The following is a 226,973-nucleotide window of genomic DNA, read 5'->3' as shown; positions in this document are numbered from 1 at the left end:
CTGTGTTCCAGATGATGTAAAGATGCATATAGAGGAACAACAGGTTAAAGAATTACACCGAGCAGCTAGGTTAGCTGATGACTATGTGTTGACACATAAACAAAATTTTGCGAAGGGTAGTTACAACCCTTGTAAACGTCGGGCTCGAAATAGTCCTCCGCGTTCTTTTAAGTCAGTAGATACTGATAAACCCGACGGTGCAAATTCAGGGACTAGTGCAAAAAAGGAAACTTCTAATAAGTCAACCGTGATTTGTTCTTTTTGTAAAAAATCGGGCCATGTGAAATCTAAATGTTTTGCATACTTGAAACATTTACAAGCTAGTGGTAGTGGCGACTCAAAGCCGGTTGCGTTCACTAAGAGTGTCCCATTGTCTGCATTCCCTGAAGATGATAATGAAGTCAAAGGCTCACTATCTGACATAAGTGAGGGCTATTTACCCTTTATTACCAAAGGATTTGTTTCACTGGGTGAAAGTGGAGTGGACTTGCCCCGGTATCCAGTTGTCATACTCAGAGACACAGGGGCTTCCCAGTCTTTACTTCTCGAGGGGGCAGTTCCCTTAGATGCTCAGTCATATGCAGGAAGTAATGTTATGGTAACTGGTATTGGTAGTAGTTGTGCTGATGTACCCCTCCATCATGTTAATTTACAGTCAGATTTGGTGTCAGGGCCTGTGACAGTAGGGGTAACCCCAAGTTTACCGAAAGGACTAGAAGGTGTAACCTTACTCCTAGGTAACGATGTTGCTGGTCGCAAAGTTGTTGTTGAACCAGTAATGGAAATGACAGCGAGTAGTGTCAATAATACTACTCAGTTGGAGGAAGATATTCCGGGTATCTTTCCTTCATGTGTAACAACTAGATCAACGGCTAGTAAAAGAGAAAGCATCACAAGTAGTGACTTGTTGGGTCAGATGGATGACATAGATTTGAGCGATACATTTATGGCTCGGTCGTCTGTACCTGCTCAGCAGAATTCTTCAGATGTTCAATCTAACCTATCTAGTGATCTTTTCATAAATAGAGAAGATTTGGTTGTTGAACAAGAGAAAGATCCGGCACTGACTGGCATTAGACAAATTGCTTTAAGTGAAACTGAAGCTTCTAAAGTGCCTGCTTGTTATTTTGTAAGGAATGGTGTACTTATGCGAAAATGGAGACCTCCGTATGTCTCCGCTGATGAGGAATGGAAAGTTGTCAATCAAGTGGTTGTCCCTAGAACTTATCAGAATCACATAATGAGTTTGGCACATGACAACCCTATGGCTGGACACCTAGGTGTAACAAAAACTTGTGATCGTATTTTGCAGCATTTTATTGGCCTAACCTTAGACGATCTGTTGCCAATTACTGCAAAACTTGTCATACTTGTCAGTTAATTGGTAAGCCCAATCAGGATCCGCCTAAAGCGCCCTTGAAACCAATACCCACCATGGATGAACCATTTAGCAGAGTTATTGTCGATTGTGTAGGACCATTACCCAAGGCTAAGTCGGGGCACCAATATATACTAACGATTATGTGTTCTTCCACCAGATATGTACGGTCGATAAAGGCAAAACCTGTTAGTGAAGCTCTAATTTCATTCTTCACTCGTTTTGGTCTCCCAAAAGTTGTTCAAAGCGACCAAGGATCTAATTTTACATCTAGAATGTTTTGAGATCAACTCAAAACCCTAGGCATTGATATTGCAACATCTAGTGCCTATCACCCTCAAAGTCAAGGCGCACTTGAGCGTTTCCATCAGACCTTAAAATCTATGATAAAAGCCTATTGTGTGGAACATACCAGAGATTGGAATGAAGGTCTACCGTTACTTCTGTTTGCTGTTCGCGAGGTGCCTAATGAATCTTTAGGCTTTAGCCCATTTGAGCTAGTTTTTGGACGCAATGTGAGGGGTCCATTAACTTTGGTGAAAGAGAAGTGGCTGGGAGATGACCAAACTCCTGATAACATTCTGAATTATGTTGTAAAACTTAAAGAGCGTCTCAAGAGTGCTTGTGAACTTGCGAAAACCCATCTTCAAGAAGTTCAAACAGAAATGAAAACCTGGTATGATCGTAAAGCTCGGAGTCGTAGTTTTGCCCCAGGGGACCAAGTTCTTGTATTATTGCCATTGCAAGATCAGGCACTAAAGGCCCGTTATAGTGGCCCTTATGTAATCGAAAGTAAAGTTGGCGACTTGGATTACGTAGTTAAGACTCCTGATAGGCAAAAGAAAAGGCAATTTTGTCATGTAAATATGCTAAAATGTTACCATGTTCGACCATCAGAAACCAAAACTGAAACAGCAGCTGTAAATACATCAGTAGATTCTGATGTTGATGATGTTCATGTGCCATGTGACAATATTAAATTGAGAAATTCGCAAATTTTAGCGAATCTGGATGTAAAACTGCGACATCTGAGTCCAGATCAGAAATCAGAGATGTCCGACTTGTTGTATGAGAACAGACATTTATTTTCTGATGTGCCTACGAAAACTGATATTTCTGTGCATGATGTAGATGTTGGAAATGCCTCACCAATCAAACAACATCCTTATAGATGTGGACCAGTTAAGCAATCTCTGATGGGAATAGAAATCCAATATATGAAAGAAAATGACCTTATTGAAGAGAGTAATAGTTCTTGGAGCTCTCCATGCATTTTAGTTCCCAAGTCAGATGGATCTGTAAGATTTTGTACTGATTTCAGGAAAGTTAATTCTGTAACTAAACCTGACACTTATCCACTCCCACGAATTGACGATTATATTGATAAGATTGGTAATGCTAAATTTGTGAGTACATATGATCTGTTAAAGGGATATTGGCAGGTACCATTGACGGCAAGAGCTAAGGAAATTTCAGCTTTTGTTACTCCGCAAGGCTTATATCAGTATAAAGTGTTGCCATTCGGTATGATGAACGCCCCTGCCACGTTTCAGCGGATTATGAATCAAGTTATTGCAGGGTTAGAAAATACTGAAGTGTACATTGACGACATTGTTGTATATAGTGATACATGGAAACAGCACATGGAACATACTAAAGCTGTGTTCGATCGACTTTCTCGAGCTAACTTCACGGTTAATTTGTCCAAGAGTCAGATTGGGAAAGCAAAGGTAACCTTTCTGGGCCACGAAGTTGGTCAAGGAGAAGTGAAACCAGCAAACGCAAAGGTTGAAGCTATTGCTCACTTTCCTCAGCCTCGAACTAAGAAAGAGTTGATGCGTTTCCTTGGAATGGCTGGGTATTATAGAAAGTTCTGCCGTAACTTTTCAGATGTTGTTTCCCCACTGACAAACCTGCTTGCTAAAAATGCAAAATTTCTCTGGAGCGATGAGTGCAATCAAGCTTTTGACCAGATAAAAAACATGCTTGTTTCTGCACCAGTTCTTGCAGCTCCAAATTTTGATAAACCTTTCGTACTAGCAACGGATGCCAGTGATGTTGGAATAGGTTCAGTACTCATGCAGGAAGATGATTGTGGAATTATGCATCCAATCTGTTACTTCTCGAAAAGGTTGAACCGTCATCAGACGAAGTACTCCACAGTTGAGAAAGAAACTTTGGCATTAGCTCTGTCCTTGGAACATTTTGAAGTGTATTTGGAGTCGGCAACCAAACCAGTTGTAGTATATACAGATCACAACCCTTTGACTTTTCTTAAAAGGATGAAAAATAAGAATCAAAGGTTGTTAAGATGGAGTCTGGCTCTTCAGGAATTTGCTCTTGAGATCCGTCAAAAAAAGGGGAAAGATAATGTTATTGCAGACACATTATCTAGGTGTTACTAATTAGTTTCAGTGACAGGCCAAGAGCTATTTAGATATTACTGTAATGAGATTGAGTATTTTATGTGATTTTGCTATGTCAATGTCAAAAACAAGTTAATACATTGACCAAAATTTGAATAGCATTGATGACCATGTAAATTTATACTTTGTATAAACTTCTACAACGTGTTAATTATACCAAAAGAAAGTTTTTCCTATGGTTCAAACTTTTTTTAAGGAGGGGAGAGTGTTACGATCCCAGTTGATCCGAATCCTTTTGTGTCTCCCTGAGAAGGTACGTGTGGAATTTAGGCACGTTCCAAAAACCTATAAAAGACTCCGTAGTCATTGATTTCGCTCTCAGTCAGTGCCTATATGCTTTTAGCATGTGCGTTCCGAAATAGCCGGCGTTGGGTCAGCACCTCCTCGTCGTCTACGCCTCGATTACTGCCGGACCGTGGCCAAGGCTGACACCGCTGAGGGACCGTGGACCCTGGAGTGTCGTGGCTCCATGTGGAAGCCGAATCTCGGGGATCGACACTGACCTGCCTGTCTGAACTGGGCTGTTCTGGCGCGGAGTGCGGAGGTGCTTGGCCCGACAACCGCGCCCTTTTAGCCATGGCACTGACTGGGCGGGGCCTAATTTTCTTTTGTTCTTGTGTTGGCTCCTTAAGGTAATCATACTCGGCCGAATATAATTTGCCTCTTCGCATATTAACTTGTTTTGCCGGCTTGCTAATTTTCAGTGTAATTAATTCTGCTTGGCTGTGCTAATGTAAATAATTTCTTTTTATGCTTTTGACTGTTCAAATTCACGATGTTCTCGCATGAGAAGTTTAAGTTGCAGCAAACCACTAGATTTACTTTGTTTTAATTTACTGCTTTGCTGATTTAAGTTAATAATGAAATGTTATTCCAAATTAGTTCCTTTATTGTCCTTTGCTCGTATGTTTTAGTGTCCTGATTCCCGTCTTTTGATTTTTCTTCTGCCGTGCATTCTCCGCACGTAACACTACACCCTAGGGAAACGGGTGCATACTGCATCCATATGATGATCAATAATGCAGTTGAATAAATCCGGAGCAGTCACGCATCCCTGGCGCATACCTCCAGCGATAGGAAACCGGCCAGACCCATTGCCGTTGACACGCGCCGGACACAGCCTTCAGCGCCGTCATAGAGCAGAGTGAAAAGCCTGGTAAACTTTGGGGAAAGGGACAGTATGTTCCACAGGGATGGTCTGTCTACTTTTTCTAATGCGGCCTTCAAATCAATGAAGGAAATAAAGAGGTGTTGATCCCTTCGATACCCACAGAACTTCCCCGTGAGCCGTCTGAGAGGTGAGATAAAGGCCGTTGTGGAACGGGACGGCATAAACTCAGTTGGATGGTGTCTACACTGTAAAACGCAAAAATCTGTAACAATTTTTAAACATTTTGACACTTTATAAATAAACACACACAACATGTTTATGTGCTGAACCTACTGTTTATTTAAAGCGCAGCACATATTTATGCTATGTGTTTAGCATTCGTTTGGTTTTTATAACCTTTTCAATTATAATTGTGTGTTTATTACTTAAATTAAACACATAAACATATGTACAGACTGTAACCGTTTTTGTACACTTTGACACGTTTAAAAAACTTCCAGGTGGCAGTGTGTCATTTTGTGCTCCTGTGCGGCACATTGTCCAAATTATGGCCAAATCATATTTATATTTCAAAGGACTCATAAATCATATTCTCCCGTTAGCTTTCTTAGTAAAGGAGATGGAAACCTTCTCAGGCAAGCTTATGTGTGTCGTTTTTCGTGATCACTCACAGAATTTTTTCCACATGGCCAGAATCAGATTCCGGGATGGGGGGGGCTGGAGGTCAGAAGGCTCCAGACACGCTGACAATGATACGAAGCGGTGACTCAGTGGCCTAGTCCAGTTTCCAAGAGGGGATAGAGTATTTTCTTCACAAACATGTAGCAAACACGTGGCAGTAGGGAGTCCGTGTACAAACATATGGGAGCATCATTTTGTGAACAAACGTATGGGAGTTAAGGTTTGGCCCTGCCTTGTTTCAGTGACTGCCCGAATGACCCCATTAGTGAAACCCCCTCTAAAAGTAGCATTAGGGATAGTTAGAAGAAGTGACGGGATGTGGATTAGGTCGTGTATAACGTTTGGGGGAACGAACATAACGCGTGATTTCTGGCCATTCTGTGGACACCTTACCACCACGAACTATTAATTAAATAGGGTGCAGTGTTTATTAAACTGCACATTATTGGGTGACGATGACATACACGTTCGCAAGTCATAAACGGTGACGTGGAGATTGGCAAGCCAACTGCTACAACTTAACACAACGTTGGTTGAAATACTGTTGACAAACCTTATTTTGTCAGAAAAGTATCACCCATCTGAGTCCTGAAATATCTATGCACATTGTATAAAAATAAACGAATAAATGCTACTCTAATGAGTTTTATTTCTCTATATTTGCCTCCAACAACATCCAGCAGACGCGGGAACAGAGATCAAAGTGCACATGCACGAGCGTATACAAATTTATCTGCAACAATTGCGATAGTTCCTGTCTAGACAATATAGGAGTACCGGAATGTTGTATGCGTACGCAAAAACAGCACTTCAGGATCATGTTTCATGAACATACTGAAACATTAGCATCTGTGTTTGGGATGCCAAACTGCGAAAGCGTGTATAGGACATGACTACAAAATAGGCCTGCTATTTCGCCCGAGGAATAACTATTTCGCCCGGGCCGATTACTTATTTCGCCCGGGCGGATTACTTATTTCGCTCGGGCAAAATAGTGATCCACCCAGGTAGTGGCGGGCGTAGATTCGTATGTGGGAATGCAGGCTGGTTTCCTCGTCGGGGGATGACTCGGATAGTAGTTAAAATGTAGTTAAAATCATTGCTCGTGTGTTCTTAAGTGGTGATGAGTATTACTACTGTTAATGGTTGTTCCACATGCCCTTCTAAGGTTATTGCGATGCGCTTTGGTGAGCTGTCCAGAAAGAAACATTGACAGCTCCAGTCAAATTAATTTTCGAAAATCATTTGGTTGCTCTTTACAATTTCAAGAGGAGATGGCCGGAGAGCAGCCGAAACAAACACAAATTCATTAGTAAGAATATTTTGCAAGGAAAAGTGTAATAACATTTCCAACCTGACGTTGATGGCTGACTCTCAAAACTGAAACTTTTCAAAGAGGACCAACCCATCAACTTCACTGCTAGATGGGGGTGGGTAAAGGGGACACTTTCAAACGGCCTGTGAAAAGTGGTTTTGATTAACTCTTATTTTAAATGATATCAAGAAAGTATACACGTTGCTGTTTTAATGAACATATGGAAGAAAAAAATCACGTTTTTGGCGAAACAGCTCCATTCCCGAGAGGTGTCTCATGAACATAGAAAATTTGCATATCTGTGACGTATTTTTGAGAAGACATCGTCGCGTGTGGTAAGCTTGTCTATGCTTGCCATGCTACTGATCGAGTTTAGAAAATTCAATATAAGTTTTGGGGCGTTTTAGAAATCATTCTGACAAGACTATGTCTCTGCAGAAGGCGGCAATACCTACAAATATGACACAAACCTGCATAACTTTCAAAGCAAAGCTTAGGCAAATTTTGTGATCGGAAGACAGGCTAACCACAGCCAGATGGTCAGGACCGACAGCCAAATTCGAACTACAGTGTTTTTTTCGAAGCACGTACGACTCGTTTCGGGATTAAATTTAACGATTGGTCAAGCTTGGTGCCACGCCCACGATCTTTGGGAAATCAAAAGAAACCAATGGTGAACAAAGACAAAGATAAGGTTTTATGGAAGGTGAAGGACAAGGGTAAGAAATGCCTTCAGGTAGGAACAGGCTATTCCACTAAATACACTTGTGTACATGACTATAATTCTGTTGCTATTGTGGGCTCTCAAATGTACGTCACACATAACGCCATCGTTTGTCAGAATTAAAATCTTCATTTGAGAGGCAAGTAAAATTAACCACAACAAATGGAATTTTTGTTAAAGCAGAGAATCAAAACTGAGCCATCAGATGGGCTTAAGAGTAAGTGATTGATCGAAATCTCAAGCTCCACGAAAAAAATAGGCCCGTCATATTCTCAACCTGAACCTTTGACGACGTCAGCTAAGGGTAAAATGCAGACGTCCAAAGGTGAGTATGGATATACAGACAAAACGTGGTATGAGAAAGGTACTTTTTCTCCATGAACTAGGGCTATTTTCTCTACTGCCAAGTTGGTCGACAACAATGTATAACATTGTGTTTTGAAGAATTCTGTCCAATCTTGGGTAGCACTTTGCGAATCTTGTGAATCAGACTGGCTGTAGAAAATTGGACGGCAAAATTGTGGCAAATGCTGTTGATAGTTCGACAGCTTTGATTTGAAACTGTTAATATGTGAGCAACGCTGCTTCTCTTTCTCTTCTACATTAAAATCGTCTCTCCAGTTTGAAAGGCCCTGCTCTCATTTCATCGCTGATATAGGTATCACAAACACGACATGTCTGTGTACGTTTCCCAGTTTAATAGACCCTGTCATCGTCGTTATAGCGCGTCATCCTGTCAAATCACGACTCCATTAATTAAACTCCCCTATCTGCCCAGATATACACTGACACTTCCTAATACTTACCATTATCTCTTGAATTAATCAGTGTGATTTTCCTCAAGCAGTAGACACCGCCGAGGTCCACTTTCCACCAAGGGTTGGTAAGTTTCTCCGGTGTGTCGTAACCTGTTCGAATGAGTGGGAATCATGCTATGGACCTGATTGATGCAAAGAGGTTTACGTTCTCTCAACGGTTCACTAAGATCACTAGATCCAGCATTGTCAATTAATTGTTCAAGTGTATAAAATAATTCGTGCAGAAAGAATGAGTCAAATTAGTAAACATAATTACAGGATTTTCTAAAATTGTACTCTCAATGATAAATTTCACTCATCTCTTTCCATTTGAGCTTCATGACACAGTAATAACATCAAAGGCAATATTAATTTACGTACTGAGCGGAAATTGCTTTGGATTGCAACATAATTTTTATAAGCACTTCACCTTTTCAACTTCAAAATCCTTAAGGCTACACTTGATGAATGTTTACCTTACTGCGATATGCAGACGGAAAGTTTTAAACTGTCATATTAAACTGGAATGATTATGATTTCAGAATGACTTGTGTAGGAGGCCGTAAAACACTTACCAGTGTGTGAGAATGTATTGAGGTCTTGGTCCACGGCGAACCATGCGTAGAAGGGGTCATCTTCATTGATAGAACTCTGCGTTGCTGTGACTGTACTGCCTTGCAAATCGAGAGTTAGTCCTGTGTGTTGCAATGCAATTAACAGATTAGGGCCTTCTAACGGCTTGTTTTTGCACGCACTGTTTTTGCAAATTTACTCCCCACAAGAAATAATAGAACTAGAGAATGAATAAAAAAAAGTCCCTCAGCTGAGTCAGGTCAGTCAGGACACTGTTTACTGTATAGTTTTTACACTAAAATTATGAAAACATGTTCTTTCAGGAAACATTTCTTACAAAACATTGCTCATTGGTTTATTACTATGTACTTGAAAACGTATGAAAAACCAAAGAAAAAAAATAAATTGGACCATCAAAATTCAAAAGAATGCGGCATTTGCTTGTGAAAGGATACATTATAGTCTTCATCAGTAGCAAATTGAACAAAAAGAAACAAACATTATGCCCAAACTGCCCCTGAAATGGGAAAAACAAAAGTTTAAAGTAATGTGAATCGAGACAAGAAGGAGCAGTTTCAATGATTATATTACATTGACCCTTTTGGGTTACGCTAAGAAAGTAAGCATATTACAAGTTGTCTTTCTACTGCTTATGGCTTTGGTTAGACGTTGGCCAGTGCTGTTCTTTTCAGTCCCTCGATTTAGTTCATTGATTTCGTCAACATTTTATATCAACACATATTCACTCTGAGCAGAATATAATTGAAAAATCCTTAAATCGTTTGGCAACGGTAGGATTGTGCTAGTTATTGCACAGAATATCAGGCCAAGTGGCTTATTCTACAAGCGGGAAACCGACAATTCACTCATCACTGTTACCTTGGACATCACAATAAGTGCATTAATCTTGGGCATGAGTGAACAAAGTACAGGTTGTCCTGACCACTTAACATTAAACTCTTACTTTCAGACTTGTTTTAAATTGCATGCGTAAATTATAGTTACACTTGAACGTCAAATGAGTTATTTCTTAAGTCAGTCAGTACAAATTCAAATGGTTTTCTTGTTTGTTCAAATCCGTGAGATGCCTTTGGAAGGGGCTGATCAAGAATTCAGTTTGATCAACCAGCATATTTTGACATTATGTGCGGATTGAAGTAGACTTGAGTTAAATCGGTCTTACGTTGCTCTTCCTTAGTCAGCCATCCCTTCAGCCGGCACGGACTGTACGCAGTCGTCGCGCTCGGACAGGCAACCATAACGCTTTTAAGGCGCCCTCATTTGATAGCCTTTATTGCACAGCAAGTGTCGTGCATACGTCTCCAGTCATTAAATCCAACTTTACAAAAAAGCCAATTTGACCCCCGTCGGCAATACGTAGTTATTCATAAGTGTATATGCACGACATGATCTTGCATAATGTATACAGAATTTCCACCAATCAAAGTAGTCAAAAATGTAGACTCGCTCATTATAATGCAAGTAAAAACATGTCCGGCAATGCTATTGGCTGCTACTACGTTTGGTAAATGAGCCTATTCGCTGTGCACAACTGGTTGGCAGATATGTCAAGTGCGGATTTCTGAATTGAACTCATAGTAATTAAGGGACACAAGAGGGCGCGAAGCAAGTAACGGCGCGCGGTCTGGGTATGTATCCAAAGCAGAAACGAAGACGTCGCAGAGATCCCTACTTGAGTCAAGTCTAAAATTGAAGTGGTGAAACCTTGTGTCCACACTCTACCAAAAAGTCACTGTCTCCCGAAAATTACTGATGCAGTCAAATTGTCGTCGTGCCTTCATGAAGCAGGCAACCAAAAAGTGCAACTCATCCAGGATGCTTGGGGTAAAGAGACCAGACCGGCTTGGGGGAAGTTGAATCACATGTACATGTACATGTAGGCCTACTGGGATATAATAGTCTACTGGTTCAAGCTCCATAGATTGAAAATGGTGTAAAGTTGTTCAAGGCCCCAGTAACATACATACCAACATCCTTGACGTTTCTGAAACTCAAATAATTGTCCCTAATCTTTAAATTTTCGTTCAATGATTTGTGACTGTGAGTATGCATTAACCAATGAATTACATATACATTATTCCCACCCCAAAAATGAAAGAATAAGCCTCCCCCCAAAAAATGAGTTTTCCCAAGTCTACTTGCAGCCATTTTTCAAGTAGCAACGATCAATTTTTATGACTTTCTCGAGCACTCAAGACCATTTCCAACTGTATTTCTTAGCCTATTTTCTTTCCGATGTGAGCCTAAAGACCGAGAGACTTGATCCTGGCAAAGATTTACACAATATCACTACTGCTGAGGCTCCTCTAATGCTAATGAGTTGTGCAGAATTTCCAACTTGATTTAGTAGACTACACCCGAATGATGACCAACTCGTACGCACCAAATTGTATGCCGACCAACTCGTAGTAAGTTGCGTGCATAGTTTATTTTACACACTCATGATTAAACTAGGAATGCGTTCGGCTTCTGCTCTGAGTCTGAAAGTCATTTTTCATGTTAAAGATATTTGACGACGAATTCTGAGCAAAAAGCTGACACATAACATGTATGTATTATGGAGCGTCAAAAGTGGACAACCCCATTTTCTCATTTTCTGCTTGTAGATTTTCGGGACTTTGCATGTAGCATTTTCAAAAAACGCAATTTTCCGCCAGCAGAAATTTGGAATTCACGTTAGTAACTCTGGTGGCGCGTCAAAAGTGGACAACTAAAAACTTCAAACTTCCACTAGCAAATTTTATTTGATGATCCCAAAGAGGGCAACCCCATTTTCTCCTTTTTGCAGAGGCTTTATAGATGTTCGGGATGTTTTAAAGTTACACCACCCCTTTTCATAAAACCCAATTTTCTGCTAGCAGAAATTTGGATTTTACTTTGCCGACGGGGTGGTCCAAAAGTGGACAAGTTGGAAACTGGGACGACCGCTGTGATCCCAACGCTCAGAATGGAAAGGTCTTGAGAAGATGCGCAACCAAAATTTACGGTAGAGGGTTGGCGTTATAGCTTGGAAGAAAATGTGGATGATTCCTATTGAGAGACTTAAAGAAACCGGCCGCCGAAAGCCTGACAGTCCTCTTTGGTACCGCAAACTTCCCAGCACCCGTGTAATTAGAAAGATGGTGGCGGCTTCCCGTTGGACCTTTCCGTTTTAAATAATTGAGCACATGATGATATGTGTCCCTGAAACGATGCAAGCTGTAATAAACCATTTTGTCCTTGTCCAGTAGTATACTTGAATTTGTTGTGGAATGGAAAAACGTCGTGTTAAGAGAAAAAGCTTAGTGCTGTTAAATCAAGTGAACCACAAGTTTCAAAAAGCGGAAAATAGAGAAAGTAAAATGGGAAACATTAAAATGCAACTTGAACTCGCTGAATTAATGTTGACACCCCACAAATTCCAAAACACGTATTCAGCCAATAATAATAATCACAAAAACGGATAGCCACGACGAAAATAAATCTTTCAGCCAGTGCACCAGTCGGTCAATCACTGACATGACATCAAAGATTTAATTTAATATTTATCATTCAAATCTTTGATCAAGTCATCAATACAAGTGGGCAGTTACAGTGGAGGCCTGGGTCATTAATATGAAGACAAATGATTCAAAGTGACAATGTGAAGAGATATTAACGCAATGAAAACACTAAGTTTCAAGCCACGTCCCAGAGCAGTCATCAGATACGTCTACTGAGAAATGCATCGATGATGGATTGTATAACAAATCTTATAGGCCTATCTGAATACAAAAAAAATTGGTTGTTGCACTTTTGGCACTCCGAGTAACTTCCACTATACTCAGTTCATAATTTTCGTCAATACTGGACATATTATTTTCAATAATATCCTCTAGAATAATACTCCCCTGCGATAAATCCCTTAAAATTCACATCCATGACGTGAAAAAGGTCCGATCCTTTTCACAAAATCGGCTAAATGGAAATACACGTTGCATGAAAAGGCAGCAAGGGAACGTTCAAATGACACCTGATGCCTGTCAACAGACGGCTCCGCACGTTTACAGTACAAAGGACCGTCACTCTGGCAGTCACTTCGCAACTTTCGTCCACATTATTTTTTTTCAGGGTCGGGTGATGCCAATCTTCCCTAGAGCGTTCCATTTCAACGTAGGGAGAAAAGTGTGCTTCCAGTTTTTAACTTGTCCACTTTTGGAAAACCTTGCAGTCGTCAAAGTAAAATCCAAATTTCTGCCAGCAGAAAATTGGGTTTTATGAAAAGGGATGGTGAAAAAAAAGCGAAAATCTACTGGCAGATGATGAGAAAAAGGCGTTGTCCTCTTTAGAAGCATCAAATAAAATTTGCTAGTGGAAGTTTGAAGTTTTTCGTTGTCCACTTTTGACTCGCTACGAAGACTTGTTACAGTAAAATCCCAATTTTTGCTAGCAGAAAATTTAGTTTTTGAAAATGCCTTACGCAAATTCCCCAAACCCTAAAATCTACCAGCAAAAAATGAGAAAATGGGGTTGTTCACCTTTGGAGCATGACGGCAATTTTGCCAGTGGGAATTTGAAGTTTTTAGTTGTCCACTGTTGACGCGCCACGAGAGTTGTTAAAGTAAAATCCAAATTTTTCCTAGTGGAAAATTGCGTTTTTTGAAAATACTTTAGGCAAAGGCCAAAATCCCGAAAATCTATTTGCAGAAAATGGGGTTGTCCACTTTTGACGCTCCATATATGTATGCATAGTGACGTAACATGCATAATGCAATGCGTATCTTCTTTTTGAGCCGGTTCACAGGTTTAGTATCTGTATGTACATGTAATAACGCAAGGTCCGTTGCTATAATGTACCTAACAGTCGAGTCCATGTTGTAGTTTCGCTTTCCTTGTTGAAAAATGTTGCTCTTTCCGTCATCTGTCACGTTATGTCGTGTCGCTCGTCTTGTCGCGTATTACGTCGCGACGCGTCGTGTGCTGTCGCCCTTTCCCTCATTGTGTTTATAGAGGGCGCCTTTACTGTTTTCTTTCATTTCCGTCCCCCGTGCTTGCAGAGTACATTCTACATGTGGCAGGTCTTTATTCTATTGAACTTTTTCATGCACGTTCAGCACGACCCTGGCACCTATCAAGGAACACTTGCTGAAGGTAACACCAGGCCTTGCTAAGCACAACCCCAACATTGGCAAATAATTATGATTAAATGCCCGCACCAGTTACAGTTATATAATTAAGAGGAATGAGACTATTTTTAGACGGATAAACCGGCAACATTGTTACGAAGTGACAAATTTTGCAGAAATCGCCATTTTTCAAAACTTTTTTACGGGCCCGACTGATTAAGGGACTGCACCAAAGGTGAGGTTCTTTTGCCCAAATCACGCAAAATCACCATGAGATGATCACGAGAAATACATCCAAGGAATTTTACCAAAATTTTATTTGTAGTTTATGTCAGGACAAAACCATGAAGATTACTAGTTTCACAATTCCTTATGTTGTGTAGTTATTGTTCTATTCATTTTTACCAAATATAGTTTTCAACCAGTACTCAACAAAACCACAGGTTTTTTTCAAGAAGTCATAAACTGGAACTTATATTTTTGTTTGGTTGGCCAAAGTGGTAAATTGTTTTGAAAACGGAAATCTAATAAACTATCACTATGAACTTTCAACACCGTGAAAATGCAGTTTTACCATTAAATCACAGTGAAAGTTTTGTCAAGGCAATGTAAGCCCATTTTCACGGTGGAAAGTTGACCAACTTGGGAGCGGATTAGCTCACAGCAGTTTCACGGACTTTTCACGTCAACATCTTCGTAGCTTATGGTCCATTGTTATTCATAACTGTACACCAGTCCAGCTTCCCAGCGTGGAAGATGGGAAAACAGCGGTTTAACTGTCAAAGCGTAATAAAAGATTAGTGTGATAGACAGCCAGGAATTAGCGTAGTAGTTACCAACAAAAGGAGCGATTGAATACCCCTGTTTAGGTCTGGGCCTCCGGGAACCAGCGGAAACCTTGCATGAAGCAATATTGCGTGGATGTTTTCGAACTACCGTGATTAGCGAAATGCGATGGAACTTGTGAAAACCACAAAACTTTCTTTCCACATGTTGTGAATGTAAAGCAGGTGTTTTGTGAACACAGGATCCTGTCTTTCCTTGAAAAGACAGGATTGTTTTTTCCGTTTTTGAGCTGTGAGAAGAGATGGATACACGTACGATGGCTCAAATTTGCCGGATGCAGATGAACAGTTGATAAGCACATTTTGCTTATGTAGAACCATGGAGGAAGGACACAATTTTTTTTCAGCCCTAAACTGTGACACGATTCACAAAATTCCACGAAACTTGGTGTTAGATGTCACAACACCCCCCCTTGACCACATACCAGAAGGCATATGAATATTTCCAACTTTTGTGGGCAAAAGGCACATTGAGTGGTGAAGTTGTGAAGTTACCACATCGAATTATGGAATTGCCAAAAGACTGTGAAACTGTATACAAAGTGGTGGAATAACAAGCAGCAGTGATGGCTTTTTACTAGTCTTTAAGCAGAATTTTCACTAGTCCGCGTCTTCCCCCAAATTTCAACATTCCTTTTGGCACTAGTGTTTTCTGCTCCAACATCATGCATAACAGTGTGCACTTGGCGCTGAATGTTGTTTAATTGTCGATGAGTAATCATAAATGGCCATTGGAATTATGAATTTCCAGAATATTCATGAGTATAACTCTACTCAAGCAAATTAAATATAAATCACAGATATGCCACAAAATTGAAATAAATGTTTCTGTGAGGTGACGTAATTTGTGGGGAGTCGTTTTGCTGAAGTCCCTACAATGTTCTCATTCAGCTACAGGCCATGATGTAGTGTATGAACAACCTGGCCGGGGTTACATGTACATTGCAAGGATGCGAACATTGTGATTGGGGTGTTCAGTGTACATTTACACCTGTCACCACCACAGTAAGAAGACAGGTAATGGTACTTTTTATGAGACAATGGGTCCTTAAAGAATTTAAAGGATTAGCCCCACCGCAAAGTTAACGAGGAAGGCCCCCTAGATGGGCTCACTGCATTTTCATGGTGTTTTCACTTGACCTCAAGGTGTCGGCAAGGGGTCATATCCGGGATTATTTTCACGATGTTTTCACCACGTGAACTGCCATGAAGTTGCAGTGAAAAAACAATTTCACAGTGAAACTGCGAATTAACTGCAAATTCATGGTGCTGAAATTCATAGTGTATGCATATTAAGTTTCAATATTTCCATCAAAGGTATCAACACTAACCACCGGTGGATGAAGCCGCCGTCTAACAGAAACAGTGCGTGCCACAGGTTCAAGGGCGGGTTTGTACACGCCAAGGTCCCCGAAACGGAACAACAGAAGAAAGGAAAATGACAACGAGCATTACCACTCCGCCAGGGTTACAGTACATAAGACATGCCTGCAGTAGATTCCCTGATGACTCCGTCCTCTTCTCCGAGGACAACAAGAACAAAATCCGAGTGAGTTCATGCACACCTCCCCTAGGCCCAAGACAGAAGATGCAGTGTCACACGATTTTTCCCCATGTACGACTGTCAAAATCTGTTTGATCGTGAATTCCCCACCCCAGGATACCTTATAACTCTGGCAGGCTACATGAAAGTGCGACCCCTGTCCCCAGCTCAACTAACAATGGACAAACTTGAGAGACAACCCTATCGGTAGGTGTTTCTAATGTAAAATGTTTTGAGTCTTTGAATTGAATCTTTGAAGCTCAGCGTTCCTGTCAATACGTTTTGTACGTGGAGGATGCGTCAGATTTGTCTCTTCGTGAAACGCAAAATGCAGTTATAAAGATTTAGACCCCTATTACATTAATATATTTTTTACATTAAAGTTTCTTTGCTTGAGAAAAGATGTCAAAAAGGTCAAGCAGGAATTTTTTTGTCGTGAAAAATAAATCAATAAATTAATCCTGTCAATACGTTTTGTACGTGGAGGATGCGTCAGATTTGTCTGTTCGTGAAACGCAAAATGCAGTTGTAAAGATTTAGACCCCTATTACATTAATATATTTTTTTACATTAAGGTTTCTTTGCTTGAGAAAAGATGTCAAAAAGGTCAAGCAGGAACTTTTTTGTCGTGAAAAATAAATCAATAAATTAAAAAAAATTTAAAAATGCGACTTTGACGTAGGCCTATATTGCTCTTCGTGGAAACGGTGACGTAATGTCCAACTCCAAGTCGTTGTTGTTAATCACGTGCTACTTTGTGTATACTATTATCCTGTGCATGCTGGGGTAACCTATTGCCCTACCTACTTGAAATCATAGCATGGATAAGGGAAGGGCAAGGGAGCATGCAAAGTAATTTTCTTTCTGCCCATCCAAAACGCCGGTTTTCAAAGACCTGGTCCAATTTGACTTAGACTGATGGCCAACCTATTTGCTGCTAATAAAAGCTAAGTTCATAGTAGACAAATGCATTTAATCATAATCTCATAAAATGCACTTTGATAATTTCCTTAATGAATAAATCTTCGCTGTCCGAATAGTAGGCACTGTGTCTTTATGTTCAGAATTTTGCCCCTTATTGAAACGGCGGATCAAAGTGTGCACTTAACTTCGCTAAATTCTGCCCCCCTTGAGAGGGTGATAAAGGGATACAGTAAACGTTGCTAACAGAATTCCGTCCCCTTTTTGAGGGGACGGATCAATATAAATTTTGAATTTCGCTGTAAGAATTCTACATTCTTAATGGAGGGCTGATCAAAGTATGAAATAAACTTCGCTTTCAGAATTTTGTTGCACTATTGGGAGGGCAGATCAAAGTATGCACTAAATCCCTCTGCCATAATTCTGTCCCCTTACTAGGAAGGTGGATCAAGGCAGCACTGAGCTTTGTTGTCACAACTGTTCCCGCTTAGTGGGGGGGGGGCAGATCAAAGTATGCGCTCAACCTCACTGTCAGAATCCCGCCCCCTCATTGGGAGGGCGGATCAAAGTATGCACTAAACCTCGCTGCAGGAATTTGCGCGCCTTGAGAGGATAATGAAATGCACTGTCAGAACGCTTCTTACAGTGTAATTTTAAAGAGTCGACAGATTTCGCGCAATGTGATTGGTCAACGCGTTGCAACTCTTGGAGGTACACTATTGTGAATTGACCGTATTGAAAGCCGTTTCCTACTGTAAATCAGATTACTCATTGAACTGATGTCAGAAAGCAGCATGTACTCTGCATCGTCCAGAATGTCACAGAAGATAATATACGCCCTTTGCAAGGCATTACTACGTGATCAAACATCTCGTTGGCACGTTACAGTCGTCAGATATCGAAACAGCTCGCAGACGGTAAGGTCTGCACGACGACTGTTGTGAGAGACATTTTTGGAAAGCAAAGTAAAACTTAGGAATGGTCGTTCGTTTGAAGCGCACTAGGGTAAAGAAATTAGTAAGGTTCCGTTCTGTGCTGTAAACAAAACGTGTGACACGTTAGGGTACCATCCACCATTCTCGGTCGACGACGTACGTGACGAAACAAACCTACACCAGTCTGAAGTTAGCCCACAGCCTCCGATTCAGTTGTACGAGTGGTGAATAGTACTCTGAGGTACATAATTAGTTAGTTGCACATGGTCTAAAAGTAGCCTTGTTAATTTCTTTTGACCTCATTCGTTCGGGGAGAAAGCGAAGACTTTTTCTTTCTCTCTTTCTCTCTCTTTCTTTCATTTTTTATTACACCAGAAAGTAATAGCTGTAATTTTTAGAGGGTTTTTCGAAGACGAACGTGGAAAGGCAGAAACTGAGAGAAAATGACACTCAAATTTGCTCCCTTGCACGTTTTGAATGGGCCGCTCAAGCCTTTTGCCTCCACATGCTATTTTTGTGCGTGCGCACATAAATTAGGATTTACTTGTTGAAGGGTGTATTTCCCCTATACGCTGCCGTAAAAAAAGAACTTCAACCTCAACTGGCATTTTGAGCCACTCTACCAGCTGTTCGTGGCACCTGTTCGCTGCGAAACGACGGCATTGTTACAACATAGCGGATCTTTGGAATGAACAGTGTGCCCAAAAATAACGTCACCGCAAACGCTTCCCTCACATTCTTGGAAAAGCACAGACTACTGTGATTATTTTTACAGGTACACTTGTCAATGCACTGAACAATGGGATATCGAGTGATTGTAATGTTCATACACGGAAGAACAAAAGTCTTTGAGCCAAATGCATGCCTTCGTCTACAAACCCAATTTTGTTTTGATCGGATATTTTTTTTTAAATATGTAGAATAATCGGATTCATTCTTCTATTTCAAAGTACAGCAAATAAGCTGCAGGTGTTTAATTTTCTTTTTGTTATTTCTTTTTTTAAAGAAAGTTTCTTCAGAGATTCTGAGTTGCCAGGAATTGCTCACCAAGGAACTTACATTAAAACGTATTTATTTTGCATGCCATCCGTGTATGTAGCTACAAAATGATGGTATTTCACCTTGTTGTAATGTGAGCAAAACGCAGTCGCGTTTTGGTTGTGATCCAGCTCCTTTGCGATTAATCCTAAAATTAAACGAGCTTCACAAAAGTGAAATTTGATTGGGATTCTGCCGAGCCGTATTACGGTACGGAGGGTTTAGGTGAAATTGCGGTGACCAAGCCTCCAGAATTCAAAGCATGGTGTCTCATAATATCGACTATAGGGCGGATGTCACTGAAGATGTCAGGGAGGGCTCGTAATCCCAACGTGCCGTAATACGGCAAGGCAGAATCCCAATCAAACTTCACTTCTGTGAGGCTCGTTTAATTTTAGGATTCTACCTCACCCAGTATTACGTCACTCCGTGATCACGTGAGATGTTCAAAGATGTGTGTGTGAATGAAACACTCAAGCAATGCAAAAGAACAGGAGGTGCGTGGTGTACGTTAAAGAACTTCACCATTTATTTGAAGTTTTGAAATATCAATCACCATACCTATCAAAGGTCCTTAATTGACCATATTTAGTCAGGCATCTTAAAACACGGGTTCTTATACAAAGCACTTCTCGGTAAACTATGTGATCCAAACAAATAACCTTAGAAAGTACTGAAACCGTACTGTTGACTTTACAAAATTATACTGAGCGTCTAATGACTCACTGAACTCCACTATAACAAAAATTAGAACTTCTGTCAATAGGTTCACTGACACTATAAGCGACATATCCAGCAGTGTATTAGCAAGCATGTTACCAATAATTTGAGGAATTACCGGTTTATTATAATAAGTAGCAAATTTTGATGCATTTGACCATCCTGCACATTTCATGATAAAGTCAAGAGTCAGTCCACTGAGGTGTGCCGCTGTTGTGGACGATGCTCGTAAGCTATGAGATTTAAACTCCGCAGTATCAATGTCAGCCTCTTCCAGTGTACACTTTACCAAGCGACTGGTAGTGTCTTTGGATGCAGCTCGACACGGTTAAAAAGGTTTATTTTCTCCATTACGGAGACTACCAGTCAGTTGCAAGTATCTCTGTAGCATGGTCACAACACAAAGTTTTCTGTTCTTTGGATAACCAGGAAAGATTATACTGTTTTGATGGACTCCTGGTCGTGATTGCTTCATCAATACCGGTATACGAAAAGAACATCTGAACTCTGTGACTTCCATGAACCCTCGGTCCAGAGAGTGTATGGTTTGAACTCTTTGCCCAGATAAGAATAGCACCAGCGTTGCTAATTTCCTTGTTAACTGTTTCAAAGGTAATTGAGATCATCAAATCTTTTGATCTAGCATTAGCGTTGCTAATTTCTTAGTTAACTATTTCAAAGGTAATTGAGATCATCATATCTTTCGATCTGGCGTACGAAAATGCCAACGTCCCAGATTTTATCATAGCAAGGAAGACTAGTCCGTAACTGGAAACGGGAAACAAGTGGATGTTGTCCGAAAGGATCTTTATCATCGGACACGGAAACCATGGCAGACAGGGCCGAACGAATCATTGTACAAACTAGTCAAAAAATCAAGAGTGCTATTTACATTCCGCTTACAATCTTGGAAAGAACTGGTTTAACTGTTTTAGATTGATAAACATGCAGTAAGAACCACCCTTCTTAGTGCAAACAAAATTAGTTGATACAAATTCATCTTTGGAGTGTTGTGCGTCAACAGTCGCTCCTAAATCCAGTAACTTCTGGATCTCCAAGTCCATCGCGCGCCCTTCGCTTGACGCTGGATATGCACAGCGCGGGGCTTTCTCGTTTGAACTAGAGTTTCTATAAATTCCCGATTTTGTAACCATTTACCAGTTCGACGATCCATTTGTCCGATTTAATTTTTTTTTCAGTTTGAGGCAAACTCTTTCAATCAACGTGCTTTTAACGAGTGCATATTTAGCATGCTTACCCCATTTTGCGGGGCTGATAAGGCTATATTTTGCCCGATGCCCACTTGCTCTGCTGGTTGCCTCTCGGTCGTGTCTGAGGGCGGTGACCCACATTTTAGCTTTTCCAGTTTTTGGAGCTGTTGTAAGGCGGGACAAGTACGGTGGTGTTCTCGAATAAGAGGTGCGTGGCCGCTCTCTGTCACGATAGTTGCTAAAATACAATTTCCGATTGGGTGCGGTCCGATGAAGAGTTTTTACCCGTTTCGTGGCGTTAATATCACTGACTTGCTTGCACAAGTCATCACCCAATAGAAACTTAGTGACAGGGGTATGTTCTGCACAGATTTGCCGATACTGAGCGTTTAGGTCCGGCTTGATGTAGTCTCGCCGTTTTTGAGTGATGTTGCAGTAAGTTGTCGCAATGAAGGCGATCGCATCCACACACCTGCAGGTGATAGCTGTTGGATCCCATGTTGTCTTATCAATTTTACCCGTTGTGAGATCCACCAGGGTATCAACAACCTGTAGCAAGGGCACCAAAGATGTGAGTTGAATGCCTTGCAACTTCTGAAGTTTAAATCTTCTCGCTTGGTGGCTGTGTGAAGTTTACTCCAGATCTACGGGTTCACCTTAATGCAAGCCATTTCATCACGGTTTTCTGGAGAGAAATTTAGCGTCAGCCATTGTGGATTTCAGCATATCGTTCATCATTTTGGTCAATTCATCTTGCGCCTGTCTTGTTTTCCTCACTGAAATCTTGCACAATGTCCTCCCAGAAATCTGTGCTGTCTGAATTACTACATGGCATGCCTGTTGGGTTTTCCTCAGTATTGTCGTCTTTTGACAGCAGAAGTTTGTTAAGAATTTGATCTGGATTGCATCTAGCAACTCATCTGAAGCCTTTGGAGGGGGCTTGATTTTCAGTACCTCGCTGTTCCGGCTCTGTTGGCTGAGTTACAGTGCATGGAATTGGGTTTATGGCGCTTACCAGTTGCTGGAAACCCTCATGCATTCCTTTGCAGAGTATCTGAATAGACTGTTGTTGCATTGCCTGAAATTGTGAGGCCATTGTATTCAACAATGCCGCCTCCGGGCAAGCCGCTGTCTCTTGAATGTCAGTCTCGGGTGTGGCTCCTTTAACACTAGCTAACTTTAACACTACTAGTTTGGCGCTTACCAAGTGGAGCCAAAGCGGTAGACTGGACACATTTATTACCCTGGATGTCAGCTGCCTCTAAAGAACCAGCCAGTTTTCGCTTTCGGCCTAGGGCCTGTGCAGTAGCCAAGTTTTCAACCTGCTCTGCATTGAAGGGTTTGTTCTTCATGATCCCAGTAGAAAGCAGAGTTATTTCTGCATCAGACCGTACATGGTTTCCTGCTACGTCATTAGCCAAATCAAACAAGGCACGGGTACTATCATCTGCCACGATAGGACAGTGCCGTTCAACAGGATGATTAATTCAGAGAATATGCATTGGTGACTCGCACCAAAAATTACGTCCGAAGGCTAAGACGTCAGATTACGCACTAAAGGCTTGGTCAGCGCAACCTCTAGTGATCACGGAGTGACGTAATAGTGGGCGAGGTAGAATGCAATAGCGACTCAGGAGAGGGAACGGCCCCTTTGGGCGAGTCCATTTGAGCTAGTTAACGTTTAATTTTTTTCGTCCAAACGCAAAGACTATTTATCTTATCGTACCTCTGTACATGCAGTGTTGTAGTCGAGTACTTTTTTCCGAGTACCAAGTACTGCTGAGTACTTTGACTGCCGAGTACAAACTAAAATAGGTCGAGTACTTTACCAGCCGAGTACAAGTACTAGTTTCCGAGTACAAGTACTTGCACTTCCGAGTACGAGTACAAGTACCGGTACTTCTAATTCAAAAGTAGTTTTATCTTATCTAACACCTGCCACTGAGTAAAAGAAACACTGAATGCAGATGACATGGCTACAAGAACAAGTGATCTGGCTAGCAATGTCACGGTCACTACGCGTGCGTTGCAGCAGTTGACACAACGTGCACGGCGCGGCGAAGTCTAATTTCCAGACTTATATACCTGTGATTTTTGTATGCTGGGTTCGTCGTTAGAATTTTCTGGTCCAGGAACCAGACTACCAATGCCCAAATACTCTTTTCAGAATTTCATCCTTGCGTTCTTCAAGAAAATGTCGTTCCCTAAGTCTCCTTGTTTGTGAACGTTGCTTTTCATTTCATGCCCTAGCGTGAGAAAAAGATTGCATGAGAGCCATGCTAGAGGGTGCAATTTTCTTAGTTGGGGCTCCTCTGGCCAGGACTGTACTTAGCTGGTTCACAAATGACTACGAAATGCACGCGTTACGGTCGCGTCGCTACTAGCAAATTGAACTCTTCCGACCAACATAGCTCTTTCCAACGATCGAGGGTGCGCTTCAGTTCAGTTTGCCACATGCTGATCTTCTCATTAAATGTTAGACTTGACTTAAGATTTTCATTAAACGTACGTGCAAGTTAATTGCTTAATGAAACCCTGGAGTCAACGGTGCGGGGATTTAAATGGACAGATATCACCAAATGTGGTCATAATGGGACAACTTGGCAAAGATCTTTTGTAATTCTTACCCCCTGGCATACACGACAAGCCTGTAAACTCCCATTGGCTAGACCCTAACCACTGCCGAGTTAAAATTCTTGAAAGATCAGTTACCCCAATTAGGAGCTCATATGGTCTCTATCAGGAACTGGATCTCTTTGTTGACAGACATGTGCTGACTGGACGGCTGTTTGGGTTGTGACCTGGTATTAATTATTTTCCACAGCAGCCTGAAATCTAGCTAGAGGGGACCTCAGGGATGCATTACCTACCATAAAACATGGAATTGACCTGGAGACTACAATCACCACAAGAAGAAAGTTTGTTTTAGGGGGCGGAGTCTGCTTTGAGGGTTAATAAATGTATATAGGACCATACAACGGAACAGTTGTTTAAAAAAAACAAAAAAAAAACAAATAATAGAAAAAAAACCAAATAATTAGCTAGTTAAAGTCTTGTACTTCAGAACAAAAAAAAAAATAAAAGTCCAAAACCATGCACATGGAACCTGAAACAAAAAATTGTCATGCCGGTCTTTGCTTAAACTTAATTCATGGCGTTTTTTTGCCATTAATTTTACCTCACCTTTGTGTAGAATGAAGACGACAAAAAGGACAACTGACGAGCCAAAATGATCCCAGAATACCATGGCTGGGTCTTATTAATGTTGATAAATCAGTTTAGTTGATAGCTCTCCATGAAGGACAAATATTCCAGCATTCGATATCTGCGTGTACCTCTACAACGATTAATATACATACAACGGGAAATGTTTGACGACCTAGCCCTCTTGCGTCTGTGAACAAAGTGAATGAAGAACCAGGCATGGCCCGAACAACGGGTATGCATCATGTGGTGACAACAACGGTTATGCATCATGTTTTAACACTTTGCTAACAGAAAATGTATTTTTAGACCAGGAAAATCCGGTTTTCTTTAACACATTTTTGACTAACGACGCTTCCTTGTTCGGATCATCACTTTCTCTTCTCTGTTTGAAATGGCGTAGATGTGCCTGTGTGAACACCAAACGCCTTTTATTCCTTGCTTACGTAACTAACCCTTCCGTTATGGCGAGTTCTACCAGCAATAATATAGAGTGGGTATAACGAGGTCTTGATGGTAAACAAGTGTGGCAGTGTAAAACTATGCCCCCGCCATTTATTTGTGATCTATTAAAAGGGGACTATTTTGCTTAACCGTATTCATCCACCGGTTTAATTAAAGCGCCATCAACATCGTTTCAAATTCACCATCAGCCATGAGAGAGAACACCACCTCCAATTTCATAAGTTTGGGGTCAAAAATAAGGCTAATACATTGGGGAAAAGATGTCATAAAGCATTAGCACGCAGAAATTAATCCGGGGGAATGCTAGCAACAAAAATCAGCAGGGGGAGGATTCTGCCCCCCCGGCCCTTTGAGGGTTAAGGGCAGAGTTCTCCTTTTAAGTTTAAAACTTTCTTTGAAATTTTGGATACTGCTCATATGCTCTTGATCAATCTGTGAATTGAGGAACGGGCACTCTAGAAAGTGGCCAATGCTTGCTAAATTGTTTCCCCTGGGGTTATACATACAGCCCTAGTATGTTGCCATCTGATTCGATGAGTACAATAAATGTTAAAGAATGCACATTTTACTTAGGTAGTATTGCCATAGAATGGAAAGGTCATAGAAAATTTAAACACTGGCATTTTAACGATACAAAACAAAAGATATGAACGAATTACTTGTAACTGATGCATAGATTGACGTCAAAGGTTGGTGTACATGCATGAACCACGAATAATTTAATTAGTAGCAAAGACACGGCAAATGTAAATTTTCTCCAGTTGTTGTGGAGTCTAACAATCAAAAGAAATGTTAGCGTTGTTCCTTACGAATAGATGTTTATGTTAATTTTTATAACACACAGAGACCACATAGTGCCAATAGTCGGATACAAGAAAAACGTGTTTGTGCAGCGTCCACTATATTGTACCGCTACTTAGTTTTTTTTTTATTATCGGCGCCGCCAGTGCGTTAAATATAAAACTGTTTCGCCTGTGCAGTTTCTAGCCTCTAACAATGAATTAACTTATATTTCCTTAAGGTGATATTTTAATTGGTAGTGTTTCAAATCCCCGATTTTCTGCACTTCGGTAAACATATCAATGTTGCATTTGTTTCTGTTAAAGCGCGATGCATGCGTGTACCCTTGTACGTGGTGTCCTGTGAGAGCAATGAGCAACAAGAGACGTTTGAAAGCGCAGTGACACCTCTTTTCCACAACGTGGTAAACTTTGTTTGGCAATGGGGTCATATTATATTATGCATGGTGGTGAAAGTTGCGACGCAGCGTTCGCAGAGTTGTCTGGCAGCACGACGAGTGTTACTACTCAGCATTATGAGAGTTGTTTAAATTAAAGAAAATCAGTGCGACTCGGTGTATTCATACATACATGAAATGTGGCCGCATTCGGTAGTTTTCGGTTAATGCTGGAATAACAAAAAGAGAGAAATTTCAGATCAAAAATAAAAGTTAATTTTTAACTTTCATCACCGCCTGCGACAAGGTTATTTTTACATTTCATATTTCTCTCTAATTAGAATTTTTTCAGACAAACAATTGTAGAATTGAGAAGAAATTGTACCAGAAGTCATGATGTTGAATTTACAGCATAACGACGTTATAATTTTTCAAGGGCGTCACCAGACGGCAGACCCTATTGCTGCCGAACCTTTGTCCACGATAGCTGAAGTTCAGTACGCGATTTTAAAGCGACGTACATGTACTCATTTGCCCCCTTCTGACTCTTGTCTTTGGCCTGTGGCTCTGTATCTAAAAAGATACGGACCGCAAAATTTCATCCCAAGCAGTCGTTCTGACTGCAGTAAAATGCAGCCATAGGGCCTAATTGAGAGGAGGAGGGAGCTGATCACTGAAGCATTCAGGTTATTGCACGAAATTTTGAGTAACTTTCAATTTCTGCCATTGATTACGGACACAGGAATATCTCTAGATTTGCGTGGAAGCGCAGTGAGAACGACCCAGAGTTCTACCGAAAGCATTCAACCGGCGCCCGCTGAATACGCCATTGACCGAATCCTTGATTCATTTTCACACACGGGTAAGTGTTTAATTCGTGTCTTACCGATACAAAAAAATATGTCAACCTGGGAATTGAAATTGATTGATCGTCTCAATTTATCTAACAAAGACGAAGCTGTGATATTTTTTTCCCGAGCAATACATATCTTTATCAGCTTTTGGAGGGTCCAAGATGTCGTGTAAAGGGCAACATTGTTTTTTTCTTGTTTTTCCCACTTTTAGTTTCATTTTGGGGTGGGGTTGCTCAATCATATTCCTTTATCTCCTTGGAAACAAAAGATGGTGGTTCCAGTATTGTCTATTTTTAGTAGTTAAGTTCGTGGACTTAAGCGTAACAGGATGTATGACACGCCACACATTACAGTTGCATGTATAATAGACCATTAAAGATTCTCAGGTATTTATTATAAATTGTATAACATCATTATAGTGATTACAAATATGGTTGAGAAAAGAAAAAGAAAAAATAACGAGAGCTTATTTGTCTGTTTGCCAACAGAACAGAGGGTTTTAAGCATTTTTTTGTAGATTTGAACAACACCAAATCATTGTTCGTATATAATACCTCTCTTTCAAGTTACTTGCAAAGTGTAAACCTGATAGAACATGCAATTCAGGAGATATAGAGCCTTAAATAGTGCACCCTTAGTGTAGCATGACTTGTCTCCTGATGACGTCATCATCATTTTCAATAAATCCTCCACCAGAGTCTTTATTAGCTATCACTTTGTCAACGATCAAACATTGCAAAGTTACCAAAAGTGTGGCTCGAAAACTTGTACAAAGTCAATGGGCCATAAACTCGTTTTCAGAAACACTGCTCATTTTTCTTCATGTCACATGATTTGCACTAAAACTTTACAATTTTTACGGACCCAAAGATATATTTCAAATCAAATAACAGACCGTAAAGTCCGCCGTTTCTCTTTCGTTCTTTTAGTAATCTTGAGCCAGAGTAAAGGACTACTCGTCCACTTGTGTTAATTAGAAAAACGTGTACAAAACATAGGGGAAAGTAAAAAAGCACTCACTTTTCAAGATATACACAAAATTAGAACCAAATTGGATATGGATTTCGGGAGATATAGTACTTTAAGTAAGGCACCATTTAATGTAACGTGACTCGTCTGCTGATGGTATTGTTATCACGTGAGGTCAATTTCCGTTTGTAAACCTTCCCTTCCTAACTGCCTGCAAGGTTTCAACCCAATAAGACGTGTACAATACAATATACAATACAAACATTATACTTATTGCGGAAGAGGCACAGGTTAGATATCTTAAACATTGTCCCTTTTGGCGTTCCATGCAATACAATATGCTCTCGGCAGCACGTGGTCGGCATTTTGCCAAGTTCCGAGTATATGCCCCGCGCACTATTTGGACTCTTGGGTATATTTGCAATTCAACGGAAGGGAAATCTAGTCTAGTTTCTCTTTCGTTCTGCTAGTAATTCTCGGTTGAAGTTGAGGACTGCTCACGCATTATGCTGGACAATGTGTGTACAAACCTTATGTTGTGCAGCAACGCAATCTATGGTTCAACATATTGAAACCCAGGCAGGTGTAACCGTAGTTCTGCGATAGCGCCCTCGTAGCCTGATATAAGACAGTCCGAAAATTGTGTATAATCTGTGTACAAAGTTTTGGTGGAAAAATTAATTATTCAAATATCAATAATAAATCAATTATTTAAGTTATCACTGTACATTTCTTCTAGGACCGTTCTTGGATACTTGTCCAAAGGTCTGCTAAGTTTGAAGTCGATCAGATTTAGCAAACTGCCAAAGGCGACTGCTGGAAGGAATTGTGTTGAAAAGAAAAAAAAGTAATAAGAATCAGAAAAGCAAATACCTGTTTCGGCAAAGTTGCCGAAACAGCTAAAAAAAGAAAAAAAAATAATCAGAAAAGCAAGAGCTGTTCCGGCTGTTGCCAAAACAGCTGAAAAAAAATGGCAAAAAGAATGCCTTTTTCGCAACTTGCGAAAAGGCCACCAAAAATTTAAAAAAAATAAAAAAGAACACAAAAGGAATGCCTTTTTCGCAACTTGCGAAAAAGCAAAAAAGACAGAAAAAAAGAATGCCTTTTTCGCAACTTGCAAAAAAGCCCCCAAAAAGACTTGATGGAGGGAGTCAAGTCAATGTTAATATTAGCCACTGAAATAAATAATTTCTGATACAGCACCCGCCCTAAAAAATTCCCCTTACTCTGAATACCCTGTTGTGATATCATGATGTCACGCAAAGAACAGCCTCGCTCCATGTATTTATCCATGCAACGCGTATAACATTCATCTTCCTTCGTTTCGGCTTGAGTCAGCAATGGCAGATTCTGAAGTTTTCAAGAGTGATTTTGAAGTCGTTTTTTTCGGAGGAAGAGTTTTACAGCTTTGCTTGGAATTGCTGTATTTTTCAGCTGGGGTGCTTTTGGTATTACAAACTCTCCATGAAGCGTTTTCTCGTAGTCATCGCTTGTAAAATGGTCACTGTAGCCCAGATGACACTCATCAAGGACGGCTCGTCCCAGTTTGCCCTAGTCAAGTGCACTTTTGCTGTCCAGATTTTCCACAATGCCAGGTCTGGGAACAGGCGTACACCGGTCTTTTGTGTATTGTTGCATCCTGCAACGACACATCTAGTCAGCATTGTTGCTTGCTGTGGCAATGTTTCAAAGATTTTTTTCGGGGGGGGGGGAAACATGATACCTTGGCAATAAATCGGTCAGTCTGTGCGTAACGCTGGGTTAGTAGCCCTTACCTTGAAGATCGGGTTCTTTACCTGGGGGCACAAAAAATGCTAACAAGTCGTCAAAATCAGCAAAACTGATGGAGATAAATGAAAAACGGACACAGTTAACACAGGAATGGTCTTGGATAGTGGAGAACCTTTACCAAAATGACGTCTTGGTTTGTTTACGTGTTCGCTTCTCTCTGACAGAGATGTGCGACGCAAATCCATCCAGTCCTCATGGAAATGTTCACACGTAGACAAACCATGATATCATCGGGCTTCAGGTCTGTTGTTCAGGTTACCTTGGTCTCATATTCTGCTGTTTGTTCCATATCTTTATCTCTCTGAGGTATAAACAAATAACCAGGAAGTAATAAACCCGTCATGGGAAGTGAACCCACCTACCACTCTAGGAAAGTCACATCAGTTACTTAGAATCCGAAAATAAAATTATTACTCATTTTTCTAACAGGATGGACAGATCCGTCTCACCTTGTAAACCCTTGGTGGAAAGTGGACCTCGGTGCCATCTACTGCATAAGGAAAATTACGCTGGTTAATAGAATAGGGAGTAGCGCACACGTTGGTAAGTAGGCCTAAGCGGAGTTCCAATGGACGTTGTTGGATAAGGTTGGGCGTTAAATCTTACCACGTTGATTCTTTGATGTTAACGGGTTGTTAGGGTATAATTCGGATATTAATTCATTTCCACTGAACTATCAGGAGTGCATTTGCATCTTATTCAGGACTCGTCAGCTGCATTGGTGGAGAGAATGGACGTGGCCAATAAATAGAGTGTAACCGTAGGGATTGTGAACACTGTAAACAAAAATTGGTCATTTTGTGCTCAAAACGAATAATATATATCAGTCAGGTCTTGATGACTTATTCAATCAAGACATTACTAATATTTAGTCAACAGTGACTGACTTTGGACTAATATTTGACTTATCTTTGACAAATATATGTTAGTCATTGGCCTGTCTAAATTAAATAAGTCCATGGCCTCGTTTAAAGTGGTCATTTTAGACAAAGAGCTGGACTAACTTTTATTGGTTAAAATGACTAATCTTCGTTTGCAGTGAAGAATACCATAGGAATGGATAAAATTTATAGTTACACAATAATCAGGATTTTATATCTCCATCAAATGCTGTGTTTCATCTAGAGTATGAATTAGTCTCATCAGGACTAACGTCAATGTCCACCCTGGAAGGAGCTCCACAGATTTTTTTTTCCCCATGGGGTGTTAAGGCCTGTAATTTTTTTTATGTCCACTTATTGTGGACAGGATGACACAGGTAGAAAAAACCACCGTGTTACGGATGTACTTGCATTTAAACACGAAGTAAGATGTAATTCCCTTACATTAATGTAGGTATTATTATTTTGTTATCATTTTGGGTGCCAGGGTAAGAGGGGGCGTCTACCCCAAACCCTTCTGAATTCGTGCTTACAGCTTGTTTACTGTCGCCTTAACACGTTAAGTTCTTATTTTTTTCACTCAACTGTATGGGAGTTTGCAGGGGGAAAAAAAGGCAGGCTCAGGATGGACAAGGTTGGAACGAAACACAAGCTCCCTCAAAAGGGGGAGATTTGCTAGAGAAATGGGCAGGGTGGTCGAAATCAAAAGAATTTTAATTAACGATACCTTTACTGTTAAACCACCCTAGCCTAATCTACTAGACTGTCAAAATTTCAAATTTTAGACTTTTTTCTGGTTACGTAAAATGAACCAAATAGATGTACCATTTCCGTACATGTTGCGGGAGAAACCTTCGTGCGTGTGCATTGCTATTGAGAAATCAGTCTGTTGAAAAAAAAACAAAAAACATATCAAATGGTTTTACTTAAACCTTCATTAACTAGCACACACTGTGCATTGGAAGAAAACCTCGCTAATGTTTCAGTTTTCCATCCCTGGAAAGAAAATTACTGTTGGAAAGTTGCACATGATATTCTTAGCGTTACGTCCTATTAGTTATCACACTTGTATTTTGGGCAGCTTTTCGACTACGTGGTAATGTAATTCGTGCTGGTATGAGCCCAGACCACCTGCGTAACCCAGAGATCGGCCGAGTAAGAGACGATCAAGCTGTAGACGGAGCGGTTGTGGAATTTACACCATACCCCTTTCTCACTGCACGATACGTCAGCGTGGACATCCCCAGAAGCGGGAAAGTTGATAGTGTGCATACCATAGTGCAGTTGACAGAAGTTATGGTTGAAGAAGTTGTCATGGAGACAGAAATGGATTCAAAATCAGCAGGTAAGAAAAAGGTGACTGCGTTATTTTCAGACAACCTAGTTTTGGCTTACATAGTATACTATATACGATTTTCGTGCATAAAAACATCAAGCAATTACTTCAGAAAACATACCTTTCAGAGGATAATGATGAATACATTACAACTTCTACGTCTGATTTTAAATGTTCAAATTAACAATAATGTAAAAGGCAGGGATAGACATGTCTCCATCTTTACCTTCAGATTTTGGCCAATGTGACTAGTGACCAGGTGTCCACTACTGACTATTCAAAATCTATTCCCTAATGTCTGGACATTCAAACAAAGCTTCCTCTCTTCTTGTCGGCGGTGATCGCTACGCCATAATAGCCGCCCTTCCACTATGGATAATTTTAGTCACCCACTATGATAGAACAACGTAGAAGGCGAGTCGCCTTGGCGTATCTCCTTGCACCCAAGAAGTCAAGGCAAAAGCAGACTCGAATATCAACAGGCGCAATTCTAGAGCCCTGGGGCGGGAGAACCCTTCTTAAATGACGTCACCTTTTAATTTTCGCTACTGTTCCTTCACCTTTTGCATTTGGGCGGGGGAGGGCGGGGAGAAAGTAACCCTCCCACAGAGTCGAACCTGATTACGCCCTCAGAATATACGTCAGAAACCTGAGACCCCGTAAACCATTTAAGTCATTCAAAATTGCCCGGAGCAAATTTAGCGGGCGACTGCTTAGTTTGTCTTCTGTGACTACCGATGCAAAATATTTGTATCTTTACTAACACTGTACAATACGTTGGGAGCAACTCCACCTTAGACGTCTGGTCTCCAAACAAATTATGTTTTGTAAGATTTATCATGGACTTGTAAACGTACAAAAAAAAAAAACCCGGTAGCCGCAGTCAAAGTTCAGTGTGAGGCATTGCATCTTAACGGATCCATGCCCACAACACATGGTTGGTGGCATGTAGATGTCGTATAATCTGACATGCTTCCTCACGAGCTATCTGGAAATACTGCCAAGCAAGAGTAAACGTAATTAAAGTAAATGCACGTTTGGCTCGGTGCACTTTTCCTTGTGTTTATTATATATTTTGTTATTAATTATTAACATTATACATAATGTTATTTTCACTGTGTTCCTTTTCCCCTAACACAGTCCTGGAAGCCCTAAATTCAACTAATCGCACCATCAGTCAAAGCTCAACCTATAATCAGAGCGGTGATGAGCGGGTTGCTTCGAGAGCCTTCGATGGCGCCTCATGCTATGGAAACCCTCACTGTAGCCAAACAAGTAAGGGGATGTATGTCCCCCGGGTGAAGCCTGAACTTAACGAGACGGAAACGATGAAGTTGTACTTTTAGCCACTACTGTGTAGGAATGCGTTACCTTAAACATTGACGTGCACTAGATCCTCTTCACAGGCCCCTTTTGATACTTTTGAATTTCATTGAGACCCGTCTCCTCACACAACCGCGTATATAGTGATGGCATTTGCTATTGCTAACGATGGTCATAAAGATATGTCCAGTCGTTCTGACATTCATCATTACTTTGATTTGTTAAAATGTTTATTTGCCTGTGTCACGTGCTGTTTCAACGCAGCTTTCAGACTTTCTGGATTTCTGTTTCAGATGAAGAGCCGAATCCATGGTGGAAGATAGACCTGGGTTCTGCCTATTGCATTAGCAAAATCACCATTAGGAACATCGATGATCTAAGACGTAAGGTTCTTGGTATTTACCTAATGTTGTTACATGTAATAAAGATCGGTCGCCAACGTTTGAAGGAGTTTTCCAATAGATCAATGAGCGCACTTCTCTCTATATCGTGTAGCTGCACTCCTTTGAGGTTAAAATGGAAATTTAAACACTATGCTGAATTGGGACGAGTTTCTTTGACCAAAGAATCACAGTTTCCTAAGGTAAAGGTAAGAGAGAAGACCTGCTTGCCAAAAACGAATAAAACAGCGTTTTAATTTTTTTCTTGATTTTTAAAGCATGATCCAACAATATAGGTAGTGGGCTATTGAAGTCATTTGACAGAATGAGTAATGCAGGATAACTCGAGCATTTTCTTGCAAAGCGCACGATATAAAGTGCTTGTCCACAGCAACATATTTGCAAAAAAAAAAATCCACGGAACGATGACCTACCCCTACATTTTCATCTAATTGTATAAATTTGAATGTACCAAATCATTAAATGTAAACTGACCTTCACTGTTGCTTTCTGGTTTGCCGTTCAGATTATACGCGACTAAATTTAACGGGCGCTGTTGCACGTGCTGGCCTGAGTGCCACGCCTACTGATAACGCCATGTGTGGATCTCCGGTGACTCAGTACCAAGCCCTGATTAACGATCGAATTGATATCCACTGCGAGCCGACCAAGCTGGCTCGGTACGTTAGCGTCGATATTCCGAGACGATCGTTTCTTATACTGTGTGAGGTCAAGGTATGGCCGTGTGAGCTCCAACCTCCAGGTTAGTAGTAATTTGAGGGGGGTTAAAGCCAATTGAGCAACAGAACTGAAGTGATTTGTCACGTTCTGTCAGTTGCCGAGATGATTACAATGTAATAAACCAAAGATGCTTCAGTTGCAATACCTGCTTTCCAAGAATACTACGAGAGGCCTAAGGTCGATACACTTTGAAAATAAAGTCAATCCCTCCCGTGGAATTGACTTTTACAAACAAATTGATGGAATGTTTGCACATTTTGGTAAGCTATTCACTGAAGAGATTGTGACAGAATTTCTGTTATAGACGGTTTTTATTGACATGCCCACTTGTCATTACCCAAAGAGCAGACACAGACAGTTCAGGTTAACTTTACGGTTTGTTTCTGTTTCGTTGAATGCTGCCCAATCCAGTGGGAAAAAGGAAGCAGTTCACCATAGGTACTGTTGGTCATGAGGACGAATGTCTTTGAATTACGAGTTTTATAGTTCTCTACCCCGTATAAGTGAACATTTAATGTTATAATATTCAGGTTCTATCATTATCTTGTGTATAACTTTTGCTTTTTTACTTTTTGCTCCCACGCAACATTGGAGCAGCCCTCACCTTGACTGGTAATCCCATCTTTCAAAGTTCTGTGTTGAGTGGGCTTGACGCTGACAGAGCCCTTGACGGACTCCCGGAAGATCCGTTCTGCAGCTTAACGAGTGAGTTTTCCATCAGAGGTTGTTGACATCGTTCCATGTAACATGCCTTATCCGAACGAATGCTCGGTTTGTACTTCAGTTTTTCTGTAACGATCGAAGAAGTGTAAAACAGTAGCAAGGCATCCTATTTTAATTTTACGTTTATTGAATTTTATCAGAAACTTAAAGACAGAAGAGAACACACTGTAAAACGTAAGCGTGTAACTTCTAAATGCAAATTAAGCGGAAATCGGGAACACTTTTTAAACATTTTGATGCAAAATAAACACACGACATGTTTATATGCTGAACACAGTGTTTTATTTCATAAATGCAACATATGTTTACGTTGAATATATGGGTGTGTTTTATAGCATAATGCGTTAGATTTTTAAATACTTGTAATTATAAACCCGTTTGTGTGTTTATCTCAACGCCTAAACGTGTTTTCGGGCCGGAACACTTTTTATACACTTGTATGCGTTCACAAGGGGTGTACATGTAGTGTTTATGAACTACAAAGCACGTGTTCAAGTCATACGCAGAGACCTGAAGAATTACATGCCAACTCCTACAACGTAACAGAGGAAGAACAAGTCAGGGGTGTTTACAAACACAAATGCCCCAATATGACTGAATCAAATCCCCTAACCACGACTCAATAGAGCAAGCTGCAGTAAAACAGGAAAACATGAAAGAGTTGTGAACACATTTCAATATTAACGAGAATAACATGGGGATTAAGAGTATATGTGTTTGGAAAATTCAGGTGTGAGAAAAAAATGAAAAACAAAGTGAAAGTTCCTCAAATTATTGTGCTGACGAGTATTCTATTGTTCTAGCTTAATTGACCTTTGATCTCATTGTTTTGCAACCAAATTCAATAGGGTTCTTCAGACTATAGAGAACAATCGACATATTAAATCTGAAGTCGATAGGATAAACAATTCTAAAGTTATCGCGCTGACAGGATTTGTGGAAATGCACACAAGCACACACACACGCACACACGGAAGGACAAGGCGGAAACAGTATGCCCCTTCGACGGGGCATAAAACTTGGTTGACATATTACTGTTGACTTTATTTTTTAGAACATTATCTCCCATTTGAGATCTTGAAATACTATGCATATCAAATGCACGACCCTGTGTACGAAACGATTAAATGCAACTCTGATCAGTTCAGTTTCATTTGCAACTGACAACAGCTAGCAGATGTACAGGGACGCGAAAGGAAATCGAATTGCGCATGCACGTGAGTGTACATACAGCGCATGTGCTTAGTCGTGTCCAAATGATAAACACTATATTGAAGTGTGTCCTACGGATAGGTTTCTGACGCTTACACAAACACACACAGATAGCCACAAATCGCCGTTCTGGCCAAGAAACCTTGGCTTTATTTCTCTAACGTACAACACTGTGTCGTTCCACAGAGCTCTAGACATGAGGCGTCTAGGCGGGGACTGCGCAGGCGCGAGGCAAGAAAACCGCAGGCCGTTCGCATACCAGCGGGGGCAGCTAGCTAGCTTCATGCGGGTCCGAGCTGGCGCCCCCACCGGCCGGATCCGCTAGTGCTACAATATGTTGAAAACATCCGTGTTTGAACCCACCGCGTGTTTAAACATTTAACATATTTAGCTTATAAACGTGTAAACGTTCTTGGGATTTACAGTGTATCTATACATCACGCATGCCTCATTCCAATGCAGAAAATTCAGGATAGTCACGTGATTATAGTCTGTATTCAGGTTTGTCACAGTTTTGGCAGGAAAAGCTAGAGTTCCGGTTTCCATAATTTGTTACTGCCTTTTCTTCTTTGGCACTTGTCAACACAGGCTTGAAACAGGAAGTGGGGTGTCCTTATTAAACGTATTGCAACTTTATTTACCAGATAAAGAGGAGAACCCATGGTGGAGGGTGGATTTGCAGTCAGACAATTGTCTTGGAATAATCCGAGTGAGGAACACAGGCAGTCCATCCGGTGAGATCACAGGTGTATACGGAAGCCTGTTAGAGCCACGTGTCTTTCTCTTTCACGGCGGTGCGTTTCTCTTTCACGGCGGTGTGTTTCTCTTTTCGGCCGCGAGTTACGTAAGTCGCGGCTGCAAGTTACTGCCAACAACAAAAGAGAAACACACCGCCGTGAAAGAGAATCGCACCATGGCCCTAAGTGCTTCCGTAGGTGTAAATTATCTGAAAGCGTGCTCTACTCGACATTAGGACGCTAGATTCTGCAAGGTTATTCATAACACCGACTCTTCACCACACGTCATTTTGAAATCATATCAGGGGTGTTCGCGCACAGAGCACGCCCCATTTTTACGACACTGGTGAGTAAAGACTCTAAACAGTGTTAAGGATTCTTACTTCAATACAGAACTCGAAAAGAAGTCGAATCTTTACGTAAAACGCTTAAACTACCACCATGGCAAGGCTTTCTTTACAGAGAAAAATCCCGTATTACCTTAATGCAGAACAGAATTTGCTGAGTGCTGTCGCAAGGGCTGGCCTAAGCGAAGTTCCCACAGACAATATCATGTGTGGTACACCAGTGACCAGCGATCAGTCCACCATCAATGACTGGATAGAGTTTGCGTGCGATCTGCCGGTACTTGCCCGGTATGTTAGCGTCGACATCCCAGGAATAGGAAGCCTTAAATTGTGCGAGGTGACTGTGTCTACATGTAATTTGCAGCTAAAACGTAAGGGTTTCAGGAATGTTTTTTACAAACTTGTCATTGTAACAATTATTTTAACACTATTTCGTCCGAAATTAATAAATTGTTTTTTGTTGTGGTAATTTTCAAACTCGAATTTTCAAGCTTTTAATCATTTTCAGACAACGCAGCTGACTTTACTCTGATTGTAAATCCTGCCCTACTTGGTGTTAGTGGAGACGACAGTGCATCCATCACGGCCTATAAAGATGCAGACGATGTGACAGCCGGTGTAACGTTCGGTCGCCGGCTGCCAACAGGAGAGAATAGCAATGACCTCCCCTCTGGAGCAGTGGTACTGGCTGATCCGTCAACGGGATGTGCAGACAAATTTGTCTTGCGACTACCAGAAGAGGGTGGATTAAAAAGAACTGGTGTCTTTTACTCAGAGAGGATCAAAAATGACATCAGAATCAGAATAGAGACCATCATTTTACCGAAAGATGGTAAGAAAACCATTCATACGAGCTCAGACGTTTATATTTTGTACCTTTCAGAGCAGAAATTGACATCTCAGACTAAATTATCATGCGTTACCTTGTTTCATGCCCTTGTTAAATAATGACGTGACTTTGTGCTATGTTTTTATACTTAAGATAGTTACGTCCATATTCGCCCTGCTCAACCAACACAAACAGCAAGTATCGGAGACAACGTGAAGCTTGAAATGCACAATGTCAACTCGCCAAATATTTACTACAGATGGAGACATAATGGCGGTGATATAATTGTCTCTTGGAATGACCGCCTGACTGTAGCAATTCCTGCTGCAACCAAGGAAAATGAAGGAGTTTACACGTGTTTCTCTTCAGATCAAGAGGACAAACAGCTGCATGGAATCACAAAGCTCATAGTGAGAGGTAGGTGTCAAGTAATTGGCAAATATGCTCAGACAAATCCTTGGTTTCCCAATATAAAAACCTTAAAACTTTCCATAAGCTATTAGCACTTTCCTAATTAAAAAATCGGTCTGCTACTTGTTAACTTATGAGGGTGCAGTCAGTAGGTTAATTGAACAGTTTCTAAGCAACATAAATAATAAATAAATTCTAATTTAGGCCCAATGAAATGTATGGTTACACATTTCAACGTCATTTTATCTCAGCTTTTACACCCTTTTTTCACGTTTGTCTTCAGAAAATCCTTTAAAGTAATTTTAGCTTTTTTTCAGGTTTTAAACGATTTTACACCGCACTAAAAGATAAAAAAAGAAAACAGTTTTTGCTTTTTACCCGAAGTCAAAAGAACAGGTCTCCTTTCCAACCTTGAAATTCAGGGCACCATACACCACTCGTGAATCACTGGTGGATGGTACCCCAACGTGTCGCATAATTTGTTTTATATCTCTCGGAGAACGGAAAACATCTCTTTCACCCTTGTGCGCTTCGAAGGAAAGAACTTTTAAAGGTTTTTATTTCTTTCTCGACAAATTCCTCCCACACGAGAAAGAAATGATTTCAGAGGCTTTCCAGAAGGCAAACGTGTAGAAGCTGAAAGAGAATGTCCTTGAAATCTACAAACCCATACATTTTCAGTGGGACGCTTAAGCTTGTTGCCTCCACTTGCTGTTTATGTGTATACGCATGTATATTAGAATTTATATGTAAATGAGACTAATCGGAACGTATTTGAGCAATCAAAAGATGTGCCTCGTGATATTCCATTTGTAAAGAAAAATACACATTTTAATCTGTATAACGTATATCATTCTAGATTTTGAAATAAAATGGGTATAGGAAGTGTCCTGTGTTAATATTTTGGAGAAAGTTATGGTTTCAAACTAAGAAGGAATTCAAATTACAGGTTGTGTTGCGGAGAGATGGGGCACACCTTTGTGTCTTGCAACCTGTCGTCGATGCTACAATGGTGGTGTATGTGACGAAAAGTCTGGCATGTGTGTTTGTGCTCCAGGATTCAGTGGAGACAATTGTGAGCAAGGTATACGGAAAGTAGAAGAACACTTTGATCTAGACTCTTAACGTCATCCAACGGCGTGTCTATGTTTCGAATATGTTTAAAACAGATTTGGCCATGCCTATCTTTCATGTACACCAGGCCAGATGTATCTGCCGTTATTAGGATATTTCGCCCTGAATTCTTTAGCCTATTTGAGATTTTGTGGGGTCTGCACCATTGACCAAAGCTGTGTATTAGTCCAGACTTTCCAAAAGTTCCTTAGGCCCAAATCAACTCATGGTTCGATGGCCACAAGTTTACTTATCCAAATAGCGCCTAAGGGGTTCAACGTTTCTTTTACTCACTGCATATCATTTGGATTTAATTTAATATTTTAATTTCAGACAACAGAGCCTCGTCGGTTCGAATGACCCTCGTTGTTGATTCACACCATTGAAGTGTTGGATCGTTTATCCAAGATAGTCCTATAAAAACCAAACTACCGAACGTTCAGATCAAGGCACTATTGAACAATTAAACCTTAAGCTGTAAACAATTTTGTCATACATGCATTTTTAAAGAGGAAGATGGCTCTATGTATAAAGACCGTCTTTTAAAAGAAACAACAGAATGTTGCAGCTAAAAAGCACGCATTATTGTCACGCAAAGTGAAATAGGAGACAATATTTAGGTATATTTATAAACATTGTTAACTGCGTCAATGGGGCGTGCAAAAAATTGCAGACTTTCTCTGGTGGGATTTGATTCCACAACCTCCTGCTTTGCACTTAGTCGTGTGCCCCGTAAATGGGCTTAGAACTCTCTTTTCTTAGTAAAAACGCATAAATTAACTCCAAAATCAACACAGGCTGTGCATAACGCGACCTTTGAACAACTTATTAAGCGTTGCATGCAATTTCATGCATACGTCCTTTTGCCAGGAACATTCTTCTGGTGTCGAAGCAAGGAGTGCAGTACTTTTGCAAAACAGGTTAAAACAGTGAAATGGCAAATATCCTTGAAATAAAACTGTCTTACCAAGATGCCTTGCACTGTAGCGATGTTGGATATTTTATCACGAAAATTGATTCTGTGTTCCTCTAGTGTACCAAAAAGTGAATACGTCACACGTACACTTACGTTTGCAAAAAGCGTTTAATAGCGGGAGTGCCCGTGCATGAACCAACACGCGCGCGTACTCTATTAGTACGGCACATACTGGTTGTAAATGACGTCACGCTTCCGTACTCTATAACGCTACTCACCTGATTTGACAATGCCGTCGATCTTTTTTTTTATTTTTTGAGTGTAGACTTTCATTTAAGCTACTCACTCATTCAGAGTCGTTCAGGAAGTTACTCCGTTCTCTTAGGCCTAAGCTGGGTGATTGCCTTCAGCGTTCTAGATGACTTTGGGGACCCGATTGATCAAACTTCTCACACCATTTTTGCTTTTATTATATCTGTTATTACCGCGACACTATGCTTTGTGGATCGTTCACATTTAGTTCATGGTCATCATGTTTTTGGCAAGACTGCTGATCAGTGATGTTCCAATAGCACTGATCCACACCACGACGCTTGTCGGGGGCGTTTGTTCTGTCTACCAGACCCTTATGGATGCTCCTGTGCTGCAGGTTACCAGGGATTAGACTGTATGCAAGGTACGGTAGGAAAAATCATGCTATAATGCGGCTTTAGAGTCGTTCGTTTGTGATTTTGACTGGTTTTGACCGATTTTCAATTTCTATCAAAAATCCAAGGGACTGAGGTATTATTCTGTTTCCTTTTTATTTTTACTAATTTGCTAATTTATGAGTAAAAGTGTAATGATTTTCATACGGGGAAATCGGATACGGTCATTCTGGTAATGCACTGTTCGAAGTTTAACCAATTTTTGGTATTTACTGCAGCCGTTTGTTTTGTTTGCTTTTGCTTCTCAAACCCACTGCATACAAAATAATGTTTAAAGGGAAAACATTTTCATTTGCATGGACAATCATTTAAATATAAAGGGGTAAATTCTTTAAAGACCTCAGGCAGTCAAAGCATTTCGAATTCCATTTGATAACAATATGGACTGGACATGTTTGTGTTTAATATTTGAATCGTGTTATTATTTTTATGCAGATTTACGTGTTATTTTTTAATCAGAGTGTCGCGAAGGGACGTTTGGTGCAAATTGCAAGCAGACTTGTCACTGTGCATCAGGAGGGACGTGCAGTAAAGATACAGGAGAATGCACCAATGGTAAGTCGAGGGATGGACATACTGAACAACTGGCAGAAACCAATACATCCACTTTTGAGCGTATAGGGTTTGACGGGCGTAGAGTAAGCAGGACGGAAAAAAATGTTCCGACACCCTTAATGTAGTACTGAACAAAGAAGACCAATCCAAATAATCCAACAAAACGTCTTTGGCGAACATAATCTGAAAAGTGAAACAGACGGAGTTTAAATTTATCATTTATGTTTTCAATTTTTGAATGAGTACATAAACACATCCACAGACGAAGTCTCAGAGGATGTCATACTCTACCTATTTACATTCTAATAGCCTTCAAATTCACTAAATTTAAGGCTTGTGGTAGGAAATAAATGACGTCGGTATGGATGATATGGACATACGGAAGTTTAAAGTGACCATCCGACTTTTCACGTTTCCAAAGTATATTTTCTTGGAAAGACAATGTACGGAGATGTCTCCGAGGTCCTTCCCTGATATTGCATCTAAGAAAGAAGTCTTTCCCCGACACAGTACCTCGATAACTCGTCTTTCCCGTGGTATCACTGTCATATCAAAAAAAACCTATTTCCCCTACAATTGTTTCTCTGAAAGACGTCTTACCATATCACTAATTTTTCTGAAAGACTTCTTGCCATGACTTCATGTCTTGTTCATGTAAATTGCTAAGGCAGCAATTTATTTATTATTTCATATTTTATTCCATTTCTTCACCAAGAGTATGCCCAAATAGTTAAAAACTGTTTTCCATTGGGGCTTACATATTAAAAACAATTAAGTAAAGGTACACTCACATCGCAAGGCTGTCACTTATTTGAAACAAACATTGAACACTGCTGCAAAATACAATAATTCAAACATAGATGTACGTCATAGAACAAACACATGAATATCGTACTAGTTTCAATATGCAGATCATGTGATCTTCAGCTGCTGTAACGTGTGCAGATGGCAGTGTGGATGTGTCTAAGTTAGTTTTTACATTCAATTGAGAACCTGGAACAATAGAGGACAATAAGGTCCCCGTTTCATCAAGCGTTTCCGATTGACAATTGTGTACAAAACCTATTTGAGGTCTTCCAAAAAGTTTAAGCATGAACAAGAGGGTACAATATAGAGGGTCCTCAACTGCAGGCAACTAAAAGCTTTACTGTGTGTGTGTGAGAGACATTTCATCCTGGAAAGACGTCTCTTTGTGATGTTTGAGCTAAGAAAGGCGAATTAATGTAATATTTTACCAGGGAAAACACCTATTCGTGATATTCTTTCCTAAACAAACTTCCTTCCGTAATCTAGCATTTTTCATAATTATCGTATTTTGCAATATTATGGCGGTGTGTTGTGAGGATCAAATCTGAAACCGGTTGGGGTCTCGACTCTAGCCTAAACTCGGGTTCCCCCTCGGTCCAGAGATCACTCAAAGCGACCTAAAGGCTAAAGAAGCAGATTTGTTTTGTGGAAATATACCGCCGATTATGATGACTGTAATACTCTCTGCTAATTAGACAACACACAACAAGGACACCTGACAATTAGATTGCCGGTAACCTCAATAACAATGTGATTTATTCAAACATTCAACTAATAATTAATTGATTAAAGGGATTAGGAATAGTTCGTATAGGGTAAGATTTATTACAACCTCTATTATTTTGCGCGGTCTTGAAGAGAGAGTCTATCAGCAATACACATCTAATATCGCACGGCGTCGCGCCAGTCAGCAGCGCACTGACTACTGTCGCCTCGTGCAACTCCTATCAGCAATGCACAAACAACATCGTATCACATGAACGCTTTCAGCAATGCACGTCCAACGTTACCAACACGAGACCAATTACCAACGCTGGACCCAAGTAGCACTGCATATCTCAATGTCTTACTGCCTTAACAACATTGCATTGCATAGCCCAGTGTCACTATACGGCCCGCATGCACTAAGCACAACGGAACCGTGAGCCCAGCCCAAGTCTACCCAGTCTGCCCGTGCCCAGCTATATGCTGGGCACAACGTCCTATAGCAGCACACGCCACACCGAGAGCACCAAGAACTCACGTCTATATAGAGCTTCGCTGAACTAGCAGAAAACCTAAAGAGCAAGTTCCACCCACTTACGCGCTCGCCTTGATCACGCTCAAACCAAAGAGCTTACTACCTACACAGAGCGCTACGCTCCGCCCATCCAGACGTCACAGGACCTGAACACACTACGCTATAGTCCATATTATTATGCACAACAAAAGTAAAGAAACGTTTTACACTTTCCCTTACAATATTATACCAGCTTTTGGGAAGTTTGTTCAAAATATCAGGGTGTCTCAACTTTCGGTGATAACATCTCTCGGAAATATGGAAATGCAGATGGTCACTTTAAGCTTCCATATGGACACATCTTGCTAATGCCAGTATTTATACTCCGGGAGTAAGGATTAGATTACTGTTTAAACTATCGGATATTGTCATGAATTCAGTGTGTTTCCTGCTTTAAAACTTCTGTCAGCTTGGAAATGTGATTTAATTGCACCAAACACGTCTCAAATTAGGTTTCTGTATCTTGACACTCATCTCAACTTAGCTCTGTCTTTACTGGCTTACTTCGTAAAGATTCCCAGGTTTACTCTCGTTGCATAAACATTTTTTTTTACATTTTACTTTTCTGAAGGTTGTGAGCCTCCACATTTTGGAACTAATTGCCAGTGCTCAAGTAAGATATCTTAAGATAAGTGAATCTGTTTACCATTTTGACAAGTTTATGAAGCTTCTTGTAAAAACGTTTTGATTTTTATGATGCCTCTTTACTAGATCTGTGACATTTGGAGATTGTTCAAATATTAGTCTTATCAAAACCCGATTTAGAGACCAAAAATATAGTTTAAATTAATTATCTTTTGAAGTTTGTGTTCAAAGACGATTCTCATTATATTTCCCTCTTTTTTGTTTCATTTGCAGCTGAAAATGGCGTTCTTGGTCTTGACGTGACATCAGGTGACCCACATCAGTTGTTCATCACTTTTCAACCAGATGCCTGTGCCTCAGATTACGAACTGAGACATCAGTGTGAAGACATTGCATCCGTGCATCGCGTACCACAAACCTTCAATTATTTCTTAACTGGTATCGAGTCTCCATCAAACTACATTGTTCAAGTCCGACCGATATATATTGGAGGTGTGAGAGGACCTGAGGTTTCCCATCTGCAACCAAGCAGTAGGTGTACTAGGATGTCAGAAGTGAGGATGAAAGATCTGCCATTAAAGACATGCCAACTTTGTCGATATGAGTGAAAACATAGGGTGTAGCAAAGCTTGTTGCCTTCCCAGTGAACGGTTAAGCCGTTTTTCACCATATTCAGAACCCAAATCATTTTGCTCTTATGGTACACGGGCAACTCCAATATGCAGTCCATATAAAAGCTACCCCATTTACCAAGACATTGTTTCCCTTGTTCCCAGACCTGATCGCGTGAGTATGAGTCCGGTATGAATCTTGGGTGAAATATCATTGGGGCTCATATATGGTTGTCGTCCATTGGACCCATATTTTGAGTACAGCATGCAGCTAATGTCTGCTACCGTTCATGTGCACTGAAGCATTATATAACATTTTAGTGTCATCACTTAAGAAACTCATAAAGTACACTCTATAAACGACTCTGGAGTAGCTATGCTTCCCTTCTGCTTTTATATTTTTTTTTCCTTTATGAGTGCTATTGAAACCATTTTTGCCCTTAGAAATTCCGAAAAATTCTTCACAATCCACTGTCATTTTTGGGGGGCACCTCAAAGTGGAGGATGATTCAAGAGCCCATTCAAAAAAGTGTGGGGATATTTATTTCACAAAACACTTTTGCAAATTTAAGTTGATGAGATCTGGTATACTGAGTTTTCTTTTCTCATTATAGTTGGATCGGTCAAGGCCAGTTCATACTTCGTGCGAAAGCGAAAATGAAAACATTTCAACTCAACCGAAATTTCGCCTAAGAGTTGTCATGACGTCAAATTCGCTTCGCTTTTGCTTTCGCCTGAAGTATGATCCAGTCTTAAGGAGGACTGTATCACCAAGTTGTTTCCTTCTCTAGTTTCTGCGTTGGATGCACACAGAAACATACGACTCGAGCAGTGGTGTGTGTTTGTGTGTGGGGGGGTCCCCTTTCCCCTAGATACGCCACTGTGGTGAAGAGAACGTACACAGATTGATTTAATAGATTATGGGTTCACTTAAATGTGTTTATCAGTGTTTCAACTTTGCTTCAGTAGCTTCTTAGTTTCGCTTTTAAAATCTCCACACGGTTGCACTGCAAGTTTGAAGATTTGCAACATTGTGTCAGATTTTAACACAGTAATTTGTGTCAACGATTTTGCCATTGCTCAAGACGCTGTGTAGAGGAATACAAGGAAATCACAGAGCAGTAACAACTTAGTGAAATTGAAACATGTCCCTTATTTTTCTTTGTTCTTAGTACCGAAAGAGCCTCCAACTCGAGTGAATTTAACTTTAGCAACACCGTACAGCCTGAGTTTCTCCTGGAGTAAACCACCTTGTGGAAGCCGAGGTGGCATCATCACAGGCTACACATATAAACTGACTGAGATAAGCCCGGAATCCCAAGTAGTCATGCAATCAGTGACATCAGAGGAATCGGTGACAATCGAAGGTTTAACGCCGCTGACTGAATACAGTTTTCAGGTTGCTGCCAATACCATTGCGGGAGCTGGACCGTTCAGTCGGGTTGCAATGGAGGCAACTGTTGATGGTTTGTAGGAGTCCAATACTGGCGATTAACAACTCAGTGCGTCTCCAAGAGATTCCCACAGAGAGGCCCTTTGTAGTGCTTCGTGCACAAACAATAAATTTCTATTAGCCTGCTACGCTATACGCAATCGACCTTATTCAGGGGGAGACAATTTTCTCTGTATATAATATTCACCGTATCTGGGAAATGACAGTGGTACCCGACTGTACGGGGATACCCATGCCTAACTTTTATTTTCTCATGTGGCTCTAAAGATATAGATATAAACTTAACCACAATTTGAAATCATTCATTGAAATAAATGGCATCAATCTGTAACGAATGTTTCTCTCAGTGCTTTCATTTTCATTTCAAAGCCACCCCCTTAGTTAACCTCGCTGTCAATTCCATAAGGCTGACTTTTGAATATTTCATATTGTTTCCAATGTTTGTTCACGACTCAAGACTTGAGATCGACTTGAGAGTGGCGATGGCAGCTTTTCGTCAGATAATTATGGCTCAATCAGTAAATCATTTCCTGGTGCGGTTTACTAAAGTCCACTTAGATGGAAGTAGTTTTAAGTCGGTCGTAACTTGGTCACCTTAAACTTTAAAAAGAAAAGCCCCCCCCCTGAAAACCTCTTATTGGCACACTGCATGTTTTAGTCGCCTGTCTCAGGCTGAGGACAGAGAAAAAGAAGAAAATATTTCTTTTTTCGTTCTAACAATCCGTAAAGAAATGGCAATACTCAACATGCAAGAAATTGTACTGTTCCTAAAAAGCTGGCATTTTCAATTCCTAAAAAAACCGGGGAAAAGTCGAGGGGTGGGGGAAACTGCCTCCCTCCCCGTTTTATGCGCCACTGTATTTATGTTATCTTTAAAAATGACTTCTCCAAATTATATTTTGAGATATCTGCAACAGGATGTTTGATGCAACTTAACTTTTTGATCTTCCCAGAGAAGGGAATAAAAGCCTGTTGATTTATTGTATTTTACCTTAAGATGAAGATCACGAGTACCATTTGGGCATTAACGACAGCCACTTTTTAAAAGTCACATAATTTGGTTTCTAATTCCAGCCGGCTTATCGTTGGCGGTCGTCGTCGGAGTACCAGCTACCATTGTGATCCTGATTCTGCTAATAATAGTTACCCTGGCGGTCTATAAAAGGTAAGCCTTATCCATTCAACCGAATATTGCTCACCACCAGTCACAATTTGAAAGAACAAAATAGCGTGTTGATTGCTTTTTCAGCCTTAACTTTATGCACTTCAGACCAGAGTGAAAAATTGTAACCAATAAATTACTATTTGAACCAATAATTTCAGAAGGAGACGTCGACAAAACAGGTCTCCTGGAATTGATGGCGATACTTCAAGCCATCAAGCCAACAACACTGCAGAGCCAGGTACTTAATTTTCAAAGGTTACCTTTGCCATGCTAAATATCGTTCTTAATCTCCTCTGATTGACCAGAAGTCATTTGATATTTTTGTGTAAAGATAAACAAAGAAATTGACTGGAGCGGGATTTGAACCTGCGACCTCCGGAATACCTTACCAGTGCTCGAACCAACTGAGCTTTCCCGCCCTATGTTGGTGGCTCTTCCCAATTGTGAATATCTCTGTGGGGGGGGGGCGCTAGCCAGAAGCCATTAAATCTGAAACACCATGTGACCATGGATCACACCCAAATTCCCCACGATACAACCTGGAAAATGGTTAACAGAGATCACTCAAAGAGATACGGCTTTTTGAACATAGATTATGAAACAAATAAGGAAACTGACTAGGTGGTCATGAATGATTATAAAGATGAACAAAGAGATTAACTGGAGCGGGACTTGAACCTGCGACCTCTTGAACACCGTACTCTACCAACTGAGCTATCCCGCCCTATTTTGGTGGCTCTTCCCAACTGTCAAAATCTCTGTTCGGGGGGCGCCAGCCAGAAGCCATTATATCTTTTTTTTAACGACACCTTCTATTTAGATGTTCCCCACCTTGCTCCAAAGCCAAGCCTGAACCATGTCCAAAATACAAGCCTTTGCGATGGTGTCGTGAGCATGTCTCTAAAACAACAAAATCCACGGGACCGTACGAGAAAGCTCCAAAGTGAACTTGAAAAGAACTGCCCACCATACAAACGATGCAGGACGTGTCAAGTCCTAATGACATTGTAAAATGCACGTTGGAACCTGTTGCTTACTTGTACGACATTGCAGAATGCACGTTGGAGCCTGCCGTGTACGAGAACGCCATTGTAGAATGCACGTTGGAGCCTGCCGTGTACGACAGCGCATCCGTCGATTACGTCAACACAGCGGGTTTCACCGCAGCATTGCCTCATCAGAAAGAGAAACTGCAACCAGAATCTGCCACGCACGTGCATGCATTCACGAACAAAAGTGAAGTGGAGATGTCAGCGCAGTCCTGCTTGCGCGTAGGCAGTCCGAAGCCAAAACCGAGACGGCTACATCCACAACCACCTGCCGAGAGAGATACAAATGAGCAGCTCATACTAAAGCTTCTCAGTCAACTTTCATCTGTTGCTGTTGATGAACTTGCAGAATACATCTGCAAGAAGGAGCAGGCTGGTCAAAATGGCTTCCCTGCAGACTTTAAAGTAAGTGCAATTCACTTCCTCTCCCAAATAATCCTGATTTGGTCTCATGTTTATATTAAGTTAAATGATCGACTAGTAGCCAAGGAAGAACCGACAGTTGACCCCTGACAGCTTGCTTCGGAAACCCTTAGGTAGGAAAAATAAAGTGTAAAGATTTAAGACTTGCTAGCATTTTTCTGTTCAGTTACTCGGAAAAAAAGGGCTTTAAAAAGAGAAATATCCTGCCAAAAATTGACTCATCAATTCCGAATATATATATATACATGAACAGTCCAATACGGTGGTCTCGTACGCAGGCGAACTTTTACGGGTTGAAATTTAATGGCAAACTGTCGGTAAAAGCCAAATCAAACAGATTAAATTTTTTTAAGGATTTTGTTAATTTATAAGGTAATAAATTTAAAGCAATAATGCCATACTAGTCGGGCTAATTAACTGACAACTTTGGCCAGGGTGTGCCTCGTCTCTTTTGCCGATTCAAAAGGGCGCCCTCTGGGGCTCAATTTTGGGAAATTATTCTTCTGATAAAATGAGGACCCCTACACTAACAACTGCGTGATGTCAACTCAACTAAATCTGGAATTCCTCGACTGCAAGTAGGCAGATCTTTGCAACGTTGTACAACCTCGTTTTCACGTAAGCACAGGGAATGAAAACAAACGTGGTACGATATCGCCGGACGTGAAAGGTTGATAATGAAGGTTGTTTTTTTACGCAACTGCAGGTGACTTTTCTCAAATATAACTTTCCATGGGTTGTTTCAGTTAGGAATTATTCTTCAAAAATTTAACGAACGTGATAAAATGAATGGCCCAATGTAAAATCTCCATAGGAGGACTGCGCGAGGGTCCCGGAAGCTCGCTGCGTACTTTTTACTTTCAGGCTCTATTGTTGACTCAGTCCTCGTGACTCATGGAAATTAATGTGATTCATTTGGACGCTTAGCTTGACTTCAAAATAATGTGCATATAATTTTAACGCGAGAGTCCTTTTTGAGACAGTGATCACTGACTTTACCAGTAGGGAAACCCCAGATATATTTTCCTTAAGTATCACGCTCCCAGAACAATGCACAGTTCGATAACCACTATTATCTACATCGTAAACAAGGTGGGATATAACCTGGGTCAGCAATAATCAGTGAATAATTCGTAAATGTAAATCGTGTTTGTGATATCACTGAGGTATAATTACTCCGCTTGTAAGCTGATTCCACTTCCAGACTCTCCCAGATGGCCGGCCATGCCCAGCAACCGTTGCCAAGAAACCGCAAAATAAGACAAAGAACTTTTCTGCGGAAATCATTGCCTGTAAGTAATGGTTTACCTCTGAAAATACCCGTAGGGTATTTTTTGCTTTTCCTGCCATAATAAAAGGTGGAAATATCCTTAGGCATAATGAATGTTATGTATGGGGGACTTTCTTTGTCAGTTAAGCACACTTTTTGACCTTAGATCTTCAGATTTTGATAAAAAAAATGCTGTGCTCTTAGAGATCAATGATTAACAAATACTTGTCATTTTTAGCAGAATCGACCATTTCAGTTAGTCAGGGCAGAGATAAACAAAAATGGAAAGTTTTCCTTAAAAATACATCCTTTTAGTAAAAAATACACATAGCCCTCTCATTATTATGCAAATGTGGTATCAAAATAATCAGAAGAATATGCTCTTTTCACTGATGGTGTGGAATTTTTGACCTTTGACATGGGTAAGTTAAGTTTGACCTTTTTTCAAGAATAAAGTATCATTTTGGATTTTTTCTTTTTAACTACGTGTTTCTGAAAGCTGTTCCTGCTCTAAAGAATCAGCTAAAATCTTTATGGGGTGTTTAAGATCCAAAATGTTGTGACAATTTTTCTGTAGTTGGTCAGCATAGAATATGTTAAGTTTTATGTAATCCCTAGAGAGGAATTTGTACCAAGCATGTTATGCTCTATAATGAAAATTACCTTGTGATGTATGTACAGTTATATTCAATTTCAGGTTCAGGAATTTTTGATTAAGTGGTTTTCAGAGCAAGAGCAACATATCTCACACGAAATCATTTCATTCGAGGAGCCCATTTTAGTTTTGATTATGAAGTTTGCCCTTGTGAAGGAGTCTGAATATATGAGGACTATGGAGATGTCACGTGTTGACTGGGCGAAACGTGAATGATTTACAAAGCTAAATTTCCACAAGATCTGCAAAAAGAACATGTTTTGATTATTTTGATACCACATTTGCATATATTTAATAGAAAATGAGAGGGTTATGTATCATTTTTTCCCAAAAAGGTGGATTTTTAAGTGGAAACTGTCAATTTTTGTTGATCTCTTTCCTGACTACAGGGAAAGGTGGATTCCTCTAAAAATTGGCCAATATTTATTATTCATTGATGTCTTCAAGCACAGCAATTTATATCAAAATCTGAAGACCTAAGGTCAAAATGTGTGTTGGTCTGACACGGAATGACCCATGATTCACAGAAAACAGTCGAACGTAAAGATTGCATCAATCCCAAGTAAATGATTTAATGTAAATTACACTATGCAAACACTTAGCAATTGCATTACAGCACTAATGCATTTTCCCCAGCGGTTAATATAATCACGTTAATATAACCGGCAAAAGGCATACGGTGAACGCACGGCATAGAAACCAAAAGACGGGACACAAGGTGGTGGAAATATGGACAAGAAAGCCAAGGAAACAATTTAAAGCCACGTTTAATTAAACAGTGACTTAAAGCAAAGGATATCTTGGTTTTTTGCCAGTTAAACATGTCATGCAAAACACTGAGAGTTTTGAAAAAACAAAAGCATGATATTGCAAATATTGACAAGAGCACAGCAAAGCAAAATTATACAGACACACAAAAAATAGTTTTAAAGCATGTAAATAGTCCCGAAGAGGCAAGTTACCTTTAAATTAAGGAGCCAAAAGGACAGGGAAAGGTCCTGCCCCAGCCAGTGCCTCTACGCATGTACCAGAACAACCAGCTGAGACACAGGGATCCAGCTTTGTCATGTGGCCACGACACTCCAGTTCCATGGTCCCATACCTGTTTCAGCCTCAGGTATGGCCCGGCAATGAGGAAGAATAGACGGATAGAAGACGATATGGACATGCTGGCCCAACGCTAATTGTTTGAGGAAGCACATACCTAATGCATGTATGCACTTGGGAGACATAGATGTGTACATGGCAAATTTCTTCTGGTTATTTGGTAATCCAGTTAGGTATATTTATACACATGTATATGCTCAAATATCACTGTAAGTAGGAGACACGGTTGGCACGTCAAAATGATTTTGGTAAACATGTTTCTTTAGTTTGAGACTTTGGAAAGTTAAATTTTAATTCATGTTCTCAATTTGAACTTCCAAGGAATAATGATATCACGTATAAATATGTAAATAATTAATGAGGGTGGCAAATTCCTTCACCAAGGTTTTCTTCGGGTTCGACATGCATATTGGGGTAAAAGCAAAACTATATTGTACCTGGTAAATGTAATATGAAGTGATGGTAACTTAATTAAACTAAAAAGATTGGGGTTTTTAAAAGAAAAAAAAAACGATTGGGTATCACCTTGTCCACAGATTCGGTATCTTAACCGGCCGAGAACTATTCACATGACATCTGCTATTCTGCTATCTTGCTGTGCGTGGCCAAATTAATTATACCGTGGTTTATGTTTCTTGGTTATACTCGTAGTACCAAAGAAACATACTCACGAACACCGGCGCTCTGACGTGGATACTGGTGAGCGTCAAAGAACGTGGTGCAAACATTTTGTGCGGTGTAGTTTAGAAAAGGGCATGTAGATAATATTTCAAATATATTTATTTCTTCGTAATATTTTAAATCCATATAGACGTTAATTGTATGGCGTTTTGGGGGCAGTCGGATGACCAGATGAATAAGCAGTAACGGTACTTGAACTTACCGGTTTAAACAAACGGTAACCTGTGTAAAGCATATTTTGGTAATAGCTTAATCTTCATCAATGATATGGTTCGAAGTAGAAATTACCATAATGCTTAATTGTCTCTGTGACTTCATATAGATGACCATTCACGTGTCGTGTTGGAAGCACTGAAGAATGATCCTCACTCTGACTATATAAACGCCTGCTACATTGATGTAAGTTACAGCTGACCACCTATACTGAGATCTCAGAGTCTTTCCTTCCAAAAGTGACAAAAAGAGTCGAAAGTCACACTTTGTTTCTTTCATCTGGACTTTGGATAACATTTCCTGGTTCATTAATTTAGTGCCATTTTTTCTTGTCACTTGGCCAATGTTAGGATTTTATGTAGAACATTCTGATAGTTATACGACATTTAGTTACAAACTATACATCTAAGCCGATTGTACTGATGTATCACTTTTTTCCAGGGTATTTTAGAGAAAGACAAGTATATTGCCACCCAAGGTAACTACTTAAATCATTCATAATAATGTTTTAGCGATAATGAGAGTTCTGATACTACAGACGAGTTAAAAACAATTCCAAGACTGGTATATTTACAAGAAAACTGTCCATATTTTTTTTTTCTCTAAAAGGACCCACCAGTTCGACCGTAGGCGATTTCTGGCGCATGGTATGGCAACTGAAAGTGGATAAGATCATTATGCTCACCAATCTGACGGAGGGTGGCGAGGTAGGCGTATGCCTGGTCCCAGTAAAACAGTCGGATTTACTAGTTCCACACTACAACAATTTTCAGGCCCTAGGATATATGAGATTCACACATAGTTGCAATGCTGAGAGGTACCAATTTAAGCATGATTAATGTTTTAGTTCACTGGGCTCGCAACTGAAATGAAGGATATCTTTACCTCAAAATTAAAGAAAAAATCCAATTAAATTAGGGATATGCTGGAAGAATGAGGTGTTCGGTTAAAAGCTAGTGTATTTTGTTCTAAATCTAGGTCAAATGTCATCAATACTGGCCAGATACCGGATTCGCCACTTATCTCAACATTGCCGTAAACGTCATCAAAGAAGATGTGTTCCCAGACTACAAAGTGCGTGATTTCCAAATAGCTCAGGTAAAAATGTGTTGTGATGCACTGTTCCTTCAACAAACGAAGGGACCTTTCAACGGAAATTCAGTCGCAATAGAGATGTTCTCCAGGTTTTGTGCGTACTCGCTATCTAAATATGGTAATGTGTATTATTGTATAACGGTTTGTACTTAAATACTGGAAACGTACAACATTTTCTATGTTTGGGACTTTCTGTCATGTAGGTTTTCAGTGAAGATAAAAATCGCGTAGTGAAGCAGTTTCACTTCACTGCCTGGCCAGATCTGCAACCACCAGAGGACCCATCTAATCTGCTCCACTTTGTGCGTAAAGTGAACGCTAAGAGAAACAACGGAGGAACTATTGTGCATTGCAGGTGGAAATTGCATGCTTTATAATATTTGCCGTAATGAATCCTTAAATGCTGCACTCTTTTATACTTCTTCAATACTGAATACTACATGCTCTGTCTCTTTTTCTAGCCGAACAGTGTGTTTTTGGGACAGGTAGAATGTTCTTGTGTAACAGAACAGTTAAGTATCAATATCTCATGGGAGGGGGTTACATTTGAATCCAGGGAGCGTTTCACGTACTCGTGTATATATATATTTATACTTTGGGACAGTAAGTGTGGAGCTCCAAGAGTGGAAGTTAAAAAGTGGACATTTTGCTTTTTTACTGTTCAAAAAGCAAAAACGCAGATCGGACGTTTTTACACAATGGATTTTTTTCACTTTTCTGCTTTCTCACAACCAGAAGAGGAGATTAAACGGTTTGTCAAGATGCATTTTTCTTTTTCATTTTCTTGCCACCTGAGAAATGAAATTTACATTCAAGTCTACAGTTGCTGTTCAAAAACAGACTTGTACGTTTTTTACTTCCCGCAGAAGTCGGTTGGACTTATTCACAAGTATTACGGCGGTTCAAAGGTGAACATCTGGTTTTTCTCTCTCAAGATAGGAGAAAATCACATTGAATGTTGTTTCAATAGTGTGCAATCTACTTTTCTGATTTTCTGCTGGCACAGAAAAACCGATTGAACAATAAGCTCCGAAACGCATATTCTAATTGGCAGCTTTTCCGCTACAAGCAATTTATATTAAAAAAAAATACACTGGCGGTTCATAAATGGACGTTTTGCCTTCTGCCTTGCAATACCGACAATTTATTTGAGTATTTTCAACGAATCTGTTTTAAATACTTCTCCATACGGCGGAACAGCTCTTTTGTAGTGGTCTAAAACTGGTCATCCGTTTTCCTGGTTCTCCGCCACACCCAAAGGTCAGTGTGTCAAAATATGTTAAACGTCGAGCCTATCGGCAGTGGTGCTGATGTTTTTGACAGAGAGAAACAGGTGGGATGAACGATCGGTATCCACAGACAAACGCACGGGTGCGGGAACCGCAGGGGGTGAATGGTGGTCAATAGAGAAGCAAAGTAAAAACCATAATGTCCACTTTTGAACCGTCAGTGGTAATATAAGATAATTTCTTAAGTCGTTTTAGAAAAACCTAGAAAACAAGGAAATGCTCATCATGTTATATTTTAATCTGTTTTTCCGGTTGCAAAAAATGCAAAAAGCTTTTTACAAAAACGTTCAGTACGATTTTGTCAGTAGAAAAACAAGTGTCCACTTTTGGACCATATAAGATATAACCATTCAGTTTTTGTACGAAGCAGAAACGTAGATGTCCCTTTTTGAACCGCCACTGTAGACTTGAAAGTAAATTCCATTCTGCTGGTGGTAAGAAAATGAAAAAGTAGAAAACTGCATCTTGACAAACTGTTAAATCTCCTTTTCTGGTTGTGAGAAAGCGGAAAAGTGAAAAAAATCGCTTTGTAAACACGTCCTATCTGCTTTTTTTTGTTTTTGTATTTTGCTTTTTGAACAGTAGAAAAGCCAATATCCACTCTTCAACCTCCATATCCAAGGGACATCGTGAAAAAGTTTCTCCCGTCAACTCCCTCTCGCAGGAAGGATTTATATATTCCATGTATGACTTATATCTCCCATATTCAACCTATGCATTTCAATTTCTGGGTAGTATTATGTTCAAGTTAAAACTGGTACGAATGAGACAGTTAAGGTTGTACGTACGAATGTTAGTTCGTACGTAAGTCGTGTGTGCAGTTAACACGGGTAGATCACAGTTGCCAGATGTAAGTCGTACGTAAGTCATGCATGAATCGCAAGTCGCACGCGAGATTATATGTATTAGTACAATGGAATGCAGGAGAAGAGAAAAAATTCCTAACACATGCCCCTATACAAAGCTTCTTAAAATATAGCCATTCTTTTCCCCCAAACATTTCCAATTGCCCTTCCTGCATTTGCTTTAAGTATCATTCGGGAATTTTATATAAATCAGGGCTTAAGTTGTATTTTGTATTTACTGCATTGATGCCAATTAGAAAATACATAAATCTGAATAAAGAGGACTCTTTGATTCAAGTAAACGTAGTGAACATACAGGTTTACAGTTGCAATTGGCCTTTGGCCATTCTTCTTAGTAACGGAGTCGGCCGTACAGGGACATACATCGCCCTGGACTCCATGCTAGACCAGATGCAGAAGGAGCGACGCGTTGATGTGCTTGGCTTCATTTATCGCATGAGACAAAAAAGAACCAAGATGGTACAAACTCCGGTAAGGATAAATGCATTTAAGATGGTTTCCTTTGAATTTTACATCCCGCTGGAATGTAGCCTGTAGACTTTAAAAGAATCTGAATCTCGCTTACGTTTTCTGAATGGTGTGACAGCATAAACAAACGAGCCTTGTCCCATTGTAATGGAACAAACACTAGTAAAAACTGTAAGCAGAAAAGAGGATTCAGAGGAGTAGTTTTGATTTGGATTTTTTTTTCTGATTGGCAAAGAAGTAGAAAGCTCCTAAAAGAAACAAGTAGACCCCTTTCATAGAAAATTCCAATCGCCCATAAAATAGTAGTAATAATCAGAGCAGTCAATAGAATGAAACGCAGTACGTATCTCATGAAAATATCAACGAAATTTCGAAACCTTAAACATCTCACTTCGGTATTAGCCCTGTACGATACTTCAAGGAATTCCCATGATCACCAGGGTTTCCCACCAATGCTCTTTATCGCAGCCTGTGCGGCTGATGCATGATCATACACATGACACGTGGAAAAATCTACATTGAAATGCGCCTGTGTTACGCGACAAACTTTTCTGACAAAGGACAAAAGGCTGTTTTCATAATTTCGTTGATCACCTAAATTCGACTAATCCGTTATTCAAGCAACAAAGGAAAACTTCTTCTGGATAATGGCAGTGTAAGCCTTAGTTAATATGGAAAAAAAATGCGAAGTCTGCGATACAAGCCGTTTAGCTTCAGATCGTTTTTGAATCATAAACCTTATGTCATCATCCAGTGAATAACAACTACTACACGATGACTCGCATGCAACCCGTTCTTGTGCGGGAAGCACACTTAAGGCCAACCACAGAGACAGTAGTAGAGAAGAGCCGATTCTTGATCACACGCCCTTTTCACCGTTTTCAGCAAAAACTCCTGGGTAGTACATCGACTCAAAAAATCGGGGGAATACCCTAAAAATCTGGAATTCCAGATTTTAACAATTTTCCCTGGGTACCTCATCAACCCCAAAATCTGGCTCTAAAAATACCGGGTAAATATACACCTTCTGAGCCAAAATCTCTTTCACCCACCCGCGCTGGGGATTTCCACTTCACTGACCTTGAACTTTTGACCCTGGCTGGCTAAACAACTCGTGACAGAAATCCCGCCCGAATAAAAATGAAAAAAATTTAGAAACCTAATTATAAATAGAACATGTCAACTCAAATGTATATCGTCTCAAATGACCACGAACGTCTAAATGCCGGCAACAAAAACCCAAAAATTACTTATGGCCCCTTTGACTCTGAAAACTTAGTCATTTTAAGACCTGCAAAGAATTCTTCTAAGATTCTCTATTCTCACGAGGGTCAACAGAAACGATTGTTGATTAGGCTTGAAGACCCTTGTTACGGTATCAACCCGGTTTACAAATATGGCACTAAGGAACCTACTGGCCAAGATCAAATTTGTTATCAAGTGTCTCCCGATACTGAATCGCTGCTACTATGTATAAATGAAGCATTTTATAATTATTTTGAAAAATTAACATATGATATCCTGGAAGATCTCCCCGTGATTACGCGTAAGTCTTTTAAGGTGTCTCAAAAACTAGATGACATACCCGATCAAATCAATTATTTAGTTAAGCCGGCTTATACCGATAAAAGTAGGATGTACGTTAAGATCGCCTATGATGCCTCTTTGGTGGATAAATCGTTTAAAGAAATTGATCGCTCTCTTTTTGCTAATAAGAAATGCCAAGCGATCTCTTTGATCTCTCCTAAAGATATTTACTACGGCGCCCACGGTTCACTTTCTTGCGGCGCGAGTGTTAGGTATAGAGTTATATCGGCTATGCTAACGGTTGAAGAAAAATCTTACCTTTTGGACGCGTTTGATTAAATAAAAGTTAGTGAAAGTCAATTTAACCTCGGTTATCCCGGGGTTAATTTTTTTTACTTTAAATAAATAAACCTTTATATAAAATGACTGATGCGGAACTTTGCCACTTGCTGAATCTAAAGGAAGTACACATAATTGGGGCAACGAGAAATGTCCAACCGAGACCGCCTTGTAACCACCAAATATTTGAAATAGAAGATAGATACGCGTGTAAACATTGCGGCCAAATTCTTGGGTGGGTTTCTTCGTTCGGAGCCGCAGACGTGGGAGATCGGTACTTTAATCATCACGTTTGGAGGAAACCTAAGCCGCCAAAATCGAGAAAAACCCTACAAAAATATAATATCTGTTTTCAAAACGGCGAAGCGGGTGAAATAGAATACAAGTTGAACCAAGTTTTAAATGGTAATATCTCTAGAGGTAAACCGTTGAAGGCTTTAATTGCAGTCTGTTACCAAGACGTAACCGGGGAAATCGAATCTGAAGTTAAAGACCTTTTTCAAGTCTCGGATAAGCACTGGGAAAACGCTATGGAGAAGTTTAAACTAATATAAAACGTATTTAATAAAATGGAGACTCACACTTTTCACTTAGCCCAAAATCCGCAGACGTTTAGATTGAAAAACGAGATCAACAACAGCAAAGGCGACAAAGTCGTCCGAGTAAAGAATATTCAGTTTGAAGCTGGATATTTTAACGTAACAAACGCCACTGAAATTGAGTGGGATACAAATTTGGACGGTAGGCCAGCGGGGGTACTTGGCGAACGACACGCCCGGTATGCCCTCAGTGGAAAGAACGGATTCATCTCCCAATCCAGAATTAGTACAAACAGCTAAAAACAGATTGATCGAAGCAAATAAAAGAGGCGAGTTAGCGGAAGAAATCAGAATAATCGCTGATGAAATTGAGCAGCTAAACCAAGAAATCGCAGCTTTAGAAGATCAGTTAAACCAAAGACAACCATCAGAAACGCGAGCTCGTTTACATTTTGATCTCGACGATAAAAAAATCAAATCAGCTTCACTGCTCGAGGGGCAAAGACAAGCTTTAGATGAAATATACGAAGGCAATCCACCAACTCGACCTACCACCACCAGGAGACCCAGAAGAGAATTAACTAAAAGACTTTTTTTGACGGGACTAACTGAACCTACATACGACAGACTTCATTCGCAAAGCTCATCCGAACCATTACCCGAGGGCCAAAGAGGAAGCATCGTGGTATCTCCCGGTTATTACGGCATAGACTGGTTTCACTTTTTGTTAAACTCGATACCGGGCGTTTCTTTTAAGGTTCACTCGGAATCCAAACGGGTGACTTTGGCCATTACGGACCTCAATCTCAAGTTGCGACTAAACAAAGAAGTGTCCAAGCTATTAAACTTACCCAAAATAAAACTTTTACCGAACATCATTTACGAAGGCAATTACGATTTAAACCCCTTGAAACTCGCGTTTATTCATTGCAAACAATTAAATACATTTGATAACTTTTATAACGGGCGGGCTTTAGACTTGCTAGACGTGATAGCTACCGAGTCTAGCACCCGTAATCACTGTAAAACGCCTAAAAAGTTAATACATAGGAACATCAGTGAATTGACTTTTTATGTTAAAAATGACAAAGGCGAGCTCTTGAATAACATCGGCAAAATTTTAATCGAGTTAGACATTTTTTAAAACGCGTAATTATAAAAGTAATAAGATGACGACTAACATATACCCGGAGTTGACTTTAAACTCGACTGAACAAGCGGAAACAAAGGTTTACAGGCTAAGAAAGATCGAAGAAATTAAATCTCAAATTCAAAAAGAACGCGACGCGAGGGAAGCTAGTTACAAAAAGATCAAACGACTCTTAACCGCGCTCGGTTATGTAGAGCACGGCATGGAATTAATTGGAGTCACATCGGCAGCCGTAGGCATTCCCGCCATTTTGGGCGTCATTACCGGACCCGTCGGGCTCGTGATGGAAGGCGCTGCTATCGGTGCATTTGGTGCTTACGCGATTCTAAAGTACGCATCCCGTAGACTCACCCACAAAACTAAAAAACACGATCAAATTCGAATGTTGGCAGACGCTAAATTAAACACCATCGAGGAATACGTATCTCACGCTATTGAAGACGGTGACATATCCCAGGAAGAATTTGTCCTTATTTTATCTGAGCTGAAAAAGTTTAACGAGATGAAAGAAAAGATCAGATCGCGTACGTCTACAAAATTACAGGAAACTAAGGAAAGCTCGCGAAGTGAGCAAGAATTTGAACGCCAAGTCAACGAAAGAGCAGAAGCGCTAGCCAACGAAAGGGCGGCGGTTTTAAAAAAAGATCTTATGAAAAAACTTGGCGAATAAGTTTTACAAAGTCGGTTGGGTACGAGGAGAATCCACCCGCTTATAAAAACTTGGTCTGCCCAACGGCTCCTCCTTTTTAAAATTCTTTTAAAATAAATGGGAGGCAATTTTAGTAGTCTAAATATTTTAGTAAACGAAGACAATTCATTTACAGCCAAGTTTCCAAATTTAACGCGTGCGTATAAATTACCAAAAGTAACTACGGATGAAGCGGTAAATCGCTGGTCTACCGAGTCGATATCGTTTTACCAAAACCAATTTAATTTCGCGGTCTATTGCGCGAAGACGGCCTGCGTTGTGGGTTTTGATCTGCTGTCTGACCCTAATCCATATGTCTCGGCTTTATTTAACTTTCACGTGTATTACACCGTACGAAAAATATTTTACGACTGCGTGATTCCCATTCCGAGCGACGACGTATTTGACGCGTTACACAATAATTACGACCATCGGAAGTTTACCGACACGTGTCTTTTATATGGAGTAGACCCGAATAAATCGTACAAACAAACGAGGGACACTTTGTCGAACGGATTAGGCACAGCTTACTATTATGACAATGGATATATACCGTTCCGGGTAAAAACTACGACGCGCACGACTTACACGTGACCAACGGTAAATACGCGGGATCTACTTACATGGGGTTTGGATGGGCGAAGCCACCTAAAGGTTCCGGTCACGCGAGTACATACACGGTCACCTGGATTTCACAGTCGGACGCGGTTACTTTGGCCTGGTGGGATTTCGTTCCTAAAAAGTCTAGGTTGACGGACGTGGGAATCACCAAGGTAAACGAATCGATTCGAGCTTATGTCTACGCTTTGCTCGGGGCACAGGCTCAGACCAAGACCAGCGTTTTGGCCACCGGCACCGGACTAGACGCGCGACGACAATTTATTACGATCGTGGAATCCTTAATCAATTCGGACCCAGATCTCGAACAGTCGATCGACCAATTTCAAGATTCGCTACAATACGCAAAAACGCCTTTAAACTTCGTTGTTGCCCCAGGTTTGTACCTGGTGCCTTCGGACATGGACTTACGCATCGGTACGTTTGAGGGATATAACAATAATTTACAAATCGCGACTGAGGATATGAAGACTGGATACGTACCGAGTTTGAATAACGAAGCTGACTTTAATGAAGAAGCGATCAAACCAGAACCAGAAGTGTTACCGAGGAAGCAACCAGAACCAGCTAGCAAAGCCAGCAAGCCTTTAGACGCCCACAACGAAGAGAAACTATCATTAACCGTTGGAGCCGTTGCCTTGGGTGTCGTCAGTTTTATGAGCGAAGTATGAGCGAAGCGGGAACGTTTTGATGCAAGGCATAAAAAAAAATTCATCCCAAATTTGGGATGAATTTTTATCTTATTTTAAAATCTATTTTTACCCATTCTTTTGTACGTATGTCAAAAGCAAAACACCCGCGCCCACGAACAAGGTCCACACGTGTTCTGCCACCCATCCGACAGCTTTACTCGCCACGTTAAAAATCCAACTCAAAATGCTACCGATGATCCCAGGCAAAGCTCCTAAGGCACTCAACCCGAGTTTCTTTAATACGTTGGCTAAATTTTGTAATTGTCGTTTGATCCAATCGGTAACTTCACCCTTGGAAGGAGGAGCTGGCGTTGGTGTCGGTTCAGGCGTTACGCTAGGAGTTCCAACAGCTCTAACGCTAGCCACGATACTACTAACGATGGTACTTACCGCTAAACCAAAAGCCGCTAAGATGCTCGCGATTGTGAGGCCTTGTTCTCTAAATATCGTTCGAATCTTCTCGCGTAGTGTCAAATCCGAATTCATGATCTTTTCAATCGTTTCCTTGATGCGATTAATTTGACTCCTCAATCGATCGGTATTTCTATTGATGACTTCTAATCTACCCCGTCTTTCGACTCGTAAATCGTCCAATTGTCGTTGAAATCCCGTACGTTCTTCTTCGGATGTCGCTTCTTCCAACTCGGCTTCGAATTGTTGAATTTTTGCGTCTAACTCATCTAATTTACCTTGATTCAAAATTAATTCTCCTTTTACCGTTTGTAACGATTTATCTAAAGCGACGAGTTCTCTGTAATTTAACCCTTCGGTTTGAACGTCTACGTCACGGGTGAGGTCTTCCACGATGTCGCTCGCTAGATCTGCTTCTTGGGGTATTTCTACCAATTCTATGCTCTCTGAATGAAGTTTCGCGAGTTTACGAGAGACCCGAGTAGCTTCTTCTTTTGTTTTTCCGGAAACGTAATGACGCAAGCCTAAAACGCGTCTTATAAAATCTGTGTTTGTTCTTTGTCTAATAGTACTTAGGCTAAGAAATTTACTATTATCGTTTTCTTGGGTTAAAAGAACTTTTTTGCCTTCAAACTTTAAGTACAAGCGATCTTTACTATCTAAATTAAAAATATTTGGATCTTTAATTTCTGTTTCGTAACCAGTTTCTTTTTTGATAGCTGTGTAAAAATCGTTCACTTTAGATTCACGTAACAATTGCCTAAGATCCATTAAGTTGACTTGTCTTGTTAGTTCTGTTTCGTGTAAAGGATCGGCGTCTTTAATTAACTCGTTGTATCGCTTTTCGATCTCTAAGCCGCCATATATTTCATCTTCTTCGTCTGGCCCAACAGTAATAGGATATGTAAAATCAGTGTCTTCTAACGACGTTTCATTATAGTCAGTAAAGGACGTTTCTGTTTGCGTTGGATTAAGTATTAAGTCCTCCCACTGCAATTGCAAGTCTTGATCGGTCTCCTCTTTGTTTTCTAGTGGTATTTCTTCAAAATCAACTCCTCCTTCAGCCATTTCACTTTAACTTTAAAATAAAGAAACTTAAGCGGTGGGCAGGCTCGCGGGTAGGATACCCTGCGCCACCAACCAACCTTGGGTAGCCAATGCACCGCTGGACAAAGCGGTTAATTTTAATGCATCTTCGGCGGACAACTTATTTAGATCTGGTGGTTTAATTTTAAATAGCTTACTCGACAGCATGGCGTATCCGAGTGAGATTCCTGAAACAACTGCGCCGTGATAAACCGTATTGGCGATTCCGTTTACGTCGATTGATTTAGCGTTACTCATATTTAATAATAAGGAACTTTTATTCCATATCTAAAATTGGTTGTTGTTTGGGAATAGTCGCTTCTTGCTTTGGCTGAACGCTAATTTGTCGTGAACTGGGCTGGACACTGCTCGACTTGTTTCTCCAAATTAAGTAGAGAAGAACCCCCGCAACCCCCAACGAACCGAGTATCAAGCTTCTGTTTTCAAAGGCCGTTTGGGTAAAGCTAGATTCTTCACTCGGTTCGCCCGCTAATTTCATCTTGACTAGTTGTTGCTTCATCTTCTTGTTATGTTCGGCCAATTTTTTACCTTGTTCTACACGCTTCGGTATTTTACTTTTGGTGATAGTAACTGACTTAACTACTTTCTCCGGTTGACTTTGTTGCTGGCTCACTTCCGTTTCCTGTTGCTGATTCACTTCCGTTACTGTTGTCATCTTCTTTTATAATAATAGAACTTTTGTTAAACTCGAGGTGTTTTGTTCTAATCAGCATAGTTGTAAGTGGAGACAGGTAAACTCCATACTTGTAACAGATTTCGGTAAGTAGTCTACCCATAGTTTGACTGATGATCGGGTCGTCATTTAGGTCCTTAGTAAGCGCTTCCTCTGATTTTAAGTTGACGTTGAATCCGAGTAGATCGATCGGAGTAGCTATTCCTAGTAGGCGAGAGTACAAACTTAAAATCGAGTGACCAAGGGTTTTGACAATTTCTTTGCCAAACTTAATTTCGTAGAGGTTAAACAACTTTTCTTGATCTTTTGGTGGCAGAGCTTCGATTTCTTTTATCGTGTATTCTTTGCCTAAGTATTTTTTAGATTCACCCGAGGCAGCTATCGCGCAGAGTCTATCCTTTACGTTTGAGGCCGATTCGTTTGATTCGCTTTTTGAATCGGTGAATATGCTTTTTATGTCGTCCATTTTAATAATAAGTACTCTTTAAATTTGTTGTAGGTATGCTTTAGTCGTATGTACTCGATCGTATAATAAGTCAAGTTGACTGCGATAACTAGCTGGATAAGTAGTTCAACGTATTGTAACAGAGCTGTCATTTAATTATAACAAAAATAAAATTACTTGAGCACAGCTGAATTAGCTATGCTCAAGCAAAGGGTAACTAATTAGTGGTTAGTTAATCAACAAAGTAAAACAAATAAATAACTAGCTAAAACGTATTATAACAAAGCTATTATTTAGTTACAACTGGGTTAAGTTAGCCCGATTATAACAAAAGTTAACTAGCTTTATCATAATGGTGTGAGTATTCAATCTCAAGATTATCGCTCTTTCTAGCGAGGTTACACTTTAAACAGCAAAGCACACAATTTGATTTGATATGTCCAACTTTGTTGTCTAATCTTTCAATTGTGCCTAAATCGTCTCTGTGTTCTAAGAACTGCATTTCAACTTCACAGTCTGGGTAAAAACAGCGGGGATAATCTTCAATTAACCCGCGGCAAAAGTCAGTGTCGATAAAATTATTAGGATCAAATCGATTATACTTTTTGTCATTTTGCCGAGCGTTACTAATCCAATTTTGAATCGTCACCTTGATTGGACAGCTACAAATTTTGCAATATTCTCTAATTTTTTTATGATCGCATATACCGTTTCCATCACAATCAACACAGCGATATTTTTGTCTGTCATGCTTACGTATACCTTTTCCACCACATTCAATGCAATAATATCTTATTCTACCATGCTCGCAAATAGATGTCCATTCACATTTAGCGCATTGATGTTTTAATCTCCCATGTTCGCAGATACCTGAACCTCCGCAGTCAACGCACTGATGTCTTTGACGTCCGTGGGGGCATTTGCTTCGTTCCTGTCGAGCTCGTACTTTGGCAATGCAATTGTCGCAGTTTAAATTAATTTTACCACTTCTTTGTACAGAGAAGTTCGTTAGGTCTAGGAGACTACGACACATTTTACATTTCTTGTTCTCGATCATATTATTTAACAAACGTAATTAAAATTTTTTCCTCATTTTTATTGAACGAAATAATTTGCGGGTGGTTCTGTATTCAACACCAATTTACTGAACCGAACGTTGCGTAGATACCTTTTAATTTCCCCTCTCTTTTCGTCTGGTACAACATCGTTTTCGTCGAGGCATTGGTCAAATGACGAACGATCTTTACAGTGGAATATCGCGGTCCAAGCGGTATTTTCGCGAAAATCTTTTAAAACTGAATTGTACTTTTGCGTGAGTAGCCAACACGAATGGAGGTAATGTCTACCGCTAAAGGCCATTTTCGACAACGCGCAAACTGAACCGCTCTTAGATTTCTTTCGATACTTGATAAACTGATCGGCTGCACAATCGTCGATGATAAACAACGTATTTATCCCATCGAATACTCTCTGATAAAGTTCTATCGCCTCGTTTAATTCTAGTCTTTCTCGATCCAGGTCACAAAGATAGACATTTTCATCGGTGTATATCCACAGTCGTTCTAAATACGTTTTATTCTTAAATAGCGTCGGGCATATGATCACGATAGCTTCAAACGCAAAACGATATTCTGTCTCTAAAAGATTTAAGATCCAGTTAGTCTTCCCGCTGCCAGTTTTGCCCACGATCAAAGCGCAATGCGGATTCTTAAACATCTGGTTCTCGCTACGCTCGTACTCCCTCCGGTCGTTCTCACTTCTTTCATAACTCGCTCGCTCGTTCATTTTTAATAAACAAGATTTTTAAAGTTCCCGTCTTCCACCGTTAGTTGAGAGTCCATCACCAGGAATACGTACATCGTCAACGGTCCCGCAGTCTCGGCCGTTCGTTCCATCTGTATAGATATGTCTCCTCCTCCGCCTAGAGGTCTGCCCGATCCGTGAGCAGAATTGTCGTCGGAACTTCTGAAGTCGAGCCACAAACCATATTTATCTTTTAGGTAGTCGGCCATGTCTACTCCCAACAAGGATAAGTCCGAGACGACCCCTCTAGCCAATTCTTTATCCGAGTCTCCGAAATATTTAGTAACTTCATTCCAATGTTGGTACTCAAACAAACCCTGTGAGTACAATTGATTAGGTCTACCTTCAACTGTCACAATCGTCTTTGTAATGTGTGGATTATAAAATTTTTGGGGATTCTTAATCATCGGGTCTTTAAACAGGATCAAAATTCCTTTTAGACTTTTAATACTCTGGTCTATGCTTATATTCCATAGCGTATCACTCTTGTTTACCGCTTGCTTCTTCCACGAGTGAATACGGTCGAATAGATAATACATCGTCTTCTTGTTTCTCAAGGTTTGCGCCAGGTCTCGATTGGTGACGACTTCGTATTCCAGGGTCAGATCTGAAATGGAGTACTCCGCGGCGGTATCTGACGAGTTGACCACTTTGTCGTGCCCGTTAAAAGTTAGTTGGTACGTTAGAGGCTCTTTAAACCACGAAGGATAAAATGGGGTATGGTCCGTCAACATAGGTGTGTCTAGTGGAATCGCGTACCTGTTTTTAAAAGCGTCGGCAATTGCCTTGTCTTTACCGTCGTTTGCAGTGTCATTAGCATCGTCAGCCCCTAGACGTAACTTAGCTATATTTTCTTTCTCTAGTCCAAAATACGCCATATTTTTGGTCTGCGACGGGGGTAACCAATTGTCCTTAAAATTGTGAAATACGTCCGCGTCTCGGTAACTTACGATTTTATTTCCCTGGAGACTTATATTTATTTCCGACACCAGGTTTCTCGCCACGTTGTTATAAACCGTCCGGTTGTCGTCTGAGGCGCCGTCGAGGTCGAGTTTAAAGGCCAACTTTGCCGTGCCGGGTACAATGACGTCATCAGTGCCTAGGGCCGGGAATTTTATGTTTAACGTGTGGCCCGCGTCTATGGTGCTTGGGTTGTGCGTAATGGTTACTTCGCGCCGCTCGCCTTTGATCGCACGAGGAACTTTAAGTCTTCGACTCGGGTTAAGCTTTTTGGTGTATTGTTGCAACATTCTTACTTTTAATATATACTATCCTTATTTTATTTAACCTTATTTTAAAAATGGCTAGTGCTTTAATGATGGTTGGAGGAGCGATAATAAACGCCTTAGCATTCACGGGATCAAATTTTTTATTTAGCAGTTTATCAAAAAGTAAAGTCGACGAAGAACGAAAGCGTCACGACCTCGCGTTAGAGCAACTGGCGCAAGCAAAACAAGAGTGGGAACAAAAACGCGTACACATGCTAGATTTTCTGAACGAACGAATGCGACAAGAACGCGCGAGTCAGCAAACATTTGTAAACGTGGACGAAGCGTTGCGGGCTTATTCTGAATTGACCGGTAAGAATATTATCCCGTTACCGCCAGAGCCTAAGTTGTCCGATTTTTACGAGCCTTCCGAAGATCAAAAAATTTGCGAGTTTGTTTGGATTATATCTGGGACGGCCTTGGTGGGGTTGCTAGCTTATCGGTACTCGCTACGCTCGTAACTCGTTACACTCGATCGATAGGCTTAACTTTAAAAACTAGTATTTTTAAAATGGACCAAACTTTTAAAAAACTATTTTACAGTCCACAGGGTTACTGGCGAGGAGAAAGTGCTGTCGATCGTCTACACGAAAAGACCGGTGCAAACAAATCGGTTATTAGGAAGTGGCTAAAAAAGCAGGCCGTTTGGCAAATATATTTACCCGCACCACATTACGTACCCAGACCTACAATCAGAATGTTGCAATCAGAATCGGTTGAACCTAATTACGCGCATCAAATGGACGTTTTGTATTTACCCTGGGACCGAGTTAAAAGGAAAACGCTTAAGTACGCTTTAACCGTGGTAGACGTGGGTTCGCGGTATAAAGAAGCAGAACCGTTGACCAGTAAAACCGCCGAACAAGTGAGTGAAGCAATAAAGAAGATTTATTCGCGATCACCTTTGACGTGGCCCAAATTCGTAATGGTAGACTCTGGATCTGAATTCAAAGGCGAGTTTAAAAAGTTAATGACAAAAAATAAAGTACAAATTCAAGTGGGTGAACCTGGGGTACACAGATCTCAAGGAATCGTGGAAAGGTTTAACCGTACTTTAGCCGAAAGGTTATTCGGCCACCAATACGTTCAAGAAATGTTAAACGTGGGTGTGCGTAACGTGGAATGGGTAAAACGTTTGCCTCAGGTCGTGAAATCGTTAAACGAGGAAAAAACGCGGTTAATAGATGCCGTTCCTGCAGAAGCTATAAAATCAAAGCGAGTGAAACAAGAACCGAGTACACCTGTAAGAACTATCCAAAGAGAACTTCCTCCAGACGCAGTCGTCAGGTACCTTTATTACCCGGGCGAGCAAGAGGGCGGCACCGTCAGAAGGGCAACAGATCCGATATGGTCCGTGGACGTTTACCAAATTGAAAAGCGCACCAGTCAATCTAAACGAGTGAAAGGCAAGAGGGTCAAAACGGGTCCCACTTTGTACTATTTATTAAACGGACCAAATAGGAGTTTCGTCAAAGAGGAACTTCAGGTCGTGCCCGAGGATACCGAATTACCGCCTGATTAGCTCGTAGCTCGCTTATGCCCGTAAGCCAACGTATCGATTCCGTTCGGCAATATGTAGCGCTTTGTGTCCAACGGCGACAAACTAAGTTTATTTTGTGAAATGGTGAACACCCGATGTTTATCCGATCTAAATAGTTGTTGTTTATTGAAATGAGAAACCCTTTCAAATAGGCATCTTTTATACATCTCGTGGGTCAATCGTTTCTCAGTTACTACCTTGGAGACCCCTTTCGCCTTCTTTAAAGAAAAGTACTCGCTTCGGTAATACTCGCTTTGCTCGTAGCTCGCTTTGCTCGCTTCGTAGCTCGCTGCCGCTCGCTTGTGATCGATAGTTAAGATTGAATACATTTTTGGTCTGATACAAACGGCTTCTAAAATTGTTTTACCGCCAAACTCGTCTTTCATTTTGCCGATGACTTTCTTATTTTTGACGCTGTAAAGCGGATGACCCGGTGGATAATTACTAAAGTCAAACAAATGGCGCTTTTTGTTTAGGTAACCAGTTAAATCGTCAGAGCTTTGCTCGATTTGAACTAATAGAGAATCAGTGTCCGTATAAAGTAGGTTTACTTTTTCACCAAAAGTTGATTTTAGTTCGTTGTAGTAGAAATCATACATCAACGTTTTTGAGATATCGAGAATACTTACACCGCAATAGATTGGCTTATTTAATTTTGTTTTGGTTCGGTACATCTCCACAAACGAAAGAGAACAGTCCCCAAATGGCACCGTCGATTTATAATTCGGTTTATAAGTTAATTTTTTGTATTTGGCGGCGTCTTGTTCGTCCCTTAGGAGGTGGCCGTCAATTCGATGTCTTACATTTTCCATCGTCTTGCCAAATACCGAATTGTTCATCAATTTGAAAAAGTCTTTCTCAAAATCAGACTTGGCCAATTTGCGCAATTCGGTGTTTTTGTCAATATAGTTGCTCATCCAAGGCCATTGTTTAAACGACATCACCCGGTGAACTTGTTTTAAAGAAATCCGAGTTCGAGATATTTTTGTAATGTCCGATAGTGAACCACATATTTTTCTTTAGTGCTGAGAGTGCATACGAGTTTGTCTACCGAGGTTGGCGGCTCACCTTGACCAATTAAATTCTGTTGATAGACCGAAAACCACCCCTTTGGTACAGCCATATTTTCAGGCGCTAGTGGAAAATCATTTTGGGCGTCGTGTAGGTGTTTGGGATACTCTAAAGTGACTTCAAATATATAGCCTACGTCCGACTTGGGTGATATCCTAGTGATATTTTCTTTCGTAAATTTGCCTAAGTCTTTGACCCACTTAAATTTCCCGACCGGCAAAAACTGAGACATAGCCCAACCATATAAATTATTTGCGTCTAGGTACATGATCTGTGACTCCGGCTTATTGGGGTCGTAATCAGGTAGTTCTGGATTATTGGCCTTTGCATATCGCTTTGCACCCACACTCGAGATACCACCTCTTTTGGCCCTTTCAAAGAACAAGTGCTTGTCGATGTCTGTCAGTAGTTCCAGTTGTATACCCGAATGCTTTAAGAGGGCGTCCCACGACAGGCCTGGCGCCGTATAGTAGTTGGCTGGGTCAAGGCCATAGTTCTTCTTGCATACCTTCCTGAAGTTCTCAAATACACCCGCGAGCAATAGCGCGTCCGTTTCCACGTATAGGTCGTGGTAGTCGCCTAGGTTTTGACAGCCAAAGGCTTCCCATACTTTCTCCGCACGAGCATATTCTTGCTGGGTTATCCCTCCCTGCTTCAGAGAACTATAGAAAGCGTCTACTGGTGGGAGTTGTCTCTCTTGGAACCGATCAAAGGAGTCTATATACTCATAGGGGTAAATTCCCTTTTTCAAGAGTAAATTTGGGTTATTTGGAAACCTTTCACAAAGTAATTTAAAATCATCTGGTGAACAATTTTTAACCAACCGATCTAGCGAAGCCGCCATAAAATGAAAGGAGTCTAAAAATCTGAGTTGGCCAAAAGAAAACGAAATGTAATTTTCAGTATTTTTAGCGATCAACTTGATTGATTTTCCGTAAAATTCGTGAGCGCCTTGCATGATTAAATGTGCGTCGTATTTCTCCAAGTTGTGTAAGATCACCGGAATAGGTGTTTGATCGGGCACTATTCTTAACTTGAGATTACAACTAGCATGCGCTGGGCCTCGGTACTTCCCCGTCACGTGACAATGATCGCGAACTTTTCTAAAATTATTGATGGGCTTTTTGCAATCTAAACATTTCCATTCTCTGAACTCTTTATCTTTGCCTTCAACTTTAACTTTAACTATACGACAAAACTCGATTTTGTCAGCTTTTGTCTCTGGTGGTTTTGGAATATCACATTGACAGTGAGATTCATCCGCTTTTGCTCGATCTATCAACTTTTCGCATATCCAGCATCTATTACATTGTTCGTAAAGTTTTTGTAACTCGGGTGACCAGATCAACTTCGCTTTGTTTTTAAACGTTTCGTTGATATTCTCTGTTTCCTGAGAAAGTGACCCTACAAAATCAACAGCCGCGTCTTGGCCTCTGTAAGTCTTTTGTTTTGAGAGTGTTTGTGTCTGCTGGCGGTAATTTTTCTAAAACAGACTCAAAATCGGCGTAAATGACAAAAGGCGCGTCTTGCTTATTTTTGTAATTTTTAAACTTGAGTATATTTTCACCCTCGGCTGGCATTTCAACTTTACATGTAGGAACGTTTAAGCCTTGGCAATCTTTTTTGTGGCTGGCTAACTTTTCTTCCGTTTGGAAATGCGACATGCACTTGAAACACCAGTGTTTCTTATGCTCGTGATGATCGATATCACCCGTCAACCGAGAAAAGTTTTTATCCAACAGTAGTGATTCTCTTCATCTCGGGTAAAATAAAGTAAATTGATCGGTTCTCGCTGCGCTCGTAGTCCGCTCGCTTCACTCGCTCCTTCTTCTGGACGCTTGCTTTTGTGCAGAATGTAAATACCGTCTTTTTTGGTGTAACCAAACACATTGATCGCCAAGTTATTTTGCGATTCGATACGTGGAATTTGTGAAATCGGTGTTGGAAAGCTTATGTTTGTAAAATTTAGACTGTCTGCTTCTGACCGGTAAGTCGAAGGTCGCTCCTTATTTATTTTATATTTTGGATTTGTTTCTAGCTGACTTTTGACTCCGTCTGAATACAGCTTCAAAGCTGCTCTCAACGCCCATCGGATGCATTCTTGATCTTTATTTTGGACATTTATGATTGCTTTTTTGTCTAACAGTTCCTTAGGCAACGGAATGTAAGAAGAACCGACTGGATTATATTTAACCACGTTGACATAAAAAGCGACAACTTTGTCAAAGATCCACCCCGAGCCTTTTTGTGTATGGGCCTCCACCTGTTCGATTTGTTCTTCGCGTTGCTTAGCGAGTGCATTTTTAACGTCGGCTTTATTTGCTACTACGTCTTGATCACTCTGAAAGGGAAAGGTGCCATAGTCAATCGTTCCATCAATTTTTTCCAATCTAAACTGCACTTTAAGATGTGTTTGTAATTTGTAACTTCCGATTTCTTTGAGTTCGGCCAACGCTGTTTTCTCTATCAACTGCTTGTAAAAATCAAAAAAATGTATTAGGTCATCTTCATAGAAGCGAGGAATCAACTCCCAATTACGAAAATTATCTTTAAAACGCCTTATACGTTTAATGTCTACTTCCTCGAGTTCTTTAGGTTGTGTATAAGCTTTAATCGCATCAATAAAGTCCTGTTTGACATATCTGTCTTTGCTTGCATAAGGAATATTATATTTTTGTACCGTTTTCAACAGCTGCCGATACGACTGACGCGAGAGATATCTAAATTGTTTTTGATCCTCTTTGATAGCGTTTATTAGTTCAAATCGTGTATGATGTTTATTTTTAGGTGTCGGTAATGGGATGTTATACCGCTTGACAAAATCTTCTAAAAACGCCTTCTTAAATCGTTTGAAATTCGTTAGTAGAGGTCTGTGTTGCTGGTTACTCATCTCTCTATTTTTATATAGGTTTCTAAAATTTTTATCATTTTTTATATCGACTTGACTTGGCATGTTTTTTTTATATATTGTTATTTTTATATATAGACCATTTATTTAAGGCGGTTGTAAACATAGCGTGTTTTGCTTTGAACAGAGCCATGCTTTAAGTAGAGGTAACGAGTTCAGGTCGGGCAAGTCTCGACTTGTAGCAAGGGGAAATCCCTTTTTTTGTTTGTGTAAGTCAGTACCAGTCATGAGTTGTTTAGTCAGCCGGGATCAAAAGTTCAAGGTCAGTGAAGTGGAAATCCCCGGCGCTAGTCACGAGTTGTTTAGCCAGCCGGGGTTAAAAGTTCAAGGTCAGTGAAGTGGAAATCCCCGGCGCGGGTGGGTGAAAGAGATTTTGGCTCAGAAGGTGTATATTTACCCGGTATTTTTAGAGCCAGATTTTGGGGTTGATGAGGTACCCAGGGAAAATTGTTAAAATCTGGAATTCTAGATTTTTAGGGTATTCCCCCGATTTTTTGAGTCGATGTACTACCCAGGAGTTTTTGCTGAAAACGGTGAAAAGGGCGTGTGCTCCAGAATCGGCTCTTCTCTACTACTGAGACATGTAATGTCAATTTATTCGTCAGATCAAGACATATATATAGAAATAAAAGGCTAAGCTTAGATGGCCAGGTACGGTCCCCTACATAAATATAATTCTTTCAAGTTTTTGCCTCTTGCATAAGTCTTCGTGGTTATTTGTGTTTAGGCGCAATATCGATTCATCTTTGACGCTTTGTTGGCGGCCTCCAATGCTGATGACGCACTGAACTAGAACACATCGAGGGACTTCTGAAAAAGGAAGAAATAACCTGTGTATAACTGGTCAGGAAGTAATTTGAGGGGTGGGCCCTGCTGGTAAGATGATACCTAAGCATACTATAGCATTTGTTGTTGAGGGACTCGGTCTGTTTCCTCTGACCGTATAAGTGAAAAGGGGTTGTGTTTGGCCAGCTGCAAAGCAAATACGGGCCTGTGAAATACCTATTTTTGTCAGTCTGTCAATCATACTAATGAATAAATTGAACTCGGAATTATTAATACATAATGCTATTGTTGTGTTGTAAAAATAAATATACCAGTCAAAACTTTAGCCTGCTCTATTTAATACCCACTTGCAGGTCTGTGTCAATATATGTGCAGGAGACAGGAGACAGAATAGGATGATAGGCGGGGTGCGACGGAGATAGGTGGGATGATGTGCGGAGGCGTATTAGGAGATAGATGGGATGGGGTGGTGTGGGGGATGGATGGGACGATGGGTGGAGGAGGGCAAGGGGGTGGACAGGACCCTAGGAAGGAGGAGAAATAGAGGGGTAGTTGATAGATTAGGATGATGGGTGCTAGGCAGAGGAGGGGTGGATGGGAAGGGGGGGTAGGACTAGGAGATGGATGGGACCCTGGGAAGGAGGAGGAGGAGTAGTTGATAGATTAAGGTAATAGGTGGAGGCAGAGGGGGTGACGGGTGGGATGAAGGGGGAGGATGACTAGAAGATAGATTGGAGCCCGGGAAGGAGGAGAAGTAGTTGATAGATTAGGATGATGGGTGGAGGCAGAGAAGGAGATGGATAGGGTGAAGGGGGGAGGAGGACTAGGAGATGAATTGGACCCCGGGAAGAAGGAAGAGTAGTTGATAGATTAAGATGATGGGTTCTGGGCAGAGGAGGAGATGGATGGGATGAAGGGGGATGAGGCCAGAAAGATGGATGGGATTATGGGAGGGTGTAGTGGAGGAGATGGATTGGGTGGATGGATTGCAGGATTAGGAGATGGATTGGGTGAGTTTCGGATTTAGAGTGGGAGATGGATTAAGTTGATGGATAAGGGTGGGTCAGGAGATGGATGGGACAACAGGTGTGAGGAGTATTAGGGAATAGATTGGGGTGATGGTTGGAAGACTAGGTTATAGATTGGGATGATGGGATTCGTGTTGGAACCTTTAGAATGCCATTTAATTTAAAGCCATAACTTCTACGCAGCTTCCACGCGGTTAGTATGATTTTTTTTGTTCAAGTCAGTAGTGTCATTTGTAATTACCGTAGACGTCTCTTAATGTGAGGAAAGTTTGAAGTAAACGCATATCAAGTAGCGAGTCTTGCCGGCTTAGCTGGTTATTAGTTTTACTTATGTTTTCTCTGGACTCAAAATACGGCTTTAAAACACATTTTTTAGTTTGTTGGAGACCTTCTTTTATACGCTTGTATTAAATTGGCATCTGTTTTGTTGGCACACAACCCTTTACGTAATTCAGTGATTCTACTCGGCAGTCTTTGTCAAAATGTTTTTACGTATATTCAGAAAGAAGAGGTAACGCCTTGGAGTATTGGCTAATTTCCGACATAGATGATCATTTTCTGGAATCCATGTATCTGAAAAGACTTCATATTACCTAGAATAATTAGTATTGAGTAAAATTGCGTAAATTGTATGTTATCACTTTTGTATTCATTATTCACAAATGCAGTTAAATGATCTATTGTAATCATGGTTCTCTTAATGTGTATTTTGGCTTATGTTTTGAAATTATCCCACCTGGTTTTTCAAGTTTTAAGGGAATTTAAATATGAAAACTCTGAAAGGTAGAATGTTTATTTGATGCAATGAATTTTTATGAATGGCGTATTTTTAACAGTCCATGCGAACCCATATGATATTACTAGCAATTAAGTTCTTGAAAGGTGATGAGGGGTAACTTGAATTCTGTTCACGTACAATATTTACATTATATTTCAAGACCAACAAAATAGTCCTTAATATCTATATATTAAGCGTTAATTTGTGTTTCACTCGACGTGTAATGACTTCTTGATACACGCGTGTGCCTAACTAGTTACAATTTACAAATAGGCGAACACTTGAGTGGCACTTGAACGGCCCGTTTCATGATTACATGTAACTGTTACCGTGCAGTGGGTGGGCATTAAACTGAAGTTATGTCACAATTACGAATTGGTCGCACGAGGACATGCATCGCCTCGTACTCCATGATATATAACATGGAACAGGAGGGACAGGTTGATGTACTCAGATTTTTCTATCGTACTCGACAAAAAACGAATCAACACACATATGGAGCACACCTCGATAAGTAGAAGGTCATTTCCTAAGAGATAAAATGTAACTTTATATCCTGCGATGGATGGGTTATTTCAGTCTTATACTGCTTGATCAATTGGATCTTGCAGTCCATGCAGTGAGTGTAAAAAAAAGCTACAAATGTTGGTTTACAAGGTTGGAAAATATTGCTGAAGTTGACGGTGTGTGCAAGGAAAACTGAATTATAATTTGACACCAATTTCTGTCGATTGTTGAAAACTATTGGCAGTTGACTGTTTGACGGAAGTTGTACAAAATGACAGCTTGTTGGGAAATGAAATTGCCAATGCTTGGAAGAAAGTGTAGTGCCCTCTTCTAGACCAATCTAGAATTTCTGATGTTACCAAATCAAGTTTCTCAATCCAGGAGTCATTGATTCAAGTCTGAAAGCACAATTTATTTGTTTAAAGACAGTACTTTTTCCAAGTTGTAGGAAACTTTAAATTCCTGACTTTAATTTATGGAGCAATGTCGATATATCTTTGTTGAAACAACCATTTTTCTGTAGGCATCGACATCGTGTAAGTACGGGGAGACTTGTCGGCTCATTATTTCAATACTACTGTTCTAACTTGTACGGTGACGATGTACGGTGGATTGTTGATGTGGTTTCCAACACGTCAATATGTTACGTACTTTAATGATGGGTTATGTTCTACTTTCCCACTTTTTATATGACATGCTTAGAGCGAACGTAAATTTAGCATTGTTATTGTTTAAATGACCAATAATATGATTAAATATCTGCGTGATAGGACTGAATGTTTCTTCAACCGTTGTAACTTCTAACTAGCAAAGAGGCATTTTGTAAACTATTTGTTAGCATATCAGTTTACAGAAACGGAAAAATTGCCTGACCTAATAAACAAATTTCTAGCCAAGACTGACCCATCACTTCTGAAAATGTAAAATACACGAAAAACTGTGCATTTCAGCGGTCTCGTACGCAGATGAATTTTTACAAAATTAAGCTTTACGGCCGTCTTTTGGTAAAAGCAAAATAAAACAATTATAAAATTAAAGTTAAAATAAATGAGAGTTTGTTATTTTTAAGGAAATAAACGTATAACAACAACTTGCTTTACGAAAGATTGTAATGCTTGGGAGCTGGGGTGAGTGTGTCCCGCCAGCCTGGGTATTCGTCAGCGGATGGGATGGACCTATGGATATATGCGTTATGTATAGTATAAATACCCACTATATTATTATACAATTAAAGCCCTTTAGCTTCTACCCGCACCGCAAACTTCCCGGAACATCAGACCCTAGGATAGGCCCGGACGAATCCAATGGGTAAATTTGAAAATTTTATGCCGTGTATGTTTAATTGGAAAAATTATTTTGGAAGTTTAGCGCGGAAAAATCGGTTCAGGTTTTTTTATGTAGTAGCCTATCTAAGTTGAACGGAGAAGACCAACTATCACTGCACATTTTAGTATTGTGATTCAAGCCTTGCTTCTAGACGTAAAACAATTTATGGCTTAATTAAAAGTTTATAAGAGGAAATGGTCAGTGGGTAAAGACCTACCAAGAAACATAACAAGCCCGGGGACTTCCATCTAACATTCTTGTGGTCGAGGGGATTCATCTCGTGCCGTGATCATCATTATTTATATTGTACTACAAGAACTGCGGATTATTAATATTGTATTTTTTTCCCTGCCGTGTAATACCTTGTGTCACTTTCCAACGTGCGGGATAATCTAGTAAACTTATGAGTCTTCAACCTGAGCCCGTTACTATTGACCGATGAAGAAGTGTAATAATTATGAATATTTAGTTCATTTCCTTGTTCGGATAATTAATTTTTGTCTTTATCAGATACTGTGTTTGGTCTCTTGTTCGTTTTAATTATTTCTTGGTTTTTAGTCTTAGTGGAGAGACACTGGGGTTCGCTTAGCAACATTGCTAAAATTTGGCATCTTGCCTCCAAAACGTCAACACATGAATGGCAAATGCAACTCCAAAAGTTACGGGATTATTTTATGGTAGTCTTTAGGTAAGAGTTGAAATGAAAACGACAACAAAATATGTTAAGCAATTTACAGCTATAAAGGTAACAAACTTAGAGGAACAGTTTGTGATGGTTAATGAAAATTCTAAAGTCAAGTCTGACATTTGCTCACAAGATGTGCATGTGACAAAGGACTGATTCTACGTGTAGGCCTATGTCTAATTTTTCCACACAAGGAAGCATTGTCCAAAATGTCTGTAAAATCCTCGGGTTTTCCGGGTCTAAGTATTGCCACATGATGTAAGCCCGTTGTTCGTGTCATTTCCGGTTCCTCATTCAGTTTACTGACGGAAGGCAAGGTCGCCGAAGGCCAGCAACAAACATTAGCCGTTGCATGTATATCAACCCTTGCATAGGTATACACAGCTATCAAATGCTGCAACATATTTTGTTCATGTTTTACAGAATAATATCATCGAAACTGATTTAACAGCATTAGTAGGAAGTAGCCATGTTGCCTAGGGATCATCTGGGACTGTTCGGGGTCCTATTTGTCGTCTTCATTCTACATAATGGTAAGGTAATTTACGAATTATTAATGATGGAATAGCACCAGGAAGTTTAAGCAAAAGATGGCGTGAATAATTTTTCTTTCGGTTCCTTGTTCAGGGTTTTTGCTGCATTTTTTTTGCTCATAGTAAAGACGTGGCCTGTCTGTTTTTATAAACTGTTCCGTTGTGTGATCCGATATGACATTCATTAGAGCAGGAGTACTTATTGTACTTAGCTATTGTTTTCAGTGCTGGTCCAATCCCCAGGTAGGGTACGGTCAACTGCTATATGCCATATCATGCCTGCTTCGTGTTATCGAATTTGCCAAAAACAGCCTCTCCGAAACATTAACTTTGTAATGTGAAAGTTAAAAGAGTCTTGATTATGACTGTTGTTAGACACACCTATTGACCATCATGGCAGGATTGGCAGAGTTGGATCTTGTTGATGGAAATCATCCATTCAATCGGTATTTAACTCACATGATTTTTCAAATCACTGAAATGAATCAACCTTTAAAATTTGGGGGAAGGTGACAATGTTTCAGTTATTTGTTTTCAGCTGGTTGGTAATTTTTTCATGTTATGGACATTTTAAACAGCAAATCCCCCTCTGTGAGCCCCTCAAGTTCCTAATACTTTGTAAGCCTGATTGCACATATGTTTGCATAAACATAATCTGGGTTGACAGGATTTTCTTCAGTTCATGCAGTTTCAGTTTCGATTGAAATCAGCTGTTGGATTCAGTGCATGAATTCATGTCAACTTCAGAGTTTAACATGGAAAAGCATCAGTGGAAATGTAACTTTGATCTCTCAACAAGAGCACATGTATTTGTTGGGATTCGGAATTATGGTTAAATTTTAAGCTGTGAAACCACAACGAGTAACACAAAAATCTGTTTGTTTCTGTTTACGACAGCCTATGTGGGCAATGGACCCTTTGACTTATAAATTTTAATTTAAGTGGGCAAAGGCATAATTGGCACGCGGTGGCAAAAGCCATGAGTGGCAGTATTGAAAACGTAAGGGGGCACAAATCTCAACGTCATATTCTCTAAGCCAAGACCCAAGGTCTAAGGAGGTGTTGGTCTGATAGTGAATGACCCATGTGGCATGCAGTGACAACGAAAAAGCTTTAATCTTTACAATAAAAATGTTTCCCGGTGATAAATGTAAATGCCAACCAGGAGTCATGTTTTGCCAAAAAGACAATGTCAGAACATGCTGGTTGATCAAACTGACACCTTGACCCGCCCCTTCCGAAGGCATCCCATGAATTTTGATAAGCAAGAGAACCATTTCAATTTGTACTGACTGATTTAAGAAAGAACTGCGCGGAAATTGAAATCAATTTACATATTTGGCATTCGAGTGTGGCTTTAATTTAAGCATGCTATTTAAAACGACTTCAAATGAAAGAGATTTGAAGTGAAGTGGCCTAGAGAACCTGTACCATGTAAACCCATGCCCAAGATTAATGCTTACTGTGATGTCCAAAGTAAGAGTGAGGCGATTTTCGGTTTTCCCGCTTGTAAAATAAACCACATGGGCCTGATAATCTGTACAATAACTTAGCACAACCCTACCGTTGCTGAACGATGTGAGGGTTTTCTATAATATTGTGATCTCAGTAACTAAATGGGACAAAAAAAAAACAAGCAAACACCAAAACAATTTTTTTTATAGTTTTTCATAGTTGTGCAAGCACATAGCAATAAACCAAATTGTGTTTTGTAAGAATTGCTTTCTAAAAGAAAGTGTTTTCACAATTTCAATAGAAAACAAACTAGGCCTTTATGATAAACAGTGTCCTAACTGATCACTCATTTGTGGGAAAAATGCAATTTCTTTTAAATTTATTCTATAGTTCTATTATTTCTCGTATGAAAGAAATTTGCCTACACACTGTGTTGTGAAAAAAGGAGTCGTTAGGACCATGTAATGTTATATGTATTACAACACGCAGGACTATCTCTTGATTTGCGAGGCAGTGCAGTTACAACGACGCAGATTTCTGTCAATGAAGACGACCCCCTCTACGCACGGTTTGCTGTTGACCGAGACCTCGGTACATTCTCACACACTGGTAAGTATTTCACCACCCTCTACACAAGTCAATTGGAGGTCAAGATCATCCCAGTTTAATCTGACAGAAAATGAAAATGATAAGAATATTCGTATAGCACACTGGAGTAAGGCAATTACCAATTAGTTTTTTAATATAGAATTTGTCTAAAAGCGTAGTCAGGATTTATATGCTGAATATGTGAAGCGCTTTTGAAATTCTGACACAATCCAAACTGATTTCCATTCCGCACGTAAATAAATATTGCCTTTGATAATACGATTCTGTCGTGAAGAATGAAAATAACTCTAATGCATCGTTGAATTTAAGCCGCTAACTGTATTTACTCATCTGACTGATTCTGTCTGTATGAACAATTTTATACACTCGAACAACTGAGGACCCTGAATATAATGATTCCAATGAACTGCTGAGGGAAGACTGACCTCTGTGCATGCTTACTCCTGCTCGTTCAAACAGGTTACGACACACCAGCGCAGTACACCAACCCTTGGTGGAAAGTGGACTTTGGTAGTGTCTACTGCTTGAGGAAAATCACACTTGTTAATGCAAAACATCATGGCAAGTACTTGGGAGTTTCATTGCATATCTTGTTGGATAGGTGGGCCTGACTATTTCAGACGAGTGCAGGTTTTTATATTATATACACTATAAGACGGAACGGATATGTGGCGTTTGTACTTCGTAAAAGCAAAGCTTACATTTACCAATGTCAGCGACGTGATGGCTACTGGGCCTCCACAACTGGAAAGAAGCATTTTAATGTAGACGCACTGTTGCTGATGAATGAACAGTTCCAACAGAAAGCTGTCTACCCATTAACATCATCTGCAACAGTTCCGCCTTCAAATTTTCTACAGCGAACTCGCAAACTGCTACGCAAGTTTGAACAGTTTTCTTCAAAACATATATAATGCTAGACGTTGCCGATTAATCCCTGCGCATAAATGCTGATACGGAGAGTAGAGAAAACAGCTCTAGTTCCTTTGAGAAAACCGCCCTAGTTAATTTGAAAAAAGAGCGCCTTTCATACCACATTCCCTTTGTAGACAGACCTATACTCTGCTAAAAGATCCAACGAGAAGACGATATCGCGAAAGCAAAAACTTTCAAGTAGTTAAATTCATATTTGCTTCCTTTGCATGTCATTACTTTTTTAGTTATTTAATTATTATTATTAGATACATTGGCAGAGTGCCAAGAGGTATTTCAAGTGCAAACCCCAATTTATTCTTCTTTTTTTTGTTTTGTTTTGGTCTTTATTAATCAAACATCTATTTCAGCATTCTAGGCATGCAAAATATAGCAAAAACTGCGTGAAGTAGCAGGCCATTGCAAAGTGCGCAAAAATAAAATTGGCAACTCCTATAAAGGATGCTTCACTAGCTTGGGTTTTCACACCTTTTAAATTCAATGGTGATGGTCACATCAGCCAAAAATATTACTTCGATTGGATAATCATTTAAATGACTTGTATGACTGACTTTGCATTATATTTCACAAGTTATAGTTTTCAATTTGACCGCTAGAATTTATGCTTCGAAGTACTTTTGCTCTTCTTGAGACAGTTTTGTAATTTCTGTCTTGCTTTAGAGACGAACGTGTCAGCAGAATCCTGTGAGTGCTGGAACAAGATTGACACATTTAACAATGTCTTTCCTTTTGTTTGCAGGAGAAAAAGTGTAGTGCACGTAAAAACAGTCATACTTCTCAGGGAACAGGAAACTGTTTCTGTGTTCTTTGTGACTTTTCAAACCGCAAAAGCATTGTTTTACAAATCAATTGGAAAGGTGATCAAAGGAAGGTGGATAAAAAGTCACATTTTCCAAAGTGTTCATTTTGGGGCGGCTACAGAAATCCCTGCAGTTCCCCAAAAACCTCCTTTCTCCAATTGTGTCAAACATGTCCCTTTAGAAGGGACCATTCCATGTCCATCCGTAAAATTGATCGATTCAGCCATCAACGTCAATTTACCGTTTTTCTCACGCAGTATGCTAACTTCGTAACTTTGCCCATTCCTGTACTGACCCATCACTATTTATAATAACACACTAGATATAATTTAAATGTTGTTTAAGTCAAAATAATTTACCCAATGCAATTGGTCAAGAACCTGTCACGCAACTCATCTTCATTATGTAACCCTTAATCTACTATAGTTTCAGGTTTTTCACGATTTTTTTTTATATTGCATGACAGTACTTTTCTTTGCCACACGTATACAAATGTCCCAAGCTACTGAGAGCGGTGATGACCGTAGCATGACACTTTATAAACTTCTGCACTCCTACTCTGATGCGGTGAAGGATTGCTTATTTATTATACGATAATAATTACGGCAATCGACTGGAATCTCAAGTTCCCGCATTGTTGAACCCAACATTGCAAATATCACAGCATATCATTTTCGGTAGAATCGTCAGTATTTATGAATACAAAAAGTATGTGTAAATGAAAAAAAAAGAAATATGAATGATAATCCAGGACTAAGAAACGAGATCACGAATGAAAACTTTATCCCCGTAGCTTAATGCAAGTTTCTGATTTTACATTATGAATAAAATTACAACAAATAACAGTTTATTGCAATGTTCTGCGGTTGTTTGTTGTTGCACGACATTAAGATAAGTCACCATTTAAGGTCTGTTGTTGTCAGTCTATAGGTATTTTATTTCCAGGGATCTCAGAAAGGCGGGATCCAGGGACAAGTGGGAGAAACAGGTTTTATTGTTGGTAGGCTGACCACGCATTTCTTGAAGAAATGCTCTGGCTTTGCTATACCAAGCAACCCTTACATATACCATAGAGGAAGGACACAGAATTAGTTACAACTCTGGCACAACTTAGTGCTTGATGATCATCGCCGCCCGGTCAGATGAACAATATTAAACATTCCAAAAATGCTTGATTGCTGCCTGCAGCTTAGCCGGACAAGTTGGGCCAGTAATATCGTAGTAGTATTTGTGGTGTTTTCGTTGTAACTAGCTGCAACTTATCGTAGTGCACTGGAAAAAGTAACATAAGAGTTACTTTTGCTGTGATTTTTTTAAAGATTTTAATTCACTTGTCCATGCAATGCCTGTAATTTTTTTTTCACTCCAAAGCATCAGTTTTTAAATCTTTGTACGAATTTGGCAGATACTGTCCAACAACATGTTGACCATCACAGGACAGTTAAGTTCACTAAAAACAAATGCGCAGTTTCATCACGAGGGGTGATTATGGGATCTCATAAAATACCTTGTGTGTATAACACACAAAATCTTATAAACAACTCGGTTATTTATTTCCAAAATGTGTTCGGAAGAAAGCTTTCGATAACGGCAATAACTGCACGTGAACACTTCGGGTACACACCTAATAAAAGCAACTGCTCTAGCATTAAGTTTGGTGGTGTCTGTCAGATCATACCGAGCAGCAACGATGGTATGAATATTCAACTGTCTACACTGCAGTACACGACGTTTAAAGGATGCAGATTACCAACGAAAAATTGTGGCGATCATCATGGGGTACAAATGGGGCTTATGGTTGTGAAACAGGTGGTGCGTAGCACGTATTCGCTGCGCTCTGGCTGTGGACATACCGGGCATGCCAGAAAGAGGTAACTGGTCAGATGTTATAGTTTGGGCAGTTCAAACTCCTTCTGTGTCCTTCCTCCATGGGTATACCGAACAGAACATCACATACTTTTAAAGAGAGAAGTTTGAATCTGTATATTGTTTTACAATTTCCTTTTTTTCGAGAGCTAAAGGCACATAGCAAAGAATATTGAAGACATTAGCGGTGGCGTGTCCCGGAGGGTGATAGGATGGGGGTAGGGGGCATAGGGGTCCAACGGAAACCAAATGCACCAAAACAGACTGAATTTTGTCCCCTTTTGTCGCGGGGCATGTTAAAGAACTGCTTTTGGGCCGTAACCTCACGAAAAAAATCACTTTTAAGGACAAAACCACTGGCAAACTACTACCCCGTCCCTAGGAACTATATTTAGTTGATTTGTTGCTCGATAATATCAAACGACTCGAAAGTTGGACAAACCGTGGTAGACTCGTCCGACAAATATTATTTTCCACACTTGCACACAATAAAGTTAACAAACGGCACATTTCCCCACCGGCATTTATGGCGTCATTATTGAAGACCAAACAGCATTGGTGCAATTACGATCAATTCCACAGATTCGTGTTTTGTAACGACCATTTTAAACGATACAGAGTGGTGCTCGAATCTTGCCGACAGCTATATATGGGTCATTTCACGAAGTTCGGGCACAGTTTGTGACGGTGTCCCTTAATTGTTACACCAGTGATAACAAAGGACGCCGTCACAAACTGTGCCCGAACTTCATGGAATGACCCATATATATCATGTCACTCAGCTATGTAACGCTTCTTATGCAATTATGGTTTCCTTTTTGCGTCTTTCATTCTGACCTAATGAAAAACAACTGATCTTATACTGAAATGCCTGGCATGTGCTTTATTCTCACTGGTGATGTACAAACGTGTTCCAATGCTTTATTTAAACTTGAAATGAAAAATAACGTTAGATGTCACCCGAGAGTGGGAGAGACTGAATAACCAATACTGGCTATGGAAATTGGGTCAAATCAGGCATCGTCCCCGAGAACCCGTTCGGAACTTACATAACTTGCCTTTTTGGATTCCTTCTGAATCATACCGGCGCCGTCTTGACTCCTACATTTTCTTCTTTCAGTGTTGTGTATTACTTGTGATCAACTGTTGATATCTTTTTCTTTTTTCTAGCTTCTCGGTTAGGAGGTGGTGTAGTACGCGCTGGTCTGAACTCCAACCACCTGCTCAACTCGGTGATAGGACAAGTTGACCGTATTCAAGCTATCAGCAGAGCGGTTCTGGAGTTCACTCCTGAGCTGTACATCACTGCGCGATACGTCAGCGTGGATATCATAGGAAGCAGCTATCAGACTATAGTCCAGTTGACGGAAGTCATGGTGGAAGAAGTCACCACGGCCACAACGAAGCAGGCCACACGAAAAGGTATGGGCAGAGATAATAGCCGTAAGTGTTGCAAATAGAAAATAATAGGTTTCTGCAATTTCAACGATCACAGGAGGACATGCTGAATAGTGCTCTTTTTATACATACCCCCTTCTGATCAGTGTTTTTCTGTCCCTAATGTTCAGAAGCGAACACGGGGGCAGCATTGTTTTAACTCTCAGTTTTGGGCAATATTAAACTTGGTGTAACCTGCCAGTACGTGCATTGTGAACTGTGTATGAAGATGCTCGTCGACATTTTGGTCTGCGCTCACCCGGGGGGGATGCATAGGGTGTCCAGCCTGGCAATGCCCTCCATAGGCATCTCAACTAGAAAATATTGGCTAACGACACAAGTTATCTGTTTTGGTGGAAAAGGGAAACAGAACTAGTTAAGTACATTACTAGTTAGGTTTGTGGAAGCGTTATATTACCATGGGTAGGCCGAGCACTTTTCTTTATTTTAGTACGTATTCTGGTACAGGGATACCACAGACAACCACGAAAATAGTTCCCAGAGCACTCTCATTCCTTCTTGAATGTGTAACTATTATTTGCACTTTTTTCCATGCAACGACACTTGAAGCTTTGTTGCTAACTGGTCGCCCAAGCAGTCAGAGTTCAACCTTTACTGACAGCGGTGACATGAGGCTTGCTTCCAGAGCTGTGGATGGACACCTTCAGTATGTCAACCCACACTGTAGCCAAACAAGTAAAGTTGTTATTATTTACCTCACTTTAAATGTTAGAACGGAATTTTTTTCAGATATTCACATGCCATTTTAAACTTCTTTCCCATGCCTGAAAAAAACACTTTGAAAAGAATGTTAGACACATTTACCGTGAAGGGACCTACCCGTTGGTTAATTTAGTCAACATCTTTACCACTGTGGTTGGAAAACTTTGTCTTGGCCCATTGTGTAACCTGTTGGTCAGTTGATACACTAAACTAAGATTTTTAGCCATTGTGTATTCGTGGTGACGATTTCATTCAGATGTTAATGTTCAATTGTAGAAAACACAGTTAACAGATGCACGAACACCACAGTTTCCTACTGAGTCAGTTTCGTTTACCTTTGCCATTACTTTCATAAACAACATATTCATTCGAAAAGTTATTCTTCAGCCGTGCATGTTGAATTTGCCTTTGAACAGCTTTGTTGCTGATTCTTAGCTTTCTTTGTTTTTTTTTTCAGATGTACAGGAGAGTCCATGGTGGATGATACATCTGACTGCTGTTCACTGCATTAGAAAAGTTGCAATCAGAAATATCGATGACCTTCACGGTAAGCTCCTAGGCAGTATTTTATAAGTCAAGAAACTTGGTTTACACATACAGATGAACACAGTTTTATTTCTATTTCATTTCTTTTGTTGATAGTTTAAAGCACAAACTGCTGAAACAATATCCCAATCTACGTTCGGAACGAGAGAGCTCGTCTACGAATGAAAAAGATAGGACAATCAATCCTGGAAAAAATTCCAATTTGGCCCGCTTAACACTCAGCCGGGATAAGCCAATGATTCAGGAAGCTTTTCACCGATACCACATACTCGTTTGTTTGCCAATAAATGAAATGTTACATACAGATATTTTAGATGAATAATTTATTTTTTATGAAAACAACACAAGGAAGTAAATCCCAGGGGTGGAGGTTTATATCCCCATAAATGCTACTTTTTGAGGTTAGGGGGTCGGCTATTCAATCCCCCCCCTCTTTGTTGAGCAAAAATGAAAATGGATTGTCAACATTTCTTCAGACGTCCACCGATTAAAATGCATTCAACATCACTCAAACAGAGAAAAACAGTTTCGAGAAAGTTATAAATATATCATTTTCATTACATATTACAAATGTACATCAACATCATGAATATTGACCTCAATGTTGAGTCCCCCTCCCCCTACTTTTCAAGTTTTCATCTAACCCCGACCTTTCCCCATCCCCCGATTTCCGACACAAATTTACGCCACTGAAACAATAAATTGCAATTTAAATCATGTGGTCTGCTTAAATTTCAGACAGCACTAGACTGAATTTAATGGGTGCTGAGGTACGCACTAGCTTAAGTAACACGCCCAGAGTTGATGAGAAGTGTGGTTCTAACGTGACTCAGTATCAAGCCTTGATCAATGATTGGATTGAATTCACCTGCGATCCGCCCAGACTCGCACAGTATGTGAGAATTGAAATTCCAAGACAGACAGCTCTTATACTTTGTGAGGTCAGAATATGGCCTTGTGATCTCCATCCAGCAGGTAAACATTGACTTATTGAATCCTGTTATTGTTTTACATATTATTTTTGTCAGATTCCCTAAGGCTTCCCTAATGAAACAACAGCAAAGAAATACGCGCAAAATAACCCGCCCTGGCTTTCCTGAATAAGGCACTTGCAGCATCTGCTGGTATCTATAAAAAGATTTTGATAGAATTAACATTTTTATTCAGCTTATGTAAAGCCAATTCCGTAAAATAAACCAATCGATACAACAAAATGGTGTCGACATATTGCCCTACGATAACCATGCAGTTCCGTGCAGGTGCTCAGCAAGCTCTGTTCATGTGTAACAGGAAGACTTAATTATTGCGTAACTGTAACACAAATCTTCTTCGTGCAGCCCTTAATTTGACTGAAAAGCGAAGTTACCAAAGCTCAACATCAGGAAATTCCATTGCTAGCCTAGCCTTGGACAATCTTCCTTCTGAGCCGTATTGCAGCGAGACGGGTAAGTCAGATCCGCCGGAGCGTCCTCTTTGAAGCCTTTCAAATTAACTTTCCAAAGGAAAAACCAAAGTTTCCTGACATCTGTCTTCTCTTTATATTTTTCATGGTTACGCCTCTTCAGCTAAGTAAAACACTGCATGTATGTATTGTAGAAGCTCGCTTTTTACAGTAAAATAGTAGATAACTGACAATCAGCAAGAAATTATAACCCCTTTACTTAGTAGATATTATGTTTTTATCAGACATTTAATATTTTCACATTTCTACAATTATCAGTTAATGAAATGAACCCATGGTGGAAGTTGGATCTCGAAACGAGTCAATGCGTCGAGACAATTCGAATTTGGCCTACTGCACATGGTAAGACTATGTAGTGTAGTCCATGTGTGTAAAGATTATTCAGCATTGTACAAACATTTAAAGTTCTTCTTGAACAAGTTTATGTTGATTGATCAATCCTGCGAACTACTTTGCTGCATTCATTGTGATTTCGAACCAATAACATTTCTTGCATCTGCCATTAACATAAAAGAAAAAGGTAGGGAGATATCAGCTTTCAACCTCCTGCTCCGTTTGAGACTGGCCAAATGTTATCCTCATTCATGAACTTTTGAGAGGCAGAAAGTGAAAGCACGTTTTAAAAGTCAGAAATGTCTATCAACATTGCTCCACAGTCTTACTTTTATTTTGTTTTTCAGGCTCTAACTATGTTTAAGTATGTGCCACTTGCAAGCCTGTGCTTTGTCAACCGTTTTAGACCAGAAACGTGACAGCCTCTCCACAAATGAGAATGGCTAAATTGTCTTGGTTTTATAAAGAAAAAAAATAAGGCACAAAGTTGAATCAATTCTTTTCACTGATAAACATCAAGATGCGGTATGTCGTACATGACAATGTCACCACTATGTCATAAAATTGGCCCACTGTAAATCTGTTTTTAAGATGTAAAGGTCATTACTAATCTAAATTACAAAATAACCTCGATTATCCAGGGGCCACTTTGCAGCGTGCATCTCTACGTGCAGGTCTGAGTGATAATCACACGAGTAATGTGGAGTGTAAAACCAGTCAACCCCAACCTTCACCCAACGACTTTACGGAGTTTACCTGTCATCCGCCTGTACTTGCCCGCTATGTCAGCGTCGATATACCTGGAATGGCAAGCCTTGGACTGTGCGAGGTGACAGTAGCTGCGTGTGATTTCAACCGAAAAGGTAAACTTGACACTAATTAATTTTATTCACCTGCTAGTAAACCAAGGAGTGGTTATCAGCTGTCCATAACCGAAAATCCTGATTGTCGTCAATTAAGGCGTTGCTCTGTAAACGGACATCAGTTCATTGTTCCATTATTTTCATTTGTTTTATTTTTAAATCAATACAGTTTGTCAGAAACACCCAGCAAGTACAAAGATTTGTTTGTTTTACCTTTGCAGTTAACTCCCTGGATTTCACTGTGGTTGTCAACCCTGCTCTCATTGGACCAACTGGAGATAACGATTCAGTCATCGCAGTGTACAGAGAACCAGACGATTTTGCGTCCAATGTCTCATTCGGTCGCCAAGTCATAACTGGACTTCCATCAGGTTCAGGCGAGATAGTGGATTCATCGTTGGGATGTACAGTGAGATTGCTTCGATTGCCAGAGGAAGGAGGTCTGGACAGGACGGGTGTGTTCTACGCAGAGGTGACCAAGAATGACGTAATCACCAGGATACAGAGCGTTGTTCTACCAAAAGATGGTAATACTCAGACAACCTAACGCTGCACATTCTATTAATTTACATTTTATTTACGATTTACAATTAATCAAAATTTTTCAAAATTCTCTGTAAGTCGTTCTGGCAAATTTTAAATGGAATGTTTAAGAATTAAAGGCGACTAACGAACAAACCTATATTTGCCTACTTTCAACCCCCATTACACTCAAACACAATCTTACTATGTATCAAAAATTCGGGAGAGCGTGGCCCATCGCGGTGAGATCTTTAACATTCTAGTAAAAACTCATTAGGAACTAATAGCAACGTCGTAGGGTCTTCATGGCAAAGGGTCGAAGTGGCTTCAAATTTAAGTAACAGTAATTTAACAACCTAGTAAGAACAGCAAACACGTAGGAAGTCTTGTCGTATCAGCATCGCTATGGAATTCCATATCTGCCGTCGTGCGTCCTCCGTCGTGCATCGACCATCAAATAGGTTGCATAGGACATGCAAAAGCCGGGGTTTAACAAATGACAATGTGATGATTCCATTCACTTCTAAAGATCTTTTCCTAATAAGGCAAATCCCACCTGCAATACTAGTCCCATAATTAATGCCAATAATGTTAGACTACCCCTACCCCTTGACAAGAAAATGTCGCCTTTCTGCGAATTCAACCAAGTTTTTTGGGGGGAAAACATTTTCAACAAAAATGTTCAGGCCAACTCATCCACAGTCTAATTCTAATTTGCATACTGTAAAAACGTGCCGACTTATTTTCATCAAATTCTGCACGACGGACGAGGTACGACGGCAGATATGGAATTCCATAGCATCGCTGTGGGATCTTTATAGATGTGGTTCAAGCGCAGATCGATCGGGAAGATTTTTATGCTGTTCCCACCAGAAAACTGATGGGGCGCACTGTTTCAACCCATAGGGTAAATGCTGAGAAACGTGACTGCAGCTTGCTACACAACTTAATTTGAATCCCGTCTCTGCTAAGATGCAATCAGATCGTCTATGATGTAAAACACTTGGATATTTTGACCTCAAAAGATCACATTAAAATGGTTATTCGTCGTTGCTACTTGTATCGCGTCTGCAGTACGCATATAGCGAAACATAATATGTAACGTGCCAGTAACCATCAACAACCTAGTGAGATCTTGATAGAACAATTTTCCCCAATTTTCTTGGTTTCATGAAATGTGGGTCTTCCTGGTCGTCATTGGGCAATTGTGTAAATATATAATGTAGACCCAGAGGTCTAAACATGCTGGAAAAAAAGCGTCTCCCCTTTGTTTAACATTGGGATTATTTGGGACAGCTATATTAACATGAACTAGCCTCTAAAAAAATTTACATCCGTCAGGTTTTTGAGTCTTTTTGTGAATTCTTTTAAAAATGTTCGACAACCTTGAATGCTGACCTTTTTTTGTTCTGTTGGTATCACAATTTCAGTTAACACAAATTTAATTTATTATTCGCCCCCGTCAGGTACAAGCAGTAGAGTTCACATACGTCCAGCTACTCGCACACTGACAGCAAGCATAGGAGATTCAGTAACGCTGCAAATGCACATTGTCAGCTCACCAAACAACCACTACAGATGGCGGCACAATGGAGGCGAAGTCATGGAATCTTGGAACGACCGTTTGAGTGTATCACTGTCCAGCATAACTGAAAGTGATGAAGGAATATACAGCTGCTTTGCTGAAGGTTATGAGGCTATGCGTGTCCATGGTAACATGAGGCTTATAGTGAGAGGTTCGTCGCCAGATATGGTCTTGCCCTGAGGGGAATTTTGTATTTAAGCGGAATGTCACCAAAATTTAAAACTACTAGTCAATGTTTTGACAGGTTATTTTGACGATGTACACAGTGACTCATTTTCTGCATTTTTATCATCTAAGCAGAAGTCACAGTTTGGACGTTGACACTTTGCCAGATTGATGAATTTGCTAAACGTCTTCCTTAAATAATGCTATCAAGGGTGTTCTTCTGGACTTTGGGGTCCACCTTTGTGTCTGAAAACCTGTCGACGATGCTACAGCGGCGGTGTATGTGATGACAAGTCTGGTACCTGTGTGTGTGCTCCAGGGTTCAGTGGAGACAATTGTGAGCAAGGTAAATAAATGAGAGTCCTAAGTAAAGACGCTTGTTTCTGTTGGACAGTGAGATGGGTCAAGGACCTGACTCGAGTAGGACTCGAGTCACTATTCCTTCATCACGAAGTTCAACTCGAAGGTAGGTTAATGAGTCCCCAAAAGGACAATAAAATTATTGGCAAAGAAAATTTGCATTGACTAATAGTGTCTGTTTATAATGTTCATGTTATGTGTTTCTAGAGTAACATAATGTCTTATCACATTGTCACAGTTTTCACGAAGAGGTAATTTGACCCCAAATCGTGATTTTGTTTTTCAAGTTAATGCTTTTACTTTTTTGGAAAATCAACTAAGCTTACAGCGCTTGGTTTTCAAGAAAAGACAATTCTTCTTCCATAGATATTAGCAAAAAGACGTCAGCAAAAAGATAAATTCCATGTGCAAAACGTGTTTGTCATTTTCATAGAGAGAAAATTTTACTCCAGAAATGTATACAAATGTTACTATGTTGCACCTGATACGTGCTTTGGCAAATTAATCATATATTGCGTGCGCCGTTTTCATGAGAAAGAGACTAAAAGTCACCCGAATTTTAGCATTTCACGAACAGACAGTCTTGTTTACTTACAAAATAAACAACTTTAATTAACTTGTAGCGATAGTTGTTTTGTATCTTTGTGCCATCCCCTCCTTCCAGGAGTAGCATTGGTGAATTTAAAAGAATGCTAAAAATGTTTTGCAACCCGACGAGAACATTGTCTCTTCGGGAAAACTTTGACAACATGTAGTACCATACCCTCGAGGTTAATTGTATAGTGCAAAAAAATATGTTTCCACGTATCATGCTTTGTTCAAATACCTGTAACTCTATTGGCTCATATTACCAAATGACTCTATTTGACTCGAGTAACTACAAATCAGTGACGTGACTCCGAGTTTTCTTGAATTAAATTAGTTGGGTCGAGCTGGCGTCAAAATATTTGTTGACTCGACTTGCGTCAGAAAAGGTAAATCGACTCGAGCCACGGCGAGAAAATGCCTCCACTAGACTCGATTTCAGAGGACCCGACTTGAGTGAAATTGAATAACACTCCAGTCCCAAAAATGAAAGTAAATTCTGCGAAACAATGTATGCAATGACTTACAGTGCTGGTTTGTAAAGTTCATGTCATGTGTTGTTAAAATCAAGAGTAAGATGTGGTGTGAGATGGAGAAACCCAGAGGTGAATTTAAAAACCCAAACAAACTGACTCTTCATTGTATTATGTTCAAGTATTGCTGACTCCAATTGACTAAGTTAAATACTTGACTAGACCGGGCTCCAGTCACTTGAACTTTTTGTCTCCTGACTAGACTTGACCAGAGTTTCTACATTACAAGGACTCGACTCTAGTTACTACGTCACACTGACTCGACTCGCTTCGTAAAAACCATTGATTCATTACAACTTTGGGAGAATTACCAAAGCTTTACCGTGATTACTCACAAGTTTAATATTTTTCCAACGCGTTTAACAAGGGTGTCAGAGAACAAGTTAGAGGCTCTTTCTTTCAACTTAGGACCGCCTTCTTTCTACATAACAGATGTATTTAATCTTACCCAGGCTTTGAAAATATGGCTTTCCTCATTACAAAACCAAGAAAATCAACTGCTGTATTTTGTAGCTCTGGAACGGGATCATATTTACCAACTGTGCTGGTTATTGTTTCATTTTTAACACGCTGCTGATTTGAGTTGGGATTTAACAAGAGTGACATATAATGACAAGCATAATAGCATCACACAATTCAAGTAATGAGTCCTGAACACAGAAAAGGATATCTGCTTCTAATATTCTTAATTCACATTAAAACATGGTCAATCCGGAATTGTAATCCACATTGTTGGTGCTGTTTTCAGCTCACGGTCGTCATGTATTTGGTAAAACTGCTGATCAGCGATGCTCCAGTAGCACTGATGCACACAACGATGCTTGCCGAGGGCGTTTGTTCTGTCTACCAGACCCCTATGGATGCTCCTGTGCTGCAGGTTACCAGGGATTAGATTGCATGCAAGGTACCGTTGTTAACACAGGGTTTTCCAGCAAGAAATGAGACAGAGGGTAGCCCCCAACATGTCCAAATCGCTATACACACTCCTTACACATTCCCCTCATTCCAGTGGAACAATAACCAACACAAAGTAGGGAGTCCTTCCGCCTCATATTGTGCTTCATATGACACAGGGAGCGTTTTGTCACTTGAGAATTCTTGCAAAGGTGTCAACAGATCCTTAACCTTAATTACGTTTCGTCCGAGACCAGTGTAAAGTAGGATTTTTTTTTCATGTTTCAATTTTTTTTTATTTATTTGCGTTGGTTAGGGAAATTTCAAACCAAAAAGGTCTGGCCTTGGTGTCTCTGGGTAAACCCACACGAACAACAGCCAACTTATGATGTTAAAATTTCAACCCTTGGTATTCTACTCGCAGTGGTCGTATAGCCACAAAGATCGGAAGTTAGAGTGTACTAAAAGGTCTAGTCTGCTGTGTTGGCTTCGACAATCAACATAAATACCAAGCACTGAAAGCAAGTATTTTTATAACCATTAAAATACACAACTTAGGGTGTCATGAGTAGCATAATTTTCTACCATGTTAAACATGACCTGTGAACTTGACAAGAAATATCATTTACATTGATTTAAGACTATTAGGAGCTGGTGATTTGCATTTTTAACACTCTTGGAAAAGTAATAAATATGTTCTGAACTTCCAAAACCATATCAGATTTAACATGGATCTAGGGATGAACCCTTGAAGAACAATCCATCGTGTATCATAATTATTCGGCTCAGCCAACTGAATCATTATAATACAATAAAAAAATCTCATTTTGAAATCAGGTCGGCCGGTAGAAACGTGGTATAAAAGCGACTGAATCTACTAACTTCAAACAGGTTTTGCTCGAGCGAACATCTCATTTTACTATTTTTGGAGCTGGATCTCTTGGTTTTTGTCTGAATTTTCATGCCAATATCAATTTATCAGAATGTGAAGACGGGACGTTTGGTGCAGATTGCCAGCAGACTTGTCACTGTGCATCAGGAGGAACGTGCAGTAAAGATACAGGAGAATGCAGCATGGGTGAGAGGAGTTATTCTATCAAATACATTTGAAAAAGTGTCATACTAACAAGCTCATTCATGTATGAAAAAGATCGAATCCAATCCTAAATTTACGTTTCTTTTATCTAGGGCAATAAAGTTGTGACTTAAAGAAAGAATGTTTGCTCTTATAATTAAACTTCATGTCTATGTTTCTCTTGTCAGGTTGTGTGGCAACATTTTTTGGAAGTAACTGTCAGTGCTCAAGTAAGAAAGAATTAGAGAATAATCAGTCAATGTTATCATACGATTGGCAAACAAACAGAACATTTCAATGGACGAAAAGCTATAGTTGAAGAAAAATCAAAACATAAGAAAAAAAGAAAAATAAAGGGGTATTTTTCAGCCCTGCAGAGTTTAAATTTCATTAAGATTTCGGCATTGGCGTCTTGTGAACGATGTAGTTTATTTAGATTATCTAGGTATTGTATGTACCTTTGGAAACCTGATTTGTATGTTGGAAATCCACCCGTTTCGTGGTATAGCATTTGGGGATTTTACAAAGACGTAAAGGCTCTGTTGACTTGAGGGTTACATTTTTCATTGGACTCAATACTGTCAGTAACGCATTGAATCGATTCATGCGGTTCCAGCTCAGAGTGACGTGTTTGGGCGTCATGCGATCCTCATCAACCAAAAGTCGTTACCCCCAACAAACCCTTACCCCAATGCTAATCACTGGAAAACCAGTAAAAACAGGACAATATTTTGAACAAAGCGGGTGTTTGTTTTTATTCAAACGTACTCTAGGCTGTTGTGAACAGTGCGGTTTATTTAATTATGTTTCTAAATGCAACTTTAACATTAGGTTGGAAATGTTCGAAATCACAAGCAGCTGCTAACATGGAACTGAGGAACAGGGTTCCAAAGGATTGATCTCTGCCCCCCGTAAAGTTTGGTAAATTACACCCCTTGGGTGTCATCTACAGGAACTGCACGAAGCATTAATTGAAGAAATTTGACAATTTTTAGTAAAGATGTCGAGGATTTATTTCAAAAAAATGAGGGGCTTGTCAAGTTTGAACAAGCAAACGCATGTCCAAATTTGCCACTCCTCCATTAGAGACAAAAGGCGGAATGGAAGGCTTGATTTTAATTCATTTATTTCTTGTTTTGATTTTGATTCACACATTTTTTTGTCACGACCCCACAATGTCAATGACGTGTTGAATCAATTCATGTGCTTTCAGCTCAGAATGGCGTGCTTGGTCTTGAAGTGACGTCAGGTGACCCTCGTCAACTGTTCGTTTCGTGGCAACCAGATCCGTGCGCTTCTGGCTACGAACTGACGACCAGGAACGAGTGTGACAGAAATGTCTTCCAAACATCAATACCGCAAACGACTTACCAGTTCATAACTGGCCTTGAACCCCCACTAAACTACAAAATTTACATCTGGCCTGTGTACCCGGATGATGTTCGAGGACCTGTTGAGATTTTCATTCCACAAACAAGAAGTAAGCTCTGTTCCTTTTCATTACTGGATAATCTTTAGTCATAATTTAAGATGTTCACATGATTTCCACTTAGGTTTTGTTGTATCTCAAACTTATATCATGAGTATAGTGAATGCTCTGTGATAATCCTGATTTGTTTAATCTCAGAGCCAACTGGATCCCCAACTGAAGTAAATGTCACCTCAGCAACACCATACAGTCTGAGTTTCTCCTGGAGTAAGCCAACGTGTGGAAGCCGAGGTGGCATCATCACAGGCTACACGTACAAACTGACTGAAGTAAGCCCGGAATCCCAAGCAGTCATTCAGTCAGTGACATCACAGGAATCGGTGACCACCGAAGGTTTACTGCCGCTGACTGAGTACAGTTTTCAGGTTGCTGCCAATACCAATGCAGGAACTGGACCATACAGTCAGGCAGAGGTAGCAACAACCATGAAAGGTTAGATGGTGTCCAATAAGGTTTGATATTGACACTAAAGTCTCTTGTAATATCTCTTCCATTTCTACCTTGCCTTTTCAACGTCTTCTTTTTGGTGTAGAGGCTCCTAAATTTCTGAAAAGGTCCTAATTTCGCTTTGGCTTAATGAACTTGGTTGCAATATAATAACTGTTTGTCAAATACAAACTAGATTTCTGCTTTGTAGGAAGGAAGCGCTGTTTTAAATTTTATCTTAAAGTTCTTCTCGGTTAAGTCGTCCTTTCTTTGACAGTAGTATTTATGTTATCGCGGTGGGTGATAGATTATCTTGCAGTCGTTTTCCATTAACATTACACAAAGGCTTTGAAAAATATTTCTGAGGGAACTAATTTAGCGCATTAAATTTTCCTGAATGAAATGTGAAAATTGGTATATTTTCAGCTTTCCATGATGAAACACGAAACACAACCTGAAGCCATTTTAAATAACTTAATTTATCAGGTTCGTCATCTTTGGCACCGGTAGCTGCTGTGGTACCAGTGATTGTTATTCTACTGATAATTGTCACCATTATGATCTATAAAAGGTAAGTTTTTTTTGATGCAATGCCTTGCAGTGCGCACTTATAGCTACAATTCTAAAACTCTCGTGCATGATCGTCAACTTTAAAATCACACAATTATCATTTTTGTGGTAGTCTTAAGGGACCGGAGTAGGAAAGAGTTGTCAATATTAAAATGAGGGATGTAGTTCCTCATGTGCATGAAGTGGCTACTGAAATCGTGACTTGAGTGTACTCGGAGAATGGACTATAGGCCTGTGTGGAGTAAGAAATTTATTACCATGTGGGTCTTTGAAATTCTTAGCCCACCACGGCGGTCCGTGGTCAGTTTGGATAATGAATCGGCATACAGATACTGTCGAAATTTCTTGAGGAACACCACAATGGCCAGTAGATCTCGCCTAGTTACGCAGTAGTTGCGTTCAGTTTTGCTCAGTACCCGACTACCGTATGCGTTTACCTGTTCCTGTCAATTGATCACTTGGGAGAGTTCCGCTCTTACCCCAACGTCACTAGCATCCGTATCGAGAATGGACTCGGCGTGTGGCGCTGGATATACCAGGATAGGCGGCTCAAGCAACCTTTGCCTTAGCGTTTTAAAGGCAGCCTCCCTTTCCTCATCCCATTTGAAGTTAGGCCTACTTCCTTTTCAGTCAGTCGATACAGTGGTCGGGCGATATCGGAAAAAAAGCCTTGATGAACCGCCTATAGTACCCAACCAACCCTAAGAAACTCTGCACCCCGGGTCAGTTGCCACAACGTAAACTTATACCACGTGCCCGAGGTGTATCACACTTTGCCGTGGGAACTTTCGGGGCTTTAGTTTTAGTCTGGCCTTTCTAAGGCCCTGCTACAACCTCCTCCCAGCGCAGTAGCTGGCCCTGTACCGTCTTTGCAAAAAGATTAACATCGTCAAGCTAAACAAGGACCATCTCCTACTACAGACCAGCAAGCACACGTTCCATCAATCGCTTGAATGTTGAAGGAGCGTTGCATAAGCCGAACGACACAATCGTCAGCAACATAAACCGCTCCGCACCACAAAAGCTGACTTTTGTTTGGCCTCTTCATCCAACTCAATCTGCCAATACCTCGATGAGAGATCTAAAGTGGAAAACCACCTTGAACCTGTCAGGGTATCCAGGGAGTCGTCTATCCTCGGCATTGGATAGGTATCCTTCAATGTCAGAGAGATTATATATAGGCGTCGGTAGTCCACACAAAATCTTTTGGAGCCATCCTTCTTTTTACCAAGACCACGTTTGCTTGGAGGGAACCTTCCTGGTCTCTCCTTTATAGGTCTAGCATTCCCTGCGTTTATGCTGTGCTTCGCACAATGAGTGCGACCGATGTCTATGTCATTGTTGGAAAAGACATCACTGTAGCAGCTCAGCAATTCTGCTTTTTCTCATGAAACTCTGCTTGGACTTCTTCCATAATCCGCCTGTACAGGTCAAAAAGATACTCCAGGTCTCCTGTTTGTTGAATTGACCCCGGTGTTAGGTCTTTTGAATCTTCTATGTCCCTCTCGTAGATGCTAGTTAATGAGTCTGCCATCGTGCATTCCTCAACTACAATCACTCGTATTCCCAGATTGAAGACTCGGATTAGAAGAACATCCTCGTCGGTCTTCACCAGCGTGAGAGCAACCACCATTCCTCTGCTGGCAACTTCACTTCTATCCACGGGTTGGCACTTCGTACATTTGTCTCCAATTTACTCAGTACTGGTCGGTCTTCTGGTGCAATCCTGTACACTTAAGTAGATGAAAGGAACGTGCTCGTGGCTTCCGTATCAACCAACAGGCTCGCCCGGTGTCTCCGAACAGTCACTAGTACAAAAAACCCACTCTGTGCACGTGTCATTTGTCCAGTACGGAAGAATATTTTCTTTGTAGGCTCATCATTTATTTGCTGTCTGCTACCTCCACGGTCCTCTGCTCTTTTTGGCCCTCGTTGTTGTCCAACTTCCCTCCAGGCCGCAGGGTCAACTGTGACCAGTTTTTGACTTCCTTTTCTTCCCTGGTAAGAGACAACCTCAGCCAAAATGTCGTTTCTGTTTGCAGTTGAAGCAAACATCGTCAGCAGTGGCCTTCCACCTATCGAGGGCGCCGTACAGGTCCTGCTTCTTCTTGAGACTCTTTCTTGAGACCTTCAATCTGTGCAGTCGTTTTCCCTAGCCACGGCCGTACTTCACGCTGATTGTTCTCTACCTCCTGTCTTATTTCTTCCAAGGGGTTTCGCACGTCGCCCTCCACTACTCTGGCGAACTTCAGGCGTCTATCCACCTGTTGTGCTTCAATCATCAGGAATCCCTCGGTGTTGAGTGCAGCCCGAACTTGTTCGTCTAGTGACGCCGGTTGTGCCCGGAATATCCCCTCCCGGACGGCCTGCTTCTGTACTGCATCAGCAAAATGACCCTTGGCAAGGTCATCACGCCTTTCATCTGGCAACTCCTGATAAACGAGTGCAGTCAACTCGCGTATCGCTTGCCCCAGTTCGTGTCGTTTCGTTTGGTTTTGGTACCTTGGCACAGCTCCATCAAATATGTCTCGGCGAGTTCTCCCTGACCAAATCTTTTTTTCAAGCATCCCCAGCATGCAGTTACACACATGTGAAGTCCTTTCCAACCCCCGTTGAACGCTCCAATACCTTCAACGCAGGTCCCTGCAAACTTGCTGCTAGGAGGAATAGTGTTTGGCCATCTGTCCAACAATTCGCAAGTCTACAGGCTTCAAAGTGTTGCGTATAATCTTGCCATGGCGTCTTGCCATTAAATCCGTCGGGAATTATATTTGAACACCTGGTCGAACAACCCGACTCACTCCTCTCAACTGTAGGCTGGCTTCTTTTAAGACTTCTTTTTCTTGGTAGGTCTGAGGATGACTTTTCCATCTCAGGTCTTGGCGCTGTCTCTCGCCCGCTCAACTGGCTGCATGCTTTCGAATGACCTAGCGGCGAGCCCCCAGGCAAGCGTTACCCACTTCATTTGTCGGTGTCCCAATTAGCGTTGCATACTCAATCATCGTTGAAGAAACTGTCGTGGGTACTTGTGCCTGTGTGTTGAAAAATGTTCGTCTTGGCTTAGGCGTTGGCCTGAATGACGATAACGAATTAAGTGTGCCGGACTCCTTGGTTGTGGAAACACTCCCGTCGTCGCAGAACTGTGTGATCTACAACCCAGTGAATGCCTCTGTTTGTTTAAGGTATGTTGGATGTAGCTGTTTGCTCAGTAGCGGTCCCAAGAGAGAAGTAACTCCCACATATTCCGGTTCTCTTCTCGAGACTTTTGTTATTCGTCTTCACCTCGCTGGACATCAAGCATTTGCAGTGATTCCGATGATCTGTAGGTGTTTGGAATTCCGTTTAGTCACCTTCTTGGGCGCTCCTGTAGGTGAATGTACTTTCTACAAGTAAAACAATCCAACTTCTGACACCAATTTTGGCGGTCGTGCACACACAACCCCCTGGTTGTCCTTGGCCAACGTCAGCGAGCGTTCTAGTCTGAGGCAGCCAAGGGAGCAGACCCGTTTGGGGCAGTCTACCACCAGGTGCAGCACGGGAAAGCAGCACAGGCGCGCAGGGTACAGCCTAGTAGTTCTCCAAGGTGAGCGCAGAAGAAAAGAGACGTAGTGTAACCAATCTAACTGGGACGGCGCTGGAACTGCTATGGGACTGACTGCGAAGGAACTGACCAGCTTGGCGCACGATTGCGATTACATCGCGCGGGCCGTCAGCATGAAGCAAACGTCTAGCGCGGCATGTCAGCCGTGGCTGACGTATGGGTACCTGTCCCCTACTTACCACTTTGGAAATGGATATTGCGTTAAAGCATTCCCAAAGACCTTTACGAAACATATATTTGAAATTAACTTAGAAGGAATTCCAAAGATATACTTCCCATTTCATCATTAAGTGTTTTACATATAGGACATGTGTTCGAAATATCAACCCAGGATAGACTGTCTTGTTCAAATGGAAGTATTTGGAAAACTGCTCCGCAAACAGTGCAAAAAGTAACTCTTAAGCACATGAGCGTGCACCCATACGCACAGAATGCACATGCAAACACTTATAACAGCACATAGGCCCTAACACACAATGATCTCTTATGAAGAATTTCCTTTGTAAAATTGAGTGAGTGCAGTGTCCCTCTGAAACACGATGGAAACGACACATTCTTGTTTATCTCTTACCTTTTTAAAAATAGAAGAAGCCGGCAAACAAGATCAGACGAAGTAAATGACGACACTAAACACCAGCACATGAATAAAACATTTGAAACAGGTGGGATTCTTAATTTTAAAACCTTTTGCGCTCAGGAAGAACAGATCCTGTCATGAGGCTGGAATGCTAATTGTGAATGCTTTGCTTTAAACGTATTCTCCTTGCATGTTTTCTCATAAATGACTGTCTTTATGAATAACCTTGCGAACTTTTCAAAAAGTTCCCAATGAGGGCGAAAGGTATTACTTCAAAAATGTACGGTTACCTTTTAAAATCGTGAAACATAGTTTGTAAAATAGTGTGAAATAATTGTTCAGAACCTTGTATCTCTATTCGTTTGGTTGTGCAAGAATTGGTTCAAGGATTTATAAAATGTCTAGTGTTTCATGAAAGTCAAGGTCACCTCTTTGTGACGGTCACCTTCTGTGTAGATACAGCCTACCAGGTTCCAGAGCCAATCCCAGAGCCAGCACCATACACAAGTCTAGGTGATGGCGTAGTGAGCATAAAGACCTCCATCAAGAAACCCAATACTAAACCTCTCACTTCTTGGACATCAAAGAATGTAACAGCTTATGAGATTCCTGAGCCCACTTTCGAACCTTCAGTGTATGCATCCATCAACGATGAAGTAGCCGTTAGGTCCTCGGCAGGGTCAGCTGAAGACAGACTAAAGCCCAAACCTCTTCCGACACCACCCATTTCGCAAGTGATCGTTGTTGACGATGATGCTTACGAGGTTACAGAATCTGTCATCTATGCATCAGTCAGCGATGGTGAAGTGGAAATGTCTTCAGAGCCGTCCAACGCTAGTAGTCTCAAGCCGAAACACCGCTCTTCACCTCAAAAGTCAACTGCAAACGGGGATAGCCATGAGCAGTGGATACAGGAGCTTTTCAGCCGCATTTCGTCGGTCAGTGTTGATGAACTTGCAGACTACATCCAGAGGAAGGAGCGGGCTAGTCAAAATGGCTTTCCTGCAGACTTCAAAGTGAGTGATCAGAGAAGGTTGTGTTGTCTCAGTTATAAGAAATGCTCAGTTATGCACAAAAGGTCACCAAAATTCCATTTAAAATTGGAAAACCTCCTAACCAAGGGAATGTAGTCTTTAAAATAGTTTATTCACATTGAATTAATTGCAGAACCAACCTCTCAAAACCATATAAACAAAGAAATGTGACAGAAATCGTTTGGGTGAGGATAAGAAATTTCTAACTGGTGAAAAACAGCTGATGATGATGACAATGACAACTATGGAGACAAAGGGGCGGAAAACCTCTGAATCTTTTAAAACACGTTAGGAAGGTAATGACATTTGATTTGAACGTGTTGTCTCTTATACAAGCCGTCAAGAAAACCCTACAAGACGACAGTTTTGATTCACGCCAAATGGGGAAAAGAACTGAGCTTATCAGAAACCTACGATGCCGTTTGCGTCTGCTGTGATTTTTTTTGTTTCTTATCAATAAATCAGTGAGGAGCATTTGTATGTGGATCACATACAAATGCTGAACTTCAACTTACCCATTAGGTTCTTTCTTCAGACTCTTCCAGATGGCCAGCAACATCCGGCAAATGCCTCAGTACAACCACACAACAAAGCAAAGAACCAATATGTAGACGCAGTTGCCTGTAAGTAATGGTTAAAATGTCTCTTTGGTTCCATCAAAATATATGTCCTGAATTTGATATGATAAATGAAATGACTTGGCCTAATAATGGCGCATGCAGTTTATTGCGGAGTAGAGACACTCAAAATGCAACGAATCAAATACAAGAGAGTTTTTTTCTTTATCTTTGGGTAAAACATGCCACAGAGCGCACCTGAGGAGGTGTAAAAATCAACTTTGAAGAGTCGTTGGGTTTTTCATATATTTGTCTCACATCCCTGTTTTATTACTAAATACTGTAAACCACTTCACATCAACAAACGTACAAGTTGTACATACACTGCAAATAAGCCATTTGTTTTATGTTGATAGATGACCATTCTAGAGTTGTGTTGGAGCCTTTGAAAAACGATCCTCATTCAGACTACATCAACGCTAACTATATCGATGTAAGTATTAGTGACATCTGTCACAGGAAGTCCTGACGGATAATTGCAATATGAGAGAACATAAGTTTAATTTGATCTGGTTTGTGAAAAACGACACTGATTTTTCGTTTTGAAATTGTTCTTAGCCATAAATCTGAGTTTTAAAGTATTCGATTTGGATGTAATTTAGCAATTTTTGCAGCACCTGACATCTTTATATGGGAGGAGATGAAATCTTCACACGAAAGTGTAAAGCTTGTTGATTACAACATTCTCCAAATAATCTAGTTGAGTTGTGAGAAAATACTTTTTACATTCTGCTCGTTGCAGGGCTGCTCGGAGAAAGACAAATACATAGCCACTCAAGGTAACTGTATACTAATAATATTAATTATTCTTTGCTAAGTTATATTTTGTATCATAACAACTGTAAGGCCGTTACAAAGACATAAAGGTGTGTTTTTTCTGTGAATAGAGTGTGTCTATTCACGTGCCATGAAGAGTATTGCAATGCAATATGTTGACCAATGTATTCGTCGCTTCTTTTTTTTTTGTTAATCAAGGACCAACTGAGTCGACAATTGGTGATTTCTGGCGCATGGTATGGCAGTTGAATGTTGACAAGATTATCATGCTGACCAACCCTGTGGAAAGTGGAAAGGTAACATGTTTCATGATTATGGAGAATGGTGACAAATTTCATTTACCTTGGCAGCAATTTTAGATTGCAATAGGCCAACCCTTAACAAGATTGACCGATTTCATGCCAGTAATGTGCACAATAGGAAAGAAAAACTGGAGGTTAGGGTTGCACTTGCGGGGCGAGGCAAAATACGGAATTTTTAGAAGGACCGTTTGTCTAGCTTATTCCCGCTTCAATGGGGACAAAATGGTCCCAAATTGCAGGAAAAGGTCCTTATTCGATAAATGAGGCCACAATGATGTATATAATATATAAATTGAAGACAGTGTCCAAATTTAATGTCAAAATGGCACGTTTATAAGGAGCGTCCTCTTCCGGGGAATCAAATAGGAGGGAACCGGTTATATCCTGCCCGTTCCTTTGTTGTTGTTGTTGGTTTTTTTTTGGTCCGGACAGACAACGCTCATTATTTTCAAAAAGTGGTGGTCGTTGCAACTTATTTGTTATATACGACAAAAGTCTTTCTTTAATCAGAAAATGCGATAGAAACAACAATTTCTCTTCTTGAGTGCATATAATCCGGAAAGGCTTTGAGTTGGTAATTGTTTATCGTGAAAGGGCTTTTCATGTGGGTAACACAGGGCACACTTTTTTATATACTGTGGTTCCCATGTCTTTTTTTTTAGTTGAGGGAGAGTCAGTCGGTCAATAATAAATATAAATAAAAATTAAAATAGGGGAAAGTGCACTATGTATACTTGTCACTTGATTTATATTGGGTTCCATGGGTGGTTGTTGTTGGCTGGTTGTTGTTTGTTGGTTGGTTGTTTGTTGGTTGTTGTTGGTTGGTTGGTTGGTTGGTTGTTGTTGGTTGGTTGGTTGGTTGGTTGGTTGGTTGGTTGGTTGGTTGTTGGTGGTTAGTTGTTTGTTGGTGGTTAGTTGATTGTTGGTGGTTAGTTGTTTGTTGGTGGTTAGTTGTTTGTTGGTGGTTAGTTGTTGTTTGTTGGTGGTTGGTTGTTGTTTGTTGTTGGCTAGTTGTTGTTGGTTGTTGTAATTTGGTTTTTGTTGGTTGCTTTTTGGTGGTTAGTTGTTGCTGGTTGGTTGTTGTTGGTTGTTTGCTGTTGGTTGTTTGCTGTTGGTTGTTTGTCGTTTTTTGGTTGTTGGCTTTTGGCTTTTTATTTTTTTTTTGCGTGGCGCTGCCGCCATGTATATAAATACAATAGGTCCGCTCCCAATGTACTTATACCTACAGTGCCACTCGTTCTGCTAGTAATGCTGTACTGTGGAGTTCAACTGTCCGTACGTTGATAAGTTTAGGCGAAATCTTAGCACACACGTACATTTTAGCGCTGTTTTGTACGGGTCATCAAGACCTCCTTTTTTAAGACAAGGTCCTCTCAGCAGGGTCAGTATAATTTTTTTTTTCGAGATTTGGAACCGAATATAAGGAGTCATAATATTTTTAAAAAGGTGTCCTAGCGGAAATTGATTTTATCAGTCTAAAATGACAGGATTGTTAAATTCTAATTAACCATATGGTCTAATATATCCTAGGATGGGTGTAAGCAGTACTGGCCTGATTCCGGATTTACTAATTATTCTAACATCGCCATTAGTATTGTGAAGGAAGATGAGTTTCCCGACTACACAGTGCGTGTTTTCCAGATAAACAAGGTAAAGAAATATAGTGTGTTTTAGGACAAGCAGTTGGACACTAGTCTATACAAATTATGTGTTCTTTAACACAATTACCCCCCCCCCTTTATCTTGTTCATGCGACTTTTGCGTATTCACTATCAGGGAATAAGATTACAAACAAAAGCCCACTGAAAGACGGAATATTGAACAGCAGTTTCCAATGAGAAACACGTTATGATGGTAATGTTATATTTCTTACTATCATGACACGGAAGAGACTCAGGCTTACAATGGTTTCATTTTCTTGCTTTCATGGCCGACTTGCCATGCAAATGTAACCACTTTAATGTGTTAACTATTCGTAATACAGTTTTTCAGTAAGGAAGACAATCGTCTTGTGACGCAGTTCAACTTCAAAAATTGGCCAGAGACCAAACCACCCAAGCCGACAAGTCTGCTTAACTTCATACATGTGGCAAATGCAGAGCAAAGTGAGGGACGGACCGTTGTCCATTGCAGGTAGAAGTTATTTAAAAAAAATTGTCTTGAATGTTAGTTAATAAACTATAAAGCTCATCTTTTTCTTTATTTTTTTACAGCAACACAAGTGGTCCGCTGAAATTCTTACGTGTTCTCCAAATCCTTTAAAATGTCAGAGTCTACTTTTTCAGTTCATCTCACTGGACCTTGCAGTTAATTACCCTAATCGTTTCATCAGTAAAAGAATTTTTATCCCCCTCAAAAGTTAGAGCATTGTCTCTAAAACAATAATATTTGAGTGTTCAACCGAAAAAGGAATGATTTAAAAGTGGCTACATGCCTCAGGGGACAGCGTGCTGCCCCAGCTCTCGTCTGCTGAATACACCAATTATGTCATGTTAGCCAACCAAACAACAGGATAAAAACCGTTTTGGACCTATCCTACGTGTTTGTATTACACTATTACTTGTACCACGGTTACTTTTGGCCTTTGCTTATATTCTTCAAAGTAACGGAATCGGCCGCACAGGGACATACATCGCTCTGGACTCCATGCTAGATCAGATGCAGAAGGAGCGACAAGTTGATGTGCTTGGCTTCATCTATCGGATGAGACAAAAACGAATCAACATGGTGCAGACTCCAGTGAGTATATGAGTGCATGAAAATCAAAAGGAGAACGCCTAAAAACAGTTGGCAGTGGTAGATGATGTTAAGGTAATTCTACATAACAATTAAGAAGCAAGGAAGAACATCATCGTCTCAATGAAGGGTTTCAGAATACAATTTGGTGTGATGTTGTCAGTTGTTACCAGGCATTTAGAATTCTTTTTGAAATTTGTTTTTAGGAGCAGTATCGCTTCATTTTCGACGCTTTGTTAGCGGCCTCCAAAATGGTTGACACTCCGTACGAGAATATAAAGGAAAGCACGAAAAGGATGAAATAGTACAATGCTTAATCAACAAGAAGTATCTACGTGACTTTGGCTTCCCCAGTGACATAATGAAATGCCTCCCAGCTTCGGATAAAGATATGAGTACATTCCTCCAGCCCTCACTGATTGTAACAGCTCCTCCAAGTTATAAGCATTGGTTCTCCGTGGCTTGGAGGGCATGGAATATACACCACATAACGTTAGGTCTCTTTGTTCTCCCCCATTTTAACAAAATAACTATATCTGTTGACGGTTTAGAGCGTTTCAGCCAGAAAAACCGGTGTCCTTGACGGCAGCTTATAATCCCAGGGTTAGGGATATGCAACCCCGTCTTCTTGACCAGGGGATATCAAATGACTTTTTTTGGTATTGTTTCGGCTTTGAAAAATATTCAAAGCGAGTTCTGATAAAGCATTTTGAAGTTTGTAAACCACGTTGGTATTGGTGGTGTTTGTATGATATTCTGTTTTTATGTTTATGCGGTATGAAATTTTACACGGACCTATTCTTTATTAATGGAATACAAAATTTAAAGTAATTGTTGTCAATCCATTTTTCACGCGCCATGGGTGCTTTTTGCTTTTGGAAATACCAGGGTGGAGACGACAACAGGTGACCTGGAACGGTCAGTCCTTGATTCATGTCTAGCTTCAAAGTTCTATTCTTAATGCTGACAGATTCTCTAAAACGTGATGTGTTCTTGTTATGTGGATCTTGCTGTAACTATACGCATATAACCATAATTCTCTTTTCAAAATTGATATTAATGAATGTTTAGCTGTAAATACTGTTAAAAAAAAACGATTGCACTTGTAATTTGAATCAGCTGGGCTGCTGTAAAATGGGATTATGATATAAGTAAAGGTACAGCCACTGACTTTGAACTTGTTCAGTAAAAAGATCTTTCGAGTTATTAAGTATCATTCACCCTGATTGTTTACTTTCCCCAGATGTTTCCGAAAAGGACATGTTTCATTTGACAAGTAAATGGTGTAATGTAATCTAAACGACAAATCAGATGTAAATGGACTTTACAAACCGTGTTACAGGTTTTTCCTGTTACAGTTTCTGCAGTTTAATTCCAGTAACAGGTGCATGTAATATTAACAGCGCTGTTGCCTGTATTTTTCACCATAGTGATTAAAATTCTTTTTTTGTGATTTGTGTTGGCATAAGAATGTTGGGACTGTACTTTCCAACCTCTTCTCTGCCCCGTAAAGTTGTGTGAATGGACGCGGAGCAAGACTAGTATACAATTTCTTATTTCCATATTCAGTGGAGACTACACTCATTGCCACCGGTAAGCGTCGTGCAAAGTATGCCTGTGCAAAGTATGCCTGTGATCTTTGATATATACAGTCTGAATTTATCGCCTTTTATGCGTATAACTTATAAGGGGAAAGCCTGCCAATATTATATTGTTTAGAACTCAACTTTATTAACTGACATTGCCGAGAAATTGAAGTATTAGGACACTGAGCTAGCACTGCATAAAATGTTTGTGAATAATATAGCCCGCGCAAAGACAATATAATTGCATTTCTTTACCTTCACCGAACAAAGTGCTTCGTATGCCCCCACGGCATGGCGCTCACGCGCCTGCTTTGATGTATTTTGCATTTTTTCGAACCAAGAAAGGAATGACAAAAGAAGAAATAATTTGCAGGGTTGTGTTTTTGTTTCTGTGCAACTATAGGCGTTTTCAATTTCAGAAATTCAATTGGGGACGGTTGTGGGATAAAATCTCATGATGCATCGTATACGATGAACTCCTACAAAGCATACACAATACAACACACAGTATATAATTTTAATCGTAAACACACAATAAAAAATTGGTATGTATCCTTCTTTTTCTGTTACTTTTAGAATTTATCCAATATATGCCTTTTTTTATTTAACGCCGGCAGGCATTTTAGGTTTTCCAAGAATACGCAAAATGGCATTGTGCCATGCATATGTAATGCACGGTTTTCGACCTCACCAACAAGTTTAAAAAATGGAGTTGTAAGACAAGAGAAGGGATTGGAATTTAGGAGGGAGGATTTCAAGTCCGGAGTACTCCAACCAATCCATATATTGGCTAACAATCTCTAGTGAATTTCAGATCTTTATAATCTTATATTACCACTCTTTTAAAGCGATTGACATAATTATTAATAATGCATGAGCTCAGAGGATGCCCTCTTTCGAAACTGTTGGATCTCGTTTTGAAAAAAAAAATACGCCCCCGGGGCTCTGCTTAAAGTTGGGTCTCACACCGATATGACCGCACAGATCAGGGGAGTGGGGTCTTTGCTCGGTGGCGCCATAGTCAGACGCCATGGAACCTGAAACATCACATAGCCATGGAACACGCCAAATTACACGATGCTACCTGCGAAGTGGCAAACAGGGATGACTCAGGGAGGATGCAGCTTTTTAAACACAAATCATCAAATTATGGTCTCAGATTTTATGACTCTTAAGCCTTTCTAGGTCGAACAGAGAAAATCCACTTTCATTTCAAATTTTAGTATTGTGGATCAAGCCTTGTTTCCTTCTGAAAAAAAAATAGGACTGAGAGTTTGTTAACAGAAAGTGATGAGAGGGTAAGGACTTACCAAGAAACATAACAAGCCCGCTGACTTCCATCTAACATTCTTGTGCTCGAGGGGATTCATCTCCACGTGCTGTTGCTCCATGATCATCATTACCTTTATTGTACTCAAAGAACTGCTGGAATATTTATATTGTATTCCTTTCCCTGCAGCGTAATACCTGCAGCCACTTTCCTACTTACAGAATAATCTCGTACTCATAAACGTACGAGTCTTCAACCTGAGCCCGCTACAATTCACCCATGAAAATGTGTAATAATTACGGATATTTAGTTCATTTCTTTGTTCAAATAAACAATTTATTTTTGTGTTTAGCAGATACTTTGTCTGGTCTCTTGTTCGTTTTATATATTTCTTGATTTTTAGTCTGAGTGGAGCTGTAGCGGAAGGGTTTCAGCAACAAATAAGTTTCAGTATTAAGCACGTACACATTTGACTATTGAACTCGTTGGTAAATTATATTTATATCACGAGAGGGCGCTGTGTTGTTCTAAATTGAGTACCTGGTATCTGTATGTATGTTCTAAAAATAGACCTTGTATCTGGGAAGACGGTGTGTGACCTCGGGTCAAGGAGAACAATAGAATTGGGGTCTTCCGTTGGGACGTACGTAAAAAGTTGTCGTTTTGGGGAGTTGGGTTGTTGTTGCGTGCTGCTAACACTCGAAACGACATGGCGCCCTGAGTGTCACGAGGGGAGACTCACCACTATATGTTTGCCAGGGGATAATTCTTGACTCAGGGGGGACACTCATCACTTTCACATCATTTATTACCTGTACCTGCTGTGACTGACTGGAAGTCTACTCAAATTTTGGGAGAGCTGGAATAAATGCCAGAATCATCAAAATCAGACAGCCGTGTCTCAGGGCATTTGTTCGTCTGTCAAGAGACAATTGATACCCCGGCTCTATGCGGAGCCCCCTCAACATACTACAGAGCGACACCTGGCTACGCTCTGCAGCACTACTAAAAGTTGACAGCTTGCCTCCAAAAACGTAAAACACGATGGCAAGTGCAACTCGTTGTTGTCCTACGCAATTCTTTAGTCTTTAGGTAACTGTTTAAATGAAACAGAACAAAATGTATTAGGCAATTTACAACAGACTATAAACGTGGTCAACTTAAGGGACACCTGTACGTTTAGTGGAAACTCTAATGTCGAGTCTACTATTTGCTGACAAGACCTTCGTGTGGCACACCAGACTGAAGCACCCCCTCATCGGTCGCAAAGAGCTATGTTGGTCGGGGGTGTTCATTTTGCTGGTAGGGACCATAACGGGTGCAGTTTATATTTGTGAAGTATGGGGATTGATCACTGCTGTCTATGGGAATTTATTTCTAGTGGTGCGCCCAGAAGAGCCCTCGTTGTTAGGAGAATTGCGCCCTCTAGCACACAGCTCAACAAAATCTTTTCATTTTAGGGCATGAAATGAAAACATTTTTTTTTTAGGATCGACATTTCCAAAAGTGAAAGGTTGTTGATCAAATTCGTTTTAGCCCCTTTCCGTGCAATATTACCTGAACAATGCAAAGATAAAATTCTGACCTGAGTGTTTCTTGACAGGGGATCAGTCAGGAATCATTCTTCCAAAATTCACAGGACGTTATTTGGTGGCCCGTGTAAATTCTCCATTAGGCAGCTGGCCGCACAACTTGAAGGGTTTCGCCAGCTCACCTGTGTGACCTTTTTATTTTCAGGCTATGTTGTTAGGTTTTCCATCAAAACTTCGTTTTACCCACTCTGGATATTTGATGATAGATCTCGTTAGATTAGGTTAGTTTCGTAGGCAAGGAATAAAACTGCCAAGCGTTTCTACGTCGTTGCAAACTCAGATGAGTTGATAAGGACTGATTTTACGTGTAGGCCTACGTCTAATTTTTCCACACAAGGAAGCATTGTCCAAAATGTCTGTAAAAATCCTCGGGTTTTCCGGGTCTAGGTATTGCCACATGATGTAAGCCCGTTGTTCGTGTCATTTGCGGTTTTTCATTCAGTTTACTCACGGATGCGAGAAGGCAAGGTCGCCGAAGGCCAGCAACAAACATTAGCCGTTGCATGTATATCAACCCTTGCATAGGTATACACAGCTATCAGAATCTGCGACATATTTTGTTCATGTTTTACAGAATAATATCAACGAAACCGATTTAACAACATTGATAAGAAGTAGCCATGTTGGCTGGGGATCATCAGGGCTTGTCCGTGGTCCTATTTGTCGTCTTCATTCTACATAATGGTAAGATAATTTCTGATAAAATAACACCAGGAAGTTTAAGCAAAAGCTGGCATGACTAATTTTTCTTTCGGTTCCTTGTTCAGGGTTTTTGCTGCATTTTTTTTTTTTTGCTCATAGTAAAGACGTGACCTGTCTGTTTTTATAAACTGTTCCGTTGTGTGGTCCTATATGACATTCATTAGAGCAGGAGTACTTATTGTACTTAGCTATTGTTTTCAGTACTGCTCCATTCCCCAGGTAGGGTACGGCCAACTGCTAAACACCATATCATGCCTGCTTCGTGTTATCGAATTTGTCAAAAACAGCCTCTCCGAAACATTAACTTTGCAATGTGAAAGTTAAAAGGGTCTTGGCTATGAATGTTGTTAGACACACCTATGGACCTTCATGGCAGGATTGGCAGATCTGGATCTTGTTGATTGAAATCATTCAATCGGTATTTAACTCACATGATTTTTCAAATCACTGAAATGAATCAACCTTTCAAATTCGAGGGGAAAGATGACAATGTTTCAGTTATTTGTTTTCAGCTGGTTGGTAATTTTTTCATGTTATGAACATTTTAAACAGCAATTCCCTCTCTGTGAGCCCCTCAAGTTCCTAATACTTTGTAAGCCTGATTGCGCATATGTTTACATAAACACAATCTGGGTTGACAGAATTTTCTTCAGTTCAGTTCCAGTTTCGATTGAAATCAGCTGTTGGATTCAGTGCATGAATTCATGTCAACTTCTGAGTTTAACATGGTAAAGCATCAGTAGAAATCTGTTTGCGAGTATTTATTGGCATTGGGGTTTTTGGATAAATTTTTAAGCTGTGAAACCAAAACTGGTAACATAAAGATCTGTTTGTTTGTGTTTACGGCAGCCTGTCTGGGAAATGGACCCCTCCTCTAATAAATTCTAATTTATGTGAGCATAGGCATAAATGGCACGCGGTGGCAAAAGTCTTGAGTGGCCTGTTGAAAACGTAAAGGGGCACAAATCTCAATGTCATATTCTCTAAGCCAAGACCCAGGGTCTAAAGAGGTGTTAGTCTAATAGTGAATGCCACATTTGGCAATGACAACCAAAAGCTTTAATCTTTACTTTAAAAATGTGTCCTGGTGAATTTGTTTGATTTTTTTTTCCATTTTTTTTTCAAGTAAATTCGATTGATAAATGCAAATACCAACCAGGAGTCATGTTTTGCCAAAAAGAAAATATCAGAACATGCTGGTTGATGAACCTGAAATCTTGACCCGCCCCTTCAGAAGGCATCCCACGGATTTGGATAAGTAAGAAAACCATTTTCATTTGTACTGAATGATTTAAGAAATTGCCTGGAAAATGAAATCAATTAACACATTTGACGTTCGAGTGTGGCTACAATTTAAGCATGCCATTTAAAACGACTTCAAATGAAAGAGTTTTGAAGTAAGGTGACCAAGAGAACCTGTGCTATGTTAACCCATAATCACGATTAATGCACTTGCTGTGATGTCCGAATTAACAATGAGTGGATTTTCGGTTTTCATACTTGTAGGAAAAGCCACATGAGCCTGATTTTCATTACAACAACTAGCACAATCCTACCGTTGCTAAACGATGTGAGGGGTTTTCAATGATATTTTAATCACAGTGATTACAAAAACAAACGAACAAACAAAACAAAAACGGAACTGGCCAGCATCAACCAAAGCCGTAGACAGTAGAAAGAGAACTTGTAATACACTAACTTGCTTAGCGCAACCCCAGAAAGTCAATGCAATATGTTTTTAACAAAATCATTTAAGCTGCTGCTTCTTGTCTCGATTAATATTCAATTTTTTTTTGTCCCGTTAGAGGGCAATTTGGGCATATTTGTGTTTCTTTTTGTTTGTTTTGCTACTTGGTACTTTTTTCCCTGATCAAAACTATAATATAAGGTATCTTTCCACAAGCAAATGCAGGATTCTCTTGTATTTGATTCTCCAATTATTTTACTTCTAGCTTTTATAGTTGTACAAGGACATAGCAATAAACCAATGTTTGTAAGAAATGTTTTAGAAAGTGTTTTCACAATTTAAATAGAAAACTCACTAAGCCAATATGATAAATTGTGTCCTAACTGACCTGACTCGGTTGTGGGGAAAAGAATGCACAGTGTTCTTATTTCTTTTTATTTCTCGTGGGGAATAAATTTACCAAAAAAGTGCATGTTGTAAAAAGGACCCTGTAATCGTTCAATCTTGTTACATGTATTGCAACACGCAGGACTATCTCTTGATTTGCGAGGTAGTGAAGTCAACACAACGCAGAATTCTGTCCATGCAACTGATCCCCACTACGCACGGCTCGCTGTTGACCGAGACCTCAGTACATTCTCGCACACTGGTAAGTCTTTCACCGCCTCTTACACAAGTCAACCGGAAGTCATAATCATCTCAGTTTAATGTGGCAGAAAATGAAAATGATCAAAATATTCTGATAGCACACTGTAGTAAGGCAAATACCATTTAGTGCTTTAATGAATATGGAATTTGTCTAAAAGCGTAGTCTTGAAGGATTTATATGCTGAACACTTATGAAATTCTGATACAATTCAAACTAATTTTTCACTCAGTACGTGAGTGAAGAAAATAACTCAAATTCATCGGTAAATTTTCAATTTTAGAAAAGCCAGTAACATACTTAATTTACCCATCTGACTGATTCTTTCTGTATGAACAATTTTATACACTTGAACAATTGTGGATGCTGAACATTATTATGATCCTCGTGAACTGATGAGGGAACGTTGACCTCTGTGTATACTGTTATTACTTGTGGACATTCTCTCTGGTAAATAGCACGGTTCCTACTCGTTCAAACAGGTTGGAAAACACTAGAGGCACGCACCAACCCTTGGTGGAAAGTGGACCTCGGCGGTGTCTACTGTTTGAGGAAAATCACACTGGTTAATGCAATACATCATGGCAAGTATTCAGTGCATACCTGGGTGGATAGGCGGGCTCGGTTAAAGGAGACGTGAATAGACAGGATGACAGACTATTTAAGACGATGGCACGTTTCTAATATTGTATACACTGGGAGACATAAACGGACATGTCGCGTTTGTACTTCATAGTGGCGAACCTTCCATTTACCTATGCCAGCGACGTGATGGGTACAGGGCCTCCACAACTGGAAATTTTCAATTTAGAAACAGCATTGCTGATGAATATACAGTTCCAGGTGAAAGCTGTCTACCCATGAACATCATCGGTCATTCTGCCTCCCAATTCTCTACAGCTAACTCGCTACGCAAGTTTGAACAGCTTTCTTCAAAATATGATGTTCCCTGCGCATAAATGCTGATACGGACAGTATAGAGTAAACAGCTCTAGTCCCTTTGAAAAAACTGTCCTATTTAATTTGTTTTAGAGACGAACGTGTCAGCAGAATCCTGTCATTGCTGGAACAAGACTGACCCAGTTACCAATGTCTTCCCCACCCCCTGTTTTTAAGAGACAAAGTGTAGGGCACGTAGGTATTATGTGAGATCACGTTATCTTTCCTTGTGATGAAACAGAGCATTTGGTTTTCAGTGAACTTAACAGTCCTGTGGTGATCAACATGTTGTCGGCCAGTCTCAGCCAAAATCGTTCAAAGATTTGAAAATTGATGTTTTGGAGTGATAAAACAAAATTGAACACGTTGCATGCATAATGGAAAACTGAATCAAAACCTTTATAAAAAAAGAAAAATTCACGACAGCAAATGTGGCCCTAAATCTTAATTTAAGATTTTTATCCTATTCACGGCGATAAGTTGTAGCTAATTGCAAAGAAAGCACCACAGATATTGATAAGATATTACTGGCCCCACTTGTCTGGCTAATCTGACCAGGCAACGATGATCTTTAAGCAATTAGATGTGCCAGAGTCGTTACTCCTGTGTCCTTCCTCTGTGGTATACGTAAGGTTTAGTCCGACAAACATTATCTTCCACAGTTGCACACCATAAAGTTCCGAAGTAGCACGTTTAATTCCAAACGTCCTTGTGTAACGACCAATTTAAACGATACAGAGTGGTGCTCGGATCTTGCCGACAGCTACATATATCATGTGTCACTCAGCTACGCATCTTGTGCAAATATCGTTTCCTTTTGGCGTCCTTGACTCAGAACAAATGAAAAACAACTGATCTTATAATGCTTTGTTCTTAACGGTGATGTAAAACATGCTCCAGTTCTTTATTTATACAGTAAACTTGAAATTAAAAAATAACGTTAGAAATCACCCAAGAGAGCGTAAATAACCAGCAATGGCTATGGAAACTGGGTAAACCAGGCATCATCCCTGAGAATCCTTTTGTAGCTGAAATAACTTGCTTTTTTGGACTGAATCATACGGCCGCCGTCTTAACTCCTAAATTGTCTGCTTTTAGTGTTGCGTATTATTTATGATCAATTGTCGGTGTATTTTTGAAGTCCATCGATTAGAAGGCAATGTACTTCGTGCTGGTCTGAACTCCAACCACCTGCTCAACCCGGAGATAGGACGAGTTGCAGCCAGTCAAACTCTTAGCAGAGCGGTGATAGATTTCACTCCGGAGCCGTACGTCATTGCGCAATACGTTAGCGTGGATATCCATGGAAACGACCGTCAGACTATAGTCCAGTTGACAGAGGTCATGGTGGAAGAGGTCAACACGGTCACAACGAAGCAGGAAACAAGAAAAGGCATGGACATAGATAGTAGCTGTATGTGTTGCAAACAGGTGATGGTAGATTTCTGCAATTAATAAATGATCACATGAGGACCTTCAGAAAAGCGTTCTGTTTCTACATGCCTCTTCTAATCAGTGTCTTTCTGTCTTTGATGTTCAGAAGCGAACACGGGGCAGCATTGTTTAATAGGTTGACGTTACCTCCCAGTACGGGTATTATGAACTTTGCATAAAGGTGATCGTCGACATTTGGTCTGCGATCACTTGATGGGGATATGCATATAGGGCTCTGGGGTGTCCAACCTGGTAATGCCCTCCATAGGCATCTCAACCAGAAAATATTGGCTAACAACATCTGTTTTGGTGAAAAAGGACACATAACCAGTTCGGTACATTGTTAGTTAGGTTCGAGGAAACCTTATATTACCATCGGTAGGCTAAGTACTTAATATTCCAGTACGTATTCCGGTACAGGGATACCACAGACAACCACGAAAATTGTTCTCGGAGCACTCTCGTTCCTTCCTGAATGTGTAACTGTTATTTGCACTTTTTTCCATGCAACGACGCTTGAAGGTTTGTTTTTAACTGGTCGCCCAAGCAGTCAGAGTTCAACCTTTAATGACAGCGGTGACATGAGTCTTGCTTCCAGAGCTGTGGATGGACACCTTCAGTATGTCAACCCACACTGTAGCCAAACAAGTAAAGTTGTCATTATTTACCTAACTTTAAATGTTAGAACTGAAGTTTTTTCAGATATTCGCATGCCACGTTAAACTTCTTTCCCATGCATGAAAAAAACACACTGAAAAGAATTGTAGACACTGTTTTTTATCCCACATTGACCGTGAAGGGACCTACCCGTTGGTTACTTTAGTCAAAATCTTTCAAACTGTGATTGGAAAACTTTGTCTTGGCCCATTGTGTAACCTGTTGGTCAGTTGATACTCTAAACTAAGAATGTTAGCCATTGTGTATTCGTTGTAACGATTTCATTCAGATGTTGATGTTAAATTGTAGAAAATACAGTTAACAGATGCACGAACACCACAGTTTCCTACTAAGTCAGTTTCGTTTACCTTTTCCATTACTTTCATAAACAAAATATTCATTCGAAAAGTTATTCTTCAGCCAAAAATGTGCAGTGCATGTTGACTTTGCGTTTGAACAGCTTTGTTGCTGATTCTTATTTTTTTTTTTATTTAGATGTACAGGAGAGTCCATGGTGGATGATAAATCTGACTGCTGTTCACTGCATTAGACAAGTTGCAATCAGAAATATCGATGTCCTTCACTGTAAGCTCCTAGGAAGTCAAGAAACTTTTGTTGATAGTTTAAAGCACAAACACTCCCTAAAAGATATGCAAATCTACGTTCGGAACGAGAGAGCTCGTCTACGAATGAAAACGATAGGACCATCAATTCTCGAGGAAGCTTTTCACCAATACAACATACTCGTTTGTTTTGCCAATTAATGAAATGTTACATACAGATATTTTAGATGAATTATTTTTTTTAATGAAAACAATACAAAGGAGTAAATTCCAGGGGTGGGGGTTTAAATTATACTTTTTGAGGTTAGGGGGTCGGCTATTCAATCCCCACCCCCCTTTGGTGAGCAAAAATGAAAATAGATTGTAAATATTTCTTCAGACGTCCACCGATTAAAATGCATTTAACATCACTTAAATAGAGAAAAACAGTTTTGAGAAGGTTATAAATATAATCATTCTGATTACATATTACAAATGTACATCAACATCATGAATATTGACCTCAATGTGGAGTCCCCCTCCCCTTACTTTTCAAGTTTTTATCTCACCCTGACCTTTCCCCATCCCCCGATTTCCGACACAAAATTACGCCACTGAAACAATAAATTGCAATTTAAATCATGTGGTCTGCTTACATTTCAGACAACATTAGACTGAATTTAATGGGTGCTGAGGTACGCACTAGCTTAAGTAACGCGCCCAAAGTTGATGAGAAGTGTGGTTCTAACGTGACTCAGTATCAAGCCTTGATCAACGATTGGATTGAATTCACCTGCGACCCACCGAGACTCGCACAGTATGTGAGGATTGAAATTCCAAGACGGACAGCTCTTATACTTTGTGAGGTCAGAATATGGCCTTGTGATCTCCATCCAGCAGGTAAACATTGACTTATTGAATCCTGTTTTTGTTTTACATATTAATTTGTGTCAGATTCCCTAAGGCTAACGATAAAAAGAGACTTGCACCTAGATCACTTGAGGATCTACTTGCTGGCATGTGACACGAAAGTTTGAACCATAATCATCGATTTAAAATGAAACAACAGCAAAGAAATACACGCAAAATAACCCGTCACTGGCTCTCCTGAATAAGGCACTTGCTATCTATAAAAAGATTTTGATAGAATTAACATTTTTATGCAGTTTATGTAAAGCCATTTCTGTAAAATAAACCGATCAAACCAAACAATAGTGTCGACATATTGCCCTACGATAACCATGCAGTTCCACAGGTGCTCAGCTCATGTGTAACAGGAAGACTTAATTATTGCGTAACTGTAACACAAATCTTCTTCGTGCAGCCCTTAATTTGACTGAAAAGCGAAGTTACCAAAGCTCAACATCAGGAAATTCCATTGCTAGCCTAGCCTTGGACAATCTTCCTTCAGAGCCGTATTGCAGCGAGACGGGTAAGTCAGATCCGCCGGATCGCCCTCTTTGAAACCTTTCAAATCAACTTTCCAAAGGAAAAACCAAAGTTTCCTGGCATCTGTTTTCTCTTTATATTTTCCACGGTCACGCCTCTTCAGCTAAGTAAAATTCTGCATGTATGTATTGTAGAAGCTAGCTTTTTACAGTAAAATAGTAGATAACTGACAATCAGCAAGAAATCTTCACCCTTTACTTAGAAGATATTGTGTTTTTATCAAACATTTAATTTTTTCATATTTCTAAAATTATCAGTTAATGAACTGAACCCATGGTGGAGGTTGGATCTCGAAACGAGTCAATGCGTCGAGACAATTCGAATTTGGCCTACTGCACATGGTAAGACTATGTAGTCTAGTCCATTTGGATATTTTAACAAAATGCAAAAGTTGTGTAAACATTATTCAGCATTGTACAAACATTTAAAGTTCTTCTTAAACAAGTTTATGTTGATTGATCAATTCTGCGAACTACTTTGCTGCATTCATTGTGATTTCGAACCAGTAACATTTCTTGCATCTACCATTAACATAAAAGAAAAAGGGAGATATCAGCTTTCAACCTACTGATCCGTTTGAGACTGGCCAAATGTTATCCTCATTCATGAACTTTTGACAGCCAGAAAGTGAAAGCACGTTTTAAAAGTCAGAGATGTCTATCAACATTGCTCCACAGTCTTACTTTAATTTGGTTTTCAGGCTCTAACTATGTTTAAGTATGTGCCACTTGCAAGCCTGTGCTTTTTCAACCGTTTTAGACCAGAAACGTGACAGCCTCTCCACAAATGAGAATGGCTAAATTGTCTTGGTTTTATAAAGAAAAAAAATAAGGCACGAAGTTGAATCAATTCTTTTCACTGATAAACATCAAGATGCGGTATGTCGTAGATGACAATGTCACCAAGATGTCATGACATTGGCCCAATGTAAATCTGTTTTTAAGCTGTAAAGGTCATTCCTAATCTAAATTACAAAATAACTTCGATTATCCAGAGGCCACTTTGCAGCGTGCATCTCTACGTGCAGGTCTGAGTGATAATCATACGAGTAATGTGAAGTGTAAAACCAGTAAACCCCAACCTTCACCCAACGACTTTACGGAGTTTACCTGTCATCCGCCTGTACTTGCCCGCTATGTCAGCGTCGATATACCCGGATTGGCAAGCCTTGGACTGTGCGAGGTGACAGTAGCTGCGTGTGATTTCAATCAAAAAGGTAAACTTGACACTAATTAATTTTATTCACCTGCTAGTAAACCAAGGAGTGGTTATCAGCTGTCCATAACCGAAAATCCTGATTGTCGTCAATTAAGGTGTTGCTCTGTGAACGGACATCAGTCCGCCATTGTTCATTGTTCCATTATTTTCATTTGTTTTATTTTTAAATTAATACAGTTTGTCAGAAACACACAAACAAGTACAAAGATTTGTTTGTTTTACCTTTGCAGTTAACTCTGTGGATTTCACTGTGGTTGTCAACCCTGCTCTCATTGGTCCAACTGGTGATGACGATTCGGTCATCGCAGTGTACAGAGAACCAGACGATTTTGCCTCCAATGTCTCATTTGGTCGCCAAGTCACAACTGGACTTCCATCAGGTTCAGGCGAGATAGTGGATTCATCGTTGGGATGTACAGTGAGATTGCTTCGATTGCCAGAGGAAGGAGGTCTGAACAGGACGGGTGTGTTCTACGCAGAGGTGACCAAGAATAACGTAATCACCAGGATACAGAGCGTTGTTCTACCAAACGATGGTAATACGTAGACACGTAACGCTGCACATTCTATTAATTTACTTGTTATTCATTACAATTTACATCAAAAATTCGGGAGCGTGTGGCCCATCGCGGTGAGATCTTTTACATTCTAGTAAAAACTCATTAGGAACTAATAGCAACGTTGTAGGGCCTTCATGGCAAAGGGTTGAAGTGGCTTCAAATTGAAGTAACAGTAATTTAACAACCTAGTAAGGACAGCAAACACGTAGGAAGTCTTGTCGTATCAGCATCGCTATGGAACTCCATATCTGCCGTGGCGCGTCGCCCGTCGTGCATCGACCATCAAATAGGTTGCATAGGACCTGCAAAAGCCGGGGTTTAACAAATGACAAAATGATGATTCCATTCACTTCTAAAGAACTTTTCCCAATAAGGCAAGTACAAATCCCACCTGCAATACTAGTCCCATAATTAATGCCAATAATGCTAGACTACCCCTGCCCCTTGACAAGAAAATGTCGCCTCTCTGCGAATTCAACCAAGTTTTTTTTTTGGGGGGGGAGGGGAAAACATTTTCAACCAAAATGTTCATGCCAACTTATCCACAGTCTAATTCTAATCTGCATACTGTAAAAACGTGCCGACTTGCTTTCATCAAATTCTGCACGACGGACGACGGGTGAGGCACGACGGCAGATATAGAATTCCATAGCATCGCAGTGGGATCTTTATAGATGTGGTTCAAGCGATCGGGAAGATTTTTATGAAAACAGATGGGGCGCACTGTTTTAGCCCATAGGGTAAATGCTGGGAAACGTGACTGCAGCTTGCTACACAACTTAATGGGAATCCTGACACTGCCAAGATGCAATCAGATCGTCTATGATGTAAAACACTTGGATATTTTGACCTCAAAAGATCACATTCAAATGGTTATTCATCGTTGCTGCTTGTATCGCGTCTGCAGTTCGCATATAGCAAAACATAATACGTAACGTGCCAGTAACGCATCAACAACCTAGTGAGATCTTGATAGAACTATTTCCCCAAATTTTCTTGGTTCCATCACGTCCAAGTCATGTTTCAAAGAAATATATAGGACGTACATGGGTCTTCCTGGTCGTCATTAGGCTAATGTGTAAGTATATAATGTAAACCCAGAGGTCTAATCATCCTGGTAAGAAAGCGTCCCCCCTTTGTTTAACATTGGGATTATTTGGGACAGCTATATTAACATGAACTAGCCTCTGAAAATAAACTTACATCCGTCGGGTTTTGGAGTCTTTTTGTGAATTCTTTCAAAAATGTTCGACAACCTTGAATGGTGGGCTTTTTGTTCTGTCAGTTTCACATTTTCAGTTAACACAAATTTAATTTATTATTCGCCCCCGTCAGGCACAGACAGTAGAGTTCACATACGTCCAGCTACTCGCACACTGACAGCAAGTACAGGAGAATCAGTAATATTGCAAATGCACAATGTCAGCTCACCAAACAACCACTACAGATGGCGGCACAATGGAGGCGAAGTCATGGAATCTTGGAACGACCGTTTGAGTGTATCACTGTCCAGCATAACTGAAAGTGATGAAGGAATATACAGCTGCTTTGCTGAAGGTTATGAGGCTATGCGTCTCCATGGTAACATGAGGCTTATAGTGAGAGGTTCGTTGCCAGATATGGTCTTGCACTGGGAACATTCGTATTATAGCAGAATGCCACACTGCGTACGATATAATATTGTTTTACAGTTGAGGGTGTATACTCATTTTCTGCATTTATATCAAACCTTTCTAGTCTTCTCAAACAGAAGTCACAGTTTGGACATTGAAACTTTGTCATATTGATAAATTTGCCAAACATCTTCCTCTACCTATACTATCAAGGGTGTTCTTCTGAACTTTGGGGTCCACCTTTGTGTCTGAAATCCTGTCGTCGATGCTATAATGGCGGTGTATGTGATGACAAGTCTGGTACCTGTGTGTGTGCTCCCGGATTCAGTGGATACAGTTGTGAGCACGGTAAATAAATGAGAGTCCTAAGTAAAGACGCTTGAAGTGAATCCTTTGTCTCCAGTTTCTGTTGAACGATGAGATGACTCAATGACTTGAATCAAGTACGGCTCAAGTCACAATTTCTGAAGACTTGAGTTGACCAATGGGTAAATGACATGACTCGACTCAATTCTCTAATCAGGAGACTCAACTCCAGGTAAGTGAAGAAGGCTCGAGTCCCCCAAATTACAATTTTTTGCCAAAAATACTTGCAATGATTTGCAGAGTCCGTTTATAATGTCCATGTCATCTGTTTTCAGAGTAACATGTGTGATCACATGAGTTACCATCGAGGTAATTTGTAAAGTGGGTTTTCATTGATCATGTTGTGTTCAAATATCTGAGACTCGAATTGACTCAAGAAATTTCTCGACTCGATTTTTTGCCTGAAGATTCTATTTGACTCGATTAACTACATTTCAATGACTTGACTCAGAGTTGTACTGACTTAAGTTAATTACCCAAATGGAGTCAATTGGAGTCAAACTTTTTGATGGCTGGACTCGACTTGCGTCAGGAAGGGTAAATGAAAATAGTTCGCGGTACCCACTGCTTCACTCAGACCGACAAGCCGACCCCGGCAAACTCGGTAGTCGAGTGGTTAAGACATCTGCTCTAGTAAGCAGGAGGTTGTGGGTTCGAGTCCTATCCGAGTAAGCTTGTGAATTTGTTTGCAAGGTCTCGGACAAGTATTGACCGTACAGTGTTTATCAATTTATACGTTGGGTAGGGGCAAAACCCGTTATATAAATTAAATGACTCGACTCGAGTTCTTCACCGGCAGACCCGACTTGGGTGAAATTAAATAACACTTCAGTCCCCAAAATGAAAGCAAACTTATTTACATAATAAATTTGTAATGACTTACAGTTCTGGTTTATAGTGTTATACTTGCTGTTAAAATCAAAAGTAATATGTGGAGTGGCCTCATGTAAAAATCCAGAGGTGAATTTAGCAATGCCCTAAACTGACTTTTCTTTGTGTTGTGTTCAGGTTTTGCTGACTCAAATTGACTCAAGCGAAATACTTGACTCGACCAGACTCCAGTATTTTGTCAGATACCTAGACTGGAATAGATTTTCTACATTACAGTTCTAGTCAGTAGGTTACACTGGCTGGACTCGATTCACAAAAAGTAGTTACATGTACTTGTTACAACTCTGGGAGAATTACCAAAGCTTCACTGAGAATGGTCACACAAGTTTTATATTTTCCAACACGGGTGTCAGAGAACACGTTAGAGGTTCTGTCTTTCTACGTTGGACCCCTTTCTTTCTACATCACAGTCGTATTAATTGTCTAGGTTTGATTAAATAACTTTCTCATTACTGTCTCAAAACCAAAATCAACTCTTGTATTTTGTTGCATTGGAAGAGGATCTTATGTATAAATTGAGTTGGTTATACTGATTTGAGTTGGGACTTAGCAAGAATGACACATAATGACAAGCATAATAGCATCACACAATTCATGTAATGAATCGTGAGCAGAAATAAGGATGTCCGCTTTTCACATTTCAATTCAAATGAAAACATTTTCAATCCGCATTGTTGATGCTGTTTTCAGCTCACGGTCGTCATGTGTTTGGTAAAACTGCTGATCAGCGATGCTCCAATAGCACTGATGCACACAACGATGCTTGCCGAGGGCGTTTGTTCTGTCTGCCAGACCCTTATGGATGCTCCTGTGCTGCAGGTTACCAGGGATTAGATTGTATGCAAGGTACCATGTTATAACACATGGAACGTAACTGTTACTTGAGGACTTTTACAAAGGTGTCAACAGATCCTTAACTGTAATTACGTTTTGACCAAGACCAATGTTCAACTAGATTTTTTTAGGGGGGTGGGGAAATTTTAAACCAAAGTATCTGGCCCTAGTGTCTTTGAGTTAGCCCACACAATCCACAGCTAATATGATGATAATATTCCAACGCTTGGTATTCAAATCGCAGCGGTTGTATAGTCACAAAAATCCAAGATTGTAGTGTACCAAAGTTCTAATCTGCTTTGTGAGCTTGGACAATCACCAGAACTAGCAGGCTCTGGAACAAAGTACGTTTTTATATCCATTTAAATACACAACCATATATTTAGGACACAATGAGTAGCATGATTTTCTGCCCTGATAGACGTGGCCTGCGTAATTTGTCAAAAAAATATTGACAATTATTTAAGACTATTTTGATCTGGTGATTTGCATTATTTAATCACTGATGTAAATAAAGGAATTCGTTCTCCAACTTCCAAAATAATGTTATCAGATTTAACAAGGATCTAGGGATGAAGCCCTATCGAATATCCCATCTGGAAACTCGTGTATCCTCAGTTTCGTCTCAGCAAGATGAATCATCTTGCTACAATATTATGAAAAAATCACATTTTGAACGCGGGTCAACTGATTGAATCGTTATTTAAAAGCGACTGGGTCAAAGGGACATATTTTGTTCGGGCAAACGTCATTTCACTACTTTTGGGTTGGATACGTTGGTTTTTGGCTAAATTCTCAATTTAATATAAACTTATCAGAATGTGAAGACGGGACGTTTGGTGCAGATTGCCAGCAGACTTGTCACTGTGCATCAGGAGGAACGTGCAGTAAAGATACAGGAGAATGCAGCATAGGTGAGAGGAGTTATTGTATTGGATAAAATTGAAAAAAAGGTCTAACTAGCAAGTTCGTTCATGTGTGAAGAACAATTTAACCCAATCTTAATTTATTTATCGCAATAAAATTGTGATGTAAATGAAAAGAAATTGTTCTTACAATTGAACTTCATGTTTATGTTCTCTTGTCAGGTTGTGCGGTAACATATTTTGGAAGAAACTGTCAGTGCTCAAGTAAGAAGAATTGGAAAATAATCAGTCAGTGTTATCGTACGATTGGCAAACAGACATCAGAGCACTTTGGCCAAAAGTTACAGTTTATAGAAAAAACCAGTTGAAACAAGGGGGCGTTTTTCACCCCAGCAGATTTTACTTTTTGTTATTGACGTCTTGTGAACGATGAAGTTAATATAGGTTATTCTAGGTTTTGTATTCAACTTTAGAAGTCCGACTGACACGTTTGAAATCACATGCGTTCGGTGGCATAGCATAAGGGGATTTTATAAAGACACAAAGCTATGTTGTCTGGATTGATACATTTTTCATTGCGACTCCATAATGTCAGTGATGCATTGAATCGATTCATGCGCTTCAAGCACAGAATGATGTGTTTGGGTCTGAAGTAACGTCATGCGACCCTCATCAATCAAATATCATTACCCCCCAAAAAAATACTTTTTTTTTATTATTATTATTTGAACATGTATTTTAAGCTTTGTGAACAGTGCAGCTAATTTAGTTTATTTTTTCGTCTGAATGTAACTTGAAATTCGAAATTGCAAGCAGCCGCTGACATGGAAGTGAAGTACAGAGTTTCATAGGATTGATCTCCGCCCGTAACGTTTGGAAAGTTACATCCTTTGGTGCCATCTGCGGCCATATTTCCACTGCATCTGGTATTTTGGAAGGAACTATGACAATTTCTCACAAATATTGAAGATTTATGCTTAAAAAATAAGGAACTTATACAATTTTTGAATAAGCAATAATTGCATGTAAAAATTTGTTTCTGCCTTTACTCCATTATGAGCAAATGTCGAGATTGAAAGCTCTGCTTTTTATTTATGTATTTTCGCCTTGTTTATGTCAATGACGCGTTGAATCAATTCATACGCTTTCAGCTCAGAATGGCGTGCTCGGGCTTGAAGTGACGTCAGGTGACCCTCGTCAACTATTCGTTTCGTGGCAACCTGATCCATGCGCTTCTGGCTACGAGTTGACAACCAGGGACGAGTGTGACAGAAATGTATCCCAAACATCAATACCGCAAACGACCTACCAGTTCATAACTGGCCTTGAGCCCCCACTTAACTACAAAATTCACATCTGGCCAGTGTACCCAGATGGTGATCCAGGACCTGTTGAGATTTTCATTCCCCAAACAAGAAGTAAGCTCAGTTTTGTTTTGTTTTCAGTAAAGGACAATTTTAAGACTAAAAATGCAAATGTTCACATTATTTCCAGTTTTTTCTTGTATCTCAAAATCTTATCATGGTATAGTGAATGCTTTGTAATAAAATTGAATTTGTAAAAATCTCAGAGCCAACTGGAGCCCCAACTGAAGTAAAGGTTACCTCAGCAACACCATACAGCCTGAGTTTCTCCTGGAGTAAGCCACCTTGTGGAAGCCGAGGTGGCATCATCATAGGCTACACGTACAAACTGACTGAAGTAAGCCCGGAATCCCAAGTAGTCATTCGGTCAACGACATCAGAGGAATCGGTGACCATCGAAGGTTTAACGCCGCTGACTGAATACAGTTTTCAGGTTGCTGCCAATACCAATGCGGGAGCTGGACCGTACACTCAGGTGGAAACAACCTTAGAGGGTTAGTGGGTGTCATTTGTACTTACATCTATATGTACGTACCGTACAAACATTTCTTCCTTTTCCGTGAGACTCTCATATCACTAAAATTATGTCACAGTACCTCTGAAGAATTCAACAGCACAACGACCACCTTAACAAGAGTCTGCCTAGATTTGTTAATTTGAGGAAAAATCATAGAAATCTGTAATTTTCTGTATAGCCTATGTTTTGTAGAAAGAAACTGTAATTTGTTACTTTGGGTTCAAAGTACAACGTCCTAGAGGAATTCCCTTTCGTATCAGTATCAGTCCTTTTTATTTGTTGCAAATCTGGCAATGTTTCATCGCCACATACACATACAAATTAAAGTAAAAATGCAGCACAACTTATTTTATTTGACGTATATAGTCAATTTTATACAAATTACCTACTCTGATTCCAAGAGTTGCTGCCCGTGCTTTGTTCATTTTTTTTCATCAGAAAATCTCTTTAAATCGTTTTGCTATAAAACAGCACAAAGACAAATGTCCTAGATACAGCAATCTCCATTGCATATTCTTTTTACAGAGCACTAAAAATCCCGCTTAGATTAGAAACTAATTGGAAAACCGATTTAATGGGATTTTCTGAAGCCATTGTTGATCAACAGCAGTCTTTCTGTCTTTCTGGCAGTCTTTCTGTGACGTATGAGCGTTCACTCTCTGTACCTTTGATTAGTTCTGAACAAGGTTCTCTTCGTTTTGTGGAAAGTCAGAACACAGTGATGTGAATACTGCGGGGGTTCCACCTTGTATTGACTTGTGTGGGCCCGTATATCGCACCAGATTGTTTTCCATGGATGGTTTTGTAGCGACTCGTCTTTGTAAAAGAGGAGTGGCTATGAAAACCCAGTGCATCACCTACTCAGCAAATTTTCGCTGCGTAGACAGTGGCGTATCCATAATGACGTTATTACTGCGTTAATTAATTAAGAATACGTCATAGGTAAGAAATTAATCGGCATATCTATCAAATGTTACCAGCAAAAGAAAGGATGTCTGGACCTCGAGTAAGATTTTTGATATTATTTTTCTTTCCCAACATCATGAGTGAGACCAAAACTGCATTCGCTTTTGAATCTTATGACTTTATACTCAATCTAATTACCGCTAATGGCTCATTAGGGAGACATTCCCATAAGAACGCGCCCAAAAATTTTCCAACTGTTCCAAAATTCAATATTCCCTAGTCTGATCTTAACCAAGCTTTGTATGTTTTCGTTTTAGACACTAATCTATCATCTTTCAAAATTTGGACACTAAAATTTGGCCTCCTTCTAGTAGTTTGAAAATAGGGAGACACTGAAATGTCTCCCTAAAACCCAATGTCTCCCTAATGCTGAAAAATTTACCAGAAATTGTCTCCCAAATGACCTATTTGTAAATATTAAAGTAACGGAGGGCAGCTTGTCCGACGCAGACACAAGCCGCAGTATGAGGGAGAAAGAAAACAGCTGTATTGGTGTTATTTCTTTTTGTGCTGCGAATAGGTTGCAGTTAATATGCACTCTTTATAATACCCAGGAAAATTACGGAAGCGTTGAAGGGCCACAGCCATTTTCTGAAAAGTCGTATTTCGCTTTTGCCCTTCCATTGGGTCAGCGTGGAGCTTTCAAAAGCAGGGAGGGGTGAAACCATGACCCTGGGGACCCTGTTTATGATACAAATGTGTGCATCTCAAAGGCAAAATCATTAGGCTCCATAATCCCTTGGATGTTCGTCTTTATTTGCAAATTTTCAAACAGGTTTCCAGGGAACTAACAATGCGTGGCGTTATATCCTAAACCTACTGTCTTCGCCCAAGAGATTTACAAAGCGGTCTCAAGGCTAAGGGTCACCGGCTAGGATTAATGGAAATATAATTGCCTAAACCTGCTCAAGAAGTCACAATATGATGCGGCGTGGCACATGATTTTGAAAGTCAATGCAATTCTCGTTTATTGAGCAGATTAAGGAAATGGAATAAAATATGCAATATAATCGAATACTGTGCGAAGTGCTACTAACTATTTTAGTGTACAGTTGTGTTAGTCATTGTCTACTGCTAGACAAAAATTGAAGGGTGAACAGCCAATCCACTGGACGAGAAGACCTGGGTTGACTGTGAAAGATGGGAAAACATGTTTAGCCTTCATATTCCTGAAGTGTAAAGTTTTATTTGCCTACATTTAAACCTTGTTTCTTCCGCTTGTCTACGCATAGGATTTAAATAAAGCTAAAAAGACACACAAGGAAGTAGGAAACATATGTTTATTTACTGAAGGTTATAAGCAAAAGATACTGTCATACGTCGGAGGCAAAATTAACGAAAAGACGGAACGCAACGATTGGACGCGACGGAATGTAATCGTCTTTCACGAAAATTATTGTAAATGTATGAAATTGTTAACAACCGAGAGACCGAAGACGAAACTTTCAAGAATGCATTCAAACGTTTTGAATTTGAAAAAAAATCATCGTATGTGATTTTATGTGAACAAGAAAGTTGAAAATGAACGGGAAAACCAATTATACAACCTGTGAAGATTACGTCAATAATCAAAGCGTACGATTCAACATGCAAAAAGGGCAAGATTTCTCACGACATTAATGGTATTATCTTGTTGTAAAATTACAAAAAAAAAAATCACTGTCTACGTTTCCTGATATCAAAATATTGCTTAAAGACTTCGGTCTGATAGTAAACCATTGGCTGAATTACTATTATTAGTGATTTCCCTGCAAAAGTAGGAAAGGTTTGACTAGTCATTGCCACTAATTCGTAAGTTGTAACTGTTTTTATATTATTGCGCAGCACAACAGAGTGACTCATCATCTGTCGCTGGAGGAATAGCAGCTGCCATAATTATCCTAATTCTGTTGATAATCGTCGCCATTGTTGTCTATAAAAGGTATGTTTCGTATCTCCTTGCATTACAGGAGAAGTCCAGTGGGTCAGAAGATAAAGAATTTTGTTCTTAAGAAGATAAACTCTAGCTCGATTTACCATGAACTTTTAATCAAACTAAATCTGCAGTTCCGGTTTATTATAATTTTACGTCATTGTCGTCATAATAACGTCATAATAATGACCCCTGACCAAAATGATTAAACAAATATCCATGTCTTGGAATAGTTTAATATGCAAACTGACATTTGTCGCTGCCTTTCGAAAAATGCAGACGAACTCGTCAGACGAAGCCGCCACGGGATAATGGAGAAGTTTCTCTTCAGGGAAGAGACGTACATTTTGTTCCTGGTATGTCAAAGCGTCAAACGATGTCTTGTTCTTTTGAACAACGTACCCCAATAAGAATATGGTTGAATCTGAGGTTAAATTTAAGATTGTTTCATAACTTCTTAAGGATGAAGATTCGGAGGGGAGTCTGCCACCGACATTCGTCCGATATCGCCGCATTCTATTTTATCTTTTGTACCAAGCATTTCACAAGAATGTGATGTTATCAGATCCGAAATTATTTCATAACAATTTTAATTACTTGTTAGATCAAAAACCGGAATCCACTTCAAAAGCATGTGTAAACGACAGTCTTGTGGAGATATGCCCTGAGCCACCACCCACTCCAAAGCCCAAGCCTGACCTTAAACCCCGCCAGGTCTCAACCAACTCATCAAAAGAGACCCTGGAGCAGCCTGTAGTGGACGAAGATGAGGAAGAATTGCCCTACGCTGAGCTGCCCTCAGTACGAGAAGAGAACCTGGCAGAGTACATCCGAAGCAAAGACAAGGCAGGCAAGAAAGGATTCCCCACGGACTTCCAAGTAAGAAAAGCACGCAATGCAAGCCCCAAGATTAATGTATCTGAAGTCATTTTTGAGTGTTTATTGCTGTATTTGATTTCGCTAAATATTGTTTTGTTGTTGAGCGCATAAGAGCTGGGATTCATGTGCCCCGGGAGGTTCTGACGATAGTAGGCCTGCTGTAAATCTTCCCTAATGCAGTGGTGGTAAAACATCCACATCAAAAAACCCTTAATTTATCTCGGCATTATGGGCTTACTCCAAAAAGACATCACTATAAACAATTTGATAACTATTGATAGGGCGTTATTACAGTTCTATCACGTCTTTCCAATGATGAGGCATCTCTCCAACAATAGATGCAGTGCTGAATATTCATGAGTAGTAAACACGAGTTTACATGTACTGTATCTCCGTTGTGGTCATTCTCATGAATTTATTTGACCAGAAAAACTGATTATGGTGTGGATTGATTCTTGACTTACTATTACATGCTCGACTTTCTTTGTTGTAGACTTTGCCTAGAGGTTTGCTTCATCCGGCTACCGTGGCAGAGAAACCCGAGAACAAGACCAAAAACCGCTACGCTAACGTCCTTGCCTGTATGTCTACACTCTAGCACTTTCTAATACGGATAGATCTTTATATTTTCGGAATTGTCTGACTTTAAGACAGTCGTCTTCCCTTTGCTGTCAAGTGTATAGATTTTTCTTGTAGTAAATTAACAAAATGAGACTTAATATGTTCACGTTACAGTGTGATATATTTGCTTTTTTCGCAAGCATTAGAAAACAAAATCTGATTTTCGCAACCTAGATGACCATTCACGTGTAGTGTTGGAGCCGTTGGAGAATGACCCTCACTCGGATTATATCAATGCTTGCTTCGTGGATGTAAGTTGAGGACGTTTTCTGACATTCTTACAGCTTTACTCCATAAATTAAAATGGATTTTAACGCCGACGCAGAGATTTCCAAAAGAGGAAAATGTTAATAATGTACTTTGTAAAACAAAAGGCTCAACTCACGGATCAGTGTAAAGCCTGAGTATAGTGATAATTTGGAGCAGACTCTTGCCAAAAAAGTGTCTGTCAACCTTGCATTATTTTCTGGTGTAAGCCATTGTCATTCACGTGCACGTGCAAGCTCGAAAAAACTAAGTTTTAAACCGCTCTTTCCTCGTATCTGGGAATAGGCCTCATCTGTTCATTGTTGGATACAGATTTTCAACCAAAAATTCCAATGTTCTTCCTGGATTTGTTTCTGAGACGTATGTTTCCAAATATCCTTACCAATTATTTTGGCAATTGAGCCTCCAGAAATGTTATTATTGAAATATTGTATCATTTCAATGTATTTCTCACACAAGTGGCATTAAAATGTTTACAAAACTGTTTCTAAGCGACTTCTGGGTCTGTTTTTTTCTACAGGGGTACACAAAGGCAGACAAGTTTATTGCCAGTCAAGGTATTACATTTCACATTCTCTTTATCGGGTCAGGTTTTAAAAGCATTGTGATTTTTGATCAAGATGATTGAAATGCTCAGTAGTTAGATTTAAAAAGAAACGTATGAACATGTTTATAATACGTATGCTTTAACATTATCAGTCCAATTTATGTTTTTAGGACCAAACAAAGGCTCACTGGCGGACATATGGAGAATGGTGTGGCAGTATGACGTGGATAAGATTATAATGCTTACCAATCCAGTAGAGAATGGAAAGGTATGTACCTTTTCTGTTGTCGAAGAGACAAAGACTTAAAGTAAAACTTATTATATCTTTGTAAGGGGAGTGTTGAAGGCGTTACGTAAAACTAAAAGATGTTTTAAGAAAGCGAGTTGTCAAAGGAGAATACAAGAGTACCGTTAGTTGGCCTTCTGCTTGGTATGAAATAGATTTTTGTTTGGTAATGTTCCATTTTTACTTTCCATTTCAGTGCGATAGAAAGATTAAAATAGCAACTCACGAACTTGATAAAATCGGGATGACTGCCTGTTGGTAAAATGAGGAAAGAATTAACTTCAAATAATTGTCGAAAGAGTTGTGGTTCTTGTAAATTCCTCCTTATGAAGAGAGAAAATCTACTCCTTTGAGCTTTTTGATTTTACAATAGAATATTTTCACTTGAAACCATTCTGTTTGAGTAGATCAAGTGTCAGCAGTATTGGCCGGATACTGGGTCAAAAGTCTACTCCAACATCACAGTATCAGTTGCAGAAGAAAAGACATTCGTGGACTACACAATTCGAGTTTTCCACATAAACAAGGTAATTGATTTAAATGTTACTTAAATCATTCAATTCCAAGCATTATCCATTCGAGCAAAATAAATTACGTGTACTGGGAATATCGGCATACACATGACACTTCATTTAATGAAGCCGTGGTACGTTGGCACAGTGTGTCCGGTTAATTATGGAGATCTCACCGTTGAACCCCCCCCCCCAAAAAAAACTTGTTATTAATAATAACAAATAAGGAGGGTAAATATTTTATGTTTCTAATCTACATCAAACTTCAATATAGGGGTTTTGTCAGATCACTTATGATAACGTTTCAGATTTCTCGGCTGGTTCTGGCTACCTCAAACCATTTTCAAGGCGTCAAAATTCTTGCAGGTTGTCAGTGAGGAAGGAAGCCGTACAGTGAAGCAGTTTCATTTCAAAACCTGGCCGGACATGGAACCCCCTGAGTACCCGACTACTTTGCTCAACTTCATGCGCGTTGTGAACAAAGAACATAACAAGGGCCGAACTGTCATACACTGCAGGTAGGAAGGCAACTTCGGCTAGGCACAGAGCCGCTGTTGTTTTTGCACAATGTTAAAATACAAATTTTGTTTAATAACCGTTAAGTATATCCCGCCTAATAATGGCAATCATTGTCCCAGAAAGTCCGGATTGTGCTGGTAGATCTCTATTCCATTACAGTTTGCCGTTCTTTGGTGATTGGACGTTTGAACTGTATGGAACTTTTTCTCTAGGCTTAGAATATGGTTATAGAATTATTCGAATTGTGATAGAAGTATTTCTAAACAAGTTTTGAGCAAATGCCACATTTTTTCTTGACCAGCGCTGGTATTGGCCGCACAGGGACATACATCGCTCTGGACTCCATGCTAGATCAGATGCAGATGCAGCGTCGAGTTGATGTGCTTGGCTTCGTCTATCGAATGAGACAAAAACGAACCAAGATGGTGCAAACACCAGTAAGCAGAGGAGATTAAATTTGCTTTGAAATGTGCATTTTAATTTGAAATTTTCAACTTTTAAAATTGAACAGTTGTAACGAAAATGCACTTAAATTGGCAAATTTGTCTTAGAAATTACGATTCTCTTTAATCTTATTAATTTTGTGTTTGATAATCAGGAGCAGTACCGATTCGTCTTTGATGCCCTGCTAGCTGCCTCCATGACTGGTAACACAGCATATGAAGTTATTGATCTTCGTCGTCAGCTGACAGGTCTGAAAAACAAGGAAAAGGGTGTGAAGAAAACGGGCTTGGAAAAACAATTTGAGGTAACCGAAAGTGAAATATAACCTTGTCCACAAAACAAAAAATTGTTTACGTATGACCAACAATTTAATGGTGGAACTAATGCAAACTGCAAAGAGTGGTATACGTTTCCCCAGCCAATTTTACTTATAATAGTTGAAGTTTCACGAAGAACTTCAAACTCATTTTTAATTAAACGCTAGTCGTGTAGCACGGTGGTAAAGTCACTGTTTGGTCGCAATTTGGGGATGTTTGTGGGGGAGGAAATGAGGAGGGAATGACGGACAATGTCGCAGGTAGTCAATAGATCACAGGATTTACTGGGTTTTCTGTTTATACAATATGTAAGAGTTAATATTTTCATTTGGTTCAATGGTTTGGACCACTGTGGACAGGCAGCCGATAAAAAAGACCGGGAACACGATATGATTCATCATTAAATTTATACTCTCTGCCATGAAATATTTAATTAATCAATCATTCTTTTCGATCATTCATCTTCGTTGAAAGATCAGCAAATAATTTAAACATCCTTCCTCCGAATTAAGCGATTTCCTTCATTTTATCAAAGTGGATTTTCTCGGGGAAAATAAATGCGTATACAAGAAGACTGGAACAAAGTTCATTTTCATGTCACTGAAAACATGAAGAGCATGTTTGTCACCATGAAAAGAATAACAAAGCGAATGAACGACATCACATTATTATCACTAAAGTTTGAAGTAGATCAAAATACCGCAATTCAGATTTGATACAATTGACTTTTATTTAATTGTACCTGTTTATATGTTGTAAATGACTTCAGAATGGAGACGTGGGGAAACCGGGTTTCTATGAAAAAAACCCACAATTTGTTTACATGAATACTAATGCGAGGTTTTTTGGGGGGACGAACTCCAGTATTTAACTTCAAAACGTGTATTGCTGAAAGTGGTCGGAAAAGCCTATAGTGACAGTTTTCTGACGGTTGTACCCTTCTTAAACGAGCATGAATATCTGACGCCGTGTAGCCTTTTTGATAATGTCATTGCTTATAATAACCTACAAAGGGTATGCACCCAAACTGTACTTGTAGAAAACACAAAAAGGCTACTTAAACTACGGGAGCACAATAAATATCGGTAATGGGAGAGGCGGTGATTTGCAAAAAGAAACAGAGAACAAAGAGTGCAAATGGGAAGAGATGACAGTGGAAACAGGGTGCCTCTTCTCATGTGTTACTTTCGTTGGTATGGCAGTTTGTATCGATTACTGTACAATTAAAAAGCAGGCTGTCTTTTTCAATCGAAAGTACAACTGCTTATAAATCCTCTGGTGAGCATATGGAAAGAAATTCGACCCTGGTGAAGTGGAAATCCCACTTCCCCCATCATGTTGTCCGAGATAATTAGGTTGCAGTCGAAAATGGGACAGAAGATCACAGTGAAACAATTGTACCTCGATATTAAAAGAGTTTCTTTACCCTTGATTATAGGCCTTGAGCAAACTACTGGCAATGAAGCGCAGTGTGGAGAGAGAAACTGCGCAGACTGGACTGCGCACTGAGAATGTCAACAAGAATCGATTCTCTGATTTCCCTGCAAGTGAGTGCGCATATTGGCATTAATACTTTCGATGGGTCTCTGTAGCTTGTTGGTTTTGACGCTGTTTGCATCACATTTGTACCCTTTGGACAGTGTTTTTTTTTCTGTAACTTTTCCATTGTACGGGCCTTCAACTTTTTGCCATCGAAACCTCTGATTATCAAAATGTTGCTATCAAGAAGAAATTTTTGGTGTAATTCAAGTGAAGGGACTGAAAGAGGTAACTTCCTTTACGAAATATTAATAATATTTATTGATGCTTATTTGTCAATTTTCAAAATTAAATAAGGGCAACCTAAAACACTTCTTTTTGTCCTCCATACTGTGGATTCTTTATTGTAGTGTAATGAATTAATGATACATTTTTTTCCAGTAAGTCAGATTTGCACAGCTGAATTTGAGGTGAGAAATGTTAATGAGCAATGGTTGATGTTTGTCCTGAGGTTAAATGCATTCTGCTGTGAGGGGGAAAGAATCCTCTTTCGCTTAAATATGGTTTTACATACCTTGTCGTATATATGTTTAGGAACGACACACCGTGTTGTTTCAGTAAAGTACTTCATACGTGCATTTACTTCGCAAACTATGCCTTCACTTGACCATCGTATCTCATTTTAAGTCAAGAGCTATTTACGTGAACTAGAACAAAGACAATCCTTTATTATTGTTTACCATCTTATTTGATGATTAGTTGAAAAAAAACTCTTAGAGTGCTTGGGGTAATTAGTGAAACATATTCAGGAAGTACTACAATGATAATGACGTCCGGTTGGGCTTGTTTCCACAGAGCAACGTTCCCGGGCAGTGTTGATGACGAGCGTGTATGAAAATGACACCGATTACATCAACGCACATTTCCTACCGGTAAGTTAGACGATTACTTTAGCTGCAAATACATGTCAGCCAATTGTCGTCCAGAGCTCCGGGATGTTATCAGCATTTTTACCCTTTCACTGCACAAACTTCGTCATAAAGAATAAATTTGTAGACAGTTTCGATGAGGTATTAGAGGTTTCCACAGTGTCAAAACAATCCCACTCCACAAGGCATCAGTTGTACTGTGGCTAAAACATTAGCCCTAGAATGCTGACATCAATTAGCTCCCCAAACTTCAAATTGAAATCCGAGTTTGCATGAAACAAGTGATAGGACAAAGGATCTACCTTGCCATCATTGAAGCCGGGCTCATGTAAGTTCTTCCACAAGTCTGTTATGATTTCGGTTTTACACCTTTAGGAGTTCCTTTACAGAAGCAGTCACTACAAAGAAGCAGGAAGAAAAATGAAAAAGAAATACCTGCAGGAACTTGTGGTGGGCTCGGCTTTTATATATAAATTTTCATACTTAAACAGGGCTACCGCAAGAAGAGCATGTATATCAGTACGCAGATGCCTATGCCAAACACCGTAGCAGATATTTGGCGATTGGTGTATGACTACAAAGTGGGTTGCATTGTCATGTTGAACCCGCTGGATCCAGCCAATGAGGTAAAGTCATATTGCAGATACACGTGTTTGTATTTGTGTTTGACAAGTGCGTCAATAAAAAAGCGAAAACAGTGCTTGATTGAGCTGTTAACTTCGATCCAGACGTATTTGTGAGAAGTAAACTATAAAAGGTTCTGCCTATTTGTTCTTAGGATGTACACTTTCCTGTGAATGGTAAGCAAGGTCGAAAGATTCAAAACTTTTTGAAGTGTAAGCGAGATGACATCAAGACACTGGGAGATTTCAAACAACCTTTTGTTTCTCTTCGCCTAAAGTTTTTCTGTTATTCATTCCTGCTTTTCATAGTTAAGTCCTTTTTGTTTCGCTTTACAGACTATGTGCCAGTACTGGCCAGAGAAAAAGGGTTCGACAATAGAATTTGGCCCACTTCTTGTCAAGCTAAAAGAGACAAACAAGTATGACAATGTAATACAACGGGTGTTTACTCTGAGAAACAAGGACCTCAAGGTAATCAAAATGCAAGGCATTGTCCAATTCTTTTCCAGAAACCCAGTAGTTTATTATGATGGCCGAATACAGTTTTACTAGCCACTCGCAAAAAGCAATGCGACGGAAACGTTGAGAGAGTAAGTCATGCAGGCTCAGACCGAAGGCCGACATTATGGTGGTTTGGTTTAGATTGAAACCCACACCCCCCGGCCACCTTCCACAATACCGTTGTACTGTGCAGAAAGTATTTTGAATAAAAAAATCTACAGGATACGAATGTTTTATATTCATTGCAAATCAAACGTTTATTAAAATAAAGTTCTATGAGAGATTTTTCCTGCCAACAAACAAGTGTAAACTGCATGTCATTTGAAACGATTCAAAAGGCCAATGGTATCGCCTCAAATGAATAAATCACGTGCACTTTCAACCTCAGCTTGGCAACCAATCGTCTTCAATTCTCACTATAATTGCAGACTGAAGAGGAACCCCGCACTGTCTGCCAGTTTGAGTGTTTGGACTGGCCCTCCAATGAGGACACGCCCACCTCCTTACAAGGAATGTTAACTCTCATGGGACTTACTCAAGAGTGGCTTGACAAGGACACACCTATCGTGGCTCACTGCATGTTAGTAAAGTTGATCTGATAAGAGATTCTTGTGAGAACATGAGACATAATACGAACTTTGTGTAGGAGTTTGCAGCAAGTTTGCATGTTTATATATTGTAACGTTGACCACTTCTGCTGGGTCTGTCCACATTAACAATTGAGACACAATCAGGCCTTCTTGTAGGTTTCTTTGGCTCTCGGCCATTCATTTCAGCAGACGTTTTCTGACATTCACTCCAGACGAAAAAAAAAAAAACTCTACGAAACAATGTGCTTCTAACAACATTATTACGCCGGCGCCGCGGCAACGGGTCTCCCGGGCTTACCGGGAGGGGCCCACCACACGGCTCTGCCGCTACAATATATATTTTTTCTATCTAGGGTAACTGAAAACAACGGCTTTGAGGAAAGTCTGTGGAAGAATATCTATGACAATTTATTTCTTGCAGTTGATGACAAAACTGATAGCTTGGGTAGTGAATTTTAAACTCTTTTATTTACAATCAATACATTTTTTCCTTGCAGCGATGGCATGGGTCGCAGTGCAGTCTACTTCGCTCTGATGTCACTTCTGGAACAGTCTAAAGAGGAGAAAGTTGTAGACGTGTTTCAAGCCGTGTTCCGCCTCCGGATGGCACACCAAAACATGATGTACTCAGTGGTAAGTCTGCCGTGTAGATACTGCATCTCAAGAGTATTGATTTTATACCATGCATTTCATATTTCAGCCTGATGTCACTTTTTCACCTTATCAAAAGATTACTCACTGCGTGTCTTCCAAGAAGTCTAATGGCGTCTGTCCAAATGAATCATGAATATGCATGCCTTTATAAAGTTGAAAAGAATTCAATTCGAAGGCTTGTGGCTTAAATGAAAAAGGGAAAAAGCTGTCAAACATGCTTAAAAATTATAGAAGGGAACCAGCGTTCACTCCCGAGAATACCATTTTGTTGTCGCAACTGGGACCATAATACTGTGCAGTTTGGTGCAGTGATATTCATTGGTTTTCAGGATTCGACAAAATATTTTCTCGCGTAACCAAGAATCCTGAGCAGTTCCATATTCAGATGTTAAACAAATGTTTTCAATGATGTTTAACCACTTGTATATTATGCGATTGGAATGGGATCATTTTTTTACAGGAGCACTACGCACTGTGCTATGAAGTTCTTCAGTTGTACTTGGATTCCAATGTCATCTATGCCAACCTGTAGAACGCTGACTTGCAGCAACACCTTCACCTCAAATACCATTGGTAAACTGATGAAAAGGGTTCCAACTTTGTGAAATCCAAAGCTCCGCTTACCGCACAATTTAAAGTAATATTTTCCTATTTCAGTGACTTGGGTCTATTGTGACTCAACCATTCATTCAGTGAATCCAGGTCGTTGCGGCAGTAGAACATCTACCGCTGTAAATACCTGTTTTAGCAAAGTTCGCGGTTTTTGCTATTTGGAATTAAATTACAGATTGTTTAAATACGCACGTTAGTATAGTATAACAATTCATTCGGTGACATAATTCATTACACCATCAACCTTATTAGCAAAGTTCGTGCCTTTGGGACTTTGATAATCCTGAGGTTCAAATTTTTTAGTTACATCACAAAGACAGGTGTTAATAAATGTCTTTATGATATGTTCGACTTGAAAACTATCCAATGCGCATTAGTTTAGCGCACACGTGAACCTTACATGAACCTTTTGAAAATGCGATTTTGACTTTTCACTTCCCCCTATTTAATAACTCGTTAGATCACTAATGTTAGCAACAGAAGGGACAAAGTTCGATAGTACGACTATTTTTGGATGTTTTTTCTCTGGAGACCTAGGAAAATCTTCAAGCCTAAGAACAAGGTCAAGTTGGTTGCTATTTACCCGGAATGGCAGGGATTTTTCGACGCGAGCCGTTGAATCTTTTGGCCACATGTAAAAAAGAAACAATATCGGGATAGTGGTTTCCCCTTTTAAATTACTCATCTCTAGGCTGTGCAGAGCACATTGTAATGTTTACTCAGAGGTCAGTGTTTCTTAAGACTTAAATACTTTTTTCAGTTGGTAATGCACAAGGCTTGGAAGTAAATGTTTTACGTAAACGTAACAAAAGTAACCATTTATGCTGCGTGATTTTTTTCTCTCCCACGATATTTTATGGTTTTGTGGGAAAAGAATCAAATTGCCAACAGATATTCAGAAGGTTTAGAGTGGCATAACAGTAGAGCTGTCTAGTTTGCATTTTCAACTACATTAACAAATGGCAATGATATACTATATTGAAGTTGCTGTTCTTTTTTCTGTTTTGATTTAATGCATTTTCCTATGAAAAACACCAACGCAGTGAAAAGTCTGTAGTTAGAAATTTAAAAATTCAAATGCATGCAACTGAGGTTCATAACGCATCAAAGACGTAGTTTTGAGTCCACCAAGCTTTTATGCATAGGAAAATATTAAATTCATTAAGTTTTGCTTGTTTTGGGTAGTATTGCCACTTCACCGATTGTTTCAACGAATAAATTTATTTTATTCCCACGGTCAAAATATTTACCACCATGAAGAAATGCTTGTGATCGTGGTTTAGCATGTTGATTTTTGCGCTGTTCCAAATATCAAAGTTTTCGGATTATATTGCAGGTTTAGCTGGTAATAATCGCTTGAATGTACGTGAAACATATAAAAACATAGATAGAAGTACGATATAAAAGCGACTCAACGTAGCACTGTTCTGCTATCTATGTTTATAGGATCACTGTTGTTGGCAAGGTATGCAGAAACTTCAGAAAGCGTGAATTTAAACACTATGGATGGATTCAGATGTGTGTGTGTGTTTTTTCAAAAGCAACGGAATTTTTAACAAAACTATAAACAAGATTATCATAAATAGGTGTTTACATGAAATGACTAGCATTTTGATGCAAGGCGTTGAATGTGTGATAAAAAGTCTATCGAAAGAAGCAATATCTTGTGCGTATTTGTAAGAACATGCTTTTGAAATCAGGCGTTTGTGCTGGGCACAGTAGTGGTGTACATGTTAATCAGTTCAGTGTATACAGATGCTAATAAAAAAGCTTAAATGTAGTGCAAACGTACTGAGTGAAACCCTTTATGCTTTGTATGTTTCGTTACTAGGAACTCTTTGAAAACGACTTGTCCTGTGTAAAAATTGTGTGATTTTCTGTAAATATTCAGAAAGTTGGGAGTTAGATAACGGTAATCGGGCATATTCTGCGACTTTCAAATCCAGTTCCTCGATAATATGTGTTTTCTACACGTAGCGTTCGTGGAAATTACTGGTAGTTTTTCCATGTTGTTTCACGAGCCCCCCCCCCGTGCCGTCATGATAAATGTACCCTAGTTACGCCACTGAGGCACGACCATTCGCTCTTTGCACGCTGCCGCTATAATCATGCACAGTCTCGATCTGGCAGCTTTACACAATCAATGAACAGCCGGTTCAGTGATGCACTGATTTTGGGCGTGCTGCGTTAGTCAGTACCATGCGATTGGAAAAAGCGTTTGTGGCGCGATTGTACAAGCTGCCAGTTCGATGACAGTAAAGTTACTTTGATATTGGACATTGGACACTCCCATAGGTTTCTACAGGGTATATCATATTTGTCTTGACATTGGACATTCCCTGTATAATCCTATGTGTTGAGAAAAATCAGACATTCGCTGTGCAAACCTACAAGAATGTCCAATATCAAACTGACGTTACTGCCATGCCAGTTCGAGGCTGGTGGATGCTTCCATATTTATTTGAACAGATAAAGTCAGAGAAAACGTGTTTTCCTTTGAGATACTCTTTAATATCGATTCGTTTTTCAAGCTGAAGTCCATTCAGATAGCTTGAGGAAGGGTAGAAACATTTCATGGAACTGTTACATGCGTGATTACTTGAAATGCTTTGATGTGAAGTTGTATTTTGTTTTAATGTGCACAGGGATTTTTTTAAACTTTCAATATTCATGTTTTAACGTATACATTAGCGCTATGTCGAATCTCTCTGATCTTGAAAATGAAGACTGTAACAAACACAAAACAACCAAAATATTCAATTCATATTTTTTTATTTACAAGTACTTCCAGATGTAAAAACAGGAACATACAATTAAATAGCAAGATGATGTCTTCTTGTTGCAAAATCAAACAAAGTTACTACCTTATCAGTAAAGATAAGGCAACGCAAACAAACGGATATAAACGCTCACCCCTAAGAAATGTACATATTTCAACATTACAAACCTCGCAAAAGTAACAATATTCATTGTTGGTATCATAAAATATAGACACAAAAATTGTCCTGTGATTGAAACAAGCCTTTTTTTGTCTAAGTTACATCTTAAATTTTGAAGTTGCAGAAACAACGGCAATAATAGTGATCACAAACCACAAATCGTAACCAAGCTCGCAGGATGATGCATAAAATTCGCAATACGGTAATGGAAATAGTTCGGTGCAGACGAACCTCACGAATAAGAGGTCCTTCGGACTTTCGACATTACCTTATTTATAAACTTATAACCTAAACATCAATGAAAAATAATGAATTTGGGACCTAATTAATCTTTGTTATAAGCAAAAGGTATAAAACAGTGCTCCTATTTCGGAGGTTTGACTGTTTTGAAAGGTAGGTTATTTTACAACAAACCAACTCTCTTTACGTCAGCTCGAAGATGTTAGTGCTCATGCCGGCTACAGCCGAGTCACGAATAAGAAAATGCCAGCGTATGGAGCAGATCGGGAAAGCCATCCCTTCCATTAGGCATAAGGGAAAGGTAAAGTGTGGACGATGTCTCTGGTTTAAATTCCGGATGGTCCTTCTGTTACCTTTTTTCCAGTTTATTACCGGGCTTGTTGTTTAATATCCTCATCACGTGTGTGGCTGTACAGAGTTTTGAATGGAAAAAGTCAATAAAATGCGTTATCGACGTTACACTTCACTTATAAGTGTGGCACATCTATTACATAATACGGTGACATTTTACTTCCACGGTTCGAATGTCGCCATATTGGTGGGAAAGCCTCGTTTATTAACAGCGGTGGGTAGTACGATAGGGTTGATACGCTGACAGGGCCGGGTGCCGTGCACACACGCTGACATTCTCGAATGAAAGAAAACAATTTTCATCCTAAAACTTATTGCGCTGTTGAATATCAAAATTAAAATTATAATTTTGTGCAAAATATCGTTTTGGAATTAAAAGCATGCTGTGGCGATTAATGCGTTTCTTGCCACATCCGGAGCAAGATTTAGCTTTAAGAAAACAATCGTTATGTAAAACTGAAAACTTCTAAACAAAAAACAATAAAACCACAAAAATCACAACGTGGCACGAAAACAGTACATCTATTACACAATACGGTGACATTTTACTTCCACGGTTCGAATGTCGCCATGTTGGTGGGAAAGCCTGGTTTACAGCGGTGGGTAGTAAGATAGGGTTGCTACGCTGACAGGGCCGGGTGCCCTGCACACGTACTGGCATTCTTTAATGAAAGAAAACAATTTTCATCCTGAAATTCATTGCGCTCTTGAATATCAAAATTAAAATTGTAATTTTGTGCAAAAATCGTTCTGGAATGAAAAGCATGCTGTTGCGTTTAACTGCGTTTCTAGCCACATCCGGAGCAAGATTTAACTTCAAGAAAATAATCGTTATGTAAAACTGAAAACGTCTAAACAAACAATGAAACCACAAAAATTACAACGTGGCACGAAAACAGAACTCGCTGAATGAAATGCTGAAAACGAATGATAACCCACACACAATGACCTATTTAAACACTGCGCATGTATGTGTTCCTCTTGGCAGTGTAAGGAGTTCTGCTTTTCTGAATATAGCAACATCCGCTAAGATGGCAACATGCTTTTTTAACTCACTGTCACTGTCTTTGGCAGAGGGCCATGAGGTAAGAATCAATTTCAAACAGCCAAATTCTGCCTTACTCTAAGCAATAAAAATACACATATATAAATAATGGCACACTATTTCAAACAAGCCGATTTAATTAGTTGGTCTGAGGTATGGACATTAAACAAAAAAGGTCCAACGCGCATTTTACTCGTACGACGATGCTACTGTAGCATCTGACAATGGAGACTATTTGGCATGAAGCATGATACGATGGACGGCATAAACATTGAAAGTCTGCTTTTTTTCAACATGTCTTTCTTCACTGTGCAGTGTGTATCATTGGCAGATTCTGTCATGGCGAGCGATGGCAAGTGATGGCTTTGCAAAACGCTGTTGATTTACGTCAGTCATCGTTTTTGCTACGCAATTTCTGGCAAAGCATGGCTGGCCCTTGGTACATTTACAACGATTCAAAAATATTAAAAACTGCCGACACCTATTACTTTAAAAACGTTTAAACACCAAACTAATACCATGGCAACAGTTGTTTAATACCTAGCTTAAGATGAAGTTTCTGCAAACTCGGACGGTCCGTATTTATAACATGAAGAAGATAGGTCTATTCCCAGGGTTTTAATAACTAATCTAAAAGAAAGCAGCACCGTTGTCGAGACAATCACAGATCCACCAGGAAACAAGACTCCTAACAACGTGACAAAGGATCAAACGATTTCGATGCAGCTCATTTGAATGGCTTGTAACTTGATTTAAGACTGGAGGTCTGGTGATGGTCTTAAGATGGCTTTGCAGGGTGTAACTAGAGCACATACAAGGAAATCCACTACTGAAGTCACCAAAGTGATGGTACATGTATCTCATCGGATTGGTATACATTTCTGTAGAAAACTGAGACATGTACACTTGGACGTCAAGCTCTGCCACGCTTGAACGATCACGTTTAATCTTGTAATCCCATCAGATAGATGGGCAGGCCTACAGTCTTCATTAATGATATGACAGACAACGCCAGGTGCAAGTGTGAATGGCCATTCTTAGAGTAACTAAAGAATAGTTTCAGTTACTCCTGCTTTCTTCATTTCATTTTCTGTGGTATCAAGATAAATCCTTCGAAGTGTTAAATTATTGCATATAATTTCTAACATCAAAGTTTTGTTTACACAAGTCATGGAGAGCAAATCTCACTCCAATTTATCATTTCTTACCTTTGATATTTAAACTTTTAAAACATTAAAATAAGTGTACTGCACAAAATCAGCCTCTTGCGTTGCTGTCAAACTATCTTCAAATAAAATCATGATACGGTCATTTTGTACCTCTCGTGCAGCAATATTGTGGAATGGAAGTCACCATGATGTAAGTCAATAAAGAGAAAAAAGACAGCCTTTCTGATAAAAACTTCTCCAAACATATAAAATGTTTTGTACTTTATTTACAGCATAGTTACTTTCAGATGATGTTTTGTCACTTTTTCAGCCTCTGAAGATTAATTCCCATCTTATCCCTGATGATGTTTCCCATACATAATAAATTGCTATCAATTTGACCAGCACTCTGCCATGTCCTGAATCAAGTCCCAATAAACCCCCCAATTTTTAGACATGTAATAAATGTTGAGTTATTCTCATAACTCTGTCCTTGCCGCCCCTCGACTCTTCTTCATGGCTTCCTGCTCCTCCCAAGTTTCCCTGAACAAGACGGCAGCCTTGTTGAACTCCTGCTCCTGGTAACGCGGGTCCTCGGTGAACCAGAGAGCTAGAGCACACCGACGGCCGGACAGGACTGCCTTGACACCGTGGAGGTTCTCCTCACCGGCAGAGAAGCCCACCAACCGGCCACACTTGGGCTTTAAATGGGCCTATGGGGGCAGGGGTAGGAGGTAAGGGTGGTTGGTGAGAGGGTGGGGGTAAAGGAGGAGGGTTGGGATGGGATGGTGAGGAAACAAGGTAGAGGTAAGGTGAGAGTAAGGGTAGGGGGAGGGTAAAGAAACACCAGAAATATATGTGGGTGTGGGGTGCAAACACGGGGGTATGAAGTAGGGGCAGGAGCGGGCACAGGGGTAAGGGTAAGGAATGGTAGAGTTAGATTAGGGGTAGAGGTAACAGAAAGAAGACATTACATTTGTTTACTTCCAAGGAGTATTTCTATCTTGCTCTTTGCTCGCCTCATTCTGAAACTCTCACGGCTTGGTGCAGCCACTGTATTGAGTCTAGTCTCTGGCCAATGCAGATGCCATTCTTTGGCTACACTGAGCTCTAATAGGGGCGATTCACAATAGAGTGCACACGCTGGTTCTCTGGCTAATGTATTTTACACATATAACTGTGCATGACGTGTTCACGTCAGTACTCTGTCACGGGTGCAGTTATTTCCCGCAACCGCAGCCAATTGGATGCAACCCCTTTTGTCCTCGAACACCCTCTAAACACATTTCAACACATACCTGATAGGTCATGTTGGGGTGTGCAAACACGAATTCCCCTCCTTCAAAGTCTTCATTGAGGTAGAGTATGGCGCTCCAGTCCCGCCATGTGTAGGCGGGCGGGGTCTTGTGGCACACGTGGGCATCGTCTAAGTTACAGTTATCTGCATGGATTGGGTGGCTGAGGTCTGTTCTGGAAGGTGTAGAATCTGGCCACCAAAGAACAAATGGGGAAGAGTATTGAGTTCATTTCCTCAAAGAGAGACTTCTTTTGATGTAACATTTCTCTGAAGTACGTGTACCATATGTAACCCTAAACTTCAGTTAAAAGGGCCCATGCTGCACTGAAAACTTCAAAGTTGTGAAGAAAAATGTTTGAATGAAGCTATCATAGTAGTAACTGCAATGGCAAGTGATCACCGATTAACTACATGTCATGTGGTCTTGTAACATGAGCTATATGTCTTCAAATAATCCATGCCAAAGGCATCCCTACAGCTTTGGCAAAATTTATCCTTTTACATGTCGACATACAGCTGATTTGACTTGCAAATTGCCAGCTAATGACCAGATAATTGTGAAAATCACTTTTGAATAACCTGCACAGGTACCCTTCCTTACTTTTTTTAAAGCACAACTCCTCAAGTGTTTACGATGTTTTGTTGTACAGAAGTGTTGCAACCAATTTTCAGAAAAACCTTTCATTTACTTAAATCGCAAAAAAAAAAAAATGAGAGAGCTAGACAGAGCTATTTTTGGGAGGGAAAACGGCCAATCCAAATTCCTGACTCTACCCTAATCATTCCCTGAACAGTAACTGTGTATAATCCACCATGTAGAGCTTCAGATTTTACACGTTTGCATAGCTAATCATGTTATTCAAAACCCATTTCCCTTGTGAGAGATGCTACTGTTTGCTCAATGAGGTCAGACCAGTGTCTAACAGACAAGTGTAAAATGCTCATGTTTACTGCATGTAAATTTATATTGGGAAACAGTAGAGGAGGACTGGTGTTCACTAGCATCTCCCTGAAATGATCTTAAACCCATCTGTACTTTGATACTGAGTCATACATGTACCTGGTTCAGCTGTCCGGCACACGAGATGTGAGAAGGAGAAGTAGAGCTCCCCCTTCACCGTGAAGTACCTCTTCAAGAAGATGCGACTCTTTTCCGCCAAGTGCATGTACGTGGCGGGTAGAACCAATGGTACTCGGCCAACTTTGGCAGCCTTCAGAAAAAAACGACAAACATTGAAAACAAATTCAGTAAATTTTACAAGCATTCGAAAAACATGAATACAAGTCCCCTCTCTGCAGGGCACTGGCATCTTCACGACAAGATGTCTAAAAATAAAACTACTACATGTATGTAAGTTCAAACTATACAGCGCCATCCACAATTAAGTACCCTTCGAGGTTTGAGGCCTCGCACGTCCCTTGAAAAAAATAGCTCCCCTTGAAGAATTTCAATAGAATGAAAATGTGTGAGTGTTGAGTGAGAAAGGGGAAGTTCCGAGGAGGGCTGAGAACAATCGTGTGGTTGCGGGCGACGGCAAAACTGCAAGGGTTCACTCAGGTGTGAAGCTGACCCGTACCGCATATACATGTACATCTCTAACCAATCACAATGCATCTAGCCACTGCCCAATTACAGATGCTGTGCACAGCACATGGGAAAAAAGCGTTGTATGTACATGTATTATATGTTATCTGTGAGTACATGTACATGTTACTTACAGATTCTTTGTAACGTTTGCAAAAATTGAAAGGTGCAATTTAAGAAGCAGAGCCCAGTGAAAATACATGCATGGCATGTTTTGGACTAAGTACATGTACCAGTATACCAAATTGTAGTTATGACCGTGATTCGTGTGCATGTAGTTTGCATCATGTACTGTATGCCTATTTCAAATGTGATGGAAGATAACTCTTCATTTGTTCAATAGAACTGGAGCTTCAATGTAAAGGTGAACCTGAAGATAGAAGACATCTTCAGTTCAGAGAGATTAGAACCACCAGCTACGGTGAATCACACACAAAACTGAACAGCAGGATATGCATGTAGCTACGCACCTTGACAGCAACTAGGACTGTCATCCCTTCGAAGGATTCATATTTGGTATGAGGGTAGACCTTGCCGCTATAACCATCACCCATCTTTGATTCAATCTACCAAGAAAAGGCACATCAAGTGGAATGATTACTTCCACAAAGAACAGACACAGTCCCTGCTAAACAGTTTCAGTGAACTCTTTTTCATCTTCACACAGAAGCATCTCGGAACTTGGAAAATCCTTTTGCCATCTTGAAAAACCATTTTGAGGAAATGTTACATTTGGACCAGCATGGATTCCCCCCCCAAAAAAAATGAAAAGTTTACAAAATGAAAATCCAGATATTCCCAGTGCAACCAATTTCTTTTTTACTTCAGTACTTTCTGTGAATATTAAGTGTGAACTGTCCCATTTATGACAGCCGGGAATGCATGACTTCTCTCCAAGAACCTTCATCTGAATGTGCACAAATGCTGAGTATATAAAAGCAATGTATATGTACACGCATAGTATCTACGAGCAAGAAACTCGCCCAAGAATGGGTATACAAGTCTCTCAAGAGCCCTCACCGGTTAAATATTGCCATGATGTACACGTACAAATGGGCATGTGGGGAGCCCATGACAAATGGAAGAATAGAGCTTATTTGTGATCAAGGCTTAAGCACGGCCACATGATGAGGGGATAACAATTGCTAGATTCCAACCTGGGTCAAGTACATGTACGTGCATGCATCTTGACACAGTTAAAAGAGAATTCTGACGTAGAACAAATTCCATAGATGGGATTGCATCAAGCAGGACAGCGGGAGCTATCCAAGTACCAAATTCCAAATACACATCACATTAACTTTGGGTTGGAGACCTGTTTTCCATGCAGCTTTTTCCCTGTGCACATTATATGAGCGTTCAACAGCAACTCAACACGAATGCGTCTGATCACCTGTCCCTGCTTACACTGACACGGACCTGTGAGGGCCTGTCAGCATGGAATCCTCTGCTAATAGTCTTCCCTACCACTCCCTCGGAGTAGAATTTTTTGCTAACAGCTGAGGACTATCACAAAAAGACTCTGCAAAGAATGGAATGAAAGTGGTCCCTATCTCACTTAAATTTAGCAGTGCTACTCATTAAGTTCATATCACTTACATCCATTAGCTTGATCAAATTATCGCATTCTATCTGTGTTGCCAGTTTGTCTGCAGCCATGCGTTTTGTCCCGTTCAGCATGGCAGCGTTCATGTACAGCTTTACGCCGTCCAGTGATGGCACGTAACTTGGCTCCTCGATCACCTGCTCATTGTCAAAATCTTCTATGTAGCGTCGCCCCTGTATGGACGGCCCCGCCCGCGGTGGACCACTGGGAAATAAATCCTGTTTTGACAAGGACTTCTTTAGACCTTCCAGTGCTGATATCCCTTCCATCACATCATCTGCATCATTCCTGGACCCATCTGTCCTCTGGCTTGGAACTTCCGGCCGTTTCTCGGCCTGACTATCATCCTTAATGCTTGGCCACTTGATGCCGCTGTCGTCAACACGGTAACCCAAATTGGGATCAACAAAATCATCCTTCTTCATTTCGCTTCTCGGGCCGAATTTTTCAGGATTTGAAGTTCTCTCCTTGTCTTCATCAGATGCTGCCATCTCGTTTGCATCCAAGAAATGATCTCTAGTCCTTTCTTCGTCTTCTTCATCATCTTCTCCATAAAGAACTCCTGGCTCTGGAGAGTACTCCTTCACAGGCTCGTCTCCAAAGTCATCCTCGTCCATCAGAACAAATTCATCCTCTGGCCAAATCTCTTCCGGCTTCTCAAAATAGTTCTCTGGGAAGTGTTCCACATCCACCTCCTCCTCTTCCTCGTCTGTGTAATCGGCCCAGATTTCCTCGGGTGGGGTCATGACCTCTTCTGTGTCGTCGCCATGGTTTTCGGCAAAGCTCTGGCCAGTTTGGAGGGCTTCCAGGATCTCCGCACCCAGGAGGACCTCGTCTGGGTTAATAGGCTCTGCCTGGTCTTGGTAGAGCATTGCCTGAGCTGTGCTCCGGTAATGCTCTTCTAAATACTGTGAAGAGGAAAGACAGAAATCTCACTCTAGTAAACCGAAAAGGTGATTTAATTTATTTGGTTACTTTCAAAAATCACTACCAGACTTTCTCCTCTACATGTGTATCATAACAAATGGAAAACTGCATCTTATAAAAATCCTTAAGCATCCAATGTAAATCAATTTCATACATGTATGTTAAAGAATTAAAAATTTTACCCACCACTAAGAACGACAGTTTAAAATAGCACAATAGGAGTTAGAAATATTCTTAACACCTTTCAACATTATACAACAGAAAGCAGTCCTGCAGATGTCATGAAAACGATGTGGATCCCAAGATCCCCAATCATGCAAACTCGATTATTTAATCATACATGTAATTTTATGATTCATAAATTAATCCTTTATGAGGGTATAGCTACAGAGGCAAATCCACAGTTCCATACAAAACTAACAACTGTTCTCAATATCACTGTAGTCATTAGGGAAATTCTGAATTTTGCATCTCAAGTTTAAATGATTCTGTCTTGAGTTAGAAATTTGAGCAACACCACCAGTTTCCTGTGCTTGAAAAAAGACTACAATGTAACTACATGTACATATATCTGCTTTGTATGGTGTGAGATATGCCCCCACTGCTATCACTGGTCCCCTGCATTTGAAGCTGGATACGAAGAAAATTGCAAAGTGAAAGAGCCTCCATTCAAATGTGAGTGAGCTTCACGAATGTAGAAATATATGCAAAGATTTTTATTTTCTCTATGAGCACTGTGACTGCTCAGATACATTTCCTTCTGTTAATGAATTTTTAACTTTGAACTTTGCAAGAATATTTGAGATGTCAGGCCTTGATTGGTCCTTTGCTGTATTATGTGCATTTCACCAGCCAATGAAATTGCAGGTTCAAAACGCATGCCAAAACAGCAGATACTCCAAGTGAATGCACAACATCACATTTTGTAATTTTCTTTCTTTATATCCAACAAATGTCAGAGTCTTATTCTATTCAAACAATTACAAACCCTGCAATTCCAATTTTCTTAATTTCATGTCCAGAGAAATACAAATTGTGGGAAACACACTTACACCCAAATGCGAGACTCCTCCAAATCACATGATCAGCCACGAGTAGGTCAAAGGTGAATCGATGACCTATCATTTCCATATGACCTGCTTCTAAAGCATGATTCTAGATAATTAGAGCTACAAGTAAGAAACCACCACATTTAATTTTTTTTAGTTCCTTTTTGTCAATATGATATAAGGTAAAATCCTGTTTTGGTATTATATTTTTCCTAGGTGACCCATTTCTTAACTTACAAAATAATAAAAAAAAGAACCAGCCGATGGAATTTATTCTTTGCTGACCAGATCCTGTATGGTACCCAGCTTAACCAAGCAAAAAAAGGAATTTGTTCTTAGTGATGACAGACACGTATATGTAGCATTTTATCCACAATGAGATATCAGAGGTTCACCAGTCCAAAATCTCTCTCCCACTAATTTGCTACCCAAAATATTGGAGGTCTTTTGGTACTTGCTTTGTTCTTTCTTTGTGTTTTGTTTGGGGCTATGCTGCAAACCCATTAAGTAATTAATTAAAAGAAGCCTGTTTGAAAACAATAAATATCAGTTACAGAAACAAGCCACATTTTCAACAAAACTAAACAGGTGTAGCTTTATTTGGCAACATTGTTCAGACACTTTTCATTTAAAACTAAAAACTACAAAACGTCCAAGCTAAAAGATTCTAATCTCCATTTCTTTACTTTGAAGTTTTCCTTTCAAAAATGGCAGTATTCCAGCTTTTTGGTACATGTATATTTGTAAATGCAAACGCATGTGCATGTAGATGAATGGACACTCTTTCACAATGTTCTTGATCTCTGCCAGTCAACCCATGTCCATGTAACAGTAAAACATCACTTCAAGGAACCAACTGAAAGTCTGAATGTAAATTTTGCTCTGACAGCAAGCACTGGTCTCAATACCACTGACTGCAATGTACATGTATACACATAATGGACGCTACAGCAAGGAACAGTGGGCTTTGTCCAAATGATTCAACAACATGTACGGTTGGAAACAACCCTGGCATCTACAGAGGGAATGCTCCACCCTTCAGTTGCAACTCTAGAAATGCAACCCTAAAGTAATGTTTATTTTCTTCCAAAATAGTTGTCAGAAATTGTTGCTTTTGGTATCAAAAACTTTGAAGCTTACAGCAGAACATTCAATTTGTTCACCTACATCTACATGTACATGTATGTACTGGTGCCCGTTCCTGCACCATGCAACAAAGGAAAAGGTGGACACATGTACCCGCACTAGCCAAGACTGGAATACATTGAGCACTCCTCAAAGAACAATCAACCGGCAAGACAAGAAGTACACAGTAGCTGCAAGGAATATGAACTTAAAACTTAAAAGAAAGATATTCAATACTGAGCTGGCTGAGAATACATTTCTACATGTACATGTAACTTTAGCAAAACACCATCTTCATAAACCTTTTTGGAGCTGGGGTTGAAAGATTCCCCCAACAAATGACACCGAAACATTTTTTGTTTCAAGGCTATAAAAAAATTAAATTAAAGGAACTGAACTGGAATGGTATGTCGAAGCCTTCAAGGAAAAAACCCTGTCTTAAGAACATGCACTGGTACATGTACATGTAAATACAGAACAAAATTCCTGGTTTTCAATGCATGCGCATGTACTGTACTTGTCCAATAGATTCTAATGTCAACATGCACTGATTCCGGCATACTGTTTTTTACAGGTCAAAGTTAACAATTGTATGCGTGTTGTGAAATTCTGTCCCTACTTTACATACACACATAACTTTGAGTTGTCAAAGACGGCAGACATTATTAAAAACATACTGGTACCTACATGAACAGGGGCCAATTTCACAGTGCTGCTTGTAAGCGAAAAATTTGTTTAAGCATGAAAAACCTTGCTTGATGTATATGTACATTGTATTTACCTGTCTTTTGGTTAGCATGACAATCACAAGTGTGAGCTGGTGACCTTTGTTTATTAAGCAAGATTTTTCGTGCTTAAGCAAATTCTACGTTTAAGCAGCTCTATGAAATTGGCCCCAGGTAAATGTAGCTGTACTGTAATTCAAAAGTATCAAAATCTGGGTTTCCAACTGGCTGACAAGGTCAAATGAATGCCCGACTCCTATCGGTACATGTACGTAGACTGACAGACTTACATATATATGTAATCTATGACATCGCCACATAAGATCAAATGCTTATACATGTATAAGCAGGGTCTCAAGAAACCAACATGTGCATGTACATGTATGGGTCTTTGTAAAATGTACATGTACATGTATATAGAAAAGTACATACATGTACATGTACATGTACAAGCACATGCAAGTACTTTTATTCTGAACAAGAACTCAGTTCCCTTTGAACAGGGTGCTAGTATGAACAATCTGATAGGCTAGAACTTCTCTACAAACTGTTCACATGTACATGTACTTGTTGCTAACCAAATTACTATAGTGTATGAACTACATGTAGGGTAATCTACATTACATTCCGGTACCTCAAAGACAAACCATAGAAAGATACATCTACCTTAATGTTCTACACACAAGTAATAATACATGAGGCACATGTACATGTACACTGTAGGAGCAGCTTGTCTACAAGAATACATGAACATGTACTTTCAGACATCTTGTGGCATTACATTTGGTTATGTTTCCAGGCTTTGTTTTTTTGGGGGGAGAGCCTCGGGGGAGGGGACTATCAGGGCAAACATGGAACCAGTCTTTTTTTTTTCCTTTTTAAATAGGACTGGATTTTCTTTATTCTTTGGTCTTTGGGTCCGCAGACAGGGGGAAGTACCTCTAAAACATAATAAAAAAGAACATTTCTGGGTAATGTCCTCAGACCCGCTATTCAGAAAAATCCTGGAAATGGATTTGTAAAAAGAATCTTGAAATCAGAGTTTTTTGGTTTTTTCCTTCTTCCTCTTTCAAATGTGACAATTATTTTGAGGAACTCAAAACACAAAAGTTATTGTTTACGTTTATACTTTCCCTCCACTTCAAGTGTTTCTGATGAAAAGCTCAAGGACTGAGGAATAAATAAAGTCTAGCCTGATACGAGAAAAGCTCTTTTGTTTGGTCCATTCCATTTTGTTGTCCTTTTCCATCCCGAAGCATTTAAAAAAGCCTCAAAACATAGCACAACCCTTCATGAAAAAACATTTGCACATTTTAACCCCCTCCCCCAAAAGAAAACAAATTTGCCTCCCCCCTGGAAATTTGATGTGATGTAGTCAAGTACTTTCTGAGAACCAAGTTCTCTACCAAATATTTAACTAGTTAGGAGGGAACAAAGCTGAAGTATATCGGCATTTGATGCCGATACAAAGCAACATAATGACTTCAGACAATCACTGTTTGATTAAAATTAACTTTTTAGGCCAAAAGTACTCGGTCGAGTACTTTCCGAGTACTTTTCTACTTAAAACTTAAATTTTACACAACTGGAAGTGTCTGAAGTCTAACATTTATTTTGTAATCTTACCTTGCACATTTACCATCAAATGCCTGTGCACTCTGGCTTTATTCCCTCTTACCCAGTTCAGTATTTTGCGGAGAACGTTGGTACTCGGAAAGTACTCGACTACAACACTGGAAATTTGGTTCTCGACCCACCCTTGCTCATAGGTTTGGTCCCCAAGAGTGGTCCACTAGTGTGACTTACCGTAAATGGACGGTAATATTGTTCAGTATGCGGTTCCTGGTTTATGGTGAGCAACTACAGGCCAACTGGAAAGGGACCTACAAGTGCTCTGCCACTTCATGCTATAAAACTATCCGTTGTACATGTACACAGGCAAATTTAAATAAACTGGATGAAAAAAGTCATTGAACGGCAAGACAACTGGCAAAAAATATATTTTACTTTAAAGTACAAAACATTTCCGAGCAAGTGGTATTTGCATAGTACTTCTTGAGAGCTGTTTCCACTCTAAAATTCACACAAAATTCAATACTTACAATTATTTTTCTCTAAAGTTACACTAAACTAAATTTTGTTTTGAATTGAACCACGGGATAAGGACTTCTGCACAATGAGGGCTCATCTACCATCTCAGTCTGGAGGTTGACCTGTTGTGTTAGCACCCTTGATATTTTTAAACCTTGCATAATAAGACCTACTTTTGCCAGCTGTTCCAATGATCTCTCCCTCATTTCTGCAATAGCCAACCCCAACCCAATTTGTAACAATTTCACAAACTAAGGCAGCAACTGATTCAATCTCTCCCTGGTTACCAACTTCAGAGAAGACCTCAACCCAGCAGAGTAACAGAGTAACCCCAAGAATGCAATTTTCAAAAGCCTCTGTACAGTGTTTTACAACTCATCACTACCAGTCTTCCCTTCCGTTTCAATTTCCACCCCAGTTAATCCCTCCTGAGTGGAGCTCCCCGAGTCAGCAACTGGGGATGAATCGGAACCCTCCCCAGCAGTTTCATTCCTCCCTTCCCCCTCCGCCCCCATCCCATCTGACTCCGCCCCCTCCCCATCTCCCTCCGCCCCCTTCCCTTCTTCCTCGGTCTCCTCCTTATTTACCTCCTGGTCCTCGTCCCCCCAGAAGTGGAGCTTAGCAAACTGCAGCATCTTCTGCTCCAGGTCCTTGCGTCGCTGATACGCCACCGCCTCATCAGCGGGCTGGACGGTGTACTTGCTGACCCCTTCCTCGTCTTCGTAATAATGCATGTTGGAGGTCATTGTGGGGTCGTTGGGTACCAGAGCCAGGAATGAGGCTGCAGCATTCACTGCCTCTGTCATTCTACCCTCTGTTTCAATGTTAGTGGAGACATTGAGAAAGAGGGTGAAACTCAATGCATGCTTAAACGGAACTCTAAACTGATGCAAGGCAACTTGATGTCAAGTCTTCCCACCAAAACTGATGGAAATTCAAAACAATGTCACAATGTACTCTGCGACCCGAGTTCGAATCCCGGCCTGGTCCACATGTGGATTGGGTTTTCAGTCCCTACCTGATTCCATGGGTTTTACCCAAAATATTCCTTTGGGGTTTTCCTCCCACTTCTAATACTGTAACTGCTTCTCACTGTCTCCTCTCGACAGGTTTCTTCAGGCTTTTGAGCTACAGTGCTTAGGGTGCTTTTGATGAATCCTTGGTGTCATTACCAGAAATATATAATAACAATAATACTAACATGTATGATCGACGATCAATAGTGGATTTACATGAACTACTGCATTCCTTCGTGACTGCTTTGATGTCCTGTTGATATCTGTATATTTAATTCATTTTGTTTTAATATCTCTGTGTAATCGTAAATTAATGTTTTAGTCTTTCTGCATCTTTTGAGTTTTAATAAGTTTTTATATTACACAAGTTTATTTTTCTGTTATTGGTTGTACAGTGCATTTAAATATATTTGTTGAATAGAATTTGTGCTTAATAAAGTCATTTAGTAATAATAAAATAACTATCAAACTTGAAAGACAAAAAAAGTCCCTTTGAAGTGGTATGTTCTTAACATGGTTCTGCATACGTGTAGGCACACACAGCAGGCAGTGGTCTGCTAGTGATCTCTTCCACTTACCTTTGTGGTATGCATACTGCAGGTAATGGTAGTGATTCGGCAGGTAGTTATCGATGACGGTCCCTTTCATTCGGGAGTTCCATTCCTCACACTGGCTCTTGCAGTACAAGACAGAGGCAAAGTGATCTGACACACAAACACACACAGGCAGGTTTCGTCAGATAATCAGCGCAGGGGTGAGATTGACCCACGATAAAAAATAGCTGAAAACAGCTGAAACAAGGCATAAGGAAGCTAAACTGTGAAAATCTCTGATACTTTTGTACCCAGCCAGTAAGAAAAAAGCTGAAATCTAAAACAAAAAAGTGGGGAAAAAAGCTGAAAAGCGAAACTGCATTCTGAATAGACACCAATGAAACAACTGCCTTCCTCTCTCATTTTATAGTCAGTGAGAAACCAGTACTTGTTCCTTTTGAACATCTGTAACTTCCAGACATGCTGGAAGTATTGTGGAAACGGTGGTTGTGGGAACATTATTTAGAACAGTCGAATACAGTACAAGGCCTAATTTATAACATGGAAAATGTTAGATCCAAATTTCTGTTTATCCTTTTTTTCCATTTCTGATACTACAAGATAACTAAGGTAATTTTCAAAGTTCCGAGGACTTTGTAATAATAACTTTGTTAAAACAGTGTTCCACTGTCTGACTGTAGTATTTGAACTTTTCATTGGATAGAAATGGAAAAGATGGGAAGTGGTAGAGACAGCCAATGGTGACCCGCTCTGCCAAAATGGGTCACAAGTCACCAGAGCCACTTTTGAGTTTTACTTTGCATTAGATTGAGTTTGAGCTCTTAGTTTTGATGTGTCACTCGGTTCGGTATGATGAAAATGGATGTTGTGTAGATGTTGAGGATTCCTATTGCTTGAGCACTGTGCAAGATTCTTTTAAAGGCCTTTAACTCAAAAGTGGCTCTGGTGACATGTGACTCATTTTTGCAGAGCGGGTCACAATTGGTGAGTTACATAGAGACATTTCTGGAGGCACTCCTCAAGGCCAGAAATGTACATGTGCACTGCATAACTACTGCATTAATATTTTCATTTCTTTTGAGACAATGTGTGCATGTTTTCTCTTGCGAACTCAGGCAGATCATAAGAAATGGAAGTTTCACAAAGCTGCCTGCGCTGGAAAAAGTTAAGTGAGAATTTGTTGAATCTGAACTGCGGTAAATTGCTTTCACCTGTTGGTTCCACCATGGAGCTATTTTATACATGTAGCTCCATGGTTCCACTGATTTGAAAACAAGCAAAAACAAAAAATACAGGTGCATCTCCAAACCAAATTGGTAACTGCAAGTCAGACATGGCAGCAAGTCAGTTTTTGCAAGTCCAAGCCAAGTCAAAGGTCATTAGGTTGCGTCACAAGTCAAGTCACAAGTCATTTGCTCACAGGGCAAGTCAAGTCAAGTCAAGTCACAAGTCATTTGGTCTAAACACAAGTCAAGTCACAAGTCTCTTTTGTCCAAATACAAGTCAAACTGCACATTACTTTGTCCAGCTGTACTAAGCAAAAAGAACCAGGCGTCAATTTATGGAATTACGAGTTATAAAATATATGGGGCCGGTCAAGTAGCATCTGACTTGGGTTGGTAACAACCCAAGTCATTTTTTGCAAGTCCAAGTCAAGTCACAAGTCATTTTTTGCAAGTGCAAGTCATGTCACAAGTCAAAGCTGGTATTTACAAGTCAAGTCACAAAAGTAGCGACTTGACTCCGAAACAAGCCCAAGTCACATGACTTGAATCAGCAACTCTGCTGAAGTATCATAAAAGAATAAAAACATCTTGAACTTGAACCTTTAAAGGAAAAGCTGAAAAAGCAAACTGCACAACACCAAAAAAGTTGAACCAAAGTAAAATCAACGAACATCAACAAAACCAGAGCCATTTACAAACAGCATCCACTCCCAAAACTTGTTCCTTTTTTTTTTCTGTCACCAAATGTGTAAAGCAAACCAAAAATGCTAACACTGGACCCATCTCCACCAATCAATTACCAAATGGGGCAATAGAGATTCACACATACATGTACATGTACAAAATGTATGTGCTCAGCAGTTTGAGCATGATAAAACTTCAGTCCAGACCAAACATGGAAATCAACGTCTGGCTTACAAGCGCAGCCCCTCCTTCCTGTCTGGTACAATTCGCTGAAGACAGACAAATGTTCTAACCTTTTACACCTTGCCAGTCAAAGACAGCCTCACAAATTTCCCATCCGGATGATAAATTGGCACATTAAGCAGACATCTGCATTGCATTTGACCGACATTTCAGGGTCTCATCAGACTTGGTTCATCCCCTCTGCAATCTCAGAGGGGACCTTCCGATATCCTCAAAAATGCTTTGTAAATGTTGGAAGATACTCTTGCTCATTCTATGCACTTTGGCCCACTATGAATAACTTTTTTTGAGAGAGATACATGCTGGCTGTCATGCCCACTGCAGCAAGAATGCACACATTTGCACATGTACATGTACATGTACCGTACGTGTGAATGTACATTCACACTGCACTTGTTCAATGTACATGTACTGTACATGTATACTTAGTGTACATGTACATGTACGTCATGCAGGATAATGCTCAAGTCTGGCACACTCTCCTGAGGGCGGCCAGAGCATCCTGGCCAAAACGTCGAGTCAACACTCACCCGTTCTTCTAAGAACCACACCTCTTCCAAAAAAGGGATTGATTCCACGGTGTACCCGCAAGCCTACATCGCATGTAACTTCCACCATGCAAAGCTTCAAATCTTACAGGATAATGCTAATATTTTTTTAAATCCTAAAAAATCCTCTAAAGTCTCAGGAAGATTTAAAGGATTTCGGAGGGCTTACAGGATTGATCATCACACCTCACAAAATGATACATGTACAAGTACATGTACTTACAATTTAACTCTTCCAATTATTAGTACATTGTAACAAGATTCTTCAACCTACATGTACATGTAGCGGTATTAACTATTACTATTATTGTGTGCTGTATACTACAACTTAGGAATTATAAGTATCACATGGATGTTTCTACATGTACTGGCACTTCTGTGCTTGGACGTTGGTTACTTTATCCCAAACTTGCCGATGGTCGACCATCCCAAAAGACTTTTGGGGATGGGAAAATTTTGTATGTTTACACAACATAGATGGGACAATCTCTATGCAAGCACTCCATATTGGTTCCAATTCCAAAGTTGGATCTCACTGCAGATATGCACAGTGTATATTGAAGTGCTTGACACAAAAGCAAGGGCTGTTTTGTCATGTTGTCCAATACATGGAAATCAAAACTTAATTGGCCAACATATGAGCACCATAAGAGGATTTCCACTGAAGCACAATTAACTTTAAGGGACTAGTCATCATGTGTATTCCATCCCAGGACCCAGCTGTGACTCATGATACATCCCTTGGCTACATTTTTTTCAGTCAAAAGCTTCCTCAGTTTGCCAAGCAACAGAAAACAATCCAGACATTAGGCAGGCCCAGAATCACTAAATGGTGATTACAGGGTGTTGGGTTCTGCTGATAAGCGTAATTTAACCAGGACCTATCACTATCTTGACAAGAGGTGGTAGGGTGTGGACTGGGCTGTGAAAGGATAACACTCTAGTCTGCAGGTTGATCACTGCTGTATTTGTATTAGGCTCACCAGGGTGCTTGTTTATTCAAGGCAATGGGAGCAGGTAGGGAAATGTGTGATGTAAGCACTGGCTAGACAGGTAGGAAATCTGATCCTTTGGTTGTGCAGTAGGAATGCATGCTTCATCAAGCCTTCCAAACACACTAATCTTTACTGTCTGGAATCAAAGTAGAACTCCCCTTCTCCCCTAGGCTCTAGCTTTTTATTCCAGTCAGAAATTGGGTGTCTACTCTGTGTCTATACATCTTATTTGCCTTAATTGTCAGATCTAATGTGGTACAGAGAATGAAGACGGTGCCAAAATGTGCTGCCACACTTCATCGGCTTTACCTGGTTTGCCAGGTGATGGACTGATCAGTTCAGACATTCAGGAAAATGGCCACAAAATGTCTGCTGTTCATCCATATTTTCCCCCCATACACACATTCTATGTACAGGTTAGACTAGGTTAGACCCTTCCAAAAACGGCTGAGAACAAGTCACCTGTCATAAGCAAATGTACTGCATAATTTGGCTGATAACCCAATGCTACAAATTTTGCAATTATTTAAAATTTGCCGGCCGCGAGCATCTGTTTCAAATGGTGAATGGGCGAAGGTTTTACAGTGCAGTCTTCAGTATGTCACATAATGCTAAAGTTTTACTTGGGACTGGAGGCAAGAATGCTGGTGGGAGGGGGACAGTTCCCCCTTTTTTGACTGGGGGCCTGACCTCCCCCCCAACATTTTGCAGGACCTATAACTGGGTGGGGCTCAATGAACTGATGGCTGATGCCTTATGGTTTAACAACTGCCACCCTCCCTCCAAAATTATTGTTCCGCTGCCGGTGCCCGGGTAGCATATGAAATAAATATGACTCATCCATAAAAGTTGTCAACTGTTTGTCAGGTTCAAACTGCAGACAATGATCAAAAATTACTAGTACAAACACATAATGATATCGATGGATCCAAGAATGAACAGCAGATAAACATGATGAAGGCCTCTTTAGTCCAGGGTAAGAAATATGAACTCAGACCTCATTAATGGAGAATTCAGGCCCAGCAACCTGTGGTTTCCAGGTCAACCAGAATTAAACATTTGTGGGTGTATCAGCGAGAGCTCTACTGTGGTTTCGCTCTCGTAATTGGCAAAAATCACATGAATGCGAACCAGTGTACATGAGTGTATACACATGTTTCAGAATTTTATTTCCAGAATGTGTCCTGATTCTAGAAGGGAATTTCATCACGTGCCAAGTATTAACATGTTTGGACAAATTTGAGAACAGTAATGCCGGCCTGGACTGGTTCCAAAGGGTATCCATCGAATGACGGACGTGCCGTTGTTTGTTCTAAAAACATTTTTAGGCTTCTGACAGAGTATGTAAAATCTTATGAAATACATGTCCTTGTGTATTGGCTGTTCAATGGCTTCAACAATAAATTTAAAGAAAAAAAATCCGATTTTGGCAGAAAATTTTGGAACTTTCAGCTTTTTTTGTAAAGATTTTAATATTATGAAACATCTAGAATTGCATGCAAAATCAAGTTGGACAAATCCATGGCAGAAAAATGTGTGAAGCAAAACGGATCATGAGTTTCAAGAAGAGTTGTAATTGTGCACACCTACATGTACACGTAGATCACCACAGAGGAGCCTGGAGCTCAGACTCAGGAACCAAAATGGCTGTTCACAATGGCACCAGTGCATGATAACCGCCATTTTGTTTCCAGAATTGAAACACTCATGTCACAACTCTATACCGTATAAAACTCTGTGCGTACCACCTAATCAATGAAATGCTGCACATGATTAATGTAAATTTTGGTTATAACCAAGAGTTAGGGAACGTTTCATAATTGTTGAAGGCGGTATTTACATGTACTGCGGTAACGCTGATTTTTTTGCGGTACCGGCATTAAGCCCTTTCGGGTAACTAGTGCGGTGCCGCTAAAAAAAAACAGCGGTACCGCAGTAAATACCGCCTTCAACAATTACATAATGCTCCCTTACTCATATGAAAAACCTAACCTTCAGCATTGCATGTATACATGCACATTTAAGTGGCTCTGAAAATTTGTGCTTAGCTGGGACATTGGCAGTTTTTAAAAATGAGCTGGCTGGTACCCTGCAATCCTCCTTCACAGGGTCATGTAACAAGTCTACAATTGTACATGTACAGGAACCACCAATTACTCACTGGATATAGCTTCATACAAGTCCATGAATTCTCTGTTCTCGTACTTTCCTTCGCATAACGCCCGGCATTCCTCGTCTACTTTCCAGTAATGCTCCAGAGCCTTGTGTATGTTCTCGATGACGGCAGCAAAATCACCCCTCTCGTAGGCTTTGTACCCCTCCATGAAATATTTCTGTTTTCAAAACAAAAGGAGAAGAACGCGGCTGAAGTTAGTATGGTGCGGTGTCACTTTCACCGAAGTCCCAAGATCTTTGTACATGTGTACAAACGTGCAGTGCTTTTCAAATTGGGAATGGGAGATTCTTGCCAAACTTGTTTTTCTCCCATGGAGTTCAATTTCAATTCTCAAGAATGTGAAAACAATTTGCCACCATGGGAAAAAAGTCCATACTTTCCCCACCAGCAGGGAAGACATCTTTCAAACCAATTTCATTTCATACAAGTGTGAAAAAAGTTTTTGCACCTTGTGAAATGCAAACCTGAATGCAAATTCTTTTCACAAAATTTCCTATTCCAATTCACAGTGTGAACTTTTGAATGATTCAGTCAATTTTCAGATCCTCATGTAGGGTGAACTTTCCAATGTACGTGTACTGTACAATGTACATGTACCGATTGTAAAAAAAAAAAAAACAGCAATGTATATTATTGTCAACAGGACTTTCCCAGACTGCAAAATAATGACCACAATTATCTACATTGCAACCTTACATAAAATCTGATTAACCATCATTGGAATCATGTGGTCTAAAGGGACCACCTGCTGATGTGAAGGTCAGATTTAGCTGTCACCATACCAGGGGGTACGGCAGGTAGCTGTCACCATGCCAGGGGGGCAGGTTGGGTTGCCTAGCAGGTTGCCTACATGGACCAGTAAGTACAGAGCAATACAGTCATGTACATTGTACATGTACGTGTGCATATCAACAGGAAAAGAAACTTTGGGGAATCTGGCTTGGGTGCCAAAGGAGGTCAAACAAGGAGGCTGCTTTTAAAATGCTTTCCGATCCTGTGTTTGAAAACAGCTACAAATTTGATGACCTCATTTCAATTCAATAGTTTTGGGGAAAAAAACGGTACATGTACGAACATGCACGCAATGCACAGCATGACATGGACATTGTACATAATACAAATATTGCCCGACACTGTTGCAAGGCATTTGGGGGTTCTATTTGTTTCTGCTTCTCTCCTCTGTGTAACAAGATATGACTTTTATAATCCAAAGCAGTGGACAGAAAGCAATTCCTTGAATAACATTCTGTGACAGTTATGATTTCTTAGGCTTGATTGGATGAGAAATGTTACTTGGCCCCCTCCCAAGTTAACAGGATGGCGGCTGCGGTGGAGTTGTTGGCTTTTAATAAATGCACTAGCAACACGTTGGGTTTGTACTACTCTGTCAGAAAAGTTTACTGTTATCTTTGGAAGGGCAGCCATTAATAAGCAAATTTTTGCCGATAAAATCTTCCTAAGCTCAATACATTTTGTCATTTGTGAATATAAATTTAAAGGTACGTACCCAGTGGGCACACGACGCGTGAAAGATGTCTTTTTGTGGTCGTTATGTGGTCGTGTGTCGTAAAGTGGTCGTGACAAAAAAACGACATCTTAAAGACGTCTTCTATCCTCGGTTAGAAACATTGCTCCAGCAACCATGACCACAAAAAAACATGACGTCTTTAAGACGTCGTTTTGCAGTCGTTATCGAATCATCGGTACCACACATACAGTGAAAGGAGAAAACAACGTCTTAACGACGTCTTTTTTTCTCTCTGTTTGAATTGTTTTCTTCAACAAGCAATACATGAAACACACGACGTCTTTACGACGTCATTTTACAGTCGTTATCAAATGGTCAACATACAACAGAAAAAGATTTAGATAACTTTATGAAGATTTTGCACGGTGACTTTTGGTTTGTCTCAGATTTTGCCGGTTCTCACTCGGTTTCACCGCAGAAGGTCCGACAGAGCAATGGCATACAGTGTATTGCGAAATCCCGCCTGCGGCCGCAGGTGACTGTTCTGTTTGACTGTTCTCATCTATTCGTCAAGAGGGATGTGTGGGACAGCAATAGTGCGAACGTCCAGTTTACAGGGAAATTTTAACACTAGAGGAATTGCGAGTGTGGTTTAGTACACATGCTTGTAATTTATGATTATTTGCAGTGGAACTGACCCTCAACCCCCTCGTCTGATTTAAAATAACATGACATTAAAATACCCCTATATTTAGAATGGATGAGGCTATTTTCTTTCATTGCCTGCTTGCTCGCAAGCAATGACTGGCTTCGAGCGTGTGCACCGCCCTAATATAGTGGCTCTGGCTTAGTCTTAGCTGGTTCCAGCCTTTCGAGGAGACTCTGAGCATGCCGACTGGAACCAGCGATGGCAAAGACTGAGGTCATGTCCAAAAGTCAAAACGGGCTTCCAGAACTACGGTTAGGTCTATTGACTTTGGCGTCTACACGTATTTCAAATGGAATAAAGATCTTCAGGTCAGGGAACCAGACTACTTCATAATTTTGTCTGTGCTTTGAATGAAGAGAGCTCGAGTACATGGACACGTACAAGTATCGCTGCAAGCAGCTTGTCTGTTTAAAGAAGAGTAAGACAGGTTAGGCCCTTCCTTAAAAGGTAAGTGCTTATAAACTGTAATTCTGTTACGTATGGGCATTGTTGGTGAAGCAGAGGTCAGGCTTAAACGCAATAATTTTAATCCTCAACAGTCAACCGGGTTGGCCACGGTTGTTTCCTACCTCCATGGGTGGACCACAGACAATGTTTATTCGTAGTCGTACGTAGACTCGCAGTCGTAGTGCAGTAAGGAGCATCTGGGCTTGCCACAGTGCCCATACGTCAGCGTCATCAAATATGGCAAATACTAACAGTGTCAATAAGTCTAATTTACCCTTTTAAGATTAAATGTTATACCATTGTATTGGTGAGACTAAACTGTGAAAATGTAATGGCAGTACATACATGTATGTGATGCAATGTACAACATTGGCCACTCGATGTAGACATGTTCGAGACAGTTGGTGGCAGAAAAATTCTTTTTCATTCTCAATCACAATGAACATGCGCACTTCAGCTCAGACGCGGTGTAAACAATGGTAGAGGACCGGTTTATTTACTGCCACCAAAGTCCTTATAGTTTTTACAAAAATAAATTGTCTTATTTGTCTAACATTTGCAGGAAGTGTTGCATCACGCAGCACAACAGTGTCTGCAGTAAGACAACGAATAGCGAAGTACTTAAAGCTTAGAATTCCTACCAGAGACAAACCAAGAGCCCTGAGTAATTCAGCAGGCATGCCCACCGGATAACTGTGCGACCAGTCTAGTGCATCAGATGGCATGTTTCCTGGCTGTTTCATATATTTCGGTGATATTTAACTAATGAGCATAAAACCAATTTTTGTATTGGGTCTTATTTGAAACTTTAAACCTTTTGTTGTTCAAGTAAAATATGTACATTGTTTCTTCAGGTTTATTTCCTCAGGTTGAAGCAATGAAGGCTGTTTAAAGTACGGTTATAACAAAATTACACGTCTGATCGTTTTTTTTTTGGGGGGGATGGGTAAAATTGTTTGAAGGATTAAAACACGTACAGTAATTTAAATTGTAACTGACTAGATCATCCTGTTCCAGGATAGTCTGTTTTCTAAAAATTTGACAAACCACTGCATGAGACAAAATTTTGTCCAAAAAGTGTTCAATATTTCCATTTTTTTAAATTCTAAGCCAACTCGATTTGAATTGTCTTATTAGTACAAGCATACATCTTTTCATCAACTGATGTCTGTTTTTCTACCTCTCATAAATGCCATTACATGTACATCTAAAACGTATTTTACTAAGTCTTGCCTGGTTGGAAATGTTTTGTTCTGCCAAATATTCAGTTATATGGCTTATACTACATGTACATGTACAGCGTGCTTAATGTTTCCCATTCTTGCCTTGTCCGTAAAAGTAAAACCTTTTAACTGCTTTTATCCAGGAAGTGTAAACACAAGTGTACCTTGTTTCATCGTCACTTTGATCGTGCTGGGTGCAATTGTAATGGTCCGTCCAAAGCCATTGAATTTACCAGAAATATTATTGGTACATAATATTTGTGTAGACCATCATTTTCAGCAAAGTGTGCTAACAGGTTATTATAATATGAAGAATCAGAGTTAAATAAAAAAAATTGTTTAGTTGTAAACAGTCGCTTCAGTCAAAATTTATTTTATAGCCAGGCAGCGTGTTAAGGCATGTGAACTTCTTTTTATCATAAAAAAGTTTTTAAAAAATGACTCGTTCAATGCAGATGTCTTTTTTCCTTGATATTTGATGGATAAAAGACGTCTTAATGCTGACGTCTTTTACTGCTCAATATGCTGACGTCTTTTATTAGTCGCAATGTTGACGTCTTTTATCAGTCTCAATGTTGACGTCTTTTATCAGTCTCAATGTTGACGTCTTTTATCAGTCTCAATGTTGACGTCTTTTATCAGTCTCAATGTTGACGTCTTTTATTAGTCTCAATGTTGACGTCTTTTATTAGTCTCGATGTTGACGTCTTTTGTTAGTCGCGATGTTGACGTCTCTTACTCGTCATAACGCTGACGTCTTTTTCTAGTCGGACCACTGACGTCGTTTACTTGTCAGGATGCTGACATCTTTTGGCTTTGCATGTACGACTCAAAAAAGACATTACTAAGACGTCAATATTAGACGTCTTTAAGACGTCATAACGACGTCTCGTGCCCACTGGGTACATGTACAGTGAATTTTGTTCAGCCAATTGTCTACTACAAATAGGGCCTACAAATTGATACATGTACATGATCATTCAAACGTTGACTGTACCAGGAGGGCATCAATTCCTAATGATACATTCAATCATGGCTTCATGCAATTTGCATTTCTGCTATTCAAGAGCACCCCTTACAACCTTCCCACGGACACCAACATGAATTACCCATGCTCCTGATTGGCTTTAATCGGAGCGAACATCCTACATGTACATGTAAGTTACTTTGTTACACCCACTAACGTTTACATGTACATGTACACTTGCTGTTAGGACTATGGTAGCCCTTTGCACTTCTCTTGGGTCAAGTATTCACACTTCTAACTGGTCAATTTCCTCTGACATTGTCTAAATTCAACTTTCCACTTTAAAGGGGTACACTGGAATTTATGCCCACGTATTGTAAGCTGGCAAATATTCCCCCGTGTAGGTGGAGAACGGTTTGTCCACTGTTTGTTGTTTTAGTTGACGGAGTTCTCATTTCAGCCAAGTTTAACTCTTTGCTGCATTCACTGTGGATCTCATTTCAGCTGTGCTGGATTTTGCTGCATTCAGCAGGGTTCTCACTTAAGCTGTGGTCCATTTTCATTGCACGTCACAGGCGTCTCATCTCAGGAGTGTTGTGTTTTTGGTCAATCAACGGAGTGCCTGTTTTGCTCTGTATAATTTTCTTTTCAATCCCTTTCAATTCGCAGATCAGCTGTTTCGTTTAGTTGCATTAACCAAGGCTCTAAATTCAAATGTGTAGAATATTTAAGTTGCATTTTGTTGCATTCGGCATACATGTAGGTCTCATTTCAGCCGAACTTTGTTGCAATCACCTTGGTTGTCAGTTTAGTTGTATCACATTTTGTTGCACCCGGCGGGGTCCTAATTTCGATTGTGCTGCATTTTGTTGCATCTGTCAGGACTCTAATTTCAGTTGCGTTGGATTTTGTTGGATTGAGCTTGAGTCCCATTTCAGTTGGGTGACATTTTTTTTGGATTAAGCATACTGGTACCTGTACATCCAGCTCTCATTTCAGTTGAACTCTGTGTCAATCGCCTTGGTTGTCGTTTTGGTTGCACTGCATTCTGTCGCATCAAGCAGGGTTTCTCATTTCAGTTGTGTTGGATTACGTGCATATGTGTATTTCAGTTGTGTTGCATTTTTGTTGCATTTGGCGGGTTACAGATCAGAGTAAATGCCATACCTACAACTTGGTAACTTACATGGTGTGGTCTCTCCTCCAAGTCGACCAGATGTTCCTCTGTGATGCCGTGTAGGTTACGGTAATACTCAAGGTTGTTCTGCATCACTTCATCATCCTGGTGCCACTGCACGTACGTATAGGCAGCCGCAACCGCTTTCTCATATTCAAAGCTCTGTACAAATGGAACCGAAAGTATTTCATGAAGCTTACATGTAAGTACCTACGCAAGTTTACATACTGTGGAATTATAAATAAACTGAGTTACCCCGAAGCCTCCAAGGGTTTGACACAGTGTACATGTAAATCATGGTTGAGAGGGGACGGGATACATGTATAACCCACATACATGTACACCTGACATAACTGGGGAGGACGATGGACCATTTCATCACTCCCTTACTTTTGAGTGGTGACAAACAAATTTTTTGAAACAATGAAGGAATTCAAATTCACCTGTACAGGATTATAATTAAGAAAGTGATTTGTTTCAACCTTGTGCTCATGTACAGTGTACAATGTATGTACATGGGTGCACATGTAAAGGTTTTTACTCACCAGATCAGCAACGTACATGTACCACGGTACATGTACATTGTACATGTACAGCAAGTCTCAAAATGTCTATATACATGTATACATGTATAATGCACAGTAGTCATGAGCAAAATTCACAACACTATATACATGTAAGACTTAAAGGTTTTCATGGTGAAAGAAACTAGATCTATAGTAAAGATTGCGGTAACACCATGTATTTATCTCTTCTTTGAGTATGTGTGGTTCTGAGAAGAACCGGGGAATAACTCGACGTTTCGAACAGTGTACTCTGTCCGTCTTCAGGAGACATGTACTCTTTGATCAGCAATGTACAAACACTAACATTAACTGGCAACGTCTGTCTCCTTATGAATTAGAGCATGGAGGTAGAATGTACCCCCATGATTAGAGCAAATGACTCTGTGGAACAGAACTTTTGAAACACACCCAGTACAGTATTGTACATGTACATGTTCAAGTACATTTTGTAATGTACACGTATATGTACCATACTGCAAAGCATGACCTACATGTACATGTATGCATGTAATACAAGGTTAACGTGATAAATTATCCACCACAGATCTGCATGTACACATGTAACGCATGTACATGTACCTAATTGTCCTTGTTGATCACAGTGGCGTAAAGTTCTGGGAACTTCTAGCCACACTAACCACAAGAGCCTGTGATCTGGAAGGGGTGTCCTTGTTGACTGTGAAGTGGGTTTGGTTTCAGGAAGTTTTGTGCAACACCAACATGTACAAGCAAATTAATCTTTCCTCTTCTTGACAGCTGAGCCTCCTGTCATCACTTTATCATAAGCTGTGTTTGCACTCAACTTCCCCCACTCCCTGGGTTTTACCCAGAGGATGGTCAAATAAAAAATAGTCCAACGCACGCGACCACTGTCCCCACTTGGACTTTTAACACAGGAAAATGTTAGTGAGACCCCGGGAAAAGTAACACAGCTGGCAATGCAGTGACTTATGAGGGCGCTTTGCATGACGTTTCTGCATTGATTTTCGTCCTTGGACACAGCGTTACCTGTACTGTCGTCACTATCATCTCTAAATGGCGCACTCTTAGCACCAGTTAATCTTCCACCGGTGTCAGTAACAAACTGTGCCAAGATTGCCACCGAAAAAGCTGGCCCACCTACATGTACATGTACATGTACCCGGCCGGGAATAACCGAATGTCAACGGTACATGTACCATTCGAACATGCCTAAAATAGATGACTTCAGAATATTTCGGATACTGTATTTCCGGAAAACTGGAGGAATTCCTCCAGGCTGGGTCACGTGACACTGGGTGATACCGGACCCTTGATTCCTCATCTTAGTTCTGGCCCCAGAAAACAGTATTACTATGCAGATATTTCGGTTAAATTGTAAAAATGCATTCATGTCACAAATTTTGCACAAAAGTTTGTAGTCAATATGCGATACAGGATTGATTTTCCAATAGTAGAGTGGTACAGTACAGCGGTAAGAATTTGAAGAGTGAAACGTACATGTAGTTTATTTTCACCCCCATGCTCCCCTGAGGTAACACCCGAGCTTTGGTCTTGTGGGAAATGGCCTTAAATGCACATGTATACAGTACCGCTATATATACACGTACAGTACATGTACTGTACATTTGTATTTCATCAAGGATATACAAAGGGAAATGGTCAAGTTGTGCACACAACGCGTAACATGTGGTACAAACGCTATGACCGGATGCTTGCCATCAGAGGTTCAAAGCATCCTGTCACCTACATGTATATGCTGACCTACAGCATTACACAAGTACATGTACATGTATGTACATGTAAATTAAACAATACAATGCCATTGTTTAAGGCCAAATAATTATGAGAAGCCATGAATTTCGGCCAATCTACGGTAATTGGAGCCAGACTGTTTTGGGTGGGGGTGGAGTTAAGAGTTGGTGGTGGGATTGGGGGTACGACTGGGCTTGAGGTTAGTGGTGGTGTTGGTGGTGGGGTTGCTGGTGGGGTTGGGGCCAGGATTAGGTGGGGTGGGGTTGGGGTGGGGGTAAGGGTGGTGGTGGGGTTGGGGGTGGGGCTGGGATTGGGGGTAGGGTGAGAGCAGTACCAGTACTCGTACTTTGGGGGGATACACGTACCAATATGTGTTTGTTTACGTACCCAGCTACATGTATGTCCATGCAAACATACATGTGTAAAGTGTACATGTACTTGTACATTTTACATGTTTTAATGATATGGTACATGTACAAGTATACATGTACATAGGTTATACACAACTATGCAGTATATTTTCCCCATGCTCCTAGCCCAAAACACTTCACTTCTGCAGCATGTTATGTACGTAAATGACAAGGTTAATGAAACAGCATGTGTTCATGTACATGTAGCACTGTACATGTAAATACAGTGTACATGTACACTGTAAGTTCCTGTTTGTACAGATTCTTGCATGTTTTTCATATTAATGTAAACCTTTCATCAATTCATACATGTACTAAACTTGACAAATCTAATTCCTTCCTTCCTGAAAAATGTAAAAACTTAAGCTTTAGGGGTCAAAAAGTCAACACTGCTTTCAGTTTCACAGGCACCTACGTACAAAAAAATCTGGAGAAAGAACATAAGAAAAAGAGAGAGAAAAAAAAACAAACCCCCAAACGAGAGGCACGGCAATGGGGATATTAGACCTTTTGGTGGGAAAGGGATTCTCAGCACTCTGGAAAACCGTTTATTTTTTCACATTTTTTTCCCCTCAACATTCGGGATGGATTCAAGTTTTTTAGAAAGGAACAACAAACTTGGCGGGTCAAATGTACGCATGCTGTGCATTGGAGTAAATTTCATATTCGTGATTTTAATGCAGGCAAATGTAACAATTTTGCACCTGGCACATGTGCTGTGGCAAAAATGCGTACTGTGCGTGCTGTTTTGACGAATAGACGAAATTCATACCAATTTTGGCATTTTCACGAACAGACAAAAGTGCTTGTTGCAAAACAAACAATTTTAACTGATTTCTATGTATATTATTTTGTAGTTTTGTGTCATTGAAGACCCTTCCTTCATGGAGTAGCATAGGTGAAGTCCAGTGTTTGATTTGCCTTGTATCGCATTACATTTTGCGATGCAATATTGACCAAATAGTACGCACTTTCTAAACTAAATGGCACATTGTGCAATGCAAAATGCAGAGGGCTCCATACTGTAACACACTTGATTCAATCTACACATACATGTACAGTGGGGCACATTATCCTCGAGTCGACAAGGGACTGACTTTATTGGATTCCACACAACTCGTGTTCACTTGAGATTGCCAAAGTAGGGAACCAGTGACGCTTATACACATTTCGCATGAATGGCGCAGCATACATGTAGCCGGCTCCGGACACAGTGTGCATGCAGCATGTACTGGTACATGTACGGTACTTGACGGTGGACTAACAACACGCAGTCGTCGTTTCATGTTTCTCTGAACGTGTCAAATGGAAGCTGAAATTGGTGCAAATGTAAAATGTATTAATAGAAGAATGAAAAACATGTTCAACTTACACGTACATTGGCTAGAATAAAAAAGTGATGGATGTTTCCTTTTGGACTAACATTACTTCCGCTTTACATGTACATGTACATGTACAAAAAATGTACATGTACATGTAGGCTTAGCATGGAGGTATACACATGCATGTAGGTTTTCCCAAATAAAGTTTTTTTAACAAGGGATTAGGCAAGAAGTCAAGTGAATGTCGAAGTTTGCAATGTTAGGGAACTCTAACAATTTATGTACTATCTGATGGCACACTACCAAATGTGCTTTACTGTGCACACGTGTACCATGCATACAATTTACAAGTGCTTTGGCACACTTCATGTACACTGTACATGTTTGTATGCACTGTGCTTTATAGGGCACAGTGTATCACCAGATTGTACGAGTACAAGTGTTTAGAGTCCCCTAACATTACGCATTTTGACTTTTATAATAAAAATAATAATAAACCGTACTTAAATACCGGTTGCACCTCTCACCTGACTTGTTGCCGAATCCCTCGTTGAAAAAACTTCATTCTGTTAAATACTTGTACTATAACCTTCCTAATACATCCTGTTGAGCCTGCTGAACATGCAGTGTTATGAAATTCCATCGGAAATTTAAAAAGGTGGCGTCCGCAAAGTTGGGCAAGAGATCAGCTGAGTGGGCCCCAATCATGCCAATATGGCACACTTCACAAAATTCCCATGCACTCAAATAAACAATATGAAATTCTATGCAATTGATAAAGTTTGCTAAATTATCATTAGCTCTACTTAACCACCAGTTCGTTAGAACTTTATTCTCCTCTTTCCTGGCACATTTTTAAAAAGTTCGTTTTGGACTACAGGAAAAAATGAAAACAATTGAGCCAAAACAAATTTCTTCATAACTGTGTCCTGTTTGTACATTTACATGTAGTGGGTCAAGATTTTTGTAGAATCAAGATTTTTGAATCAGACTTTCCGATTCCACTAATAATGAAATTTGAGATAAAATTATTTCTTCGGCAAGGCACTAGCTACCGGTAGGCCCAAAAATCAGAGTGCACCACAGTAGGGTATACATGTACATGTACATCAACATACCGTACATGTATTCTTTCTGCAAGTAAGCCATCACCAGCCACCCCAGAAAGCCAACACAAGTGTTCAAACTTTTGCAAGCAAATAAGGGCCAGATTCTTTCAACATGCAATGTAATTTACATGTAGTTCATCTGAAAAACGGGGTAGCATACTCAGGTGTGTTTAGCCGTTGACGTTCATCATGTAACCATGGTAACAGATCCCGTGGGCAGGTACCTGTATTTTACCGCTAGTTTTAGGTACAGTGTACTTTACACCTACTTTGCCCCCTTTAAAAATTTTCCGGCCCCAGACAGAGAGCCCACTTGCTCTGAAAATTATCTGTAAGACCGTTGTTGAAGACTTTGTTTTCCTGTTTTCTTTTTCATGGATATTCAGTGATTTCATGCAAAATGTACAGGCATATTGTGGAAAAACTACTTCACAAAATTAGGCTATTGCTAGGCAAAGTATTGCAAAGCAGTTTTTGCTATGCAAATGTTTTGAGAAAATCGAATACCGGTTATATTTGTCCAAGGAATACCAAATACAGAAAATGGACATTTGAATAATAGACCTACTTCAAATGGGATTTTCTCAAACCCAGATTTTACTCTTGATCGAGACTTTTGTCTCTTCTTGGAAATGGTGACAATGTGTCACTGAATCAAGACCTGTTTGAACCTGGATTTGAATGAAACTAGAAAACTCAGAAAGTTAACATTCCTGCATATACACGTACATGTAGCACACCATATTCTCCAAAAGCACTATGTGCACAGTGCGCAAACTACAGCAATTGGTGGTGATCCAGTGTGGGTGCCGAATCTTCTATGAAAACCAACAAAACTCAGCTTGACAGCTCTTGGCTGTAGTTCACACATTAAAGAGGTTAGTCAGACAGGTGCAAAAGTGGAGACAGGAAGCGTAAATGATACAATGTAACAAATGCAGGAAGTCAATTGCTTCACCCTGAAGAATCATACACTATTACACATGTAGATCGGGTCATGGAGGAAGACGCGGACAGACTCCCAGATGGGAAATTGTAACATTTGAACTGTCTGCGACTAAATGACACACGGGAATAGCACACAGTCATCACGCACCTGGTATCAAAAACTCAGGGTAGTGGAGTCACACTGGAGTGGTAACGTTACTGACTTTGGACTTGCCTTGGAAAACTCTCACTTGTGACTGTCACTTGACTTGGGAGAGATCGAGTGAGATTTGAGATTGACTCAGCTTGAGCAAACTTGCCTCACCCAACATCGTCAAGACTCAGTGTTGCTGAGTCAGGCTTTACCAGCCACAATATTGTTGCCCTGAAACTTTGACTTGGGAAAATGACCTCAACTTGTGACTTGACTTGGAAGAAGGTATATTTGAACAAGAAAAGACTTGAGCAAATTTGACATGACATTATTCTCTTCTTAAACCCTCCTTTTGCTGTGACAATCATAGACAGTCCAAAGTTCCTTCCACTTCTCACTTGACTGCTTTTGACTGATAGGACTCGGTGCAGATTGCATCTTTGTGAACAATGTACATAGCTTTGACATACATGTACATGTAGGCATGTGCAAAAGCAAACCTTTTCTTTTCATTTAAATGTCAAAAAGGGCAGACAAGGCATGTTATAGGAAATATCACAGTGAATAACGGACATATCAGAAAAAGTGTACCAGATGTACATGTACATTTGTACACACACCATGTCTATTATGATGTCAGATACCTTGAAAAACAGACTTTGGACCAAAAAAAAATGGAAAAAGATGACTTGAACGATGTACATACATGTAGGCAAAAGTAACTTGACTTTACTTGTAGAAAACCAAAAGACTTGCTCGTAGTTTAACAACTTTCTGTATGCAACATGACTGAACATTGGTAAAAGTTAAGCAGCCAGAACTTTGCATTCATAAAAACACGAAAGGTACACATGTGCTTAGTTATGCACACTATTTTGAACCCTGTAAGATGGGATACGGTTAAGTTTATGCTCCTTGATCATCCATGGATAATGCTAAGAGTTCCATATGCATCTCTACAAGTACATGTATGGTACATACCATAGGTGTAAAATAACATGTCTACCACCACAACTGGTCACAAATAAACTTCTCATTCTGCATTCACAGGGGATGAGAACCTGGGGCTGGATTTTCAATAACAGGCAAAGTTCTGTTCTTCCTCTTTCAGTAACCCCTGCCATCAATAACTCAAAGAATGACATCGAAACTAAACAGTTTTATAGCAACGTTGAAAGTCCACTGAGAGTGTGCAGTGAATTGGTGGAGCAGGTCTGGACAGAAGAGCCATTCAACCTAGCCTGACCCAGGTTCAAGTTGGGGGCAAATGTCAATCAAAACTGAACCCGGTAGACTTTCTACAGTGTATAATCACAAAATTTGTAGAAAAATTCCAATATATATGTAATAATGAGCATGTAACTGTGGTGGAAACATGAATCTCAAGTTAGTAACAAAGATTTACAATTTGAGCTTTTTGTCTGGTTGAAGTGCAATTGTACTGGTAAATGTTACCCCCCACCAGTAACCCAAAGCCACTTTATGAAAATGGAGAATTCCTCTCTCAGTCTCTCTAATGTACATGTACAGTATATGGCCAAAAAAAAACAAAAAAGAAAATCAAATCTAAACCCAAAAACCTCAGCGTTGGGTTGGGGGGAATTGAGCCATGCCCCTCTCCAGGGTATTTTTTCCCACCAATGTTACCAGTGCATACTGTGTACATGTGCAAAAATGATGACCCAAGAAAATTTATAGCCTCACACATCAGACAGATTACATAAAGAAATTACTGTAATGACTGTCTCCCTCACAAAAGCCCACCCCCCCCAAAAAAACACTCAAAAATTGCCTCAGTCTGGTCCTTGCCATCCCAACTACTGGTACATGTACATTACACCTGTATATAATATACATGTACAATGTATATGTACATGCATGTATACCACTTTGGTCTGCTTGCATAATAATGAACAATTCTGAAGACAGTGATCAACGTGGACTCATCACCAATCAGTAACACATTGCACCTTGAGTGGGTTGACTATGGTGGCCCTGGAGGGACACTGCCAATTGTCAATATTGTGCGGGGTATCCCGGGGTTAGGATTTGCCATTACCCCCGAGACAACCCAGAGATTTGGTAGTGGGAAAGGGGTATTAGTTGGTGCGCATGCACACTACATATGCAGCAAGGTATGAGACGGAGAGAACCCCCCCTGCTTTGTGTTGGTCATTGTCTCGCAGGAATCTGGGAAATTCCTTTCAGACATCTTGGGGGAGATGTGTTAAGTAACAATAGTCTGGTATGTGTATAGGGATTAGACATGTTTGGGGGGGTACCCCTCGGTCTCATTTCTTGCTGGGTATAGCACACTGAATCCCACTGCAGTGTCTGAAGCCAGTAAAATGGATCTTGACTCAGGGCAATGGACCTCAAAAGTATTCAATCAACATCAAGCTCAGATAAAGTTGTTTGCCCCTCATTTCCCTACCAATTATAATTTAAACACTCAAAGTTCCTCTTGATAACTTCCAAACTATAAAAATTTATTTTCTGCCATATTTTTGCCCGTCTTTCTGACGTACCTCCAAAGTAACAGAGTCAGAAGTTGGATGTGAAGCCAACATTTTAGAGGTATTTCTTCAGTTTTGCCGAGTTTTCCCTGACATTTCTGTACTTGTGAATAGTAAGGAATATCATGAACGCTCTAATGAGAAAGTATCATGCGAGAAGGAAACCTTATGGATGAGAACAGAAAGTTTTTGTTTGTGCCTTTTCGTCGGACAATTTGATGTGATTACACATTGGTGCAATGCAGTAGGCCAACTCGTACCCAAATGCACTCGTATCCAGGGATATGTACGTGTATGTGTGCACGATGCCCAAAATCCTTACATCTCATTTTGACCGCTGCCAAACTCAGTGCGTAAATTTGAACCCGCATGAAAAATGCATCGCATTTCAGACAAATGACTCTCGATTTTGAAAAAAATGAGCTGATACCGGTGGATACCGGTACAAAAAAAATTTCAGTCTTCCAGACAGTATCACCGATGATCTGAGGGGAATTCGACAAAAGTGTGAAAAAAGGGCACCAAGTAAGGTAAAAAACATGGAAAATGACGAAAATGGGTCCCAATAAAGTACGGAGTGAATTTAAAAAAAAAACGCTTTTCTTCCTTTAAGTAACAACCTTTTTTGTACATGAGTTCCTAGTCTCTCATGTGGCATCAAGATTATTTGAAAGTAAACTCAGCAAAATTGTGAAACTGGACACAAAGCTATGTAAAAAAATCTTCATACTTTGTCGTAAAATTGACATTTTCCACTTTCTTTGATTATTTTCCGGTGATCTTTCTTACCAGAAGCTATTAAATATCACCATTTAACAGACTCTTGGCAATATATTCACTCAAGGTCTTCAAGGGAAATGGCAGGACAAATCCGTCACATGGGTCACCGACAATATGCGTCGTCTGCTAAAATAATTTTTCAGGTCAACGACCATACCGGTATGCCACTATTGCGCGTATACGAATACACAAACTAAATGCATGCACAGTCTATGGGGAGCGAACATAAGTGATCCCAGTAAGAACTGGATGTACATGTTTACCTTTTCTTCTTTTTTTTTTTCATTTCACTTTGACGTAGAGATGCATGTATGTAATGTACCTGTACACGATGTAAAAGCTCTTCCTGAAAATTACGGTCATCCCTGACCCCTGCATGTCTGCGCCAGCCCAGTGCCATCCTTCCAAAGTTTATTTGGAAAACATGATTTACACATGTAGTCCATATATTTCAGTCGGGCCCATTCCGGAAACCATTGTTGTAAAAGGGGGTCTCGTAAAATGTTATGACAGCTGACACTTCAGGAAACTCTTGGCCAGGCTGGGATGTTATGACTCAGTGGATTAAGTGGATTAGGAGGCCATAAAAACAGGCCAATCTGAAGTGAATTGGTGGTAAAAGCTTCAGGAATCCATGCCGTTGCAGCAGATTGCACATGGCCGTATGAACTTGATCTTGATCCTATTCCTTGGCCAATGACAGTGGCTTTATTTTATGGTCCACTTCTTGGATATTTCCAGCATTTTCTTGATCCCACTGCTGTAAACCAGTCTTGGTTATGACGGTGTGGATGATCATGGTTGTACAATGTATGTACATGTACTGGTGTATGTCCTTAACCACGGTGGTATTTATAATTCTCTGGCCTATGGTGGAGTACACTCTGTCTGTCGCTCGGAAACTTCGGCGTGTCTTGTCCAACAGCGTCAGTCGTAGACAAACTACTTTTTTACGTCAGATTTTCTTGGCCCAAGGTGATGCTCACTGCAGTCAGTCCCCTTGGGACTCGGCAAATTGTGGGGGCACTAGTCACCCTTGGTCTTGTTACCTTTAGCTGGCGCAGTATTCATTTCAGTTCAGGCTCAGGGGTGCTGCGGGAGCGTTGTTGTGCGTTGTTGCCATGTCAGTTTCTGCTACACTCACAGCAATATTAATGTCTCGGCAAGCATTATGGTTGTTAGGCCCCACCCCTACAAAACTCCAAACCCTGGGTGATCCCCTTCCCCAGTGGTACCTCCTGTACATGTTATCTTGGGGGGGCCAGATGTCAGCAGACATATGTACAGTGTAGGGCATGGCCTGCATGTGTTCGGGGGGGGTGTACTCACTCAGACATCAATTCCAGCTAATCAACCTATTGGAGGGGGGGCTATCTTTATTCCAGCCTCAATTCTCCAAATAACTCCAATTCATAATTGTACCTTTCGATCCTAACTTGGTGTGGCACAGCACAGTTAATTATTCCCTCATTAGGCTTAAGGCTAATTGTTGACATGCTTGGTTGGGCCAGTTACTGGCCAATTAGCAATTGGGAGCCAATTCACCAAGTAGCCACACTTAAACATGCCACGTCTTTAAATGCCAGTTACCGTGTTCTTATACAGTGTATTTTGCCTTGTTTGGTTGTAACATGTTTTGATGGAAGTTTTCATACCACAATGTACAAATTAATCTTCTCCGGCCCCAATTGTACAAACTTATAGCTATATGTACCGTACCTTGTTTGATTTACCTGTATATGCCAGATGGCTAATGTTTCATTGCTCGGTGACAGTATGGCTGAAACACACCAAAAACCTTTGTCTGAGTCCTCTCAACCTCTCTAGGGCCAATCCAATGTTGCTTTAGATTGTTACATGTAAATCAATATCCCAGACTGTTTTAGCTCTCAACATCACAATCACTCACAAACTACTTTAGTACATGCCATGTGCATGTAGTACTTGATTTGAAAAGCTAGATAATGGAATAACATGTAGCATTCTATGCCTGTACAGTCAGCATACATGTACATTTGTACATGTAATGTACATCTGGTCAGTGCATCCTTCACTCCATGCCTGAGTGACTTCAGACACCTTAACCGGCTGAACCGGCATCACTCCAGCTTGTATCCTGAAGACAAGCAGAGCACGCTGTTCAATACATCCAGCCCTTTTCTCACTGCAGCTCTTCACAGAGCCAATAACTTCTTCCTCAAAGAGATGGCTTCCATGATGCGCCCTCCAAACCCTGTCTGTTTACTCCATTCTGATTTCATGAATTTGAACACTTGACCACGACAAAAATTTCTGAGCCTTTTTTCACATTTTAACATTTACGTTTTACCTGTGGTTGGGTTGCATCGTCCCCAATGCTGCCAAAAAAATAGCCTAGTTTTTTAAATTAAAAGGACCCTGGAAAGTTTGGGTTAACTGTGTGGTTACTGCGGTTAGTGTCAAGAAGGATGTGAAATAAGATTGACTTTGGAAAGCTACCGGTAAATACAAAATACATGCAACATAATAAACCACAACCAAACTTCATGGTTTCGAGCATCTGAATTTAAATATTATGCCTGATTACACTGCACTTCCAACCTCACCTTCAAAGGTGCAGGCAACAACCTGTGAAATGACGTTACAATAGACAGAAACCACTGTATTTGCTGACAATAGGCACAACATACATGCATGTAGGGGGGGTGTTAAACACTATTGCACTGGAATCGGTTCCTACATAGCTAAAACCTGTTGCTTCGTCTCACTGAAATTTCTACACATGTACATGTATACATGTACATACATGTACATGTATGTACAAAGTAATTTTGACAGCACATATACATGTACATGCATGTATTGATTGAACTTGTTAAACTAGAAAATGGACAATTCAACCATAAATTAAAGACCACCTACATTGTGTAACAACACAACAATTATTTTGGCAACATTTGAAACAGGACCAACCCGAGTACCATACAGTGTCAATGAATGTCTCAAAAGCTGTGCAAACACGCAGTTCATAGGACAGGGTGTACATTACTTTCTGATCGCGTGCCAGCCAGTTTCAGCAAAGCTAATCAACCATGTCAGTGCAAAACAAGTTCTTCCTGAGCTGCCCCATGCCAAACTGTACAAACATGTACACTGTACACGTTCATGTACCGATAGTTACATGTGCATGTCAGCCAAGCACAGATTATTACATGCATATGGATGAACGATCACAAACACATTATTGTACATGTACATATACATGTACACTGTACATGTAATGCAGCACATTTTCTTTTGATGATTAACTGCAGCTGCAGTGTAGGGGGGCCAAGATTAGAATCCATCATTTAAGGATCCGGTTTATTTGGAAAAGTTACACGTCTCACCCAGGCAACCAACTGGTGATTCACTCCAATTTAAAGATCATCGAACTGATAACGCCACCGACAGACGTTGCTCCCATCATGTCGCCTGCGTCAATCCTCCATTACAATCATGCAACCAACTCTCCCAGCAGCATGAAGCTGCTCAAAATTATCAGAAATTAACGCAGGGTCAATAACGTGTGGCGCAGCCAATTACAAGCAAAAGGTTGTTGAGTACGTTACACCCACCAAACGTGCTGAGTTTCATCCACCCATAAGGCATGTTTCTATTGGACTTTTTCTTCCAAGGGCACGCGGAACAAAAAGCAACAGAAATCTTACAATTCAAAAAGTAAATTATTCATTAAAAAATTTAAAAGGAATAGAAATTTTCAACAGGGCAAGAAGTCCTGAGTGTTTGTCTCTTAAATTTTGCTCAATCATAGCTGGAGATACATGTACTCCTAGACGTGAGAAGCTACATATATGCATTATAGTATTGCAACATGTAATGGACTGTTCATTAACAATTTGCTGATCGGTACGTCCGAATATTGAGATATTCGATCAAATTGAAGGTCGAATATTTTAATAGTGAATTATTCGAATTGACTCAGCCCCACATACTGGTACATGTACATGGATACTGTATGGTACATTGTGATTTAATGCACAAGTTACAACCCAAGTGAGCAACCTTGAACCTGTAACATGTATGTAAGACAGAAACCTCCATGTACATGTACATGTAAGGCCCACATGTACCAGTATGTACATGTACATATACATCCACATGACCACTCGGCACTTGTTATTCACTGTTATTAGGTAGGTTCTGATGCTACATGTATCACACTGTGGTTTAAATCTACTCCCCAAATTAGTTTTAATTCGCCCCAGGTGTGTTCACAAAATATACTACTGACCTTAGCCCACTGCAATTTTTCACACCATGGGAGAGATTAACAACAAGTACACATGTGATGTCCATGTACCAGTACACACACGAACCATGTGAACTGGTAGCGAGGCTACTGTAGATCCCAGAATTGAGCTTGTTTCCTGTTTCTGTACGATGTTCTGTACCGGTACCTACCCTATTTGGAATTCGACCATGCAACCCTACAGTACTTGGAGGAGGTGGAATTTGGGAAATGTGAAATAAGCTACCAAAATAATAGAAACCAATTTAACGACAATAATGTAATATCAAATCAGTGCTCTGGAATATGTGATTGCCGAGCTTTCGGTAACTGAGTACCTTCTCCAGGGAACTGAATCTGCTTGCCCTGAAGAAGGTACTCAGTTACCGAAAGCTCGGCAATCACATCTTTCAGAGCATTGATTTGATATTCTATTCTTGTCAATATTCTGATCACGGTGCTACGCAGCCCTTCCATATTTCTCTGACATAGAAAACAATTTAAGTACTGTTGTACCATGTGTGTCTGCATACATGTATTTGTACAATTTCACAGACGAGTACCCTTTCAAGCGTTGTTCATTTTATTTGAAATGATGCCACCTGACCTGTCTATTTTGTCATTTTAACCTGCTACTACACTGAAAGAGTGCCCCCAAACCCCCCAAATCCTAAAGTTGCCCTGTTCTCAAGTGTCATGCAATTGGAAGCAGAATATTTTGGGGCCTAATCTAATGGAATTCAGCATCTACGTGTATTTGAGATGAAAGCACGGCTTATTGAACAGCTTAACAGTCTGAAACATTCAAAACAGTAGAAATGTTAATAGAAACATGGGCAAATCAAACTTGAATTGGAGCTTCAGAAGTCAATGGATATGAAGGGCCATACATGTACATGTACTGTGCATTAACTGCTGAACAAGTTACCAGTTGCCCAACCAAAATACTCAATCACACAGAAGTTGACAGAAATGGGTGTTCAAGTGTAACGTGATTCTTTTTATTCCAAACAATTAAGACCTTACATAACGGTGCGCTGACTTTTAACCCATAAGCTTAACTACACGTTAGCCTTGACATCTGTCTTCAGGCCAAGTAAAATTGTGACCCACTCACTCTGTAGAAATGAGTTTCAAGTCACCAGAGCCACTTTTTGAGTTTTCATTCGCAGTTGGAAGCAAATTGAGTTTTTTGGTTTTGATGTACCACTCCGTTTGGCATCCTGATGAAAGTGGATACTCCATGGTGAAAAATGCTGTGGGTTCCTACTGAATTTACACTGTGCAAAATTATTCTAAAGGACTTTTAAGTAGCTCTGGCAACTTAAGACTCATTTTCACAGGGTGGGTCACAATTTTTCTTATCAAAAAAGTATCATTATGGTTTTTCTAAAAGTTAAGGAAGAGGGCCTTTTTTTTTTTTTCAAGATGGCTGCTGAGCTAAGGGAGGTCTGATTGGGCAAGATCAACCCCATAGCAACGTGTGTTTCGATTGTTGTTTACAAACAAAACAACCAAGTAACGGTATAGTACCCAGCACATCAGTAGTCTGAGTACGGTACCTACCGTCGGCTTTAGATTTGGTAAATGATACTTATGAAACGCTTTGCTTTTGGTGGGTGCCATGTTTGTTGATTTAATGTACCCACTATAGGTCACGTGACTTAACAGGCGCAATCGGTCTATTCCAGAAATTAGGGGTCCATTTTTTTCTGTGTCCCTGTCACATCTACATGATGTAACATATGATTTTGTAAGCTCAAAACACAGTGATGAATTAATGCAAATTACCAGCCAAATAGCAACAGTTCAATTCAATAGAAATCAATTCCGGTGATATTTCCATGTCAAATAACAAACATCAGGTGTAACAGGGACTTAAGAATCTCACACTTTTTGACCCCTAATTTCTGGAATTACCTACAGTCCAAGGTCCAAGTTAGTGGAACTCCATGTTGTCTAAGCCTATACGCTTCAATATTTTCCCTGCTAAATTTCACATTTCAGGATGTTATCACTTCCTCATGGTTAACAAATAACAGTGAGGGAAAATCAGTGATGTCTGGAAATTTACAGAAGCAAGGTAAACAATCTTTACCCCCCCCCGCATCCATCAATCCCTCCCCATCTTTCCCTCCCAATTAATCATGCACACGATTGCAATCCTGTGCGCCAAACAAAAGCAAGAAAATAAATGTGCAAGCAGCTGCCTGCATTTCGTGGCTACATCGCCTACCTTGTAATAAGCAAACTGCAAATAACTATAAGGCATCCGGCTCAGGAACTTGTCCGTCAAATCATTGTCGATGAGCTGCGGACGGTTGCCCAACTTGTCGAATTTACACTTTCGGACGCAGTTGGCCTTCAGGAACAGTCCCTGGAAGTACTGCATCTCCGTCAATAAATTTTCCTCGTCCTTCTGCGAGCTGGAGGCACGCGTACGGGTGACATTCGAGCATTTCAGGCGGCATTCTACCAGACTAGATCGGTAGAAATTGAACTCTTCCAAGGCTTTCTCCAGGTAGTAAATGGTGTCTTCCCAGTCCTCCTTGTTGTAGGAGTCCATACCACTCTGATACCACTCGTCGTAAGTCGTGGTTGGGGTTGTGTTTTCCTCCGTCTCGCTCTCTGCCGTCTGAATGAAAGTCTTGGCCACAAAGAGGAGGAAAACCAGCGAGATTAGCGTGAGAAGTTGAGCCATGACGACAGCTAGTTGCATTACCTACCGAAAAGGACAGGCAGAGACCACAGCTGTAGCTCGCTGTGCTGATATGGAAGCACATGGAGGCAAAACTTCAACGTGTCAAGTTTTCTGTGTACGTGTCAACGTCCGTTCGCTCGGCGCGTGCCTGGAAATATCCGTAGTGTAAATAACCTTGAGGGTTTTCCAAACATCGTCCTCTAACCGGCCACATGTGTATTTTTATCGTTCTGACTTTGGCATTTTTAGCTTGAAAGGGACTTTATTTAGCTAAAATGTATTAACTATACATAGAAAAATTTTAAAAGATGTAGGTTTTTCAGTGTGGGCTTAATACGCCAACAAAGCAGTTTCAATGTCAGAGATGAAGCCATACATTTAGCGAAGTCTACATTTAGAAAAAGAAACCTTGACTCCTTGCAGCAGCGTGGCGGTCCACACTAGTCTGATAATAAGCCGTTTCGTTTTTCCTTTGAGAGTGTAGTCTAAAATGATTCCAGAGCAAATTTGATGCTTTGAACCTCAAATTCGACAAAATGTATTACTCCTGTTGTACTATCTTAAAAACAGCTTTACATGGCAACATAGGTTTCAAAATGAGCCTGCGTACGCTGAATTTGTTTTCCTGGAAACTGAGGAAATCAAAGTTTGTCAATGGGTGGCTGGAAATAACTTTCAGATGTGCACAGAGCTAGAGGGCGGACTTTCAATCAATTAATGGCAGGTTGCAGTTTTTTTGAGGGAGCGCGCGTGAGCCGGTGGTAGTGTGCGTGCCCGGGGTGTCTCTGAGCTTGGAAGAAAGTTCTCCCACAGAGCACGAAAAAAGTTATCATCACGATGCACTTAAAGAAAGAACAAACACAAATCATCAAACAGCAGAAAGTTTTCTTTTCTTTGTTTTTATATTTTTTTTCCTAAGCAGGTAGCATCTTTAATTAAGCAAGAAATCCTACTTGGAAATGGTAAGAAGATTAACATAATCACTTAGCCCTTCAATCCCATGGGGGGGGACAGAAATCAGATTTCCAGTGCTGTGTAAGAAACAATTTCGTCAGAAATATGGGAAATACATTAACTTACAGAAATTTTTTATTCACGATGTCACAAATTATTGTTTTAAATTTTAAACAATATTTATTTGGATATATTACAGCAATTTTACAATGATCGGATTATCTACATGTAAGACGTGATCCCCTTCATTTATCTACAATTATCGTTACGGTACTTTTTTCACGCGTCCAGCCTTATAGAGTTTTTGTTGGAATACATATTGACTCGTTACAACTCTGGCACACAAATGCAATCTCCATTTTTAACATTTCAAAACTATACGAGCCCTTCAAAAAGTTGTGATAACAAAAGTTAACAACCCATGAAAATAACTAAAAATCATTAATTACGAAAATACGAAAGTATTCTACCTTCTGCATTTAGTACATCCGACGGATATAAAATATTAGCTCGTTCACAATATTCTTTTTAAACCAGACAACATTTACGAATTAAAAGGAAAAGGTTCGGATTGATTATTAAAATATATGAGTCATGAAATTATTGACACTGGCTTGGAGCATTTGAGCAAAAAGAAATCAGTCACCTGGATTCGTTTTTATCGTATAGATTCGACAGTCGGAAGCCTTAGACATCAACTTGTCCTTCATAAACTGCATCTGACTTAGCAGGCGGTAGAGACCTTGTTATGGAGGCTACAGATGTATAAGGAACAAAAGAGACATTTTCAAATTATAGTGTTTGTAGGACTATTCTGTCATTAAGAGGAGACACCTTAATTATATTAATATGTTTAGAAAAACACGCCAAGCAGACCAGTAAGGTCATATTCAATGGGGTATGCAGTTCTTGGGCTGGAGAGGGGGCAAAAGGAAATTCTGTTTCTTTTCTAACAACGCCTGTCTAATGTTTTGCCGATCCTCATGATACTGTGATGACACTTTCAATTCCTCAAAACATGGCAACAGTTTGGGCGGGTGGGGGATAACTTGTCCCTATCTCTCGTTGGATACGCCTCTCAGTAATGGTCGTATCCACTGCACTGTAATTTGCTGAATAGGTAAACTTGTCGCGGCACTAGGAATATTTTTTGTTTGTAAAACCAAAAATCTAAAAGTAGCAAGACCGATGAAAGCGAGAGAAACAAAAAACTGGAAGAATGAAAATCTGGAGTTTGCTTCAAAGTATCTCAGAATAGAAGCCTTTCACTATTATCTGTTTATCCGTTTGCTGCTGATGTTTGTCCCCCCCATCCCGGGAGAAATCGGGCGACGCACGACCCAAGACAGCATCCGGCCACAAGACGTCCCATATCCCCATCTTGCAATCATAAACCGAAATGACTTACTCCTCGTCTGTTTTCATTGTAGCAGCTGGGAGCCGCGGCTCTTGTAAAGTCACGATCTATTTCCGATCGAAAAAGTTGAGACGAACCGTTTACAGGACGCGCCCTCTTTGTTAGATTTCCAGCAGATGGTTTTTATCAGCGACTATAGGCTGCACGACGCATCAGAAATCTGCAGTGACGGACTCAGTTGGTCTTTTGTTTCTGATTAGAAAATAACAAGACTGTCTGTTTGTGTATTTAGACTTTAACCCTTCCGATCCTCAACCTTCCAGTATTGAAATGTTTTTTCTCACATCTTTTGCGGGCAGGATTAAAATGTTTTCATGATTGATTTACATCAAATAAGTTGAAAAATATTTTGGGCGAAAATGGCTGCACGTAGCTGATATCGTTCTTGTCGGCCCAGCTCAAATTTCACAAGGTACAACAGGTGGCCAGAATTGCATGTAGTATGTTTTCTCATTAAATCCCAATTTTCTCATAATTATTCGCCTTGGGAATTTGCCCAGAATCGCCACTCATTGCGCAAAACAACCATTGTTGCATTAATGCGCAGGCTAATTTCACAGAACTGCTTAATAAAGCACAAAATTTGCTTAAGCATGAAAAAACCTTGCTTGGCAAATCAGGTTACCAGCCCAAACTCCATGTGATTTATACTGTTTTGAAATGGTATTCGCCTGTCTTTTGGTTAGCATAACAATCATCTAGATTTTGAGCTGGTAACCTTTGTATTTTAAGCAAGGTTTTTAGCGCTTAAGCAAATTTTGTTCTTGAGCAGCTCTGTGAAATCGACCCCATCTGTCAGCGCTCAAAATAAAATCTACGATGTCGTTGAAGCCATCGGAAAGCTCAGAAATTATTGATTTGCCTTTTCCAATATTAAAAATGTGTATATTGGTGGATTTATCTGCACTAACACATAATGTTTCTATTTCAATTTTGTACTCACGTTGACATCTGCCTCGTGTTATGTTTCTCTTTAGTTTGGCCTCTGCTTCGTTTGGCTAGCACAGTCGTTCTGACTCGCATTGCATTGTGGGAGCTTGTCAGAATAAACCGATGTAGGTTTGGCTGAAAAGGTCCCTCAATGTCTGCTGATCTGCACCCTCGTCGACAGGTGGATGTGGCACGGGCTCTTCCTGAGCGATTCTTTGTGCACGACACACCTTTGCTGAACTGTCATCATCAAGGGATGCGCTCTCGGAGGTCTCCGCTGTGGATTCCTCGGGCGTCGGCCAGGATTCGGTCGTCGTAATCGAGTTCTTTGATGTGGACCAGGAGAACGAATCCTGATCCATACCATCGCCAATGGGTTCTTGAACCTGATAGACCCCGTCTACACAGAATAACAATGTCCAAAAGTTTGGAACTTAATACATGTACTCTATTGATGAAACAAAAATACAGTTTACTCAATTCGAGGAATCTCAATTCATTTATAAATTCATTTTATCATTCTGTAAAAAATATTTTGAAACAGTTGTGTTGTGAAACATAAGCCATAAAGAATACTTTAATTAACAAAAATATTTTCAGTATTGTAACAAAAATGTGTGCAATTCTTAATATTTTTGATATTCATTTGTGTATTCTACTTTTCATTTGGGAGTTCTGAATTTGAATTTACGTAAAAATGGCCAGTGTAATCAATGAATTGTCAAACACCAGTCAGACAAATAGTTCCATAATCATTTGTATTAAATAGAAATAAGGTTTATAAATTATCTAAAATAAGGTTTCAGGCATTGCAGGGACTATTTCGAAAGAATTCCCCGCCACTCACCTTTAGAATCGATAACTACGAACGGCACGTTTTAGAACCACTTTTAATTAACTTTATTACTTCAAGGAAAAAATGATCTATAGGCTGACGCGTGATAATAATCTAGCTACGTTTATTTATGAACACGAATCCAAGTTATCTTAATCGAATGCTACATCAGAAAAACATTCTTTTTGGAGGGGGGGTAGTAAACTTACCAGGAACAAAGTCTGTGCTTATTTCTTCCATTGAGACACCAACGTTGACATCAGCTGACGGCTGGTTTACAAGGCGGGCCCTTCAAGAGAAAACAAAATTATTCACAGGATGAGTTGTACCCGAATTCTTTCACAATATAAAATGACACACGCTGTATATTACACAAGGGCAGATCCAGAAGCATATTTTCAGACGGCGGACAAAGTTATTTTTTGGGGCGAAATTGCCAAAAATGGATTTTTAGGCAGCAATTTATGGCCTTTTCGAGTGGGGAAGTTACATTTCTGGGCTTTTAGGTGCTTTTTAGAACTGAGGGAATAAAATAAATTTAAAAATCCCCCTTTAAAATTAAAAAAGATTTTTTTTTACTCCTTTTGGGGAGGGGCCATGGCACCGTTGGTCCCCCTCTGAATCCGCCTTTAATATAGCATGGAATTTTTGCAGTTTGTGAAAAACAAAGACTACGAGGTGTGCTCGTAGAATCTACCTGTTATGCACCACAGCAGCGACTACCATCAACGTAATGAGAATCACAACAGCAGCTGCCACTCCACCAGCGACTGCCGATGAGGGTGGACCAATGTCAGGTTGCTCATCTGCCAGATAATAGACGCTGTCATTGGTGGGCGTTCAACAAAAAAGACATCAAAAGTATGTGGTTCTAAACTATCCATGTCTAATAATACAGAGAAAAGGTGAACAATTACTTGTTTTGGAAGGTGGTCTGGTTGTCTCGTTGGTGATTGATTCAGGAACAGAAGTAACTAACAATGGCTCATCGACTTCCATAGTTGATGGCGGGAATGTGGTGGCTGCCTCTTGCGTAGTTCGTACCCGAGTTACTTCAGTAGTTGACAGCTCAAGTGCTGTGGATGCTACTGGCATCGTTGATACCTGGGTTGCTTCAGTAGTTGCCGGCTCGAATGTTGTGGATGCTACGGGTGCCGTTGGTACCTGAGTTGCTTCAGTAGTTGACGGCTCGAATGTTGTGGGTGCTACGGGTGTCGTTGGTACCTGAGTTGCTTCAGTAGTTGACGGCTCAAATGTTGTGGGTGCTACGGGTGTCGTTGGTACCTGAGTTGCTTCAGTAGTTGACGGCTCGAATGTTGTGAATGCTTCTGTTATTGACGATTCGAATGTTGTAGGTGCTACTTGTGTCGTTGGTACCTGAGTTGCTCCAGTAGTTGCCGGCTGGAATGTTGTGGATGCTTCTGGTGTCGTTGGTACCTGAGTTGCTTCAGTAGTTTCCGGCTGGAATGTTGTGGATGCTACGGGTGCCGTTGGTACCTGAGTTGCTTCAGTAGTTGACGGCTCGAATGTTGTGGATACTACTGACGTCGTTGGTGCCTGAGATGCTTCAGTAGTTGACGGCTCGAGTGTTATAGATGTTGTCGTTGGTACCTGAGTTGGTTCAGAAGTTGACGGCTTGAGCGTGGTCAAGGCATCTGCCGTAGTCGATACTCGCGTAGACGGATGGAGTGTGCTTCCTTCTCCCGTTGATACCGGGACTGATGTGATTTCAGCTGTACTTTGGACTTCTATAAAAGAGTAAACACTATACACCTGTTTCTGTATCGCCATTTTAGGGATGGTGGTGTGAAAGGATGGTATACGAATACATGCCTATCACTTTTCAAATCTAAATTGGCCAGAGTTTCAAGATATGAAAAGGTGATGCTGTTTCGATAAAAGAAACGTAGTCCATATTGTATAAAACGCCTTAAAGGCACCCCCGTCATCTGATTGGTAGGTCCATAATCTCATTCAGGTCATTACATTATCCGTCAAATAACACACCATGACTGCAATGCAAAGCAGGAGTTTTGTTCCTCGGTAAACAAAAGCTCTGTTAAAATTAATTTGAAGAAATTTCCTAACTCATAAGTGATGCCAGGAGTTATTTAGTCAAGTATATATTTATCCTTGAACAATGTTTTGTTCTGGATCACTGACATTAGGCCTAACATTATGATCGCCGCAAGCCCTATTCAAATAAAAAAATAAATGTTCCAGTAATTATAGATTTAGGAACTGCCAACAAGGCTATCTTGCTTGACAGCGATACGCATCAACAGAACCACCATAATCGAGCACTTCGCATGTACTATTCCCTAATACACAGATATCGCCGATATCTCCGTTTAAAAGATAATTCTCCAAATTCCAAATCAAAGGATAAAGCGACAGAAAACATGATGCTAAGGGGAAACAGGAAGATTGATCATAGAAATTTTCACATGCAATCAAAAAGATTAACTTGCAAAGGGAGAAAACCTTCCATGAACCTTGTAGCGTTGTCCCCACAACAGCCTGACTGTACGGTCCAGTTCCCGCAATGGTATTGGCAGCAACCTGAAAACTGTACTCAGTCAGCGGCGTTAAACCTTCGATGGTCACCGATTCCTCTGATGTCACTGTCTGAATGATTACTTGGGATTCCGGACTTCCTTCAGTCAGTGTGTACGTGTAGCCTGTGGTGATACCACCCCGGCTTCCACAAGGTGGCTTACTCCAGGAGAAACTCAGGCTGTATGGTGCAGCTAAAGTGAAATTCACGTCAACTGGTGCCATAGTTGGTTCTAGCGACACACAAATCAAGATAAAGTAGGGAATTTTAAACATAACACCCACCGAAAATTGCACACTGCAGCTATTCGTCATAAGATAAACATTTGGCTTTTGAATTGAGTATAATGACTGGCCTTTTTTGGAGTAAGGACTGAGAAGTTGCTTACAACATTAATTCGAATTACGTGGGTTTACCAGTTGTTTGCGGAAATGTCACCTCAGGTCCAAGTTCATCACCCGGGTACACCGGTCGCATGTAAACTCTATGGCTTAGTGGGTACTCCAGGCCAGTGACGAAATGGTAAGCATTCTCTGATGTCAATTCTTGGGATACCACGTCCGCACACTCGTCCCTGATTGTCAATTCATATCTAGAAGCGCACGGATCTGGTTGCCACGTAACGAACAATTGACGAGGGTCGCCTGATGTCGCTTCGAGCCCCAGAACAGCATTCTCAGCTGAAAGTGCATGAATAACTGATTCAACCCGTCAGTAATATTGTTGGGTCATGACAGAAAATGTATTACTCAAAATAGCAGAGCCTTTCATCTCGCCCACTCCACCTTCTCTGAGAACAAAGAAAAACTTCGAACGGACAATTTTTGCTTCTTCAAAATTTATAAGGCCCACATTTTTAGCGTTACAACTTCAACCCTTCATGGAATACAAGTCCTCACAAGTTCCTTATGATCCTGGGTTTAATGGAGATATGACCTCAGATAGCACCAAGGGGAATAAGTTTCCAAAGTTTTCCTAGGGGAGAACAGGCAGTTGGTGGGGGAGGCAGTACTAGATGAAACCTTGTCCCTCTTTGCTATGCCAGCGGCTGCATGTGATTTCAAACGGGCTCAAAATGTTGAATTCAGAAGCTACAGGATAAACTAAATAAAGCCCAGAATACAGTTCGAATGAAACCAAACATCTACGTATGCAGTTCAAACTATCATCTGGCTTCAGCTCTGGTTTTTTTTTCCAATTTGCCATTTCTCTGCAACAGTGTTGTGATATCTTTTTGCCGAACTAATGATTTTGTTCACTAATTCTTGTCGAAATTTAACTTACTTGAGCACTGACAGTTACTTCCGAAATATGATGCCGCACAACCTGACCAAACAAACACGATAAAAAGTTCAGGTTTGCAGCACTGAATCACGATAAAGACGCCCATGATAATAAAAAAAATTCAGGGAATAGATTTAATCTCTATACATCAATCGTTATAATGAATAAACTAATAAACCACAATCAACTGTGGGATGCTTTAAAGGCAACTTACCAAAAGCACAATGTTTCTTATTATCTGCGGCAGCTCCTTCCCATTTATCATTCTAATCTTCCTTCTGTTCTTCTAACGTTTCTAGTTTTTGGTAATTCCATTTTTTGTTACATCTCAGTCTATTGGTTCGTCCTTGTTTTGTTTTGACTGTATTGTACTGCAATTATCTTTTGTATCTATAATTTGTTTTCAGTCTTCCTTGTCTGGTTCTTTTTGTTGTCTTGATGAGCCCTTTCTGTATAAAACTTTGTCTTCTGAATATGCCTCCATCTTGGCCCCCTTTTATTTCAATGTCTCTTGGTCTTATTTAACTTTTACTCTTGTAGTCATAAATCTTTCATTTATTGACCTTCTGTATAACTTTATATATACGTGGCAAAACGGAAATAAATGTTGGGTCAAAAAAACCTCATATTTTTCAATTTATTTGATTTAGAATAACTCATCTCACCCGTGCTACATTCTCCTGTATCTTTACTGCACGTTCCTCCTGATGCACAGTGACAAGTCTGCTGGCAACCTGCACCAAACGTTCCGTCATCACAGTCTGACATTTGATTTATATAAAAAGAGACATTACAAAAATATACAAAGCATTTTATCCTTTAACAATAATACCGCGGAAGACTAGAATATCTAAATATTAATTGCAATAGTCGAGAACATTTAACAGTCTAATAGTTTCATCTATTCGTGCAGAACAACAAACACGTATAATGCACCGTAGATTAAACAGCAGAGTTCTGCATTCAATTTACTTCCAAACATGGTACCTTGCATACAATCTAATCCCTGGTAACCTGCAGCACAGGAGCATCCATAAGGGTCTGGTAGACAAAACAAACGCCCCCGGCAAGCGTCGTGGTGTGCATCAGTGCTATTAGAGCATCGCTGATCAGCAGTCTTGCCAAACACATGACGACTGTGTGCTGTGGTTTCCACAGATGATCAAAACAAGGTTTTTTTTTAATTACGTAAAAGAATTGAAACTTCTTTTAACATTATTTTTCCCTGATGATTAAATTTGCTCTTATTTCTTTCAAGGGGCTAACGCAATAAAAGGGGTTCGCCCTCCGAGGCTGCGTAAAAAGCCGTACAGACAACAATCAACATCGTATTCTAGGAGTGGTTTAACAACACTAGAAATACTCGACATATCTGTCTACTGCCACCAAGTGTCTAAAAGGCTGTAAGTCTATTCACCTTGCTCACAACTGTCTCCACTGAATCCTGGAGGACACACACATGTACCAGACTTGTCATCACATACACCGCCATTGTAGCATCGACGGCAGATTTTCAGACACGAAGGTGGAGCCCACAATCCAAAGGGACAACCTGATATTAACAAACACGTGTTAGTGATTCAAATGATAATCTTAAAGCCTCAGCATACGTTTAGCCTATATACTAATCCGACTAGACGCGGTAACTGCAGTGGCACCACACTCACACGCACATTGACGCTTGACGCGCACGTGCATTTGGCAAATCACGACACCCTATTGGTCAAAGCGCGTACCACCTCTCCATGATGGTCGTGCCACCGCAGTAATGGTTTCCAATTCTGGTGGTCGAATGACACGATAGGGGATTGTTTCAAAGGGAAAACTTTTTTCCCCATTTTAAAGCATGCAGTAGAAAAACAAGATATCATCTTTCTAACATGTTAAGAAAACACATCTGCATGAACTCGCGGCCAAAAGAAGAACAGCTAGCTAAACTTAAGCTCCCACATCAATGCCGGAGTACTTTTTTATCTGTGTTGATTCTTAGGCTCGCTTTGGTAAAATTCTATATCGAGATATCACACAAATCATTCCCTCGTTCACAACATATGAGAAATAGCGTCAGTAAGAAAAACGGGGGTGTTACATTTAACACTTCGGGTGTTACCAGAGGACTTCACCAACACTTGTCACCGCTCTTAAATTTTGTTCGTGTTATTTCAACACCATCTTCGTGTTACTTTTAACACCCTCTAGTGCATGCATGTTTACGTTACATACTGTGGACATTCCTTTGTTTTCGTCCAGTTAAAAAACTCAGTGAAAATATTCATTTTTCTTCGACCAGGAACAAGATTTTTGGCTGTTTTTTTTTCAAGGTTTCCTTGACTTTTCCTCTTCCTTTTACTACCGATGACCCATACCACAAAATGCCTCTAAATCCCTTTTCCAGAGAAGGGGAAACCTTGTGTGGACATGTGCAAGTCCACACAACGCCATCGTACCCTGCATTATGAGGACTACTTTTGTGCAGAGGTCCACGCTATGTATGACACGCCTGTACACTGTAACACTTATAGGTGTGTGAATTAACACGAGCGGTACTAAAGTAACACCTTATGGTGCGGTTATCTGATAACACCAAAAAGTGTTGTTTTCAACACCAGAGATTTGGCAATGCACAGTAACAAAAAGCGTGAAGATTCAAGTGTTGACAACAAACCTCTAACTATAAGTCTCATGATGCCATGTAGTTGTTCATTTTCCTGATCTAAAGCAAAGCATGCGTATATTCCCTCTTTCTCCACAGTTACGTTTGGTATTGTCACGTTCAGGAAGTTGTTCCAAGATTCAATGATGTCGCCTCCATTATGCCTCCACCTATAATCGGTGCTAGGTGAGTTAACATCGTGCATTTGTAGCATTACGGAATCTCCGATGTTTGCTGTCTGTGTTCGTTGAGTAGGACGCACGTGGGTGTCATTTCCTGACAGGGGACAGATAAATCAGCAGTATATTTAAATACGGCAAAGGTATCTTGAAGGAATAGAAATCAAAGTGAGGGCAGAAAATTACTCAAAATATTTGGTACCTAATGATAACATCACGCCGATGCTACTCCCAATACTAATAATTTTGTTGCAGAATGCATTGAAATAATTTGTTACCATCAGGTAAGATGACGACCTGTACCCTGGTAGTGATGTCATCACTGATCATCTCAGAGAAGAAGACGCCTGTCCTATTCAATCCACCCTCCTCTGGTAATCGTAAAACCAATTTGTCTGCACATCCCGTTGACGGATCAGCCAGTACCACTGATCCAGAGGGGAGGTCATTGCTCCTCCCTCCCGTTGGCAGCTGGCGGCCAAACAACACGCCAGCTGTGATATCTTCCGCACCTTTGTAGGCAGTGATGGATGAATCGTTGTCTCCAGCGTCACCGAGACGAGCAGGATTTGCAACCACAGTAAAATCCATAACTTTTGCTGTAATTAAGAATTTGAAGCCTAAGAACTGTTTGAACACTTCAGGTGAACGTGAAGGGGAAGCAAATTTGACATCTGTAGATATTTGCCGACAAATTCGTTCTAGTTGAAATGTGTTGAGCATCTGCGAATTCGTAGCGGATAGGCCCTATTTGAATTTACGAACGTCGCAAATTCCCGTGCAGGTTTGCTTCTGCGCTGAGTAAGAACTGGACTCTAGTTTAAATTACATGTAGTCACATAATTCATAAAAAAGGTTTGAAGACATTTTCTTGTCATTCTTATCAATGACTACACAAGCTAATCGCCGACTGCGGCAACCTGTCTCTCTTAAAATTGTGCGGATTGTGAAGCTGGTTATGCTGAAAGGTTTTGTGTGTGCCTTATGTTTTCCCCTCATGCAAATTAACAGTTTTATGACCAAAATTGTGGGATTATCCAAAGCAAGAAATCCAAACCGGTCCACTTAAAACTCACAAAAATTAAACCGCCAGATTTTTGGATGTTTTGTTGATATCGATTTCATTTATTTGGTGGTAATTAGTTGAATTCATTACAGTTCTATGGTCAGTGAGTAAAGTCTTCGCATAAATATTTTCTTTGAGAAGATTTGGATTCACGTTTTGAACTGAAAATCCCCAGATTAAAGTTTCAACAATTTCTTCCAGTAATGACACCACACCAATGTTCTTATTTGTAGCACAAAATCATTGAAATGTTAAAGAATATTCTAAAAGTGCGCATTTCAATAACCAAACTGATCCACGTATTTCGGATAGTTTCATTGCATTTACATTAAAAGAAAGTTGCACCAATCACATACCCAAGAAAAGTTCACATGATGGAATTTTTGAAACGCCATCTTTATCGAAGGGCGGTGGTTATAAATTAAACAAAGAACAGTGCTTACGAATTATAGGATTTAAAACTAAACAGGGACTTGGTGCGATAATGATTTCATCAATCATATTTTACCACGCAATCAGTTGCACTCGGCAAGTTCTTGAGGTCACTACTTTAAAATGGATTTACCCGTTTGTTGCAAGTCGCAGGGGGATACCGTCACCTCGCATAGTTTGAGGCTCGCGGGTCCTGGTATGTCGACGCTAACATACCGGGCAAGTACGGGCGGGTCGCATGTAAACTTTATCCAGTCATTGATGATGGACTGATCACTGGTCAGAGGTGTACCACACATGACGTTGTTGGTATGAACTTCGCTTAGGCCAGCCCTTACGACAGAATCCTGCAAGTTGGGTTCTGTGATGGAGAAGTAAATGGTTCTGAATGTCAGTGTTCATATTGCAGTTGCTTGAATATCCTCTTTTTGCGCACTTTGTATCTCTGTTTGTAAGCCCATTACAAAACAGAAACAAACGCATCGTACCTGTTGGACTGCCTGTATTCCTGACTTGGATTATTCCAAGACAGTAACTTGACTCCAGGTCCACCCTCCACCACGGGTTCTCTTCATTTCCTGATGAGAAAAAAAGCACGGCAGCCAGATGTGTATAGAGACTACAATTTGTAACACCATTTTAAGTTTTGGCAGTTGTCAAAATAAACGAGAAGCCTTCACAAGATCCGAACTTGATGGTTATAAATTAATAGCACAAAAATGACCAAAACAAATCTGCTAAAGTTAGTACACATCTCGGTGAGGCAATCTGCCTTAAGCAAAAGCCCCCGGTTGAAAACAGTCATGTTGGTGAGGAGTGTTCATTTTGTTGGTACCGATATGACCGTAACGCGTGCATTTCACAGTCGTTCGTGAACAGTGCAGTTCCCACCAAAGGAGCCCCCGTTGCTAGGGAAAGTGAGCCATCTCTTGATCCGACTCGGGGCTCATTGTGGGTTGTATTCGATCACGGCCAGGGTTAACTTTACTAACAGAAAACTTACCCGTGAGGCTGCAGAAGGGTTCTTCTGGGAGTCCATCGAAGGCTTTTCCAGCATCTTGTCCACTCACTGCGGAGCTTTGATCTCTTGGTTTTTCAGTCAAGTTGAGTGCTGAATCAACACGCATGTAAGTCAAAGAATGTATACATGGATAGAACAAAATCTGTTCCTACACAAATCTTCAACACGTATCGAGTAAGCAGAAAATCATCATGCCATTCTCGGATGGCATTTCGACAGACCGGTGCATGCCAGATTCCAAAACTCACAAAACGGAAATATCTCATCGATTCTATGCTTATGACTTTGTCAGTTATCACTGTACCCAACCCCAATTATTGATAGAATGCAAAGTTTTCCCCCTTCTAAAAATTACAATACCATTCAAACCAAAAAACAATTTTGGGATTAAATAAAGAACAAAGATACCAGCAAGTTTTAAACCGTTCTGCAAGTTTTTGTTCACATTGTAAAATATGTTTACAACCTCAGGGCTACCTATAAACTGATTTAAAACGAATGTTAACTCAGTAGGCAGACGCATGGAGAGGACTACATTGTTTTGAACTTCTTTCTGGAAAACAGACAACCCTTCGAAATATGCTTCGAAGCACCGATGACGCAGCAGAAGCCTGTGGTACCGATGACATAATTAAGGACAAAGTAAAGTAGCGGACCAGCCCCACGTCAGTTGGACGGTGGGAGGAAGGAGGAACGGCCCCCTAATTAAAGCGGACAAGCACTCGGAGAACACGTGAACAATAAATGATGTCTAACTCCAGAACTACAATTTATTAAATATGAAAACAGTTGGTGTAGTGTAATGACTAGACGGTACCATAAATACTAATACAATGGATGGTCGAAGGCTAATAGGGCACGTGGCTAACACAGCTAGCTGACCAATACACTATGACCCGCGTAATACAGAAAACATTTACCACATTGGGCCCCGTAAATCGTACAATTTCTCCGACAGAAGATCGTTTGAAGTATTTATGCAATGATAAGTATTTAGTAGGGGTTTCTTGCATTGACACTCTCCCACACTGAAAATTAATAGAGGCAAAATGCAGAGAGTACGGTCCTAAGCAAAGAGACCACCTTCACACCGCGTGCCCAGGAAGTGCCTAAAAAGTACAAGCTTTATGGGTTAATTACCTCCGTGACGCGTATTGGAAGGATGAGGGCGCCCTGACTCAGGCGCGGTTCCCTATAGCAAGAGGGTGGTAAACCCAGAAATCTGATTGCTGGTAGAAAACTTCCAAACAGTTAAAATATTTACCTGGAGGTTGGAGATCACACGGCAGAACTCTTACTTCGCATAGTATAAGAGCCGCTTCACCGGGAATATTGATGCTAACGTACCGTGCCAGTCTGGACGGATCGCAGGTGAATTCAATCCAGTCATTGATAAAAGCTTGGTACTGGGTCACAGACGAACCACACATCGCGTTATCGGTAGGCGTGTCACTCAAGCCAGCACGTGCAACAGCGCCCATTAAATTTAGGCGCGTGTTGTCTGAAATTCAAGACAACAACAATGAGGACCAAAATTTTGCCACGCTGGCGTAGTTTCCTGTCTCCCTTAACACATTATCTACCACCCGAAAATCTAATTGGTTTCATGTGTTGTCAATGGAAAACGGCACGGTACTAGACCATCAGGTTTTTAAATTCGACATGCCCGTGTGATAAGTTGACTCCTTCCAGGCTTACGTCCAAGGGCATCTATGTTCCGGATGGCAACTGCTCCAACACATCGTACAGAAGTGAGGTCGCTCTTCCACCACGGATTTTGTTGAATATCTGAGGGGAAATGATATTACACTTTGTTACAGATCTGCCTTCGACGTAAAAAAAAAAGGAAATGAAAAACAAGCCTTGCTGATAACTTACTACGATCGCTTTGGTGAAACAAACTTGGTGTTATAGAGTGAAGCATTAAGTGTTTAATCAAAGATAAGTTCTGAGTAAATTCGATGGTGTTACACACTCTATCTTGTATATCAGAACCTAGATTTGCAAAGTTTGGTATCAATTGTTAGGTCAGATTCCGTCTTTGAATCTGTATTGGTATTCGTATCCAGAGCGTCGTCAGAAAACGTATACAAATGTTTTAAGGGCACGATCACAATAGCGTATTATCCCCCTAAGTTTCTTGGTGTAAGAGTAAGACTATAAGAAAGTCCAGCAGTGCAATAAAGGATACCTAGTTTCAAAACGTGATGCATGGTTGATCCAACTTCGGGCTTTGGGTGTGTAAAACCTAACCTAGGTAAGTTCTTTCGCAGCAAGATCCTTGCTATGCGCCTGCATGAACACGCTTACTTGTTCTACTGCAGCTGGTGTCCCCGTACATTGGATATCCATCCACGGCTCTCGCCGCATCCCAGCGATTACCATCCTGTTCCAGCGTTGAGCTCTGGCTACTTGAGTTACCAGTTAGAATGACAGCTTGACAGAATAATGTCAACAAAAAGAACGAAAGGGGAAACATTCGATCAACAAAACCCCATCCACCCCGCTGGCAGTCAGGAATATGCGATGAGGGGCCATTGAGCGTTGGTACTGATCGCTGCTCATGAAGTTATTCTCTCGGTGGTCGATGAAAGCTTGGGAGTGAAAGTCACTCCCTGCCGCCCCAAGCTGAAGTGCACCCTCCATCGGCAAAGAAGGACTGGTGGTTACAAGGGGTTTCTTTTACGCGTTCTGCGCATTCTGTGCGTACGCAAAGACCATTAGTTACACCGTGATCAGCGTGCTCCGCATCAAACGCACACATTCTGCGCCTCATGGCGCGCATGTGCGATGAGTACCAACAACACGCCCTCTATTGTTCCGCTCGCAGCGGATTCAAAGATTATGAATAGAGGAAAATCTTTGTAAAGAAACATTCTATCTTTCTGGCTGCATGAATTTCAGTCACATTTAACGTTGGTTTCAATTGGACAGACATTTTACATTTTGAAAAGCAATGAGCCGCTTAGCTATGATTAGGACACAGGTTTACCATAGTTAATAGATATAACATCGTTGCATTTTTTTGTAATAATCGACGTCATACCTGTTGAAGAGGCACCCATAGTCGTATGCATATTGAACTCTTCCACCATAACTTCTGTCAACTGGACGATAGTTCCAGGACCGCTTCTGGGAATATCTACGCTGACGTACCGTGCAGTGACGTACGGTTCGGGAGTAAAATCTACAACCGCCCCGCTTACAGCTTGATCGTTTCGCACCCTTCCTATCTCCGGGTTAAGCAGATGGTTGGAGCTCATACCAGCACGAATTACATTACCTCGTAAGCGTCTTTCTGTAAGTGATACCGTAATGGTTACAGTGCGTATATTACTGATATTTTATTGTCATAAATGGCTAAGGTTACTGTCCATATGGGCCCTAAGCGGGACTAAGAGAGGGCGCAATTTTCATAGCAACAGATGCCTCTTTGGTAGGAACTTCAATTGGCTAGATCACGGACGACTTTGAAATACATGCGTTGAGTACGCGTCGCCACCAACAACGTGAAATGAGCACTCCATACCAGCATGGCCCTTTCCAACCGATACGCTTCTGCATGGTGCTTCTGCTCAAGGGGGGGGGGTAGCAATTTAGTAGTTGGAATGCCTGCAGCTTTGACGAGACGTTAAAACGTATTACATCATTACATTTTATCAATAATCAACGTCATACGTCCTACCAATATGTTCAAATTTTCTTGTATAGGAGGCTCATTTCCCAGCACTGAGTAGACTGGAAACAGTGAAATACGTGACCAAATATTTGCAAATAATGAATGATTCATGTTTTGAATCCTGACGTGGCAACACAAGCCTTGAGATTCTGCCTGTGCCATTATTGCTCCTGTCATTGTTTTCTTTGTTCCTAATTTAATTCAGACATTTCTCTCATGATTTTTCATAAAACATTTTTGAGCCGCTATTTCCTGGGGGAGGGGGCCCTGTTCCCCCCCCCCCTTTTTGGCTCCACGAAGAAGAAGCCGAGGTTAGAAATGTCTTCATCTGTCAGGGCAGAACAACCAGAGTTTGGTGTTTATTAGTATCGCCCGCCAAGTTATCAGTGTCAAGAGCCGTGATTGCGTCGATGGGCGCCCTTATTAAATTCTATGGTTCTCATTTCTTTTACCACTTCAGATATGGTCGGTCGGTCGAAAAAAAAATCCGACAAAAAAAAAATTTAAACAAAATCCATGTTGCTGGTGTAGGGCTATGCACGAACCTCAGTGGGCCACGGGGAGGTGCGGTATGCCGAATGTTCACGCGAACGCCGACCGTCGCTGTTGGTCGTTCGCAAAGTCATAAGTTTTCAGGGCTTTTGTTTTCAAAGGTCATGCCGGCCGATTTTTTTTTACCTTAATTTTTTTTGGGGGGGTAGGTCTTTTTAGCATGGTTGGCGGGGAAAAAAAACATTTTTTCCGTGATTGGGAGCCCAAAATAGGTCGGTCGAAAATGAGAGCCATAAAATATGAAAAGGGTGCCCTATCACACTGTGCGCTTTCGTAAAACGTCCTGCCAGTCATATATCAAACGGTAGCCGACACGTGATCGACGAGCCGCTAATTATTGCATCCCGAGGTGGGTTTTATTTGGGTGTCTCTCAATAATGATGTTTCTAACTTGGCAGTGTTTAAGTATTAACGACAATGTCTTCTTTGAAGGAAACCACCACACAAACAACAGCACTTGTTCATTAACCAATCCAATAAGCCCCGCCCACTGCGCAAATAGGTACTAAGCACGTATCTGTCACTACGTAGTCCAGTCATCATACGTGCGTGCACGCATGTTGGATATTTATTCACGCATGTCGGGTATAACTAATGGCTGTGATTGGTAAGAACACAATAGGGCGGGGCTTAATGGGTTGGTCTACTCTAATGCAGTTGCACTTATCAATTCGAAGGCGTATGAAGAGAAATCGTTTGAGTTGAAACAAGTATGTCATATAGGATTCAAAGTCGTGGTTTGGAAAATTCTTAGTGTAGGCCTATATGTGTAATCACTTCGTATAGGCCTACGTCTGTACTTTTAACAGAAAAACAATACTTGCCAATGGTGGGATTCTCATGTATTCTATTAACCAGAGTGATTTTTCGTAAGCAATAGGCAGCACCTAGGTCCACTTTCCACCATGGGTTCGTAAGCTGTTCTGCAGTTTTGTAAGCTGTGTGAACAAACAGAAGGCACACTCATCAGATAATCAACCATGGAAGCCACATTCCTGAGATCTATTTGTACGGGATTACGTTCAGTAATAAAGACGAATCCAGTGAGTGTGGAAAAGCTATCATTGGTCATTTTGGAGTGGCCCCCGCTGATGGTGGTAAGCATTGCGATACAACAGTTGTTGGCAGGTGGAAAATTATACGCCGCTCTCACTTTGTCCGCCTTGTGTCAGTCTGCGTGGTTAATAAGACGCGGACTCGCGTGTCATCCATGGAGTGGAATTGGGTCTTGAAGTGCTGTTCAAGTGCGGTTTCGGGGCTTTTTATTTTCTTCACTGTGCGGAGGTGTTCCACAAAGCGGTCAACCAATGTCTGTGTAGTGCCACCGATGTAGTGGTGCTTTGCATTGTCGGCACTGAGTTGCATATTCACGAAATTGGAGGCAGTGCAGGTGTAACAACCCCGCCGAATATGAACCTTGCCTCAGGGGCCAACAACAGGAAAATATTGTGGTCGACGTATTTGCACGTGGGCAGCGAGGACGGTGGCAAAGTTAAGTTTTGCCGGGGAGTGTAGGGGCGATTTTGACGGCCGAACGCGACGCACACGGGTGTTATGTTAATGGAGTCGATATTTGTGTCCTTGAAAGTGAAACGCATGAACTCCCTGTGTACGGAACGCACCCGAAAAAAAACTACAAATGGAAAGGCTCTTTCAACACGTTGTTGTGTGACACATGCGTCTTCTTTTTGATATTTTCTGGTAGTAAAAACCATTGACATCAAATTTTGGAATTTTTTTCTTTTTTTTCCCTGCCTGACGTATATACCTTAACACTGTATACTCATTGTATGCCCCCTGAGGGCTTGTGTGAAAACCACAACCGCACTCGGGTGGGACTCGAACCCACAACCTCCTGCTTACTAAATGCAGACGTCTTAACCACTCGACCACCGAGCTTGCCGGAGTCGGCTGGCTGGTTCGAATCAGATGTAGCAGCGGGTACCGCGGACAACTATTTCAAAGATGGTATTGGCTTTGTTGTGCGAAGTCGTCGTCGTCGCTGTTTACACATCACGATCGGAGGAACTGGGAAAAATTCAGAGCTTTCGCGTGTTGGTGGGTGTGATGAGTCATATTGAAAATATTCTCAGTGGGCTTACACATGTATGTAGTGGATGGATAAGCGGCCGAAGTTAACGGGTAAAGTGATGCCGAGAAAGGTGATCGATATGCCGCTGATCTCTACATTTGAAGCAAAATATGAGACGGAGAGAACCCCGCCTTTGTGTTGGTCATTGTTTGATCGGAATCTCATGAATTCTTTACAGACTTCTAGGGGGGATGTGTTAGGTAACAATAGTCTAGAGTGTGTACAGGGATTGGACATGTAAAGGGGGGTATCCCTTCGTCCCATATCTTGCCTGGTATAGATCTCTGCCGTGAACTGCAGTGCGGGGTGGAAAATCGTTCGCAGTCAACAAACTTGGTCATATTTCTTCTCTGGTAGGCCTATCGGTGGAAATTCCAGTAATGTTATCGATGTAGCGCTTTTATTAAGTGGGTTGGCTTGGGAACTCAGCATGAAGCATTTTTTTTTCTTACACGAAGCCGACCAATAATCAGGCATATTGGTCCCATGCGGGTAACCATGGCTACCCCCTTCATCTGCGGGCAAGTTGCTTGCCGTTGAAGGTGGAATTGTTGAGTCAGGAACCAACTCGGAGCCGGTCGCAGCAGGGCGTGGGTCAATGAGGATTTCTCTTTGCGCTTGTCAAGAAAGTGCTTCATTGTTCACTGAACATCAGAGTGCAGGCAGGAAGTATTCCGGGATTTGAGGTGCATCGAGAAGAGAATCTTTGAGGTGCCGTGGGAAAACATGCACGCGTCAAACAACCAGAGTTGAATCCTTGATGTATGTGAGAAGTAGGTGTACATACGCCCACATACGCACACGTGCTATGCCCGAGACTTCAAGATCATTATGATCTTTTAAATATGGTAAATCTAAAGATTCTGCCATTTTGGGAGACTTGTACGCTTTTCGTTTTAAATGCTTCATGATAAAAGAAGTAAAAGCAACGTATTTCTCTGAAATAAATTATCATTTCAAACAAGAGAGAGATTGAGGGGATTAGGGTTTGTTGAGTGAAGGAAGGCCATGTAATTAACACTCACTCCGCAAAAAGGGGGCGGGGAGTAAAAGAGGAGGGAAATGAAACAAAAACTACCAGAACGAAACTTGCTTTGCCTCATTACATTTCATAGTAACTGACCTGTGTGTGATATGGTATTGAGGCGTTGATCCACTGCCGATCCTGCATGGGAAAATCGCCCTGCAGTAGAACTCTGACTCGTCTTAACCCTGGGGTGCCGCAGGTCGAGAGCCAGCCCTGTGAATGTCACAACGCACACAATGCTCGTGTGAAAATTGACCTTATCACAGAAATAAATTACAGGCGTATCTATCAGCTTGTGGTGTCTGGGGGAGGCAAATTTAAAGGTGGATGTGGCTTCGGGTGCATTCAACATGATGTTGGGGGAGAAAAATATCAAAAGCCTTAGGCCTACTTCTTGTCTCGACACCCTTGCTTTTATTTCGTGGTGTTGTTTTCTGAGGATTTTGGTGCTCAAATTGTTTTGATAAATAGGCTTAAATATACCGGTTACTTTCTTTCCCACTCACCTATGAAGTATTATTTATATATATATATATTTTTTTTTAACTCCGACAGGGGTGTAAGTTGCCCCTGCCCCCCCCATAGGCCACTGATTACGCGTATAGCCCTGAGTTCGGGGCTGGGTTCCTACTTTGTGTACGCTAGCTGCAATTTCTCCAGGTCTATCTTATCGAGGAATATTTGGATTATAACTCAGGTCAACTCTTCCGAGTGAGCGACACGAGAACGCTGAATGTCCACCAATGTTCTCTGAACTTGATCCAGAACTAGGAATACTATGCACGGGTACTTGCAGCGATCCTGCACGTTCCAAACTTAAACCTTTAATTATGAAAGTATTTAATTAAGAAGTATCTCCTTCACAAAAAGTGGATTAATGCTCCCATGTTTCACTGATGTTTGGGATAAGTTTAATGAGCCCCAGTACAGTTTTCGAAATCTGGAATTTGAAAACGACTGAATCGCTGAACATAGACAAGAATATAATATCAAATCAGTGCTCTGCAATAATTATGTGATTGACAAGCTTTCGGTAGCTGAGTACCTTCTTCAGGGCAAGCAGATTGCTGATCAGTTGACATAAAAACCAGCTGCACCGCACTTACCGACCCAATAGCTTTCGTGAACAGGCTACAATAGGCTACTTTTCCTGGAGGAAATAAGGAGTTTACTGTACCTTGTGTGAGGATCGAGATAACAATGGAGATGAAACATGCACCAGGATGTAGGCTTATCTTGACCATTATTGGGTCACATCTTCCACATACTAAATAAGCCAACCGTTGTTTAACTTGTGGATAAGAGCTCGTCCGAAAAGATTCATACGCTTATGAAGTAGGTAGAGGAAAATAATCTAGAATGGAAAGAACTTGCGATGTTAACGCGCAACGAGTATTTCTCGCGCGCGCGGTAAATGCGATACGCTGAAGGTTGCACTGCACCAAATACGCTCCCATAGAAAACAGTCCTGTTGCAATATCAGACCTAAATAGCGCCACCTGGTGACTCTCGGGAAAAGGTTGGCCTCCGTTTTTTCACTGGAAATTCAAGATTACGGCCAGAGGATCACTTTTCTAGGCACGACATGTTTTTATATTCGCCTTTCCCCGAAGATACCCCCCCAATAGTAGTGACGCTCTAAATGTAGCCGCCCACCTCTATCCAAAATAGGCCCGCAATTTGGGGCTTTTTGTGAAAGAAACACCTCAAACTGGAAACTATCAGTCCCAAATTTGGGACTTTTAGAAATATTTCCATTGTCCCTCTTGATTTGGCATGTCTTGTTGTAAAAATCCCGTGGGATCACAAAATATTAATGAGCTCGCGCGCAGAAATACAACGATTTGGTAGAATGCACACTGAACGCCCTCTTGCACTAGGATGATCCAAAGGACATGAGGCCGATTGACTCACAACACTGCTGGTGTGTCCGAATGTGCTGTATTCCATTCTCCGAAAACACTTCAATCTTTTAGAGTTAAATCAAACTTTATTGAAAATGTATATTGAAATGCATATTAAGGCGAAATGTACGTCTCGACGTTTTTTGGGGGGCGGGACTGAAATTCCCCAAAGCCCATGGACTCAGTGAATTTTGAATTGCTGGTGGTTTGTGATATAAGAACATACCCTGGGTAACTTTCGATTTTCTAAGTTAGGTTAATGGCACACAATGTTTCGTTTTTGAGTAAATAGCTGCTTTCTCAGACATTTTTTGGGGGGTGGGAACGATCTCAAGAAAACCTTTAGCAGAAAAACGAACCTCATTTCACACACAACGTCTGTTTTTAATTAATTCACAGGCAACGCCTTTTAGAAGAAATCATGGCATATCAGAACTACATACAGGCATCAGGGCCAAATGAAGAAGGAAGATCTTTTGGAACACATGAAATCTTTCTTTGCCTTAGGCCTGCAGTCACAATAAAGTGGCAGTAGTTTATATAACTGGGAGGGGCGGGGTTAAGTTGCCCTTCTCTTGACATTATGTCTTTGAAACCCAGAAAAAAGGAGAAAACATTGAAAGCACAGCAATTTATAGAAACGTCCGGTCTACTTCCTTCCTTTTACGGGGGGGGGCCGAGAGGGGAAGGAGAATGGAGATTCTTTCACGGGTTAAAATAGTTGGACGGTTATTTTTTAGAAATTTAAAATTCCAATGCAAACAAATCCGTAAGATGTGGCTTGCCCGCAAAATGTATTTTAGGAAGTCAATGTTTACATGATAAAAATATTCTACTTCAGACCATTCCCAAAACATTGTAAGGGACGCGATAGATATTTGTTAAAGTGAATTAAGGTCGCATGTGCCCGAATTCATTGTCCACAAGCCCTATGCATGAGTGCACTCCTGTAAATAGGTAGGCCGGAAACAATTATGTCCGCCTCCGCTGAGTTCATTAATACTACTGAACATATTCTATCAGAGAGTCATCATGAGATGGAATTGGGGAATTGAAAAACAAACAAACAAAGCAAAACAAACAAATAAAAACTATCATGCTCACTGAACCTCTGGCCTGGACTTTGGGCTTCCAAATCTGAGCTATTTGGGTGCAACCAGGTCCAAAAGTTGCCATATTGAGCCGTTTTGCAGAGAGATTTCAAAATGGCCACTTTCCTTAATTGGCATACTTGGCATGGAAATTTCCTTCGCTTTAAGGGTGGCCTACTTTTAGTGAGAATTTCTCAAAAAATCAATGGTCAACCCGATCAAAATGGAAGGGGAAAATGAAAGAGCACCTGTGAGAGTTGTGGGTGTTAAATTTTTAAAAATAATTTTGTAGTATAGGGATTTATCACTGGTGTCTGGAATTTACTTATGGGGATGCACCCTTATAAATCTTTCTGTCATTTGCGCAGTACTATATTTGACAGCAATTAAGACACCCTCTGCAGACTGTTGCCAAACTGGTGATATTTTAAAGGTGTGACAAGCGTATGGAACTGAATGCCATCGAAATACAGACGAAAAGTATTATAGAACTATCTTTAACATTTTATAGCTTACAAGAGGTTCCGATTATGAGCGACAAATCTCTCGAACTTCGCGAAAACCTGAAGTTGGAGGCCAAATATTGTAGAGCGCCCCCTTCCGTTGTCGCTGACCTGCGTGGTTCCCGCCTCACCCGTTTTTATGCACCCTTGTATGCTTATGCATGCTAGACTATGTACCGAGGGCAATCTCTTTGTTTTTATACGTGCCTACACAGCTGATACGGCGAGAGCTTCTGTCGCTCTCAAACCAGGCAGAATTGTGGCTTTCTTCAATTTCTTCAGCGCATTTTTCGCCAGTATGGTTAGTTGATATTTTTGAGTCTTTCACTGAGAATCTGTCAGAGTCAATGATTTCAGAGTCAGCCGTAGTTGCGTGAGAAAAAAATTGAAAATTTTATGCATGGTCATATATCGTTAGGCCTAACCCTCTTTCGTTTCTTGCCCAAATCCCGGACATTGGCATAGGCCCACGCGTAGTTTGTACATGTACATCAATATGTACATGTAGGACATGATCTGTATACATGTAGGTCTACAATCTGACAACAATGTACAGGCACATCTGTGAGCCTGTCCTGAATTCTTTCCGGTATAAATTCGGGAGTTCCATATACGGACATAGTGATAGTCCGAGTAAAATGGACCCTACCTGCCTACAGATTGCCTTTTTTAACATTTGGATATAGTTGGGCGATATGACCTGTTGTGACATGTTTCTAAATCGTACGCAACCAATTCATGCCCTCCCCGAGCGTACGGTTTGTACGCTCGTGAAAATGACAAAAGTGGACGACCCCTTACTTCGTGATGTCCGTATTATAGAACTCTTCTTACCCATGACTTGACCTCGCAGTCACTCAGTTATTCTTTATACTCCTCTAGCACAGCACTGACTAGTCCCACTAGTGTGGCACGGACTCTCACTCCCGATCCATCCTTAGCCACACATCCGTATGCGCAATTTCGTGTCGGTGTATTGAACATTTCGGCGCACCCACTTATCATCGTGGGCGCAATTTCTTTTGCACACTAACATGATTCTTGACCTTTCCGTTTTCTAAAAACCATTTATTGAATGATTTCACTCATGTTATTCAGGTATTTTCCAGTCTTTTTGCCTTTATCCATTCAATCAAGTGGGTGCACCGAAAATGTTCAGTACGCCGACACGAAATTGCGCATACGGATGTGTGGCTAAGGATGGATCGGGAGTGAGAGTCCGTGCCACACTAGTGGGGCTAAGCACTGACATGAATAAGCATAGACAAATACGCAGGGGAAGGGCCTGTCACTGGAACTTACCAGGACAGTACGTGTACGTGTACATGATGTAGAAATTCTGCATGCTGTCACAGTGACAGATTGTCATCTGGTTCCATGCTAATGATGTCACTGTGACATCAGATGAATGACATTGGATTAAGACCTTGAATAATGCAGAAAGATTTCCTATCTAGCCACCACTTACTTGTACATATCTTCCTCAGTGTGACTTGAAAACTACCAAAAAAAGTGTATGGTAGATCTACATGTAACGAAGAAACACTAATTTCATGGTAAAAAGTCAAATACGCGGTACCTAGACTTTCCTGTCATTGTCTAGAATTTATTATGCACCAGGCCTTACATGTACATGTAGGTGATGACCGGATGTGGAAATTGTTGGTACCATCCATAATCCTTTTTATGTTTTAAACTTGGTGGTGTTAATGGAACTGGAAAGGTGTGGAGATGGAAGGTGAGACTCCTTCCTATCAACCAGTCGTCCATTGTCAATGATTATTCATCTGTCAGTATCCAAGTTAATGAATGTACAGGTGTAGCTATCTCAAAGTCGCTTCTCATGATGCAGGCCTCATCTAAGACCCTAGAGATCACACAGGAAGCTTGGCTTGACAAGCTGCAGAGCCTTCACATCACAAGGTCCGACATGAACAAACTCATCATGGACTACCTGGTGACAGGTCAGTGTTGGCCAAGTTCCAAGCGACTACATGTGCATGTGTGACTTATCCACCCCAAGTAGAGGCAGAAGAGACAGGCTGGGTGGGAGGTTTTTTTATCTGTGCTCGAGCACACGCTGGGTGCACATGCAAAGGCTGTGCGTCCTGTGTGGACGTACACAAACCGGCACATGCCTGCATTGACTTCCCACCAGTGGACCTCCTCGCGTTCTCCCTCTGATCCAGTCGTTACCTATGGTCATGATTTTTTCAAAGCAGTTGCTGACTTCTGTCATTTTGGATGTTTTCAGTAGATTTGTGTTGAATACTTGTATAACAGTATGCAAAGGCATACAAGTTTATCATGAGGTGATGTGGACATATACACAGACATGTACATGTATCTCTTGTGAGAGTTGTATGGTTTGATAACTACATGTAAGCCTATACACCTGTATGTGCGTGTGCATGTACGGTACCAATTGTCACAATTTGAAAAGGTTTTCCCCGTGTGTTTTGCCTCGTTAAACAAAAATGTAGTACACCCTTCAGGTAAACTTCAACTTAGTTGCTACTCCTCTGTACCTCAAATTTCTGAGGTTCAAATCCAATTTATGCGATTCAGTGTTCACCGAAATATTCATTAGTCATTTGCGTCGCCTTTTTCCCACTTACAGAGGGCTTCAAGGATGCAGCAGAGAAGTTTCAGCAGGAGTCAGGGACGCAACCGGCCACGAGCTTGGACTCCATGAGCGAGAGGATACAGATCCGAGAAGCTATTCAGGAGGGTAGGATAGAGGAAGCCATCGCACTGGTCAACGACATCCACCCAGAGCTCCTGGATAACGACAGATATCTTTATTTCCACCTACAGGTTTGTCTTTTTCATATTTTGGGCAATTTCGTGCCACGGTGTGCTGTGCTGATAAAAGGGGATAGTTAATAAAATTTTCAAAACTTCAAGCTCTGCCAGTGTCAGAAACAGGCATGAAGAGATGCTGGTGTGTCTTTTTTTGGAATGTGTTCATTTAAACATACTGCACCTGCGCCTCAAATGGGAGATCACATTGAAGTGGATAAGATGTACCTTCACATAAGTGGTGTGGTACGTTAGTAAGATGGAGTACAGTGAACTACATGTATTTTGGGGGGTGGGGCAAACATGAGTTCTGGGGTAAAATTAAGGATTTCGCTTCATTTTTATTATTAAATATTTCTGGTTATGAAACCAAGGATTCCTCAAAAGTGCCCCAGGCACTGTAGCTCGCAAGCCTGAAGAAACCTGTAGAGATGAGACAGTGAGAAGCAGTTACAGTTGTAGAGGTGGGAGGAAAACCCCAGAGGAATATTCTGGGTAAAACCCACGGAATCAGGTAGGGGCTGAAAACCCAATCCACATGTGGACTGGGCCGGGATTCGAACCCGGGCCGCAGTGTGCAAGTCGAGGAAGAAAGACAAAAACCAACCTGACTCCACTTGTGTTGTATTTCACATTTTGAGAAGAGTTTGACAAGAAATTTGCCAGGTAATTTTGTCCATTTCTTTGTATCGTGTGTCACAAGAGACAGATTACTTGTCTTGAAAAGTGATTGAATGGATGAAAACTCCTTAAGCTGGAAACCTGTTCTTGCTGAGCAAGAGAGTCTTTGCTTAACACAATTCCCCCCTTGTTCTTGTTCCACAGCAACAATACCTGATTGAACTTATCAGGAACGGTCAGCTGGAGTCGGCTCTGGAGTACGCTCAGACGCATTTAGCAGAGCGAGGAGAGGAGAATGCCGAAATCTTGCCTGAACTGGAGAGGACACTAGCCCTCTTGGTGTTTGAGAACCCAGAGACGTCGCCCTTTGCTGACCTCTTGCATCCATCACAGAGACAGAAGGTGGGTAGATGTTGGATTAGGGTAGCGATGGGTACCAGGATATCCGGATACCTGACTGGAAGAAGCAGGTACCTAGACTCATTTTTGCAGTTTTTCAGTGTTAAGCATGAGCCCATTGTAAGTCTGGTCACCAGTCCTTTGATAAGACCAGTAACAAGTAACAGGACGAATGGTGATGAAGGGATCATTTTAGTCACCGTTCATTTGAATTACGTGCAGTGTGACTTGTGAGTGTATGGTTTGTGGTGGACGTGTGATTGACCTGGACGACTTGAACGGGTTTGCGATGGACGCGACAACAGCACCAGGTTTTATTACGTGAAAACCTTCGCAGATTCAAACTCAACCTTTCCGAAAGGAATAACCCTCTGTTGCTGGAAAATCACACTTACAAATTACCCCTAGAAAATTGTTATGCCTCGAAAGGTGGATCCAGTTTCCTCTGATCAGATTGCAGTTGATGTCCAGACCTGGATTTGATCTCCAACTTTTGTTTCGTACTCCATATCCATGAATTTAATCCTCTGATTAAGGGCCGTCATGGGCATTGCATATTCAGTTTTTTGCTACGGAAACGTCAAGCTCTTTACCCGTTCACTTGGTTCCAACAGTAAATAAGCATGCGGAATTTAAAGCTTCGTACCTTGTTTGCAAGATTGACAAGAGGACTAGCTCCAGGTCATCTGTGTCAACTACTATGCGTTAAATCAAGTTGTGCACTCTGTGCTTTACAATCTCTTATGTAGTTGTTTAAAGCAGGCACTCGGTGAAACTAAATACAATGATGATCCATAATTCACAGCATGTGCCCCCCTGCATCTGTGGAATAGGCTACCGCCAGCATCTGATTCTTTGGAGATTTGAAAACCAACTGAAAGACTCGTTTTTAAAGCATTTCTTTTGATCAGTTAATTGTGAGGTTTAACTTTCCTTCGCTTTCCTTCTCTTTTCTTTCCTTCGTTTTATGACAGTTTTTATTTCCAATTTTTCACAATCTGTGAATTTGTTTTTATTATGTTTATTGTACAGGGCTTTGTAGTGCTTGAGACATGAAAAGCGTTAAAAAAATAATTATAATATCATTGTAAAGTTTGCAAATTATGCTTGAGTGAAAGTTGGATCTTAACCTGGAAACAAACCCACAATATGAATCACACGTAGTTGACATACTGTTTAGCACTGGTTTTGTAATTGCCCTACGGTGGCTTCCAGTTCTCACTCTGTCTCTCCACTCTGCTACCAGGTCGCTAGCGAGCTCAACTCAGCCATTCTGGAAGCCGAAAGCCGCGAGTCGGTGCCCAAGCTGGCCAACCTCCTCAAACTCCTCCTGTGGTCTCAAGAGCAGCTGGATGCCAAGAAGGTCAAATTCCCCAAGATGAAAGACCTGGCCAAAGGAGAATTCCAAGGACCCAAATGATGAACAGAGGCGTGCCTTGCCTAAACCCTGCCCACCACTTCCCTACCCTAAACACAGACTCCTTCATTTTAGGCAATTTCTATTCGACTGGTGGATGGAGCAGCCGCGTTAGGATCAATCTACCTAGGTCTGATCTAAAGACATCAAAGAAACGTTTGACTGCACGGTTTCCCCACGATCGGCTACCACTGCAGTAGGCAAGCATTGATTAGCAACTATACCGGTCGGTTGTAAACTGGTCGGGCTTATTTTCATGAAAAAGAGCCGTGGATTCTTTATCAAACGGCAAAACGGTCATGTAAGGCTGGCGTTATCATGCTGATCCAGTATTGGATGCCGCCTCCAAGTTATTCTCATACATTTATCATTTAGCTTTGAAGGCTTGCCTGATACCTAAGTACCATGCACAGCACTGAAGTCCTTGCCTGTGACAATGGTGGACGTATATCAGGCCATGTGAGTCAGTGAGAGAGGGCCCTATGCTGGAGTTCTCACACCCTTGCTGGAGTCAAGTTCCAAGGAGCTGTTTGATGAATAGATGCAGCCCCCATCCCCTATGGTCGGCGCACCCTCTCAGCAAGCTTACCGACTGCAATATTTCTCCCTCCCGCATTTGAATTAAGTCTCAGATGACCTCAGCTGTCAACTAATTTGCCTACAGATGCTCAAGTTCACTGGGTGGCTCCTTGATGTAAGAGCCAATGGCCCAAATAAAATTCTTTCCCACCAATTGACATCACACCCATACCATAAAGCAACTCTTCAAAATTGACATTGACCGTATTGCATTTCAACATAGACACTCATGTGGTAAGGTAATATGGAATTTCAAACCCAGTCTACTCTAAGAACTCATTTCTTGCATAAAAAAGCATGTTTAGTATGATTCACAGTAGAGTGTGCCACCAAGAGGTAGCCATGGAGAAGCCGTTTTTTGCATTGCATTGTGGGAAATGTAGACAAATTTTATTCGCCAGCTGCACAGGGAACTCCAATTATTGTTAGGGAGGAAAATTCCTCAGTATTTTGAGAAGTTTAATACACAGAATTTCCCAATCTATCAAAAGTTTTCCTATATGTTCACATGTAGATCACAGTGAGGCGTCATGCATTTGTCAACCTCAAACTTGAAAATGGCCTCTCTTCGGCAACCTCTTGGTGGCGCACTGTAATATGAATTTCTCTATTCAGGAAAAACTAGTGAATTTTGCCCATCATATTTGCCTACATGTCATTATTTAGACTGCTCCTTTGATGGTGGGAAAAGAGCACAAGCCTGTACATGTAGATAAAATTTATGTGATCATGTGACTTGAAATCACATGATTTAAATCAGGTGACCTTTTTACTTGTTTGTGCCTCTGGGATATTACGGAAGTTCAACGTCTCTCATGAAATCTCTAACTTCTAAGCCATTTCAAATTTTGGTTCATTTACAGTTACACTATAGAATTTGTTTCATTTGTCCATTCATGTTACTTGTTTTACAATGTAAATAGGTTTTTTCTTTATCCTGTCTGTATACAAAATAAAGATGTGTTAATAATCATTCTTAAACTGGGAAGAATTTTTGTTGGAATTTCATTGGGTGAACTGAAAACGGAAACCAAGTTGCTTGAAGGCTTCATTTTTTAAAAACAGTCCCCCTTAAAAGGGATGCAGTTCAAGTTCAACACAACACCAATCTATGCTGAAAAAGGCATCCATTTGTCTCATGAGGGTTAGGGTTAAAAAATCGTCATTTGATTCTGACAGGGAAAGCCAGAGATGGAGGTCGAAATAAACCGAAAGATGCTGACATGGCAGGGATGAGGAGAGAGGCCCATATCAGAGGGTCACAGCAACCAATTTGGTGGAAAGTTCTTGATCTGTGCAGGGATGAAGTTTGAGGTCAATGTTACATGGGTCACCTCCATCGATGTGTGTGTGTACAAATGAATGGGAAATTTGACGGTCTCTAAAACCGGTTACCCTCCACTGTAAATATACGTACATCGGCTCATGCTTGAATATCAGCTCATGCTTGAACATCCACTGTGAAACTCACAGAAAACAACATACTGTATGTGAACCATTCTGAATATGAGTCTCAAGTCACTGGAGCCATTTTTGAGTTTTAATTTGTTTATTAGATTGAGGAATTTGAGCTCTTTGTGATGTGTCACTCAGTTTCTCCCCCGCAGCAGTGTGGGAAGAGTCTGCTAATGAATACCTACCCAAACAGTCGCTAAATATGCAAATTCCTTTCTGTCTGATTCTATTCGCTAAAAACTTGAGCAACCGTAGTACGCCCTCTAAGCCCATGGTGCATAGCGGCGCCGCCGCTATGTTTATCTCTTTTTTGGAGCACGAGGTCCGAGCCAGAGTGGGGAGGACGGGAGGGCCGGGACTGTTTGGCTAGGCATTCATTAGCAGACTCTTCCCACACTGCTACCCAACAGTCGCTAAATATGCAGAGTAGCACCGTACCCTGGATCAGAGGAGGGTAGACGAGGACGCACTGAAACTGTGAGACTGTGGAATGATGAGGGTCTACCGTAGAAAGGAGGAGACCATTGGATACGGTGTAGAGTTGGAGGTAGCTCACAAAGTATGGGTCCCCGTATTCTCGGTGTAGAGGGCAGTGAGCATGGACACACGAGGAAAGAACTCGTTGCAACACTTTATTAAGTTTGCAAGAGGTAAGTGCATTTTGCCGTGCATATAACTTCCGAAAGGCACTGCCAAAGGATGTTGGCAAAATATACCTATCTAGCGACATGAATCACGATAGGGTGGCAGGGACTGAAGTCTGTGAAGGTCAGCCATTCGGGACAGGTGAACCTAAAAGCCGTGGAAACCCAACTACTACCACGCTGAGGTGAAATGTGTCAGGGAAATGGCAGGAGAAGAATCATATACCTCTCAGCTTAGAGTCCTGAACAGAAAGCATTAAGAGAATTAGGGACAGGATAGCGAGACTTGTCATCAGGAGAACAAGAGTACTCTATGACGTCAAGACGAAGTTGTCTTGTCAGAGGGATGAAACTGAATAGGGTTTGAACAGTAGTCGATGGCGTGGATGAGATGGACACCGTGTTATTACTACTCAGAGGAACCATGTGTAATGGATACCATCAGCAGGCCACAGTCCAGGAACGAAGTAGTTACTGGAAGTAGAGGGCCGGCCTCACCGATATGTGTGGTGATGAGGCCTCTACGAAGGACTCCGAGGAGGACCTTGGAAGGGCTCAAGGACACACAACGGTTCCCAACCGGGTATCCCAGTTGGAACGAACACTGAGGTAACATTCCAGGAAGAGAGTACCCACGGTCAGTTTCGTCTGAGGAAGGGGAGTCGACGGAGAAAGCACATTGGGTAGCTGTGACTGCAGGCAGTAGCTGTGCGCGATTGCTGACTGCAGTTCCGAGTTACATAAAAGTAAAGAATCGGCTACTGCCTTCAGCGGTGTCTTAATTGGAAACGCACCCTGTTCGTCACAGCATGAAACAGAGAAATGATTACTGTTGGTGTAGATGTATGCCAGAAGCCTGGATAAGCGAGGCACCAGGAATCGAAAGGCCTGAATGGCATGAAAAGAAGATGTCTATCATGTCCAATTCCAGTCTGGCAGAATTGCCGGGATCAGAGGTGATGAGGATGGGTACATAGACGAGCAACCGTACCCTGCTGAATAGCTGAAAAGGAAAAAGGATCGCGTCTACCACCCCGACCCATAAGTGAGGGAAGTCTGGTGCATAAAATCAGCAAATAAGTGTTTTCTGTAGAGGCAGGAGGGTGGGGGTTCAGTATTAGATTGTCAAGTATATCTAAAGACTGACTCAGTTACGATGCGATGCAGAGTCTGTTTCCACTAGGTGAATCTTTCTCTGAGAGTAGACATCTATCTGTAAGGGGGTGGATGGGTGCTGGCTTCAGGATATGAGTTATCTTCGGGTCCAGACCGGAGGCCAAAGCTCTAGGAACATCTGTCTTTTCTGGACAAAAAGTGAGTGCGTACCTCCTTGGTGATTTATCTGATGAAACGACAATGTGATAACCAAAGTACTCTTGTTCCTGAAATCTGAAAATTCGGGAATGGAAGTACTCCGTGAAATACGGGAAGGGCCAGTAGAAATCAAAAGTTGAGTGTTCATCCTTGGTTTCAGCTACCAATTAAGAGGCGTGACTGGATGAGGTCTACCAGGTATGGAAGGAAGACAATTGAGTCACATTTGGGCAAGGAGAACGTCAGTAGGTGGGATCTCATAAAGATGACAAAGAGGAACCAGACGCAGACCACGCTCGATGTCGGGCCGAAGACGAGCTCGTGTGAAAAAGGCCCGGGCGGAGGACGTGAGCCGAACTTAGTTAAATCGGATAATGTATAAGGACAGGAGTCACGAGACTTTCATACTCCAGGATGGCTGGTAATAGCTTATGATGTGATGCTAAAGTAAGCTCCAGTCTCAACTTTGCATCTGCCTACAAAGGGCCAGTTGCCTATGTGTTCGATTGTGGTAGTGCTAGCTGGTGAGAGTAGGCGGTCACAAATTGTCGAGGTAACGACTCCTAGGACACTGACAGAGTGACAGGGGCGAAGCTCTGAAGTTCCTCTGACGTCGATCAAGTAGAGGAACTTGTATTCCCTTGAGTGGACTGGAATGTGAAGTCCGACAATTTCAGATCCACCAACAAAGCCTGGGTTGAATCTGACAGGGGTTGATTACTCTAGAAGGAACCCCATGCACATGTAATAATTATCGATTGTTGAGTTGGGCCGAACGAAGGGGCAGGCACGAATCTGAGTGGGCAGCCGAAAGGGCAGACACAGGTTATCAGCTGACCGAGCAGGTGTCTGCTAGAACCTTAATTGCTCCTGTAGGTAGTACCTGTATGTACGGGCACTGAGGTCACTTGAGGAGTGATGTAGTCATTGGCGTCAGACCCAAGAGAAAAGAGGCAGCGTCGACGTTGCCTTCGGGTCTGCATCTTCCAGCACTGCCTGCGAGAGTTGAGAAGAGGGCAGAGAAGGATTTGACCGATGTGGAGCCGGGGGCGAGAGGAGGACGAGAAATTGTTCTTGTGTTTGTCCTCCGATCCGTTGTGGCCATCGCACAGTGGTTTAAAATCGTACCTGACCCGGACATCAGAGAATACAGTCGAAATACTTCGACAGACATTTATAATAACAATTACAAAGGTATTTGGAAGTTATTTAGAGTCTGCCGGGTACTCAAGTTAGACGAAGGAAGGTGTTTCCGAGACGCGATATGGAAAAAGCTCGCCAAAATCGTCCGTCGTGAGTAAACGACAGCGCCCTCTGTTGACAAGGTTTTCTGAAGAAATGTCTCTCGCGCGCCACAATTTGCTTCGTGGATGTTTCACGCATTACAAACGGATAGTCACGTTATTTGATATCAAAAAAGTGGCAAAATGTGTTTCATCACAAAATAAGGAAAAATCGTGGCTAAACAAGAAAAAAACATACTTTTGTGTTCTCTGAGCTGTTCTTACAGAAGTGTAAGTTTATTGCTGTATCTTGTTCTCTGTTTCGCTGAGTGGTCTCTAAATGAAATAATAGGGTCATTCCACGAAGTTGAGACACGCTTTGTGACAGTGTCCCTTGTTACATAAACAACCCTTACAGCCTGTTATTTTTACATTACCACAGAGTTAACTCATATTACTCTGCAAGGATAAAGCACAACCTGCAAGAACCTTGCAAAATTTATATCAATGTCAATTTCGAATCCACATGCTGGAAAAATATGTTTAAGGTTGCGGATGTAACAAGGAACACCGTCACAAAGTGTGTCTCAACTTTGTGGAATGACCCAATAGCAAAAGTAACAAGGTATGTTGATTATTTTAATTTCTTTCAAACCGAGCAGGCCCACGTAAATAAATATCGCTGTGATATTTCCTCCAGCTGATCTTTTCTCCAGGAAACAATATATAAAATGTTACCTGTCAGAGTAGGTTATCTAGATGAGGAATGAATTAAAAAGTTTGTCTCAGATGTGGACTCCGAAATCTGTCATTTTCTTGGGGCAGGAGCGAACATGATGATCCCCGTCGCAGTATGTACAGTTGTTGGTGTAACGAAAGGAGCGCACTACTGGGTCGGATTTCGGCCATAAACAATGAAAGGCGTCAGTCAAATTATCTTCTTGGGTCGTTTTCCGAGACAATTGCTCTCTTAAAACGAAGCTGGTTCCTGTCTAGCTGTAGCGACGACGTTGAACGAGTAGTAGAGAAGAGCCGGTTCTGGATCACACGCCCCTTTCAACCCCTTTCACCCACCCGCGCCGGGGATTTCCACTTCACTGACCTTGAACTTTTAACCCCGGCTGGCTAAACAACTCGTGACTGGCACCGACCTGCACAAACAAAAAGGGACTTTCCCTTGCTTTTCCGGTCTGAACTCGTGGCCTTGGCTCTGTTCAAAGCAAAACAAACCGCCTTAAATAAATGCTCTTTATATAAAATAAAAATAAATGGTAGATCAAACTACAAACGTGAATTGTTATTTTTGCAAAGACACGAGCAATTCTGTCGGCTTGATAGATTCGTACGATTGCATTAGTTGTTTTAATTCTAAAAGTTTACGCAAATGCACCTGTTGTAAAGAATGTCGCAATTGTAACAGATGCCAAGACTGTGTCAGATGTAAGGACTGACCAGCGACGATTGTGGTAGATGTATAAATTGCACGGCTTGTTTTAATTCTTATGACTGTGAAAATTCAAATGTCTTGGACAGTTGTGAGGACTGTTACGGGTGTTCTAATTGTATCGAGTGTTTTGGTTGTACCTACTGCACTTGCTGTGTAAATTGTGACGAGTTGGAAGGAATGGATCACGTGGTGCTCGTCGACGGCAAGTATAAAAAGTTGAGGCACGCGCGAGAGAACGAGTCACTACCTGTTTCATCGACTAAACTAGACGCGGACTTATATAAAATTGGACTAATTATTGAATATAACACAGACGTAGAAATGTCGTCTGAATAAAAATGATAAAAATTTTAAAAAACCTATATATAAATAGAACATGTCAACTCAAATGTATATCGTCTCAAATGACCACAAACGTCTAAATGCCGGCAACAAAAACCCAAAAATTACCTATGGCCCCTTTGACTCTGAAAATTTAGTCATTTTAAGACCTACAAAGTCTTCTTCTAAGATCTTCTATCGCCACGAGGGTCAAAACAAACGACTGTTGATCAGACTCGAAGACCCTTGTTATGGAGTCAACCCGGTTTACAAATATGGCACTAAGGAACCTACTGGCCAAGATCAAATTTGTTATCAAGTGTCTCCCGATACCGAATCGTTGCTGTTATGTATAAATGAAGAAGTTTATAATTATTTTGAAAACTTAACAGATGAGATCCTGAAAGAACTCCCTGTGATTACGCGTAACTCTTTTAAGGTGTCACAAAAACTAGACGACATACCCGATCAAATCAATTACTTAGTTAAACCGGCTTATACCGATAAAAGTAGAATGTACGTAAAGATTGCCTATGATGCCTCTTTGGTGGATAAATCGTTTAAAGAAATCGATCGCGCTCTTTTTGCAAATAAGAAATGCCACGCGATCTCTTTGATCTCTCCTAAAGATATTTACTATGGTGCACACGGTTCACTTTCTTGTGGAGCGAGCGTTAGATATCGAGTCATATCGGCTATGCTTACGGTTGAAGAAAAACCTTACCTTTTGGACGCGTTTGATTAAAAGCAAAGTTAGTGAAAGTCAATTTAACCTCGGTTATATCAACCGGGGTTAAATTTTTTTACTTTAAATAAATAAACCTTTATATAAAATGACTGATGCGGAACTTTGCCACTTGCTGAATCTAAAGGAAGTACACATAATTGGGGCAACGAGAAATGTACAACCTAGGCTACCTTGTAACCACCAAATAGTTGAAATGGGTGAAAGATACGCGTGAAAACATTGCGGCCAAATTTGTGGGTGGGTTTCTTCGTTCGGAGCCGCAGACGTGGGAGATCGGTACTTTAATCATCACGTTTGGAAGAAACCACCGCCGCCAAAATCGAGAAAAACCTTACAAAAATTTAACATTTGTTTTCAAAACGGTGAAGCGGGTGAAATAGAATACAAGTTGAACCAAGTTCTAAACGGTAAGATTTCTAGAGGTAAACCTTTGAAGGCTTTAATCGCGGTGTGTTATCAAGACGTCACTGGGGAAATCGAATCTGAAGTTAAAGACCTTTTTCAAGTCTCGGACAAGCACTGGAAAAACGCCCTCGAGAAGTTTAACCTCGCCAAACAAGACGTATAAACCGTATATAATAAAATGGAGACTCACACTTTTAACTTGACCGAGAACCCGCAGACGTTTAGATTGAAAAACGAGATCAACAACACAAAAGGAGACAAAGTAGTCCGAGTAAAGAATATTCAGTTTGAAGCTGGATATTTTAACGTAACAAACGCCACCGAAATTGAGTGGGATACAAACTTGGACGGTAGGCCAGCGGGGGTACTTGGCGAACGACCACCCGGTATGCCCTCAGTGGAAAGAACAGACTCATCTCCCAATCCAGAATTAGTACAAACAGCTAAAAACAGATTGATCCAAGCAAATAAAAGAGGTGAGTTAGCGGAAGAAATCAGAATAATCGCTGATGAAATTGAGCAGCTAAACCAAGAAATCGCAGCTTTAGAAGATCAGTTAAACCAAAGACAACCATCAGAAACGAGAGTTCGTTTAGCTTTTGATCTTGACGATAAAAAAATCAAATCAGCTTCACTGCTAGAGGGGCAAAGACAAGCTTTAGATGAAATCTACGAAGGGAATCCACCAACTCAACCAACCACCACCACCAGCTCCCCCAGGAGACCCAGAAGAGAATTAACTAAAAGACTGTTTTTGACGGGGCTAACTGAACCTATATACGACAGACTTCATTCGCGAAGCTCATCCGAACCATTACCCGAGGGTCAAAGAGGAAGCATCGTGGTATCCCCCGGTTATTATAGCATGGACTGGTTTCACTGTTTGTTAAACTCGATTCCGGGCATTTCTTTTAAGGTTCACTCAGAATCTAAACGGGTGACTTTGGCCATTACAGACCCCAATCTCAAGTTGCGACTAAACAAAGAAGTGTCCAAGCTACTGGACTTACCCAAAATAAAACTTTTACCCAACGTCATTTATGAAGGCAATTACGATTTAAACCCCTTGAAACTAGTGTTTATTCATTGCAAACAATTAAATACATTTGACAACTTTTATAACGGAAAGACTTTAGACTTGCTAGACGTGATAGCTACCGAGCCTAGCACCCGTAATCACTGTAAAACGCCTGAAAAGTTAATCGACAGAAACATCAGTGAATTGACTTTTTCTGTTAAAAATGACAGAGGTGAGCTCTTGAATAACGTTGGCAAAATTTTAATCGAGTTAGACATTTTTTAAAACGTGTAATTATAAAAGTAATAAGATGACGACTAACATATACCCAGATTTAAGTAAACACTCGGACTTGACCTTAAACTCGGTTGAACAAGCGGAAACAAAGGTTTACAGGTTAAGAAAGATAGAAGAAATCAAATCCCAAATCCAAAGAGAACGCGACGCGAGGGAAGCTTGCTACAAAAAGATCAAACGAATCTTAACCGCGCTCGGATATGTGGAATATGGAGTAGAAGCACTGGGCGCCACATCGGCAGCAGTAGGCATTCCCGCCATTTTGGGAGTGATCACCGGTCCCGTTGGACTCGTGATGGAAGGAATCGCTATCGGTGCATTTGGTGCTTACGCGATTCTAAAGTACGCCTCCCGTAGAC

At 40.5% G+C, this 226,973-nt stretch overlaps 8 protein-coding genes across 9 annotated transcripts; 6 read left to right on the top strand and 2 right to left on the bottom strand.

Moving 5' to 3' along the window:
• Positions 1 to 30,214: 30,214 nt before the first annotated feature.
• Positions 30,215 to 77,660, top strand: LOC110990688 (uncharacterized). The gene is given in 27 exon segments (XM_087130982.1): positions 30,215 to 30,326; positions 31,746 to 32,009; positions 33,141 to 33,275; positions 33,617 to 33,706; positions 34,230 to 34,466; positions 35,042 to 35,149; positions 37,024 to 37,113; positions 37,607 to 37,834; positions 37,972 to 38,295; positions 38,446 to 38,709; positions 39,653 to 39,787; positions 41,253 to 41,408; positions 41,899 to 41,994; positions 44,652 to 44,693; positions 44,939 to 45,196; positions 46,449 to 46,742; positions 47,804 to 47,894; positions 48,053 to 48,132; positions 48,948 to 49,348; positions 50,571 to 50,658; positions 53,402 to 53,478; positions 53,734 to 53,770; positions 53,902 to 53,999; positions 54,271 to 54,390; positions 54,591 to 54,742; positions 56,878 to 57,013; positions 74,517 to 77,660. Coding segments are annotated over 26 exon segments (4,032 nt in total). The 5' UTR covers positions 30,215 to 30,326; positions 31,746 to 31,780; the 3' UTR covers positions 74,583 to 77,660.
• A 1,553-nt stretch (positions 77,661 to 79,213) lies between these two features.
• Positions 79,214 to 82,107, top strand: LOC147795681 (fucolectin-4-like). Its single transcript, XM_087131452.1, has 3 exons — positions 79,214 to 79,432; positions 81,377 to 81,496; positions 81,956 to 82,107. The coding sequence occupies exons 1-3, from the start codon at positions 79,369 to 79,371 to the stop codon at positions 82,105 to 82,107; spliced, it is 336 nt and encodes a 111-aa protein (XP_086987578.1). The 5' UTR covers positions 79,214 to 79,368.
• Positions 82,108 to 85,087: 2,980 nt separating this feature from the next.
• On the top strand, positions 85,088 to 143,485 carry LOC110990759 (uncharacterized). Its single transcript, XM_087131451.1, has 34 exons — positions 85,088 to 85,100; positions 86,266 to 86,517; positions 87,103 to 87,228; positions 87,713 to 87,802; positions 88,540 to 88,776; positions 89,139 to 89,246; positions 89,522 to 89,605; positions 90,238 to 90,459; positions 90,681 to 90,986; positions 92,448 to 92,717; positions 92,943 to 93,077; positions 94,958 to 95,113; positions 96,086 to 96,181; positions 96,367 to 96,408; positions 128,311 to 128,577; positions 128,730 to 129,017; positions 131,831 to 131,927; positions 132,198 to 132,274; positions 132,523 to 132,797; positions 133,291 to 133,378; positions 133,593 to 133,669; positions 134,206 to 134,242; positions 134,403 to 134,500; positions 134,926 to 135,045; positions 135,397 to 135,548; positions 135,851 to 135,986; positions 136,148 to 136,297; positions 137,749 to 137,857; positions 138,645 to 138,721; positions 139,210 to 139,344; positions 139,678 to 139,812; positions 140,271 to 140,422; positions 140,930 to 141,065; positions 141,547 to 143,485. Exons 1-34 carry the CDS (start codon positions 85,088 to 85,090, stop codon positions 141,616 to 141,618), a joined length of 4,815 nt encoding a protein of 1,604 aa, XP_086987577.1. The 3' UTR covers positions 141,619 to 143,485.
• On the top strand, positions 97,728 to 109,778 carry LOC110990846 (receptor-type tyrosine-protein phosphatase alpha-like). The gene is made up of 13 exons (XM_087130979.1): positions 97,728 to 98,099; positions 98,580 to 98,664; positions 102,850 to 102,926; positions 103,298 to 103,857; positions 104,411 to 104,498; positions 104,849 to 104,925; positions 105,235 to 105,271; positions 105,468 to 105,565; positions 107,102 to 107,221; positions 107,556 to 107,704; positions 108,175 to 108,310; positions 108,514 to 108,667; positions 108,825 to 109,778. Exons 1-12 carry the CDS (start codon positions 98,093 to 98,095, stop codon positions 108,610 to 108,612), a joined length of 1,533 nt encoding a protein of 510 aa, XP_086987105.1. The 5' UTR covers positions 97,728 to 98,092; the 3' UTR covers positions 108,613 to 108,667; positions 108,825 to 109,778.
• Positions 112,780 to 118,671, top strand: LOC110990761 (uncharacterized). The gene is made up of 4 exons (XM_087130980.1): positions 112,780 to 113,439; positions 115,674 to 115,793; positions 116,273 to 116,374; positions 117,871 to 118,671. Exons 1-4 carry the CDS (start codon positions 113,376 to 113,378, stop codon positions 118,182 to 118,184), a joined length of 600 nt encoding a protein of 199 aa, XP_086987106.1. The 5' UTR covers positions 112,780 to 113,375; the 3' UTR covers positions 118,185 to 118,671.
• A 2,413-nt stretch (positions 143,486 to 145,898) lies between the features above and the next one.
• On the bottom strand, positions 145,899 to 187,959 carry LOC110983136 (prolyl 3-hydroxylase 1-like). Of its 2 annotated transcripts, none has more exons than XM_087130977.1 (10): positions 187,284 to 187,959; positions 171,269 to 171,421; positions 165,254 to 165,425; positions 159,421 to 159,546; positions 158,414 to 158,640; positions 151,903 to 152,817; positions 150,774 to 150,869; positions 149,779 to 149,929; positions 148,720 to 148,907; positions 145,899 to 148,134 (listed from the first exon to the last, which is right to left on the bottom strand). In XM_087130977.1, exons 1-10 carry the CDS (start codon positions 187,764 to 187,766, stop codon positions 147,901 to 147,903), a joined length of 2,745 nt encoding a protein of 914 aa, XP_086987103.1. In that variant the 5' UTR covers positions 187,767 to 187,959; the 3' UTR covers positions 145,899 to 147,900. The 2 variants fall into 2 exon arrangements, with proteins under 2 accessions (XP_086987103.1, XP_086987104.1); XM_087130978.1 differs by lacking the exon at positions 187,284 to 187,959 and adding an exon at positions 178,463 to 178,637.
• A 3,103-nt stretch (positions 187,960 to 191,062) lies between these two features.
• LOC110983161 (uncharacterized) lies at positions 191,063 to 209,789 on the bottom strand. Its single transcript, XM_087130974.1, has 21 exons — positions 209,604 to 209,789; positions 208,523 to 208,639; positions 204,123 to 206,245; positions 203,387 to 203,512; positions 202,775 to 202,864; positions 202,341 to 202,577; positions 201,059 to 201,166; positions 200,544 to 200,633; positions 200,189 to 200,416; positions 198,836 to 199,156; positions 198,391 to 198,654; positions 197,143 to 197,277; positions 196,713 to 196,868; positions 196,391 to 196,486; positions 195,726 to 195,767; positions 194,858 to 195,121; positions 194,380 to 194,673; positions 192,802 to 193,632; positions 192,582 to 192,690; positions 192,094 to 192,173; positions 191,063 to 191,449 (listed from the first exon to the last, which is right to left on the bottom strand). The coding sequence occupies exons 3-21, from the start codon at positions 204,337 to 204,339 to the stop codon at positions 191,160 to 191,162; spliced, it is 3,978 nt and encodes a 1,325-aa protein (XP_086987100.1). The 5' UTR covers positions 204,340 to 206,245; positions 208,523 to 208,639; positions 209,604 to 209,789; the 3' UTR covers positions 191,063 to 191,159.
• A 2,334-nt stretch (positions 209,790 to 212,123) lies between these two features.
• gid8 (GID complex subunit 8 homolog) lies at positions 212,124 to 218,723 on the top strand. The gene is made up of 5 exons (XM_022242157.2): positions 212,124 to 212,225; positions 213,777 to 213,888; positions 214,545 to 214,741; positions 215,552 to 215,749; positions 216,993 to 218,723. The coding sequence occupies exons 1-5, from the start codon at positions 212,223 to 212,225 to the stop codon at positions 217,164 to 217,166; spliced, it is 684 nt and encodes a 227-aa protein (XP_022097849.1). The 5' UTR covers positions 212,124 to 212,222; the 3' UTR covers positions 217,167 to 218,723.
• The last annotated feature ends 8,250 nt before the right edge of the window (positions 218,724 to 226,973 follow it).

The sequence above is a fragment of the Acanthaster planci genome, linkage group LG21 (assembly GCF_054643075.1).
Source record: "Acanthaster planci isolate LZ-2023a linkage group LG21, COTS_SCS, whole genome shotgun sequence".
NCBI classification, from domain to species: Eukaryota; Metazoa; Echinodermata; class Asteroidea; order Valvatida; family Acanthasteridae; genus Acanthaster; species Acanthaster planci.
Note: the sequence above shows the minus strand (reverse complement) of the source record. Positions and strands in the feature narration are given on the sequence as shown.

Excerpts from the sequence above, each read along its gene's own strand:
- LOC147795681 (XM_087131452.1), top strand. The coding sequence starts at position 79,369 with ATGTTGCCTAGGGATCATCTGGGACTGTTCGGGGTCCTATTTGTCGTC. Across the intron at positions 79,433-81,376 it reads CGTCTTCATTCTACATAATG|GACTATCTCTTGATTTGCGA; the intron begins GTAAGGTAATTT and ends TACAACACGCAG. Across the intron at positions 81,497-81,955 it reads CGGTACATTCTCACACACTG|GTTACGACACACCAGCGCAG; the intron begins GTAAGTATTTCA and ends TCGTTCAAACAG.
- LOC110990759 (XM_087131451.1), top strand. Across the intron at positions 132,275-132,522 it reads AGACGTACATTTTGTTCCTG|ATCAAAAACCGGAATCCACT; the intron begins GTATGTCAAAGC and ends ATTACTTGTTAG. Across the intron at positions 139,345-139,677 it reads CGCTGGATCCAGCCAATGAG|ACTATGTGCCAGTACTGGCC; the intron begins GTAAAGTCATAT and ends TTCGCTTTACAG.
- LOC110990846 (XM_087130979.1), top strand. Across the intron at positions 103,858-104,410 it reads GCTTTCCTGCAGACTTCAAA|ACTCTTCCAGATGGCCAGCA; the intron begins GTGAGTGATCAG and ends TTCTTTCTTCAG. Across the intron at positions 107,705-108,174 it reads CGGACCGTTGTCCATTGCAG|TAACGGAATCGGCCGCACAG; the intron begins GTAGAAGTTATT and ends TATTCTTCAAAG.
- LOC110990761 (XM_087130980.1), top strand. The coding sequence starts at position 113,376 with ATGTTGGCTGGGGATCATCAGGGCTTGTCCGTGGTCCTATTTGTCGTC. Across the intron at positions 115,794-116,272 it reads CAGTACATTCTCGCACACTG|GTTGGAAAACACTAGAGGCA; the intron begins GTAAGTCTTTCA and ends TCGTTCAAACAG. Across the intron at positions 116,375-117,870 it reads GGTTAATGCAATACATCATG|TCCATCGATTAGAAGGCAAT; the intron begins GCAAGTATTCAG and ends GTATTTTTGAAG.
- LOC110983136 (XM_087130977.1), bottom strand. The coding sequence starts at position 187,766 with ATGCAACTAGCTGTCGTCATGGCTCAACTTCTCACGCTAATCTCGCTG. Across the intron at positions 171,422-187,283 it reads TGCAGTTTGCTTATTACAAG|AGCTTTGAATATGAGAAAGC; the intron begins GTAGGCGATGTA and ends CCATTTGTACAG. Across the intron at positions 159,547-165,253 it reads CTTGTATGAAGCTATATCCA|ATCACTTTGCCTCTGTCTTG; the intron begins GTGAGTAATTGG and ends TTTGTGTGTCAG.
- LOC110983161 (XM_087130974.1), bottom strand. The coding sequence starts at position 204,339 with ATGAGCTCCAACCATCTGCTTAACCCGGAGATAGGAAGGGTGCGAAAC. Across the intron at positions 195,122-195,725 it reads AAGTAACTGTCAGTGCTCAA|CTGAGAATGCTGTTCTGGGG; the intron begins GTAAGTTAAATT and ends ATGCACTTTCAG. Across the intron at positions 192,174-192,581 it reads GCTGCTGTGGTGCATAACAG|GGCCCGCCTTGTAAACCAGC; the intron begins GTAGATTCTACG and ends TTTCTCTTGAAG.
- gid8 (XM_022242157.2), top strand. Across the intron at positions 213,889-214,544 it reads CATGGACTACCTGGTGACAG|AGGGCTTCAAGGATGCAGCA; the intron begins GTCAGTGTTGGC and ends TCCCACTTACAG. Across the intron at positions 215,750-216,992 it reads ATCCATCACAGAGACAGAAG|GTCGCTAGCGAGCTCAACTC; the intron begins GTGGGTAGATGT and ends CTCTGCTACCAG.